This window comes from Mustela nivalis (assembly GCF_964662115.1).
Source record: "Mustela nivalis genome assembly, chromosome: 15".
NCBI classification, from domain to species: Eukaryota; Metazoa; Chordata; class Mammalia; order Carnivora; family Mustelidae; genus Mustela; species Mustela nivalis.
The window spans coordinates 29694256-29982613 of NC_139034.1; the positions used below are offsets into that span (position 1 = coordinate 29694256).

Genomic DNA, 288358 nt, shown 5'->3' on the forward strand with positions numbered 1-288358 from the left:
GCTAAATCTGGGTTAGTCTGGATGACACAACTACACATTTTAAACAAGAAAATGCCATTAGAAGGAGATTGATTTGGATGCTCTTTGCTAGGAGGACAATTTTAGATCTTAGACCAATTTTATAAATATTCTTGACCATGACCCACAGTAAGAACACATTTTATTTTGTGAACCAGGAAAGACACAGATTAATATATAATTGAAACAAGTTTTACAACATAACAGTTCCCCTTACCACACGTGGTAGCCTGGTTTCTCTATTTTTGCCCCACCCCTTCCTGTTAAAAGAAAAAAAAAAAAGTGACACAGTCCACTAACTTCATAGTCCATGAATAGGTGAGACCAGCATTTCAAAAACAAGCACACAGTGATCCGCAGGAGAGATGGGCTTCAGACCCTCCATCTCAGGTACCCTGTGGTGAAGGAAGGAGGATCATCCCCACTCCCACACCTGGGAACACACTTAGGTCACAAGAAAGTGTGATATAAATCCCTCTCTTCTAGGGTGCCTGGGTGGCTCAGTGGGTTAAGCCACTGCCTTCGGCTCAGGTCATGATCTCAGGGTCCTGGGATGGAGTCCCGCATCGGGCTCTCTGCTCAGCAGGGAGCCTGCTTCCCTTCCTCTCTCTCTGCCTGCCTCTCTGCCTACTTGTGATCTCTCTCTGCCAAATAAATAAATAAAATCTTAAAAAAAAAATCCCTCTCTTCTAGAGTCTGACTGAAAAAGCTCAAAGGAGCAGTCTTTGCTTCCCTATCTATATTACACTTAAGGTTCTTAACCATGATCTTCCATAGGGAAGAGGCCTCATCGGACTGGCCCACAGATGAACTCCCATGAGCAGAGACTGTGTGCGTCAGTAGGTCTGGCACAGCCCTACAAAGGGCCACCAAGCAAAGGAGTGGCCAGGGTACGAGGCTGGCACATCCACTGTGAGAATCCTGCTGGCTGCAACAGTGTTCCTCAGCCCATGAGGTTTCAAAGAATTCTTGAGGCGGGAGGATGGGGAGATGGTTCTGGGACAAGAGAAGTCAAGGAAATGCTGGGTGAAACAACCTGGGGCCTCGGATGTGGTAAGTGCTGTGGTGACTCTCAAGGAGGTGGGGTGCAGTGTGCAGTGCCTTCCTGCCATAGTTAACCACAGACTCACCAAATACATGCTGTGTACAGTTTAGGGACTGCCGCCCCAAGGGGCCCCTACCTGCTTCTCTCTCCCCTTCGCAGAGACACAATGCTGACAAGACTTCTCTGCTGTTCCAGGAGGACCAGGTTTTAGGACCCTTCACGGGGACCTGAAGGCATCACTGTATTTGGTTAGTCAGTATAAAATGACAGACCTTTGTCAGCACGTTGAGTGGACTCGTTTATAGCTTCACCATTTGTGGTTTGCAATGGAGAACTCTATGTCCTGCCCACATCCAGGGGGCGCCATTCACACAGACTGTGGAGCGAACAAGGCCCCTTGGAGTCAGGGAGGCAGCAGCAGCCCTGTGAAAACAGGTCTGTGTTTTAAACTGTAAAACACAGTTTACAGTGTGTTACAGGTGGCTCAGTGGGTTAAAGCCTCTGCCTTTGGCTCATGTCATGATCCCAGGGTCCTGGGATGGAGCCCTGCATCGGGCTCTCTGCTCGGCAGGGAGCCTGCTTCCCTTCCTCTCTATCTGCCTGTCTCTCTGCCTGCTTGTGATCTCTGTCAAATAAATAAATAAAATCTTTAAAAAAAATAATAAACTGTAAAACACAAAACAGTAACAGAGCTGTTGGTTGGAATGTCCGACACATTCTCTTTCACCCCGACTCCTTTCATCCACTGACTCTTGCATCTTTGCACAGATGCTGTGAGTACCACGTCTCTGGATGGGAGGAGGTTGAAAATCTTAAAGACTGGCGGGTGTTCAGCTTCAGGCCCACCAGTCGCTGTCTAGGACATCTACGACTCGATTCCATCACCTGTAAACCAGGAATGATAACAACAGGTATCCCACTGAGTTGAGGAAAATAAGGGATAATAACCATCTTTATAAATGTCATGAGTAGTCACTTTGTAGGGAAGCCAAGTCCTGCTGCTTCTCCCTGCCCTCAGGCTTCCATGCTGGTGTCCGCCACCAGGCAGCTGTGGCACTGGGAGATCCCGGGGGGCAGACTCAGGGACAACTGGGCTGCAACACGCTTATGCACTGAAGTTCTGAAAGATGGTACTGTCCCTCACTCTATGATTTGTTCTCAGCCAGGAGTGAGGTGGGACCCCTGGAAGCTGGCCTTGACCCAGAATTCCTTTCACTGGCTTCTAAAAAATTTTGCCTTAAATAATTTCTGGAATAAAAGCTCTAATTATCCTGGGTTCCTTGTATATGCACCCATACATGTATATCCAGAACATGAAAATACAAACACACCCCTGATCTCAGAAGTGAAAATTTTCACAGCAGCATCTCTCTGTACGACTTATTAACCAGAAAAAGAGGAATCATGCTTCCCAAGTCTTAGGAGAACGAAGGCTTAGAAAACCTCCCCAGAGACAGTTTGTGATGTCGCATTTCCCAAGGCTGAAATCAACATCCTCGAGGGGTACATCCACAGAAGATGGTCAAATTACCTGCATTGGTTTAATAAAAAAAAAAATATCATGCTGATGAAGTTGCTGATCAAGTTGCAAAATCCTTACCACTCTTCCCAGTTCTTCCTAATGGCATCAGTTCCCCACTTCCAGTCCTTTCCCTACAGACCTGTTTTCCCTGAAGTCCCAGCCTCGTGAGAGGAAGCGACTTGTTTGGCCATGCCAGCGGACGATGTCTGCACATTGGTGCTTGTCTCTGTGTAGCCAGTGGTGTCTCCTCCTGTGTCCCCCTCCGTGTCCCCGCTTCTGCACACACTTCTCTGTCTGGACTGTCTAGACTGTCTGGCTAGCAGCAGGTTCCGGGCCGCTGCTCTGTACTTCTTTGAAATGAGGTTGTAGAGGATCGGGTTGATGGAGGCACTCAGATAGAAAAGTTGCAAAGCAACAATGTTAAAGTACTGAGAGAAGTTCATCATCCAAGAATCTTCTGTATTTATGTAAATGATTCTGCCGACGTGGAAAGGCAACCAGCAAACTATAAATGCCAGAACCACCACCACTGCAAAACAACACACAGGCACCACAATGAGCTAAAGCATCTGAAAACAAATAAGGGCCCCCCAGAACCATCCGAAATAATAAACAAATTAAATAAAACTTTTACCTAGCTAAATCTCGCCCCAGAACAACTTCCAGGGTGCAAACAGCACCCATATTTGCTTTAAGACTGCATATATGCGTTATCAAGGCTGGACATAAACCCGAAGGAGGTATTTCTACTAACAAGCTGTTCTGCCAGGCTTCCTTCCACAAACCTACTTCAGAGACCTGTTCTCTGTATTCCGCTGAAAAGAATTATGCAACAAGTCTGCACAATCTTTTGGTTTGCTTTGTCTGCGGGATAACTTAACGTTAAGGTTTTTTTTTTTTTTTTGTTTTGTTTTGTTTTGTTTTGTTTTGTTTGTTTGTTTGTTTTTGTTTTTAAATTTAGCTTAATGTGCTCTACCCCATCTCCTCACGGGTACTATGAGTAATTCTCATCTAACAGAGATGGGCGGTTGGTTTACCCATCCCGGATCAGCCCAGCTCACGGATCCAGAGGCTTAGCGGACCCAGGCATCCCACCCTCCGGGGCGCCCTGGGGTTACCCAGAGCTAGCAGAGGACTGGAGACGCTTTTCTCTGGAGACAGGCAGGACCGACAGTTGGAGGCTGGAGCAAAATGGCACAAGGAATGTAGCTAGAAGTGGCGCTGGGATGCCGGGGGAAGGGGACGCTGCCTGCACCGCGCGGGTAGGTGTGTTTGGAACACAGGTGGTGCCACTTACGCAGGACGCGGACCGTCTGCCGGTGGCCCCTCTCGCGCCCGGAGGCGGCCCGGCCTCGCAGCGGCCCCCGACTCCTCCACAGCTCCCGCCCGATGAGCCCGTAGAGGACGCTGAGGCACAGAAAGGGCAGGAAGAAGTAGGCGGTGGTGACCCACAGCATGACTCGCAGTGCGCCCAGCTGAGATGGGCTGGGCCGGCACTCGCGGCTGAACAGCGCCGCGGCGGCCGCCGCCTCATGCCCCGACGGCGGGGACGGCGGTGGGGCCCGTGAGGCCCCGAGGGGCGACGGGGTGAGCGGCGCGCTTCCGTTAGGGTCCCGGACCACGCGGACGCCAGGGTCCTGCTCGACGCCCACCAGAAAGAAGAAGGGCCCCGCGGAGAGCAGCGCCACGGCCCAGAGCGCCGCGATGAGCGCGCGGACGCGGCGCCGGGTGACGAGGACGCGGGCGCGGAGTGGGCGGCAGATGGCGAGGTAGCGCTCGACGCTGAGCGCTGTCATGTGCAGCAGCGTGGCGTAGGTGCAGCCCTCGCCCACGTAGAGCGAGAGGCGGCAGAGCAGCTGCCCGAACACCCAGGGCCGCGAGCGCCAGAGGCGGTACAGGTCGAACGGGAGCCCGAGCAGGATGAGCAGATCAGACACAGCCATGCTGCCCAGGTACAGGTTGGTGGTGGTCCGCATGTCCGGGTTGCGCCCGATCAGCAGCACCGTCACCACATTGCCGCTCACCCCGACGGCGAAGAGGCCCAGGCACACGGCGGTCACCGGCACCAGGGCCCCCAGGGGGAAGGGCGAGCAGAGGTGCTCGTTGCAGGGCAGCAGCACTCCGTCCGCGCCGTCGCTGCTGTTCCAGGGGCCGCCCATGGACGCGCCGCGCCGGGCGGACGCAAGGACTCGCTCGGCGCCCCTCCGCGCCGCCGCACCCCCGGCTGGCACCGGGGGCCGAGTGCGGACCCTGCCGGCGAGGGCTTCCTCCGGCGTCCAGGGCGCGCAGCGGCTCACGCGCCCCTGTCCGCACTGCCGGAGCTCTGCAGCGCGGCGCGCGGGGATGTGACTCTGCAGGGTCCGCTTTGAGGCCCTCCGGAGCGGGCTGCGCGCAGTCTCCGCCCCCGGCCACCGCCCGCCCCATTCCCGCCCCGCTCCCGCCTCACTCTCGCCTCACTCCCGTGCCCTCTCGTCTGCGGGTCGCGTGCCAGGGAGCTTCCCTCCCCGCTAACTGGAACGCGGGAGGCGGCCGTGGCGCACGGGTCCTGCCCCGTCCAGGGAAGCGTCTGCTCATCCCCCGTGAGGTGGGTTACTGACCCCAGCGGAGCGCGGGCGCTTTGGCCCCTGGAGTACAGAGGGGGACCTTCTAGCGGACCTCTGCTGGTGGCTGTGTCCAGGCGCTTCGGAAAGGCTGCCTCCGTACTAACCGTAGAGGAGTCTAAACTCCGGAATCTGGGATAAACTCCCGGGTTCTAGTTCTGTCTCTACAACCGAGTGATCTTAGACCGGTCCCAGCCTCGCCCAGCCCAGGTCTCCTCTTCTGTTAAGTCTGCCAGTAGGAGTGGAGGGAGTTGAGCAGATCATTTCAGCCATCCCTTAAAACCCTGGAATGGGTGGTCATGACCACGACTACTTGTTTTAAAGAACAAGAGTTAAGTATTAACGTGTATGTATTTGAGGGCTTACATGTGTTGTATTGTTCCTATGTACAAAATATATTTTACAAACTAAAAAGCTGAGTATTTGCCAACACTAGGAAGAACTAAAATTCTGGGGAAAAGACAAAAACTGATTTGAGTCAGTTCATTGCCGTCTTTGACAATAGCTGACCCTTATTGAGTGCTTAGGGTGTGTTTGGCCCTTTGTTTTCCATTCAATTCTCATGTCTTTGGGAGCTCGCTCATTTTACCCCTGAACACAGTGGGACTTGCTTGTGATTTTATCTCCTGATAAAGTACACCCTTCGCTCCCCCCACCCTATCCAGGAGTCTTGAAATGCTCCAGTCTCCCTGTGGATGAGCTGGTCCTCCGGTGCTTCCCAGGCAGGGGGGCTCCTGTGGACATCCCTCACACCTTCTCATTACCAGGACCTGGGAGCACTCTTGCATCTCAGCCTCCATCACCGCCTTTTGATCTCCATCCCTGGCTTTCTAGCTTACTTTCTCTAATACCTCAATTCCTGCAATCCTCCACTCCACCCACCCCGGAACCCCAGATAAATTGCTGGTCCTACCTTATCATTGTTCCTCACCTGCCTCAAGTCCTCGCTTCCCTACCTGACGCAGTTTAAACTCCTGATTAGCAATCCCGATCACTCCCAGGCAAACACCTTCAACTCCTGTGCTCTTTTCTCTGCTGTCATACAGACAGGGTCACGTTGACGAGAACACAAACACGCCCCTGGTTAAGTCCAATCTTCTGTCTACTTCGGGCACCCTCCCAAATAGCTTCATTGTGCTTGAAATTCACGACCTCTGGCGCGGCCCTCCATTTTCCGTTGGCTATCCTCAGACTTACCTGTTCCATCCACTTTTCCACCCTCCAGACCACTCTTCGGTACATCCTCCTCTGTCCTTAATTCCCAGAACCTCTTCCTTCACCCTTGTTCTCACCTGCTGACCTTGATTCTAGGAAAGAATAGAAGCAACGGAAGAGAAATTCTCCATGTTCCCACCCCACCCCCACATGCCTCCGCTCATTTCCCGCCATGTGCAGATGAATGAGTAGGTGGGACTTGACCTTGAAGTCTGCTCTGCCCCTTTCTTCTTCCTTCACCTCCTCAAGGACCTCACTCTAGCAATTCCCTCTCTTGCATCTTCAGAATTTCTCCCTCTTCTGGATCATTTTTATGTGTCCAGCATAAGTATCGATATTCAGTGTCTCCATTTTTTCTTTCTCCCTCCGTCCACCCCCAGACAAAGAGAAAATGCAATTTTTTCGTCTATTGTTGATCTGATTTTCCTTTCAAGCATTCACTGACTGGGGAGCAAGAGAGTTCATTGTCTAGCCTGAGTAAAAGCCTGGTGCAGTTGGAAGAATGGGACGGTCCCTCTGTGTGGTGTTCGGTTCTGGATAGCATACCTCTCTCTGAGCCTCCTCTTCCTCCCCTGCCTTTCTCAGGGGAGCCCAGGTGTTTGGGGGTGGACAAGGGGCTTGAAGTTCCTTATGAAATAAAAGGGACAGGGACACCCTACTTTGTGTGGGTTTTTGGGGTGCCCAGGGCTGGCATTTGCCACATTCCAGTTCAGTGCCCCCTTCTTGACCGCCATCAGGTTCTCTGCTAACACCAGAAGAGAGGGCTATGGTAGTGAATTTGTGGTCCATTTAAAAAAAATATTTTGTTTATTTATTTGACAGAGATCGTAAGTAAGGAGGCAGAGAGAGAGAGAAGGGGAAGCAGGCTCCCCACTGAGCAGAGAGCCCCATGTGGGGCTTGATCCCAGGACCCTGAGATCATGACCTGAGCCTAAGGCAGAAGCTTAACCCACTGAGCCACCCAGGCACCCCATGTGGTCCATTTTTTTTTACTTAAGGGATGCTCCCTGGTGTGCCTGACATGTTCCCTTAGCTCTCCTGTGTGCAGTCCCTGAGGTTCTTCTCTTTTCTCCATTCTGCCCCAGAGCCTGATCAACCCAACCTCTGCTGAAAGCTCCTTGCTCCTTTCCCCATCCTCCATGGCGCCGGCGCCCGGCAGTCTCACGAGTGTGACCTGTGCGGTCTCCCACTATTCTGTATACTCACCCTCCCTTCAGACACTCCCCTTCTTTGTCGTAGTCTCTCTAATTATCACCACCTGCCCTACTATTTAATGTACTTAACTCTTTGTTTGTTATCTGCCTTGCCCCTTCCCCTCCCAACATCCTATGGTCCAGAAGGCAGGGCTGTGCTCTGTTGTGTTCTATAATCTTCCCCTAGTGTCTGGATCGGTACCTGGTACAAAGAGAGAATTTAATAAATATTTGTTAACTCAGGGCATGAATAAGCTTCTGCAGAACCAGGTACCATTATCTTCTTTACAATTACCAGTGATTGAGAATAGTATTTTGATTAGAGTGGGCGTTCAGTGTTTGTTGATGTTCTAGTTCCAGATAGGACACCAATATGCAGAGGTGGGTTTGCAGCAGGTTTTTTCTACGCTCCAAGGCTGCAACTCAAGCAGGACTTGGTCCGTGGGGCAGAGCCAAATCCTTATCATTAAATGGTTTGGTGTTCTGTGTTTTAGGAAGAAACGAGACAAGCCATCTGGAGAACGACTCAATCTGCTTTCTACTTTGTATCTCTCAGGTTATCTACCAGCATACTGACTTCATACATCTGACAGGAAGACGAGGACGTCCTCAGGCGTGTGGGCACCTTTCCCCTCTCCCTTGTGAGTGTGTCTGCCCCTGGTACTTTTGTGGGGTGAGAGTGAGGCCAGGTCTGGCCCCGCTATGGCTCTGTGTCCCTGGAAGCAAGAGATTGGTATCATTGATCGGACCTTGGCCCCTGGCTGGAGGTCTCACAGTTTGGCTTTTTGGCAGGCTGGGATGTCCTGACTAAAAATAAAGCTAACGCTGGCAGTGGGCAAGGTGTTGTTCCAAGTATTTGCATATTTTAACTCATTTAATCCTCAATAACAGCATTATGAGGTGGGTCATTTTAGGACACCCACTTTATTTTTCCAAGATTCTATTATTTTTTAAAAGATTTTATTTATTTGACAGAGATCACAAGTAGGCAGAGAAGCAGGCAGAGAGAAAGGAGGACGCAGGCTCCCTGTGGAGCAGAGAGCCTGATGTGGGGCTCGATCCCAGGACCCTGGGATCATGACCTGAGCCGAAGGCAGAGGCTTTAACCCGCTGAGCCACCCAGGTGCCCCTCCAAGATTCTATTTTTAAGTAATCTCTACACCTAACATAGTGTACTTACAGCCCCGAGATCGAGAGTCTCCTGCTCCACCAACTGAGCCAGCCAGCGAGGCACCCCGCAGGATGTCCATTTTACAGACGGGGAAAGCCAAGCATAGAGACTTGATCTCACGAAGTGGAATTCCTGGCTGCTTCTCAGGTGGCCATAACCACTGTGCCATGTGGTCTCCGGCTGTATATGGCACTAGCAACCTTAGGGGTGGGTGGCGTGTTCTGGATTTGGCTAAGAACACGTCTTTTAGCTCATATTCCAGATGCAAGCTGGACAAATGGAAGGACACAGAAAGTTTTGAGGAGCAGTAGGTTACATCCATAACTTGCAATTTACCCGTTGACATCTGTAAAAACTTCACGGGTTTAATTCTCGGTTCCGCACAGAAGAGCAGGATGGGAGGCAGAAAGTGGAAGGCACACAGCAGCGGACCCACATTTTGTAGCATTTTGAGCCAACATCATATAGCTGGGAAGTTGCATGAGACATTCCAGCTTTTCAGCTTGCCTTGCAACATGGTAAGATCTGGCAGCTCTGGGCCCACATTCCCCGAAGGTGGTGGCCGAAGGTGGTGGCCCTCCAGGCTGAGCAGGGGCATCTGTGTTTGGACAGACCCCCCTCAGCGGGCACGCCACAGCCTTCATCCCTCACACGGTGGCTGCGTGGGCTGACACCCAGCCTCTTCTTCACTTAAAGGCCTGCTGGCTTCTGTTGGCCCCTTTATTTAACAAAGTACGGAGATGGCAGATCTTCTGCCATCTTCTGCCCTCGAAGGGGTAGGAACCCCTGGCAGAAAAGGCCGAGGGCCGGGTCTGCTGAACCTCTTCTCCAGAACCTGACCGCCACCTTGACCGCGGGCCTCAGGCTCTCCCAGGTTTCTCTGTGCATGGCAGGGCCCTGGCAGGGCACATTCAGGCGAGACTCCTGATAGGCTGTGATTGTTGCTGTAGCAATTTTCTCGTGGTCCTAGTTTCTCCTAAGAGAGACAGGCTCCCCCGGTGCGATGATTATCAAGGGTGCTGGTGGAGAGGGAGCAAGTCCCTGTGAAGCGTGGTCAGAAAGAGGGTGTAGGACTTGGGAAAAACCCTCCCAGAGATTCCAGGACCCCTTTCCCAGCCCCAGCTGATAGTCCCCGGTCAAGAATGACCGTCCAGCTCCCGTGCTGTGGCCGCTCACCCTGGGCCCAGTTGGGCTCCCCTTGCTGTGCTCTCTCTGCCATGCTGCGGTCGGTGGCATCTTCTGCACCATCAGCTTGAAGCTGCACCACCCTTGAAGCTCAGGAGATCCTGAGATATAAGTCACGCTTCTCCAGGCTCCTGTGATAGCAAAAATCTCAGCATGTTCATGAAGATGAAAACAAAGAGGGAAAACTATGAACATTGTTTATGATGCAGCCGATCTGAACTGCAACATCTGGGAAGACCTGCGAGTGCTTCCCGAGATGACTCTGTTCCTCCTACCTTCCCTTCTTCCAAGTTTTTCAGCACACCCTCTGTCCAGTCAGAATGCTGCACGATGGCCATGTCCACACAGTGAGGAAGACGTGTCTAAAGTAACAAGGAAAAACTTCTGGGCACCCTCATCCTTATAGTCATTTTCTGGGGGACAGAGTTATTATTGTTGGCTGTTTCCACTTCTCAAGTGGGATAGGTATAACTTTGTCTTAGGAATTAGGAATATGAAGGTTCTTATTCTGTTTCTGGGGAGCGGGATGGAGGTAGAAGGATGTCTGTCTTTGGGGAATGCCTCTGTCTTTCGTGTGGGGGTCAGAGTGGGCGCTTTCCTTGGGGAACCCTGCACAGAGTGATGAAGAGTGTGGGGGCAGAGTCACCACTTAGTATATGGACTTGGGCAGGTGTCTTGATGTCTCAGAGCCCCCGGGTCCTCTCCTGCATATAGGGCCCACCTCACCGGGTTCTTGCGGAGAGTAAACATGAAGTCCTCAGCTCGGTGCCTGGCACGCAGTCAGCCCTCTGTAATTGTAACTTTTTAATCACAATAATAACATAAAAAAGATGTCCTTGGGGCCAAAGAGCCCCCATCTATTTCTTCCCGTGGTCAATTCTAGTTATGCCCTCTGTCCCCCATACCTGTGCCCCTGCCCTTAGCACTCCTTCCAATGCTTTCTGTTGAAAGCCCAAGCCACGTGCCTTTCAGGAGTGCTCGACGTGTTACCATTTCTAGGCCAAGTTTCCCAAGCCCCTTGGTGTGATGCCAATGTAGTCTCGATGCCCTCAGAGCTTTCATTAGCTTCCTGATACCCCTGATGTACCGGGGCATCGGTGAGCAGACTCCTGCCCATCACCTCCATCTCCCTGGAAAGCCGCCCCCGTTATAGCCTCTTGGCGCCTGTGCGGGCAGCTGGTGGTGGGCCATGGCGAGCTGGCCAGGTGTGCAGGTGGAGTGCGCGGTCAGCTCAGGGCAGGGTCTGCTGCCCGAATCAACAGCTCCGAGGACCAGTGCCCTAACACCTCACCCATTTGTTTCTTGTTCCCTAGAGCCTGCCTCGAGTGTGGGGGACAGTCTAGGGGTGTTATCTCCATTTGGTGGCTCACCGTTCTAGGTTGCTTTGGTCATAGGACATCGCCATTAAAGCAGATGCCCCCTTCATCTCTAAGGCGGTGGGGGGGGGGGGAGAGAAAATCAAACGCTTCTGCCTGAAAGTGACTGTGCCAGCTTCAAGCTGCAAGTCCATGGGCTCCAAAGCCACCCCACAGGGATTCCGCAAATATTCATCTTCTTGGCCCACCCACTCCCTGTTGGGCTTGTCAGCAGGGGTGCTGGAAGGCAGGGGAGTGAAGGAAGCCCTTGCTCCTTCCTGTTGGTGCTCCTTTCAGCGTCATCCTTGTCTCCTCCCAGCAGCACTGGCTTCCGTCTCCAGCTCCTTTAGACACAAAAAGAAGCCCCGCCAGCCTCAGGCAGGCAGCCGCTCCTCCTCAGAGGTCTGGTTCCCAGTTCCTGGGGCTCCTCTAACCTCCTGGGTTCTGATCCCTTCAGCATCTTCCTTTTGCTTCCAGCCCAAAGAGTGGCAGCTTTTTCCCAGATATTTATTACCTGTGTATCACCTGTTTGTTTTTACAGGTAACACTTGTTGCACCTCTAACTCTTGTCACACCAAAGTCCAGTGTGAAAATGATTCTTATTAAGTATCTGGTGTGGAATCTGTTTTCCTGGCTGAATCCTAAGGAATGTTTTTTCTACTTACATTTCATTGGCCAGAAGTCACCCGGGCTCTTCCAACCTCAGGTAGGTGGGAGGTGCCCTGGAGGAGGAGAACCAGTATTTGGCCAAGGACCTTGTATTTTGGAATTCAAACCATGTGTTCTAGTAACTAGTGCCGGAGAGCAAAATTTCTGACCACTTGGCAGCTTAAGACAACCATTTTATTGTGCTAATTCTGTGGGCTAGGAATTCAGGGATGGCTTGTCTTTGCTTCCTGTTATCTGAGACCTGAGCTGTGAAGATCCAAAAGCTGGGAGTGGCTTGACGGCTAGGGGCTGGCATCACATGATGTCTCATTCACTCACCTGTCTGGTGCCTGGACCCAGAAGACTAGAAGAGTGGGACACCTGACTGGACTGCTGGCATTATTCTGCACTTTGCTTTTTTTTTTTTTTTCCTTTTTAAAGATTTATTTGACAGATGGAGATCACAAGCAGGCAGAGAAACAGGCAGAGAGAGAGGAGGAAGCAGGCTCCCCGCTGAGCAGAGAGCCCGATGCTGGGGTAGATCCCTGGACCCTGAGATCATGACCTGAGCCGAAGGCAGAGGCTTTAACCCACTGAGCCACCCAGGTGCCCCTGCACTTTGCTTTTTAACTTTCATAATATGTCTTGGTGTTCTTTCCAGGTCAGTAAATAGAAGGCTACTGTATTCTTTTGGCTATAGGTGCACAGCATTCCATTACATTGAGTATACAGTTTCCATTTTTTTTTTAAGATTTTATTTATTTATTTGACAGACAGAGATCACAAGTAGGCAGAGAGGCAGGCAGAGAGAGGGAGAGAGGGAAGCAGGCTCCCTGCTGAGCAGAGAGCCCTATGCGGGACTCAAAGAGTATACAGTTTCTTTAATCATTTTCTCATTGTTGCTTATTTCCGTATTACCCCAGTCTTTTGCTGTTACAAACGGGTCTGCAATGAATAGTGTCCAGTGTGTCACAAGTGGGTGATTAAATGTGTAGGTTAAATATTTGTCAGTGGACCTGCCTGATTGGAGAGTTTGTGCAATGTGTTATATCCCTTCATTGGAATTGTACAGCTTAAATTCCACTAGCAATGTCTTGTTTTTCTGCGGTGTTCCTGACATAATGTGTAACCAAAATTTTGCAGTTTTGCCATTGATAGTGACAAATGGTTTTTGTTTTATCTTGAGTTTCTCTTGTTATGAATAAGAATGAGCATTTTGTCGTATGTTTTAGTTCTTTGTATTTCCTTTCTGTGAAATGCTTGAATCCTTTGCCTGTTTTTACATTGGGTTATTGTTTATTTCATCTTCATGTATTTAAGAATTTATGTTTTCCTATATTAGAGACATTAAATAGATGAGCCCTTTTCTAGAATATGAATTGCAACTATTTTTTTCCCAGGTTTGCTATTTCCTTGGACTTAAGAAAAAAAACTGCTGTGCATAAGCTTTTATTTATATGGCATTGAAATGATCAATCTTTCCTCTTGTGGGTTCTGTATTTTGAGGGTTCTGATAGGCCACTCCCATGCCAGGATTATAAAGGAGTTCTTTCACATCTTTTATTTAGTTTGTTTGTATTTAAATGTTTGATTCATTTGGAATTCATTCTGGTGTAAAGTGTGGGTGATATGGCTCCAACTTTTCATTTTTGGGTGGCTATCCAGTTGTCCCAATATCATCTATTGGACTGCTCATTTTTACTCCACTGACTTGAGCTGCCTGCTTTATCAAATACTAACTTCCTGCATGTTCTTGAGGCTGTGGACTTCCTGTTTTGTTCCTTTGGTTTTTTTCAGTGCTAATATCGTTTTTGAGGCATTATAATTTAGTGGAGCTAGTCTCCTCTCATTGCTCTTTTTCAGTTTTTCTATTTTTATTTTTCTAAATGAATGGCGGTGCCATACTTTTATTTACAGTGGTTTTTTTTTTTTTTTACAAAGATTTTATTTATTTATTTGACAGAGAGAAATCACAAGTAGATGGAGAGGCAGGAGAGAGAGAGAGAGGGAAGCAGGCTCCCTGCTGAGCAGAGAGCCCGATATGGGACTCGATCCCAGGACCCTGAGATCATGACCTGAGCCGAAGGCAGCGGCTTAACCCACTGAGCCACCCAGGCGTCCCGACAGTGGGTTTATAGTAAAACTTGGTGTCTCTTTAAAAAAATTCTTAATTATATTGTCATAAACTGTGTACACCCTGGCTGGAAATGTGTGTACTCCCAGGGCTCTTTGCACTTTTACCCTCTTCACCCTTTGGGGGTCATTCTGAACCAGAGTCACAGGGACTGGATACCAAGTGTCCCTCAGCATGACTGGACACTAGATTTCCTGCTGGTTTAGGTGGATCTGAATCAAAGTTAGAGACATAAATTAATTGTAAGTATTACTGGAGCACCGAATACATGAGTTCTTCTCAAATGTGATTTTCTAAGTTACTTTTCAGAACACAGGCTGTGAGAAACAAGGTCTTATACTACTATATATGGACATTCTTACAGCACAGCTGTTATCATTGGTGAACTGTTTAACTGCAAAATGTATTCTTTTCTCTAAGACCACTGAATCATCCTAGAACTATGACCAGTGTCAGAGCTGATAACTTCGGCCTGGGCAGGCCAAATCATTTGATAACTATCATGGACATTCATAAAAAATTCAGCCCACTCACTGAAGGGAATAGGGACATCCAAGGAAGTCTGGGAAGTTTGAAAATCAGAAAGTGAGAAGTTGGCCTGTTCCTTAGCAAAAGGAACTTTATGATTAGGTTGGTTTATTTTACTGATTTGATGATGTCCAGGTTTCTCTAGTCCTGTGCTGTCTGTATACTAGTCTTTAGGTTCATCTTATAGTCCCTTTTCAAAAAATTGAGGTGAAATTTACATAACATATAATTAACCATTTTAAAGAGAACAGTGCAATGGCATTTAGTATGTTCACAATGTGGTGCAACCACAACCTCCGTAGAGTTCCAAAACACATCTCCAAGATAAAACTCCATACCCATTAAGCAATTATCTCCATTTCCTCCTCTCTCCAGCCCTGGGCAGCCACTAATACTTAGTCTTTGCAGATTTGCCTATTCCAGGTAATTTGTATGAATAGAATCATACAACATGTGATGTTTTGTGTCTGGGTTCTTTCATTTAGCATAATGTTTCCCAGTTTCATCCACACATATTCCCTTTTTGAACATGTTAACTTGTCTCGTGGTTGGAAGGGGCAGTAAAGGTACTTTCATCCTTGGATGGATGAGTATTTAAAAGATGGTTATTTCTGGGGCTGATTGTAAGCTCCAAATGGGAGTCAAAGTATCAAAGGATGAAACTGTAAAGAAATTAGAGCTGCTCATTTTTTTGATCCTTGTATCAGATCATCCTTGTCTGATTTCTGTTCAATCCTTAGAGGGCTGTGGATTGTTTTGGATAGGGGGAAGTGTTTAATACAATGCTCGGCATGCAGAAAGTACTCAATAAATACCATTATAAATGCAATATTACTGATTTCCTTATTGAATTTAGGGTTTGTGGGAGAGACAGCAGAGGACAGTGGTCAAGTGTGGGGGCACTAGACCAGTCACCTGGATTCAAATCTCAGCTCCATCATTTGTTAGCCATGTGACTTTTGGCAGGTGCTTAACTCCTCTATGCTTCAGCTGATGTCCAATGCAGCAATTAAGAGGATTATATAACTAAGGTAAAGCACTGAACACCATGCCTAGCACACATTGTTTGAATAGATGCAAACCATTATGATTTGAGTAAGTCCTGTGGCTTCAAAATCTTTTGGTTCTAAAGATCTTTTCCTTGGCAAATTTCCCATAGCAGGTATCCTTTTTATTATATAAGATGAAAGACAGTCCTTATAGCATCTAAACATTTGAATGTGCCAGTCTGTTCATGGAAGATTTCATGACCATAAATATTAAAATCTTAGTTCTGTCAACTTTTTTATTTTCTCCCTTTTAAGGGTGTCAGGGAGAGAATAGTGAATAATTAAAGGGATACTCTTGAGGGTATATATACTATCTTCAAAAGCATATATGAAAATAGAATATTTAAAAAGTTCTTTAAAAATTTGAGGCATTATCATCACCTATATTGATGGTAGATGGCTAGGTTGCAGTGTCATGACTGGTTTTAGGTTTTGGAGAATCATTTTCTTTTGTCATCTATCTGCCTGATTAAGCCAGCACCCACATGGAATCCTTTCAGAGAGAATGTTCATGATGGTGAGGACCATCATGCAATCCATGGAGTTCAAACAGGACATACAAAATTTGTTTTCCAAACTACAGAAAAAGACAGTGACATGCAACACTGTGAGTCAGTATTCTATTCTTCTCGAGGCTGGATTCATACTTCATTGCTTCCGTGAAGTAATGCCCCTATATTCAAAGTATCTCCTTTTCCCCAGCCAAACATTTTAAGCTTTATTGTGGTACTGGCAGTTGTGACACTTAGGGATGTACCCGGATTTTTAAAAAGCAAGGTATCCATGGTACTGGGGAAATGGGAGAGCAACATGCAAAAGAATGAAACTAGACCACTTTCTAACACACACAAAAATAAATTCAAAATGGATTAAAGACTTAAATGTGAGACCCCAAACCATAAAAATCCTAAGGAAGAACACAGGCAATAACTTCTCTGACACTGGCCATAGCAGCTTCTTTCTAGAAATGTCTCCTGAGGCAAGGGAAACAAAAGCAAAAATAAACATTGAGACTACATAAAAATAAAAAGTTTCTGCACAGCAAAGGAAACAAAACTAAAGGCAGCTTACTGAGTGGGATAAACTACTGGCAAATGACCTGATAGTTAGCAATTAATATACACAAAGAACTTATAAAACACAACAGCCCAAAAGTTAATAATCCAAATAAAAAATGGGCAGAAGGCATGAATAGACATTTTTCCAAAGGCAGCATATAGCATAGAGATGGCTAACAGAAACACGAGAAGATGCCCAGTATCACTGATCACCAGGGAAATGCAAACCAAAGCTACACTGAGATACCACTCCACACCTGTCAGAATGGCTACAATCAACAACACAAGCAACAAAATGTGTTGGTAAGTGGAGAAAAAGGAACCCTTTTGCACTGTTGGTGGGAATGCAAACTGGTGCAACCACTCCGAAAAATAGTATGGTGTTTCCTCACAATGTTAAAAATAGAACTGCCCTACACTTCAGCAATCAAACTGCCAGGTATTAACCTAAAGAATACAAAAGAAAAATATAAATATATATGATGGACTATTACTCTGCCATAAAAAAGAATGAAATCTTGCCATTAGCAACAACATGGATAGAACCAGAGATTATTATGCTGAGTAAATCAGTCAGAAAAAGACAGATACCATATGATTTCAATCCTATGTGGAATTTAAGAAAAATAACAAAGGGTGGAAGGGGTGAACAGAGAAGCAAACCAAGAAAGAGACTCTCAACTATAGAGAACCGATGGTTACCAGAGGGGTGGTGGGTGGGAGGATGGGTTAACTAGGTGATAGGGATGAAAGATTGCACTTGTGATGAGCAGCAGGTGATGTACTGAAGTGTTGAGTCACTTATGTTGTACACCCAAAACTAGTATTACACTGTACATTAACTGGAATTTAAATAAAAACTTAAAAAAAGGGCGCCTGGGTGGTTCAGTTGGTTAAGCGACTGCCTTCAGCTCAGGTCAAGATCCTGGAGTCCTAGGATCCAGCCCCCCATCCGGCTCTCTGCTCATTAGGGAGTCTGCTTCTCCCTCTGACCCTCCCCACTCTCATAGTCTTTCTCTCAAATAAATAAAATTTTTTTTTTTTTTAAAGATTTATTTGACAGAGATCACAAATAGGCAGAGAGGCAGGCAGAGAGAAGGGGGGGGGGGAAGCAGGCTCCCTGCTGAGCAGAGAGCCTGATGTGGGGCTCGATCCCAGGACCCTGGGATCATGACCTGAGCCGAAGGCAGAGGCTTTAACCCACTGAACCACCCAGGCGCCCCTCAAATAAATAAATCTTAAAAGGGGCGCCTGGGTGGCTCAGTGGGTTAAAGCCTCTGCCTTCTGCTGTCATGATCCCAGGCTCCTGGGGTCAAGCTCCACATTAGGCTCTCTGGCTGGCAGGGAGCCTGCTTCCTCCTCTCTCTCTGCCTACTTGTGATCTGTCAAATAAATAAATAAAATCTTAAAAAGAAAAAAGGCAATGTATCCCCATTTGAGATCTATGGATGGAAATTTTAGCAAGGGGTGAGAGGGAACATTGAATTTTCTGGCACATGTGAGAATTTTCAGGCATAGGCTGAACTTTCTGGCATGATACTTTAGGTGGACAAGTTAAACCTCCTGGTGGAGGGCTGACCTGGGGTCAGATAGCAGGAAGTTTCTAGGTCCCTGAAGGAGAAGGAAGGTACTGGGAAACAGATGAATACAGGTATGGAGGTCAGATTTCCTTTCCAATGAAAACTTCACCTCAGAGCTATCCTTATTCTTCATATATGTGAAAGCAGCAAGATATCTAGAGAACTGCATAAAATCAAGTCACTAGGATAAAACTTATTTCATTCTTTAATCTACTGGATATTATCTTCTTGAAAATGGGTCCTCTCACACTGAAGATTTGAATACTGCTAAAAAGACCTGTTGTAAGCCCACTGCAAGAAGGGAGACCTTAACATTTCATTCTCTAAGAGGCAGCGAATAATGAGTGTATAGGAATACAATAAACATATCTCAAAAAAGAATGATACAACTTTTATTTTCCATGGATTTTAAAGATATTTTTGCTACATAGTTATGTATTTTTATGAGATTATATTTTTTTCATTTGTATGAAGTTCAGCCTTATACAATTTTAAGGTGATATGTTTGGTAGTGTATCTATAATCTTTAAAAAGTTTAGAGTTTTTGGAATGTACAGTATATGAGGTAAAATCAAGATTACATTAAAAATTTTCTCCTCTGCATTGATTTTGCAGTGAGGCTCAAATGGCAAGTACACTATTAAATGACATTTACTATCAAAAATAGGAGTTCATTTGAGTTACTATGAAAAACATAAGCCACTGTAACTCCCACAGCGGCAATATTTTACCATTTTAGACATTCAACTATATAGAAATCTCTGGGCTATTACACTCAAACTCATTTGTACTGCCAAATGTGGCACTTTTAAGTTTCTAGAAAATAATCGCAATCACTGTTGTTTTGGGGGAAAGTTAGCCTATACATAAGAGATTAAATTTAAATAAAATGTAAACATACAGTATATTATAGTGACAGATCATTCTTACCACTTGGAAAGGCCAAGTTTATCCGTTTCTTTTTTGAACAAAGGTTAATGTTTTTTCTACAGCACAGATCATTTGACATAAAACAATTACAATACATGCCCATTCTAATATAAGAGAAATTCTTCAGAGATCTTCAAAGCACAAAACATATGTCCTTTTTTCAAAGACTGACAGAAGTGCTTAGTAATCACTAAAATGCTAACTTCAGCAACTAAAAATTAGTGATTCACTATCCTAAAATTCAAATAATAAATTAAAAAGGCTAGTTACAAGTGTTTTACAGATAACAGATGTGATAAAACAAGAATTTTAGATAGTTTCATTACAAACTGTATTATTACTGGCAGTCATCGACATCTATGCAAGATGTACAATGTGATACTTGACAAAATTCAATCTGATCATCCAATAACTCACAAATGCAAGCTCACAAAACATTAATGAATTATGCAATTGCAAAGTGCTCTAATGCAACATTAACCACATGCAATCAACAATTTGGAACAGTATCCAGACAGACATTACATTAAACATTAGTTTTTCAAGAAAGAAAGCAGCTTGAAGTTTACTGGTGCAAATTAATTTTGTCTTCAGATTTGGTGTTCCAAACAAAAAGGTTAGGTTTGATTATGAATTCTGATGGTGATGGCAGTAGTTATGGGAGAAGCAGCAAAACTTATGGGAGTTCTTCAAAATCAGTCTATTCCAGATAGATGGAGTGAGTGTGTGTGTGTGTGTGTATATATATATTTCTACACTTGGTAGGTATAGTTTATATAGATGCCATATACGTATATGCATGTCCTTATACACATACATATAGTTCAGAGGCTCACAAAAACCAAATTAAATAGGTTAGAAATTCAGAGTTTAATATGACTACTTTTAAAAAGTATAATCCCTCTGTTCTTTTCTCAAGACCTGAAGAAGTGCTTTTTGAATAAACATTAAAATATTTTTAGGCCAAGTAAACTGTCTGTGCTTTCTTTAAGTGATTTATCTGTGAATTCATGAATATATACTTGTAATGAAGAACTCCACATTTATCAAACAGAAGTTTCTTTTTTCATGCATATTCTTTCATCCAGTTTTTGACTGCTAAGCCCCTCCAGTTATTCATCATAATCCCACTTACCAAATAATTAAGACAAATGAGGAGGTAGAAATATAGCACTAGATTGCTTTCACAGCATCAGACTTTAACATTTTTTTAATAGCATGTTAGTGTAAATTTTAATCATTCTGACTTTTTCACTAGGTAATAACTTTAGAACAGATCAGGTTGTCACTGTTACACTCATGCTGACTGGTCAAAATATCAATTATATATTGTTGCCTCTTTGAAAGTTTGTTTTACAAGAAGGCATATTAAAAAAAAAAAAGAAAAAAAAAGAAAAATAAGGGGAAAAAGGAAAGAAAAAAGTCCCAACCAAACAAAAAACCAAAAATTTCTATTTCTGTGGCTTGCATTCTAATAAGGTGCCAGCCTCTACCTAATGATATAAGCATTGAAAATGGCAAAAATGATGTATTATAGTCTCAATGCCAGTGCTAAATGCCACTGTTTTTGTAAAAGCAATACAGAAATAATTTTAGTACATGACAAAATAAAATGTAATACAGTATTAAAAATAAAGTTATATTTTCACTTGATTACAAAGTACTGAATGATAAAGGCAATCAAAATGGAAAAGAAAGCAAACAGCACAAGGATGACGGCAGCACACTGCTCGTCACTTAGTGCGCGCCGGGTCCTTGTGTTTTCCACAGTGTCTCTGTTGGTGCTGGCTGGTGGGTCAGTCCTCTGAGAGATGAAGAGCACTGTTGTGCTATAGGGACCTACTAGGTCCTGATGCCCCACAGGGTCTTGGCACTGGCGAATGGCACACACACGGAAACGATATTCACAGTTCAGCTGAAGACTTGAATACCGGAATGAAGAGTCAGGACCTTTATAAATCTATTAATAAGAGAGTGGAAAAAGAATTACGTATGAAGGACAGGCAGAAAATACTTTACAACTGGCTAGTTTTAGAATTATTTTTGACATGGAAGCTAGTGAGTGCCACTGCTTTTATTATTAATTTTTAAAAAGATTTTATTTATCTGACAGAGGGCGAGAGATCACAAGTAGGCAGAGAAGGAGGCAGAGATAGAAAGGGGGAAGCAGGCTCCCTGCTGAACAGAGAGCCTGATTCGGGGCTTGATCCCAGGACCCTGAGATCGTGACCTGAGCCAAAGGCAGAGCTTAACCCAGTGAGCCACCCTGGTGCCCCTGCTTTTATCTTTTCTTTAAAAATTAATTAATTATTTTTTAAATTTATTTTCAGCATAACAGTATTCATTATTTTTGCACCATACCCAGTGCTCCATGCAATCCGTGCCCTCTATAATACCCACCACCTGGTTCCCCCAACTTTCCACCTCCCCGCCACTTCAAACCCCTCAGATTGTTTTTCAGAGTCCATAGTCTCTCATGGTTCACCTCCCCTTCCAATTTCCCCCAACTCCCTTCTCCTCGCTAACTCCTCATGTCCTCCATGCTATTTGTTATGCTCCACAAATAAGTGAAACCATATGATAACTGACTCTCTCTGCTTGACTTATTTCACTCAGCATAATCTCTTCCAGTCCCATCCATGTTGCTACGAAAGTTGGGTATTCATCCTTTCTGATGGAGGCATAATCTCCATCGTGTATATGGACCACATCTTCCTTATCCATTCGTCCATTGAAGGGCATCTTGGTTCTTTCCACGGTTTGGCGACTGTGGCCATTGCTGCTATAAACATTAGGGTACAGACGGCCCTTCTTTTCACTACATCTGTATCTTTGGGGTAAATACCCAGTAGTGCAATGGCAGGGTCATAGGGAAGCTCTATTTTTAATTTCTTGAGGAATCTCCACACTGTTCTCCAAAGAGGCTGCACCAACTTGCATTCCCACCAACAGTGGAAGAGGGCTCCCCTTTCTCCACATCCTCTCCAACACATGTTGTTTCCTGTCTTGCTAATTTTGGCCATTCTAACTGGTGTAAGGTGATATCTCAATGTGGTTTTAATTTGAATCTCCCTGATGGCTAGTGATGATGAACATTTTTTCATGAGTCTGATAGCCATTTGTATGTCTTCACTGGAGAAGTGTCTGTTCATATCTTCTGCTTTTATCTTTTAAATTACATTTAAAAATACCCATCTTTACATTAAAGAGCCTATCTGCTGTTATAAGGACAGGAGAAATTGGAAATGTAAGGATGTGAGATATATGGTCACAGAGCAAGCAAAATCAGCCCAAAGGCATTTCCTTGGTTTTCTCAAATGTAAGAAGTCAAACTTCTGTGAAATCATTCCATGAAAAGAGAAACTACATCTAATTATGTTTCCACATTATATATAAATCTATGTAAAACTGGCTTCTGTACAATTTCAAACATCTGCTGAAACAATGAATGAATGAATAAGGGGAGCTTTCTACAGCTGTCTATGGCAAATTATTTTATAAACTTTAAAGAAATCACTTACAATCACAGAACTGGATTTTAAACCCAAGTCCTCTGCCCATCCCTTAGAAAGGAAATAACAAGAATGGAATTCCTTGAATTTTCAAGAGAGTGCTAGCAATTAAGAGGATATGTATTGGGACTGGTCACTCCTGGGTCCAAGCACTACTCTGCCAGTTCACACTTCATTTGTCTTAGACCAATTACCTTAGTACAATGAAAATAATAGTTATGTTGTATGGTAATTATGAGACTGAAATAAATAAATACTCGTTGAAGGACTTAACACAGTCCCCAGCACATGGCAACTGTTCGGTATATGGAAGCCATAATTTCTGTTAATGAGCACCCCGCCACCCTAATTCTATAAATAAGAAAACGAAGGCTTATAGTGACTGCTCAGTTGAGTTCTTCCAGCTTGTTGGTGGACTGTAAGTGAGATAACCCAAACCTGGGCTAGTCTTCTTTCAAGCAATTTTACCTGCTTTTACCTGTACAACTGTGTTGTACATCTGAATTTTTATATACTGGTTTGCTCCTGAAGGAGCAAGGTTAAGAGCTTTGTCTCATTTTTTGTCTTCAGAATCCAGCATATAATTGGTACTTAAAGCCACTAAATTAGTGAATTATGTCAAAATGTGTGTCAGTTGGTGCTGAGAATATATAAAGAAGCTTGTACTGAAGGAAGTAAAACTTATAATGAAACAGAAAATGGTAAATACGCATTAGTTCTGAGAATGCAAATGAGCAATCCTGGGAGTGGGAATGTAGTAATGTTCACATCTGGAACATGGTAAAAGCAGTGATGTCAGTAAATCAGAAGGCTGTATTAGAAAGCAGTGTGAAAGAGTATACATACAATGAACCCAAAATAGAAAAATAAAAAGATCTGTCATATGGATGTAATAGGTGATATTTGTCTTTAAAATTTTCTTCACTTTCCGTTTACCTCCAAATGGGCATGGTAACATCAACAAATGGAATGAGGATGATAGGGTGAAGAGATCTGACAGAGGGGAAGAATATGTTCATAATACTGGTTGGAAATTTAGGTCTTACTCCACAGGAGCCTAGGTGTGTGATATTTACAACAGTGTTTAAGGAATCCTGATCATAAAGCTGAATGAGCGACTGAGGAAGTTGGGTACAATAGGGGTTCCTGCTGTATGAAAGCACAGGGATATGACGCTTTGGTATAGGTTTTATGGATCATTTTTAAAAATAATTTTTTTTTAAAGATTTATTTATTTATTTATTTGACAGAGAGAAATCACAAGCAGGCAGAGAGGCAGGCAGAGAGAGAGAGAGAGGAGGAAGCAGGCTCCCTGCTGAGCAGAGAGCCCGATGCGGGACTCGATCCCAGGACCCTGAGATCATGACCTGAGCCGAAGGCAGCGGCTTAACCACTGAGCCACCCAGGCGCCCTAAAAATAATTTTTATTCGAATAAGTGGGCAGGCAAAAAAAAATCTTTCAAGAGTTCAAAGCTTGGGGACCAAAACAATGTTAGTATTTATGACACTGATGAAGAGTTTGGAGAGGAGAGATTGGGAGGGAAGATAATGAAGTCAAGTTTTCAGTTTTGTGTTTCAGATGTTGGAAGGTAAACAGGGAGACACCTTAGATAACTGTAGGTACAGGACTGAAAAAAACAGATAAACTTGCTAAAGCTAATTTATAAAAATGATCATACATCTAAGTGAAGCTATTCAAAACAAGCCTCAAGCTTGAGATAAGGTGGATTTGGTCTGAGACAGAAATAACACCATTTCCACTCTTTCATTTCATACTGACAAGATAAAATTGTTGCGATCTTAGTAAACAGAAAAGGGCAAATAAAATTCTAATAAATTCATAATTTTTTTAGCTCGTAGCTATTGCTCACAGATGACTTAAAATTACAGATAATTAAAACAAAACAAAAATAAAACTGCTCTTTATATTTGCTACCAATCAACTATCCATTTATAGGCAGGGTATGGCAAATACCAAGTAAAGCAGATTTACAGTTAAGAAAATGGCAGATAAGAGATTACAATTTTCACTTTGCATTTTAGTAGAGAAATGCAGACTAAACTTAAGCTTGTCAAGTTTGTGCATGTTTAGCTAAGAACTCTGAAATAGTATGCCAACTGCAACAGAATTTTATAGGAAAACTTTTAAAGAAAGTTTAGATTTTTATACATTGGTATTTGTCCTTATTTTAGTTTTTTTTTAAAAGACTGTATTTATTTGAGAGAGAGAGAGAGAGAGCACGAGCAGTGGGGAGAGGCAGACGGAGAGGAAGAAGCAGACTTCTCACTGAGCAGAGAGCCCGATATGGGGCTCAATCTCAGGACCTGAGCAGAAGGCAGACGCTTAACTGAGCCATGCAAGATCCTCATCCTTATTTTAACTGTGAATATGTCACAGCATGAAAAAAATAACAAGTGTAGAAGAGGGGCCAATAAAAAGGAAACCAGTAACTTACCTATTTCTCTCTCTCCATATCCACACATTCTAGAAACCTACCTGGTTGGCTAGATTAATTTACAAAGTACTCATACAAAAAACCAAAATAGTCCTTTTTTATCCTTTAAGGATAAGTGAACATGTTTACTATCAAGCACAATCACTTTGAAGTTGTCATTACAAAGGAACAAATTCCATTTAAATATTTCTACTTTCAGTGTATGTTTCACATCCACATCTAATTTTACAATGAGTAATATGCACCATATATATTATTTATAGTAGTGTAAGAATGATTTTAACAATTTGTTACTTTTAGACTAAGTGCAGACTTGTTTATACCTTAAGGTTTATTTTGCATTGATTTCATTTAAAAGTAATGATTCATTATGATATATAATAAGGCATATCTTGTCACATAATATATATATATGACACATATGGTCACATATATGTCTATGACATGGCACATATGGTCATATATCCTCCTTCTGTAATTTATGAATATATTATTGCAAATACTTATTTCGTAATGATCAATACATAAAAAACCCCCTCAAAACAATGGAATATAGAAAAATAGCTGCATGGCTCTTGTCTATACCGTTCTTTTTGACTACTGCTAAGGGAGTTATATATGAACTTTGAATTTTAGAGCAGTTCTTAGGTTTATTGTGCATAAGCAGCACTTAGAACTTGAAAAAAAAGAAACAATCATGGGCCCTCTTCTTAGACATTCTGGTTCATTAGGTCTGTAGGCCACTCAGAGAGGCAATGTTTTTGGAAATCGAAGTTCAGAAGTTTAAGAAAAAAAAAAAAAAAAAAAAAAAAAAAAAAAAAAAAAAAAAGTAGAGAGTCCAACAAAGCCACTGTCCCAGTACCCATTCTCTGACACTGTCAACAGTACTGATTTTTGATGGAGTATCAAACTCTCCCTTACCCAATTCTTATATTTGGAAAAGCTTGCCTCATTATTATACTGCAGAAGAGGCCTCTGCTCTGGTTGGCTTAAATCCTGAAATAATCATTGGTTCAGGAATGGGTTTGCAATCTAAGTGCTTTCTCTTCTCTGAAAGTGAATGAGGTAGAGTTAAGTTCCTCCTGGCTAAGGGGAGTGACTGAAAACTGCGGAGAAAAATCAGGTCCCTGAAGACTTCACCGAGTTTCTGAATCAAGCAATCTCTGAAGCATGCTTACCTTCATGCTTCTCCCTAAGAGGATTTACACTTAATTGTGCTAGTCTGAGTTGGTTTTTCTGGTACTTGCAACATATTGAACTATGACACAGAAGTGCCTTAGGTACAGATTCCCAGATGGGGTGATCTGCTTTGATAACGGCTTTACTGTCCACCAGTATTTTTACTTCACCTTTCTGTACTACTTGAAATGCCATTTTGGAAAAAAGGACTTGCTTTTTAAAATGTATATACTTCCCTGAGGGGATTTTAGAGCCAGTAGATGCTTACCTTTGGTATGAATGTTCCCATGCAAATAGTCTTTCTCTTAATGCCAATAAGGTCAGCTATACTTTATATACGGGAGCTATGATGTGCCAGATAGGGAGGCAAGAGTCAAAGGGAGAGTGTGACTTTAGAGAATATGGGCAATGAGGTTCTACAGAACAGTGCATGGGGCAGCGAGAAGGCAGCAAAGAATTTTCTCAAAGTGGATCAAAAAGGGACAAAAGAAAGGACAAATGTAAAAAAATCAATTTGTTTCTATTTTTTCCTTCTATGTCCCTCCAACTTTGGCCCAGGGTCATGAGTCCTTGCTGCTGCCAGGGGAATTTGTTTCCAGATCCCTAATACCAGCAACAATATAGGTTAAACAGGTTTTTACAGGCTAGTTTAGAAACTCAACCACCAACTTATAAGAACTAACCCTATCTTAAAAACATCAGCCATTGCTACTGCTATAGAATACAGACCACAGGACCTGGCTTCCTTAACTACACACTCCATCCGTGAGGCTTACTCAAGTCACACTTCAGAGTTCATGGCTCTTTCTAAGCTCCCTAGTGCCACCATGTTCCCCTCTGCCTGCCCTCACTTAAATGGCACTCCTTTTAGAAAACATTCCAAGGTCCAGCTGGAATAATTACTTCCTTTTCATAAAGTAGGTTTTATCTTTATTATGACATTTTGTTTGGCAATGTAAAGTGTCACACTTATAAAATTTCTGCTTGCTTGTAAAATTCTAAACAACTTTGAAATCAGAACAGTAATTTATTAATATTGTACCCTATAATTCTTTATATATGGTATTTAATAGATGTGTGCTGAGTATTAAATAAATTTTAAGTAAAATATTAAATTCCATGAATGAAACTGAACTCTTAAAAAAGCAACCTTCAAACTTTTGGAGTATAGCTTGCCAATAAATTGTAAAATCTTATAAACATTTAAGAGATTTAGATGAGCAAATATACTATGAGGGTCTAAGGAAATCAGTATTTCCAGTTTTTTTTTAAAAGATTTTATTTATTTATTTGACAGACAGAGATCACAAGTAGGCAGAGAGGCAGGCAGAGAGAGGGGGGAAGCAGGCTCCCTACTAAGCAGAGAGCCAGATGTGGGACTCAATCCCAGGACCCTGGGATCATGACCCGAGCCGAAGGCAGAGGCTTTAACCCACTGAGCCACCCAGGTGCCCCAGTATTTCAAGTTTTATGGCATGCTTACAATCTTAAGTAAAAGTGATGACAGGGTTAATTTAGCTTTTAAGTTAAATTAGAATTAGCATTTGCTGTTTCATGTAGTGATACGTTTATTAAAATTCATACACTACTCAAATGTGGGGTCCCTATTTCCTTTAAGCATGTAATGCAATTACACTTTTTTAATATTAATTTTGCTTCCTCCTTGGAAGGAAACGCGCTTATCTGTAAATTATATTCAAATTTGATTATGTCAATTTGCAGATGGCTTAATAAAGAAAAACAACTACATGCCAACTTTAATCTGACTCTTTGGGGCTTTTTGTAATTTCACTTAGGAAATAACACTTCCAGGGATGACTGGGTGGCTCAGTCGGTTAAGCGACTCCTTTCGGCTTGGGTCATGATCCCAGGGTCCTGGGATCCAGTCCCACACTGGCCTCCTTGCTCAGCTGGCAGCCTGCTTCTCCCTCTGCCTGCTGCTCCCCCTGCTTGTGCTTTCTCTGACAAATAAATGAAATCTTAAAAAAGAAAGGAAAGAGAAGAAAAGAAAAAATACTTTCATACTTAACAAAAAGAAAGAAAAAATTATATTGAAAAATATTCTATTCTTAATAGCTGTAATAGCATGAGAGTACAATAAAACAGATGAATGACTGATTTCCTGGTGGGAAAAGAAAATACAAGATGCTCAAATGAAAACCACCCAGCTTAAAAGCACTCAAGATCAAGAAGGTTGACAGAAAAAAAGGGAGAATCAGATGAAATGTTTATAGAAAGTAGGTTTTTGAGTTGGATAAAAATGACTTCTTTACAAAAGATACAGTGAATACTGGCAACTTCCTGCTTCATCTCACTGCTGTTTTCCCTCTACCAGAAAGCCTTCTCTGAAACTTTTTGGCCAGGTAGGTGAACTTCTGCTAAGCTTCCATAATGACTATTATCATATTTACAACACTACCTTGTAATTATGATCATTACTAGTATTGTGAAAGCCTCCTTCATGCTCTCTACTTCTACCCGTGTCCCATTCTAGCCAAAATGACCTTGTGTGACTACTCTGGTAAAAATCCTCTATTGGTTTCTCATTTTACATGGAATAAAAAAGTTACAGTGTGGCCTATAATGCTCTATGTGACCTTCATACCATTCATAGATCTTCAAAATTAACTACTCGACTTCATCTACTATTTTCCCCATTGCTCACACAACCCCATACTGGCCTCCTTGTTCATTAAATTTAACAAGCATGTTCCTACCTCTTAGAACACTATTCTCATATTCATCTCCTTTGGGTCTCTGACTGTCACCTCACTGTCCTATATGAGATAGCACTAGCTTTCTCTACTCCCAAGAGTACTTATTCCTTTTACCCAGTTTTATTTATTCTCCACTGTACTTATCACTATTGTATGATATACTAATGTATTTATTTGCAGTATCTTTTTCTACTAAATATAAAAGCCAGAGGCAAGAACTTTTCATTCAGTGTTATATATGCTGAGTGCCTGGCACACAGTTTAATAAATTCTTGTCAAATGAATGAATCATCTGTTAAATATATAAAAAAAAGATACTTAAAAAAGATTTTGAATCCTGAGATACTGTGTAGTTACTAATCTTTGGAACACAGTAAATACTGAATAAATGTTTTTGAGTTACGAAGATAAAGAGTCAAATCTTGCACTGCAAATACATAAAAATGAGGAAGATAAAAATAAGTATCCACAGAATTACATCTTTGCACATACCTGTTTAAATTCTGAATCTTTCCCCAACATAACTTGAAGACTGTAAATAACTGGATCACCTTTCATTGGCTGTAAACATTCCCATGTAATTTCACAAATGTGGTCATTTATTTTCTCTATTTTGGGGGCTGTAGAAAACAAATACAAATACTTGACTTTTAGCTTGGCACATCACATAGACTCTTTCAACAAACCTTTAAAACTCAGTTAAATACCTGGATTTTTGAGATTTGCAGAGACATGATTAATGGTTCACTCTTCCTATCTACAGACCATATAATCTACATGTGCTACAATGGTCAGATTGACTAAAAGATCTGCCAAGATAAGCACTGTTTTCATTGAGTTAGAAAGCCAAAAGGAGTTATCTCAGTTCTAAAACAACATTAATGGTGTTTCTAAGAGTATACCTAATATACGAAATTTTGTAATTTAAGAAATCTCTTAAATTGAAAAAGAAGTTGAAAAATACCCCTCATTGCTTGATATAAAACTGCTTTGCTCAATAGTGGGGTACAAAGGGTTAAAATCAGTAATAATCATAAGGCTAAGAGACATAACTGGATGATAAAACAGAAAGAGGACTCAGTAAAACTCCATCAACATTATTAGAAAAGTATTCAAGAACAGTCCTGCTAACTGTGGATCTGCTTAACAAATGACACATATTAAGTATACGATCCAGGACACTGTACTAAATAGAAATCTCTTTGATTTTTCTTCAGTGTGAGGAATGTCAGTGATTTTGGCTAAATATACAAATTCCAATCCTTGCCAGGGTCATTTTAAAATAAGAACCCCTCAAAAATTAATTTTAAAGATATCTGTATATACAAATGTGTGAATGTGTGTGCAAATTTGATTTAAAAAATTCAAGTTAACTAAGAAAGTATTTATGTTTTCCTTAACAGGCGACCTGGCATTCTCCCTGAAATCTGAATGAATGAAATATTAACAACTCAAAACAATTCAAGTTTATGATTTTATTCTTTAAGTAACAATAGCAGAAACTGCAAGTGACCCTATTAGAAACCAGCATCATCTATTCAAATTAGTATTTTTATGTTAGATTAAAAAGATTAGTGAAAAAATCCAGTACTTGTCTGAGTATCAATGAGCTAGATAAAATAGCTTTTATTATTGAGTGAAACTCTCAGTAGATGGGTTTGTCTACATAATTTCTTTTTTATAATTTAAATGTACACATACTGGATGATAAATTACAATAACAGCACATAAAGCTATTTATGAAGATGCACTTAAAATTAATTTATTATTAAAGAACATAATTTAAGGATGTATAACTTACCTTTCAAGGCAGCTGGGACAGATTTTGGAGTAGTAAAAATATATTCTTGGGAGAGAGGACCTTCCCCTGCTTCATTACAAGCTTGAATACAGAATTTGTAGGATGTTGACTCATTAAGTCTTTGTACTTTGTATGTATGACATGGACCTCTGTATAAGGATACAAACCTAAAATGGAAATGACTCTTGTTAAAAAAAAACCCTTAACTATCTTATGAAAAATACTCAAAACTATTTAAAAAGTACAGTTTGGACATTATTTAGCAATATAAGTTATTCATAGAATTCAATGCCAGGAATGCTTTGTCACTCCAAATAAGTCTATTTTTTTATGAGATGATGAAAATCACAGGACTGGTAAATTTCCTAATTTGTCATGGTTTTCTGAAAAATTACTGCTGAATTTTGTGTCCGATCATAGTAACTTTTCATGCTTTTGGTAAAGCTTTGTCTCGAATTGCTATCTTTTAATGTTCATAAATTTTTAAAGATACTCAGAATACCACAATTTTCATTAGTCTTAGGCATACAATTTGTTATATTTAAAAAAAGAGAACCCTCAATTTCTAGGCATAATTGCAGCTGATTTGTTGATGTCTTCTCGAGATTTACACAACAGTATGAAAGAATGTATAATTTGCCATATATTATCCACTTGAACTGTTTAATGGAAAGTTTGACTTCATATATGTTATCTGTAAGTTCAATTGTTCCCCAATACTTTTGGTTGGCTATTTTAAAGTTTTTGGAAATTGGGGAATGAGTAATGGAATGAATGCTCACATAGTTCTAATAGTCTGAAAACTGTAGTCAGGTTAAAAATGAAAAAAATAGTTAATGACCTGCAGTAACAATATTTCCAAGAAGCAGTAATTAGATAAGCCTTGCATTTTTAATCTCCCCATTTTTTTTTTTTTTAAAGGATAGGAGGAAAAACAACCACTACTGAAAAAGCTAAATAATGACAAAACCTGTGGTCAAGAACAGCTGAAATAGTATTAAGATACTGGGGCACCTGGGTGGCTCAGTGGGTCAAAGCCTCTGGCTTTGACTCAGGTCATGATCCCAGGGTCCTGGGATCGAGTCCTGCTTTGGGCTCTCTGCTCAGCAGGGAGCCTGCTTCCTCTCTCTCTCTCTGCCTGCCTCTCAGTCTACTTGTGATCTCTGTCAAATAAATAAATAAAATCCCATTTATTTATTTATTTATTTATTTTTAAAAAGATTTTATTTATTTATTTGACAGAGAGAGATGCAAAGAGGCAGGCAGAGAGAGAGAAGAGGAAGCAGTCTCCCTGCTGAGCAGAGAGCCCGATGTGGGACTCGATCCCGGGACCCTGGGATCATGACCTGAGCTGAAGGCAACGGCTTAACCCACTGAGCCACCCATGCGCCCAAATAAATAAAATCTTTAACAAAAATAGAATTAAGATACTATCCCACAGCAAATGTAAATAGTTGTGAAAAATCAAAGGGAAAGAGATTAACTACAGGTATTATTACCTTGATTTATTAACTTTCGACAGCAAACATAATATAATAGGTTTTATTTTTCACAGCCAGTAACTTACCATTCTCTAGGTGACAGCTAAACACTAATTAAGCTTAATGTTCTAGCCTATTAATATAATCTATATTTAATGGAATCTTTATTCTATTACACTTCAATCAAACATGAATTAGACCCATTTTTAGTAAACCTTCTTGCAATACCCTAAACGTAAATGCTACAAAGGGAATGAAAATAATTTAAGAATTCATCACTCAATGATATTAACATGTATTAAAGATAAATGGCTATACCAAAAATCTGTAGCAAGGCAAAGAATCTCCTTCTAGAAATAAGACTTTACAAAGTGAACATAAAATTCTGCCAACGGCAAAGGCTAATATTCATGGAGGCACAGATTTCAGAAAATGATCAATATTGTTTGCTCTGCATAATGCTCTTACTGGTGATAGAGTATGCTTAATTTCATATGTTATTTTAAATATGTAAATACCTCTGAGAGTACTTATGTACAAGTACCATGAATATTTCCATTACTGAATATTTGGCTAACATGCAAACAAAAAACAAAGTGGGAAAACTTAGGGAAGAACTGCTAATAGCATTCTGAATCCGTAAGATACACAAATTGTTTCTCATAAGCTGAATGAAAAGTAGAAAAGTAAAATTTGAATTCTTAAACTATTAGAAGAATAACACCTGTGGAGGGTATATGTCATTGTTTACATGGGATATAATGTCAGTAAACGGCCTCAGATTTGCATCTGAATAACTTATATTACACATATTTTGATTTATAATAAAAAATGATTTAGTGGGATAATATATGGCATGGATGTAATGAAAATGTAAAAGATGGCAGCAAAGACAAGAACCCAAGTAGCAAGGGGACTGGCTAATAATCAGAGAGTAAATAAACAAGACGTGACAGCGAGGAACTGAACTGTATTTACTGTGTGCAGGCCCTGTGACAGGGTGTGGTGGAAACTGAGACATAATCCCTACCCTCAAGGATCTCAGAGGCCTTAAACCAATCAATCATTTACTAACAAAACTGCCTCTGCGGGAAATAAAGGCTGAAGGGCTTTGTTGTAGCAAAGATTATGTTTCTTTTACCTGCATGAATAGAGTAAATGGATTAGAGAAGAAAGCCAAAGAATAGCCCACTTAATTTTTCTCTTGGCATCCCACTCACAAGTTATGAACAGGAAATTGTCACTATATCTTCTGGTGTTTTGAAAACAGCACATTTAAAATTATTTCTTATCAGAACTCTAATCTCGTTTTTGAAAACTAATTTTATTTACTTCTACTGTTAAAACTGATATGCCTAAGAAACTATATAAAGAAGCAATTAAGAACACCTACCTTCCATTCTTATCCTCCATCTGAAGGTGGTACTGAACAGAATCTGTTGACAGTGTTTTTGGGGTTCCTTCTCCCCATTTCAGCTTAAGGTTCTGGTGGCTGAAGGCAACACACTCCAGACGAGGTGGATCAGGAGGGAGGGGCTTAGTTTTTAATTTTATCATGTGGCTGAAAGGACCAGCTCCAAGGCTATTCAAGGCTTGAATTCGTATTCTAAGTGCCACATTAAGAAAAAAAAAATCAATTTATGATTATTCTATTTAAAGTTTCTCTCTGGATTAGGCAAAAATTAACATAGTTTGTAGAGTATACCTGTATGTTGTATCTGGTTGCAAATTGTCTATAATATAGCTTGTAACCTTTCCAACTGCTAAGGGCTGTTTATCTCCCAAGTCTATGCTGTAGGCAAGGATTTCTGAACCATGGTCACAAGGCTTTTCCCAGCTTATTGCAAGGCATGTAGAAGGTGAATAATGGGGATTTTCTATATCATCATCATTTATTTCTTGAAGACAAGTCACAATAGCAGGAACTGACGGTGGAGTCACACAGGCTACTACATCACTGAAAGGCCCTGCACCCACAATACTCAGAGCCTACAAATAAACAGAGCCCATAAATTAACAAAAACATGACCAACCAAATGTTCACAGAACACAAAACTCCGGCTAGAGCAGAAAGGCCCTGACCACCTTTACCTGGACTCTGCAATAATAGGTAGTTGCTGGTGAAAGTCCTTTTAATTCATAACTGAGACCGGGCCCACAGTAACACATCTGCATACTTCCTTCCACGCCTCCCCACTCCAATCGATATTCAGTGACATCAGTTCCATTACTCAAAGGGACCTTTAAATTAAGAAAGGGAAAAGGTCTTAAGTCTTGACATTGATTAAATGGGTTTTGGGCAAAAATGTTCTTTGCCTGAGCATATAAAAAACCAAATTGCTTTTGAATTTCTTTAAAATGTTTAAGTAGAATTAAAACTGTTCAATATTACATTTTTATTCATTAAAGTAACCTGAATGTAAGATTGGCCAAAAAATATTAATATATATTGGCCAACAAAATAAAACTGTTTTCAATTAGAAGTCAAAATATGGCTGAATCACTTCAGAAAGAGAATTTTAAGTAAATATTCTTCAAAATAATCCTATCAAGTAATATAAATGTTAAATCATGTAAGGACATTTTCTTTGTTAAATTTCAAAGGAAACTGAAAATGTAATATATACAATAAACAAGTGGAGATAATAAATATAAGAGAAATAGTATTATAGTGATACCTACAAATGTTTGTTCTTAACATTAAACTCACCAGTGGCTAAATACCTCAGTAATGAGACACAGCCTTTGAAAAAAATACGAAGCACATCATGAACAAGAAACTATATACTTGTAACGCATATATACCTTACTTAAATGCTTTGAAGAGAAAAAAAAATCCACTTTTACCACATGAATTTTACAGGACTTAACCGTTTGCATAATTTAGGAAATTAAATGAAGAGGATCTCTATTCTTTTATATGAACTATTCTAATCATTTAAAGTAAGTCAATGGGAATTACAATACCTCCCAATTTACTTGGGCACAAGTTGCAGATCTACATGTAACCTGAGGAGGCTTGCATTGATCTGGTGGTCCAGGGGCTGTAGTAATATCACACTTTTCTGAAAATGGTCCAAACTAGAAAAAAAAAAATATAGCCAGTGTTTTCATTTTTTACACACTGATTGCATAGCTCTCCATAAATATTCATAAAAATAAGTAAATACATTATCCATCTTCTTTAAGACTAACTGGTCATAACTCCAAAAGCATTCACAGAAAAGAAAAAGATTTAATGATCATGGAAGTCACTGTGGGGTGTTTTAAAGTTTTGATATTTTGTGTTTTCTTCTGCTCTTTTTCCTTCATGAACTGCTTCTGTAAGAAGGGCAGGGAATCAGGGAATTAGGAATGTGGAATGAGTCAGAAGAAATTATATGAGTAAAGACAAGGATGACAGTTAAAGGTATGGGAGGTGGTAGGCATAAATTATATCTTAAGATTTTATTTATTTGAGAGAGAGAGAGAGAGAGAACACATAGGAGGACAGCAGGAGGAAAGGCAGAGGGAGAGGAGGAGGTAGGCCCTCCACTAAGCATGGAGCCGGATGTATGGCTTGGTCCCAGGACCCTGGGATCATGACCTGAGCCAAAGGCAGATGCTTAACCAACTGAGCCACCCAGGTGCCCCAAAATTTAGAACAGTTTTAAAAAAAGAGTCTAAAATATATATTCTTTGGAAATGCAGAAAGCAAGTATTAATTTGACAAATTATCAGAATCCTGAAAATACAGATTAAGTACACTAGTATTAAAGATGCTATCCCAGTGTACTGCAGCCTTGTTGAGGTTGACAAGATGTTGACTTCAGACAGGAAACAATGACTTATGTTAGAACTGCCTACAAAGTATTGACATAAGAAATTTTAAAGTAAGTTTACAGATACAAATACTGAAATCAGTTGGAGAATGGGACTAAAATATAGTTGACTAAAATATGAAATAATGGGAGAGACTTGTCAGTTTAATTTTGTGGAACTGTAATTACAGAATAAGAAAACAGAATGTTACTTAATTGAGATAAACTACTGCTTTGTCCTTAGAGAACCTGCTTTAATGTAGAGATATGTCCTGGTTGAGTGGAAAAGGCTTTGGCTCTGGAGTCTGACAGCCCCGAGTCTGTGGCTTATTTCTGTCACTTCTTATTTGTGTGACTGTGGGCAAGGTATTTAGCTTTTCTGAGCCCTAACCTCCTTAGCTGTAAAATGTAGATATCACCTATTTTGTCCATTTTATGGAGTTGTACAAATACATAGCTAATACTTTTTAAAAAGCCTCACAAAACAAGAAATGCTTAAGTTTTTTTTTTTCCTTAGGTAAAAATCACCTGAAAATAAATGCTGATATAATCAGTCTTAAAAAACACAATTATTATTCTAAGTATTTCATCTTATGGTCTTGTTTCTACTCTTTAACTTACTAAAAGTAAAACCTCCTAATAGCACCACTGACTGGAAAGGCAAACTTCAGCCCAGCTGAAGTCCAGAGTGTCACGAATTATAAGTGGAGTTTGAAAATATGGAGATTCTAGAACAATTAAGTTACTGTATACACTGACCTCTCTCTTCCTTATCGATATAGGCTTTTTAAAAACTGTAAAATTTGGGTGGCTCAGTTAGTAGAGTGGCCAACTCTTGATTTTGGCTCAGGTCATGAACTCAGGGTCCTGAGATCCAGCTCTGTGCTCAGCAGGCTCTGTTTATCCTCCCTCTGCCTTCCCCTGCTTTCTATCTTCCTCTACCCAATTCCCTCATGCCCTCTCTCTCTCTAAAACAGCTAAGTAAATCTTAAAAAAACTAAAAAAAAAAACAAAACAAAAAACAACTGTAAACTTTGGAATCACATATTGAAAGCAAAATGGCTAACTAATGGGTGCAATCATATATGTCTTATGAAATACCACTGTGACTATAATTCAATCAACAGTCTTCCTACCCCCATTTTGTTAGCTGCGTGCAATCTGAAGCTGTAAGTCTTTCCAGGAAGAAGGTTGCTCACTGTACATTCTACTTCAGAACCTTGGTAAACTTCTCTTGGTTCATCTTTTTCTACAGGAGACATTTCTACACCATAGCAGAAAATGGGTGATCCACCATCGACCAGAGGGGGTCCTAAAGGTGGAAAGATTTATGTAGTTTAACAAAAGGAGTATATTTAGTACTAACTTAATAAAAATTTATTACCAAAATGGAAATTACCCCATCGTAACTGTATTTCTTTTGCTTTGGGTCTACCCTGTAATCTGGGAGGGAGGCATGGGCCAGGAGGCACAGCTGGAGTCTGCACAAGTAAAGATTCAGATACCTGCCAAAACAAAAGCAATAACAAAACAAAAATGCCCCAACCAAATAATCAGACTGCTTTTGTTAAAGGAAAATAACGTGAACATAAAGACTGCGCCAATAATTTGAAATTCTACTTGACTTTCAACTGAAAAGAAATAAAGTTCTAAATAAAATAAAAACCCAATTAAATCATTAAAATTCTAACTTTATAGAGATAAAGACACATTCTATGTGACTATTATACACAAAGAAAGTTACCAGAACACCCCCCAAAACTCTTCCTTTTCGTCTTTTCATAATTAAACAACAACAGCAAAACAACCTTCAACAATCCTAACGGACATTATTTTTGACTCTGTCCAAATGGATTCACAAGTCCCTTCTAAAGAAGGATGTTTTAACATTCTGTAAATACTGTTTGCTATGTTTTTAGGAGATTTAGACTGTTTTGCTTACTTTACAGTATACTGTATTTTTAACCTACATACTAATATGTATATATAATCTTTCCTTTCCTCCTAAAAATAATTTAAAAATTAGGTAAGATTTTCCAAGTATTTGGTATCTCCAGGTATTTAGTATTATTTTAGTTTCTATACTATCTAAAAATATATATTTTTTTATTTTAAAAGACTTCTCTTAAAAATACTGACACACAGTGCCAGATTCCTTATCTGTATTGTATTAGTTTTCTTTCTAAGCATAAAAAATATCTGATCATTACCTTATTCAGAAAGGTATCTTATATAGAATGCTATAATGCTGAATCAGAAAATTAGAGGCTCTTTTGGGGTACAGTGGATTTTCTTTTTTAAATCCAAGAAGATTTTATTAGATAAAATGAAGCAATTGGATCCCAGGGCCTGTGGGCAGGACTTGCACTCAGTTTCATAATATTCACATTTTCAACGCAATACTTATAAATTTATTTTTAAAAAACGCACCTTCAAAAAAAGAGGTACCTTTATTGCATCAAATTCCATTTGAAAAATATTAATATGTGTGCTCCATGAACACATGCTTGGTTAAATTCATTAAAAAAGAAAAATCACTCCTATTAAAAAACATACCTCTCCAGAACATTACAAATATTTCATATATAATCAATGGCACACTGAGTCCATTTTGGTTAGTGGATCTCTAATAATAACTAAGAACTTTTCTGCAACAAGTAAATATCAGAATCTGTGTTTAAACAGTAAATTCTATTTTATGGTTTGTCCTCATACACATAATTTATGAAGCAATCACTCTACAATTATTTCTATCTCTGTTAGGTATGGTTATTAAGCATCATCCTAAAATTTATCTTTATAAATTTTTCTGCAACATTTCTGTGTATTTGTTTTTCCAAAACTAAACACTAACCAGTCAATACATATTCACTGAATATGGATTATCAGCCAAGTACTATTTGTAGAAATCCTGGTCACTATAAAATTAATCACCTGGGTTATAGAAATTACTTTGGATACAAACTTGAAAAAAAATCTACATGTAAGTATTACCGCACTCTGTCCTCCATCGCTGATGCAGTAAACTCGTAAACGATAGAAACAACCTGGATTCAGTCGATCACAAAGATGTTCTCTAGTAGCTCCACTGTATATCATATCCCATTTGTTTCCTGTAAGGTGAAGAATTATGTTCAATCAGCCACAAGGTAATGTTTAATGTTCTGGTATCACAGACACAGCAGTTATCCTAGCTTCACTAAGTTAAGTGTTTATGTAATTTGTCAGAAACTATTTAAACTTGTTTCGAATTTCCTGGAGATAATCTAATTTTATTTTACAGCTTCCTAGACAAATCTGTAAGCCTTTGTTGAAATGAAATATCTCTGTAACTCTGTACAAGCTTTGGTTTACATTCATAATTTGCTTTTTAAATGTGTTTAAAAGCATTTTAAATGTGTCTAATGGTCCAGTAATGACATTATAACACACAAAGAATAGAAAGAACAAATAACATAGGAAGTTTAGCCTTAATTAAAAGACATTATTTTGCAGGAAACAGTTCATTGCATAGAAATAAAGACTGTTAAATGTGTCATTCAAAAACAAAGTTCACGAGGCACAAAAAATATTACTAAAACTAGAACAACATAAGTTAAATTTTACAAGATAATTTTTCTCTGATATGTCTGGTTATAAATCTAACTGAATAAACCTTCAGAAGACTTTTTAGTTCAGATATACTGGAACTGAGCAAAGCAAACAAATGAGAGAGGAAATAAAATATAAATGTAAATTTAATAATATAGGTGTTCAGCAGTCTTAGAGATTATAACTTAAAGTGGATCATAACAGGCAAAATACTAACTGCTACAAACAAAGGAAAAATAAAAAGTGAAAGAAAAGAGATCATATAAAATGCAAAGTCATGAAGAGCAGAGGCAGACTGGTATAAATAGAATAAATCTATTAATTTTTTTTTTAAAGATTTTATTCATTTGTCAGAGAGAGAGAGCACGCACGTGCTGAGAGAGCAACAGGCAGAGAGAGAGGGAGAAGCAGGTTCCCTGCTGAGCAAGGAGTTCAATGCAGGACTCGATCCCAGGACCCTGGGATCATGACCTGAGCTGAAGGCAGATGCTTAACTGACTGAGCCACCCAGGTATCCCTAAATCTATTAATTTTTAATAGTTATTCTTACCATTAGAACCTTCTGCCATCTCCACTACATATTTATTGATGGCTGCACCTCCATTGTCTTTTGGTGGGTCTATCCAAAAAAGTAAAAAGTGGTATTAGGCAAAGTACATATAATTAAACAGTGACAGAAATCCTAATAAACAGAATACCACACCTCAGACTGTTAAAAAAAGAGAATCACCTGTAATACTTTTTTAATTAGTACCAGCATTTTAAGTGGTGTATAAACAGATGTTCAATAAATGTTTTATTTTTTTTTTTTTCAAGTTTTATTTATTTAACAATCTCCACACCCAATTGTGGGGCTCGTTTGGGGCTTGAATCAGGACTGTGTGAGATCAAGACTTGCATGCTCTTCTGACTGAGCCAGACAGGCACTCCAACAAATGTTTGTTCTAAGTGAATAAGTGATTTTCAATTTTCATGAGCGCTAGGATGACCCAAGTAACTTTTTAAGCTATAATTTTAGTAATCATTCATTTCACATAGTGCTACTTCTGCTCGTAGTCTTACTGCAGGTTCCAAGTTCTTCCTATAACAAATATGAACTCTGTATTTGTGTGCGTGCAAAGTTTTCCACAAAAAAAGATATCCAAACAATGAATGAGTCTCACATTTCCTATTGAACTTGCTTGAGCTAACACATGTACCCAACTATCCTAAGAATTATCTTAATATTCAAATCATTTTAATCAAATAGAAAAGTAATGATGTACAAATATGCATATCTTACCCCAAGTTATTTTAAAACTGTGTGAATGTATCTTTCCTTTAACTGAAGGCTTCACAGGTACTCCTGGTTTATCAGGGCATGTAGTAAATTCTACTACTTCACTTGGATTACTTTTACCTTCTGAGTTGTAAGCAATAACCTGTGACATAAAAAAACCAAAGACTTAAAACAATATTTGATACCTAATGATAATGACTTAATGAACAAAGTGTTGAGAGATAAATAAGATCAATCAAATTATAAAGGTAAGTTTTCAGACTGTGATGGCTTGGTATGTGAGAACTGCTTGTCTTCAACAGGGACTCAGCATATATGAAGAATATTTAGGTATAATACCCTGTTAGAGTCAGTTCTGGGAATATAAAGAAGTTTACATCTAAAGTTTTGATACTAATCAAGAATCATCATAGGAATAAGCTATAATCTGATGATACTTGATAGGCTTTGGGCTTGATTTACTTATTCTTTTACTATTCTTTGAGTTTTAAAAAGATGTCCACAAATTCTTTGAATTTCCTTTATTCATGTGAAGACAAATTCCTCTTACCTTTGAATTGTTCTTAATAACTTGCTTCTAATATAATGTAACAGAAAGGAGTGTGTGTGGCTTCCCTATACAAAAATCCATTTGCTGATGAACTAAAGCTTCCGACCAAAAGTCAGAGAGGAACTGAGGGCTAACAAGCAACTTGAGTGAACTTGGGAGCAAATCCTCCAGCCCCAGTCAAACCTTCAGATGACTGCAGCCTAGCTGGCATCTTGACTATAACCTCACATAAAACCTTCATGAGACCCACTCAGCTAAGCTGGTCCTGAATTCCTGACCCGCAGACCCAATACTTGTTTTTTTTTCAAGTTATTAAGTGGCACAGCAATAAACACAATTCATATCTAAGTATTTTGATATCTGACTTTAGAAATTCAATATATATTTTTACCTTATCTTGTCTACTGAACTTAAAGCTCCTGAAGTAAAATATCCAACTTGATATGATTTTCTCTTTTCTAAACCTGTTCCATCTTTGCTCTTTCTCATCAGCAAAAAGTCTACCTAGTTGCTCAAGTCATCTACCTACTTCTCAAGTCAAAAATCTAAGAAACATCCTTGATTCTTCCTTTTCTAAACCTACAACTTAATTCTATTAGCAAATCCTGTCAAGTCTACCTCTACTTTTCTGTTTTCTATTCCTTCTCTCAATTCTATTTTCTACACAACTGCCAAAGGGACTTACTTCTTAGCTTGGAACCTTCCAACAGCTTCTCATTTTACTCAAAATAAAATCTAAATTCCCTATGGCCTACAACACCCTATGTGATTTCACCCCTGCCTACCTCCACTTTACAGTCTTTTGCATTAGCAGTTATTTTCCCTGCCCCAAATGTTTTTTGTTCTTGACATGCTAACTTCTTCCGGTTATTCAGATTCAAGTTTCATTTCCAAAAGTACTTCCTTGACTACCCAATCATTCTGTTACCTCACCCTAATTTGATTAATCCACGTAGCACTTATCACCATCTACCATTTGCTTGTTTACTGTCTATTCCCCTAACTAGAGTATCAGTTATTTTGATTATTGTTATATTCTTAGTGTTTAGAACAGTGCTTTATTATAGAATAAATGCTCAATAATTACAGGATGAATGAATGACTCAAGACAAGCTCCATTATATGACATGATAATATACACATGGATGTAAATAAATCTACCCCTAAATAAATCATGCGGCTCATGAGAATGCAGTAAAATTCGGTTCAATTGTTCAATTTTGCTCAGGCTTCCTCAGTCTTCCCATACACGACAATGCATTTTATTTGCTGCTTTATAAACTGGACCACAAAGAGAGTCAAAACACTTCTCAATATGGTACACAGTGTTTACTCAAACCTAGAACTAGAAGAAACTATTAAAGTAAGAAGAGACTCCCTAAAAACGAGAAAGATCCACTAATTGTATTTTTAAGACTATATATTTTGGCACTGCCTCCTTTTACTTCACTTAGCCATGAGGTATTAAAGGTTATAAAACCATATACTTATCTCCCCACCCCCACAATTTTACAAATAATCAAAAACATTCATTCAGTTCCCACCATAGAGGGAGCACTGTGCTGGGAACTCTAGGTTTGGTGCACTCTGTATCTTCAACAAGTTTAGAATCTTTATGCAGAAGACAATCAAGATGTATATGAAAAGATTCAGGCAATAGGAGAAAGATTACTAAGGCATAAAATGGTCCACAAAGGCTTCTGAAGAGGTAAACAGAAGTGATATGAGGTCTTCATGGGCAAGAGCAGTAAAAGGGCAAACCTGGGTAAGAGAGAGAACAGAAAGCCCTGGGTATAGAGCAGAAATAATAGTAAATAGTGAGCTCTGATCAAGAAAGAATAAACAATCAATCTGGTCAGATAGCCAGTTCAAGTAAGGAGTGAAAGACAGTGCATTTTAAAAACTGAATGTGTCAGAATATAAAAAAATCTTATATGAAACTAAGGGATTTTTTTTTTTAAAGGGAAAGCTGTATTTTGGAAAGATTAATCTAGGTATAAAACGGTAATTAGAAAGTAAGAATAGCTTGATAAAAGCACAGAACAGGTTTGGAGATTTAGTATTCTTCAGAACAAAAATGACAGCTGACAGAAAGCAAAGAGATGATGTATCCAAGGGAGAAAGGGGCATAATAAGTTAGGACTAAACTTGGGCACACTTTGATTAGGGCAAAGGAGAAAGGAAGACCTCATAAAATGACACTGGACAAGATGAGGAGGAGGAAGGCAACACGTTTATGTACTGTCACTGCTGCTGACATGTAAGTGTACAAGTGAATTTTTTTTTAAAGATTTTATTTATTTATTTGAGAGAGAGAGAGTGAGAGAGAGCATGAGCGAGGAGAAGGTCAGACGGAGAAGCAGACTCCCTGTGGAGCTGGGAGCCCTATGCGGGACTTGATCCCGGAACTTCGGGATCATGACCTGAGCCGAAGGCAGTTGTCCAACCAACTGAGCCACCCAGGTGTCCCGTATAAGTGAATTTTAAAGATGGAAGATAGGAGAAGCTGATGGATCCCAGATACTAACTGACTGATTTCTCTCCATCTGAAAAAAAAAAACACCTCAAAAAAAGTAATAAGCTACAGTGTAGTATTTTAAGGGTTCTCAGATCAAGGTACTCAGAACTTGATCTTTAGAAGGCTTGCTGCTTAAAAAACTATTTTTCAGGGAACTTTAGGAAGTAAGAAATCGGCCTTCTACTGGCCCGGAGTCATAGTGAGTGGCCACTAGCTTCTGAAGCCTTTAATAAGAAATATTATAATTATTAATAATTATTATCATTTTAAATTTGGACAACAGGTCTCAGCTAGCTTCTAATGAACCATTTGATAGAGTCAGCATTGTACACTTGTTAACCATTCTGAATTTTAACTGATTTTAAGAATTTTGGCTGCTTTCTTATGCTTTAAATTTTAATTTTAATTTTTCTTTTGTCCTTTAAATTTTTACATTGTTCCAATTTTGTTTTAGTATTTTGAGTGTCCTAGGATTGTCTGTAGTGTAGAAACTAGAACTCTTGGCATTTGGCAAACTTGGTCATATTACAATTTTATGTTAATTATATCATTATTTCTTTACAATCAGTAATATACTATCTAGTCATTGTTTTCTGGATTATAGTATTTTGGACTGGACTATAGGATTATAGATTTATAGTATTTTCTAAGCTTTTGCTTAGTAGTCTAAGATTTCTTTAGTGTTAACAGTTTATTTTGATATGTTTTGCTTGAAAGAGGAGTCTGCAATGTCAAAATAGAAAACAATAGGATTTAATGATTCAAAAGCCTGTCAGGTGGCACCCAGCACAAGCAGATTCAAAATGTCCAAGCTTCTAGAAGACCACATAGTCATCATTTTCTATTTTTTTCCCCCTTTAGATCAGTGGTTCTCAAATTTCAGTAAGCCTCAGAATCACTTGGACAGTGCTGAAACACAGACTGCTAAGTCTTATCCAAGAATTTTTGATTCAACAGAACTGAGGGGGCCAGAAAATTTACATTTCTAACAAGTTCCCAGGTGATGCTGATACAATGGTCTGGTGATCACACTTGGGGAACTACTATTCTTGGTTATCACTCTTACGATTTATTATTTAATAAGGTTTTATATAATCCCTTCCTATAAGCCAGTGATTTGTTAAGAGTTTGTTTAGAGACATTGTTTTCCTATACCCTCTCTTGTTACTTGGGGGTACTTTTTGTAAAAGCCTACTGTCTCCTTGGAGATTCTGACTGTATACCCTGCAATCTGAATGTGACTGCCACAGTGAAACAATTTTAAATAAAAATCTGTAATTTTTTAAAATAGTGGATCATAAGAAATTTACTCCCTTATATGTATACATAACATTTTTGTCTCTATGTGGAAATAATACCATGGTGTTACAGGATAGTAGAATTCTAAGAATTTTAATAAACTTACCAAATCATAAAGATCTTAACATTTCCCCTTAGAAAATGTTAATCATTTTCTAATCATTACTGAATAATCATAACAATAATCATTACTGAAGCAAAATACAATCCAACATCATCCTAAGAGGAAAACTGAATGAATGTACTTACTTCTTAAGTATTTCATAAATCTTGTAAAAATATGAAAACTCTATTTGGAAAAAATTAAAATCACTCAGTGTTATCGTAAGTTTTAAAAATGAAGCTGATATGTAAGACAAAGCATAATAAATATAATTATTATGCTCTTTGTAATCAAATCTCATGCTTAAAAATTTTTTAAGGTTCTCAAGGGATAAAATTTATCTTTGCTTTTTAATAGTGAAAACAATTTACAGTAGCTTCTATCATTTATTTGAAATGATTTGATTAAACAAGTACTGAGAAGAAAATTCGAATGTTGAATGTATTAACTAATAAGCATCTTGTATTTTTAGAAAAACTTGGGCACAAAAATGTAGGCTGGCTTATATAAATTGGTATATTGACTAATTCAAGCACTGTCTCTAAGAAATAGCAATGTATATCCCTGATCAAGTCAGAGTTAAAAAATACCCTGAGAATGGATGCTATACTATGAAAGAAAGAATTTCTGGAATCTCCACAGTAGATGAATTTTCAAAGCTTGCTAGCGCTTCAAGTGAGCAAGAATGATACATATAGTTTCCATGCCTCAAGCAAGCAATAAATGACATGTAGAGTCTGTCTGCTTTACACTAGAAATAATTCAGTGTAAAGGCCAACAGGTGAGCTAAACAAGGCAAGTATCTCTGCTAGGGGATAGGTGGGTTGGTTGGAGGCAGCAGCATTTGCCTAGTAGGGACTCAAGCACCCCATATAGAACTTTATGGGAGGGGGAGGAATTTGTTCCACAAACTAAATATAATTGACATAACTGGGGCAAAGTTTCTTTCTGATGATGAAGGGAGCTAGAAATAAGAAAAAGGAGAAAACCAGAATTAACCTGTAGTATTGGATTAAGATCGGAGGTACGTGTGTAAACTCATGGTTTAAAAAAATAGATATATATACGTAGAAATACAGATGTAAATGTGTTTGTGCATACAAATTTTGTATGTGCACGTACACACATATAGCTCATAGCTCAGTCCATTGAGAGGGTGTCCAGGAGTAGTAAAACTGTTATAGCAATAAATATACTTACTTCCCAGATTTTGGCTTATAAATACCATTGTCTATTGAAAGGACCCAAGTGCTTTGAGAAACAAAACAATCTCAAGGCTAAAGAAGGGAAAGTACAAGATGAGACTGGAATAGCATGTGCCAGAAAGGAAAGGTTTCAAAGAATGATGGGGGGCACATTTCAAAAGGATCTGAAAGCCAGCCCCAAGGGCTCCTAAATCTGAAACAATCTGAGTCTCACAACTGACAATCATAAAAACAAAAACAGCCCACTCAGTAAACAGGAATCCAGGAGTTCATATTTACATAAATGAGAAAAGAAAGCTTTTCTTTATATGCCAAATAATAAATGTAGAAGGCATAATAAAATTGAAAAATTTTATTTTTATTTTATTTAATTTTATCTTAGTTGCTACTTGGCAACTATTGATCAGTAATAATGGACTCAGGCAGGTATTATCAATGGATGTTAAAACTAGTACGTGAAAGTCTGACAAAAACCAAGATGTTTACATAGTATTTAGAAAATGCTATTATTAGAAAGGGAAAAGGAAAACCTTATGGTGAAGAAACATGGTAAAAATAACCTTCATCAAGTGAATATCAGTAATGAGACAAAATGAAATTATGTACCACTTGATATAATGTACTTAGAAAATAAAAGCATTACTTTTTCAGATATTGCTAACAAAAAAGCACATTCTGAATGTGTTTAACAACATCCACATTTTAGAAGATGTTTGCTCACGTTATACAAATAAAAGTTCCATAAAACATCAAAACTGATTTGAATTTAAATATATATAGTTTGACAATGTTACACAGTAATACAGCAGTAATGCTCATTAGAAGAGTCAAAACTATTTTAACTTTTTATATTTTTTTGAGTGCAGTGACTGACCATGAGTGGGGAGAGGCAGAGGGAGAATGAGAACCCTAAGTAGGCTCCACATCCAGTGTGAAGAGCCTGATGCGGGGCTTGATCTCACAATCCCGTTATCATGACCTGAGCCAAAATCAAGATTTGGATGCCCAACTGACTGAGCCATCCAGGCTCCCCAAGCCTGAAACTATTTTAGATTTAAAATCAAGGAGTGAGATGTATACTTAGCTTTAAGACAACAGGAACAACAAGAATGACAAATTTTATACGGGCTTTCAAAGCTTACCTTAAATTTATACTTTGTACTACGTCTGAGATTCTTTACTGTGTAAGCAAGATCTTCTCCATCATATTTAGGCTTAAAACCATATCCCTGGAAAGTGAAAATAAGTCTTTCTTAGATGTTTAGCAGCAGAAATATGGGGAATAACAAACATGTAAAAACACCCAGGTCGTCTTCATCTTCTACTGTGTACCAGGTGATTAATGCTCTCTTAAGTGTAATACTCACCTTGATACTTCTATTTTGAATGGACAGATCCATAAATGCTAATGAATGTTTGTAGGGGGATGGAGAACTCCATAAATATAGTAAACAAGAGAAGATCTTTGTGGTGAAGGTAAAGTCAGTCAATGGTAACATCACCATCAGTAAGCGTATCTCTAAAACTAATAGACTTTCCTACACAGATGTTGTAAGAACTAAACAGAGTTATAACCATTTGACATACTTAACTTGCTCTGTGTTTAAGTAAATAGATAAATGGTTGGCTGTGCTGGCAGGAAGGCATGTCACTTAGGTACTGGATTGCTATTCATAGCTCCAGGGACAATGCTTCACTACTTTCCCATTGTTATTTTTAAAAGTTGATATATAATTCACATTCTGTAAAATTCCCATTCAAAGTATGAAATTCAATCATTTATAGTGTATTCATTATACAATTATCATTGAATCCTAATTCTACAATGAAGCCTGTACTTTACTTTTTGGTTAGCAGTCACTTCCCCTCTTTTCTCATTCACTAATATACTTTCTAATAAACTAATATACTTTCTGTGTATTCATGTTCATTCATGTCATGACTAATTCCGTTCCTTTATATGGTTCAATGATACTCCACTGTATGGATATATCACACTTTGTTTATCCATTCAACAATTAATGGACATCTGGGTTGTTTCCACTTTTTGGGTATTATGAATAATGCTATGAACATTCACATACAAATTTCTGTATAAACATGTGTTTTCAAGTTCTCTTGGGTATATAGCTGCGAGTGGACCAATGTATTTTTCACTCAAATTGCTTTAAAGCTGGGGCGGGGGAAAAAAAAAGCTGGGGGAAATTGGAAGGGGAGGTGAATCATGAGAGACTATGGACTCTGAAAAACAATCTGAGGGGTCTGAAATGGTGGGGGGGTGGGAGGTTGGGGTACCAGGTGGTGGGTATTATAGAGGGCACGGATTGCATGGAGCACTGGGTGTGGTGAAAAAATAATGAATACTGTTATGCTGAAAATAAATAAATTTGATTAAAAAAAATAAAGTAGCTCTGAAAAAGCTATGAAACTATGTAGAACTAATAGAAGAAACCCTAACTCATGTTAGTTACATTTTAGCTCATAGAAGACAAACCACTGGAAACCTGATTCTGGTGGCACTATATAATGTCATGTGATGCTCTTCATATCTTCTGTGGTGCTTGAGAAAGCAGTGTATGAACACAGCTGGAAAAGGTGGACATATTATTTCCTTATTTTTTAGAGCTGCTTAGGCTGAAAGGCTGTGGTGATCTCCCCCCCTTTATTTTCCCTAAAACATATATATTTAAGAATATATATTTTCCCTAAAACATATATATTTAAGAATGCAGTCTATACTGTTCCTAGGTGCAAATATATACAAACAAAAAAACAAAACTCCCTCCCACACATCAAGAAAAGACAAGACTGAGTTCTTCCTCATTCCCAGTTCCTCCTAAATAATAACCAACACCAAGGACTCAAGGATCTGGGAAAGGATCTAACTACTGTGGCACTATTTACTTATTTATAAGGATTGATGTTACCTGAAATAGGTTTTAAACACTACTTAAAATATATATTTATACTTACTGAAGTTTCTTCCTCCATCTCTAAAATGTAAGAAATTCCTTCATCTGATGGTGTTCCTGAGGGCTTACTCCATTGTAAGGATAACCAAGTAACACCAGCCTTAGTTAATACAGGACTTGCTGGCATGGAAGGGGCACAGCCTGAAGTGTAATATAAGACTTCTTCACTAAAACCACTGTTGAAACAAATCATTTTTAAGAATGAATGAAAAAGAGCTGTTTTTATAGCTAAAGAATTCAATCTGATAAATGACATTTTCTGAAAGTGACAATTTTTGATAACTAATTATAATGTCTTGGAGTTGATAATATTTTCATGGTTATCAGATCAGAACCTAAAAGTGTATTTACTAATACACTTTTAAAACTGTAGTTTAGGGCGCCTGAGTGGCTCAGTGGTTGGGCCGCTGCCTTTGGCTCGGGTCATGATCTCAGGGTCCTGGGATCGAGTCCCGCATCGGGCTCTCTGCTCAGCAGGGAGCCTGCTTCCTACTCTCTCTCTCTCTCTGCCTGCCTCTCTGCCTACTTGTGATTTCTCTCTGTCAAATAAATAAATAAAATCTTGAAAAAAAAAACAAAAAACAACTGTAGTTTATGTAACTAACATCTTCTCTTACAGCTTTTGCTATGATAGTTAATCCATCTTTACTATACCAACATAAACTAAAGCAGAATTTTTAGTGGATAATTTGGATTCTGCATAATTTATATTAAGTGAAGTGACTAAATAATATATTTGCATTAAAATGTATCTTACCTTGTGCCATACTCATTTTTGGCTGACAGTCTAAATTTACAACCCATTGCTGGTGACAGTTTAGTAATTTTAAATTGCTTCTGTAAGCCCATATAACACTGACAAAATTCTCCATTTCCTTTTCCCTAAAAAAAATTGGCTGATTATTATATATCATGTACATTACTGTAAAAAGATAAATCCACAAAGTTCCTGCTTGATGAATAACTACATATGAGCTGGTATACATTAAAAGTCATTTTGTTACATGAATCATGGATCTCAAAAGAAAGTAGAGATAACCTACATCTTTTAAATGGTACTTTTCATTAAATGCAGAATTTACAAACTAGAAAGTAGGTATCTCTGTATCTACCTTCTTGAACTAAGTACCCTGTTTTAACTGATGCTAAATGTCTGGGTTTAATAAAAGAAGTTCTTTCCATGTATAGACCCCACAATCTCTATGAGGGGACTAGTAATAGCAGAAATAGGGTGATCTTTGATATATACAACTAGCAGTGTTCTCAATCTATGAAAAGTTCTACACAGTTTTAAGGTCCCTAAGTGATTCCCAAACCTCCACCTTAATAGCTGCTAACATCCTATAAAATAAAGATTCTGGAAACACAACTGCCTAGGTTTAACAGTAACAGAACATAAGCAGAGAGAAAAACCCGATTATAGGCAAAGAGAATGGGAGAGAGAAAAGTCTGCAGCTCAGGACAACTAAAGAATGTTAGAAGTTTAGGATGCTACATAAAATAGACACGTTTCTTATTCTCCATCCACTCTTCCCTACTGTGTTGGTAGAGGTAAACGGTGGTTTTAGGGGGACTTCTTCAAAGAAAACCTTCAATCTCTATCTGGCTGCTTTACTACACTTTCCTGATTTAATGGTGTTTACAGTTGATTCTATTAAGTTGTCTAAACAGAAAATTGTATCATCTCTATATAATAATAATTTTTCCCCCCAGCCCAGCCATTATTTGGCTGTACCTGTATGTTCCAAAACATACTTCATTAACATTAAGGTGGGAATGACTGACAACTTTGACTTGTTTCAGCCTTGACTAGAAATGCTTTTATTGTTTAGTGATGGTACTTCACTTAATACAAAAATAACTATCAGATAAGGAATTATCTTCCTTTCCTAATTTGAGTTTTAATTAAGTGCTAAATTTTATCAAATATCTTTTCATAATTTATCAACATATTTTTTTTTCTTCTAAATTACTATGATAGATTTCCTAATTCTAAATTCTCTTAAAACTTCTGGCATAAAATCTAATTGTTTGTGCCTCATTACTCTTTTAATATAGGCATACCTTGTTTTATTGCACTTCATTTTACTGTGCTTTGCTGATAGTGTTTTTTTACAAAGTCTGGTTTGTGGCAACCCTGCATCAAACAGTTCTACTGGTGCCATTTCTTCAACAGCATTTGCTAACTTTGCGACTCTGTGTCATGTTTTGGTAGTTCTTGTAATATTTCAAATTTTTTCATATTATTGTATTTGTTATGGTGATTCATGGAAGAGGCCAACATATCAACATTAACAGGAGTTCAGCAGAAGTGGATTCCAACCCTCATGGATGATTTTGTGGGTTCCAAGACTTCAACAGAGGAAATAACAGCAGATGTGGTGGAAACAGCAAGAGAACTAGAATTAGAAGTGAAGCCTGAAGATGTGACTGAATTGCTGCAATCTCATGATAAAACTTAAGTGGATGAAGAGTTGCTTCTTAAAAATGTGCAAGGAAAGTGGTTTCTTGAGAGGGAATCTACTCTTGGTGAAGGTGCTGTGAAGACTGTTGAAATGACAACAAAGGATTTAGAATTTTACATAAATTTAGTTGACAGAGTAGCAGCGGGGTTTCGGGGGACTGACTCGGGTTGTGAAAGAAGTTTTAGTGTTGGTAAAATGTTATCAAACAACATCACATGTTACAGAGAAATGGTTCATGAAAGAAGAGTCAACTGATGCAGCAAACTTCACTGTTGTCTTATTTTTTCAAGAAGCTGCTGAAGGCACCCCAACTTTCAGCAAGCACCATACCCTCAGCAGCCTGCAGCCATCAACATCGAGGTAAGACCCTCCACTAGCAAAAAGATTATGACTCACTGAAAGCTCAGATGATGGTTAGCATTTTTAGCAACAAAGTATTTTTTTAAATTTAATTTTTTCAGTGACAACAAAGTATTTTTAAAATCAGGTATGTACATTTAAAAAAAAAAAAGACAAGGCCATTGTACCTTTAACAGACTACAAATACTGTGTGGTATATAACTTTTATATGCATTGGGAAACCAAAAAAATTCATGCGACTTGCTTTGAGATATTTGCTTTATTGTGGTTGGCTGGAACCACAATATCTTCAAGGTATGCCTACATACTGCTGAATTCCCAGATTATCAATGGAATTTCTTCTATACCCTCTGGCCATACCTCTTAGCTATGGTATAAGCAGTAGGCAAAGAAAGAATGTAATAAATGATAGTAAAATGAAGTACTGCATAACAGAGCTCAGTGTGCTTGCTGTGGTAGGCTGAATAATGGCCCACAAAGATATCCAAGTCCTAAACCGTGGACCCTGTGAATGTTACTCTATTCAGGGACTGTACAGATGTTATTAAGTTAAAGCTCTTGAGTTGGAGAGATTATCCTGTATTATCTAGGTGGATCTTAAATGGAATTACAAATGTCCTTTTTAGAGTGAAAAAGATGTGAAGACAGAAGAGGAAAAAGGCCATGTGATAACGGCAGGAAGGGCAGAAAAGGCTATCTGATGAGGCCATGTGTTCAAGGTAATGACAAAGTAATGAAGAGAGCCTCCAGAAGCTAGAAAAGTTAGGAGAATGGATTCTTTTCTAGAATTCCTAGAAGAAGCATGGTTAAAGCGACATCTTGATTTTGGCCCAGTGAGAGTCATACTGGATTTCTACCTTCTGGAAATAAAGGAGAATGAGTGTGTTGTTTTGAACTATCAGGTTTGTAGAAATGTGTTAAAGTAGCCATAGTAAAAAATTATACTTGCTTTTAAGGCTGAAGTGAAAAAAAATATTTCCTTCATCAAGATAATTACCCAAGTGAGAACTTTGAGGGGTTTAAGTCAAAAACAAAAAATAAAACAAAATAGGGAGGTCCAGTCAGTAATGTTTTCTAGGAACATCATTAATTCGCTCATGTACCACACTAAAAGCATTCATAATGTTTTTAAAGAGGAAAAAACTATTAAAACAAATTATTTCTGCTTGAGGATAAATACACATAAATTCCCCCTAATTTAAAAGATCCAATTTACTTACCTCATCCCATTCTAAAATAAAGCTTTGGATTTTAGAACCATTGTCACTAGGTGCCTAAAAGAAATAACAAAAAAAAAAAAAAAAAAAGAGAGAGAGAGAGAGAGAGAGAGCACACAAATTATTAGAACTTTTGTAAAAGATACTGTGAGAATCTAATCTGAGCAATCTATTGTGTTGTAGATGTTCTCTGTGGCTTAACTCTGGAAAAACTGCACAGGGAATACAGATATATATGTATTATATAACCCCACAATCCCTTTAAATGCAAGGTAAGAAAACAAAGCAGAGTTTATTCAAGTTTTTCTGAACACTGAACAACTTCCTGAAGCAAGAACCATCTTAACTTTTTAATCCATTAAAAAAATCACTTTGTCTTTTGTCAGAAGGTTTTTATCAGCTTTAAGTTCCTAGGATTGACCCTGTTATTTTCATTAAAACTCACTTTATAATCTATAAGTAGTACTGTGAGATACACCAGAGAAGGAAACAATCAGGGAGCTTAGAATAATTTCAAGAGGTCACACTGTCTGGATCTTTGCTTCTAGATACAATGTGCCCATTACCTAATATTGCTCATTCAACAATCTGTTAATCTTCAGTGGTGAAAATTTGTCTCCCTTAACATTTTATTCTAGTATTTAATCACTCTAGAACTCAAGAATTTCAACCTTATTTCTACTTGAATTTTCTACCATTTCAACTTGCTTCCTCTTTATTCTCACTTAAGACGCAGAACAATGGATCACTACTCTCCTTATAATAGCTTCATCCATTTGAAGACAACTGACTCTAAGACTCCTTTTATAAAAATTAAATAATCTTAACTTTTAAAATCATTCTCCAGAGAATTCCTATAATTCTCTGGACTCTATTTGGTTTTTATATAGTATTGCCAACCATATATTTTTAAAAAGATTTTATTTATTTATTTGAGAGAGGGAGTGACAGAGAGTAAGCATGAGTGGGGAAGAAGGGCAGAGGAGAGGGGGAAGCAGACTCTCCACTGAGCAGGGATCCTGATGTGGGTCTCAGTCCCTGGACTCTAGGATCATGGCCTGAGATGGCAGGTCTGCCTTAAGTGAAGGCAGATGTTTAGCTGACTGAACCACCCAGGCACCCCCATTGCGAACCATGTTAAGAGCAATCAAGAATGGTCAACTTTTTAATAAAGAACTTTTTATAAAACGGAGGTCCAAATTATTTGTTGACCATTAACAAAGATCTTGTGTTTAAAAATTTTTTAAAATTATAATTTTTAAGTGGTGAACATACTGAAATTTGCTATGTAAGTTGCAGATGTGGCAATTCAAAGTAACTACAGTATGGATGGGGCAGAAAAAGAAACCTTGGGAAATTCAACTCTTACAGAGCAAAGGAAGAGAATCCCAAGGCAGAGAAGATTAAAAATCTCAGCAAGAAGTGTGTGGTATAAAAATATATTTCCCCATGATTAATGCCTCCAGATTGCTCTGGTCTAGCTGCTAAGGTTGCACATTTATTTTCCTTAATTTTTTCTACTTTATTTTGTGAGGCTTTCCAAGTCAAGGAAATGGATTCTCTTCAACTCCCTGGAAGAAGCATGGCTATGGTGACACCTTCAACAACCTGTGACCATTTCTCCAAGTTAGAAGGGAAATTATTAGGTGTAAAGTGTTTTTACCTTATCTCATTTGATCTTCAAACCAACTCTTTGTAGTATTATTATCCAAACTATACAAAAGAGTAAATGGAAGCTTTAAAGAATCCAAATAAGTTGCCCCAGATCACTCAATCATTAAGAGAACAGAGCTGAATTTACTCAGACACAAAACCAGGGTTCCTACCCAGCAATATTCCAGAAGCTGAGCAACAGGAGGTCTGGTAGGTATTAGTAATTATAAGAGAGTAGAAGACCAAGTTCAGTTAGCTTTTTATCATCACCATGCACTGGCAACTCTAAACAATGTCAGCTGATATATTTCTCTCAAGCTGCTACCTCACATTCCACCCATGCCATGATTTTGATGCCACGTTAACCCCCAAGTAATATTTTCAGATTATATGAGGCAACAGAGTCAAAAGATCTGATATTTGAGTCATAAACTACACTAAGCCAGTTTTCCTCAATTTTAACATTACATAGCAACAATAGGTACTATGTTTATTATGGTCCAGGCACTATGCTATGGGCTATATAGGTATTATCTGATAATCCTCCCAACAACTCCAGGTATACAATACTATCCCCAGTACCAGTACAAATGATTCTCTCTTTCCCCAATTGTGCTATTACTATGCACATACAAGTCTATTTCTTGAAGAGTATAAGCCTGGGTAACCTGATGAGAGACCCAGGGCATAAGGGCACTTTTTACATCTTACGCAGACTTGCTGGACTATTGTTAAAGGCAAATTTCAAAATTCAATGTTATTTTATCTTCAGAATAAATAGCAGTACCCTACTGAAGACTGAACCTACATGAAAGGCACCAGGCTACTACCCTAACTGCCCTACCAATAAAATGCTACTCTAAGTGACATGAAATAAAATTAGTCATACTTATCACAAACAAAAATGTATGTATGTACATACTTGTCTGATTTACATGTGCTAACATTTAACATTTAACATTTTAACTGCATAAAGCATCTAACAAGGGACTAGTAAGACCCAAACAAGTTTTCAGAAAGAAAGCTAGCCCTGAGTTTTGCTCTTGGGGTAAGAGTAGATAATTAAATCAAGACTGGTAGTTATTTTCTTACTATAAATCAACAGTTGCTAGGAGGGGTGGTACTCCCTTCTAGGGCATGTTTAGAAATTTTGTTGGGGGTGTTTCTGACTATCACAGTAATGGCAGGGAGAGTAAAGGCTGCTTTTTACAAGTGGGGATCAAGGTTGCTATCAATTCTGCACAGTGTGGGAAAATCAATACAATGAAGAATTTTTCTTTCTCTAGAACTTTTGAATGTCCTCTTTGACATCCATGTAGGTTGAAATATATGTTTAAAATTATCAGAGCCTAGAATCTAGTTCCATTTTACAAGGTATTTTTTCTATAGTTTTAAGTTATAGGATTTTCCCAAAATGTAACTACTCAGCAATATGAGAAAGGCTGTATTTCATTTGTTCAGAAATTTACAAAGACCATATATCATTTCAGTAATTCATGTCTCCCAATGACAATGCTGTCTGTGCTATGTGAATTATCGATTCTATCTGTGGTGCCTGTCTATTTCATCATATCTTCTTGTGCAGCTGGGCACAAAAAATTTACATGTTAGCAAATCTATTATTCTATTCTATTATTCTATTAAAATAGAGAGTATTTAATAGAGAGTATTATAAAATTATATTATTATAAAATAGAGTATTTAATGGAATATTCCTTAAAATAATATATATATATATATATAAAATTAACATATAATGTATTATTAGCCCTAGGGGTACAGTTCTGTAAATCGCCGGTTTATATACTTCACAGCATTCACCATAGCACATACCCTCCCCAATGTCCATAACCCAACCACCCTCTTCCTACCCACCTCCCCCATACAACCCTCAGTTTGTTTTGTGAGATTAAGAGTCTCCTATGGTTTGTCCTGATCCCATCTTGTTTCCTTTTTTCCTGACCCTCCAAATCCCCTACATTGCCTCTCAAATTCTTCATATCAGGGAGATCATATGATAATTGTCTTTCTCTGACTGACTTATTTCACTCAGCATAATACCCTCTAGTCCCATCCATGTCATCACAAATGGCAAGACTTCATTTCTTTTGATGGCTGCATAGTACTCCATTGTATACATATATACCACCTCTTCTTTATCCATTCATCTGTTGATGGACATCTAGGTTCTCTCCATAGTTTGGCTACTGTGGACATATAAATTGCTATAAACATTTGGGTGCATGTGCCCCTTTGGATCACTACATTTGTATCTTTAGGGTAAATACCCAGCAGTGCAATTGCTGGGTCATAGGGTAGCTCTATTTTCAACTTTTTGAGGAACCTCCATGCTGTTTTCCAGAGTGGTTGCAGCAGCTTGCATTCCAACCACTAGTGCAAGAGGGTTCCTCTTTCTCCGCATCCTCGCCAGCATCTGTCATTCCCTGACTTGTTCATTTTAGCCATTCTGACTTGTGTGAGATATCTCATTGTGGTTTTGATTTGTATTTCCCTGATGCCAAGTGGTATGGAGCACTTTTTCATGTGTCTGTTGGCCATCTGGATGTCTTTTTTGCAGAAATGTCTGTTTATGCCCTCTGACCATTCCTTGATTGGATTATTTGTTCTTTGGATGTTGAGTTTGATAAATTCTTTATAGATTTTGGATACTAGTCCCAATAGTTCATTTTTGCCCTTGCTTCCCTTGCCTCTGGCGATGCTTCTAGGAAGAACTTGCTGCGGCTGAGGTTGAAGAGGTTGCTGTCTGTGTTCTCCTCAAGGATTTTGATGGATTCCTTTCTCACATTGAGGTTCTTCATCCATTTAGAGTCTATTTTTGTGTGTGATGTAAGGGAATGATCCAGTTTCATTTTTCTGCATGTGGCTCTCCAATTTTCCCAACACCACTTGCTGAAGAGACTGTCTTTTTTCCATGGACATTCTTTCCTGCTTTGTCAAAAATTAGTTGACCACAGAGTTGAGGGTTTATTTCTGGGCTCTCTATTCTGTTCCACTAATCTATGTGACTGTTTTTGTGCCAGGACCATACTGTCTTGACGATGACAGCTTTGTAACAGAGCCTGAAGTCTGGAATTGTGATGCCACCAACTTTGGCTTTTTCAATATTCCTCTGGCTATTTGAGGTCTTTTCTGCTTCCATATAAATTTTAGAATTATTTGTTCCATTTCTTTGAAAAAAAAAAAAAAAAAAAAAAGGATGGGATTTTGTAGGGATTGCATTAAATGTGTAGATTGCTTTAGGTAGCATAGACATTTTCACAAGATTTCTTCTTCCAATCCATGAGCATGGAACATTTTTCCATTTCTTTGTGTCTTCCTCAATTTCTTTAATGAGTACTTTATAGTTTTCTGAGTACAGATTCTTTGCCTCTTTGGCTGGGTTTATTCCTAGGTATCTTATGGTTTTGGGTACAACTATAAATGGGACTGATTCTTTAATTCTCTTTCTTCTGTCTTGTTGTTGGTGTATAAAAATGCAATGGATTTCTGTGCATGGATATTATATCCTGACACTTTACTGAATTCCTGCACAAGTTCTAGCAGATTTGGAGTGGAGTCTTTTGCATTTTCCATGTAAAGTGTAAAGTATCATATCATCTGCAGAGTGATAGTTTGACTTCTTCTTTGCTGATTTGGATGCCTTTAATTTCTTTTTGTTGTCTACTGCTGAGGCTAGGACTTCTAGTACTATGTTGAATAGCAGTGGTGATAATGGACATCCCTGTCGTGTTCCTGACCTTAGCGGAAAAGCTCTCAGTTTTTCTCCACTGAGAATGATATTTGCTGTGGGTTTTTCACAGATGGCTCTGATGATATTGAGGTGTGTACCCGCTAAAACTACACTTTGAAGAGTTTTGATCAAGAAAGGATGCTGTACTTTGTCAAATGCTTTTTCAGCATCTATTGAGAGTATCATATGGTTCTTACTCTTTCTTTTATTAATGTATTGTACCCCGTTGATTCATTTGCAGATGTTGAACCAACCTTGTAGTCCAAGGATAAATCCCACTTGGTCATGGTGAATAATCCTTTTAAGGTACTGTTGGATCTGACTGGCTAGTATTTTCGTGAGAATTTTTGCATCTGTGTTAATTCTTTTTTGATGGGATCTTTTGTTTTGGGATCAAGGTAATGCTGGCCTCATTAAATGAGTTTGGAAGTTTTCCTTCCATTTCTATTTTTGGAACAGTTTCACGAGAATAGGAGAACATTCTGGAGAATGTTCCATGTGCACTACAGAAGAATCTGTATTCTGTTGCTTTGGGATAGAATGTTCTGAATAGATCTGTGATGTCCATCTGGTCCAGTGTGTCATTTAAGGCCTTTATTTCCTTGCTGATCTTTTACTTGGATGATCTGTCCATTTCAGTGAGGGGAGTGTTAAAGTCCCCTACTATTATTGTATTATTGTTGATGTGTTTCTTTGATTTTGTTATTAATTGGTTTATATAGTTGGCTGCTCCCACATTAGGGGCATAGATATTTAAAATTGTTAAATCTTCTTGTTGGACAGATCCTTTGAGTATGATATAGTGTCCTTCCTCATCTCTTATTATAGTCTTTGGCTTAAAATCTAATTTATCTGATATAAGGATTACCACCCCAGCTTTCTTTTGGTGTCCATTAGCATGGTAAATTGTTTTCCACCCTCTCATTTTAAATCTGGAGGTGTCTTTGGGTCTAAAATTAGTTTCTTGTAGACAGCATATAGATGGGTTTTATTTTTTTATCCATTCTGATACCCTGTGTCTTTTGACTGGGACATTTAGCCCATTTACATTCAGGGTGACTATTGAAAGATATGAATTTAGTGCCATTGTACTGCCCGTAAGGTGACTGTTACTACATATTGTCTCTGTTCCTTTCTGGTCTACTACTTTTAGGCTCTCTTTTTGCTTAGAGGACCCTTTCCAATATTTCCTGTAGACCTGATTTGGCGTTTACAAATTCTTTTAGTTTTTGTTTGTTCCAGAAGCTTTTTATCTCTCCTATTTTCAATGCTAGCCTCGCTGGATAGGGTATTCTTAACTGCATGTTTTTCTCATTTAGTGCTCTGAATATACCATGCCAGTTCTTTCTGGCCTGGTAGGTCTCTGTGGATAAGTCTGCTGCCAATCTAGTATTTTTACCATTGTATATTACAGACTTCTTGTCCCGGGCTGCTTTCAGGATTTTCTCCTTGTCACTAAGACTTGCAAGTTTTACTTCTAGATGACAGGGTGTGGACCTATTCTTATTGATTTCTGAGGGGCATTCTCTGTGCCTCCTGGATTTTGATGCTTCTTCCCTTTGCCATACTACAGAAATCCCCTATTATAATTCGCTCCAATATACCTTCTGCCTCCCTCTTTCTTCTTCTTCTGGAATCCCAATTATTCTAGTATTGTTTCGTCTTATGGTATCACTTACCTCTCAATTTTTCCCCTCGTGGTCCAGTAGCTGTTTGTCTCTCTTCTGCTCAGCTTCTTTATCTCTGTCATTTGGTCTTCTATATCATTAATTCTCTCTTCTGCCTCATTTATCCTAGCAGTAAAAGCCTCCATTTTTGATTGTACCTCATTAATGGCTTTTTTGATTTCAGCTTGGTTAGATTTTATTTTCTTTTATTTCTCCAGAAAGGGTTTTTATTTCTCCAGACAGGGTTTTTCTAATATCTTCCATGACTTTTTTGAGCCCCGCTAGCACCTTGAGAATCATCATTCTGAACTCTAGATCTGACATATTACCAGTGCCCATATATATATATATATATATATAATATATTTTATATAAAAATATATAAATAGTATAATATATAAAATATATATTATATATAAATATAATATTACATATTATAATATATAATATATTATATATATTAATATATTATTTATATTTATGTTATAAATATAAGTATGTTTATATATAAACATAATATATTTAATATAAAATATATATTTTATATAAAATATAAAAAATTAAATATATATATATATATATATATTAGACTGGTGAATAGAACAGAGCCACCCACTTGATTTTGGGTGTATTTTGGTCTCTTAGACGAAACTACCTCCCAAAATCTCTCTCTCTCTACACACACACACACACACACACACACACACAAATACAAATAAGGGTAAACATGATGAAGGGATGGAATATGGCTATAAAGATGAAAATTTAATAAAAATTCTACAAAATGAGTTGATAAGGTAAGTCGGTTGAGGAAAGAAAGAAAAAAAAGGTAGAGAGAATCTGCTCAGGCTGGGGACTAGACCAAAGCCCTGTGCTAGATTCAGGGTATATTTTGATTTATTATAAGAAGTTGTATCACAAAATTTTTTAGAAGAAAAAACCCTGTATGTATACAAAAGATAAAGTTAGATACAATGAAGGATAAAATATGCCTATAATAATAAAGGTTCCAGAAGATTTTCTTTAATGAAAGGTATTGTTAAGATAAACTAGTTAAAAAATGTTAAAAGAAGAAAGAGTAAAAGTTAAACAAATTAGGATAAGAAAAAAAAAATTTAAAAAATTTAATTAACTATGCAAGACTAAAGAATCACAGGGAGAAAGCCATGAATTCCATGCTTTGCTTTTCCCTCCTCTGGAGTTCCGCTGTTCTTGATCAGTGAGCTTGGTCTCGGAAGGATGTTCTTACGGATTTTCTGGGGGAGGGGCCTGTTGTAGTGATTCTCAAGTGTCTGCCCGAGGCGGAATTGCTGCGCCCTTGCCAGAGGCTGGACTAAGCAATCTGCTCTGGTTTGCTCTCAGGAGCTTTTGTTCCCTAAAAGGTTTCCGGTTTCCATAGAGCTTTGGAGGATGGGAATGAAAATGGCGACCTCCCAATCTAGGGCATGGAGGAGCCGAGAGCTTGGGGACCCCTCCTCAGTGCACGCTTGGAGAAAAGTGCTCAATCACTCCTGTCTCCCTGGTCTCTGGCCGCGCTCCGAGCTCACCTGGCCCGTGATTGAGCGCTTCTGTCTCTGGCTCAAGGCCCTGTTTGGAGTCTCCAAACCCAGCAGATTCCTGCTGCTCTGTTCTTCCAGGGGGTTCTCCCTGGATCTGCCACTTGTGGGGTCCCTACTTAAAGAGCAGTGGCCTGACTGTGCCACAGATCATAGTTTAAGGTAGAGAGCTCACTCCTCAGAGCTCCATTCTCTGTAGCCGGCTTCCCCGCTCTAATACCTGCGAGCTCCGCTACCCTCAGACACCCTGATCCTTCTGTGACCCTATGGGACCTGAGATCACGCTGCCCCCGTGAGGGCTCCAGACCCATTTAGCCTCTGGAGTGATGTCTCTCAGTGGAGCACTTTTAAAAGTTCTGATTTTGTGTTCCACTGCTGCACTGCTTGCTGGGAGCCGATCCCTCCCCTCTTGGTCTATCTTCTAGTCGGTTCGAATTCACTTCTCCACACGTCTTTCCTTTCAGAAAGTGGTTGATTTTCTGTATCTAGAATTGCTGCTCTTCTTCTCTTCGATCTCCTGTTTGATTTGTAGGTGTTCGGAATGGTTTGATAACTATATAACTGAATTCCTGCAACCTGATGTCATCTCAGCCTGCTATTCTTCTGCCATCTTGACTCCTTTCCCCCTATATTTTTATTTTTTTAATTTTTTAAAAGATTTTATTTATTTGACAGACAAAGATCACAAGTAGACAGAGACGGGCAGAGAGAGAGAGGAGGGAAGCAGGCCCCTGCTGAGCAGAGAGCCCAATACGGGGCTCGATTCCAGGACACTGAGATCATGACCTGAGCTGAAGGCAGAGGCTTAACCCACTGAGCCACCCAGGCGCCCCCCACCCCGTATATTTTTAAAACTATGAGTCTAGTTACTATGAACTTCATTTTATGATAAAATTTAGGATATAAAGGCATTGTATGAACTTTAGAAGCACTGCTGAGACTCTCAATGCCATCCCATGTCCAGTATTGTAAGGACTGCTAATTATATACCAGTCTTTTCTGCTGTATTTACACATAGTAAGAAAAAACCATTAAGAGTATTATTTTAAGATTTAGTGTATGTAAAGAACAAGAACAAGTTACCTTAAAGTTCTTTTTTGTCTCTAGACAAGAACAACTGAAATTGGGGAGGGGAGAGGAAGGAGTAAATGTCCAGTTGGAAAGTACTCTAAAGAATATTCTTACCTTCCATTGCAAAGTGAGTGAATTTTTGGTCCGATTGGCTATCCTGGGTGGATTAGGTATGTCAGGTTCACAGCTTAAGGTGGTAAAGCTTTCAGCTTCTGAAGGAGTTCCCTTCATAGAATTGTATTCTGCCTGGACTCTATGGCGATAAAAATAAATAGTTTTGAACAGTAGAATAATTGTATCCTACCTTCAATAGGCATCAGCTTTAAGTACTTGCAAATCAGTAAAGTGTCTTCCAAATGTTCTATCAAGAAAACAAGGGTGGGCACCTGGCTAGCTCAGCTGGTAAGATATGTGACTCTTGATCTCCAGGCTGGGGTTTCAAGCTCCAAGTTGGGTGTAGAGATTACTTAAAAATAAAGTCTTTAAAAGAAAAAAAAAAGTCCGTGTCAAAGTAAAAGATGGCTCTTTAAAAAAAATACAGGATAGACCAGAGGCTTCATCCTATTTCTTGACTGTAACACAAAGTAAGAAATACATCTTAAGTTGTGACAACATATCACAACTATATGATATGTACTTGCTCATACACACACACAAGAAAGAAAAGTATTCTGCAACTATCCCTAAGGGATATATACAGATCGATTCTATTTTATTTGATTATTTAATTAAAAAATGCTGACTATAACCCCCAAATTTCATCATTTAATAATGGTTGCAGCCTACAGTTTGAAAGTGCTAAGTTGGACAATACTTTGGCTTTATCCACAGAAAATATTATTGAAGACTTAATTTAATTTAATAGTTTAATAGGAATAACCCCAACCACAAATGGGGTGACTAACCAAATATAGATTAATGAGTCCTAGCTTGGGAGGCTTTAGTATGTAAAATGTTGGTAAATTATAATAGAACTATGCAGAATAAAACAGTATTTAAGTTACCTCTCAGTTAAATGTTGTGAATTTTCTAAGAAGATTTTATTTTTAAGTAATCTCTATACCCAATGTGGGGCTTGAACTCACAACCCCAAGATCAAGAGTTGCATGCTCCACTGATTGAGCCAGCCAGCCACCCCTCAGTGCTGTGAAATTTTAATTTAATATCCCAAACTCTTTCTAAAACATGATGTAGTAAAAATACATTAATTATAAATCAGCAATTATTAATGCTTCTGTTCTGCAAAAATTTTAAAAGCGGGGAGTTTTCCATTTGCATATAATATGCAGACATATTAAACTTATTATCTGTATATTCATTCCAATCCCAAGGTCCTATAAACAGGATAACTAACACTTCAACATAACATTTCAGTTAAATGTTTTTGGTTTTTTTGGGAAACGTGTTAATAACTGTACCAAAAGAGAAACCAAAGTCCACAAATTCATGATTTTAATCCCCCAAATTAATAATTATATTATATTCCAGGCTTTTAATGAAATTATTTAAAAAACTACCTATGCTCTATCATATCATACTAAGACAACATGTAGACATTCCTTACTTTGCATGGTAATCTGTAGCTGGTTTGAGTTCATTTAAAGTGACACTTGTTTCTTCTCCTCTGGGGGAAAAAAAGGAGCATTTAACAGTCTGATAAAGAAGAATTTCCAGAGGATTTACATTATATACGCTTCAGTTTGTGGCAGTTTATGAAATTACACTGTTTCTTATTTTACCAGTTGTAATCATATTCAGATTCCATCAATACAGAATTTGTGTATTAAGACTATATACCAAACTTAAGTTATATACCTCCATACCACTTTAAAACAGAAAGGTGTCCAAACAAGTGGGTGCACAGAGGAGTTAAGATGGTGGAGGAGTAGGGGCTCCTACGGTTGCCTATTCCTTCCAATAAGGTTAGATAAATATCAAATCATTCTAAACACACAAAAAAATCAAACTGAGGACTGAGAGAACAAAATGGCCACCTTGTGGAAGGTAAGAGCTGTGGAGAGTTCATCTGGGGAAAGAACAGCTGTAGGTGCTGTGGAGGGGCGGGAGCCTTGATCATGGAAAGAGGAGAGAGAGAGAGAGAGAGAAACAAAAAAGTGAAGCAGCAGGCAGGAGACTGCACAAGAAAAAAAATCTTCCCCCACACCAGTGACTAAGAAAAGAAGGGGGCTGACTATGGCAAATTTTTATAAGCAGCAGAGCTCAAAGTCTTAAGTTTGATAAGTCTGTGCCATTGGTGGGGTTGTGCCTGGCAGACTTAGCAGTGCTCTGGTATGGAAGAAGGGCAGAGACCTGGGAGTGGGCAGTGTGGTCTGAGGATGCCCTGGGTCATACAGGGAAGAACAGTTCCCTTTTTTGAAATGCATTTGGGAATGGTGGATGGCCTCTCTGGGGGCAAAAGAACTGACAGCACCAATGTGCATCCCTGTTCACTAACATGGGAATACAGACACTGGCTGAGGGCAGCAAACCTTGGTGATGCTTTTTGCTGCACTTTACCATAAATTTGGAGCCACTGTGCAGTTGTGGGACTGCTTTACTGGGGCAAACTGGCACTGGCCACCGCATGGCAAGACCCTCCCCCAGAGGATCAGCATGAGTCCATAAAATTGGGAGTTTGGAAACCCAGCCCTGTGCCTGAGATAAAACATAGGGGGTGCTGTGCCACCTGAGAGAGACAGGGTGAAGGCAGGGATCTGACAGAAGCTGAAACACAAGAGGGGTGACTGCTTTTCTGAGAGGGGTCCCTGAAGAGTGGCAGACACAAACTCCCCAGTATGGGTTGGAAAGCAGGGCAACACCATTTCCCCCATACCCATCAGCAATAACCAACTTCAGTGAGCAACACAGCACCACCCAACGCCCTCCTAGTAGAGGCTGGAGCTACTTACACCAAGCACCCCCCCCCCCCAGGCCCCAGTACCCTCCAAGTACATCTCCACTAGGGCAAGCCCGCCTGAGAATCAGTGCAGCAGGACCATCTGCCAGAAGACTAGCACAAATCCCTCACATGTACCAAGTCTACTAATCATAGAGTGCTGCAAAGCTTCAGTTCTAGGGGAAATAGGATCTAGAATCTCGTTTCTTTCTTTCTTTCTTTCTTTTTTTTTTTTGGATGGATCTAGCTTCTTTCAACAAGCAGACCAAAACACACTAGTTAAAACCTGCCATTACCAAATACCACCTACTACAGGCAAAGAGAATTCTGTAGAGGACTGACATGTAGGAAGCAGCAGCCAAAACAAAACTGCAGAGTGCACACTCTGAAACACCTCCTGAATCACCAGGCCCAAGAGAGTATAAAACCTTATTTTTTTTCTTTTTCTTTCTTTTTTAACCTCTTCTTAATATAGCCAATTAACTCTCAGGAGCAGGAGAAAAAGAGGCTTTCCTAAGAATCATCCCCAAAATTGATAAAACAGAGGAATTCACCCTAAAAGAAAGAACAGGAAGAAGTAACAGTCAGGGACTTAATCAATACAGATAGAAATAAGATGCCCGAATAAGAATTTAAAACAACAATTATAAGGATACTCGCTGGGCTTGAGAAAAGCACAGAAGATACTACAGAATCCCTTACTGCAAAGATAAAAGAACTAAAAACTTGTCAGGCCAAAATAAAAAATGGTATAACCAAAAGGCAAAATCCACTGGATGCAATGATAATAAGGATGGATGAAGCAGAGAATACAGATATAGAAGATAAAATTATGGAAAATAATGAAGCTGAAAAGGAGGAGGAAATAAAGGTATAGGATCATGAATGTCGAGTTAGGGTATTCAGTGACTCCTTAAAAACATAGTGACATTTGATCATCGAGGAGTCGCAGAAGAAGAAGAAAAAGGGCAGAAGGTTTTATTTGAGCAAATTATAGCTGAAAAGGTTCCTTAATCTGGAGGAAGGAAACAGACATCGAAACCCAAGAAGCAGAGAGAACTCGCATTAAATTCAACAAAAGCCAGCCATGACTAAGACACATCATAGTCAAATTCACACACACACGAAAACACAGACAAGGAAAGAACCCTGAAAGCAGCGAGGGAAAAAAAATGTTCTTAACCTACAAGGGAATACAGGGTTGCAGCAGACCTGTCCACAGAAACTTAGCAGGCAGAAGAGAATGGCAGCATATATCTGACATGCTGAATGGGAAAAAAAATGAAGCCAAGAATACTTTATCCAGCAAGGCTGTCTATCCACAATAGAACGATTTCCCAGACAAACAAAAACAAAAGGAGTTCGTGACAACTAAACCAGCCCTGCAAGAGGTATTAAACTCTTTGAATAGGGAGAAAAAGACCAAAAACAACAAAGTCTAGAAAGCAACAGAGGCCATCATCAGAAACATACCTTTACAAGTAATGCAACAGCACCTAAACTCCTTTCTATCAATAATTACTCTGAATGTAAATGGACTAAATGCTCCCAATCAAAAGACACAGTAACAGAATGGATAAAAAAGTAAGAGTCATCTATATGCTGCCTACAAGACACTCATTTTAAACCTAAAGAGAGCTGCAGATTCAAAGTGAGGGGATGGAGAATCATCTATCATGCTAATGGACACCAAAAGAAAGCTGGAGTACCCAAATTTATATCAAACTAGATTTTGAACCAAAGACTGTAATAAGAAGGGGTCTATTCATAATTAAGGGGTCTATTCATCAAGAAGATCTAACATTGTAAAGACTTATGCCCCCAACCTGGGAGCACCCAAATATATAAATCAATAACAAACTTAAAGAAACTCATTGATAATATAATAATAGGAGACTTTAACACCCCACTTACAAATGAACAGATCATCTAAGCAGAAGATCAACAAGGAAACAAGGGCTTTGAATAACACACTGGATGAGATGGACTTAACAGACACATTCAGAGCATTTTATCCTAACGCAGCAGAACATGCATTCAAGTACACATGGAACTTTCTTCAGAAAAGATCATATACTGGGTCATAAATCAGGCCTCAACTGGTACAAAAAGACTAGGATCATACCATACGTATTTTCAGACCACCATGCTATGAAACTTGAAGTCAACCATAAGAAAAAATTTTGAAAGAATACAGATACATGGAGGTTAAAGAACATCCAATGAAAGAATGAATGGGTTAACCAGGAAATCGAAGAAGAAATAAAAAAACTTCAATGAGATGAAGTAAAAATGAAAACATGACAGTCTAAAACAAGGTGATCCTAAGAGGACCTAAGAGGTCCTTGCAATACAAGCCTACCTCAAAAAGCAAGAAAAGTCTCAGATACACAACCTAACCTTATACCTAAAAGGGCTAGAAAAGGAATAGCAGATAAAGCCTAAAGCCTACAGAAAGAGGAAAATAATAAATATTAGAGCAGAAATAAGCAATACAGAAAAAAGAACAAAAATCCCCAGTAGAACAGATCAATGAAACTAAGAGCTGGTTCTCTGAAATAATTAATAAAACTGATAAATTGCTAGGCCAGACTTATCAAAAAGAGAAAGGACTCAAGTAATAAAATCATGAATGAAATAGGAGTGATCACAACCAACAGCACAGACATACAAACAATTATAAGAGAATATTATGAAAAATTCCATGCCATCAAGCTAGGCAAATTCCTAGAAACATACAAACTACCAAAACGGAAAGAGGAAGAAATACAAGTTTGAATGGACCCATAACCAATAAGGACATTGAATCTGTAGTTAAAAATCTTCCAACCATCAAAAGCCCAGAGCCAGATGGCTTTCCAAGGGAAATCTACCAGACATTTAAAGGAGTTAACACCTATACTTCTGACAAACTGTTCCAAAAAACATAAGTAGAAGGAAAACTTTCAAACTCATTCTATGAGGTTAGCATTACCTTGATTCCAAAACCAGACAAGGACCCCATCAAAAAGGAGAATTACAGGCCAATATCCCTCATGAACATGGATGCAAAAAATCTCAACAAGAGAAACCCAATAGTACAGTAAAAGAATTATTTGCCACAATCAAGTGGGATTTATTCGGGGGCTGCAGGGGTGGTTCAATATTTGCAAACCAATCAGGGTGATATACCACATGAATAAAAGAAAGGTTAAGAACCACATGATGCAGAAAAAGCATTTGACAAAATTTTATAGCATCCGTTCTTGATAAAAACCCTCAAAACAAAATAGGTATAGATGGAACATACCTCAACACCATAAAGGCCATACACAAAAGACCCACAGCTAATATCCTCAGTGGGAAAAAACTGAGAGCTTTTCCTCTACAGTCAGGAACAAGACAGAGATGTCCATTTCATCATTATTATTTAAAATAGTACTGGAAGTCTTAGCTTCAGCAATCAGACAACAAAAAGAAAAAAAAGGTGCCCAAACTGGCAAGGAGGAAGTCAAACTTTCACTATTTGCATATGATGCAATACTCTTACGTAGAAAACCCAAAAGACTCCACCAAAAAATTGAAAATGACTTCAGCAAAGTTGCAGAATATAAAATCAAGGTACAGAAATTTTTTGCGTTTCTATTTACCAATAATGAATCAGCAGAAAAAGAAGTCAAGGAATTGATCCCATTTACAACTGCACCAAAAACTGTACGATACCTAGGAATAAACTTAACCAAAGAGGTAAAAGATCTGTACTCTGAAAACTTTGAGAGAAATTGATGGGGATGCAAAGAAATGGAAAAACATTCCACACTCATAGACTGGAGGAACAAACATTGTTAAAATGTCTATACTGTCCAAAGCAATCTATACATTTAATGCAATTCCTATCAAAGTACCTCCAGCATTTTTCACAGAACTAGAACAAACAACCCTAAAATTTGTATGGAATCACAAAAGACATCAAATAGCTAAAGCAATCCTGAAAAACAAAAGCAAAGCTGGGGGCATCACGATTCTGGGCTTGAAGCTCTACTACAAAGCTGCTGTCATTAAGATAGTATGATACTAGTGGAAAAATAGACACATAGATCAATGGAACAGAAGAGAAAATCCAGAAATGGACCCACAACTATATGTTCAACTCATCTTTGACAAAACAGGAAAGAATATCCAATGGGAAAAAGATAATCTCGTCAACAAATGGTGTTGGGATAACTGGATAGCCACATGCATAAGAATGAAACTGGATCACTTTCTTATGCCACACACAAAATTAGAAATGGATGAAAGACCTAAACATGAGATAGGAATAGAGGAGAAAACAGGCAGCAACCTCTGACCTTAGCCACAGCAATTTCTTCTAGACATATCACTGAAGGCAAGGGAAATAAAAGCAAGCATGAACTATTGGGATTTCATCAAGATAAAAAGCTTCTGCATAGTGAAGGAAACAATCAACAGAACGAAAAGGTAGCCTATGGAATGGGAGAAGATATTTACAAATGACATATTTGATGAAGGATTATTATCCAAAATCTATAAAGAGCTTATCAAACTCAACATCCCCAAAACAAATAATCCAGTTAAGAAATAAGCAGATGTGAATATATACTTTTCCAAAGAAGACATCTAGATGGCTAATGGACACTTTTCATGAAAAGATGCTTAATATTACTCATCATCAGGGAAACAAATCATAACCACCATCTCACACCTGTCAGAATGGCTAAAATTAACAACACAGGAAACAACAGATGTCGGTGAAGATGTGGAGAAAGGGAAACCCTCTATACTGTTGGTGGGAATGCAAACTGGTACAGCTACTCTGGAGAACACTATGGAGGTTCCTCAAAAAGTTAAAATAGAACTAACCCTATAACCCAGCAATTGCACAACTAGGTATTTAACCAAAGGATACAAAAATACTGATTTGAAGGGGTACATGCATCCCAATGTTTATGGCAGCAGTATCAACTACAGCCAAATTATGGAAAGAGCCCAGATGTCCATACACTGATGGATGGATAAAGATGTTAGACAGACAGACAGACACACACACACACATACACATACATACACACTCAGGCATATTACTCAGCCATCAAAAAGAAACCTTACCATTTGCAATGACGTGGATGGAACTAGAGTGTATTATGCTAAGTGAAATAAATTAGAGAAAGATAAATACCATATGATTTCACTCATATGTAGAATTTAAGAAACAGATGAACATTTGGGAAGGCAAAAAGAGAAAGAGAGAGAAGCAGTATTCTAAGAGACTTTTAAGGGTGGAGAACAAACTGAGGGTTGATGGAGGGAAGTGCAGGGATGGGCTAAATGGATGATCAGTATTAAGTATTAAGCTTTTATGTTCAGCACTGGGTGCTGTATGTAAGTGATGAATCACTAAATTAAAAAAAAAAAAACTAACAACCCCCCCCGCAAAACAAAAGGTGTCCTAAGCAAATCAATGGTATAAGCCAGACTTATTTGTGTGTGTGTGTGTGTGTGTGTGTGTGTGTAGTCAGGGAAGGTATTTAGCTTATTAAAGAAATGAAACCAGTTTGAGTTATGTAAAAATTCATCTTTCACAATTAAAATGCTAAATAACCTGTATATTACTGCATTTTGTTAGACTATAAAATGGAATCTTATGTAAAATATTAGTTTAATGAGCATATCATTAAAAAAGTGAATATTTTGATGTAAAGTATTTCACTCATGGGTACTACTACATTTTCACATTTTTAAATATAATAGCACATATTCTTAAAATAATCAGTTGTTACAACTATTACTTATATATGTATCCAAAAACCAGTCCATTTTCTACTTCTTTTTTTTAAAAACCACCGTTCTCTGTTCCTTTTCCTTTAGCCAAGTTTCTTTCCTCTCCACTTTATGGACCTCCCCCCCCACCACCATTTCTCAAATCAAAACCAATAAATATAAGAAAACACATCCCACTGAGGAAAGAATTGGGCAGTTGTAGTAGCCTCCTCAGAGAGAGGCTGACTAATAACCCTCTTGTCTTTTGATCAGGCTGCAAATGGAGGTAAATGCTTCCTCCTAGCAAGCAGCCATCTAACTAGAAACAGCCATTACCACAAAAAGAAACCTTCTGTTGATGATCCTTTATCCCCTATTTACCCTGTAGGTAGCTTTGTCTCTTTTAAGATACACGACAGAATAAATACAAGGAAATGTCAATAGAGAGGAGGAGACAGGATATTTTTCTAACCTTATGTAACTAGATAGTAAATACTGGAGCAGTTTCACTTTCCTCTTTTCCTTATATTAGCTATTTTTTGAAAAGATATCAAGAAGGTTGATGTGTCCAGTGTTCTATGTTAATTATGATCATTCAAGTGACTAATCACTTCCTTTATAATATTCCCAGTGTTTAAATTATTATTAGTAATCAACTTCACTCTTTATTTTTTCATTAGATAAGCAACTTCTATATGAATAAGGACAAAAAATTATTTATTTTACAAGTGTCAGTCATAAATGTCACAGTTTTAGCCACTGACTCTTTCCAAGGCTTTTGGTGTATTTTAACACTTTACAGCCAAGGAAAGAGAACTATGACAGGTTTTCAAAATATGATTATTAACATACCAACATACAAATGAGGAACAATGGTACTAAATTCATTTTACAATAGGGTATTAGCTTGACATATTAACAGTTAAATCCAACTCTTTAGAGAAGCATTATATTTCATGAGTTCACAATCTAATGGTTCCCTATTTCCATTCTGGGCTTCTACATACAGCAATTTATATTAATGTCTCAGGAATATGCGAATAGTGAAATATCTACAAGGGAGCCTACTGAAAAATACTAACGCTGTATGTAGCCAATGAAAGCATTATTTCAAGCGGTAGGAGACAGACGTTTATCAGCTGGTATTTGGACTATATACATCGAAATCAGTATCACTTGTCAATTTATAGATTCAAAATAAAAGCACTGAGAGGGAAAAGCAGAACAAAATTAGTATTAAACTCTTTATGATATATCACTAACTTACATAATGGGAGGAGTAAAACATAACAAGTACTTACGCATAAACACTTTTGTATTTCCCGTCTTTTCCAGTACTTGAGACCAGAATTTCGTAACTATAGAGCTCTGGTACAGTAGTGTCATCTGTTTCACCATTAATGAAACTGGAAGGAGGTGACCAGGTAAGTACTACTGTCCTTGCCTGGATGTCTGACGCCTGCAAAAACATAATATTTAAAAGCTTTTGAAACAACTGTAATATGAATAACGAACAGTGAAAATTTAATGAGGTTTCAAGATTAAATAAAATATATCTGTATCTACTTTCATAAAATGGCCCACAAATAGAAACCTGTCCATTTGTAGATGAGATATAATCTGTTACCAAAGGGCAGATGGGTTCAATAAAAATTTAAAGACCATTATGGGCCATTCAAAACTATTAGTGTAAACACCATGTTCAGTTAAAAAAGAATAGAAAAAGTCCACTTGTAATGTATTGAAAAGGTTCATTTCCTCAATGTAGAAAGTGTCTTACAGTAAGATAAAGAACAGAGAAAAATGAGCAAAGGTCATGGACCGATCAAAGAAATATAAGAAATGATGTGAAAAGCATTCATAAAAATAAATGGTAATCTAAAACAAGGTATCACTTTTCATCCAACAGATTAGAAGATTAAAAAGCTAGTAACATCTCCATTGTGTTAAGGTAAGGGTTTAGAGAAATGGGTTGAAGTATAATCAACATACAGTGTTATATTCCTTTCAGATGTGAAGTATAGTAACTCAACAATGTGACACATTTCTAAGTGCTCACCATGATGTGCATTATTATTATTATTATTATTATTTTTTTAGAGAGGGAGAGGGAAGGAAGGAGAGAGGGAGAAAGAGAGAGAGAGCAGAGGGGGGCCAGAGGGAGAGGGAGGGAAGGAGAGAGGAAGAGAGGGAGAAAGAGAGAAAGAAAGAGAGCAGAGAGGGAGGGCCAGAGGGAGAGGGAAAGAATCTTAAGCAGGCTTCATGCTCAAATCAAGAGCCACCCAGGTGCTCCCTTAAGTGTATTCTTAATCCCCTTTATTTACTTTACCATCCCCAAACTCGCATCCCCCCTGGCAACCACCAGTTTGTTCTCTGTATTTCAGAGTCTGTTATTTGGTCTCTTTACTTCTTTGTTTGCTCATCGGTTTTGTTTCTTAAACTCCACATATGAGTGAAATCATACAATGTCTGTCTTTCTCTGACTTATTTCACTTAGTATTATACCACCTAGGTCCATCCATGTTGCTGAAAATGGTGACATTTCATTTTTTATGACTGAGTAATATTCCACTGTATATATGGTAATATACATACCACATCTTTACTCATTCATCTGTGGATGGATACTTGGACTGCTTCCATATCTTAGCTATTATAAATAATGCTGTAACATAGGAGTGCATATATATTTTTGAATTAGTGTTTTTGTTTTCTTTGGATAAATGCCTAGTAATGGAATTACTGCATCATATGGTAGTTCTCTTGATTTTTTGAGGAACCTCCATATGGTTTTCCATAATGGCCATACCAATTTGCATTCCCACCGAAAAGTATACAAGGGCTCCCTTTTCTCCACACCCCAGCCAATGCCTGTTATTTCCTGTCTTTTTTAATTTTAGTCATTCTGAGAGGTGTAAATTTTCAGCTATGTCATATTGGTCTAGTCTCAACATTTTAATTTTGTTTTGCTGCCCTTGCCTAAGGAGACAGATGCAGAAAAATGTTCTACAAATAATGTCAAAGAAATTTCTGTCCATGTTTTCTTCTAGGAGTTTTAGGTTTTTAGGTTTCAAGTTTAGGTCTTTAATGCATTTTGAGTTTATTTTTGAGTAACTATATTCATAAATAAGTGTAAATTAAAATAAGGTACAACCTTTCAACTAACACATTAGGAAGATTAAAGAGCTAGTAATAGCCACTGTATTTAACTGTTTGGAGAAATGGGCACTCTCTTAAATGTAGTTAAAAGTATATACTGGTAAGATCCCTGTGTAGATTGGAACTTGGGAACCAATATAAAAATTTACAATGTGCTTATAGTTCAATAATTCCATTCCTGAACTTTTTTCAGGGAAATAGCCTATGAACTTACATACATAAATACATGTACTTAAGAATATTTATTGCAGCACTGTTACTAATGGCAAGAAATTGGAATTATGAGCACAGTTTCTTAACACATTACAATGCAGGTTGTGTTCAAAAAGGAATGAGGAAAATATTTATGTGCTGACATTTAAACATGTCCTTAATATACTGATGCTATGTAATGGGGGAAAAGGGAAGCTACAAAGCAGTATGCATGCTATGATCTCAGTTATGTTAAAAAAAATTAAAAAATGCACACCAGTATCTGGAAATATACTGTACAAATGTACTAATTCTCACCTTCGGGGATTTTGTGCATATGTGTGGTGGGATACAGGGAGAGTTGTGAGAAAAAAACAGAAGGTCTTTGTAGTATTTTGTACATTTTGGATTACTGGAATAATTTTTGCATATGTATTCTTTTATAATAAAAATGTAATAAAGAGGGAAAAAGCCTAAGGATTAAACTAAAGATTGGTAAGAAAAGTTATCAGATCACACCTAGACTCTAATGTAAAAGCTTGCTTTAAAATTATCTCTATTTACGGGTGCCTGGGTGACTCAGTCTGCCTTCAGCTCAGGTCATGAACCCAGGGTCCTGGGATTGAGCCCCTCATCAGGCTCTGCTCAGCAGAGCAGACCCTCTCCCACTGCCCCTGCTTATGTTCCCTCTCTCTGTCTCTCTCTGTCAAATAAATAAAATCTTAAAAAAATTATATTTAATGACTATCCCAGTGTTTCTAAATATAAAACCACCGACCACTAGGATGAGGACGACCCCTATCTTAATTGGGCAGTATAATCAGTCTCTACACAAGCATGGCATTTTCCCCTTCTCAAAGTTCTTAAAGCCTGAATAAATTTAAATTTTATTCCTGTATATATTCTGCTTCTGTTAAAGCACAGAAATATATTTTACTTACTGTCATACTACCTTATAAATGTCTTAGTACTATGTTTCATTTAAAATGTGCTTAAAATGATTCTTTGTTTTAACCATGTCCATCTGGCTATTAACCTTTAACTATAGGTTACTGTAGCTTTTTTTTTTTTTAAAGAAACCTACTGTTAACATACATATATGTACAACCTTTCAAGTACACTGAATTTGTATGTACTTTCAAGTATACTGTACTTGGAATCTGATTTTATGAGATTATCCTAACTGTTAAACTGTGAGAATAAGTAAGTGAATAATACTCTGAAGGTAGGTCAGCCAGAAGCATGAACTGGCGTCTACTTTTTGAAGTTGACTTAAAAGTATAGGTGGTAGAGAGGAACTTAAGGAGGAAGGCAAAAGACTTGCCACTAATTTGCTTGATGATACTGAACTCTCAAACCTTTAGGGTCCCAGGTCTCACATACAAAAGTGAGTGGCTGAGTGAGATGATTTATTTACCATAACTAATCAAATATAGTATTTTTAAAAAGTCTTTCATTTTGGAGTAAATCTAAATTTACATAAAAGTTGGGACGATAGTAAGTATACAGAGGGCTTGTATACCCGTTGCCCAGCTTCCTCTATTAGTATCTTACATAATAATGTAATTTTGTGAAAACTAAGAAATTAACATTGGTAGAATACTATCAGCAAAATTTCTAACTAATCTATACTTCTAACATTTAACTAAATAGACTTCCAGGATATATTGTTGAATTTAGAAAATACACTTAAAAAAATTCAGACACACTGCTAATTTCAACTTTTCTAGGAATCTGCTTTTACAGAAAAAGTTTTGATCCCAACTCAGTCTATTAAAATGGTATTTTATTACTTGCACATAAATGTTAAGGCGCAAAAAAGGAGTAATTACATTGGGGTTGCTGTGGAAAACTTCATGAGAAATGAACTTTAAATAGAATTTTAAAGGATTTGGTTTGGGATATAATTTGGTAGAAAAGAAATGGGTAATTATTATAGGAACGAATAATTTGTTTCCCCCTAAGTTTATACTTATAACCTGGTGTCCAAAGAACATGTATGAGTGTGTATTTTGAAAAGTACTCTAGTAATTTCACTCCCATGGGAACCACAGATTTAGGGGAAAAGAGAAACACAAAGGACCATTAAGAAGATCACAAAGGAAAGAGGAAGACAGTCAAGTCTTGAAAAACAAGAGTAATGGTTTTTTTCATGTTGCAATCTGAACAATGCGTAAAAATGCTGTTATCTAGTGCCGGTTTCAAAGGATTATTAAAGGGTTGTAAAGAAAAGGGAGGTGGACTTCAATAAAGCTACAGTGGAATTCCTGTGTAAAGATGTAGTACCTATGTGTGTATGTGGGAAGCTGGGAAAGAGTGGATCCTAGAAATCTGAAGTAAAAGAACTGATAAAGCTTGGATTTCAGTTTGGCATTAAAGATAAAGAGGAAATGTAAGGTGATACTGATATTGTGATCAGGAAAACTTGGGGAGAGGTATGTGATAACTGATGGATATACTAAAAGGAAACAGAGAACAAAAGAAATCTATTTAATTCAATTCCTTTTTTGTTTTGAGAAACAATGGAGAAAATAACTTAGAAAAGATTAAGAAACAGATTTTCTATATAAAGTTCTAGTTGTTAGCAAAACCTACAAATTCGGGTATTTTTTTTCCCCAATTTTTTTTTTTTTTTTAAAGTAAGCTCTATGGCCAATGAATGTGGGCTTGTGCTCACGACCCCAAGATTGAGTTGCATGCTCTACCAATTGGACCATCCAGGCGACCGTGAACTTGGAACATTTTTTAGGATGCCTTAGGAGATGTGGTTCTAAATAAAGTGGTGAATAATGAGGGTAGAAAATACAGTTTGGAAATCATCTGAAATGAGTCTTTATTTGTATGCTTACTTCAGAAATAAAATTTGCTTTTTTTTTTTTTTTTTTGGTTCCTCAAATGTGTTATGTTCAGTACTTTTCAAATGTTGGTCTCTGCAATACTGTCCCCACACTAACCCTCACAGTCCACAATGCCCAACCACTACTTTTTCTTTAAATTTCAGTTCACTGGGGCATCTGGGTGGCTTAGTGTTAAGTGTCTGCCTTTGGCTCGGGTCATGTTCCCAGGGTTCTGGGATAGAGCCCCACATCACGCTCCCTGCTCTGCAGGAAGCCTGCTTCTCCCTCTCCCACTCTCCCTGCTTGTGTTCCCTTGTTTACTTTCGCTCTCTCTCTGTCAAATAAATAAATAATCTTATAAAAAATAAATTTCAGTTCATCATCCTTCCTTAGTGAAATTTCTTTTAACATCCTGTCAAGGCCTAGTCCCCCTATTATATATTCTTATAGCACTCTATCTCTGTTCTGGCACTCCACAGATATAATCTTACATTTATTGCATGACCTAATCTACTAAACAAAGTTCTGAAAGCAGGGGCCATGCCTATCTATTTCCAGCTTTCAGCACAGCATATGGCATTTTATTAGTGGTCAAATATTTACAGAGTAAGTGATACATTTAGTTTGGTGCTCTAATGAACAAGAGCATGCAAAAACAACTACATACACAAACACACACACACACACACACACACACACAGTTATACACACACACACACACACACACACACACACACAGTTATACACACACACAAGTGCGTGCTTGCGCACACACACCCCTAACCTATACTTCACAGATCACAAGTAATTTAGTAAAGATAAAAACAAAATGAACAACAAAAAAAAGCAAAACAAAACCAACAACATGACTTTTTACTATGACACAGGACTTATTTTACAAAATTACTGGCCAAGAAATTCTTTAAAAGAACTGTTTTAAGATTCATGGCCTGAAAAATAATGCTTTTGATATTATAGACTGTAACAAGTAAATGCTGCTAGTATTAACGATTATTTCATTCAAATACCAATTCTATTAAGGCTTGAAAATTCTTTTTATTAATCTAGTGATATACATTTGGATAGACATAGATTTTGGAAAGCTATTGACTGAATTTCTTATCAAACCTGCTCTTGGGCGCCTGGGTGGCTCAGTGGGTTGGGCCTCTGCCTTCGGCTCAGGTCATGATCCCAGGGTCCTGGGATCGAGCCCCACATCGGGCTCTCTGCTCGGTGGGGAGCCTGCTTCCTCCTCTCTCTCTGCCTGCCTCTCTGCCTACTTGTGATCTGTCTGTCAAGTGAATAATAAAATCTTAAAAAAAAAAAAAAGGAAAAAAAAAAACACCTGCTCTTGCTTCAGTTTACTCATCTGTAAGATAGGGAAAAGAGTACACAAAAGGTTGTTCTAGAAATTAAATAATGCATGTTTTCAAAGTACCCTGAACAGAGTCTGACACTAAGTAAACTTGTATTAGCTATTATTATGAAATAATTCTGTGTAGGTTTACATTAATTTACATGTATAAGATTAATTTTTTCAGAGACCTCAGATTAGAACGGAAGAAAACTAAAGCATCCAAATCTATTTAGTGTTGTCCGAAAAAGTAGGACCATAATACTTATTAGATAAGTACTTATTAGGTAAGTGACTGGCTTATTTCAATTTCCTAACATGGTATAAAATTAAAAGATAAGCGTTTGTGGAGAGGGTAGTAAGAGAGTAACAACAACTTTTCTGTTTCCATACAAGAATAAAGCAAAGTATTTTTTTTTGTAACTTAGCACAAGATATTTTACCATGGTTGTTTTTCTGTTTGTTTTTTTTTTTTTTTTTTTTTTGGGCAGGGAAGAGATAGAAGGTTTTGTTTTGTAAATCAAGAAATATTTTTATCAATGTTTAATAAATGGGCTTATCCTGCCCGAGAAAGCCCAGTCATCTGCTTCCACTGTATCTTGTACTTCTCCTTCCTCCACTGCACTATGTTCCAATAAACATAGTCTATTGGGTCTATCTGGCAAACTTGCCAGGATTATTCCTGCTTTCCCTCTTCCATTCCTTCCAACGTTTTCAACTTTTCTAACTCTTCAGAGGCTCAGAGAAAGTTCTCCTGATTGCTATATTTAATGTAATTCCCCTCTCCTCAGTAATGCATCACATTACCCTATTTCTGTAAAAGCTCTTTTTACTATCACATCTGATTTGGTTTTATATTTGCTTTTTATTTATTGATATATAATAGGATCTCAATAAGTATTTTGATTGGTTGTCATTATGGCAATACTGTGACTGACTGAATGAGCAACTATGCAGCTCTTGAAAGAATAATATGATGACACAGATTGCTAAGGCACAGCACAAAGAAAAAAGCCTGCCATAGAACAAAAGGGTACAGTATGATCCCTTTTTCATAAAAAGACAATAGAAAAAATATATTAGGATGGACGAACACATACAAATAAAGTGAAACTGGAAACCCAAACTGTTAGGACTAACTCAGAGGAGTGGGTAACCGGAATTTATTTCTACTCCCTATATTTGTGCATTACTTACATATTTCATCATAAAGGAGTTCACACATAACTAATAAAATAAAAATTTAATCTTAATTACTGGCACATCTATTAGCTTACTTTTAAAATGGAATGAAGTTATAGCTCCTAAAGCAGAGAAAGAAAGATGACCCATCTGAGTAACTGCGACATTTTGGTTTTTCCTTCTAGTTTTTTTCCTCTTTCTAAAGTCTTTCCTTTATAAGACTGTAATCATGGTTATCTAAATAATTTGATCAATAGCACTGTTTCCTACAATAGCATCTTTGAATGTTTTTGGTCTTCAAAAATCACATTTTTTTTTTTAAAGATTTTTATTTATTTATTTGAGAGAGAGGGACAGTGAGAGAGAGCATGAGAGGTGAGAAGGTCAGAGGGAGAAGCAGACTCCCCATGGAGCTGGGAGACTGATGCAGGACTCGATCACAAGACTCCGAGACTGTGACCTGAGCCGAAGGTGGTTGCTTAACCAACTGAGCCACCCAGGTGCCCCCAAATCACATTTTTAAATGATTAAAATATTCTGTCTGTAAAAATATCCCAATTTATAAATTCTTTGTTTTATTTTTATTAATATTTGTGCTGCAAAAAACATTTTTGTTTGTGTAGCTTTTTATTAAGACATGAGACCTCATGGTTTCAGAGAAGTTTAATTTTGATTACTAGTAAAAAAACACTTTGGGGTCTTAATGGGTTTAAAAAAGTTCAATTTGTATGAGTTCTTGAAATTAATCTTTTGTCAAATCTGATGCAAGTATTTTTCCTATTAAGATCTTAGCCTTTACTTAGGTTATTTAAAAAATAAGCAGAAAATTTTATGTAGCCAGGTTTGCTGCCTGCCTTCTCTGATTTTATTTCTTCTATTACATGTACACTTACAAAGGGTTGGGAAATACAAACCTCTTCTATAGTAACTGTTTTTGCATCTGGAGTTAACTGAATATATTTTTTATGGAAATCGTGTAGATGATTTTTAAAAACTGGTAATTAGTTGTAACCACACTATTTATTACATCTTTGTTCTAATGATTTTCAATGCCATTCAGCATACATTAAATCCTAGTTTAAAAAATGAACTGACTGAATATTTTGTTTCACTAACAATTCTTTCTTATGTCAGATCTACATCGATCCATTATCAATATCACATTTTTACAGTTTTTCTTTTCTTTTCTTTTTTTTATTTAAGTAATCTCTACACTCAGGTGGGGCTTGAATTTACGACCACAAGATTAAACGTCATGTGTTCTTCCGACTGAGCCAGTCTGGTGCCCCTGATATAATTAAGTTTTAAGCAAGGCCTGAACTAGAATACACCAAAACCCTACGCGAATAATACTTAATATAAATGTTAAGAAAATACATGCAATACTTACCACTGGCTTGACAATGTTGGAAAGAAGTGCTTCAAAAGCTTTAGTTTCTTCATCTTTTTCTAAAAAAGAGAAAGAAAAAAAAGATTATTTAAAAAATGAACTTAAATATAATCATCCCTCTCTTTCCACAATATGTCTTCTGAAACTATGTTGGTAAACTGAGATTTTTATTTCCTAATTTTTACTTTAGTTCATATTCAGCAGTTTGTAGTTCTTTAAGATTCTTCTGCTTTAGTTTCTATTTCCACTTTAACTGTGATCCCTAATTATAATGCCACTATATAAATCTGAACCAGTCACTTAAGTTTTTCTTATACAAAGTGTATTTTTATTCATAGCTGTAAAAAATACTCTCCAGAATTCTCATTCCCCAATCTCCTACCTCTTAACAGTTAACAAGTTAAATGAGTATTTCTTTCTTCCCTCCCCCCACCTTTTTTTAAAAAAGATTTATTTATTTATTTGAGAGAGAGGGAGTGAACACATGGGGTAGGGTTTAAGAGGCAGATAGAGAGAATCTTCAGCAGACTCCTCGCTGAGTGTGGAGCCTGACATGGGGCTCGATCCCATGACCCCAAGGTCATGACTTGAGCTAAAACCAAGAGTTGGACGCTCAGCTGACTGAGCCACCCAAACACGCAAGTATTTGTGTCTTGGCAGGTCTTAACTGTGGTTCCCAAAATAAGAATGTAATTGACTTGACTATAACTTATATTCAAACTGATAAATCTGTAACTTTATCTTAACTCCTGTAAAATATCAGTACTGAAAAAGATTCATCAGAAGGTCTCAAAAATATGGGAGAACATTTTTGTTAATATAAAGGTTAATGGGCGCCTGGGTGGCTCAGATGGTTAAGTGTCTGCCTTTGACTCAGGTAATGATCCCAGGGTCCTGCGATTGAGTCCCGCATCTAGCTCCCTGCTCAGCGGGGTGTCTACTTCTCACTCCTCCTCTGCTCCCATTGCTTGTGCTCTCTCAAATTCTCTGTCAATAAAAATAAAATCTTTAATATAAATGTTAATGTACTAACCATGAAGCTATTAAAGCAAAAAAATATATTGGTGGGGAATGGAAATTATAAAGAAAAGGAAGTAGTGCTCAGAGTTCATATGGTAGAAGTCACACGTTAGGGGAAAGGTCCAGGGAAATAAGGGGATTTTAAGAAAAAAGAACTTCTGACAAAAGCAATGAAGAATACTCATTCCTATAGAGTATATAGATTAATTAATGAATGACATAATGAGTTGCTCTCAGGGACTTTATAAATAAAGAAGTTAGCAGAAATAAAGAGTTTTGAAAAAAACCAGCATGTCAAAGGGACCAGAAAAAGAGGAAAATGAATCTGGATGAACTTTACCAGGGTTTTTCTTTGAACGAATTTCTCTTAGGTAGTAAAATTTGCCATTTAGGTGAAATTACTAATTGAGCTTTCACAAATTGTAAAAAGAAGTACCCCAGTAACAATTTAGGTAATAAAACTTCTCACATTTAGGAAGGGTTGTTAAAAATAGTTTATCTGGAGCCTAATGAAATAATTGAAAGAATATACTTTTAGTTGATTAAATAATGATGAAAAGTACCAACAGGAATAGATGAGTATTTTAAATAGTTACCTTCTACTTCTGTATCAATTTGTGCACCACCTTTCCCTTTTCCTGACTTATTCTTTGCTGATCCTACGTTTATACCACTAGCATTCTGCCCTTTTGTAAGCCCGTTATGTTCATTTATGGGAGAAGGGCATTTCTGGGGCGAAGATGGGGGACTGCTCATTTTATCTTTCTGTGTTCCTTGGCGATCCTTTAATTTTTTCTGCAAACGTTCATATGTTTTACTAGATCTTTCATCTCTAAAGTTGGACCTTCCATGTGTAGAGTGAGCATCTAGGAAGAAATAAAAATATTTTAAAACATTATTTACTCCAAATACATTTATGACAAAAGAAAGGAATGGGAAATAAATCTATTATACTGCATAAAACTATTATAAAATATTTCAAAGAATAATTCTGCAAAACAAAGCTATTTCTGTTTCTCCATCTACTGAGAGAACCAAATTTTTTGATTATAATTATATATATCAAATACATTTACAGAGACATTGCTTTTCTTCATCTTTTTCCAATTAACTCTTAACCTCCACAGAAGCAGCTGATTACAACATCATTAAGTTATGATAATCATAATTGAGTTAAGAACTGAAATGAACTGTGCACAGTTCTTTTTCTCTTACTCTTTTGTAATCATCACTTTTAGTATCTCTTTCAACTTCAAACATAAAAAGGAGGCAAACAGAAAACCACCTCCTGCCTAAATTCTCTTATGACTCAACAAAACAAAACAAAACAAAACAAAACAGCCCACAAAAACCAAACTGAATCATCACTGAAAAATAGTTATAGGAGTTAATAAAAAGAAATAAGTAGGATTGTTTACTAAGAACTGAGTCTAGGTACAAAACACTGCATCTCTGGATATCAAAAACTCAAGGTTGTGATTTAGAAGAATGTATTTATTATAGAAAGAGTCACACAGCACTATAATAAAATCAATATACTTCATAAATACCGTTACCTGTCCCAGAATTTATTTTTATTTTAAATTTAAAATTTGTAATGAGAAAAATATTTTTAAAAAAGGCTCAAAAATCTCAATAAAAAGTTTTAACTTATTAGTGTTTTAAGAAAACGAATACAGTATTTTTGAAATAGTACTAGAAGGATATGTACAATAATACTAGAATAAAAAACACAGGAATTTGAGTATCTACATATAGAAGAATGAGTCTGGACACCTACCTCACACCATATACAAAAATTAAGATAAATCAAAGACCTAAATGTAGGAGGTAAGACTATTAAGTTCATAGAAGAAAACATAGGTGCCAATTTATATGGCTTTGGTTGAGGTAATAGTTTCTTAGGACCAAAAGCATAAGCTATCCAAGAAAAATCAGATTTCACCAAAATTTTTTTTTTTCTGCATTAAAGGATACCATTGAGAAAGTAAAAAGACAATGTAAGAGAAAATATCTGTATATCATATATCTGCTAAGGGACTTGAATCCATATTTTATCAAAACTCTTACAACTTAACAATAAAAAGGCAAATAACCCAACTAAAAAAATGGGTGCAGGATCTGAATAGACATCTCTCCAAAGAAGATACACAAATAGCTAATAAAGCTAATGAAAAGGTGTTCAACATCAGTAATGAGAAATAAGCAAATCAAAACCACAACGAGACACAAGTTCACATTCTCCAGAATGATTAGAATCCAAAGACAGTAACAAGTTTTAGTAAGAATATGGAGAATTTAGAACCCTCACATACTGCTTGTGGGAATGTAAAATGGTGCAGTCACTAGGGAAAATGGTTTTTATGCCTTTTCAATAAGTTAAACATAAAATTACTATACAAGCCAGCAATTCTACTTTTAGGAATCTCTCAGGAGAAGTGAAAACATGTCTACATAAAAACTTGTATACAACTGTCAAAGCATCATTATTTATTTTTCATAATGGATAAAAAGTAGAAACAACTCAAATGTCCATCAATTAATACATGGATAAACAAAATTATATCCCTATAACGTAATATTTTCAGCCATACAGAGGAATGGAGTACTGATTATGCTAAACTTTTGAACTAAGCCTTAAAAAAATAGCCCAAGTGAAAAAAAGCTAGATATAAAAGCCAACATATTGTATGAACATTTATATTAAATATATAAATATATTATAAAATATATAAATATATATATTGTGCATATATTTATATGAAAGAGCCAGAATCTCCTCTTCATGAAGGCTGCTACTAGTTATAAAACTATCATAATTAGGATCTAGTTGTAGACACTTTGGCTTATAAACTCACACACAGTAGGACTCCTGTCTTTCATCACTGGATAGCTAGTTTTTAGATTTGTACCCTTGTGGATTTATATTTTTCACTTTCCTTCACAACACTGTGAATCATATCCAAGTATTCTTTTTTTATTTTTTTTATATCCAAGTATTCTAATATCTCCTTCTGAATAACAAGGATTTTAACAACATGAAATAGCAACAGTTATAACATCTAGCTTTTTAAAATAATTTTCTCAAATACCTTTTTAAAAATAAGTCATAATTAACAGTAAAGAAAATAGAAGGATGAGACTGTAATATAAACTCTTGCTACTCAAGTTTTCACTGGACCACTTCAATGAGCCTCACCTGGGAATGCGTCAGAGATGCAAAACCCAGACCTACAGAATCAGTGTGTTACTTGGGCAAGAGAAGTTTGAAAAATATATATGATATATGACATAATATATATTTATTACTTATAGGCTGTGCTGTAGAATTAAAATTCTGTTTTAGAGTTATTCTGTAAGTTTACTAAACATTAATGATAGGTACTGCTAAGAGAGAGTGATGGGTAAGACATTTAGTTGTCAGGAGATGCGTAGTCAAATAAGGGAGAAAGGCATATGAATTAAAAAAAAAATCAAATTGTGTTAAGTTCTGTGAAAGAAACAGGTTTCAGTGTGAGAGACTGATAAGGTAAGGTCACAAAGGATCTCTCTGAAAGCTGAAATCAAATGGGAAAAAAAAAGGAGCCTTCCACAGAAAAGGAAAAGAGTATTCCTGGCAGAGAGAACATCATGTGCAGGGCACTGAGGCAAAAAGAACTTGGAGGTTTTGAAAAACTGAAGGGGGTGGGGTGGGACAAGTGGGACAAAGCAGTCAGAGGCCACAGGGGATGGCTTTGTGAAGGCCAGTACATTGTAAGCAAGGTCAATTTTGGCCCCCATGGTCATTTGGCAATATCTGGAGATATTTTTAGTTGTCACAACTGGTTGAGGATGGGGGGGTAGGAGTTGTATGCTATTGGCATCTGGTAGGGCATGGCTTCTCCTGAATATCCTACAATGCACAGTTTTATACTGTGAAACACACACTTACCCATTCTCAAATATCAAGAGTATAGACATGGAAAAATCCTGGTCTAGTAGAAGGTTCAGGATTTTATTCTAAATGTAATGAGAAGTTACTGAAATCTTTTAAATATGAGAATGGTTTGACTTATATTTAAAATAATTACTCAGGCTAAGCCTGGATGGCTGGGAGCAAGAATGACAGCAGAAAACCAACTGGAAGGCAGCTGCTGCTGCAGTTATCCTGACAAGAGCGAAGAGTGGACAAGATTTGAGTAGCAGTGGAAAAAAGTAGATAAAATTTGGAAACGTCTGAAAATAAAACTGATACCAGCTAATGTGGGGGTTAAAGAAGGAAGAATAAATTTGATCATGTGGTTTTCACTTGAGCAAACTGAGTAGACAGTTCTACCATGTATCAAGATGAAGATGACAGAAAAGCAGGCTACATAATTGAGATTTATGTTTTAGAAACAATGTAACTGATATGCATGAGGCATTTCAGTGGTTATTAAGAAGTCAGAAACGTAAGTCTGAAGCTCAGAGGTGAGGTTGTGGCTGGAGACACAAATGTGAGACCTGTCAGTATACAGATGGTATTTAAATACATAGGCAAGAATAAGACAATTATTTGGTGTATGTGTGGTTGTCTATTCTTCCCAGCAATTTATTAACTCCCTGGGGTCCTTGGTTAGGTCTTGTTTCCTCCCCCACATCTCTCCCCAGTCCTTTATAGAACCCAGTAACTTTGGTAAGTGGCATCACAACCTTAAATATTTAACAACAGTATGATTGTTCCTGGCTGAAAAGTTTCCTGAGTCTAGTTGGCAGAAGAGAGAAGAAAAGTTCTTGTCTGAACATGTCCCCACTAAATATTGCTGCACGATATAAGTTATTTTTCCTCTTTGATTTTGTTTACTTTTTTGCCTTGAGGGGTAATCATGAGGATGAAATACTTAACATAGTGCTTGGGTCAGAGAACATGATTGTGGTATTGTTACTGTTTGGTCTTTTCTTTTATATAATAGGAGGAAAGCATTTATTGTATATCCAAGTAAAGAGGAACTAACTCCACAAGACAGGAATATTTTTAGATGTCTTACCTACATCTCCATATACTTGTGAAGATTGATACTGTGGCAAATACTGTGTTGCCATGTCTCCAGCTCCAGTCACTGGTGAGTACATATGGCGTGGTGGAGGGGGGATCATGGTTGGGACAGGAATGAAACCAGGCAGAGGAGGATGTGGGGAACGGTGTATGACTGTGTGACTACCCGGATGAAACTCTGGTGCCTGAGGAACCACAACAACTCTTCGAACACCATTGTCTTCAATAACCTACAAAATGAACATTAAACATTTCTTCCATAAGATTTAAGCAATCTTTTGATATAGGTTAGAGTAAGAATTTTTATACCATTAGAAGTTAAATTAAGAAATTTTACAGAATATGATTAAATACACTAAGTACATATACATAACATACATACTGAACATGAAGTAGTTTTTCTTATACAATGCAATATAAATCTTAAATCAATGATGAGATTAGCTAAATAATAATAAAAACAATGAGCTACGATATTAGGTATTTACTTTTGTGTTATGTGCATTTACTGATGCATTAAAAATGAAGGGAGATTCAAAGGAATTTTTGGTTTTGACACAATGGGGGGGCGCCTGGGTGGCTCAGTCAGTTAAGCAGCTGCCTTGGGCTCAAATCATATTCTCAAGAGTCCTGAGATTGAGCCCTGTAATATGTCTGGCTCCCTGCTCAGTGGGGAGTCTGCTTCTCCCCTCTCTCTGCCCCTTGCCCTGCTTCTGCACTCATGCTCTCGCTGTCTCTCAAATAAATAAATAAAATCTTATACACACATACACACACACACACACACACACACACACACACACACACACAATAGGGTCAGGAATTAATTTGTTTCCCCAACTATGGATGGGGGTTGGGAGATATAAGCTATAGAAAGAACACAAACTGTGAAGTAGAAATGGGGAAAAAACTGGATCCAGATTTCTAAGATCAACCATATACTGCATTTAGGAACAAAATTCTTGCAAACATTACCAGGACAATTTTAACAGCTAAAGATCTTTTCAAGGGAGACTAACACCTAATATATTAATTCCCAGTTAAGTATCTGTGGCTTTCAATTTTAGAAATTACACATTTTTAAAAAGTTTTTATTTTAATTCCAGTTGGTTAACATACAGTGTAATATTATATTCTGGTGTAAAATAATAGTGTTTCAACACTTCCATACATCCAATGCTCACTACAACATATGTACTCCTAACCCCACTGCTTGTTTAACCCATCCCCCTTACCCAACTCCCCTATGGTAACCATCAGTGTGTTCTCAATAATGATCTGAGATAATTCTTGGTTGGCCTCTCTGTTCCTTTTTTCTTTTTGCTCATTTGTTTAATTCCACATATGAGTGAAGGCATATAGCATTTGTCTTTCCCTTACTTATTTCACTCAGTATAATACTCCAGCTCCATCCACATCATTGCAAATGGCAAGATTTCATTCATTTTTATGGTTGAGTAATATTCCATTGTATACATATATAAAATCTTTTTGTCTCTCAGATCTAGGATTAGGGTTCAGTTTGAGACAGAATAATAGTTAGGGTTAGGGACCATGTGAGGGTATGTGCTTAACCCTAACCCCTAACCCTAACCCTAAAATTATCCCTCTGGAGAGGTCTCTAATAGGCACATACCCTCACACGGTCCCTAAACCTAACCGTTATTCTAGCCCTGAACTGAATCCTAGATATTATATATTTTTAAATAGGGGTTACACTGCAGAAAAGGATTTTTTTTTTAAGATTTTATTTTTATTTGTTTGTCAGAGAGAGAGCGAGAGTGTGTGCGCATAGGCAGGCAAAGTGGCAGGCAGAGGCAGAGGGAGAAGCAGGCTCCCTGCCAAGCAAGGAGCCCAATGTGGGACTTGATCCCACGACACTGGGATCATGACCTGAGCCAAAGGCAGCCACTTAACAGACTGAGCCACCTAGGCGTACCAAGAAAAGGAATTCTCAAAATGATAGATTTATACCCTTTCAATCTCACTGGAGCTGCCAGGACATACAGGAAAGCCCAATAGGATATAGGAGTTTATCTCAAAATTAGGAATCCCTCTATTAAAATAGGGCCCTTAAACTTTAAGACTTAAAAGATTATTCTCCAGGTATAATAAATGACTAATAATACCTTTCTCTTAAGGAAAAAGAAAACTATTAAAATATAAAGTGCTAACTTAGAGGCAAATCCTGCTATATTCAGGAAGAACAAGTTTTACTATCCTTAAAAACAGCGAAATTTGGGGGTGCCCACCTGGCTCAGCTGGAAAAACATGCAACTCTTGATCTCGCAGTTGTGAGTTCAAGCCCCATATTGGGGATAGCGATTACATAAATAAATAAACTTAAAAAAATGGAATAGCAAGTTTTGTATATAAACATATACATGCTTGGTAGTTATATTAGAAAACACACTTACTTAGGAACAAATAAGCCTAAATTAAAAATCAATGATTACTGCTTTAGAAAGATTATAATTACTATTAAACACCCCATTAAACTATCCTTACCTGTTGGGAGTATGAGACGAACTGTCTATACTAGAAGACCAAATGAATTCAGTTTTTTATATACTAGCTCTAGAGCTATAATGTATAATTCTTGCTTCCAGCAAAATAAATGCCTCATGTTCTGCCTTTCTTCCTATTTAATTCAGTTCTGAATTCAAGCCTCAGACAAATACATGTAATTGGCAGAAATGAAATATATGGAGCCCTAGCTGGAGAAAGTCTGGAAACTACAGATTTTCAGCCTTTAACCCACAGAGGGGACATTAGGAGGAGTCTGGAATGGATTTTTAGCAAGCCAAACTACAGTGTCTGACACAATATACTACTTTCGTCTTTATCAACTCTCCAGCTCACTAATCTTAAATGACTCCCATTTCTGATAAGATTGTAGTCCATATTCTCTGACCTGGCCTTCAGTCTTGTTCCAACCTATCTTCTTAAATGTATTTTTTTCCTTTACCAAATCCTGAGCCCTTAACTCCAGCCAGGCTGGTATACTAAAGAGCTGTCTTCATACAAACCTATACATTTCCATATCTTGGGACTTCTGTTTATGACATCTTTCTTTTCATTTTGCCTCCCCTTAATATACAACTATGCAAATACCATCTATCCTTCCATATCTAGTTCTAACTTTACCTTCTCCGCTCATTTAAAAAAAGACAAAAACATTGGTAATCTAGGTGAGAAAAAATGTTAGTGATGTCTTTGTGGGGCACACTTACTATAGAGGCAGTGAATACAAAAAGAAGAGTCAATTATTTAGCATGTTGCCAGCAGATAAGTATGGGGAAAAAAAACAACAGGTGAGCGGGATCAGAAGCATTGTGGGAGTGTGACAGGTTGCAGTGTAAAACAGAGTGACCAGGATAGGCCTTATTGGCAAAATGAAATTTGAGCAGACTTAAGTAACTGAATGAATTATTCATGTAAAAATCTGGAAGAGTGTTCTGGGCAGAGAAAACAGAACAAAGTCCCTAACAAATAAAAGTAGTTTTAGAAGGAAGCCAATGTGCCTGGTTCATCAGCATAAGGAAGAAGGGTAGGTAGAAGCAGGTAAGGTCAAAGAGATAAAGGGAGTGGCAGATTAGGAAGGACCATATGAGCTATCAATAAGCACCTAAACTTCAGCATTTACATCAGTGAAAGTTAATAAGCACCTAAACTTCAGCATTTACATCAGTGAAAGGAGGAACCACCAAAGAGTTTTGGGCAGAAAAGTGATGTCACTGGTGCCCAGCCAGGGGCCTATCAGACATTTGGCAGTACCTAGGGACATTTTTGGTTGTCACAACTGGGAGTGGGTATTACCAGCATCTACTGGGTAGAGAGGTCAGGGAAGCTGCTAGCTACCTACAACACAGAGGACAATTTCTTACAACAAAAATTACTGGGCCTAAAATGTCTGTAGTGCTGAGGTTGAGAAAACCTGACATAACCTTATACTTACTAGGATTACTTTGGTTGCTGAGTTGAGAACAGATTGTAGGACAAGGGAACAACAACAACAGAAAAACCAGAAAGTTATTGTAGTATCTCCGCAAGAAATGGTGGTGGCTTGGACCAGGGTGATAAAAAAATGTTCACATTCTCCATATATTTAAAGGTAGAACAAGATTAGCTGATGATGCCCCTGGAGAAGTTAAAAGAAGAAGTTATGAAAGGATGGTGTTCTATCAACTGTGAAGGGGGAAGGCTGTGAAGGCTGTGAAGGCAGAATAAGTTATTTCAGGGGGAAAGACCTGAAGTTTTAGGTTTTAGATATGTGAATTTAGTTAAGTCTGTAAGACATTTAAGTGGAAACGTTGAGTAGGCAGTTAGATATACTAGCCTGAAGTTCTGAAAAGATTGGAAAAGGACAACCAAGTAAAGTAGGAAGACTAAGAAGAGTGTGGAGTCTGGAAGTTCAGTAAAGTGTATCAAGGAAGAAGGATCACTTTTGTCAAATACTGTTGAAAGGTCAAATAAGATGAAGATGAAGAACTGACCACTGGATTTAGCAATGTGGAAGTTACTGTGACTTTGATGAGAACAGTTTTGCTGTAATCATAGGGGCAAACCCTAACTGAAGTGGGTTTAGAGAGGAAAGTGGGGAGCAGAAATAGAGAGCTAAAAGCCCAATTTAGGCAAGTATTCCTGCAGAGGGGAATATGGAACTAAGGTGGTGGCTGGTAGCAGTGGAGTAAAGAAACTAAAAAATGTGTTGTTTTTTTGTGAGAACAATGACAATGCTGATAGAATGAGAGCGGCCCATCAGACAGTAAGAAATTGATGATGTAGAAGACAGAGAGAAAAATGCAAGCAAAAGGGAATGGGATCCAAGACTCTACTGGGGGGACTGGGTCTAGAGAGAAGCAGGAAAGTCTGTCTCCATTCTAGATGAAAAGTAAGAGTGGTGAGTTGACATGAGATGGCAAAGCACATAACCCCAGATGCTGGTAGAGATTCTGGGGCTAAGGGTCTGTGGAAGGTTTCTTTTGATTGCTTTCCATGAACCCTATCCTGGGCACCACAATCTTAATGACCTCTCCTTCCTATCATTTCTATTACATTTATTCTGTATCACTTGTTAGGTATTCATAACACTGTAGTATTTGTTAACTTTTAAAATGCATAGGTCTTACCCTACAACTTAACTCTTAAGTTCCTAAAGGGACATGTATTAACTTTTTAATCCTCATAACAATATTACAAATAGGTAGCATTATTATCTCCATTTTTCAGATGGGGAAACTGAAGCATGCAGATGTTAAGTAACTTGCTAAGGTCACATAAACAGTAAATGGAGAGCTAATATTTGAACTCTTGCACTTTGGCCTTAATTCCATGTCTATCCAGAGGTACCTGTTCTCTAGTGTCTTTTAAAAAAAAGTTCCAAGATTCATTGTTTAATGTACCACACCCAGTGCTCCATGCAATATGTGCTCTCCTTAATACCCACCACCAAGCTCATTACCAATCCCCCCCACCCACATCCCTTCCCAAATCCTCAGTTTGTTTTCTCAGAGTCCACAGTCTCTCAGGGTTCAACTCCCCCTCCAATTTCCCCCAATTCATTTTTCCTTTCCTTCTCCTATGTCCTCCATGTTATTCCTTATGTTCCACAAGTAAACGAAACTGTATGATAACTGACTTTCTCTGCTTGACTTATTTTGCTTAGCATAGTCCTCTCCAGATTTTAGTGTCTTTTTAAATGTCACAACATAAGCAAGATCTCACTGGTTAAAAAGAAACAGCTAAATTATTTATGAAATTAAAACCACTTTTCTTCTGAAAAAGAACATTTAAAATATAAAGATAAGCCAGGAGAAGGAAGAGCGGGAAGTTATTTTTTATTAGGTACAGAGTTTCAGTTTTGCAAAAAACAGAGTTCTGTAGATGGATGGTAGTGAAGGTAGTACAACAATGAATACCTTTAATGACATTAAACTGTACATTTAAAGTTACAATGGTAAATTTTTTGTTATGTATATTTTATCACAATTTAAAAAAAAAAATCTAGGAAGCATAAGAAAAAAAGGGCCAGATCAGGACCAAGAATGTGGAGAACTGAACCACTTCAAGTAACCTTCTGAGAAGCCAGGAGTGAGGATGGGGGCCTCAAAACTATCCGCTAAGTCCAGGTGCTGACAAATGGCTAACCATGCAGGCAATGAATTTTATACTAACAGCGTACACCAATGGTGATGATTAAAATAGAATCAGTAAGTTGTGAAAAGAAAAGATAAAATTTAATCCAAATTAGTCTATGTTAAAAAAATTAAAACAAAGGAAAGACAGTAAAATAGAATTAAAGAGGACTATCAGCATCGATCCGACTACCTACCCACATATGGCACACAATTTCTAACTTGGCAAAGCCCTATTTTTTCCTTTACGAAACACAGACATAATTAAAAGGGGCTACAGAAAGAGGAATTTGTGTTTATATTTTCTATTGTGTGTCTGCTCTCCACCAGAATATACATTCCATGACAAATCTGTTCTGCTTCCTATTTTCTTCCCAACACCTGAAACAACTCCTAGCATAGGGCAGATGCTCAAAGAAAACTGCTGAATCAATGATACAACCAGTTATAAATGTATTCCATTAGTTCTACTAGAATGCCACATAATTTCCCCCCTTTTAACACCATATTATTTAAATTCTGTGATTTCCTTAATTCTTACAACCTTTGCTTCTGCCTAACTTTTAGCAATCTACTTCTTTTTTTTTTTTTTAAGATTATATTTATTTATTTGAGAGAGAGACAGTGAGAGAGAGCATGAGCGAGGAGAAGGTCAGAGAGTGAAGCAGACTCCCCATGGAGCTGGGAGCCTGATGTGGGACTCGATCCCGGGACTCCGGGATCATGACCTGAGCCGAAGGCAGTTGTCCAACCAACTGAGCCACCCAGGCGTCCCTATCAACCTACTTCTACGGCCTTACCCTAAACCCAAAACTATTCCCACTTTAAGCTACTAAATAATAATATAGGTATTTCTGGCCATTCATTCAACAGATATTTATTTTATATTTACAACTGTACATACACACACAACAATGCCCATGTCTTTTGGCAGCATTACTGCTGCCGAAATTTTGACAGAAAAGACTGAGATCAGACTGGTATGTAGAATCTCTGAAAAACGTACTGACCTCATTGCTGTGTGCTGACATAAAGGCAAAGTGAAATACAAAGTCCAGCTCAAAGGAGTAATCTCAGACTTTTCCTGAAGTTGATCTAGCTCCCTTCCCCACATTATGAGATCTACAATCCCCTTCCTGTTAGGTACCCTCTCATCACCATAACAACCCACATTCCATAAAAAAACAGGGGAGCCATTAAAGAGAGGCAGAAGGACAGAACTTTTGATGCTGCTTTTTAGGTGTCCCATTCAGGTAGTCTCTAATCTTTTCTTGTTAAGTCATTAATTTCATCACTAAAATATGAAGTGTTATTCTGTGCTGCAATGCTCTTAGAGACTGTAAGTTAGTATTATCTGCCAGTAAATTAAGTTCCTTCTACTCCTATCACCATTTGCTTTCTGTGTTTTACAGTTTTTGTTTTCCCATTTGGTAACTTAGTTCATTTGGTACATATTCCTGCTTCTATTGAAGCAGGTCAATCTCTCACAAACCTCCCTTTCTTTTTAAACTACAAAAGTACAAATCATTAAGGCTACATCTAAAATTATGTTTGTAATTTTGTAGTTAAAGGCTACAGGGATATTTATTATATGTTTACAGAGAGTACCTTTAGGTTACAAACACTCAATGTAATTTTTTTCCTACCCTTTCCACGTTTTCTACATACTCATGATTAGAAAAATATGCAACTATATTTAAAGTACACAAGTATATTTGTTCTTTACCAAAAAAATATTTTTTTCCACTGGCTTGTTTGTAAAATTAGCATTCCTTTATGTTTAAGCATCTAATGAACAAGTTTTTCTTTCTGCATATCATTTAAACTAGCTTTAAGTCTATCATACTGGACAGTAACTTTCAGAGTTTCATGGTTAATAAAAAATTGCTTCTTAAAGAATAATGATTTCTAAAAATGATGATTCATTTTCTAATTCAACAATAAAAGTTATGTAACCAAAAAATTAAGTCTATTTTTAAAAAAGATTATTATTTATTTATTTGACAGAGAGAGAGACAGAGAGAGAGAGAGAGAGATCCCAAGCAGGCAGAGAGGGAGGCAAAGAAAGAGAGGAGGAAGCAGGCTCCCCTGCTGAGCAGAGAGCCCAATGCGGGGCGGGATCCCAGGACCCTGGGATCATGATCCAAGCAGAGGGCAGAGGCTTTAACCCACTGAGCCACCCAGGCACCCCAAATTAAGTCTATTTTAAGAGCTATTTTTGTTCACTAGTGGTAAAGGGGGGAAACTGTCCTTAGGAACTCTACCCTTTTGATGGCAAGGGCATTTTACATCTTTATAAAGTAACCTTCTCTTCAAAACTTAAGGTCAACAGAATAAAATCATCCAGGTTCCCTCCTATTACTTTTGACAAGAATGCTAAAATACAGAGCAATAAAGTATAAATATTGTAAAACAAACAATATTGCAGAACTCTGAATAAGTTCACAAAGGAAGTATAATACAATACTAGCAATTTTAATATTAACAGAGGATCTGGATTTTACAAATCTTAAATAAGAAAAACAATTATTCCTTTAAAGTTACTGATACCCTGTCCTTGTCTAATATTACTCTTAAAATGAAGTTAAGTATATGTACGAGTTAATGATGAGTTAGTATCTGAAGTGGTTCTAAACTTAATAGGACATGCCATTGGTATAAACATTACAAATTTGAAGGTTGATATATCCTAGGTAAATCATGACTTTTTTCACATTTTTCTCCTAAAAGTACTTTCATAAATCTCGATCTGAATCTTAAATTAAGATCTATCTTTGGGATCTTTCACTTTTCTGCCCCACTATTCTCTTAGGTACATATTACTATTTCCTCAGGATAGAGCTAAACAGTCCGAAAACTGGATTTTTATTTCTGCCATATTTGCTTGCCTGATCTAACTTTTTAGGATGCATAAATTTGCTGAATCCACGGACGTATTATGTAATAATATGGCAAAAATATTGTGTGACCTCCACCTATGCCCCTTAGATCACTGCTTTTCACAGTGATCTAAGATACACATTCATATACATGGCAAGAAAGAGAGGTGAGGAGCCACAAGGGGAGATAAGTACATTAAAGTCTAAAGGAAGACCATGGATGATAGGTATTCATGAGTTTAGTATTTGTGCTATGTATGCAGCGGTTGAACTCACGACCTTGAGCCAAGTCTTCTCTCTACTGAGAGAAATACCACCTGTACTTTATTATAGTCTCCTATATGTCTTAGCATTTGGCTCAACTCCCAGCTTCTAGATTTGCTAAGATAATTAATGTTTCCTTATATGTCAAGTTTTGGACAATGATTAAGTGCTTAGCTGTGCCCAGAACCTGATTCTTAAGTATTTTCTAAATTAGAAATTGTGTATGCTAGAAATGGTGGGTTATTTCCACAATGATGTCAAAATGCTAGAATACCCACTTAGATAGTGGGTATTTAAATTATTTCAATGATGATGAGACTATACATTTTTGTTTACTGATTACTCCTGTGTACCTGAAAATGATACATCTCCTACAGACAGTCTTAATCTTAAATTAAGGTAGGTAACAGTAGCCCACTAGCCTCACATAATCCTTCCAGTAAAATTACTATTAAAATTCATTCACTTATTTGACAAATATTTATGAAGTATCTACTATATTTGGGTTACCATAGAATAAAAAAAATTAAAAGGCAGCGCCTATCCTCAAGGAACTTAAAATCCTGTAAAATTCCACAATTATGATTCTAGGTGGCATTTAATTTATAACCAAGAGATGGTACAAATAACTTGATCTAGATCCTCAAGAATGGGTAGACTTCTAAAAGGCAGAAATGAGCAAATGAGTAACATTCCCCAGATAAGAGCATTAACAAAACCACGAAGAAAGGAAAACATCAAGGGAGCATATGAATACAGGCATACTTTATTTTACTGTGCTTTGCCTTACTGAACTTTGCAAATACTGCATTTTTAAAAAATTCAAAGTTTGTGGCAACCTTGTGTTGAGCAAGTCTACTGGTGCCATTTTTCAACAGCATTTGCTCATTTGGTGTTTCTGTGTCAAATTTTGGTAATCCTTACAATACTTCACAATAGTCCCTCCCTCGTTCCCTCCTTCTTCTTTTTTAAAAGCAGGCTCAATATAGGGCTTGAACTCATGACCTTGAGACTGAATCCCAAGTTCTCCCAAATGAGCCAGCCAGGTGTCCCTCAAACATTTTCATTATTATTATATTTGTTAAGGTGACCTGTGATATTATTACTGTATTGTTTTGGGTGCTATAAACTACACCCCTGTAAGACGGTAGACTTAACTAGTAAGTGTGTGTGTTCTGACTGCTCCATCAAATGGCTATTCCCCCATCTGTTTCCATCTCCTCAGGTCTATTTCCCAAGACACAACAATACTGCAATTAAGCCATGTAGACTCCTACTTGACCTTCAAATGTCACTTTTCCAAAGAGGCCTATTTTGACTACCCTATTTTAAAATGTAACCAAGGTCTATTTTCTTTCCTTTTCCAACCCCACTTCTTACTACCTAACGTACTACATAATTTATCCATGTGTTATATGCTTATGGTTTTCTTCTCCCCACAAGAATGTTAACTACAGAGAGACAGATGTTTTTGCCTTTAATTTACAGATACATCACAATCATCTAGAAGACTGCCTGACATACATGAGCACTCAATACATATCTTTTGAACACTGCTGAGTACAGGAACTGTAAGAGTTCAAAATCTTCTCAGAAGAAAAAAAATTATTAAACTGTGAGAAATTCATTAAAAGGATATACATAGTGTGCCATGAGAACCCACAGGAGAGACACCTGGAAACATTCAAGGAAAGCTACTTCTTGAAGGTCCTGACTGAATGAAATGAGAAGGGTAGGAATCTGCCATAAAAATAAAAGTACTGGGTTTGGGAGAAGGGGGTGGGATTATGGACATTGGGGAGGGTATGTGCTTTGGTGAGTGCTGTGAAGTGTGTAAACCTGATGATTCACAGACCTGTACCCCTGGGGATAAAAATATATGTTTATAAAAAATAAAAAAAAAAATAAAATCACTTAAAAAAAATAAAAAAAAAAAAGTACTGCTAGGTGTGAGAAAAGCTGGATACTCTTTAGTTGCACTGAAATAAATTGTCAGTAGCACCAAATACAGAGCTTAGCGGAGAAAGGTCTGAGAAGGAGCAACCACGTAAAGTAGAAAGAATCAGAACAGTGTTATGTCAAGGAAATTTGGGGTAAACTGTATCAGTAGTGTCAAATGTTTAGGGGGTCACAAAAAGGGTAAGGCTGGAAAAAAGGCCTTTGAGTTTGGACCATATCAGAGAGCAGATATAATAGGATAACACAGAACCGTCAATATGTCAAACAAAAGTAGAGATAGCTTCTGAAAAGCTTACAGATACTTTGAAATGTTGTATGTTATCATCCTATCGTCTGGTTAGGACACAGAAGACTTAAGGAAGTTGATTTGTCTAAGGCCACACAGCCAGCAAGCGCCTGAAATAAGAAATGGATCCAGCTTTTCTGACTCTAATTCTCAAATGACTTCTATTCTGCTCACCAACATGGTCTTCTTTTGCTGTCATTCACAGTGGTGGGCTTCATAGTATGGGCAGTTAATCTATCACAATATCCCACCAATATTCTGACATAATCATGAAGGAAGTAAGGGAGGACCTGAAGAAAATTTCAAGTATAACTTCAGTGCTTAAAAAAAAGAAACTGAATTATTTCTAAAAAGGATATGAGGCAATGAGTGTAGACTACACAGAATTTTAGTACCAGATGATACTCAGAATACCCGAGGGCTTACATTTAATTCAGTTTGCCTGTGCAAATAAGTTAGCTGTATTTTACTCTTTAAGTCAGGGCTTCCCAAGTGGTGCATAGGAAAGGACTGTAAATGTGTGATGATACTGATTCCCTTAGCCTTTAGGGCTGATGGTCTATAGGTCTAAATTTTCTTCTATGTACCACAATGTTCCATATAATTATTATGGGTGTTCATGAGATATTTTATGAATCCAGATGGTACACTATCTAGGGTTACTTCCAAGCACCTTTAAACCTTAAGATATTACTTACATTATCACATATTCAGGGAAATAAAGCTCTAGAATTAATTTTCTATAATAATTCAACACCCAAAGCCAAGGCCAAATGATAATGCTGTCAATTTCATTTCTCTTCCTTTCCAAATATACTAAATGTACTAGAATGTGAAATAGATACCAAAAGATATATTGTACCAGGTAAGCTTTGGTACTGAAATGGTATTTTTTATCTAAATTAAACAGTAATATTTGTTCCCTACTATATAGATATATAAAGAAAAAAACCACAAACACATACCTGTGGGGCGTATCCAGGAGGCACATAAATAGGAGGCACAGAACCATTTGGGGACATCATTGGAACCTGAGCAGGACCTGAATGGATCACAGAAATGATGTGTTAATCCAGGATTACTTAGCAAGCTAACATTGAAAACAATTTGAATTCCACTTTGAATACTTCGTCTAAACTACATGCTTGGGGAGCCTGGGTGGCTCAGGCATTAAGCGCCTGCCTTCGGCTCAGGCTAGGATCCAGTCCCATGTCAGGTTCCCTGTTCAGTGGGAAGCTTGCTTCTCCCTCTCCCACACTACCTACTTTTGTTCCCTCTCTCGCGGTCTCTCTCTGTCAAATAAATAAAATCTTCTAAAAAAATAAAAATTAAAAAAAGATAAACCGAATGCTAAAGTTAACAGTAACTATATTACTGTGAAAAGAAATCAGATGATTCAACTGCTATAAAATATAAGAATATATCTTGAAAAGTGCACTGATTATTTTTTACCTGCAGTTGTGTTTTTTTTTTAACCTGTCTGATCATCAAAAGAGTCACCTGGGGAGCTTTTTAAAACACAGATTTCAAGGCTCCTAGAGATTATTATACTTACAGAGAGGTCTTGAGTCACTATACTTAGTTACAGATACATCTGGTGAATCTTATGATTATGCAAATTAAGAAACAGTGACCTAGAGGAGAATCAACCTAAACTTTGCACATAAAAATCAATGAAAGATACAAAAAAGCAAAATTCTAAAAAGCAATAGGAAAAAAAAAGTCAAGATGGATGAGCAATAAGAGGGAGAAGAGTTAGAAATTTGGGACTTCTCTATTAGTGCTCAAACCCTCTTGTGTAATATGTAAGTAGTATTTGTGGGGACTTGAGAACAAAATTAGAAAAATACTGTACATGCATATTTAGCCAAGGAACAATTTTTGTTTCTTAAACAAAATGTTCCCCCCAAAAAGAGAAAGTTCAGCTTACCTTGTTCTACATTTTCTTTCACTTTTACTGTTATCCTTTCCAGCTAACTTTTATAAATATTATCTCATTTATCTTCTCTCAACATTTGTGGGATAAAATAGGCATTTGGGGAAGGTGTGTTTTATTTTTTCTAGTAACAAATCTTACTTGCTTTATGCAACTTTTTTTTTTTTAAAAGAAGAATCTCACCTTCAGATCCTTTTTACTTTGTAACTTTAGACTGCACTGTCCCCTCACCCATTAGTTTTTAGTAGCTTGAAATTAAACCTTCTCAAGGAGCCTCACTCGTTTTTTAGGAATAAATGTACCCAAGAGTCTAATGAAGAATGTAATGGAGGAAGAGTTCTTTTTATATGTGGAATTTCAACCTGCAGAGTACATATAATGGATATCAGTTATAAAAGAAAAGAAAGAAGAAAAGCTAAAAGAAATAAATTTCACTGGTAATATTACACATACTTCAGGAAAACAGAATGAAGAGCATGGAGGTTAGAGCAAAACCAGAATACAGCTAATCTCCTCTTTTCAGGGAAGGAAAGGAGTGACAAGCAAGCAACAAAGTAGTTGGTAGCTGGGGCAGGGGAAAGATGGTGAGACATAGGGAAAGAAAGAGAAAAGAGCATGTACGAAAAGGTGGGTGCGGGAGGGTAAATGCTGAACAGCGGTGAGGGAAGAAGAAAAGGACAGAGGAGAAAATACAGGCAAGAAAGGAGGGGAGGGGACAAAGGAGGAGAGGTTACTGGAGAAAGGGAAGGGTGAAGAAGCCTGAGTGAGGAGGGCTGACGCAGAGGAAGAGGGGGGGAGAAGAGAGAAAAGTGGAGGGAGAGAGGAATGAAAGGAGAGATAGGGAGAGGAAGAGAGAGAATAGGTTCAAGACTCAAATGGGCATGAGGAAGTAAGGAGCTTATGTGTGTGTGTCTGTGTAGAGGCAACTACCAAATTATGCTACATATGACTATAAAAAAGCTTTTCTTTTTTTAAAAAGATTTTATTTATTTAGCAGAGTGTGAACATGAACAGGAGGCAGGGAAGTGGGCAGAGGAAGACACAGACTCCTCACTAAGCAGGAAGCCTGATGTGGGATTCAATCCCAGGACTCTGGGATCATGACCCGAGCTGAAGGCACAGCTGAGCCACCCAGGTGCCCCTAAAAATAACTTTTCAACAAAATATTCTTCCCATCCCAAACAGCCCACCAAATACATGAAGTTGTTTGTAATATTTTCTTAAAATAGCTTATTATATATAGTTAATACTAACTTACTATATATGCTAGGCCTTTTGTGTTCTTTTTTCTCCTCATAATCATTCTACCAGCAGGTAAGTATTATTGTTATTACTCCCATTTTCTACATGTGGAAATTAAGGCAGAGAGGTTAAGCTTGCCCTAGTGGTAGAAAGAGAATTTAAAACCAGACAGTTTCATTTAAGGATACTATGCATTACTGGCAACTGATGTAATTCAAGGCTCCAAAGCTTCTAAGGAAAATTAAGGTCTTTGTTATCTTAAAAAAAAAAAAAAAAGAGAAAGGCAGAAAAAAATTTTCCTGCATTTAAGCCAACATTAACCTATTACCTTACAAAATAAAACTTGTGAGGTACTTTATACCTCTAGGCAAGAAAGGGTTTATCCAAAACTTACTTTTAACTTCTCTATGCTGGACTCAAAAGAAAATGAGAACAGTTTTAAGAAAATTCTAGTTTACATCTATTAGCTATTTTACATAAACCTACAGTAAACTAGCTTTATGAATCCTGCAACTGGCTTAAATATTATTCATAATATGTGAAATTTAGCTGGGAACCAGAAAGAGAATTCATCAAAATCCTATTTGTAATCTTAGTAAAGGAAATCAGTATTTTTGAGCTTCTACTAAACGTGCCACAGACTGTGCTTCCTTTCAAATGTTGTCAAATTTAATTCTTACAGCAAGTCATCAGAATAGGTTTTTGTTGTTTTTCAGCCTCCAGAATAAAAAATAAGTTACTGCTGATAATATTTAAAATTGCAAAACTACACAGCTGCTTGGATTGCCCTTTTTTACTAAAAATATAAATACATAAATACTATATAATTACAATTCAAACCATATACTTTGAAAGCTGCTTTATAGTTTATATTTTAGTAGAACAAAATTCTACTCTATTCTTTAAATATATTTAAGTGTGATACTGAAAACAGAACAGAACAAACCCAACCTAAAATAAACCAGCAATAAACACATTACTAGTTGCAGTCCAGGAATAACTATTAAGTCATTTCCCTAAGAAGTAATCATTTCATTCTAGCAAGTAAATTTTCTTATCCTGAGGCAGAAATTGTACATGGTTCATTTTTTTAGAGACAATTCACGGATACTGTATTTAATTCCTAAAATACTGGCATGAAATAACATCCAACACTGAACACACAAAACTCCCATTATGAAAACACAGTAAATACAATTTAGAACTACAATATTTACAGTACCACTTCAGTTGCTATTTCTACCTACAGCAGCAACCCCTAAAACCTTGCATGCTTAATGATGCAAATGTTCATCTACCCGCTTAGCTTCACCAATACTTTTATTGTTGGCGTAATATCCTGAAAATACTAAAAGATTAACTACAAACCCTGTAAATGCAGTGAAGCGGGGGGTAGGGGGAGAGGGGGTTATTCTGTCCTAGTAAAGAAGCCAAATCTGTTACAGATTGTACCATTAAATGCACATCTGGAACAAGAGTAGCTTTATCTGAACAACTGTAGATACACCAGGAGCTCCTTAATAATCTACATGATCTAAGCAAAATCTACCCCCAAACATAAAGCTATTAAAATCATTTTAAGGGCATTATTTCCTATTCTAAAACCTTGCAGAAGAGCAAACAATGCTTATTCACCAAATGTCTTAAGAAATTTGAAAAGCTCCTCACCTCCATTCCTTAAAAAGTGCCATCAATAACTTAATAAAGATGATATTTCATTTACTGTAAGTTAAATTATTTTTCATTAGCATACATTCACATTTAGAGAGGTTTTTTTGACGAAACTACAAATCTGAGTTTAAATTCTTAAAATGCAACGGGCTGCTGACGTGCTACACATTCTCTTTATAAGCAAGCTTTCACAATGGCTTCCAAATAATCTGGTGCCAATATTCATATTTTAGTGGTAAAAAGAAAAACCTAGTAAAATAAAAGCGCTGGTAAGGAATACTCCATGGAATATAAAATCATCCCATCTCCAAATAGAGTCTAATCTTTTTATAACTACATGGCAACAATTTAAAATATTTTTACTGCCACAGATTTGGCATCTATTGAAAAAACACACACGGCACGACTTTAGATTAATACAATGCTTTCTATGTTTTAAAATAGAAGAAGAATGTTCAAAAATAGTCAGCAAATCTTACCACTCATTTTGTTTTTACAGTAGCAGCAGAGAACAAAATCCAACAAGGAAACAGCGTAGTACACGTTAACAGCTTTAATTGGAGAACAGTTCCGCTGTTTTTTTTTTTTTTTTTTTTTTTGCAAAGCAGTGAGAGGAAAAGATCCTTTGACCGAGTCACGTGATGCTTATCACGTGACTTGCAGCGACCCGCGGAAAGGGAAAGGTGAAAAAAGCAAACATTCCCGCTGTCAGCATTTGGGATATAGTAAATGATTAAATGGTCTCTACTGCTAATGCCTTGAATTTTGCCATCATTCAGACTTCCCCGTGAACTAACTCCAAAGCTCATCAAAATACATGTACAGAAATACGTTCCTGCTGTAAAACCATCCTTTTTGTTTTCACTTCCCTCCTATATGATAGGCATTATCTTCTAATTCAGTTTTTATTATCCAGTCTGCTACTTTCATTTATAAAGTTTAAGTTATTTGTAACATTTATTAATTTAGAGGATTCGCTCTGAAATGTCCTGTAACTTGATCCACTCTCCATGCTTAACCATTAAAGAATGCCCACAGCACAATTGTCTACAGAATATTGGCTTGATCAATGTGTTCCTCAAACCCGGGTTTTATGTCTCAGGCTTGGCCTTTGCCTCTCAAGTTAATAAAAGCTACCACTTTAAGGGCTGTTTTTACTTTATTTCTAATTTTGTTTTGTTGTCATATGTTTATTTTAAGATTTAACATGGACATTAATACAGATACTTGATGGATGGCATTCTTGCTCACGTCCATAAAATCTTAAAAGACAGGCTACACACTTCAGGATCAAGGCACTCTACCAAAGCTCCCCTGGATATCAGGAAAGAGACTAAAGATGTTACAAGTGAGGGGAAGAAGACTGAGGTCTTTTCATTATTTTATGGTGCTATGTAAACTAGGGAAATTTATTAGTAGCTAATACAAATGTATAGGTAATGATAATGATTGTGATTTGTTTACAAGTTGCACAGTGGAAAGAAAAAAAATTTTGGTGTCAAAAGATTTAAGTTTTATAAAAGCTTCAGTATTTTTTAGCAAGGCAGTTTACTGCTCTTCTTTGAGATTGTTTCCTTCTGTAGAAAGGTTAAAATAACCTCACAGCATTGTTGTGAGAATCAAATTACATATATTTAAAGTACTAAGTATACTGGTTGGCACCACTCAATAAATGATAATTATAAATAAAAGCGTGATTGCTCTGTGTTTTCAAAAATAATTATATGTTGCAAAGTATGTCCCAGGCACCATTTGGAGTGATTTTCATGTGTTAACTCAGTCTTTACAATAACTGAAGGAGGTATCAATGATAGGTAGGGAAACTGAAGCAGAATGCATGCAGTTAAGTAACTTGCCAAGGGAACACAAAGAGACAAAGCCAGGATTATCTAATGATAGGGCTATAGTTAAAAAATGTGTATGTGTGTGTGTGTGTGTGTGTAATGTTCAAAGCCCCACTCTCCCAAGAATGTGGAAAAGAGTTAGCAAGAGATATAACCTAGAGCAACAGGTTTCAGTAAATACATGTCAGACACCTAAAGGACCATTCTCAAAAGTGGCAAAAGGTAATTGTTAATTTCAAAGTCCTTATAGAAAAGCAAGGCTCCTGAAGAACAAGGCCTGAGGGTAAAGATTGTCCTGATCTCAACAGAATCTGCTTATAAATGCTGAATTCAGCCTCTCAGCAAATCTAACCATTCCTCTGATCTTCAGCCCTTAAACAAAAAGCAATTCCTGGCAGCCCACTTCCTCATTTTCAGTATGTTCTCACACAGCTATGTTTCCATTTCTTGACTTTCTTTAATTGATGATAGCTTTCTCAATTCTTTCCACTGAGCTCACTAAAACCTTTTCCCCTATTATAAAAAAATTCCTTCACATCCTCAACATTTTCACGAAGACTTGTTGATATATTTCCTTTATATGAAATCTGGCTCCCCCCAGGACAATTTTTCTAGCCGCCCCTGGGAGCAGAGGCTTCCCATTCTCTCCCAAGGCAGTTTCCAGACACCCCAAGGCTATTTCCCATTACCACTGTTGTTCCTGTTTCATGCTCAAGTTTCTTTTTCCTTGAGATCATGTCATATGAGTAGATCACCCTCTACCTCTTTTCACTGCTGTCATATGCAGTTCTCATTTACTAAAAGCTTGGGCACCATGTTCACAGTTTTTTCCATAGCACAATGACTTCAATGCTCAAAAAACTTAGCATCAAACTTTCTGGAACTCTTCTATTCTGTTTTTAGTAACTCATGTTCAAAGACACATCCTGGAACTTATAATTTAGAATTCTACTATCTCATCTTTGAAATCTTAGACTTTCATTCAGTCTCTGGCCACCATATCTATCTTTCCTCCATTTTCTCTTTCTTCAACATTTGTTCTTTCTCATAATGATTTCCCTTTCCTTTTGATCGAACACTACCTTCACTGCCTGATTTCCTTTCCCATGGATGTCTTCCTTTTATGTCCCCTCCCCACAAAGTCCCCAATTTTAGCCAGATAATTAACTTTTCTTAGATCTGAACTGTAGAAATCAAATAGTACTCAGACTGTCATGTTTGAAAATTTAGTTATCTCCAACCTTAATTTAGCCATCAGCATTGTTTAGGAATCCTTTCAGAAATTTATCCTTGGTTAATAGCCTATCTTGTTTTCTAGAGTGATTATCAAAGATCTCCACCATCCTTTAAGGACTTGCCCAACATGACCTCAATCACATATGTCAAAATTTTCTCACCTCTTTCTTCTATCTTCAGAAGAACCACTATCTTCAGAAGAACCACTGTCTCTCTACTAGGTCAAAGCTATCTCCTCACTTTATTCTTGACATTATTTCCACTTGGTCCTCGACTAGCTCTTTGCTCCATTGTTATTTCTGTCCCATTCTCTATTTTCAACCCTTCTAATAAGATTTTAAGTTCTCCGCCCTCATTATCCTTACAGTTGCCATAGAGTTCTCAGGACTGGTGACATGGTCCACACCTTCAAAAATTCTTCGGTTAGAATAAGGACAATGTAAAGTAGACATATTCCGTATTTCCTAAAGGCCCTGTTAATTCAACAATGTGAATCAAATAGTTTTCCCAGAAGTAAGCAAAGAGAAAGGATGCATCAATGATGTTACAATTATAGGAATGCATTCTGCAGTGATGAGCATATTCTTCATTTTCTCTTTCTTACCTGATTATATGAGAATTCTAGCAAACTTAAAATGCACCTGGTTTTTATTTTTTATTTTCACAATATTGTCTCAAAACATTTTGCAGAGGGTTTTCTAAATCAATAGCTGACATGTCACAGCAATTGTCTTGACTTTCTGATAACATTTTAACACATTAACTATTAGTATTCTTACACTGTTGATTTTCAGGTAGATTTGTCAATACAAGCACAAAGTGGCATTTGGGTGAGAATGCACCCAAGTGTTTATATGCACTTATTGGGTACCAGGCACTGGTGTAAGTGGGTATATAGATTATTTATAATCTATATATACATATTATTTATAGATTATTAACTCATTTAAGCAGCATCATATCCCTCTGAAGCAGGATAACTATTACTTCCATTTTCTGTAAGGAAACTAAGATACAAAGAGATTAAGTAACTTTCAAGGTCTCACAGTTAGTAAGAATTGGGTGTTCTAGCTTTGAAATCTGTGTTTTTTCACCACTACATTATACTGCCTCTCTTGTTTGGATATAACTTGTATTACAAATTATAAAATGAATGAGAAAACTACAGCATAATAATACCAAAATTTACTTGAAGATAAACTACAAATAGAAAAGCACCAAACATTTGGATAAAAGACCCCACACAATACACCTCAAATATGTGCTAGTTACACATAATGATAGCAAAGCAAAATGTACCTAAATATATCTCACTGAAACTCTTGTGAAGACTCTAAAAGTTTTTAGTTAAATGAGGGATATCTTACAGAAAACAGTGAATAAAATAACAGCCAAAACTGTTTCAAAAGTAACTTAAGGAGATTTAAGAGAAACATATAGCAACAAAAACAAAATCTAAAAAACCCCCTCAAAATAACATAACCGAACAAAACAAAACTCAAAACAAAAGAGCTGACAAACTAAAGAAAAGGGAACATTAATACAGAAAATATAAATGAGGACGAAGGCTAGTCTTACGCCCTCTAAAGGTGGGCCATAAAACCTCTCTGGTTCGTATGAATTGAAATAAAGTTAAAATTAAGACATTAAGGACCCAGAAAGATACAGATGTAGTGAAAAGAAGGGCCACCTGTACCCCAATGTTCATAGCAGCAATGGCCACGGTCGCCAAATTGTGGAAAGAACCAAGATGCCCTTCAATGGACGAATGGATAAGGAAGATGTGGTCCATATACACGATAGAGATTATGCCTCCATCAGAAAGGATGAATACCCAACTTTTGTAGCAACATGGACGGGACTGGAAGGGATTATGCTGAGTGAAATAGGTCAAGCAGAGAGAGTCTATCATATGGTTTCACTTATTTGTGCAGCATAACAAATAGCATGGAGGACATGGGGAGTTAGACAAGAGAAGGGAGTTGGGGGAAATTGGAAGGGGAGGTGAACCATGAGAGACTATGGACTCTGAAAAACAATCTGAGGGGTTTGAAGTGGCAGGGGAGGGGTGGGAGGTTGGGGTACCAAGTGGTGGGTATTATAGAGGGCATGGACTGCGTGGAGCACTGGGTGTGATGCAAAAATAATGAATACTGTTATGCTGGAAAAAAAAAAAAGGCATCAAGGACCACACTGTCAAGCTAGTCCTTGCCTTCTGCTGATCAAGTGTCTCAAACTGCCATAGAGCATAGCCCCAATTATTTGGCTTGAAAAAAACTAAAGCAGGTATAGCCCAATGCTGACTTCTGCCATATATAAAATTTAGTGATGCATCAATAAATGTCTTAACTTTTAGCAATGTATCCCAAAAAGCAGTTGCAAAATAAACAGCCAAGATAGCAAGAGAGCTGAATCAGCTGAATGCAGAAAGGGATTGTTAACTATGAGGCAAATTAAAGTTGGAAGAGTTAACTTTCATTTTATAAAAATCTTTCTGGCAATAAATAAATAAGATCAGTTGTTTATTAAGGCTGTTCTTAGATGGAAATCAGTCTGGGTCATTTGCATGTTAAAAAATTAAAGGTGCAGCCTCATTCAGCTCACTGGTTTCAAATCATTAAGACATTAATTTAAATAAAAGACATTAAGAGTGGGGATGTGAAATACATCTCATTCCACTCCTCTACAAATAAAAATCTAATTCTCCAAAAGATTATGATTGTGATCCTGACTCTTGAGGTAGTATTAGGCATACAGGTCCTGGATTAACATCTAAATAACATGTGTTAAACTCATGCAGCTTAGATCGTAACTGATGCATGTCCATGTAGTCAAGGGACCTAGGAAAGGTCAATGACATCTGCAACTAATCAAGTCCTCTATGGGAAGACTCCCTTGCTGGGGATTACCGGACAATGACAGATGCAAATAATCTCAGGAAGATAAGGGGAGCAAAGAGTCAGAACCTATAACTTTGTTTGCAGTAACAAGTCAAACTTGTTTCTTTTAAATCTCTCTGATTTGCTTGCCTATGTTTTTCCTCTTTTCCATGTAGGGGCCTCAGTCACCTTGCGGATCTGGCCATGTCGTAGCATTTTCTTTTTCTATAATTTCATAATTTCCCACTTTAGTATATTAAACTAAGGTATCGACTTAATAAAAGTTTTACTTTACATGGTTCATGCCAATGGAAAACAAATGTGAGGATCATCCTAAAACAAGGTATGTCTTTGGACTGACTTGGGTTGAGGGCAGCTGGATGAAGAGGCTAGATATTGGCTAGAGACTGGTCAATAGAACAGAGTTATCTGTGTTCTGATGCAGTATTTCCCAGGTGTTTTGATTTATGTGGCAGTAGAATTTTAAAACAAATTCTGGGGACTCATTAAGGTAATCAGCTTTTTATAAGGCTAAATTATGACACTAAAGGGAAAGAAGAAATAAATTAAGAACAGAAGGACGTCTATTATATATTATTCCATCATTCATAAAGAACAGAATGTTAATAACTCGAGCCTGATGTGGAACCCGATCCTGGGACTCCGGGATCATGACCTGAGCCAAAGCAGTTGCTCAACCAACTGAGTCACTCAGGCACCCCGTCATCATTCATAAAGAACATTTAACCTCAAAACAGAAGGGACTTAACTTAGAATAAAAAAAAGTCTTTAAATTAAATAAATTTAGTCCAGTGAAAAAGCACTTTTCATTTTTTTTTCCCCATTTCTTTTTCCCTTTTTTCCCATTCCTTAGACTGGTGAAATGTCCCTAAATCTATGGACAAGGATTTGGGAATAACTCTTAGGAGTAGGAAAAATAGGATTTGTTTTTGAGTCCGGTTAAGCTCTGGAGATACAAGTGGGAGAAAAGATAGCAGAAGCAGAATAACCATATCATCGTCATCCAACCTAGGACACTCCTGGAAGTGAAGGAACAGCCTAAAAATCATTAGAATTACATAATTTGGAATACTTTATTGATTGACAAACTGCTTTTATTACACTGAAGGACATGAAAAGCTCTATTGAAAATATTAAAAAATAAAATGCTTTATTAAAATGCAAATATATTAAGGAATATTTTATGGACTTCTTTATATTGAATATCTCGACATTAGAGTAGTGTTAATGGAACAATTATTCTTAGTACATATCCATGTATTTTAGTCAATCTGTTAGCTGTATCTGTCTCTTACTGCCATATCTCTGGTATATGACTGAAAATTTTCTTTTTTCAATAGTCTCATTTTAAATTTTTTAATAAAACTGCCTGAAACTGTTATATTTTATGGTTAATAACTTTGAAATTATTGATACCATCAACTGACTCTTTTCTGTAATATTTTAAGACTATAATATTTATATTCAGAGAATACTCTGATTTTTAGGTGCCATCTGGTAAGCTGGGAGCCAATTCTGCTAAGTAGAGGATATTCATAATACTATTTTTTTCTTACTGAAATGTGTAAAAATTTCACTCCAAATACTTTCACTGGAACTATAATACCTTCAAAATTTTAACAAACACAACTCACTGAATTGTCTCTATGCTTCTTTTGAATGTTTCAACAAGTTTAGTTTTTTTTTTTTTTTTTTTTTTTTTTTTAGCTCACTGTTGCTGGGTTTATTGCAAAATTAAAAAAGCATTGCCAATATTAAGCAGTTATAGAGTTATACAATAAATGACAAAATCGTTCAGAATTTTTTTCCCCCATATATTCTGTGGCAGGGATATTTAGATTTTATTTCCTGCATGTATTTTATATTCATCTAACCCATTCCAATTCCCATTGGTCACCTCCAACCAGTAAGTATTGTAATGCCAAGTGGCCAGCGAGGGCAGCAGCATCACATATTTCTTCAGTAGTGACACCACCAGGAGACTGGAAGATGTTAGCAGACCCTAGCCCTCTATATCCAAGAACATTTTACTTTACTTCTAACTACCTTAACTGCTATCCTTGACTTGTTTCTGGTAAGGGTCAGAAAAAAACAGTTTACTCTGGTTGCCTTTAAGATTTAATCATAGGTTAAAGTGAAAACAAGAGATGGATACACTGCTTACCAGAGGAAATCATGGCAGAAGCTGGAAATACAAAATGGTAGACTAGATGCATCACAGCTTATTTTAATGGAACCACTAATTATATTCTGTTAAACAATGAAAAGTCTGGAACAAATGTTAAACTGCCTAGTCACCAAGATAAGAGGTATAAACTGGGACTGTCCTAGACAAACTGGGACCAATAGTCATCCTATTAATAGTGGATGCCTATTTGATAAGTCTACAAAACACCTGGTAACATTTATTCACTTGAGGCAGACAGTTAGTACAGGCCTTGAGTCTAGTAATTTAACAAATTGGTGATCATAATTTGGGAACAGAATAAGGCAGACAGTTACAGAAGAAAGAGAAAAAATCAAGGTCATTATTCACTGCTTAGATGTTTAAGGGCTTTTTCCATGAAAATATATTATTCTTTTTTAAGGCTGGATAAAGTACACTGCTTAAATTAGGGGCCTAAGCAGGATTCAGAATTATGGATAATTTCATTTATCTGTGTACAGCTAATTGAAAATTTCTATAATTAGATATGCTAAGCATTTAGATTTATTAGTGATAAGCACACCAAGTAGAAAAAGTTTGAAGAATAACATACCATGGTTAGACTTTATCTTTAGCACTAAACGGAACTGTATACAGATAAAAAAAAACTTGAAGAAGGAAATGTATTTATGAAGTACCTGTTTCTAAAGAAGTTATTTTTAGTGCTCTTCTTTAGAAAACTACAAAGGCTGTGGTATTAATGTGCATATATGCACGTTGTGAATACTACTTTTAGTATCAGTCTAATATGAACAATGATGAATCATTGTTATTCTAGTAGGAAATAGTGCTTGGATTTTATTGCAGCACATTAGATTAACTATCTCTCAATAACTGCACACCCACACGCTGACATCATACTGGCAGTGATATGGATCAATGACGCAAATCCTGTCAGGATGAAACATTAAGGCCACAGAGGTTGAAAAAAAAATGTCCACATGACAGAGCAGACCAGTCACCCAACATGCACAGACTGCATTAAATCAGAATTGCTGATGTTAAAAAGGGTTGTGATAGGTTCTTTTCACATAATAGCTAAGCTTCTTAATTTTAATTATAGACTTCCCACATTACTGACTCTATATTTATCTTTAAGTTTCCTCACAGTTTCTGTGATTTAAGATCTGGACCTTTTAAAACATGTCTTAAGGTTCTACCAGCCACATGAGTTTTCTGGAAAATGGCTTCTGTAGCCACTCTTTAGACCGATCTTCTGCAGAATATGCCACCATTTATTAAGCTTTTTATATAAAATGTCATGCTTGATAAATAAATTTACATTTAAATTTGGAGCTACACAAAATTACATTCTGTGCCCTCACAATTTACTGCTACACAGAGTCTCTTACATTGTCATCTTCTTTGGGCTTTCACAACTTTTAGTTTTATTGAAATCAAAATAATTGATTTTTTAAAATAGTTTTTTAAAAAAAGATGGTTGCTGGGGGGAGGGGGTTTGGGAGAAGGGGGTGGGATTATGGACATTGGGGAGGGTATGTGCTTTGGTGAGTGCTGTGAAGTGTGTAAACCTGGTGATTCACAGACCTGTACCCCCGAGGATAAAAATATATGTTTATAAAAAATAAAAAATTAAAAAAAAAAGGATGGATTGGAAAAGATGTTTATTATGAGTACAATATATGAGGTTTCAAAATATCTTTCCCCTGCATTAGCCCACCGAGAAACAGAGATCTCCTATTCCCTAACAGGAACAGAACTTAGTCTGGAGGCTTGCCATAGAATGTTCACATTGTCCTGCATGGTCTTCTAAGAAGAAATTAAGCCTCTAAACTTAATAACATTCTTTTCCCTCAAAGACAGGAGAACTAGAAAGCCAAAGGGAGATCAGAGCTGGGGAGGTAAGTTTAATACCTTTTGTTCTATCATCATTAATCTGACATAATCAGACTAATTTGAAAATATGCCAAGGATCCTTTCCCATGCTCTCAGGCACTTGCTTTTATGTTGTTTCCTATGAGATTTTTTTTTTTTTTAAAGGAAAAGCATGGGCTCTCCCTTATTCTCCGGTTGGTTTGTTTTTTAAAAACTATTAATCATTTGAAAGAAATATTTGGAAGACATAAAAATTACATAAATAGTTGTCTTTGTGATTCTTTTTGAAGAGTAGCCTTTAAATCTACATTTTTCATAACAGAAACCAAATGCCATTTTACAACTGAAGATACTGCTGTACTTTTTCACTATACACCAACTTTCAGCAGGAGAAGACCTGGACTATAAGATCTTATTTTTCTGTCATTTGCTGTTGGCCACTATTTTACCCTACTCATTCCCACCTTCTCAGGGCAAGTCTCCACCAGCTAACATGATTTTAAATGGAAAAAATGAGAACAAAAAACTCACTATGTTGATGGCTTGTTAAAGACTATAAAGAGAGGAAAAAACTCGCACAAGAGCAAAGACAGAAATAGAGGCCTCATAACCCTTTCATTCTCTTCAGATTCAAGCATTACCAGACTGGGAAGTAAAAGAGACTGATTTATGCAGTTCATTTATGATGAGGTTAAGGCGAGAAAGGGGAGACAGGGCTTTTCCTAGGCTCCTTGCTTATGGCCATAAAACATTTTGGATATTTAGATTGCAGGTTTGGGACCTTCCTTTTCGACCTTGATACCAGCAACACAGTTTCTCCCCCAAAGCAACCATTCTTTGCCTCCTTAAGGTTCTACCAGCCACATGAGGTTTCTGGAAAATGGCTTCTGTAGCCACTCTTTAGACCGATCTTCTGCAGAATATGCCACCATTTATTAAGCTTTTTATATAAAATGTCATGCCTGATAAATAACATTTACATTTAAATTCGGAGCTACACAAAATTACATTCTGTGCCCTCACAATTTACTGCTACACAGAGTCTCTCTCTCTCTTTTTTAAAGATTTTATTTACTTATTTGACAGACAGAGATCACAAGTAAGCAGAGAGGCAGGCAGAGAGAGAGGAGGAAGCAGGCTCCCTGCTGAGCAGAGACCCCCCACCCCCGCCCTGATGCGGGGCTTGATCCCAGGACCCTGGGATCATGACCTGAACCTAAGGCAGAGGCTTTAACCCACTGAGCCATCCAGGCGCCCCTACACAGAGTCTCTTACATTGTCATCTTCTTTGGGCTTTCACAACTTTAAGTTTTATTGAAATAAAAATAATGATTTTTAAAATAGTTTTTTATATTCTTTTTTTTAATAAAGATATTATTTATTTCAATCTCAAGTAGGTGGAGAGGCAGGCAGAGAGAAAGAAAGGAGGAGGAAGCAGGCTCCCCACCGAGCAGAGAGCCCGATGCGGGGCTCGATCCCAGGACCCCGAGATCATGACCTGCGCCGAAGGCAGAGGTCCAACCCACTGAGCCATCCAGGGTGCTCCAATAGTTTTTTATATTCTATGCATATAAAAGCAACTCCATGTATATTTTTGTAAAAATACAAATGATAGGGATGCCTGGTGGCTCACTTGGTTAAGCACGTGCCTTTGGCTCAGGTCATGATCTCAGGGTCTAGGGATCTAGCCTTGTTATCAGGCTTCTTGCTCAGCGGGGAGTCTGCTTCTCCCTCTCCATTTAGCCCCTCTCCCCTGCTCAACGCCCTCCCTCTCTCTCAAATAAATGAAATCTTCATGAAAAAGATATACAAATGATGGTGTACTACATACACTGTTCTCCACCTTACTAATATAGCTTAGAGATCTTTCCATATTGGTATATGTAGGGCTGCTTCACTTTTTAAATTACTTACTTATTTTAAATGAACATATATTATTTGCCCCAGGGGTACAGGTCTGTGAATCATCAGGCTTACACATTTCACAGCACTCACCATAGCACATACCCTCCCCAGTGTCCATATCCCAGCTACCCTATCCTTCCCTCCACCCCCCAGCAACCCTCAGTTTGTTCAGTGAGATTAAGTCTCTTACGGTTTTTCTCCCTCCCGAGGGCTGTGTAATATTCCACTGTAACAACATAGTATAATTTATTGAACTATTTCCTTATTGATAGACATTCAAGTTATTTTCAACCTTTTGCTATTATAAACAATGCTGAATGAGTATCTTTGTATATCATTTCATAAATATGTCAGTGTATCTATAGGATAAATTATTAGAGGTAGAACTGCCCTATCAGAGAATTTACATTTTCACATTACCAAATCTGAGAGTTTGTACTGATATATGTTCTCAACACATCCTTACAAGTAGTTATCAAACTTGTGATATTTGCCAATGTGAAAGGTGAAAACAGCATCTCAATATAGTTTAGTTTGTATTTTCTTATGAGTTAGGTTGAATACCCACATTAAACATTTAAGAAAGGACAATTTATTTTTCCTTTTCTGTCATCTGGGACTACTATCAGTCCACTAATTCTCAGACCTTTGGATTTGAACTGAGTTTTACCACCAACTTTTCTGGTTCTCCAACTTGCAGAAGGCAGATCATGAGACTTCTTGGCCTTTATAAACACGAAAGCTAATTGCTATAAGAAATGTCTCCTTAAATATCCTAAGTATATCCTATTGTTTCTGTTTCTCTGGACAGTCCTGACTGGTATGCATTCTAAGTTTTCTTATAATCAAGAGCAATAAACCCAAAAGGCATTTTGAACCTTACATGCTCATCATTTCCATCTTCCTACCCACACTAATTCTTTTCTTCTTCTGTATTATTTAGCATAGTAAAGGATGCTCTCATTTATCTTTCTGTTCAATTGACTAGGAAAATTGTAAATCATCCTAGTCTCTTCTCATCCCCCGCACTGAATCCCCACATCTCATCATTATTACTACTCTCTTTGGTTACTTCCCTGTTTAAAATCCTCAGTGGCTCCCCATTCCTTTCAGGATAAAACCTAAAAAAAATTTTTTAAGGACGTTTTATTTATTTGTCAGAGAGAGCGCGTGCACACAAGCAAGGACAGTGGCAGGCAGAGGGAGAAACAGGTTCTTGTTGAGCAAGGAGCCCAATATGGGACTCAATCTCAAGACCCTGGGATCATGACCTGAGCTGAAGGCAAATGCTAAGCCAACTGAGCCAACCAGGCATCCTGAAATCTAAAATTTTTGGCATGACATATGAAAGCATTTGTAACATAGCTTATATTTCCATTTTTAGTCTAATTTCCAGACACGCCTCTCTGTATAATGTTCTCTAATCTCTTTCTCATCATACCTTTCAGTTTCCTCTAACGTCTGTGCACTATGCCTTTGCACAGGTGATTTCTTCTGCCTCTAAGTTGTTTCTGTTTTTTTTTTTTTTCCTTATGGCTAAATCTTCTATTTCTTTAAGCATCAACTTTTCCTGGAAGCACTCAATGACTATTCCAAGCTGTGTTAGGTATTCCTTCTCTGGCCTCCCATATGTATTTGGGCATACTTAATTCCATTGTAGTATATATTTTGCTCTGTTTTAACTGTGGATTACTTGTCTGTTTTCCTTAGTCAGCTGTGAGGTAGGGTCTAAGTTTCTCAAATGGCTGTCAAGAGTTGAACTGTTTTTCAGGGCAGCAAAAGAGATTTAGGGAAAATTCTCTTTCCAGAAAAAGAATATGCATTTAGTTCTTCTCTTTTGTGTTCTGGCAAGTGTCTAAGTATGGGAGATGGAGTACAAAAGGGTAAGGAATTCCAACATATTAAGATTCTTAAAAATGTAACAATATTGAAATGATCTTTCAGTGTAATAAAGGGATTTCCCCCAAAATGGTGAAAGATTTATATGATAAAATGAAACAGAAGGGGATGGTGAATACAAACTTCGTTGATCCAAACTTCGTGGATAAAAATAGGGTTTGACTAAAACTTGATCTCTAAAAGTCAATCAACATTTTCAAATGTTGATGTACAAATTCTGGGATCATAATTCTACATTTAAATTATGACTCTGGCAAACCTCTGGAGTCTTAGAGCAATTAATACATACCTGCAAGAAAACAGTCTACCACCACAATTATGTTATTGCATGACTCTCATGGTTAATGGTGACATGTCTGGATGGGCCTTTATATAATACCATCGTCACAGTCAGGGCACAAGCCATACTTTTGTAGATATAGGAAGGGCTTTCTAAGAAATGAAATTGTATTGATTGCTATAAGAGAGGAAATGAGAATTGTGAGGATGAGTCCTAGATAAGTTGAAAGAGAGAACGATTTTTCCATCTCTCTGTATCTAGGTAAGTAGTAAAAATTACATTCAACATGTTGTTGCATAAGAAAAGGAACCAGGAAAGACCTTTTCTGTTTCCTGGGATATTCCCTGCAGTTGACAGTACAAGGGTTATGTAAATTCATGGTAATCTCTATAACTTTATATATAAATGTTCTCTGAACATCCTAGCCTTGCCTTATCCCAGCTGTGCTTTGGGCAAAATAAGAATGGTTTATGCCTTTGTTAGAATGCTTAATTAACACTACTCTGAGTTCAAAATTGTGGCTTTAACTACTACAAGGTTAAATTAAGGTAAATCTCTGTATTTGTAATTCAGTTGCCTTTCTCATCAGGATATCTTCCTACTCAAGCTAACTTAGAGAGTCTGTTTTTTTTTTTTTTTTTAAATAAGGAAGGTAATCTTTCTAAGATACTGTTTCATAGGGTTATAACGGAAAATGTATGCAGAACACAAAGTAGGTCTGAAGTAATACTGGTTTCTTTTTCTAGCATCCCCTCACAGAATGGTTTGGCTAATAAATAGATTCCAAGCAAATACATCTTCTTCCATAAATATGGTCTGGCTTATACTGACACATTTTGGGGGGTGAAAAAATCTTCAACATCTAAAGTTTTTTTGTCCTGGGTTTCTTATATGTCCTTCTGAAAGTCAGCTCTATATTATATTAAATTTATACATTTCTTCTTACTCCCCCTTAACTTTTGAAAATTGTCAAGACTATTATTATGTACTTATAAGCTTGGCATCCCATGTTTTAGTTTTTACTAATTAAAACAACCACTTATCTGCACTAAAATACATTATACGGTCCAACATTTTCCTTAATGAGCATAAGGCCGTAACTTTAAAGATTTTTTATTTACTTTTTTGACACAGAGAGAGAGAGATTACAAGTAGGTAGGCAGAGAGAGAGAGGGAAGCAGGCTCCCTGCTGAGCACAGAGCCCGATGTGGGGCTCGATCCCAGGACCCTGGTATCAGGACCTGAGCCGAAGGCAGAGGATTAACCCACTGAGCCACTCAGGCACCCCAAGGCCATAACTTTAAAGAAAACAATCTATGAGTTTTTAAAACTGAAAGTTGGACTAAATAACTTAAAAGAGGTTAAAACATCATTTATATGATTATTTAAGCAATTAATATTATGATCAATATTATAATTGATAATACTGGTAATCAAAATTATCAAATTATACAGAAAGCATAAAGAAGAAAAACTTCTGTAATCCAACCATATAAGGAGACAGGCACTTGAAGGAAATGTGCCAAAATTTTTTTGGATGCATATATATATTCATTAAAAGTAATGTTTTTCCTAATTAGAAAAAAAAGATAATTCTGTTCGTATATATTTTTTTAAGATTTTTAAAATTTATTCATTTGATAGAGATCACAAGGAGGCAGAGAGAGAGAAGAAGGGAAGCAGGCTCTCCGCCAAGCAGAGGGCTTGATGTGGGGCTCGATCCCAGGACTCTGGGATCATGACCCGAGCTGAATGAAGGCAGAGCTTTAACCCACTGAGCTACCCAGGCACCCCTCTGTTCATATCCTTAATGTATAATCAAATAAACGGCCTTCAAGATTCAAATCTTAATTAAATAAAGCCACTAATTAACAAGATTTTTTAATGTTCCATTTGGGGAGGTAAAAAGTAACAAAATATATCCTTTGAGTGTTGGGTGCTTTTGCTATGAGTTTACATAGAACCCCTTCCTGTTCTTTTCCATCAGAGCACTTCCGTCATTTTATTCAATTCCTTAACTGTTTGTTTTCCCTAGAAGACTGTAAACTTTGCGAGGGGCAGGGATAAGGTCTATCTTACTCATCACTAAATCTTCAGTTTTGCAACAGTGACTGTACATACTAAGTTCATAATAATTTGCTAAATAAAAGAATGAGTTTAAAGATACTTCCAAACTATACTCCAACCTAGGGTAAGCAATTTATCAACTCAATTTTCTAAATAATCCACACTACAATACATATAATAACTATTAATGTTTATGATGATTCTGAATTATTTTCTGCATCTGTTTACTAAGGTTAAATGTGTTTATTTTGTAAACATTTTCAGTAAAATGACTAGGAAAAAGGCTGCTTTTCAGTTAATCAGAAAGGTTTTTTTTAAAGAACACCCTGTGCTAGGTTCAAGTTTAAAACACACTTTTATGCCTACTGTTATTCACTCTATTAATATCTTCAGCAAAAATATCTTAAAGCCAAGTGATGAAGATTTCTTCCCAAAAAGATGAGTAGATAGATATGTATGTACATGTCCTCATCTGCAAGTTGGAGTCCTCTTCCAAACTCATGTAATTGTGGCAGAATTAGATTCTTGTGGCTGTAGAAGTAAGACACTCATTTCATTGCTAGCTGTCACCTGGCAGCCACTCCCAGGTTGAGGCCACCGACATTCCTTGGTACATGGCCCTTTCCCAAATCTCTTACTTCTAGAAGGGCTCACCTGAATAGGTGGGGTTCAGCCTAGATCATCTCTCTTTTCTTGAAGGTCAACTGCACTCTATTATATAACCTAATTATGGAAGTAAAATTAATCATATTCATGGTCTCAGGGATTACATACGGTGTGTTTAACAGGGGGAGATGACCTGAAGGGTTGTTTTAGAATTCTGCCTACCACATCATTGAAACTCTGCCTTCAGGTATCTTCTTCTTCTTTTTTTTTTTAAATTTTTAAATTAAAAAAAAATTTTTTTTAAAGATTTTTATTTATTTATTTTTTGACAGAGATCACAAGTAGGCAGAGAAGCAGGCAGAGAGAGAGGAGGAAGCAGGCTCCCCGTTGAGCAGAGAGCCCAATGCGGGGCTCGATCCCAGGACCCCGGGACCATGACCCGAGCCGAAGGCAGAGGCTTTAACCCACTGAGCCACCCAGGCGCCCCCCAATTTTTTTTTTAAAATAAACACTTAATGTATTTTTATCCCCAGGGGTACATGTCTGTGAATCACCAGGTTTACGCATTTTACAGCACTCATCATAGCACATTTCAGGTATCTTCTACAGCACATTTTTTTTTTTTTTTTGTAAAAATGAGAATAAATTTTTAGTATTTATTTTTTGAAATTTGTGGCTAAAATATAGATAAAATAAACTACGGTAACTGTTTTCAAATGTACAGCTTAGGGGCCTTAAGGACACTGTTGTGCAATAGTTAACTACCACTGGTGAAAAAAAATAATTACCATCACCCATCTCCAGAACCTTTGTTATCTTTCAAAACTGAAACTCTGTACCTATTAAACAGTAACTCCTCATTTGCCTCCCCCTCCACCCCCATCCCCTAGCAATCATCATTCTACTTTCTGTCTCTATGAATCTGACTAAGAGGAATTATACAGTATTTATGTTCTTGTGACTGGCTAACTTATATGTTACATACTTTTGAACTCCTATCTTGATATATATCAAAAAAGATTGAGGAACAGTTGGCAGGGGAATAGGAGAAAAATCAGGAGAATATGTAAACTATAAAAGGAAAAGTCAGGAGAAAAGTGTTCCAAGAGGAAGGGAAGGGAATAATATACTTTCCTGAGGGAAAAGTTAAGCTTGAAGAGAACCAAGCCCACTCACATTGGCAATACAGAGGTCAGAGGTCACTGTGAACTTCACAAAAGTGTGACACAGTAATTCTCTAGAGGTAGTAGCATTTTATAATCACCATGGTTACTACCTGTTGTGGATTATTTTCCCATGCTGTGAGAATTCTGAAATGAAGCTAAGATGTACAAAGCTAAACAAAATCAAAGCCCAAACACAATTCCATTGGCCTCAGTTTTCAAGTTACTTCCTGATGAAATAGGATTTTAAAAAAGTATTTCAGGGAAAAATATGGGTAGTACAAAAAAGTATTACCTATATGTTGCACATAATTATCTACTGAGGTCATTTATTCAATTAATAAATATTTACTGAGTGCCTACATAGTGCCATGAATAGACTTCATTATAACTACACATTTCCTTAATTGTTTCAGATAGTAAAGGTTAAAAAAATGTTAAGATATTAAAGAGATTTGAATGTTCAGTAAAGAAAGTATGACTTTCAGCTAAGCTTAACCTAAGCAAACAAGTAATGATGGTAATTCTAATCAAAGGCCAATGAAAATTTTTCTTATTATGTTATGGATGTAGTATTCCATGATTCATTGTTTGCGTATAATACCTAGTGCTCCATGTAATATGTGCCCTCCTTAACACCCATCACTGGGCTAACCCATACTCCAGCTCCCCCTCTCCTCTAAATGAAAATTTGATTCTAATAAAAATCCAATCATATTATGATCTAGGGAGAAGCAAGTATTTGAGAAATTAAGACAGCAAAATTTCTCTTCTATAGAAAGCACAGTATATCTAATTTTCTATTACCTAGATGGTCATTTAATTTTAAAAACCAACAACCTCTCCCTCATGAAAGCAGGTTACCATTTTCTTTTACTTAGACATACTGACTTTACAATCATTTATATATTAAAAGGTAGATTTAAAAATCAAACTTTTTAAAACAGAAACTGTTCTAGATATGTTGTTCTGAAGAATTTAAAATCCACTTGATCCTTTAGCTCTTCTACTTCTGACTCAAGCATTCATTTTTTGTTCTTGCCTTTAAAATTGTCTAATCTTTCTATCTATCTATCTATCTATCTATCTATCTATATATACTTTCTATACTTTCCATCTTTTTTTTTTAATCATCTTCATTTTCCACCTCATAACCTACCTTTAATAAGTGGCTTCTTTCCTAAATGGAAAACCAGGGTCACCTGAAGAAGAGAACTACACCCAAAAAGAACATTTTACATCCATATTTCTGTGTATTTAAAAAATACCATTTTGTGAGACCAGTTCAGGGAAGGCATAGATCCTGACAGGTCCAGTTTAGTCACTAACCAATACAAAAAATACCGGAATGCAACAGGTTTATAAACACTTACCAAAAAGTTAATACAAGCTATTTTTATTTCCAGGTCTTAACTTCCTTTTGTCATTACTCATTAAAACATTTTTAATCAAGATTTTGTCACTTATTTTAACAGAACTCACTAATCTGGTTTAGATTTTCTACTTCCAGAAGAATAACTATAACAGTGATATTTTATTCATTAGGAACATAAACAACTGAGGACAACTGAATTTGCCTATATTTTTATGTTGCAATTTTCTCTTAACTAAGTCATATATAATAAGGTTTCTCTCAAAAAATAGCACTTAATAGGTTTTAGGGACAACCTGGGACTATTACACAATGTATGCAGGATGAGTCATAGTCATTCACTTAACCTAAAATGGGCTGAATTTATGAATGGATGATCTGTCATGATTCATTTTCACAAACAAGACTCATTAATGTTTCAAAACTAGTATTTTAAGCCTCTCTACTAGAACTGATGTTTTTTCATCCTGGGGGAGGAATTATAAAGGGCAAAGTCTTTAACATAATAATATGATTTCCACCAATATGAAAAATAGTCACCTATGCTTTAAAGCATTTTCTAAAGATGGTTAAGATATTTTAAAAAAAAATTTTTAAAAATTTTTATTTATTTATTTGACAGACAAGAGACCACAAGTAGGCAGAGAGGCAGGCAGAGAGAGAGGGAAGCAGGCTCCCCGCTGAGCAAAGAGTCTAATGTGGAGCTTGATCCCAGGACTCTGGGATCAAGACCTGGGCGAAGGCAGAGGCTTAACCCACTGAGCCACCCAAGCACCCTGGTGGTTAAGATTTTCTAAGTAATACAGAAAAGACCTAACTTTTCCATGGTTTAGTCTGGTGTACTGTAAAATAATGCCTACTCATATAGGAACAAGAATCTACTACACATGGGGGGTCGCTTGGGTGGCTAAGGTCATGGTCTCAGGGTCCTGAAATCTAGCCCCACATCGGGCTCCTGCTCATCAGGGAGTCTACTTCTCCCTGTTCCCCTCCCTCTGTGAGATCTCTTTCATAAATAAATAAATAAAATCTTAAAATAGAAAGAATCTACTACATACGGTTTTTACTTGAGTTATTTATAATTTACATAGAACCTAAAGAACTTGGTTAAGTTCAGTCAGATCTGTTTTGATGGAAAGTCAGTGGGCCAAAGATAATCAGTGGTCTTATTAAAAAACAAAAAACAAAAACCTCTTAGGCTACTGATCTCCCTATTATCAAAATATATTTTAAATATTTATGGCATATTAGCAGAGTTAAAAATACCTAAAAACTTGAGAGCTGACGGAAATTTATTACATCAAATTTGCACTTGCCAAAAAAAAAAAAAAATTTGCACTTGCCCACCCTTATTTCCCATATGTGCAAAATAATGATCAGAATTTAAGTGATCCATGCAAATCTACAGAATCATAAAATTTCAAACCTGGGAAGAACCTTAAAAGGCATCAACTCCATCCTTTCAATAGAAATTAAACCTCCTCTCTAATAGCATCATCAAGTGAAGAGCCAGCATATGCATTACCAGCTACAAAGATGGATGGGAACTCATCACTCCTGAGCCTTTTTGATAGTTCTATTTATTACAAAGTTCTTCCTCATACTGAGCTAAATCTGTTTTCCTTTAACTCCCACCCCAATGTTCCTAGAACTCAGGTTCATTTACTCCCAGACCTCTGCCTTTTACAATGCACCATTAATTGATTCACATACCTTGTTATTTCTTTGAAGTTCTGTTATTGTGACTTGGGGACGAAAAGTTATAGGAACAGTATTTCATGATGCTAATTATAGTAACTGTACCGTGATATCTAAAACAATAGACATTTAACTTCTAATAAACTGCAGAGTTATTTTTAAATATCATATGCCTGACATATCTAACGAGACATGGGGGCTGAGATACAGTGTATACACATGTCTTGGGGATTCTAGGATATCACAGCAGATCAACTAGGACTCCTATTTGCAGGACAACTCCATCTTTCTCTTTCCTCCCCCACAAAGCCCAAAGCCCATCCTGAGAGATGGTCCTTGGGCTTTGATTAGATCTGATGGACATAAGGGATTCAGACAAGAACATGAAGAACAAGGCCAGGCACTCCAACTTTTAGAGGGCAGAGAACTGACTCTTAGGTAACAGAGTTGGGATGAACAGGATACAGGGCTTATACGTATTTAATAAAATACTATATTTATTAAAGACCTCAAAAATCATCTGAATCAGTTCAGGAGATTTGCTAAAAAATGCTTTGTAAAGGAGACACAAATATGAAAGAGAAGACTAATTGCGAGGAAGACAGACACTTGGTTATGCTTACCATGATTCCAGAACACACAGAGGAGGACAAAGTGGTACTTACTGTTTCAGACTAACCTTACCTTAACTTCAAAACCCCCCATAATGGCAGGAAGAGTCAGAATGAGGGGCATAAGGAGACAGGGTGAAAACGGAAGAGCAGTGATGAACAGCAGTAACATGATGAGAAGAAAAAAGGTAACAAAAGTGTCAATAATAACTTCCCCAGGGGCAACAGTGCTAATCATTTCTTGAATGAGGTGATAGTAAAAGAAACAAGAGTCAAATAAATCCCCACTGGAGTTTCCCATGCAGAATGGAAAGCAACACCAGCAACAACATGGTGAGAAAACATCAGTAACTGCTGAGAAGCTCACAGCCACTTGGAAGCAAAAAGGAAAACAGGTGGACTTGGAGGAGGAGCCTGGTGTGATATACTAAATCTAGTTGGTGAAGGGGCTCAAAATCAACACACTCTTGAGGCTGTTATGTTACTGGCTTCCCTATGTAAGGTGAGATACGAGAAAGTAAAGGTTAATACTTTTCAACAAAATTGAATTCACCTTGACACTTTTTCTACACATAGGAATCAGATCATGATAAGCAGAAATCTAGGATGGTAAAAATGATCAGATTCCCAGCATTATCTTTGATTCACTATTTACATATTTAAGATGTCTATGTTACCCTACAATCTTAACTGGTATTCATATTGAAGACCAGTTCAATATGAACTAGTAATCATACATACCTAAGTATTAAAGTATATTTTTAGTATATAGTAGGTTGGAAGGCAAACAAGTATACCAATATACTTAAAAATATTTTAACAGTTAATTTCAATAAATATTGACAGCATGCCTAATAACTTAAAGGCATTATTTTAGTACAGAGCATCAGAAATGAAGAAGAGACAATTTCTCTTATTAAGGAAACCAAATAGAAGAAAACTAATAATCCCTGAACACTTGAGTTAAGTAAGGTTTTATGTACCAAGACAAAGACAGCATCATTGTTCCTGTCCCTATAAAATTAAGGTTAGTTAAAGTATCTTTTTCAAGTGTTTATTTCATTAGGAATGAGGATTAATAAATTAACTAGTTGCGGTCTTGTTCATAGGGTCTGTTCTGAGCAATGACCATTCATTAGCTCAACCCCTTTATGAAATATGCTCATGCACAGATATAATTGTTAAATTGAAGACTCTCCGCCAAGTGTACTCATTCCCAGAATTAACAAAAGCGATCTCAGTTTGATTAACAAGTAATTTTGGAATCAACGAATCTTTAGTTAGAATACATATTGGAGTTTACCTAATCAATCTTTTCTGTGCAACACTTTCATAATGCCACTCAACCAGTGCATGAGCACATACAGTGATGGGACTCAGGTATAATAAAGTAATGACTCCATTTTTATAGAGCCATATTGTTCAACAGTTCCCTGTCAAAATTTGCTTCCCTGCAACTCTTACATGTTAGTCTAAATTTTGCCCTCTAAAGGGTTGAAGAACAATGTCTTCAAGTCGCAGCTGTCTTCTAGGTTAAACGTTCTTCAAGTATTAATAGTCTTTTACAAGAATAATTTCTTGACTCTATGCTATCCTATTACCCTCCCAGGTTCAATCTCTGTCAATACTTCTTTCAAATATGTTAAAAGGATACCATCTAACCAGAGTAATATGCCATCCAAAGATAATGCCGGGAATCTGATCATTTTACCATTTAGCATTTCTGCTTCTTATGATCTGATTCCTATGTGTAGAAAAAATATCAAGGTGAATTCAATGCTATTTTGAACTTACATTTTTGTTTTTGCAGTCTAAGTCTTCTTGTACTTTCTCTGCCCCAGAACCAGAGTCAGGAATATCTGGTTTTTCTGACTCCATTGCCATGAGGAACTCTGACTAATACACATCTGCACGTTGCTGGTGCAGCCAAATTTCAAAAGAGTCCAAATGTAAAACTTTGTATTTATTCCCATTACATTTTATCCTATTGGTTTTGACCTATCATTTCAATATATTCTGATCTCTTGAGCTTGATATTTATTGTTATTAGTTGTTCCTGGTAACTTTCTGACACCTGAAAATCTTATAAACATGCCATTTACTCTGTCAAAACTATTGATTAAAGAAAGACAGGGTTACCTCAGTGGCTCAGTGAATTAAGCATCCATCTTTGGCCCAGGTCATGATCCCGGGGTCTCGGAGTGGAGCCCTGAGTCAGGCTCCCTGCTTGGTGCGGAGTCTGCTTCTTCCTCTCCCTCTGCCCCTCCCCCTGCTTGTTCTCTCTCTAATAAATAAAATCTTAAAAAAAGGACTTCTAAAAAAAAGGAAGGAAGGTCAGTCAAAGAGAGCCCTAGACAATACAACATAAGACAAAGCTTTAGACTGGCAATGGGCCAGTAACCAAATTTCATTTCATCATAATGACAGATAAGATATAGAAGATATATAAGAAAGTCTGTCAAATAAGTTCTCGGAAATAGCTCCAGCTTACATACTTCTTTTACTGAATACTGAATGAATGAATGGATGAAGAACATAAGGTCTTCACTGTTGTTGAAATGTAACTGTGAAAGCAATGTTGCAAAATATATCATTAAAATGTACATCTAGGTAATTCATGATCAGCATAATTAGGGGTTATATGTCTGATGCAGGTCTTAGGTTCTATCACTACACAGATATAAACTATGTCCAAAAAGGCATAACTTAATAATAATCTCTATGATTAATTATGTTCCAAATTCTACATGATGGATATACACACACACACAAACATGCACCCAACCCATATTTACAACAAACAAGTGTAAGACAGGATGTAAAAATAATCACTAATTGCTTACTATAACCTGACTGATAGAAGAATACATGATAGAGCTAGAACTCAAATGCAAGTACCATGTGCTTAACTACTCTTCTATTAGGTTAATGAAATTAAAGAATCATCAATATCACTGCTTATCTTCCTAAAATATATAATTTGAAGAGGGTAAGGCATATAAAAGCTATTTAGGCATAGCTGGTCTGTATATTCTTTTTGCTTTTTTTGCAACTTCTTTAGCATACAGTAGCATGGAATAACACCAAATTAGAAGTTCCGTAACAGTGCAAAACCACTAGACATTTAATTAAAAAGTTCTTAATATCTAGTCCTATTTAATCTCTAGTCCTATTTATTCTTTTTGAGGAATCATGAAAGAAAAAAAAAAGTGAGCCATACCTGTCTTTCAGGAAGGGGTGTTTTTAGAGCAAAGTGTTTGTCAATATATATTCCATTTGCTTGACATGTAGAAAATCGCCAAGAAACGTTAGTTTTTTTCTCTTCCTCATTCCACTTAATTACTCTCTATGTGCAGAGTGTTATGCAAGGCACCAGAGCTACAAACATATGTAAAACATAATTTCTGTCCTCATTTATTTCTGTATTGGCATCCAGAAGTAGATGAGGAGAGAAACTGGAAAAAAAAAAAAAAAAGGCCTTTTCTGCAAACAATTCATAGAATAGATGATGTCTGATGGATAGGTACCATTTACGACCATTAAAAGCCAGCTATAAAATAGGGATCTTCAAAGAGTTTACTATATATTCTCTATGAAGTATGCTTCCCAGTAAACCAAATTCGGAAACCTTGCCTAATTCTCTATTCTTCATACTTCTCCACAAAAAAAAAAAAAAAAAAAAAAAAAAAAACTAAGAAGAGCAGTCTTTAGCACATATTACAAAGATTTATTAATACTAAACCTGAAAATTTAGTCATTCAATATATTTTTACTATCCAATATATAATTACCAGGCAAGGATGAATTAATTTTCATAATATCTATCATCATACAAAGCAATCTGTTGAAATGCTATTAAAGCACTTCATGAAGAAAACATAAAAACATCAAATTGCTAAAACAGTGTCAAAATACCTTTCAAAAGAAAAAAGATTCAAGATTATACTCTGATTTCAAAAGAAATAATGTATTTGTACTGAAAGCAATAATGGCTAAGGATGGCAAAAATGACATATGGGTCAGAATCAAACAGTATAAATAAACCTAACCAATGAGGAGAATGGCAACTGGAAAGCTGTAAAAGGCAGGAAACTACACTTTTAGATATTTAAGAGTGGTGTAGGATCTAAAAGGACATGATATAACATAAAGAGTAAAAGAAAGACAAGACATTAGACCCTGGATAAGACTCAGAATAAATGTCAAGGAACAATAAAAAATGATCAAATCCAATGAACAAAGTATAATCTTTTCACTATACATATGAAACACATTTTGAAAAACAAATATTGAAGAGTCCTGTTTCTGGCTCCTGACCATTTATTTCCTTCTTTTTTCTTTTTTAGGGGTGAAAGGAAGAGAGAGAAGCTCAGTACTGCATTTAGAAGAATATCTGTTCCATTTTATTGGAAGGAAGACACTGCCAATCTTCTCATTTTTTAAATTTTTTTATTATGTTCAGTTAGTCAGCATATAGTACATCATAAAGACATTGCCAATCATTCCAGACTGTGAACTAGATGTTAACTCTCCAACATAATCTCCTTCGATGGCTCTTCCTCACCTTTGCAATAAAGTTAAAGTTCTTCATATGGCAGTCAAGCCATTTCAAGATATGTCTACATTTTCAGATTCATCCACATCTATATCCCTTTTATACAACTTTTTAAGAAATTCTGATCTCTTTGCAGTTATTCAAAAAAGTCAAGCTATTCTTTCCTTCTGTTGCTTTTGTATATGTTTCCTGTCTAAAATGCTTCTTTGAGATCCTTTTGATTATTTGCTATTGTCCTTAAAGCCAGGTCACAAATCAATTTCTCCTTGACAGATTTTCTTTCTATCACTCTGCATCACAGTAATCCTCCTATGCTTCCACAACACCCTGTGCATGCCTCTTGTTCTTTTTATACTGTAATACAATTGTTAATTTTCTTCCTTTCTTCCCTACTACTTTGTGCTCTTGAACAGCAGGAATAGTATCTTAGTTTTCTTTGAATTTCCAACAGCTGGCAGAGTATACCTCAGGAGAAACTTAGTAAATTCAAGGAGAAAAGCATTTAACAATTTCTCTCCAGTATGTATGCTGTAGTAGAAAAAGTATTATATCGAGCTCCACCCATAACTAGCTATAACTCACAAATTATGACTTCCAATAAAATAAGGGGATTATCTAGATCTCTAAAGTTCCCTGTGATTTGTTAACCTAGTAGTTGTTTTATAAATTCTTTTTTTAAAGATTTTATTTATCAGAGAGAGAGGGGAGAGCGAGCACAGGCAGACAGAATGGCAGGCAGAGGCAGAGGGAGAAGCAGGCTCCCCGCCGAGCAAGGATCCCGATGTGGGACTCGATCCCAGGATGCTGGGATCACGACCTGAGCCGAAGGCAGCTGCTTAACCAACTGAGCCACCCAGGCGTCCCTGTTTTATAAATTCTTGACAGATAATAAAACTACTTTAAAAAAGAACAGTCTTTAATGCAAATGTTTACTAATTTACACTGGATTTATCTCAGTTTTCAGGTTTTACTACTGAGGTTTTCTTTATTGGTCTAGTGGCTGTGAAGAGAAAAGTTTTCCTAACTTGATAGCCTTAGAGCCAAGGATCCTATTTTACTCTGAGCTTCACTGGCATATGATTTTCCTCCCTTAAGACTTTCTCTTTGTTATCTGTTGCCTCTGCTTCTATTTCTCCTTAATTTTTACTTAGCTCTAGAACTAGTTCAGGAAGATGTCTGCCACATAACAGAAACTAGTGATAGCAAAGGGGAAGAAAAGAAGATGAACTCGAAAAGTCATTAGTCTTTTCTCATCCTGTCTTCTCTTGCTTGGAGTAAGGGCACACTGGTCTTAATAAAAACTTTACCCCAGTCCCTTGTTTACTACTACTCCTTCTACCTTCATCCTGTCTTTTAATTAAAAACAAAAACAAAAACAAAAAACAAAAAGGAGAGGGCTTTTTACTTTTTTTCAGGTTCTCCTTATCCTATCCTGTGTTTTTAAAAACTCTGCCTAGTAATTTTAAAACGTCTCCACTCTTCTACTCTGTCATTCAGAAAGGAGTCTCCCTTTTCCTACAGAAGCAGAGAAATGTGTCCCTGCCTAAAAATATCTTCACATGGTAGTCAGTTCCTACTATTAAGAAATTGTTAGTACTACTGGCACACTATAAATTAAATAGTCTTTTTAAAAAATCCTGACTGAAGGGGTTATTACCACATAAAAATCAGATTACTCTATTTTATAAGGGAGGAGATTCACAAATTACAGTTACAAATTAACTTTTATTTATTTTTTCAGTGTTCCAAGATTCATTGTTTATGCACCACACCCATGCTCCATGCAATATGTGCCCTCCTTAATACCCACCACTAGGCTCACCTAACCCCCACCCCCTCCTTCCAAAACCTTGTTTGTTTCTCAAGAGTCCATAGTCTCTCACAAATTAACTTTTAAAATAGAAATTATTTAAAATTCAAAGTCTGGTTATCCAACTGCAATTAATGTTTTTTGTATTTTAAGTCACACTATAACAGTAATGAGGATCTTCATTTGCACATGTATTTGAGAAGACCAATTTTATACTAGTTAAAAGGCTTCTATCATAAACATTTTTTAAAAACAATTTTAAGTAATATATAAATAAACCGAAGATGTGTGCTCTATTAGAAACGTACATTCTAAGCGTTATCCAATATGAAAATGGAATTAATTTATAAAAGCCTAATTGACAAGTAAAGACAGGCAAAGTTCATTACACTGATATAAATTATACTACCTGGTTTCTTTTAAGCTCATAATATTTGTGTATGAAGTTACCCTAACTGATACACAGATTTAAGTTGACTTAGAGAATAGAAGGCATGTAAGATTTGGGTAGCAGGCTAAAAATCTTAATTTTAATTACTGAGCTAATTACTTCTCTGGAAAGAGTAAAGTCTTTCTTCTTTGATAAAATAGATTAGATTGTGCCAGTAAGATGAAGGGGTACCATAAATTTTGGTTTACCTGGGACAATCTTGGCTGATAAGTTGTTTTGTAATAGTTGCCAGGGTCCTCCTACACTCTCAGAAGTATCAGTTTGGATGAGAAAGCACCTGGTCAACCTACTTATCATGCTCCTTTCAAATTAAAACAATAACTAGTTAGGCATCCAATATGTAGAAGGCCAAATACTGAAGGGAATACAAAGAAATGTAAGAAATGGTATTTGCCCTCAAAGTGTTTAGGACTTAGTTGGAGAAACTGAATAAATATTTCAAGTTAAACACACAAAATTTAAATGGCTTAAAAGATATAACTGGAACAAATATTATAAGGAAGTATGTAGTTACTTGTTAAATGAATGACAATAATTAGTTAAGGGTTTCACAAGAGATCAGTCACTTTCTATTAAACAACACTGCAACATCCCTTATACCATTTACTGAATACCTTGTATGTACTAGATGTGGTTTAGAGTGCCTTACATGCATGTTAGTTAACCCTTACAATCCTAAGAGGTGTGATATTATTCACAAGAAAGGGAATTTTACTGATGAGAAATGTACCTCTTAGAGGTTAAATGGCAGAGTTGGGATTTGAATCCGGGTTCTCTAATAGCAAAGTCAGTGATTATCTTTTTACTGCTCTTCTCTTTACATAGGGTGGTGGTTCTCAACTGTGGGAGCTTTTTCCCCCAGGGATATATACGGTAATACCTGGAAACATTTTTGTTCATCATAACTGCCGGGTCGGGGGGATGGCTAGTGACTTTACAAAAACTTTTTTACAGATAAGATCTGAACTCAATCTTGAAGCCTTGGTAGGATTTGGATAGGCTAGGGATGGCAGAGGTAAGGACAGATTACAGATAAGAATAGTACAGAAAGTACAAAAAAGATTCTAGAAGATAATGAATAAGCCAACTTAGCAAGATAAAGGGACACGATATTAAAGGAAAAGTGAAAGCAAGACAAGAAAGATGCAATAATTTTCTTTTTTTTTTAAAAAAGATTTTATTCATTTATTTCACAGAGATCACACACAGGTAGGCAGAGAGAAAGAGGGGGAAACAGGCTCCCTACTGCGCAGAGAGCCCAATGCGGGGCTGGATCCCTGGACCCTGAGATCATGTCCTGAGCCGAAGGCAGAGGTTTTAACCCACTGAGCCACCAGGTGCCCCAAGAAGCAATAATATTCTTAAAAGACAGAGGAGACTGAACTGAATTCACTGAAGATTTTTGAGATGGGGAATGTATGATTAATCAAGAAACCAGGGAAAAGAGACTAACAAGGATGCTACTAGACTAAGTCATAAGGAATTCAGAGTCTCTGTGTTGGTGTGGCAGAAGTCATGAGAAAGAAAGGAAGAAACCATAAGTGTGTAAACTTTTATGTACCATAAATTTTTGTCATCTCAAAGGATAACAAATTACCATTCTTACCTGTAATGCACTGAAACTGTCCATCTTCTCTTCTTATTGTAAATGCTTCCCCTGGGTTAACTTGTACCAGAATGACCTTAAAATTAGAGAAAGAAGTATTAAAACAAACAAACAAACAAAAGAAAAATAATAGAAGAAACAATAATCAAAATAGGGAACATCAGTATAACAAAATACTAAATATTTCTAGAATATGTGAGCTATTTAACCTTAATGGGAAGGAAAATGGGATTACACAGTTTACACATTTGTTAAAAAGTATTACTTCACTTTCCTGGAGGTCAGACTTAAGCAAAAAAAGGAAGGGAATAAAAAAATACAGCAGCACACTTTTATTGGAAAGTTAATAAACTTCACTCTGAAACAAAGAGGGAGTCAAACAATATTTGGCAGATTTATGCTTAGTTCATTTGTTGCTAAGTATTTCATTTTTTTAAGATTAAGTATAAATTGATAAGAAGAGCTTGAGATGAGCATACCTGAATTAGTAGGACATTTCAAATTATATCTGGGAATATGTTAAATTAATCCCACCTTTTTTTTTTTTTAAAGATTTTATTTATTTATTTGAGGAAGAGACAGTGAGAGAGAGCATGAGTGAGGAGAAGGTCAGAGGGAGAAGCAGACTCCCTGTGGAGCTGGGAGCCCGACACAGGACCCGATCCCGGGACTTCGGGATCATGACCTGAGCCAACGGCAGTCGTCCAAAAAACTGAGCCACCCAGGCGTCTCTAATCCACCCTTTTAAGTAGTTTTCATTATATAGATTATACATTCTAATTTTATGACATCTAAAAATCAGAAGACTGGAAAAAAAATCCGAAGTCCTTCTATACTATAATAAATTCTGTTAATTTTTAATAAATTTCTTAGTCTTGTTCCCTATGTATAGGCTTAATTTTGCCCCTTAAAAAATATAAATAATATTACTTATATATATTTACATATATATTATTTTTATATATTATATTTATATATTGTACTTATTTATATATTACATATATTATATATAATATATATTTATATATATAAGTGAAGTATATTATATATACTTATATATACACAGTGAAGTATATATAATATATAAATATATATTTATATAGTATAATATATTTATATATATTTTAAGGGGCATATATATATTATAATAATATATATTGGAGATTTTACATTATATATATATATATATACCGAATCTCCAATTCGGTATCTTTCAAAGTTTAATATTTTTAAAAAGACTTTTCTATGCTACTAATCACTCAAAATACTTCAAAAAATGACCATACCATAAACTACTTAACCATTCTCTTAATATAAGGAATTTAGGTAGCTTTCATTTTTTCCATTACTATAAATATCAACACAGAAGGGAACAATTTCTATGTAGTTTCTCTTCTTTAATCCATTACCAGTTAATTTTTTTGAGTGGTGTTTAAGGTCAGGGGGTCTAATTTCATTCTTTTACATGTGAATATCCAATTTTCCCAGCACCATTTTTTGAAGAGACTGTCTTTTTGCACTGAGTGTTCTTGTCTCCCTTGTCAAATGTTAGCTGACCATACATGCATTGGTTTGTTTCTGGGCTCTCCATTATCTTCCATTGGTCTAAGTCTCTGTTTTTGTGCAGAACCATACTGTTTTGATTATTATAGCTTTATAATACAGCTTGAAATCAGGAAGTGGTGATGCCTCCCACTTTTATTCTTTTTCAGGATTGTTTTGGATATTCGGGGTTCTTCTGTGGTTCTATATACACTTCTGGAGTTTTTCTACTTCTGTAAAAAATGCCATAGGAATTTTGATAGAGACTGCACTGAATCTTAGGATGGCTTTAGGTAGTATGGATATGTTAATAACATTACTTCTTCCCATCCATGAACATGGGGTAACGTTCCATTTATTTGTGTCATCTTAAATTTCTTACACCAATGTTTTATAGTTTTTAGGGTAGAAATCTTTCACCTCCTCGGCTAATATTTCAGGCAAAGATTGAAAGACCCTCACTTCAAGGGAAGTAGGTAAGAAGTAGGGGTAATGGAAAACACAATAAAAAATTGTTAGAAATAATCCAAATATATTAATAAAATAAATATAAATAGACTAAGCTTGCATATTAAAAAGAGAGAAAATAAAATTGATTTTAAAATGTTACAGAGAGGGGCACCTGGGAGGCTCAGTCGTTAAGCATCTGCCTTCGGCTAAGGTCATGATCCCAGGGCCCTGGGCCATGACCCCAGCCCGCCTTAGGCTCTCTGCTCAGTGGGAAGCCTGCTTCCCTCTCCCACTCCCTTTGCCTGTGTTCCCTCTCTCACTGTGTCTCTCTCTGTCAAATAAATAAATAAAATCTAAAAAAACAAAGTTACAGATAGGGGTGCCTGGATGGCTAAGGTTGTGATTGTGGGGTTCTGGGCTCAAGCCCCATGTCCAGCTACCCACTTAGTGGGGAGTATGCTTCTTCCTCTTCCTCTGTCCTTCCCCCACTCCTGTTCATGGTCTCTCTGTCTCTCTCTCAAATGAACAAATAAAATCTTAAAAAAAAAAGTTACAGAGAGAAAATGCCAAACCTATTATTTTGATGGTCTATTTCTCAGAACAAGTAGACAGTAATCATCAAGGATATGGAATATCTTAACACCACCACCAATAATCTTGGTTTAATAGCCATGTAAAGAATACTGCACCTAATAATTAGAAAATATACATACTGTTTTGAAGCATATATGCAATTGACATGAAAATGGAAAGAATGGCCTATTACTGAGAACATCATAAATCAAGTCTTACAAATCTCAGTTAAATCAGAATCAGTAATATAAAAATATATTTGCAAATTTTAAAGAGCTTCAGTAATTTGTAGGTTAGGGAATCATAACAAAAAACAAAAAACAGCAGTGAAGTATAACCAAAACATTGTACGTTAAAACTCTGGAATATAGGCAAAATTATATTGACCAAAAAACGCAGACCTTTAAATACTTACAACAGAAAAGACTGAAAATTAGTATGTGTCCAAGTAAATGTGAAAAGGCAGGGTTAACTCAAAGAAAATTAAAAAAACAAAAAAGGAAACAAAAGTAAGAACAGAAATAATGAATCATAATACAAGAAATGCTGGAGGATGAACAGATAGTTTTTAAAAGAAATCACAGCAAAGGATAATCAAGAGAAAAAAATTCAAGAAAAAAAAGTAGTCAGTAACCTTTTCCAGCTAGGTAATTTTTCCCCCCAAGAAGATTCTTGAAGATTCTTGGGAGATTTTATGCAGGTAGATGGATTTAAAATGCATTTTATAAAATCTAGGAAACTTATCTCTCTACATGGGTTTTATTTAGGGGACTAGCTCCTTATTATTCCATTATCTCAAATGTCATCTTCTCAGCAAATTCTAGGGTATGTTCACATACTTTCTACCATATCAATCTATTTTACTTTTTACCTAGCACTTGTCACTATTTGAAATTATTTTGTGCAGTTATTTGGTTAGTGGTTTACTGAGCAGTTTCTATTCCACTAGAACAAAAGCCCCCTAAAAGCCAACATCTTGTCTTACAAAATGCTATACCCTAGAGCTTGGCTCATAATAGGTTTTCAATAAACTTCCATTAAATGAATTAAATAGATAAACAGTGAGCACTGGGAGTTTATTCATTCATTTCACAAATATTTGTTGAGGTCTTATTACAGGTGAGGCTCTGTTCTAGGTAATGGGTATAGAGTAGTAAACAAAATGGACAAAAATACTTGCCTTCATGTGCAGAGCAAGAAAGTTATAGGATTCAAGTCATGCCACTGAGTAACAGCAATTAAGAAAATTATTTTTCTTAATTTTAATTAATTAATTAATTCATTCATTTGACGGACAGAGATCACAAGCAGGCAGAGAGAGCGAGAGGAGGAAGCAGGCTCCCCACTGAGCAGAGAGCCCGATGCGGGGCTCGATCCCAGGATCCTAGGATCATGCCTTGAGCTAAAGGCAGAGGCTTTAACCCACTAAGCCACCCAGGTGCCCCAAGAAAATTATTTTTAAGTCTTAAAAAATGTGGGGTGATTAGGAGAAATTCACACACACGCACCTTAGAAAATCACTTCATTGTTGCCAACATCACACATCAAACCAGAGCTACTCTGTAACAAAGGTGCATGCCTGAATTCTAAGCACACTCATAGGTTTCTGGCACCTAATCAAGATTTGCCCAGCTTCAAAATGTAGAATTTACATATCTTCAAACTATGTGGATTCCCACATCATTTTATATTCATCTGCAAAAACACAGTGTAAATTTTCCATAATCTTATTACAGACAATAGTACAATAATAAGGAGAAGAACTATGAATGACAGCTATTCCAACTGAGATAAAATATAGCCACACAGAAAATCACATAATCTTAACAGAACAGCTTCTTAACACAGATCATGTAACTAGTGACCATAGAAATCTTACAAAGTAACTGTCAGAAGTGTGACAGGTGAGGAAACCTGGTAAATTATCCATCATTTTGTGATTAATATAATTGATGGCTTGATTTGCAAAGGGATATATTCGAGGCCAAAAGTTATAAATGCAGTACCATAAAATGATTGCCTAGTACTTTATTGGGCTTTAACAATAAAATTCTTCAAGATCTTTAAATTTCATAGAAAATAGTGATTTATACTCTTAGGTTTATACTTATCTCAAATGCACTGCCCATCCTTCAATCCCTAATCCTTTTAAGAAATCAGAGTTTAGTCCTGACAGGTTCATTATATTGTTGCAAAATACACTCAAACATGTTTCTCTTCTCTAATCAGTTTCTCTCACCTTGTATTATATCCCTAATAATAGATCTGATGCCATGTTCAAGACTCTACTGATACAATATATCAGCCAGCCAGTTTTCCTTTAACATCCTTTAGTGCAAACGCTGGGAACTTCTAATGCCTGGTTTAACAGTGTCAACAGTGGCTGAATGGATAGTTGATAAAAGCAATTATTTGAATATCCACCAAAGGTCAATGTCCAGTATTGTGAACAGAGACATATATAGTAGTGACCATTTTAAGAATATTCTCAACTTAAATAATCAGCACTACTACTATTTACATGGCTTCTTAAATAAGAAACATATGCTTAAAACATGTTTTGGCTGAGATACCTAATCCACAGGGCAGATTTATTGACAAAGACTGGAGATAATGTCGTACACCATGTGTATTTTATTTTTATTTTCTTAAGACTTTTTAAATTTATTTATTTGACAGACAGAGATCACAAGTAGGCAAAGAGGCAGGTAGAGAGAGAGGAGGAAGCAGGCTCCCTTTTGAACAGAGAGCCCAATGAGGGGCTTGATCCCAGGACCCTGGGATCATGACCTGAGCCGAAGGCAGAGGCTTTAACCCACTGAGCCACCCAGGCGCCCCACACCATGTGTATTTTAAAAAATTATTCTCATAAGTAAGCTATGATGATACACGGGACTATTTCTACAAAAATATTACATTAAAACATAACACAAGAGATATGAAAATGTCATTGATTAAAGGTCTAAATGTGCCTAGTATATTAATGAATGAAGACCATAAAAATCTATAAGAACATAATAAAAATTTCATGTTCCCTAAATTCCTCGATAATAAAAAAAGATAGAATATTTTGGGGAAGAAGTTATAGAAGAGCAGTAAAATTATAAAGGATCGAATATAAAATTATTTACTTAGGGAGGGAAATACATTTAAAAAAAAAACAGAATAGCAGAAAAGACATCTCTGGCATGAAAAAAGAAAGAGAAGGATGAAGGGCCACAGACACTAGAGAGTTGCAAGTCTGATATGAACACCTCTAAAAAAACAGCACCCAGCTCAGGAAAAGTTGGAACTGGAGACCTGAGATATCATTTAGTCCAATCCAGGTTTATTTTTAAAAAGTAAGAAGTGATTATTAATATTACTGAAAAAGTTACTTCATTTTACAAAAACATTCAACCAACTGTACAGTAAACTCTCTGTATTTATTCAATTTCTATCAATTAAACACAGTGAGGCAAATTCAAATGAGCAGTTATAATAAAAAATGTAGCACTTGGGTACCAGCTTGGGATCTGAAGTAAAGAATAGAAGTGCAAAAATTCATTTATTTATGCTTTGTCTATACAAATAAACTTAATTTAAATATCAGGAATAAACACTAATAACATCTGCATATATTCTAAAAGAAACAATAATAAATGAGTGATGTTTTTATTTATTTATTTTTAAATACTTATTTTTTGAGAGAGAGCAAGTGAGTGCAGGGTAGGAGCAGAGGAAGAGGGAGAGAATCAAGCAAACTCCCCACTAAGCCTGGAGCCTGATGCAGGGGTTTGATCTTGCCACCCTGAGATCATGACCTAAGCCAAAATCAAAAGTCAGCCACTTAACCCACTGAGCCACCAGGTACCCTTAGTGCTATTTTAAAAGTTAAAACAACTAGGTATAAATTATATTTTACTATATGTTTTTTAAAAGATTTTATTTATTTATTTGATAGAGAGAGACACAGTGAGAGAGGGAACACAAGCAGAGAGAGAGCGAGAAGCAGGCTCTCCACCGAGCAGAGAGCCGGATGTGGGGCTCCATCACAGGACCCTGGAACTATGACCTGAGCTGAAGGCAAACGTCTAACGACTAAGCCATCCAGGTGCCCCTATATTTTACTATCTTAATTTTCAACTGTTACTAATCATTTCATTGCTTAATATAACTTTGAAAACATTCTTTTGCATTTCAAAGATATGTATACGTAACTCCATCATCATCTGTTTCAATTTTACCTAACTGCTATCAGTTTAAATTCTTTACATGTAAATTGAAAATAGGAAAAATAGCAATCTTACACCTGCTCCACAGCACAAAGTGTGTTAGATGAAATAATGTGCACTAGATGGAAGGAAAGACAACTCAACATCATCCTGGGAACTTTTCAAAATACTGTATAGATAGTTAGGTCTGTCTGGAGAGAGTGAGGAATCTGGGATTTCCATCAGGAAAACCATGCTATTATTTATTTTCCAGAAAGTATCACTACTTTAAAACCTAAAGGATTCAGTAAAAAATAGAAGGTTGGTGGGGTGCCTGGTTGGCTCTGGCAGTAGAGCATGCAACTCATGATCTCAGGATCATGAGTTAAAAACACATGTTAGCTGTAGAGCTAACATAAAAAAAAAAATAAAATAAATAAGGTTGGTGATAATATTCTGTAATTGCTAAAGGAAAAAAAGGGAAACTTATAACACCCAAGGTGTTATAAGTGATTTGTTCTGTGAAGTTAACAAACATTTAACTTTCTGAATTTAAGAAGTACTTTTAAGGTTTGTTTCTCTAAAACTCTAGCAGTTTAAATTGTTTATTTTGAAAAATATATATATACTCAGGGCACCTGAGTGGCTGAGATGGTTAAGCGTCTGCCTTGGCTCAGGTCATAACCCTGGGGTCCTGGGATCAGGTCCTGCGTCTGGCTCCCTGTTCTGGAGAGCCTGCTTCTGCCTCTGCCTCTGACTTCCTCTCTCTCTGTTTCTCATGAATAAATAAATAAAACCTTAAAAATATATATATCTCCAATATAAAATGTTTAAGGATGTATTTAATTTCTAAAAATGTTCACCTATATTTTCATAAGAAATAATCAACAAAACCAAATATAATCACTGAAAAAAAATAAAGAGAAAAATGTTTATGTATGGAATCAATCTTGCAGATGTAGTTTAATCTTCAACTCTCCACCCCAAAGGACACCCAACTTGCAGTCTTCATTGTACAAGTCAGGTCTGAGAATGACATACCTCACATTTCTATTTCTGAAACCCAGTAGAGGGTTTAGAAGGCAGAGCAAAAAAAATCAACCCAAAGGTCAAAAACATGTACTCACACTTTCCAATATTTATGAATGTATAATCTTGGCTATCATCTTAGTTTGCTATAACAAAGGGGGGTCATGGGCAGGGGGGTGATGATTAAACCAAGAATTGTTCTTTCATAGTTCTAGAGGCTAGAAGTTCAAGATCAAGGTGTTGACAGAGTTGATTGCTTCTGAAGGCTCTCTCCTTGGCTTGCGGATGGCTACATTCTTCCTGTGTTTTTACACTGTCTCCCCTCTAGGTGTTATTTGTCTTAATATCCTCTTATTAGAAGAATACTGGCAAAAGGGAGAATTCTACTGGATGAAGGCCTGTTCTAATAGTCTCATTCTAGCTTAATTACCTCTTTAAAGCTGCTATTTCCAAATATAGTAATACCCTGAAGTACTGGGGGTTAGAACATATGAATTTCGGGGTGGATTGAGGAAAACACAATTCAGCACGAAACGGCAACCCTCTGATTACAGAGAGTACAAGAGCAAAATTCTCTGTAATGCCTAATCCTTTCCCTGATTTTTGTTTTTTGTTTTTTAAACCAACTGCTGCTTCATGCTTACTCGAGGGTGCCAATTTAATGAGGTTGAGAGTAATAATAAAAGGGAAAATCTTTTGGGCTTTGTACCCTTGAATAATAGTTAAGATACCTTAGCAATGTAATTTCTCAATCCATGACTGAAGGCTTTCAAGTAACTCAATACTAATGGGGTTGTTTTGATGACTAAGTGAACGAACATATGTCAAGTGTTTAAGACAGTTAATGGCATACAGTAAGCACTATCTGAACATGTTAGTTACTGTTATTGTAGGCACCATGTATGTAGCTCTTAGTATTATTATTAATAGTATAGATCTGTCACTTTAAAGATTTGCCCCCAGCCTAGAAGTTGATCAATTTACACATTAGTGAGATAATATATCCAGAACACAATGTTTAAGAGATCTCTCCTGAACTGGTCTGGGACCTGCCTACCTCTCCATATTTTCTCATACTGACCCTTTAGCCTACTCTACTCCTCTCAATACAGTGTTCGATGGTTAAGAGTTTCCTTCTCATTTCCTGGTTCGTGACTTACTATTCTCTAGCAGGGTATTTGATTCAAACTTGACTTCTGCTAACTAATATTTTCCTTTGCTGAACCTCTGTGCTTGAGGACTTCAGTCTATAAACAAAAAACTTCTTAATTCCTTCAAGATACTGAACTCTAAAGCAGAGTTAAATTATCCCTGTAATAAAGCCCACAGCAACTGGGACATCCTCCCAGTATAATGCTTAGCACATAACTGTATTGGTCATTTACATATTGTCACTTCCACTACATGAGCCCTTCATAAGACTTTCAACATTTATATAGTTACAGAGTCTATAGAAGTTTAACAAATATTTGCTGAATTAACTACTGTCCATTTCTAAATAACTCCTAAATCTTTTCCTCTGGTTTTGAGACCAGGACTAGCTGATAACACTTTCTGTAATGACAGAAATGTTTTATACGTGATATGGTAGGATAGCCTCTGGCTATATATGGCCTCTGTGTGTACATAAGTGGTACTGAGCATTTAAATTGTGACCAGAGAAAATGACAGACTGAATTTGTAATCTTATTTGCTTTTAATCAGTGTAATTAATTTAAATTAGTGGTTAATGGCTATAATGTCAGACAGTACCATGCTAGATTTGCCAAGCTCCAAAATTACTTTTCAGACTACTTTCTGGATTTATTTGCCTTGATAAATAGCAGGTACCTCAATCTTATTAGAATGCATTATCTGATCAGCTAAATATACTATCAATTCACAAAAATGTCTGAATTACTTACACATCAAAGTGTTATTAAAATGACTTGATTATAAGAACTTCAAATCAACCTTTATCTACATTTCACTAGAACCTGTCAATCTGTAGATACATTGGCTGATGTAACATATTTCAGCAAGAGTCCAAATAGAGCTTAATGTTTGGAAACAAAAGGACAATTATCAAATTACTGAATGTGAGTTTAGTTTTTTAGTCTTCTGAAGAATAATAACTTGCAAACTTAATTAAGAATATATGCCTGACACCACCATATAGACAACTGAGATCTGTCAACCACCTACCCACTTAATTAATTTAATTCAAATAATTAGGGAGCAATGAGTATATGTTAGTTTGTGGAGTTGGGGAGACAAGGATGAATCCGTAAGCAAGACAGTACAGCAATTATGGTGCTAAGGTAGAACAGTACAGGGAATAATATGTGATAATTAGAAAACACTTAAAATTTGTTGTTGTTGTTGTTTAGGCTCATTTGTCTTCATAATTGCTTTTTAGAAATAAAAGTACTATGACAGAAAACAAATATGGATTTACCATCAAGCAATACATTCAAATCCTACTTTATGACTTAATAAATGTGTGGGTTTTTAGGCAAATTATTTAAACTCTGAACCTAAGGGGCACCTGGGTGGCTCAGTGGGTTAAAGCCTCTGCCTTCAGCTCAGGTCATGATCCCAGGGGCCTGGGATCACGCCCCGCATCCGGCTCTCTGATCAGCGGGGAGCCTGCTTCCTCCTCTTTCTCTGCCTGCCTCTCTGCCTACTTGTGATCTCTGTCTGTCAAATAAATAAATAAAATATTAAAAAAAAAAATAAACTCTGAACCTTAGTGCCTTCTTTTCTAAAATGCAGTGCTTTTGAAAGATTAAGAGAAACACTTAATGTAAAACTCTCAGCACAGTGCCTGACACACAGCAGACCCTCAAAAATAACAAGTTATTTCCTTCAAATCCAGTACAAAGAGAATTCTAACTAATCATCTAGACTATGTGGAATACTTCATTTCCTGACAATGGTAAAAAAAAAAAATCAGGTTATGTTCCATATATAAAAATATACAGGGGCACCTGGGTGCCTCAGTTATGAAGCATCTGGCTTCAGCTCAGGTCATGATCCCAGAGTCCTGGGATTGAGTCCCCTATCAGGTTCCCTGCTCGTGGGAAGTCTGCTTCTTCCTCTCCCTCTCCCCAACTTGTGTTCCCTCTGTTACCATCTCTCGCTCTGTCAAATAAATAAATAAAATCTTAAAAATATATATATGAATGCACATATGTGTATTTATAGGTGTGTGCGCATACACACGCATACACAGCTCCATGCATACACATGCAACTAATCATTTGTATCTTCCCCTACTTCAGAATGACTTGTAAGAAGATATGTCTTTTATTTTCTTATTAATCCTAGTACAAAGAATCATACTTGCACAAGGATGCCGTGTATCTCATTGAACGTGTATGTGAAGGTTGGCAACAGTTAAATCTTTAGTTTCTAAAGCCAGTTTTATTAAAAGGTCATATTATAAATTTTTCCCATATTAAATAAAATAAAATTATTCTGAAGAAAGAGTATATGAACTTACTAGTATTAGACTATCACTGCCAATTCAAATATTCAGACGTCATTTGGGTTTGCATGTCCATTATTTTTAATCATTTTCCTATTCTTTAAAAACTGGCATTCAAAATAAGTCCAAGGTAGTATAACAAGAGTTATTGAATCACTATGTTGGTACACCTGAAACTAAAGCAACACTGTGTGCCAATTACACTATTAAAAAAAAGAAAATACAAAGTAAATCCAAGGTATCAAGATTGCCCAAAGGGATAATTACACATCATTAGCTAAGAGTTGTGTTGTATTTTGTTAACAAAAGCATTTTCATACTTAACTCTTTATTTTATTCATCTTAGGACTGAGTTTAATATGAATAATTATTCAAATTGATAATACTTGAACAATAACATACATTCCTTTAACATAAATACTCTCAGTGTGAACTGTCTACATCTGAAAATGAACTAATTACTTTTCAAAATAAAGTCTAAAAAGTAAAAGTTTACCTTAAATGCTTTTTTTTAAAAAAAAGAGATACCCTTTATGAGACTAAGGAAATTCCTTTCTGTTTCTATTTTACTGATAATTTTTATCTTTATAAAAGTGCTTGAATTTAATCAAATTCTCTTCTGAGTCTATCAAATAGATGACCATGTAGTTTTTGCCCCTTTTCTATTACTGATGTATTAGACTGACCACTTTATATATGTTGAGCCCATTTTGCATTCCTAGAATAAAACTCACTTCATTGTGGTATCTAATCTACTCTATACCTTGCTGGGTTTGGGTTGCTAGTACCTTGAAGATCTTGTGTCTATACTCATAAGGAATACTGATCTGTAGTTTTCTTAGGTCTCCGTCTGGTTTAGTTTGGTACTAATTCTCCTTTAAATCTTTAGTGGTATTCATCAGTGAGGCATCTGGATCTGGGCTTTCCTTTGCAGAAATTTTTCCGGTTATAAATTCAATCTCTTTACTTGCTATAGTTCTATTCAGATTTTTAGTATTTTTCTTAAGTCAATCTGGTAGTTGTGTCTTTCTAGGCATTTGTCTAGTTCAGATAGGTAACCTATTTGTTTGCATATAATTGTTCACAGTATTCCCTAATAATCCTTTTTTTATTTATAAGATTTATAGTTATATCTCTTTTCATTTTTTTAATTTTATGGAAATTTAAAATTTCATTAACATACAATGTATTATTTGTTTCAAGGTTACAGGTCTGTGATTCATCAGTCTTAGACAATACACAGCGCTCACCACAAAACATATGCTTCCAATGTCCATCACCCAGCCACTTGCCTCCCTTCCCTCTCTACTCCAGCAACCCTCAGTTTGTTTCCTGAGATTAATAGTCTTACGGCTTGTCTTCCTCTCTGATTTCTTCTTGTTTCATTTTTTCCTCTTTGCCCCTATGATCCTCAATCTGCAGAATTCCACTTATCAGTGAGATCATATGATAATTATCTTTCTATAACTGACTATTTCACTTAGCATAATATCCTCTAGCTCCATCTGCATTATAGCAAATGGTAAGATTCCATTTTCTTGATGGCTGTATAATATTCCACTGTCTGTGCACACGTGCGCGCACGCACACACACACACACACCCCACATCTTCTTTATCCATTCTTCTGTCAATGAACATCTAGGTTCTTGCCATAGTTTCACTATTGTGGACATTGCTGCTATAAATATTGGGGTGCAAGTGTCCCTTTGGATAATTACATTTGTATCCTTGGGGTAAATACCCAGTAGTGCAATTAAGGAACTTACAATTGCACCAAAAACCATAAGATTCATACGAATAAACCTAACCAAAGAGGCAAAGGAACTATACTATAGAATAATCATGAAAGAAATTGAGGAATACACAATGAAATGGCAAAACATTCCAAGCTCATGGATTGAAAGAAAAATATTGTTAAAATGTCTATGCTACCTAGAGCAATCTACACAATCCATAACAAGATAGCATCAACTTTTTTTCACAGAGCTGGAACAAATAATCCCAAAATTTGTATGGAACCAGAAAAGACCCTGAATAGCCAGAGGAATGTTAAAAACAAAAACCAAAGCTGGTGGCATCACAATTCTGGACTTCAAGCTCTAATGCAAAGCCATAATCATCAAGACAGTATGGTACTGGCACAAAAACAGACACACAGATTAATGGAATGGAATACAGAACTCAGAAAAGGACCCTCATCTCTATGGTCAACTAATCTTTGACAAAGTAGGAAAGAATATACAATGGAAAAAAGTCTCTTCAACAAATGGTGTCGAGAAAACTGGACAGCCACATGAATAAAAATGAAACTGGACCATTTCCTTATACCACACACAAAAACAGACTCCAAATGGATGAAAGACCTCAATGTGAGACAGGAATCCATCAAAGCACCTCTTTAACCTCAGCCTCAACTTTTTCCTGAACACATCACCAAAGGCAAGGGAAGCAAAGGCAAAAATGAACTATTGAGATTTCATCAAGATCAAAAGCTTTTGCACCGCAAAATAAACAATCAACAAAACCAAAAGACAACAGACAGAATGGGAGAAGATATTTGCAAATGACACATTAAGTAAAGAGCTAGTATACAAAATCTATAAGGAACTTAACAAACTCAACACCCAAGGAACAAATAATCCAATCAAGAAATGGGCAGAGGGCATGAACAAACATTTCTGCAAAGAAGATATCCAAATGGCCAACAGACACATGAAAAAGTGCTCAGCATCACTTGGCATCAGGGAAATACAAATCAAAACCACAATGATATACCACCTTCACACCAGTCAGAATGGCTAAAATTAACAAGTCAGGAAATAACAGATGCTGGCAAGGATGTGGAGAAAGGGGAGCCCTCCTACACTGTTGGTGGGAATGCAAGCTAGTGCAGCCACTCTGGAAACAGTATGGAGGTTCCTCAAAAAGTTGAAAATAGAGCTACCCTACAACCCAGCAATTGCGCTACTGGGTATTTACTCCAAAGCCACAAATGTAGTACTCAGCTTTCATTCTTGATTTTAGTAAAGTGAGTCTTTTCTTCTTTCCAGTCTGTCTAAAGGGCTGGCAATTTTGTGATCTTCTCAAGAATTAACTTTTGGTTTTGTTGATTTTTCTCTATTTTTCTAGTCTCTATCTCATTTATTCCTACTCCAATCTTTACTTCCTTTTGCTTGCTTTGGGTTTAGTTTGCTTTTTTCCCTAGTTTCTTAAGGTTGGGTTATTGATTCGAAATCTTTCTTTTTTGTTAAAATGGGCTTTCAAACCCATAAAATTTCCATCTTAATACTGCTTTAGCTATAGCCATAAATTTTGGTAGGTTGCTCTTTTGTTTTCATTCATCCCAAAGTATTTTCTAATTCTCCTTGCGATTTCTTTTGAAAGTTATTTAGGAATGTACTGTTTAATTTCCATTTATTTGTTAATTTCCCCAATTCTATTGTTATTGATTTCTAATTTTATTCCATTTTTCTTAGAGAATATACTTTGTATTATTTTTTTTTCAAGTATTTTATTTATTTGACAGAGAGAAATCACAACTAGGCAGCGAGGCAGGAGGAAGTCAGCTCCCTGCGGAGCAGAGAGCCCGATGTGGGGCTGGATCCCAGGACCCTGGGATCATGACCTGAGCCGAAGGCAGAGGCCCTAACCCACTGAGCCACCCAGGCGCCCCTTTGTATTATTTCTTTTAAGATTTACTGATACTTGTTTTATAGCCTAGCATATAACCTATTGTGAACAGCAATCCACGTGCACTTGAGAAGATTATAGATTCTGCTGTTGGATGGAGTGTTATACAGATATCTGTTAGAGCTGGAAGGTTTACAGTGTTGTTCTGTTATTTATCTTCTGCCTCATTGCTCTATTCATCATTGAAAGTCTAAAGTCTCCAATTACTATTGTTCAATTGTCTATTTCTCTCTTCAATTCTGTCAATTTTTAATTCAGGTATTTTAGGGCTCAGCTGTTAGGTACAGAGTGACCCTTGTACCATTATAAAATGTCCTTGTCTCTAGTAACACTTTTTGTCTTAAAAAGTCTGTTTGGGGTGCATTGGTGGCTCAATGGGTTAAGTGTCTGCCTTCAGCTCAGGTCATGATCCAAAGGTCCTGGGATCAAGTCCTGCATTGGGCTCTCCCTGCTCATTGGGGAGCCTGCTTCTACCTCTCTCCTGGCTCCTACCCCCTGCTCATGCTCTCTCTCTCTGTCAAATAAATATATAAAATCCTATTAAAAAAAAAAGTCTATTTGTCTGATATAAGTACAACCATTCAACTTGCTGTAGTTTATAGTATATACTATATATCTGTGTGTATATATTATATATATACTATATATTGTAACTCTTCTTCCATCTTTTAAATTTCAACCTATTTGTGTCTTTCATCTAGAGTGCCCCTTAGAGATCCAGCACACAGATCATGGGTTTTTATCCATTATGTCAGTCTCTTGTCTTTTCATTGTCGTGTTTAATTCAATTAGATTTAATGGAATTTCTGATAAGGTAGAGCTTACATCTGTCATTTTGCTCTTTGTCCTCTATGTAATTGTGTCTTTTTTGTTGTCCAATTCTATATTGCCTTTTTTTTTTTTTTTTTTTTTGGGGGGGTGTTAAACATTTCTAGTGCTCCATTTTAATTCTTTTACTGTTTCTTTTACTAGATTTCTTTCTTTTTTATTTTCTTAGTCGATGCCCTGGGGATCACAATTAACTTCTGTTTGTTTGTTTGTTTAAGATTTTACCCATTTATTTGTCAGATAGGGATCACAAGTAAGCAGAGAGAGAGGAGGAAGCAGGCTCCCCACTGAGCAGAGAGCCTGACAGGGGGCTTGACCCCAGGACTCTGGGATCATGACCTGAGCTGAAAGTAGAGGCCTTAACCCACTGAGCCACCCAGGCACCCCACAATTAACTTCTTAATTCAATTTCAATTATATACAAAAACTTTGTTCCTCTATAGTTCAGTTTTTGCCCCCTCCTTTGTGTTATTATTTTAATACTATTTACATCCCTATACACTTATAAGCCAATCAATGTAGTATATAATTATTTACTGCAAATGTCTTTTGAATCAGAAAAGAATTAAAAATAAAATATATTTATTCTATCTTTGAGCACACCTATGTAGTTACTTTTACTGATGTTCTTTACTTCATATGGATTCATTTACTGTCTTGTGAGTAGACTTACTGAATGCAAGCAAAGAACATTGAAAAAGCACTCACTAACCATTTCTATACGCCATTCCTAACCATTTCTGAATTGCTTTATTAGGGTCAACTGAATCACTACTTACCTAGAACCAAGTGTTTCAATTTTTGGATTAAAAATCAACTTCCTTTCTTAACCCAAAGTGACTTAGACTAGGGATCAGAAGACAGATTCTAGGGTCAACTCTGACACTAAGTGTGTAACCCTGGATAAGTATTCTTAAAACTTTAAACACTTCAGATAAAGCAAAATTTTGTTCTTTCCACCTCTTTCAATTAATCCCTTTCTCCTGAAAAGAACCACTTAACAGATGGGTATGTATCTGTTCAGAGCTTTTTTCCTGTGAGATACATATATTTATATATATGTACATTTTAAATCGCATGTTTTTTTCTTTTTCAGTTGTTAGTTTTTTATTGAAAAAATAATAAATTCATAACATTAAAAATTATTCAAACAATACAAAAGGGTATATGGTAAAATGTAAGCTCTTCTTTCTGGGGTTAGTCCCTGTTTATAATATTCTGTATATTTTCTCTGTTGTATGTTCATATGTGTGTGTATATTTCTCCCATTTTCAAATATTATTTTTTGAAAAACCACACAAATGCAGCACTTCAGGAATATGAATCTTGAGCATTCTATCTGGTGATTAAGATAATATCACAGTACTCTGAATATATAATCACTATAGTTTATCAATGAAAGAAAAATGTTTTGAGTTGAAAATGCAGACTACAACTTTTATTTGTACGTATTTATAATTTTGGACCAAAAAAACCCTTCCTTTTAAAGAAATCTTGCTTAATAGTAAGCTAATATAAGATCATGAGAAAAACTGTCTTTGTAAGAAGATTTCCATTTAATTTCTCTTATTATAGAAGTTTATAGTCAGATGCATTTTAAAGAATTCTGTAGATGTTTCATTTGAATCTCCCTATTTACTCAGTGCTGCTTATAAACTATTTTTTTTTAAAGATTTTATTTATTTATTTGACAGAGAGAAATCACAAGTAGATGGAGAGGCAGGCAGAGAGAGAGAGAGGGAAGCAGGCTCCCTGCTGAGCAGAGAGCCCGATGCGGGACTCGATCCCAGGACTCTGAGATCATGACCTGAGCCGAAGGCAGCGGCTTAACCCACTGAGCCACCCAGGCGCCCTAAACTATTCTTTATTTCCTCCTCACTTCAGCCCAAATTATATTTCTTAAGTCAATGTTTTCTAAGCATCTGCCTTAGGCTCAGGCCATGATGATCTCAGGGTCCTGGGAACCTCACACTGGGATCCCTGTTCAGTAGGGAGTCTGCCCCTCCCCTCTGCCAGGAGCATGCACGCTCTCTCTTCCTCTTATTCTCTCCAAAAAAAAAAAAAAAAAAAAAAAAAAAAAAGCCACCATATTCTACAGGATTCTAAGGCACACGGGATGACTAACTATTGTCACTTAAGTAGAGCGTTAGGAATTATTTTAACTGTGGAATATTTAGTAGTTGATCTAAGAAAACATTATTTTTAGAACAGAATCCACCAAAAGTTCATGACCATTATATTTCATTTCTTTAAGAAATTCTTCCCTTTAGAATTTGAGGACCTATCTTTCACAATAGAATTAAATATATACAATATGTTTCATTAAAATACAAAATATTTAATATTTTGAGTAGTAATTTTGTCATATTAGCTTTAATTATATGAAAACATTTACTTTTCAGATGAAATAATTTGCCAATTTTTCTTTTTTTTTTTTAAAGATTGTATTTATTTATTGAGAGATTTATTTATTTATTGAAAGAGGGAGAGAGACAGCATGATTGGGGCAGAGGGAGAGAACTCCCCTGCTGAGCAGGGAGCCCAATGCAGGACCTCCATCACAAGACTGCGATTATGAAATATGTCATGCCGAAGGCAGACGCTTAACCAACTGAGCTACCCAGGCACACCACCAATTTTATTTTCTTGAAAACAGGAAGAGATATGTACTTTAAAAATGAACAAATGAAATGACATTGGTACAAGTAAGGATATTATTTTATTGTTTTCTGCCAAATATAAAAATAAATTCTACTTCATTTAAATACTCTGGAACTCTTTAATTTTAATTGATCTTTAAACAGACTACCTTAAAATTTACATCCAATTTATAAGTCTGATTTTATTATGTCTTACAACAAGAACCAGCACAATATTTTGCATATAGATACTATAGGAATAAGTTGATTTTTTTAGTGCAACATAGCTTAATATAGTTTTTAAAAATATGTGCTTATAAAAAAACGTGATAAGGGGCACCTGGGTGGCTCAGTGGGTTAAGCCGCTGCCTTCGGCTTAGGTCATGATCTCGGGGTCCTGGGATCGAGTGCCGCATCGGGCTCTCTGCTCAGCAGGGAGCCTGCTTCCTCCTCTCTCTCTCTGCCTGCCTCTCTGCCTACTTGTGATCTCTCTCTGTCAAATAAATAAATGAAATCTTTAAAAAAAAAAAAAAACAAGACAGTTTCTTTAAAAAAAAAAGTGATAATATAAGCAGATTTTCAGATCTGTACCTAGTGTGTAAGGTTTTTTATATCTCTATGGCAAAGTTAATAGTTAATGCTGAAATTTTAAAAAAGTATCTGACTTTCTATTGTAACATCACAGAAAGTGGCATGGTACAGACATTCAGGAAAAACAAACTCTTGGGAAAGAAGAGATTGGTTTAGTGTTTATATTCTAATCTTTCCAAAAACCTCTAAGAATGAGGATTTAACAACTAGCTATTTTCTTTGCCAGGCAAAGCTATAGAGCACTTAGGATAATTTGGGCCACAAAATTTTTGGATTAAAGGTCTAGATTAGAATTCTGAGGCCCCAAATTACTGTCACAAAGGTGTAAACTATTATTTTTGAGTCTCAATAATCTCACCCCAAAGATTTACTAAATGTTTTTAGTTTGGTCAAGAAAGGACTTGATTCAGTATCTGATACAATGTAAGGGCTCAAATGGTAGCTGTTATTATTTTTATTATTTCTACTTATATATCCCCCAAACTTCAAATTCAACTAAAGATCTTTCATACACTCTCAAATCTCAAACCTGCTACTTCTGTTTTCCTTATTCTAGAAGATTTTATTATTTTTCCAAATATTTATGGCTTCTCCCAAGAGCAAGATTATGCTTCCCCACCTTTCTGATGGCATGTATGGTCATGTGACTTGCCCTGAATAATGAAACATGGGTAGAGGTCAGCATGATGGGTAGTTGACCATCATCTCTGCAACAATACCAGCAACATTCTATGTAGAAGCTAGGTCTTAAATGAAAAGTATCTGGAGTATAGCCACGGATAATTTGTTAAGGACGGGTAGTAAACTAGAGGTTTATAGGCATTTGTCACCATGAAATAACTTTGCCTATCCCAACCAGTAAGATTTATCTCAGTGACATGGCCTTGTAATCCACCTAAATATTCAATGAAGGGAAAATTCTTATCCTCTCTCAGTTTTGTTCTATGGCTGTTCATCAATTCCAGGCAATTCTACCTTCCTAATATTTCTCAAACTGTACATCAGTAATAGGACCTTAACCCAAATTTTCTATTTTATCTACTACTATAATATTTTCTTTTTCCAGGTTTGCTCCCCTTAAACATTTTAATCTGCATTAGTAAGATTAATTTATTTATTTTCTTTTAAATACTTCAAATGTGTATCACAATTTTAAGTGTTTAAATTGTTCTAATTTATAAATATAATAAAACTCAAATTTTCTTAAACACCTTAATACTGCTTAAATAACAAATATATACAGACTATCTCAGTAATATCAATACTCATTTCCAAACTTAACACAAAAGTATTGATAGAATGAGTTTGATTTACTTCACCATTTCTATACTTAGAGAAACTCTAGGCCCAAAAGGCTTCACTGAATAAGTTCTACCATAAATTCAAGGAAGGTATCTGAGATTTTGTTTTGTTTTTTAAGATTCTACATATAAGTGAGATTATACAATATTTGTCTTTCTCGGTTTGACTTACTTCACTTAGCATAACGCCTTCAAGGTCCATCCATATTGTGGCAAATGGCAGGATTTCTTTCTTTTTATGACTGCATATTATTCTACTGTACGTGTGTGTGTGTGTGTGTGTGTGTGTGTGTGTATGTATGTACACACATACCGCAACTTCTTTTTACCCATTCAGCCAATGATGGGGCACTTAAGATTGTTTTCATGTCTTGGCTTCTGTAAATGATGCTGCAATGAACATGAGGGTGCAGATAACTTTTTGAATTATTTCATTTCCTTCAGATGAGTATCTAGAAGTAGAACTGCTGACCATATGGTAGTTCTAGTTTTAATTTTTTGAGGAACCTCCAGACTATTTTCCAAAGCAGCTGGACCAATTTACATTCCCACCAACAGTGCATAAGAGTTCCCTTTACTCTGTGTCCTCACTAATATTTGTTATTTTTTGTCTGCCACAGTTACTAAAACTAGCCAATCCTAAGCTGTTACTCTACCCTGCTTTGCCTTTCCTGCAGAAACACAATAATGGCTTTTGGGCTACACTTTTCTCCTGTTCTGCTTCCTGATCAAAACCTGAAGCTTTCCTCGTGGTATGGTATAGCATTTTGTGCCCCTTCTTTAGGAAACAAAAGTAAAAAAAAATTCCTTCAATATTAGCCTCTCCATGTTATTACCCTGCCACCTTCATAAATTAAAAGCCTGCAGGTAAAGTGAGACAATTACAAAATAAAGTAACAAAAGATTAATGAAATGGAGAAGATTCTGGGGGGAAAAAAAGCTAAGAGGCTGAGTTTTGACAGATCTTAATTCAAAGTTTAAATGCATTCATTCCTTTTGGATAATAAGTAAACAGAAATTAGAGAAGGTATTCCTTAACTTAGGAAATGCTGAACCACACAAGAAACCAAAATATGTGAAGTTTTCTTTTGATGGCAACAATAATGAACAGAGCTGGGAAAATTTCATGGTTCTTGAAGCTCAAATTCCCTAACACAGATGTGGACGCTTTAACAGGGCAGCACAAGCACTTATGCATGCTTTACCTTCTCTATCAGGAAAGGATATAATCTCAAATTAAGCACATGCTTGAGAATATGAAATGGTACAGCCCTTTTGTAAAACAGGCTGGCAATTTCTACCAAAGTTAAACATAGCCTTACCATACAATCCAGCAATCATGCTCTTAGGTATTTACCCAATTGAATTGAAAACTTATGTCCATCCAAAAACCTGCATATGAATGTTTAAAGCGGCTTTATTTTATAATTGTTAAAAACTGGAATTAAGCTGTCCTTCAACAGGTGAAAGCATCAACAAACTGGTATATTCATCAATGAAGTATTATCCAATAATAAAAAAGAGATATTAAGCCACAAAAAGAAACTGTCTAGACCATATTGCTAAGTGAAAAGAAGTTGGTCTGAAAAGGCTACATACTGTATGCAACAAAATGACATTCTGGAAAAGAGAAATGTACAGGAACAGTAAAGGTATTGGTGGCTGCTAGGAGGGGGGCACAGTTGGGGAAAGCGGGATGGAGAAAGGAATGGGTAGAGTACAGGGGAATATTTAGAGTAGGGAAGCTATTCATTATAATAATGTACTGGTGATAAAAGACATTGTACATTTGTCAAAACCCACAGAAGTATAAAATACCAAGAATGAACCTTAATGTAAACTGTGGAACTTTTATAAATGTTGGCTCATTAACTGTAACAAACGTACCACACCAATATAAAATGTTAATAGAGAAAACTGTGTGGAAGATGTGGTATGAAAGAAATTCTTTGTTCAATTTTTCTATAAACCTAAAACTGCTATAAAAATAAATTCTAATAATTAAAAGGGGGGAGGAAGGACGATTCTACAAACACAAAAAAAACAGCTCAGATGTTGCACTCAGAATGAATGATAAATATCTATTACAACTTCCCTAAAGGCAGTACGAGTAGCAATGATGTCAGGTGGGATTCTTCTTGTATGATTCATTAGCCAAAAGACCCATGTATATAATATGACATATTACCTAATATAGAATCAAAAAATATTGATGAAGTGATAATCTAAAGGGATAATCTCAAGAGGTGGAACAAAAATCATCCCATGATATTTTCCAATAAACAGTATAATATTCCCCCCAAAAAAGTCAAGATGTGGGACATTCTGTTATCCTGAATTTTTAACATCATGCATGTACATGAAACTTCCCCTGTCAATATCTGTCTTTTAGTTTGTTTCTCTACTACAGGCACCAAACAGGTGGTATCACATATCCACAGACAAGCTCTAACTTGGCCATGCTTGGCACACCAGTAACTTCCTAAGTTAAGACAAAGAACTGCCTGTTGTCAAGTTTATTAACCTCCCACCTCTGTTACCTACTTTTGTTTGGTTTCTTACATTCAACCTGAGCTATCAATCCACTCTTTACTATGTATCCTTCATAACTATCTCTTAGGACGTATCCACTATAACTATCTGTTGATTTAAGACCTGACTCCTGACTGGCATATCTATAGAGTTTCCTCAGTCTTTAAAACATTTATCGAGTACTTCAATTCAGATTCAACAAACATTTACTGAGTTCCTTCAGGTTCATTTCACCCTTACAGATGGAGCCACTCTACGAAGCTATTATTACCTCTATTTTATAGAGAAGCAAACATATTCAGACAAGTTAGGTCACCCAAATCCAAATCTAAATCTATCCGTAAAGTCCACTGCTCCTTTTACTTATCTTTCTCTATCAAATTACAACACACTCTGGTGGTTAGAATCTAAGGCTTCACTCCACCTCCAACCTTTTTCAAATCCTACCTAAAAACATATCCCTTAGATCCACTGACACCCCCTCCCTACCCTCACCCCCTGATCTTCAAAATCCTATTCTAGTGGATTCTTCTATTCCCAGTTATCTTCTCTATATCCATCTACACCACTACATTGTAACATGATAGTTCTGGTGCCCTCAATATTTCAAGAAAAATTCTACCAACAGAATCTTCTTTTGGGGGAAAGGAAAGAATTAAGTCAGGAGCATCATGGACTTGTTACAGCCTGTTGTCTTTCCCTTTATAGACTATCAACTATAGTAACTATGTGAATGAACTGTAATTAATTGCTTAAAAGATTCTTTTATGTATTAGGTTATAAAAAACTTGAAACCAGTGACTGCCCTGAGGAAATACTGATAACTGAAGACACTCTCAGAGCTTCAAAGTAAATAGATATCTGCCACATCCATTATTTTTGCAGGTAAAAAAGTATCTTAACAAACATAGCTCAGACTACAAAAATCAAGTTTAGTGAAATGAGCTTGCTGCTAAGAGCTATTTCAGCATATGTGAAAATTAGAACCAAGATATACTGTTCATGCCATGCTTAAACAAACCAGCAAAATTCAGAACCCAAGCAACTGCTCTTGATTTTTCAATAGAAAAGTTAACAAAGTAGCCTTTAATCTTGTAGGCAAACCACTTAATTGTCCACTATAGATACTAAGGTTGTAAATTAACAAGATTTATTTTTCTTAATCTCCCAAGGAGGTAGGAATAATGTTTAGGATCAAAACCTTTGAGTGTGATCTTGAGACTGTCTAAAACTAATTTTGTTTCATCTGCAAAATAGAGACAGGTATATCTACCTCATAGGATTATTAAAAGAATAAGATCATTAAGTTCCAATACAATGTTTTTTACACACAGAGTACTCAAAATGTGCCTTCTTCTCATTATTATTTATTATGTCCTTAGTCTTTGTTTCTTCACCTGTAAGATTAAACACACTGCTTGGTGCATCACAGATATTTATGAAAGCCCATCATTCCCATCCTGTCAGCATTACTGGGGAAATGAGGAGTATAAAAACCAGTAAAACTACTTTTATAAAGCCCTGGGTTGGAGAAAAAATATACAAGCTCTCAGGAATTACACATTTGCTTTTGGGAGGGGGAGTCTGGTGAGAAGAGAAAAGTAGGAAGAAAAAGAAGACACAGTTTTATTATTGTATAATGTAGACAGTCATTTAATGACACAATTCAGTCATAATTTTATAATGATTTGACATAATGATTTATAATAATCATTAAAGTGCAGAGTTAAACTTAAAAACCAATCAGGGACTAATACATTGTCTAAAGTAAAACAAAAACAACTTTAGAGGCAACTAAAGATACACCAAGAAATGTAAACATTAATTAGCAAGACATTTTAAAAGCAACTTCAAAAACAGTCTCATTATTTCATTGTTTATAAAACCAAAACAACATTTTGAACTGGAGTTTAAAAGATGAATTAACAGGAACCCACTATTGTGAAGATTCATTCTTTTTTTAAAAAATTTGCACTCTTCTGAAAAAAATACATGCGTACAAGACATAAAGAAATAAAAGTTTCAGTTTCCTTACCTGTTGTGTTCCATCTGCACTTACAATAGGGGCAGACAGAAGAGAAATATCACTACTTAAAATCTGAGCTGTATCCAGTAGTGGTGGATGTTCTGCCATTATCACTGAGACATTAATATACTGGATAATCTTCCAATTCTGAAAAACAAAAATATATACCCATCTGTGTGTACATCCTCAAAAATATATTAAAGTATAATACATTCAAGATTTGTCTCATATCTAAAATTATATTCTTGTGAAAGGAAATTTTACAATACTCTGTTGACTATGTCTTGTCTGTCAAAAGAATGTTTAAGGAAAAACATTTCTTACAACTTAGCCAACTGTATGACAATGTATACAGGAAACATTAAAGCCAGTATATGGGGAGCCTGGGTGGCTCAGTGGGTTAAGTGTCTGATTTGGTTTCAGCTCAGGTCAGGATCTCAGGGTCATGAGGTCATGCCCTGTGTTAGGCTCTGTGCTCAGCAAGGAGTCTGCTTGAGAGTCTGTCCCCCTCTTTCGCCTTCCCTCTCTGCCTCTCCCCAACTGTTCCCCTCCCCGCTCATACTCCCTCTAATGTAAATAAATAAAATCTTAAAAAAAAAAACAATATATGAGCATCTTCCATTTAAATTCTATGTCTGTCTCTTTATCCCTTCCATTTCTATGCAATATTTATTTAACCACCACTATTCTAGCTAAATACTAGATAATTCTTAGTATGGGACAGGCAGTAAAATACAAAGACTAAATGAGCAATTCTACCAATAATTTTTTTCTATGAGCAGAAAAGATGATTATGAAGACCTAATTTCCTCCTCCATCACCTTTATCAGTCTCTAGAAACTACACAAGAATTATGATTTGTCACTGATTTCTCAGACAGAGCAGTATGGTAGAAAAATCTGCTCAGGGCTAGAATAAATACCTTCAAGTTTTAAGTTTTAAGCTCTGATTCTGGTCTTCTGTAGTTCTGGTTTTACTATTCTTTTCTAAGTGACACCTACTTTAAAATAAACCAGATCATTACAGTGATTAAAAACACATACATTTAGAAATTTTTAACTGCAGACACAGGGCCACTTACATAAAAAGTGAAAGACCTGGGGCACCTGGGTGGCTCAGTGAGTTAGGCCTCTGCCTTCAGCTCAGGTTATGGTCTCAGGGTTCTGGGATCAAGCCCCACATCAGGCTCTCTGCTCGGAGAGGAGCATGCTTCCTCCTCTCTCTCTGCCTGTCTATCTGCCTACTTGTGATCTATTAAATAAATAAATAAAATCTTAAAAAAGAAAAGTAAAAGACTTGATGTAAGCAAATTATGGTATATCTACCATATACAATATCAACCAATAAAATATCAGCTAATTACAAGAAAAGCTGAAGATAACTAAACTCGATCATAAATTTTACCAAATTCATAAAAAAAAGCAAAATTACAAACATTTTTGATGCTTGTAGGATTCTGAAATTCAGCAGCATCAAGATGTTTAACTTTTGTAAGATACTAAATTCATGTTATTTATTTTAAAGTCTTGAATCTTTGCAGAAACTCTCATACAGGTTGATTTAACCTAGAAAACAAATTTCTGGGGTGCCTGGGTGGCTCAGTGGGTTAAAGCCTCTGCCTTCAGCTCAGGTCATGATCCCAGGGTCCTGGGATCGAGCCCCGCGTTGGGCTCTCTGCTCCGCAGGGAGCCTGCTTCCTCTCCTCTCTCTCTCTCTGCCTGCCTCTCTGCCTACTTGTGGTTTCTCTCTGTCAAGTAAATAAAATTAAAAAACAAATTTCTATTTAGATATATAAAAATTGTTATAAGATTTCAAAAAATTTGATAGTTATCTACCTCAAGATTTTATATTGAAGACCACAATATTTTATATTACTTCATAACAATGCATGTCATTAAACATATTACATATTGTATATACATAGAATATACATATATTTATAATGGTTTTTAACATACATATATTATACATATGAACACATGATATATACATACATATATAAAGGGGCAAAATCTAACTTCTGGCTTAATCTATATTGCTGTATTTCTTAAAGTCTGATAAAATCAGTGAGAAATAAAAGTAAAGAAAAAAAAACAGTGAATAAATCATGTCAAATAATTTCACTCTGAATATGTAGAAGTTTTAAGACAGGAAAGAGTCAATGCATTATTTTCTCTGTTGCTTGTCAAACATTTAGGGAAGCTAACAGAAGTAACCAGAGAAAGTTTACAGATAAATCACTTTGTAAAATTAGTAAATTAAAAAAACAATTGAGTGCTTTTTATTTTGTCTTTATGTTATTTGTAATATTTTATGTAATGTCTTTAGCTGAAACTGCAAACCACCATTATTCCTTGAATTTTAGAGAGTAATGCTGAAGATACAATCATAGTTTTGGTTTCAAGAGGTGAACTGAAAGCTTACAAATACACAAATTTCTTCTGAACCTCTAGTTAATACCAAGAACAGTATTATTATAGATTAGATCTGAAGCCACATGCTATGTTTTAACATTATCATTCCACTTAAGGCATTATCTCTAAGTTTATTCTTTTCAAAGCTCTAATGCATCAGAAGTTTCACTTAGGAACAGCTTTCTTACATCGATATATCCACCACACTATGTGCAAAGGTTTTATTTAAGCCTGCAAATTAGAAACTACAGTCATGCTACTGAAATGATGCATTTAGAAACCTAAAAATTCCTTTAATCCTGTGTAGAGAACACTGTCAGCTTTTCCTCCAAATCTATTTCTTCTAATTGTTATTTCTAATTCCTACATTCTCATCTTGTGACTACAACCACTTATTTTAAGTTATGTATTTATTTTGTTTTTAATAATGTAATATTTGATATATATGCAAAAAAGGGGAGGAAAGACTTGATGCATCTGTAAATTTTCATGGAATGATACACTCCTATGGCTCATTTCAAGCTACTGTGGTTTAAAAACTGTCCTGAAAATTCCTGATTTTTAACAATCAACTTTTATATACAAGATGGTTCCATCACATCACTATTTTTATCTAAAATCTATGTATCAATATTTAGTATCTGTAGAGCAATAATATAACAAAATATTAACATTTGGGAAATCTGGATAAAGAAAAGCTAAATATCTCTATATTACTCTCATAACTTTTAAGTCTGAAATTTTAATTAGTGTTAAATTAGACAATATAAAAAAAACTAATACCAGGTAGAATGCAGATCTGAATGTAAAACAAAAATCTTCTAAAAGATAATATACAAGAATATCTTCATAACCACAGAAAAAGTGTTTTTAGACAGGGTATAAATTATCTTTCTTAAATCATAAAGAAAAATGAATACTGAGCTTCATTAAAATCAAGAACTACTATTCATTTAGAAATATCTTTAAGAAAATGAAAAGGCACACCACACAATGAAAGAAGCTATTTTCAACATATATAACTGAAAAAACAGCACATATTCTACATTTATACAGGCCTCCTACAAACTGACTTAAAAAAAATATTGAAAAATGCCAAAAGACTTCAATATGTTCTTCACAAAAGTGGAAATTCAAGAGACCAATAAACATACAAAGAGATTCACAAATTCATTAACTACTAGGAGAAAGTCAATTAAAAATCATAATGAGATGTCTTCATACATTCCCTAGGACCATAAAAATGAAAAAGATTGACTGTATCAAGCATCAAGGAGGCTATGGACAACTGGCACACTCAAATGGAACGAGAGTGGAAATTCATAAAATCACTTTGGAAACTACTTTGATATTCTTTTTTTTTTTTTTTAAAGAATTTTTATTTCTTTCTTTGACAGACAGGGATCATAAGTAGGCAGAGAGATAGGCAGACAGGGGTAAGCAGAATCCCTGCCGAGCAGAGAGCCCTATGCAGGGCTTGACCCCAGGACCCTGAGATCACGACCCAAGGCGAAGGCAGAGGCTCAACCCACTGAGCCACCCAGATGTCCCTGATATTCTTTACCAAAGGTGAACATATAAATATTCTATGACCCAGTTATGATCTAGTTACTAGACTCCTAGTCTACCAAAAAGAAATGCATGCACACATGTACCAAAAAAAGTACATGAAGGTGTATAAAGCAGCACTACTCTTCACTAGTTTTAAACTGTAAATAACTTAAATGTTCCTGGATAGTAAATGGTAAATTTTATCTAATTCATCCAATGGGCTACTATACAGCAATGAAAATTAATGAACTAGTGAACAGGAAACAACACAGATAAATTTCAAAAATACAGTTTAAGTGAAAAACAGACAAAATACATACAGCACTTTATTTATTTGAACTTTATAGAAGTTCAAAATAGAATAAAAACCACTCTGTGGTGTTTAAAGTCAGAATAGGTGACTGTCTTTGAAGAAGGATGGGAACTTGGAGGGGCAGGAAGGTAGTTTCTGGGGTGCTGGTACAGTTCTATGTCTTGGGAGGCCGTTATGTGATAATTAACCACTCTTACCACATCATTATGTGAAAATGCCATTGTGAATTGAGTTGTATATTGATATGTACATACTTCTCTGTGTCTACTTCAAGGAAATTATTTTTAGAAGTTAACATAACCACATGGTCACCTCCGTTGATGCAGAAAAAAGCATTTTACAAGATCCACCATCCTTTGATGATTAAAAAAACCCTCAACAAACGAGGAATAATAGGAAACTACTTCAACATAATAAAGGCCATAGATGAAAAGCCCACAGCTAACATCATGCTCAGTGGTAAAAGACTATCAGCTTTTCCTCTAAGACTGGGAACAAAGCAAGGATGCTGACTCTAACCGCATCCACTCACAGTATTGGACATAATACTGAAAATCCTAGCCAGAGCCATTAGGCATGAAAAACAAAAGACATCCAAATCAGAAAGGAAGAAGTAAAATCATCTCTGTTCACATATGACATGATCTTATGTGTAAAAGAAAAACTAGAGTCCATTAAAAAGCTGTTAGTACTAGTAAATTCAGTAAAAGTGCATGATAAGAAACAAACACAGAAAAATCAGTTGCATTTCTATGTATTAACAATGAACAATCTAAAAAAAGAAATTAAGAAAATAATTCCACTTAACGTAGCACCAAGAAGAATAAAATACTAAGGAATAAATTTAACCCCCAAAGTAGGAGATGTGTATACTGAAAACTGTAAAATACTGCTAACAGAAATTTTCAAAGACACAAATAAATGAAAAGATACTGTGTTCACAGATTAGAAGATTTAATATTGTTAAGAAGTCAAGACTTCGGGGCACCTGGGTGGCTCAGTGGGTTAAACTGCTGCCTTCGGCTCAGGTCATAATCCCAGGTCCTGGGTTCGAGCCCCACATCGGGCTTTCTGCTCATCAGGGAGCCTGCTTCCTCCTCTTTCTCTGCCTGCCTCTCTGCCTACTTGTGATCTCTCTCTGTCAAATAAACAAATAAAATCTTTAAAAAAAAAAGTCAACACTTCCCAATGCAATCCACAGGTTTAATGCAATCCCTATCAAAATCTCAATGGCATTTTTTGGGGAAGAAATAGAAAAATTCATTCTAAAATTTCCTACAGAATCTCAAGGGATCCCAAATAGCTAAAACAATTTTTAAATAGAACAAAGTTAGAAGACTCAAACTTCCTGATTTTAAAAAACATTACAAAGCAACAGTATTCGAATCTGTAGTACTGGCATAACAACCGACAAATACACCAATGGCAAAGAACAGAAAGCCCAGAAATAAACTTTCACATGTCTAGTCAAATGATCTTCAACAAGGGTACCAATTTAATGAGGAAAGAACAGTCTGTTTAACAAATGGTAAATAGGAAAACTGCATATGCACATACAAAATAATGAACTTAGATTCTTTTATGATATATAAAAATTAACTCAAAATGGATTAAACACCCAAGTATAAGATCTAAAACTATACATCTCCAAGAAAACAGGGGAAAAGACTGGACAGGACAATGATTTCTTAGATATGACACCTAGAGCAAAGACCACAAAAACAAAAATAGACATATGGAACTACAACAAACTTGAAAATTTCAGTGTATCAGAGTACACATTCAATGGAGTGAAACTGCAACCTACGGAATGGGAAAAAATATTTGCCAACTTAGCTCTGGCTGCTACAAAATACCACACACCGGGTGCCTTAACCAACAGACATTTATTTTTCACAGTTCTCTAGGCTGGGAAGCCCAAGATCTGGGTGCAAAGGGCTGCCTTTTTTGCCTTATCTCTTCTCATAGCCAAAAAGAGAAGGAGTTTGGGTCTCTCTTACTCTTCTTAAATTATAAGAGCACTAATTTCATCATGGGGTAGATTCTACTCTCTTGGTCTCAACTAAGCCTAATTACCCCACCCCCCAAGGCCCCGCCTCTTAATGCTATCCCATTTTGGGAGTAGGGCTTCATCATGAATTTTGGAAGGATACAAACAGTGTGTTCATACATTCTGCCTCTGGCCTACCAAAATTCCTGTCTTTTTTGTGCAAAATACATTCATTCCAACCCAAAAGTCACAAAAGTCTTATCTCGTTTCAACATAAACTTTAAAATCTCATCCAAATAAGATTTGTTTGAAACTCAAAGTACAATTCATCCTGAAGCAAATTCCTTTACAGCTGTAACCTGTAGAACCAGGTAAGTTGCATGCTTCCGAAATACATGTGTTTCCAAAATACAATGGTGAGACAGGCACAGGATATTTATTCTATTCCAAAGGAAGAAAGAAGGAAGAAAGGGATAACATAGCCCAAGCAAGTCCAACATCTAGCAAGGCGAATTTCTTAAGGCTCAAGAACAATCTCTGGTTTCATGCTCTGTCCTCCAGACCCAACGTGGTGGTGGCATCACACCCACAGACATTCATAAAGCTTGGTGGAGTCCTGCCATGCGGCTCTACTGAACAAAGGTCCCATCCTTTGATCAAGGAGAACAGCCCTGATCTTCAGGCCTCTATACTCTGGACCTGTGTTGGGAGTAGCAGCCCTGATGACAGGGCTTTTCCTGAAGGACAACACATGTTCACAGCCTGCCTTCATTCCCTTCCATTTTCTGTTTACTTTAGTCCCAGCCAGCACTGTTTCGCAGGTATAATTCCAACTAACTTCAAGCTGGCTTCTGCTGAGATGCTGATTAGGTACATGGTGCACAACCACACTAAAACCCGTATCAACTGGCTAGTCAAACATACTCTTGGTATTCTCTTCAGAGCGTGCTTTCTCATTTTTTGCAGTCTGGATAGACTGACATTTTCCAAATCTTTAAATTCGGGTCCCTTTTCGCTTAACAAATCCTTCTTCATTTCTCTCCTCTCACATTTTATTATAAGCACATTTCTCTCCTTTCACATTTTTTATGAGAAGGAACCAAGCTACTCCTTCAACACTTTGCTTTAGAAACATCCTCAGCTAAATATCCACTTTTATCACTTTCAAGTTTTACCTTCCATAAAACATTAAAACATGAACACAACTCAACCAAATTCTTTCCTCTTTTATAAAAAGGATCACCTTTTTTCTACTGTCCAATAACAATGGTCCTCATTCCCATCTGAGACCTCATCAGAACGGCCTTTATCATCCATGTTTCTACCAATATTCTGTTAATGATTATTTATGTACTATCTAAGAAGATGGAGGTTTTATCTCCAGTTCTCTTCTTACCTTTCTGAGCTCTCACAAGGTGCCATTAGTAATCCCTTAAAAGTAATCTTGGCTTTTTTCCAGCATGCACTTCAAAACTTTTCCAGCCTCTACCCATTACCCAGTTCCAAAGCTACTTCCACATTTTTAGATATCATAGTGTACCTCACTTATTAATATGATCTCCGTCAGTTTGGACTGCTAGAACAAACAACATACATTTATTTCTCAAAGTACTGGAGACTGGTAAATCCAAGACCAGGGTACCAGCATGGCCAGGTTCTTGATAAGGGCTCTCTTCCTGGCCAGCAGACAGCTACCTTCTTGCTTATCCCTACATGGCAAAGAGAGAGAAAGCTCTGGTCTCCTCTTCTTTTGAGTACACTAATCCATAATGGGGGTTCCACCCTCATGACCCCATAAACCTCAACAACTTCCAAAGGTCCACCTCCAAACATGATCACATTGGGGGTTAGGGTTTCAGTCTTTTGTCTATAACACTGTTAGATTTATTTTTTTTATTTTTTTTTAAAAGATTTTATTTATTTATTTGAAGAGAGAGATCACAAGTAGGCAGAGAGGCAGGCAGAGAGAGAGAGAGGGAAGCAGGCTCCCTGCTGAGCAGAGAGCCCGATGTGGGACTCGATCCCAGGACCCTGAGATCATGACCCGAGCTGAAGGCAGCGGCCTAACCCACTGAGCCACCCAGGCGTCCCGACACTGTTAGATTTAGATACAGTACTGTACTTTCTTACTCAGTCACTACCGTAATTCTGAATCTATATTAGTTTCTTTACTCAAATATTCTGCCAGGTTTTCTTACTCAAACTCCTCATTCATATTCATCTGTTCTACTTAAATTTGTTTTATCCTAAGGATGTTGCTATTAGGACAATACCCTAGGCATAGTAATGAGTTACACCTAGGGTTTAAAACTTCAACTCTAGTTGTTTAAAATGTGTATGGGAAAATGCATAGCAGGATCATTTGTGGATTACAACTATAGTGTAAGTGAGGGATCCATAGGAGAAATATGTACATTTAGATTTTTTAGAAGTCCAATGTCTTTTTCTGGACTTTTGATTTGTCTAAATCAAAGAAACTTAATTATAGGATTCTAAAAGCGTATCTAAAATCTACTACATACTCCAAAGAGTTCTAGTATCATATTTAAAATCCAAAATTTAGGAGTACTTGAAAGTACACATATGAAAAAACATTAAGTAAAAATGTTATAGTAGCAACTGTATTAAGATGATGTAATTATGTTTTTTTTTTCTCTATTTCCCCAACAGAGTGGAAAAGAAGTGGTTAAACCATTTTCATCAAAATTTCAATTTAAAAATAAATAGCTTGAAGTGCCCTAGGCAACTATAGTCATATTTGGCTTACTGACCATCTAAATGACATTTTAGGAAATTTCAATAAATTCCGCTTGAATTTTGACTTCATCCCAACTAATATTTATCTTACAAACTGATACCTAACATGTTATTTTTCCAAATTAGACCTCATTTTAAAAAAATGTTTGGATTTTTAAAAATTTTTCTAAATTTGACTATAATAAAAAAAGCACTTTAAGTCACCTGCGGTGGAATTTCCTGAAAGTCATGAGAATCACTCTGTGAAATCATTTTATCATTTCTTATGAGAAATTTAAAACAAATATTTCACAGATTTTATTTAAAAATAAGATGTTATTTTGTATTATTCCCAAGAATAATTGTTTCAACCACACCCATGTTAACTGTACTCCAGAAAAATGGCCCTTAAAAATAGGTTATTAGTTAAATTTAACTTTCTACGTTTTAATGTGAACTTTCACTAAGACATAAAGGACAGGTGTATTTTTTTTTAATTATAAAAGAAATGTACATTCATACAGAAAGTAAGAGGGAGAAAGAATTCTAAGGAAAGAGAGAATTACCAATGATTTTAAATGACTGATATCAAATAGGAAAAACAATTCTTGATTATTCAAAAGACCTACGATTAATTCAGGCTTCTTGCTCACTCTTTCATTTCTTTGGTTATTAAAAGTATGAAAGGAACACTGGTGTAATATATGGCACAAAAAAAAAGATTGCAACTAAGAATATTATGTTTTAAAAAAAAAAAGGAGGTAGTCCTCAACTTAGAAAGAAGGTGCCTTCCAACATTACATTTAGAAATCAGAAATATTTGGGAAAGTATTTTAATATGTAGTGGTTAAATTCTAAGATCATGCTACAAATGTTCAATTTAAGCTCTAAATATATCTTTCACAAATATTTTTGTTTGTGGAAAATTTCAAACATACACCAAAGCAAACATAATAGTAGGATGAATTCCCATGTCCTCTTCATCTAGCTTCAACCACTTCAACTCATGGCCAGCCTGGTTTCATCTATACCATCATCCACTTCTCCCTGTCTTATATTATTTGGAAGTACATTATATAATTTCATCTGCAAATATTTCAGGATGTATCTCTGAAAGACAAGGACTCCCTCCTCCCTTTTTAACATAATTACAAAACCAGTATCCTATATAAAAATCAGTAATTTCTTAAATTAAATATGCAGTGTTCAAATTCCAAATCAACTCATTTTGCTTGAAATTCGTTTGAAGCAGGAATCCTATTAAATGTAGATATTACTAATGGCTTGTTTTCATGTCTTTTACAAGCTCTTGTAATCTAAATTCTTTCCATTTGATTATGACTTCTTTAATGCAATGTTTTAAAAATCAATAAATGGTATCTGTCCTTAAAGGTGACAATAACTAGATTATATAGGTATAAATGATGAAGCTTTTTATCCTGATATTTCAAGAGGCATATCACTGTATGTCATTCTAAAAGGCTGTAACTACACTCCAATTATAAAAGGAGTCTGTATGTTAACATTTTCTTTCCTGGTATCTGAGCCCCTTATCTCTTAATAGTTTCTATATATCTTTAGTAAAGGGATAACTTCTCTTTCTTTAGAAGACCTACAATGTTATTCACAGTGAGTAAAAAAATACTGTAATACTTGGCTAAATAGAGAAATGAAAATACTGAGACAGTTTTACTGAGTAAGCATTTTGACTATACAGCTCTGTCCTCAATAAGGAAAATTTAGGACATGTATTCAGTTCTGTCCATTACACAGATGGCATATCTTACAAAGCATGTCTCTCCATCTCCGGCATCATTACCTCAGTTCCATCCTTCAACTCTTTTTACTCAGAGGACTCCAAAGCCTTTATGACAGACTGTATTTTCCAAAGATGGCTGTAAGATCTACTATCCCACATGCTCTTCTCGAATCTGGCTGCTTATTCATCAAGAGAGGCAAACTATTTCCCCTTCCCTTGAATCTGTGTGGTTTTGTGACTTGCTTATAAGTAACAGAATGCAGTGGAAGTAACTCTATGTGACTTCCAAAGTAGAATCAAAAAGTGTGATTCAGCTACCACCTGTTTGCTAAAACCCATCAGATACTTTTGGAGCCCTGAGCCACCATGTTAGGAGTCAAACTACCCTCAGACAGCCATGCTGCAAGAAAGTAGAGCCATATGGAGCAGCCACACATAGGTACTCTACTGGGCAGTGCTAGTCTTCTATTCCAGGGATTAGCCATTTGAGTGAATAAGCTTTCAGATGAGCCCTGTCCCGCGTCATCAATACACTGACAACACCTGCAGCTGTTCAATCTTGAGGCCCCAAGCATCATGATACATAAATAGGCTATCTTTGCTGTACCCTTTCTGTATTCCCGATCCACAGAATCCATGAATATATTAACACGGTTGTTTTAAGCAACTGTGTTTGAAGCAAATTGGTTATGCAGCAATAGTAACTCAAACAGCCTCATAACAGGATGCAATGGATTGCATATTTGTGTCCTTGAAAAAAAGAAAAAGTGTCAACCAATGAAGGTAATCTAGAGAACATTAGTGAGATGACAATTTTAAGATGACTAGAAAAATCTCAAATGGCCCATTTCTAAGATGAATATAGCAACAATATATTGAAACAAAGTCTTTTATATCTACCTACAATTATTGTTAAAATATTAAAATTTCATTACCACCCACCATTACTTTGTCTAAGAGCATATGTGGGCATCTTTCATTCTCTTGCACAAAAATTTTAAAAGGAGTAATGTGAGCATTTTACATCTTATTATGAAAATTTCCAAATCCATAGGAAAGCTGAAATAATTAAGTCATGATCATGTATGTACTTGCTATGTAGGTTCCAAGATGAACATTTTTCTTTACTGCATGCATTTCTCTATTCATCTTTAACTAAAAAATGCACTTCAAAGTGTAGATACTATTATATTCATCACCAAACACATCAGCCATGTTTTAGTAACTACTATTCATGATACTTAGTTATTTGAAAGCTAAATGTACATATGATTTAATACACAAATCTTAAGAATGCCACTGTGTGAGACATCTTGAAACAAATTCTGCCACTACTGGTATCTAAGCATCTAAAATTCCACTCCTAATCCCATTCCTCTAAGACCCTGGTTTTCAAACTTTGGCATGTATCAGAATCATCATCAGGGCTTATTAAACAGGTTGTTGAGCTCTACACCTAGTTTCTGATTCAACAGGTATGGAGTAAGACCCCCAAATTCACATTCTAGTATGTCCCCAGGTTAACCTAATGCTGCTAGTCCCAAGACCATAGTGATCAAAACTAGTTTTTACTTACGTATTTTTTTAAGTTTTTATTTAAGTAATCTCAAACAAATGACCCCAAGATCAAGAGTGGCATGCTCCTCTAACTGAGCCAGCCAGATGCCCCACTAATTTTTACATACGTATTAACTGATAATGAACATATCAAACTGTTCACATTAAGATTTACTTCATTTTTGAAGGCCCCATCCCAGATGTGAATACATTCATATTCTTAAACAAGAAATACATTAAAATAATTTCCTTGAGGAGGAGAAAATATTTGTAAAGTAACAAGTTTGAAACTGCCTTTGGATAGTTCAGCCAAATCAATATAGTAGGAGCCAAATCAGTTTTCCTCTCAGATTGAAACTGGTATTTCCTATAGGTTAAACAGAAAAAGAAATCTTCAAATATTCTTGGGAAATGGGAGACGAACGGTGAAATGTACTAAACAAACATACATCAAGTACATACCATGCCAACTAGATTTTTAAAATAACTTAAGGTATAATAGACATTTATCAAATGGTATGTTTATAAGTACACAATTTGATAAATACTGACACATGAATACACCCATGAAACCATTATTACATCAGATAATGAATCTATCCATCACCCTCCAAAGCTTCCTATTTGTAATCCTGCCTTTGAATTTCCATATGAATAATGATGTTCAACAACTGCTTATATGCCTTCTGTATAGCTTTCTGGTTAAGAAGGTGTTCAATATTTTTGGCCATTTTGTAACTCAGTTTGTTAGTTATTGTTTTAATAATGCTTTATATATTTTGGATATTAGTCCTTTGTCAAGTGATTTGAAGATTTTTCTCCCAGTCTGAGGCTTGTCTTTGCATTCTTTCACCACTGTCCTTAAATTTTTTATTTTTTATTAACATATAATGTATTATTAGCCCAGGGGTACAGGTCTGTGAAGCACCAGGTTTACACACGTCATAGCACTCACCATAGCACATACCCTCCCCAATGTCCATAACGTAACCACTCTCTCCCTACCCCCCCTACCCCCAGGAACCCTCAATTTGTTTTGTGAGATTAAGAGTCTCTTATGGTTTGTCTCCCTCCCAATCCCATCTTGTTTCATTTTTTCCTTCCCTACCCCCCAACACCCCCCACATTTCCTCTCAAATTCTTCATATCAGGGAGATCATATGATGATTGTCTTTCTCTGGCTTTTTTTTTTGCTCAGCATAATACCCTCTAGTTCCATCCACATCAGTGCAAAAGGCAAGATTTCATTTCTTTTGATTGCTGCATACTATTCCATTGTGTGTGTGTGTGTGTGTGTGTATATATATATATATATAATACCACATCTTTATCTACTCATCTGTTGATGGGCATCTAGGCTCTTTCCATAGTTTGGCTATTGTGGACATTGCTGCTATAAACGTGCCCCTTTGTATCACTACATTTGTATCTTTAGGGTAAATACCTAGTAGTGCGATTGCTGGGTCATAGGGTAGCTCTATTTTCAACTTTTTGAGGAACCTCCATGCTGTTTTCCAGAGTGGTTGTACCACCTTGCTTTCCCACCAACAGTGTAGGAGGCTTCCCCTTTCTCCATGTCCTTGCCAGCATCTGTCATTTCCTGACTTGTTAATTTTAGCCATTCTGACTGGTGTGAGGTGGTATCTCATCGTGGTTTTGATTTGTATTTCCCTGATGCTGAGTGGTGTGGAGCACTTTTTCATGTGTCTGTTGGCCATCTGGATGTCTTCTTTGCACCACTAATGTCTGTTCATGCCCTCTGCCCATTTCTTGATCGGATTATTTGTTCTTTGGGTGTTGAGTTTGATAAGTTTTTTATAGATTTTGGATACTAGCCCTTTATCTGATATGTTGTTTGCAAATATCTCCTCTCATTCTGTCAGTTGTCTTTTGGTTTGGTTGACTGTTTCCTTTGCTATGCAAAAAGCTTTTGATCTTGATGAAGTCCCAACTTTATCAGTCCAACAGTTCATTTTTGCCCTTGCTTCCCTGGCCTTTGGCGATGCTTCCTGGAAGAAGTTGCTGTGGCTGAGGTTGAAGAAATTGCTGCCTGTGTTCTCTTCAAGGATTTTGATGGATTCCTTTCGCACATTGTGTTCCTTCATCCATAGGGAGTCTGTTCTTGTGTGTGGTATAAGGAAATGGTCCAGTTTCATTTTTCTGCATGTGGCTGTCCAATTTTCCCAACACCACTTGGGAAATTGGACATTCTCTCTTTTTTCCATTGGACATTCATTCCTGCTTTGTCAAATATTAGTTGACCATAGAGTTAAGGATCTATTTCTGGGCTGTCTATTCTGTTCCAGCGATCTATGTGTCTGTTTTTGTGCTGTTTTGATGATGACAGCTTTGTAATAGAGCTTGAAGTATGGAACTGTGATGCCACCAACTTTGGCTTTTTCAACATTCTTCTGGTTATTTGAGGTCTTTTCTGGTTCCATATTAATTTTAGGATTATTTTTTCCATTTCTTTCAAAAAATGGATGGTATTTTGATAGGGATTGCTTTAAAAGTGTAGATTGCTTTAGGTAGCACAAACATTTTCACAAGATTTTTTCTTCCAATCCATGAGCATGGAACCTTTTTCCATTTCCTTCTGTCTTCCTCAATTTCTTTCATGAGTACTTTATAGTTTTCTGAGTACAGATTCTTTGCCTCTTTGGTTAGGTTTATTCCTAGGTAGGTTATGGTTTTGGGAGCAACTGTAAATGGAACTGACTCCTTAATTTCTCTTTCTTCTGTCTTGTTGTTGGTGTATAGAAATGCAACTGATTTCTGTGCATGGATTTTATATCCTGACACTTTACAAAATTCCTGTACAAGTTCTGGCAGATTTGCAGTGGAGTCTTTTTGGGTCTTCCACATAAGATCTCACCAATGTCTTTTGAAGAACAGGAGTTCCAACTCTGAAGTCCAACTTAATGTTTTGGTTTATGGATGGTGATTCTGGTGTTGTACCTTAGAGTTCTTTGCCTAATCCAAGATTACAAAGATTTTCTCCTATGTTTTCTTCATGAAATTTTATATTTTTAAGTTTTACATTCTGCTTGTTCTATTCAATATCAAGGGGTCCTGGAATCTCCACTAAAATATCCATTTGCATATTTTTCTTTGCAGTTCCATCATAATTCAAAGCTCTTTTGTTACATGCATAAAAATTCAGGATTATGTCCTCCTGATGATTTAATCCCTTTATTATTATGAAATGACCCTCTTTATCTCTGGTAATAATAGTCTTTGCTCTGAAATCTAACTTTTTTTTTTTTTGAGAGAAAGACAGTAAGAGAGGGAACACAAGCAGGTGCAGTGGGAGAGGGAGAAGTAGGCTTCCCTCTGAGTAGGGAGCCTGATGTGGGGCTTGATCCCAGGTTCCTGGGATCATGACCCAAGCTGAAACCAGACACTTAATGACGACTGAGCCACCCAGGCACCCCTGAAATCTAACTTCTGATCTAATATAGTAACCCCAGCTTTCTTTTGTAAAGGCTCAACATGCCATATCTTTTGCATCCTTTTACTTTTAACATATGTATTTTATATTTAAAGTAGATTTCCTATAGATATGATATACCTGGGTCTTGATTAAAAAAAAAAATCTAACCCACTGATCTCTGCCTTTTAATTACAGTGCTTAGGCTGGGTTTAAATGTACTATCTTGTTTTTTTATTTGCTTCTTGTGTTTTTTCCTTTTTCTTCTTTATCTGCTTTATTTCTTCTTTATCTGCTTGTTGGCCTACAGTCCATTATTCTTTGCCACTTTAGTGGTTGCTTCAAGGCTTATAACATGCATCTTTAACTTATCATACACTAACTTCAAATAACATACTAATTCAGGTATAAGTATCAGACCCTTGCAACAACATACCTGTAATTTCTCCCCTTCTTAGCTTTGTCCTATTGTTATCATATATTTCGCTTTTACATGTTTTAAACCTTATAATCATTATTATTTTTACAGTACACAGTCAACTGTCCTTCAAAGATACTTAAATTTTTAATAAATCATATATATTTACCCAATAGCTACTATTTCCAGTGCTCTTCATTCCTTTCTGTAGGTCCAGGTATCTTTTATGGTTTAATTTTCCTTCTGATTAAAGGACTCCATTTAACGTCTTTTAGTATAGGACTTAAAATAACATTCTTTCATCTTTTTTATGTTTGAGAAGTCTTTATTTTGCCTGTTTTTGAAGATGCTTTTGCTTGGTAAAGAGTTCTAGGTGATGATTTTTTTTTCTTTTAGTGTTTCAAAGATCTTGCTCCACTATCTTCTACCTTAAATAGCTTCTGATGAGAAATCTGCTGTTACCCCTACCTTTGATCTGCTTTTCTTCAGTGGCTTTTAAGATTTCCTTTCTCTTTGTCACTTGTTTTTTGTTTGTTTGTTTGTTTTTTAATTTTTTCAATTTATTTATTTTCAGATAAACAGCATTCATTATTTTTTCACAACACCCCATGCTCCATGCAATCCGTGCCCTCTATAATACCCACCACCTGGTACCCCAACCTCCCACTCCCCCATCACTTCAAACCCCTCAGATTGTTTTTCAGAGTCCACAGTCTCTCATGATTCACCTCCCCTTCCAATTTACCCCAACTCCCTTCTCCTAACACCCCTTGTCCTCCATGATATTTGTTATGCTCCACAAATAAGTGAAACCATATGATAATTGACTCTCTCTGCTTGACTTATTTCACTCAGCATAATCTCTTCCAGTCCCGTCCATGTTGCTACAAAAGTTGGGTATTCATCCTTTCTGATGGAGACATAATACTCCATAGTGTGTGTGGACCACATCTTCCTTATCCATTCGTCTGTTGAAGGGCATCTTGGTTCTTTCCATAGTTTGGCGACCGTGGCCATTGCTGCTATAAACACTGGGGTACAGATGGCCCTTCTTTTCACGTCTTTGTCACTTGTTTTAACTGATTTGATTACTATGTTCCTTGATGCCATTTTGTTCATTGTCCTTACATGGTGTTTCTTGGTTTACATATTTTATCAAATTTGGAAAAATTTTGTTGCTTATTATTTTTTTTTTCAGTTCATCTTCTAAACTATTCTCATTTCTGTGTATCATTTTGGATCCTTCCTTCTTCTTCTTTTTTTTTTTTAATGGAGTCTCCACACCCAGCATGGAGCCAACAGGGCTTGAACTCACAACCCTGAGATTAAGACATGAGCTGAGATCAAAAGTCATACACTTAACCAACTGAGCCACCCAGGCGCCCCTCATTTTGGATAAATTCTATTGCTGTGTCTTCATCTTTTCTTTGGAAATGTACAGCATGCCATTAATCTCATGCCACGTGTCTTATCTCTGACACTGAAATTTTAGTCTAGAAGATCCCTCCATTTAACATGCTCAATTTTACCTTTACCTTCTCTAACATATCAAATACAGTCATAACTGTTTTAATGTTCTTGTTCACCAATTCACCATCAATATCGCTTTGGAGTCAGTTTTAAGTCAATTATTTTTCTCCTGTTATTACCTGCTTTTTCACAGGCTTAGTAGTTTTGACTGAATGCCAGATAAAAATTTTACCTTGTTGGCTACTGGATATTTTTGCATTCCTCTAAGTATTTTTGAATTTTGTTCTGAGAACTCAATGTGGGTAAGTGACTTGGGTTGTGCTTTAAGCAACAACAGAACTGCGTTTTTACATTAGACAGGAACAGAGCTGCGTTTTTTAGTCTAGGGTTAATTTTTTTCCACTACTGAGCCAATATCCTTCAGAGTACTCTACCAAATACCCTGTGAATTATGAGACATTCTACTCTAGCTTGTAGAAAGCAGCACTATTTCTGGCCGTCTGTGAGCCTGGATACTGTTCTATAGAATTGTTTTAGGTGGTTCTTGTTCTAATCCTGAGTAGTTTCCTTACATGTATGCATTTACCAATACTCTGCTAAATGATCAAGGGGGACCCTCTCCCGATCTTTGAGGTCCTTTTTCTGTGCAGATTTCTGCTCTCTGGTACTCTGTTCTGCATAGTCTAGTCTCCTGGGACTGCAAGCTCCATCAACTCAGAGAGTCGGCTGTTATCCATTTGGGATTCCCCTGTGCCATGCTCTGGAAACTTTCTCCTGGCAATAATCAGGTCCAAAGATACGGTTTGCCTTCTTTACCCCCTTTACACTGCCTGATTTCTAACATCCTAAGTGCCACTCTTTCATTTTTTTCTAGCTTTTTAAGTTCTTTCAGGCAGAAGAGTAAATTCAGTCCCTTTCACTTTTGACAGGGAATCAAATTCACTACTCTTTCTTTTTTATTTTTTTAAAGATTTTATTTATTTATTTGACAGACAGAGATCACAAGTAGGCAGAGAGGCAGGCAAAGAGAGGAAGGGAAGCAGGCTCCCCACCGAGCAGAGAGCAGGATGCAGAGCTGGATCCCAGGACCCTGGGTTCATGACCTGAGCCACTGAGCCACCCAGGCGCCAATTAGCCAACATATTATCATATCATTACAAATTCACTACTCTTATTTTTCCTTTTTTATTTTGAGAGAATTAGCATATGTACTTGAGGGAGGGAAAGGGGCAAAGGGAGAGAGAGAGAGAAGATTCCAAAGATTCCAAGCAGGCTCTATGCCTAGGTCAGAGCCTGATGTGGGGTTCCATCTCTAAACCCTGAGATCATGACCTGAGCCGAAATCAAGAGTTGGACGCTTAAATGACTGAGCCACCCAGGTGCCTCACACTACTCCTAATTTTTAATGTACCCAGTGGACATTAGAAAGGTCAGTGAATTTATTATAAATAGAAACCAAATGACCACGCTTTAAAAGCATGATTTTTTAAAAATATGGTCCAGGGTTCACCAATTGGCAGTGTGCTCTTGATATGTACTGAACTAAAAGAAAAATCAATGTTCTTTTTACAGATGCTTTGGACAAATGACACAGAATTTTTTAAGACTTTAATTCTGTGTCAGACCAAGTGTTACTTACTAGCAACCTGCAGAATGAGCTCTTATTAATAAAATTTGTTAACAGAATGTATAAAGTAAAATTAACACATTTCAAAAGATTACTTGGGCCTCTACTTCACTGCTAAGACATTCAGCTGCAATACAGTCAGAGGATTCCCACAATTTGCAGAAGGATACTTTACTATCTGTTTATCTATCTATCATCAGTGCCCTCTTTGATTGCCCTGGTTTTTGCAGTGACTTTAGTAGGTCATGGTTCTCAAGTCCAGGAGCTTTTATTTATAAATTAATATACGGTTAGCTTTATTATTCCCATTCAATTTGGTTTCTGGAGAAGGTTGAATAACCCAATAGTGTACAATGATGCATATATACGTTAGTGATGTTTTTGGCTTATAAGTTTACCTTGTTGTTTAAGTAAATGTATTTATAAACCTAATTTGGCATATATGGTTCATTGATCTGCTATTTATAAATTTATGTTATTTAAATAACTTACAACATATTTTTCTTGCAAGTGCAATAACCTGTTTTTATACATAGGGCAGTGTTTATAGGGCATTTTTCTGTAATAAACCACATGAAATTGTCATTTCTAAGGTAAAAAATATTAAAATAACACGATTTCACATGGTTTAACCTATTAAGAGTCTCATGCTCTAGCCGGGCGGTTTAACCTAATAAAGGCAAATACATATCTTGTATATAAAATACATTTCCTTATAAGGTAGGTGGTAATTTATACAGATCATTAGCAACAAATTTACTATAACTTATTTTCTAATTCCTTGTCCACTGGAAAGGTGGAAGAAGTAAAATGTGTAGGATGGGTGGGTCTCAGACTTTTATCCCACATAAATGAACAGAGGTTTAAAAAAAGAAGGAGAAGTTGATGGCCGCTACCATTATTCTCCAATGCCAGACACATTATATATAACTTAATTTAATTAGGCCGTCAGAAGATAAAGCTCCCATGCCCCACTAGGAAATCACACCTTAATACTAACATGAAAATCTGGTTAAAATAGACTTCAAAGGCACTTCTGATGAAAAAGACATAAAAAAGATACATCCAGTCAGGAAACCATGGGAACTGAGAGCAGGAGTTGCTTCTAAGAAATCAACCCCAATCTGTTAAAGGACAGAGAGTGTACACATAATTAAGACCAACAATTTTTTTTTCTAAGTGCCCTTGTCTTAAATCCCATTTTAAAGTTCTAGCTCATGTTTTCAGAGCACTTGGGTTACCTTTAGAGCCCAAGGTAATTATATCTGAGGCAATTCGGTTTTCATCTACAAATACTTTATTGTCCTTTTAAAATGTGCTGGCTTATATATTATATTCACTTTGCTTTTTTAGGATTTCAAATTCTTGCTTATAGGTATTGGGATGACTTTGAATTAAAGACTAAAACCTCTTGTTTCTGAATATTTTCTGACCAGAATTAACGCCTTGGCATCTAGGTTTGCAACAGAAGGGCTTGTATTCCCCTGTAAAAGCTATTGAAGTAGCTTCACTGTAATTTCACCATATTTAACATTTCCTTCTAAATAGAGAATTTTATAAGACATCATGAGAAAATCAAGAAACATTTCTGTATTTCTTATAAGAAAGATTTGTCTGTAGAACCCAATGTTTTAACATTGCCCTTTCGGAGGTAACAGATTCATTGTTTATAAATCTATTATTATGCCTGAGTTAAATATTATTGCCTCTGAACACGCTCATCTTCCCCCATCTTTTTAAAATTTTTTTATTTTTAAAACTTTTATTGTTATGTTAGTCATCATACAATACATCATTAGTTTTTGATGCAGCGTTCCATGATTCATTGTTTACCTGTAACACCCAGTTCCATGCAATACGTGCCTTCCTTAAACCCACCATCAGGCTCAAAGGGAAAAGTGAAGGGGGGGGAATCATTTTTTATTTTTTTTTAAATTTTCCTTCTTTTTAATCTACCTTTAGCTCAAGCTGATGACATCAATCCTAGAATTTACCACCAACTTTCTTAAAATATTAGGTTCTAATACTGAAAGGGGGTGAGGAATAAAAATATCTAGACAAAACAGACTTGAAAACTATATTCAATTTTGTAATTTTACATTTGAAAAAATTGCTTTTATAATAAATATTCAGAAAATAAAGTACACTAAAATTGTCTTGTTTTGCAGGTAAGGTTATAAAGGTTGAGAATCACTTATCTATAATTCTTGCTTCTTTAATCTATGGTAACAGTTTCTGACCCACTGCTATGCTGAAAGTGCTAGTTTTAAATGCACCAATGATTTTAGACACCAAATGGAAAGCTTGTGAATGAAGGGAGGTGTTATTAAAAATTACACAGAAAAAAAGAGACATAAATCAAGACTGTCCAACAAGAAGGTGTGGCTCTAACACGGACTAATCATAACTGCCAAATCCAAACTTTCTTATGTTTTATTATTTTTGCTACCTCACAAAAGTTGTACATTTTATACTTAAGAACATATGTATAGTCATCATTTTAAATTCTTCCTCCTGCCCCTAATTTCAACTTCCATTTCTACAGCTACCCACAGTGAAAGGTACACTTTTAGGCTTGTTCTCTGTACTTTCCTATGTATATATAAGGTTTTCTAGATTTTTTTGGTTGTTGTATAAACCAAATGACATGTATTAGTCAGTGTCTTTCTTTTTCATGTGAAATACTGTAATATTTTCTTAAAGAAGTACATTTGTTATCTATTTCCATTCTTTTCTAGGCTGCCTAATATTCTACCGTATAAGGGCATATCATAACTTAACGATTCTAATGTCGAACAATGAAACTGCTTCCATTTTTCTCCTTACATTTCCCCCTCTGCAAGAAATATCCATATAATATTCTATATGAACATGACAGTATCTTTATACAGAAAAAAAAATCTGTTCAGAAGTAAAGCACTTTTAAAGTTCATAGGTACTGTTGAACTTTTCTCCTCAAAAAGATGAGACTATTTATACTTTGTTTTCCAATTTTACTTAGTAATATTAAGGTTGTCCAGTTTTTGTTCATTTTATTACAAAGGTTTAAAAAAAAAATCCTATCTCCCTGATGTTTTCATTTGAATTTCTCAGAATAATAGCATGGTTGAATAACTCTTCAAAACTTTATAGGCTATCTCTATTTCTACTTCTATGAATTTCCTACTTACATTCTCTATTTTCTACCAGTTTTTTTTTTCATACTGATTTAAGAGCATACCTTGTATACTCTGAATATTAGCTTTGTCTATTACATGTCAAATCTGTTATTTGGCAATTCAGTTGCTTGCCTTTTTTAATGGCATCTAAGTTTGATGTCTCACTTGAAAGGCCTTCTCTACTCCAAAATGTTTTAAAAAATTCACTTCTAAACTTTGCCACTTTATTTACTTACATTTAGCCCATCTAGATTTTAGTTTTGATAGTACCACAAAGAGGGTCCCTAATTATCTTTACCTCAACTGGACAGTCAATTGTTCCACACCATTTATAGACTAGCTCTTCCACCACTAGTTTATCACACAAGACATTCTCCTGTATCCATGGAGTTCCTCCTGAATTCGATATTCTGTTCGTATGATCAACATGCTCATTCCTCCTCCAAATTTTTATTTTTTAAAAAACTGTAATTTTATAGTATGTTTTGACTTTTGATAGGTATGTTCACTGTTGTTATATTTGTTTTTGAAATTTACTTGGCCATTCTTATGCATTTCACCTTCTCAAAACTTGAAACATCGGTTTGTCAAATTCCATTCTAAAATCCTACCATAATCTAATTAGGATTATAATGACTATTTTCTCATTTGATGAGAACTGCCATTTTTATGGTATTAAGTTGTTACATTCAGGAATACAGTATGCTCTCCATCCATTCAGATCTTCCTATAGTTTTCTTTATGTAGCTGTTGTATATTTTAGAAGATTCTTAAGTATTTTATAATTTTAGCTTCTACTTTTTTGTTTTCATAGTTGGCTACTGCTGGTGTATAAGGAAGTTAAAGAATAGGGGCGCCTGGGTGGCTCAGTGGGTTAAGCCTCTGCCCTGGTATCGAGCCCCGCATCGGGCTCTCTGCTCAGCGGGGAGCCTGCTTCCCCCTCTTCTCTGCCTGCCTCTCTGCCTACTTGTGATCTTTCTCTCTGTCAAATAAATAAATAAAATCTTAAAAAAAAAATAAAGTTAAAGAATAATCCAAGTTATAGCCAGCTAGTTTACTGAAATCTCTTTGTGACTCAAATCATTTTCTGTTGACTATCTTGTATTTTCTAAGTAGGTAATCATACCAACCACAAATACCAACAGTGATAATATCTCACCTTATCCCACACACACCCCCTATTTAAGGTTAATTATTTTTCTTGCTTCTTAATGAACTGGCTGAGACTTTAGGACAAATGGTACGTTTCTATCTTTTTACGGAAGTCCTTCTAAAATTTCACTGTGACATTTAATACAGGTTTCTGATAGAGACCCATTACAAGGTTATTTCCTATTAACAGTTATTAGGGACAATTTATTTTAAAAAATGATAGTTTTAGCACTAATAAGATAATCATATAGTTTTATTCTTTCATCTATGAATATAGCAAATTATGTCAATGTGTTTCCTAGTACTGAATCAATATTATACTCCTAGGATTTAATACATTGGAATTGGCCAAGGCTCTGGAGTCGGGTGCCTGGGTTCAAACCCCTAATCTTTCACTAACTAGTTGTGTGATATTGGTCATGTTATTTTACTTCCTACTTCAGTTTCCTCATTTTTAAAAAGATGACAATATTATCTACCTCAGAGGGTTGTTTTAAGGATTAAGTAAACTGATATACATAAAGTTGTATGGAACAGCAGTCAGAACATAGAAGGATTTAATATATGTTAATTTATTGTTTACTGAGTGCCTTCTATTTGCCAGGCATAGAGTATGCAGCATGGCAGGCAGGGGTCACCAAACTAAGGCCTGTGAGCCAAATCTGGTCCCGTTTCTGTAAAGTTTTATTGGAACACAATCATACCCAACGTTTATAACTTATCTATGGCTGTTTTAATACTCCTACAACACAGTTAAGTAGTTGTAACAGTCCATACAGCCAAATACCTTATCTGCCCCTTTATACAAAAAAAAAAAATTGCCAATGACAGCAGTTCTGTTCCGACTCAAGAAGTTCATAAACTAATAGCTGAGACAGATAGGAAATATATATGCTATAGTATGATATGTACACAATCATGATATTGAGAAACATGGCAGTTCAGTATTAAATGGCAAAAAGGATTCATATAAGTGAAAAAAATGGCAAGAGAAGAGGTATTTTACTTACCCTTAATTATTTTTAAATATGCATTTGTTTATATGTCTTTACCTTTCATCCCAGTTTGTGAATTACTAGAGGGAAGGAGTACAGTATTCATCTTTGTGACATTCATAGTATCTAGGACATTTCAAGAATTAACAAATGATAGATGAATAAATGGTGAAAAGAACAACAGGTTATCTATGTGTTAGAGCCTCTTATTACCCCTCTTTAAAGTGAAGAAACTAAGGCCCACAGAGGTAAGTAACATGTTCATGTTTATATACAGCCAATAAGGGAGGAAGCCAACAAATAAACCTCTACTTGCCTACTGTAAAATGTATGTTCTTTCTACTACAAAGTTGGGAATAAATATAGTCACATGATATCAATGGACTATATACTTTGAAATAGAGACCAAAGACATTATAATTGATGTAGCAGAATTGTGGTATGATTTTAATATCTAAAATTGAGCAATGATTTGAATAAAACTCATGTTTTTGAAAATACTAGCCTGGAAGCAGCCTGAAAGATGGATTAGAAGGAAACTGCACATACATTTTCTCCAAGGCTACTCTATCACACACATTAGGCCAATTTTAACAAGGTTCAAGGAACAGATTAAACAAATATAACTGCAGGGACTCCTGGGTGGCACAGTCAGTTAAGCGTCCAACTCTTGGCTTCATCTCAGGTCCTGGTTTCAGGATCCTGAGATGGAGCTCCATGTCAGGCTCAGCACTCAGCATGGAGTCTGTTTGAATTCCCTTTCCCTCTAGCTCAGTCCCTCCCCGCTAAAAGAAATACATAAATATTTATAAAAAATATAACTGCAAGCATACAGTGGCATTTGAAGAATAATAATGCACCTACTGATCTGAAGTATCAGAAATTGCTGGTCCCAACACTGATAGAAGAAATAAAAAACTATTAACTAAAAGTGTAAGAAAAAAGCATATACTGCAAATGAAAATATTATATGGAAAAAATCAAGTCTTAAGAACAAAACTGCAAATTGAGAATGCCTGTCTTAAGCAAACAAAAAAAACCTAGAAAATGAAATCACATACTATAAATATTTTCACTTTAAGAATGTAAGCAAATCTTAAGAAAAACTGATTCTGATGTAAATGACTACTCCTTCAAGCTTGATCTCAAAAGCAGTTCTTGTACAGAATATCTATTTCTGCAAAAGAAAGCACATCATTAGTTTTTAAAGAGAAGTATTAACTGTGCTTTAAAATGCACATGAACCCCTGTATAGGATCCCCAAAGTAGGAAGATTTTTTTTTCTCTCCCTGAGGAATTAAATAATAAAGAAATCACCTATATTTTCTAACTTATTCTGTTCAAATGTATATTGAAATGTGGATTCTAAAGGAGGAAAACAGAAAATATCTATTAGATATTTGTGATAGAGGCTGATTAATACAATCTAATTTATTAAACTTAGGTAACTTTTATATCAAGGTTTATTTCAAAGTACACATCAAGTTTACTTTTATTTCTGACTAAGAATAGAAGAGATCTCAAAAAGCTAGAAAGGAAGAGAGATATGAAAGTGAATCAGAAGTAACAGTTCCATCCGTAAAATAAAAGTACTACCATATATCCAGCATGTCTGTATAGGATTTAAAAAATTACCAAGTATAGGGCCTAAACACCAATGAGAGTTCAACAAGTGGATATTATTACTCCATACACAGGAATAGTCTTTCTTCCACTTGGAGAAAAAAAAAAAAATCTTAAGGAATTCCCTTTTGCATATTTTTATCCCACTCTAGAAAAGACTAGCTGAAGTTGCTTGGAATATAAGATAAGTACTCCCTTGCAAAAAGAACAGAGGCATTGGATATGGACCACAATGAAAGATTATTAAGAATAGAAAAGAAAGCTTTTACATCCAATCTGTTTGCCAAAAAAGCAGTTAAAACTTTTGACTGAACTAAATGTTTAGTGGAAGCACATCTGCAGAACTTTGGAGGATAAAACTTGAACTCATTCTGGTGTTACTTAAAAAAACAAAAAACAAACAAACAAAAAAACCACCAAAAAACAAAACTGCATTGCTTCCAATATGGCAGGATTAATATAAGCGTTTACTTGGTACTTTGTTTACATGGTTTCCAATATCTTTTTGGGTGCTCACAATATTTTTGTGGGGAAAACAGGATAGGTATTTTTCTCAATTTTAATGACTGGGAACTTAAGATGGAAAAAAGCTAATCTGAGATCATATGGCTAATAAGGGTAAAGCTGGAACTAAGATCCATGGTAAACTCCTAAAAAAGGGAGGTTGGAACCGAACTGTTAATTTCTCTCTAAAGCAAACATTTTTTTTTTAAAGATTTTATTTATTTATTTGACAGAGAGAGAGACCACAAGTAGGCAGAGAGGCAAGCTGGGGGCTGGGGGAGAAGGCTCCCTGCTGAGCAGAGAGCCCCATGCAGGGCTCGATCCCAGGACCCTGAGATCATGACCTGAGCCAAAGGCAGAGGCTTAATCATTGGGCCACCCAGGTGCCCCTAAAGCAAAATTTAAAAAGTCAAATTTTTTTACGTAGCAATTCATGATGGAAATTTAATTTAGTTTTAAATTTCGTTCAAAAGGTTTGTACTACCCTACAATATAAGACAGTATACACATTTACAAAGTATGGGAAATGTTAATATAAATAAATTACAAAAAATAACTTAAGCTTTGAAGTTTTGTTTGGTTGGTTTTAATGTTTTTAAGAGGGGAAAAAAGAAAACACACTGATTTTATCTAGGCCACTCTCCATCTTACTCGTCTTTGCTTTTTTCTAGCACCTAATACTATCCTTCATGTATAGAACATATTTACTAATGCCTTCAGATCAAAAAATGTTCTATGCCATATTCTGGCTCTCCTGATGACACAAAATGATGTCATTACTCTTGATGACTAGCCAATTCATTCATGCAACCATAACCCCGAGGCACCACTATTCACCTAGTAATGGCATATGAAACACAATGTGAAGGAAATAATTGCTTCAGATATACACATCTATAAATTTAGAAACTTCACAGAGCTATTCCATGTAAATGAATTTTCCAAAATAACTGATACTTATCCTTTAAATTACCATAACTTATATTTAAATAATCTTAATGGAAAAAATTAAAAAAAAATTTTTTTAAAGATTCTATTTGTCAGATAGAGAGAGAGAGACAGCACAAACACGGGGAGCAGCAGGCAGAGGGAGAAGCAGACTCCCCGCTGAGTTGGAGCCCAACGTGGGACTCAATCCCAGGACTCTGGGACCATGACCTGAGCCAAAGGCAGACACTTAACTGACTGAGCCACCTGGGCATCCCTTAATGGAAATATTTTAAAAGTGATTTCTAGGTCTTCTTTACCTTAATCTGCACATGACACAACCTTTTCTTGATGACTCAACCTCATCAATGTAAATATCAATTATTAGCCTATTCTGTAACACAGTGACTCTTGGAGTTACTGAAAGGTATCTAACTTAACTGTTTACCTCCTCACTAACTCATCCTAGACTACTTTTAAAGACAAGGTTTCCTACCAGCAGATCCCTATTATCTCTTAAAAGCCACCAGTACCCTGGCCAAAGTTTGTAAAATGCCAGTTTCAGTTTAAACTATGTAAAATCAGAAAAGGCAGTTGATATACTTAGCCTTACAAAATTTTAAATCAAGCCATGATGTAACTATTTTCACTGCTCTAAGGCCTGGCTCAAAGGTTTTTCTTCTTTCACTTCCTATTTCTGAGACCTAATGGCTGTTTGTTGCTAGAAGTTTGGCCACAAAATAACAATTACAGTAATAGTTATTTCTGCATATTTTCTTTATTTTTACTATAACAGAGGGAACAAATATAAATGACATTCATAACAAACAGCACCAAACAACCATGTAGACAAATGATATAAGGCATCTCACTTCATGTGCTGTAAGGACAATTACCTAGTCCAATTATTAGCCAGAAGTCTGCAAACTAGGTCCACTAGCCAAATACAGCCCACAGAGAGCTTGTTTTTGCTTGGCCCTTGAGTTAAAAATGATTCTTATATTTATAAAAACTCATTTAAAAAATAAACAAAAAAGAATACTCAGAAGAGACTACAAGTAAACTGCAAAGTGTAAAATACTATCTGGCAGTCTGCAGAAAAAGTTTGCTATTCTTGATCTAAGCTGTAATAAACACACATATATAAAACATATATAGCTATCCCTTACACACAAAGCTTAAGGTATTAATATGTCAAAGTAGACACATAGTTCTTTCAGTGATGAGTTCTTAAGGATACAACCAAATTATCTTCTCCAGCCCTGCCTATTCCTTTTGATCATGCCCTGGGGCTTAGCCAAAATCTGTAGGCAACCTTCTCTCTTTCTTCCTCTTAATACTTACCCTTGGATGCTCTCAGACTGGTCTCCCTGCTTCTACTTCCAGCCCTGGGTGTCAGTCTTTTCTGGAATGTCTTTCCCTTTGCTAAGTTTTCCCCAAGCTTCAAGTCTGACTTCTTCCAAATGCCTTCTATGATCTTCCAGCCTTCAGTGGCCTCACCTTCTCTCGAATTACAGTCTTTTCCACACAATTTAATAATAACAGCTTATATTTTTGCTAATGATTTTCTGTGTGTTAGTCTAGTATCCATAACTATTTTCTAAACAACTTGAAGGAAAGATATACTGCTTTAGTATCCCCACTTTAATAATAGCTCATCATCCTCTAAGCCCATGTCATCTCCCAATTGTACCTCTCTATCTTGGAGAAAAAATAACCTGAGGACTGGTAATGGGTGATAAGTGATTGGAAATACCTAAGAGATAACACCCACAAAATAACTTGATGGAAGAAGATAAGTTACACTGCAAACTTAGAAAGTGTATGTGAAAGACAAAACTGGAATAGTAGAAGGACAGAGAGATAAGGATCAAGAAATTAAAAGATCACTGAACAATACTTTGAAATGAGATCAAAATATTAAAATTATAAAAGCTTACAATATAAGTTAAAAGAACAAAATTTGCCTTTCAACACTATTGGCCATTAATTTCCTTTTAACAAGCAGCTCTTGACATTGATATCCATCAGGACCTTTTTTTTTTTTTTGCAATGTGATAACTGAAGCACTGAACAATTCAATGGGATAGACATACACTGTATTCTAATTCTTTAGATTTTTCAATATTCTAAATTTATTTGAAGTGTGCTAGAGATGAGAAAAAAAATCCCCTATCAATTGATTACCTGGCTAATAAAATTGGAAAACATGGGCCTATCCCTACATCACTCTTAATGATAACACCTAGACTCATTTTCATAAAAAAATGCACCCAGAATATAAAAAAAAGTTTTTAGTACTTCATCAAACTATTAAATATAAGGTACACAAGACTTGCATGCATGAACATAAAAACAAAAGTTTTAAAACAATCATATACATTACCCATGAGTTTAAACTAAAAATATTGCATATTATAAATTAAGTGCTCTTTACCTAAGTAAAGCTACAAGACAAGGAGAATACTAATCATATATTCCTTCTTTTTGTCCTGGGTTTTACAGTCTCTCAGTCCTGACCTATGCCTGGCTGGTCAGAGAAGAGGGAAACAGTTTTCTTAATTAGTAATAAAATATGCCTAATATTATACTGTAGAAATTTTACAACAAAAAATTAATTATTAAATGCATGGTAAAATGAATCAGCTCTCAATTACTAACATGATGAGGGGAAGTGATGACACAGATGACACCAAATGATAATCCTAGCATCAGTTTTTTCAAATGCTTATCATTAATTTGGAAGAAGGAAACTGCCTTTATGATTACATCTGACTGAGGCCAGGGTTAACCAGAATGTTTATATTCACTAAACATTCAATGATTTTGAGGTTTTGAAAGGAGAGACAAAAGGGAAAAAGAGGGAGTTAATTCAAAAGCATACAGGTGGCTAATGGCAACCAGCCTGGGATAAAAGAATTTCTGTCAACCTACCTAAGAAAATTGAGAAATGATCTGTGAAGAAAATGAAAACAAACAAACAAACCAACCAGTAAAACTTACAAGGACAGTGCTAAAATTTTAAAATAGAATGTTATTTGTAAAAATTTTAATGATTTTTTTTTTCCTCTTAAATTATCCTTTCTTCCCACTAACTAGTATTATTAGTGATGGCAAGAACTACCAGTGGGCCAAAAAGCTGAAAGGAAATTTTAGGTCCTATGTTACAAAAGATGTGTTAAAAATCCTTTTATCACTCTTTTCTGTTAAGCCCACCGTCTGTCTTAATAGGCACTTTATCTCATTACTCGAGAGAAATCAATTCAACCAAGAAAATACCAAAAAGGCAGAGGAATCATTCCTCTGGAATATTTTTAGGTGATTCAAACAAAACTTACACGATGGCAAGAATTACAGATTTAGCAAATACACAAATACAAGATCACAGTCACAAATCTCAGTTAGTTGCTGCCTAACATATGGCTCCAACTTCTTAAGTGGCATATGTTTAGCTCGGGTGCTGGTAATAGCATGGTGGTAAAATAGTATAGTAACAGTTCAACTTTAGTTATTTCATTCTTATAATACAGAAAAACACTCCAACTTTGGTTACAAGAACTAAAAAGAGAGACCACAATAAGAAACAATTATGTTGCTCGGTTTTAGAAGTCCATACCGAACACATATGAGGATTAACAAGGCAAATAAATAAATAAAAATGAAAAAATCTTACCAGCTTATTATTCTTAGTTAGAAGATGCTCAGACACAAAGATGGCCAAAGAAACTTACACAAATTTCACAAAAGAAAATCTCTAATTCAAGATCCCTAGCACCCCAGCAACCATTACACCCCCCCCCCCAATATCCCAAGGTTTTCAACGCTGTTTGATAAAGGAACGATCAACGACTACTTCAATTACAACAGCCCCCGCTGTGCTCCCGACTGTATGACAAAATTATGTGTTCATTTTCCTTTACCTAACGCATGGCGTCCCTCCACAGCCGTGTCAAAAGTTCAAAGATCCAGGTTGTTAAACAGGGCGAGGACCGCAGCCTCCAGTCAACCTCCTGACTGAACAGGTGGTTAACTCAGCCGCGTAGAGGAACGGCCAGGTACTGGCACCAGCCAAACAGGATCAAACACACCAGGGCGGGTTTTCGAGGTTTTAACCCCAAGATGAACGGGGGAAAGTCTCTTCAGAAAAAAACGTTCAAGTCCGGCGACTGCCTGGCGGCCGAAGCCTAAGGCACGGCGGCCGCTCGGCGATCTTCTCAGGCGGGCTGCGCACTCGACCCCCTGAGCCTCCGCGAGTGGCGCTGCTCACCGCCGGCCGGGGCGGGGGGGGGGGGGAGCGGAGGGAAGGCCGCCCGCGCCGCCTCCTCCGGCTGGTGGCGGGGCCGCAGTCGCGCCCCCCACAAGCGCCTGAGGGCGAGACTCGGGCCCGGCAGGTGGCCGACAAGTTGACGGGTCCTGCCCCCGGCCCCACTCCCCCCTGCCCACAGCGCGCCCACAGGACGGGGTGGGCCGGGCCCCTCGACGGGCCCGATCCCCGCTCGGCGCCGCGGCCCCTCAGACCCAGCCTAACGGTTTCCGTGGCGCCTGCTCCGCGACGGGAATGGGACAGCTCGGTCTCCCCCGCCTTTCCCGATGGGAGCGCCCGCGCTCTCACCTCCGAGTCACGCCGCTCTGAGGCGGAGGAAGGCGGCTACCCTGGCGCCTCTTCTTCGGGTTCCTGATCGTTCTCGCTCTACCTCAGCGGCAGAGCCAGCTCTCGGGGCCGCTGCGGCCGCCGGCGCTCTGACTGTTGGTGTGGTTTTCCGGCAGTGACGGCGCCGCCTCAGCCCCGCTCTTCGCTCCCTCTCCGCGTAGCTCCCGCTTTCTGTTTCACCCGAGGGACCACGAACGCCGCCGCCGCCATGCTTACTACGGAGCCGGGAGGAGGAGCCCCGAATCGGCGCGCCCAGTGCGGCTGCGCGAGCCTCGCCGACGGCGCCCCCGGCCGGCCCGGACCCCGCGTTCCCGCCCCGCGCCCGAGCCTGCTAGCCCTGCGGGTCTTTCCCGGGAGCGCGAGTCGCCCGCCGAGTCCCTAACGCTGGGCGTTCCAGCGCCCCCTTACCGCTCCCAGGGCGCCCACCGCCCTCCCGGGGCTGCACGGTCCGTCCTGAGGCCTGGTTGCGCTAGGTTCGACTTAGCATCTGCCGCGGCCAGCCGGGGAGCAACACTAGGGAAATGTGGAGTTAATTGACTTCCTAGGGCCACTCACGCAATTCTCAGTCCAGATTGTAAAAGGCTCCCCCCGAGACGCGCCGGGTCAGCCTCTTTCGGAAAGCACAAGAACTTAACGCTGGCAGGTGCTTTTAAAGACCTCCCCCAAGGAATAGGAAGCCAAGCGAAGTGGGTTGGATATTTTCCATCCTAAACACTTAGAGCCCCGGATCTCTACGGCAAGCAAAAATATTTAGATAATTACTTCAGTTGAAAACGAGGGCTTAGTTTCCTGGTCTGTTCCCCAGCCAAATCGCATGAAAACCCATTACCTTAATTTCTACAACAGCGCGAAGCTTACTAGTGAACGGAGCAGAGATTCCTTTAAACCTCCAGCAACTGGGGGCGCTGCAATAATTCCCGAGGGCCGGCCAGGGCTGCTTACTTTTGCAGATTCCACTAAAAGTCTTGGGAAGGGGGTCGTCTTTGGGACCGAGAGTCCGACTCCAGTAATTGTCCCTTCAAAAATAGTGATGAATGTAACCAGGCTCCACTGTTCTAGCTTTATTTCACTTTATTAATTGTGCTGCATTTTAATATAGCAGTATTTTTATTTTAACCCTGTTACAGAAATCCTCTTAAAATCTACTTACTCCCTACATTCTTAAAGAGTACAATGGTTAATGAAACCCTTTGTCCACGGTTGACCATCAAATATGATACCTTGGCCATATGCTGAAGTCCCAGGGGATTGCTGAGGTATATAGGATCCCTATTTTGGTGATGTCTTCTTTTTTTTTTTTTTTTTTTTCCTCTGTGGAATGTTCTCATCACCTTTTCTAATAATCTGTCACTGCTTCTCATCTCCTCATCTGTCTCTTTATCCACTCTGAGCCTTCCCCTCATCCTTTCTACTCTACTGTTTATTTTTTACTCTTTTTTCTTGATGGCATTTCTCTGGCTCCAGGTGATGATTGATCAGATATTTCTATCCACAGCCAGCTAAGGAGAGAATCTTTTTCTTCCCATCAGTAAATAGGACAGTGACTCAATATCGAGTGATATTTTGAGATATTTTTATTGCTGTTCACTATCAAAAGTTCTTTCCCTGTGAGAGGTGTTTTCTTTCTTTAACTTCCAGTTTTGGCCCTCTTCCAGACAAAATTGCTGGAAAGCTGATCTCTGAGTAACTGAAGCATAACTGTGTATTGTTTTAAAATATGAGTATTTATCAGAGTGTGGGCAAGTTGGGTGGCTACTCCATATTGCTCCTCTAGCTCTGTTTGGTTGGAGACTAAGCTAGTGGTTTCCAAACCTAATTCTAAGCTAGTAATTTCCCAAGCTTCCTTCTTGGGAGTTTTTTAAAAGGCCAGAATCTTATAATCTACCCCTTAAGATTTTGTCTGAGGAGGAGACAGGGAACAGGAAATGACATTTTTTAAAACACTGTATTTTTAAAAAGTATCCTGGGCATTCCTACATGTATAGACACAACAAAGAAGAACAGCTATTTTGAAGGACACTAAGACATAATTCCAGAATATCACTGAAGTAGATATAAAGATTGTAGTCAACAATATGCAACACTGGAAGGTTGAGTCAAGTGAGGACTGGGGAATTTATGTCCTGTGGAGAGAATGAATCATACACATAAATAACCCTAACACAGGCACCAGTATGAATTCTCTGGGAATCTAGAAAGGCACAAGAATTTACATCAGCTTTGAACAAGTCACTTCTCAGTACTTCATTTCTCTTCTCAATAAAGTAAGGGTCATTTTCAATCATCTCTCTTAAACTCTCATCAATACTCAACACGTTGACCAATTATTTCTTTGAATATTACTTCTTCCTTTGGCCCTATACTCTTGGCATTTATTCCTGCACTTCTGAGTACTATGTCTCTAATTCCTGTGCAGTTTCCTTCTCCTCTCCTTTTTGTTTCCGTTATAACCTCTTGACCTAAAGGGGTTTAGCCAATTCACCAATGGCTTTAGTTATCTATATGCTGATAATATATGCTGGGCTAGAGACAGAGATGTCTCTAGCCCAGACCCTTCCCCTAAATCTCAAATCTGATACCTACTCTTTTATTGACATGTTTACTTAATGTCTTACAGCTACAAAGTGTGGTTCAACTGAGTTTATAAACTCTTCCTGTATTCCTTTCTCCTCATCTGTCCAGTTGTTCAGATTAAACATGTAATAGTCATCCCTGGTATCTCCCTCACCCTAATTTTCCATATTCATTGTAGCTTCAAGTCCTGGCAATTTTATCTTTCGAAACTCCCAAATTGGTCCACTTTTTACCAATTGCCACTAATTCAATCTGGCCTCACATATACAGTCTAAGCCCTTTCAATTCATTTTCCACTTTGCAGCCAAAATGGTCTCTTTTGGTTGTTTTATTATTAGTTTTGAAGAGACGGGATGAGAGAGAGAATAAGAGGAGGGTCAGAGGGAAGAGAGAGTCCTAAGTGGGCTTCATGCCCAGCACAGAGCCCAATGTGGGGCTCAATTCCACAACCCTGAGATCATGATCTGTGCGAAAATCCAGAGTTGGGCACTTAACTGATGAGCTACTCAGGTGCCCCTGCAGCCAAAATGATCTATCTATCTATCTATCTTTCTTTCTTTATACTTTTAAAGATTTTTATTTATTTATTTGATAGACAGAGATCACAAGTAGGCAGAAGGCAGGCAGAGAGAGAGGGGGAAGCAGGCTCCCCGCTGAGCAGAGAGCCCGACGCAGGGCTTGATCCCAGGACCCTGAGATCATGATCTGAGCCGAAGGCAGAGGCTTAAACCACTGAGCCACCCAGGCACCCCCAAAATGATCTTTCTAAAAGCAAGTATGACTATGTCACTTCCATAGAAAACCTTTAAACAGCTTTTATTCTAAGATATGACTAGAATTCTTAAGATGGCCTACCAGACTGCATGAGGTCTTGCTTTTTCCAGTTTCATCTCCTACCACTCTCCCCTTACTTCCTGTACAGAAAACTTCCTGACCTCCTTTTAGTTTCTCAAATGTGCTGTGATTCCAGCAGCCACAGGCTCTCTGCACATTCCAGTTTTCTCCCTTGTAACCATCTTATCTCTTACTCACAGGAGTAAGGAAAAACATTTCTGACTTCCCAGAGGAGTTCAAGACCCCTTGTTCATGTCCGCTCCCCTACACTGGGTATACTTTCCCTCTATGACCCTATAGCTTGCAACATTTTGGTATGTGTGAATACTGGGCTTATTTCCATTGCTCTCTTCAGGAAGAGAAGGACTATGCCTATTTTTGCTTACCCAGTGCCTGGCATGTGGTAGGCCCCTTAAATACTTCCTGAATGGTTGACTTTGTTCTTGGAGGTCCCTTCAAGGATTCTAGAAGGTTATTGAATCATATAATTAGGAAGGAGATTACTGAGCACTTTTAAGACAGCCATCTTCTGTATGATTAATAGGAAGAGATTCAAGAATATGTTAGGAGACAATTCTCCATAGAACTGTCATGTTTCTGTATGTTTCACGAGCAGAGGCAGAAGCAGCTTTGGTTCCAGATTATCTGTCTTTTCCAGGATGTTTGTATAAACAGACAGCCTTGGAAGGCAGAAATAGTGTCTCCCACTGCTGCAATAGGAGGATTTTTTTTTTAACCATTTAGCATGAAAATGTCATCTTTTGTGATGAAGGTTAAACAGCTTTGTTTGCAGCCCATTGTAAACGTTTGGGGAGTTCTAAGCTTGCATTCCTCAGCTGTGATGCAGACCTACTGCATATGTGACATCCCCTGGTCCACTCCATGTTGTCCCTAGGTGAAAGCTGGGAGACAAGGGAATTGCCGTGAACATGAAGCTGGTGCTGCTTGCTGTGTCATATGTAATTCAGTCCTCTGACTCAGAAGACTCAGGTCTTCTGCTAGCACCCAAGAAACTGTGGCAGGCTAAATTATTAGCTTGCAAGGGACATAAAATCTCAGACACGTCACAACACTTGACAAGATACAGTGGGTTGAGGAGAAAGAAAGAGATAAAGAAGTCAAAGAGCAAGTGGAAACTTGTCTTTAAAGAAGATGGGAGGAAAAGTTTGGTGAGGAAGAGAGATGGGAAAGCAGATCGAGGTGGAGGTGTTGTGCCAACTGAATTCTCTGAGCAACATTTGGGGCTCTAACTCTGGGCAGAGTCAGAGAAAAGACTACTGCCATTGCTCTTCTTTTCAGATGGAGAAGTGCTATACCTCTGGTAGAAGAGAGGGAGGTGAAAGCAATTGATCAGGAGGAGGTAGACCAGTTAAAATAGTCAGAAGCTTTTTCACCCTTTGTCTCTGAAAAGGAGTATGGTATAAAGTGTGTGTGTTGTGGGGAGAGTCAGGTATATCTGGGCTTGAATCTCAGCTCTACTACTGACTGGTTGGTTATCCTTGGGCACGTTATTCTCTGAGTCATGTCCTCACTTGAAAAATGAAGATAAAATGCCTATTTTGCAGGATTAAATGACACAATTCATGAAAATGCCTGGTATGTGCCTGATGCCCGGTAAATAAATGATAGGTATATAATTAGTTGTCCCGGCTAATTGTGACTTGGTGAGGTAAGGGAAGTCCAGAACCTTCCTCAATATTTCCTAAGATACACAGGAAGGAACTTGACTATAGTCAGTCTTGCTCCAAATTCTTGATCCTGTTGTAATCTCCATTCCTCACTGTGCTTTCCCAGCCATGCTTTACTCCATGGGTGGAACAGTTCTCTCCCTAAGAGCAAAGGAAACAAGGCACAAAATAGGAAGCAACTTAACACTGATCATTGGCCATTACCACTAAAGGAAATTTCTCCCACTGGCCATCATTCTCCTCAAAAACCACCCTGTCACTATTTTGCTATGGATCTATTCTAACAAGGATCTCCTCCCCATTTTTCTAAATTTCTGGGACCCCTTAAAGCCACCTCCCTTTAAAGTTCCCTTTAAAGCTACCTGAGGAAAATTCCCCAAATCTTGTGAATTTATTATTATTCAGAGCAATTTGGCTCTTTCCTTAGAAGCTTTAGTTTTCTTTTCAAAATAAAAAAAGATCCACTTGAGTGACTTTCCATACTAAAGAAGAACTCTGTTATAGAGAAGTAAATCTTAAACTTTGCTTGAATAAAAATCAACCAGGGTCCTTAATTAAGATATAATGGTTCTTCTAGGTATCCCCCACACCAAGATTTGGATTCAGGAATCTGTAGTTATAAACACTTCAAGAGATTCTGATGAGGGTAGTCCATGGGCCATACTTTGAGCATCTCAGAGCAGCTCAAACAACATCAACTTTCAAAAATAGATGGTTTCTTTCCTTGTGACATGAAGTTAAATTAGGATTGACTCAGTTTTTCAAAAAACTGCTCATCTGTGGTTCACATCTTTTATATTATTTGTTCTTTATAGAGTAACCAATTAGGAAAGACCAAGAAATTCTTTAATCACAAAATGATAATCCTAATAGTTCAAATTTGTCCGTGTTAATGATAGGGTTTCAAAGTAATGCTCATAGAGACAGTCTTACTTCCACAGAGGGGAAAGTCTTCTCTGGTTACTGGTCAGGACTCACTGAATAGGTTCCTGACCTGGAGGGGCTCTACAAGAATAGACAGATTATAGGGATTTTCTCTAGGTTGAAAAAATAAGGTTTCTATATCTGACTTTTAGACTGTCAACAGCTCTTTGATGTTTTGTACAGCTTTAGGAAGCTCTGAGAGCAGCCCTGGGGTTGAACACACCAGGATCATTATCCAGCATAACCAGTTGACATATGAATCAATTTTAAAGACAGAAGAAGGAGATAGGTATCTATAAGGATAATGAGGCCGAAGATGACTTGGGATTTGAAAAAGCTATTCCCAAACTACATGTCTTTTTCTCTTTTCCTTCAAAAAAGCAAATTTCAAAACCAGAGCAATACATTATCAACAAAATAATGAGATTTCAATCTGGAAAAAATAAAAAGAAAATTCAAATGACATGTAAAATGAGAAATCAGATAATCTAACATGTCACCAAACTTAAAGCTATTCCTCAAATTTCAGAAGCAAATATTTAAACCAAATTACATTTTAGAATTAGTAGACAATTTATCTATGCTATGTGAATATCTTTATATAAGTTGCCTTTAACTTTCACACATATTATACAAATAAAGCCAGGCATCTTTTAGATAAAGAAAATGACTTAGAGTAATAAGAAACACTAGAGAACTGTTTATAAATTGAATACTTTTAGAGAAGTAAAGAAAATACTAATTTTATTTATTTCAAATCTTTGTGTATAAAATTCTTGAAAAAAACCAAGGCATTTCTGAACTTTAATCTTATTTTTTCTTTATACTGCACATCTAAGATATAAACCCAGCACTATTACATTGAAAATACAAAAACTAAAATTAATTACTAATAGTGGTTACCATTGTTAGAACAAAGTAAAATAAAGAAACTTTATTTAAATATATAACAGAAGATGACCTTTGTCAAATAAATACTCAGCTTTAGATTGTAGAAACTCAAGACTTAAAACATGGGAAATTGAAATGTATTCATTTTCCCAAGCTACAGCAGACTGAGAATAAAAATAGGGTGGTGGTAGAGCTCTCAAAGAGTAGCCTCACACTCTTCTCACATCCATAATCAAATTTCTTCCAGATGATTCTAAGAACGCCCAGGAATCTATATAGGTGTACTCCAAGAATTAGTCCTCTGAGCAATTCCATGACATTCACTGTCTTCTGTCCTCCTCTGGCTTATTGAGGTGTATTCTTCTGTTGTTTCCAAAACCAAAAACCAACAAATTTCCCTGATTGCAGTGCTATCTGTGCTAAGACTACCAATGCCTGACTTGAAGGGTATCCATTCCTGTACCAAGATACAGTTTTCCATGGACATTCTCCTGTTGCTCTTGCCTTCAGCTCCCAAATTCCCATGTATATCATAGTGAACCAGATAAATATATAATTTGTTTGTATCTCTAGGACTCAGGCATAAATTCATGGACTAGGTAGTATGTTCCACTAAGCCTTTTCCTCTAATAGTGGGTAATTGAACTTGAAGCACAATTTTCATATATCTCTTCACTTAGGATGAGATTTTTTTTTCTTCCTTTCTAAATAGGCCTGCTCTACCAGCTCTGTAGACATGCCCAAACATGCTCAAATCCTAGGGCAATAAAATGGTTTGAGCTCAAGCTGTGACCCCAGCTACAAAAACAATCAAGTATTTCAGAGGAGGGACTTGGATGTTCATGAAATGATTTACTATATTAATTTTCTTAATACTACTGAACATTAATACTAGGCTAGACGTCTTACTCAACATAGAATAAGAGCAAACTCCTTTCCTGTAAGAATCTAATTTAAAGTGACAATCCAAATATATTTCCGAGAGGGGTACATAGCAAAGGAGAGAATAAATCAAGAAACATTTATAGACTTGGGGCGCCTGGGTGGCTCAGTGGGTTAAGCCGCTGCCTTCGGCTCAGGTCATGATCTCAGGGTCCTGGGATCGAGTCCCGCATCGGGCTCTCTGCTCAGCAGGGAGCCTGCTTCCCTCTCTCTCTCTCTGCCTGCCTCTCTGCCTACTTGTGATCTCTGTTTGTCAAATAAATAAATAAAATCTTAAAAAAAAAAACAGTTTAAGAAACATTTATAGACTTACCTTTTATATCAAAGGCTCTGTACAAAGAACAAGTGACCTGACCCTAACAAATTTACTCTTTGTGCTGATTATTTCTCTTTTGCTCTCAGCCCCAAGTCCATCCTTTTATACTGTGTTCTGGGATCCTAAGGCTAGGTCTGGAGACTACATTCCCCAGATTCCCTCGTCAGCTTCCTTCCTGTCAGGATCAGCCAATGGAGGCTGTGGTAACTAGAGAGACTGGAAGGCAGGTAAAGGAGAGTCAGGACTTGCTTCCTATTTGTAATTCTTGTCAAAAGCTAAGAGCTACAAAATAGTCTCATTCTTTTGGCATAATTAGCAGTGGTTGGGCCACATCCCTTCAAGGCTACCTGTGCTTCCCAGCTGTGTCCCCTCATTAGCATAACCACTAGCCATGCAACACCTCCTTCAGAGACATGAGCACTAACTGTATGAGGACCCCCTTCCTCCAAACAACTAGGTTTCTCTCACTTAGTTCTCTGCCCCCTGAAACCCAGCAGATGTTAGCTACTTCCTCCAGAATCCCCCATTTGCCCTTTTAATTTTTCAGTGTCCATGTGACTAATTCCTTGAATTAAATCCCTCTGTTTAAAATAACTACATGGTTTCTGATTTCCTGCCTGGCTTTTGATTGACGGATTTTAACCAGATTTAAAATACCTGGTGAGGGAGACACAATATACTCATGCAAAAAGACATCCAGAGATACAACATTTGAAATGAATAGCTCAGATAAAATTTGCTAGAGGGGTTCAAAAAGGCAAGTAATCAGTTGTTATGGGATGATCAAACATAGGCATTATGATTTAAAAAAAATTTTTTTAAAGATTTTATTTATTTATTTGACAGAGACACAGCAAGAGAGGGAACACAAGCAGGGGGAGCAGGAGAGGGAGAAGCAGGCTTCCTGCAGAGCAGGAAGCTGGATGTGGGGCTCGATCCCAGGACAAGGGGATCAGGGATCAGGCTTAATGACTCAGCCAACCAGGTGCCCCAGGCATTATGATTTTTAAATTCCACTTCTTTTATTGAATCTTCAACACTGTGATCAAATTACTACTACTTTCATTTTATAGATGAGAAACTTTGGTTCTGAGAGGCTGAACATATATTCTCATACATACAGCTAAGAAAGCAGCAGAGCTGAGATTCATAGCTTGACTCTAACACAGTCTTTCTATTAGTCCATGTTACTTCAGGAGGGTTGAAATAGGAGGTGAACCTTGAAGAATAGGCTTCAAATAAAATGGTCAGAGGAGAACACTTTAATGGGAACGATAGCTAACAAAGGCTGAGATTGGGAAAAAGCCAAGTGTGCCTGGGGGTAACAAATAAGCCTGTGCAGAAGTTTGAGTTGGAAGGTATGGAGATACAAGGCAGAAAATATGGGATGGAGCCAGATTAATAGGGACCTTGGTTGACATGTGAGGAAGTTAGTGAGTTGGACTTGGAATTCAACATGGGCCTTGAACTCGCAACCCTGAGATCAAGACCTGAGCTGAAATCAAGAGTCAGATGCTTAACTGACTGAGCCACCCAGGCACCCCAGGTACCACTTATCTTTAATCAGGGGTCAGAGATGTGAATCAGCAAAAGTGAAATGCTGTTTGGTATTGTTGATTAATGGAATCCTTCACTGATATTTGTCAAGCCACTGCTGTTTGATAAGTGTTGTTATTAAAGGCTTTTTAAAATAACCAGCGGGGTGCCTGTGTGGCTCAGTGGGTTAAAGCCTCTGTCTTCTGCTCAGGTAATGATCCCAGGGTTCTGGGATCGAGCCCTCCATCGGGCTGTCTGTTCAGCAGAGAGTCTGCTTCTTCCCCTCTCTCTGCCTGCCTCTCTGCCTACTTGTGATCTTGGTCTGTCGAATAAATAAATAAAATCTTTAAATTAACCAGAAAATTAAAACAAAAGAAGAGAAAACCCTTTATGGATTACTGCCATCAAACCAAGTGATTAAAAAGGAATTTTGACTTTGCATAAATTTCAGGATAAGCAAAAAACCAAAACCAAAACCAAAAAACCTTTTAAAGAAAGAAACTAGGATTTCTATCACAGAGAAAAAAAGAATACTTATTTGTTCCTTGCTTTAAGATAAATCAAAGTCCTAAAATAATCGACATAGCCATGAGAAATGAATTAAGCACTATTTATAGAAAGGTATTAATAATTGACTAATACATCTTTAGGGGATAAAATGAAGAAATATTAAAATGACAAGCCAACAACACTAAATCGAGAGATATGGACAAGTGGACCACCAATCAGCCTGTCAGTGGACTATTATGTTCTGTTACAAACCTCTCCTTGAAGCAATTGGATTCAAACACATTATTAAGGGTTGGATAGGCTTCTGTGGGCTAGCCTGGAAATTCAACTGTCATTTATAACTTTGTTTCCATGGCAAAATGCCTTTGCAGGTTCTAAACAGCAGACTTTGAAATTAACTTTTGGAATATAACCCATTTGCAACTGGGGGACTGCCTGTGCTTTGCATATAGATTATCTATTATAACCAGGGCTTTAATTCCACTGAATCGCAAAGGATTCCAAATTAGTTAGAGGAGTTCAAATTAGTTATCTTTCTTTCAAATCCAATACCTTATTTGGGAAAAGGGAATTTAAAAAAAAGTAACACACTTGATGTGAAGAAAAGGCAAATCCTGTAACTTTTTCCATGAGAGGCCTGATTATGAGGAGGCAAAATTTTGTCTACAAGAGGAAAGAGTAAAATGAACTAGAAAATATGTATTTATATAATGGAAGATGGCATTTGTTGTTCCCTTTGCATGCAGTTTGTCTCTATAATGCAAAGGTAACGCAAAGTAAAGAACTGAGTCGACATCCTTAAGATGTCTGCTTAAACTTTCCTTAATAATGACATTTGTATACCGTAGGTGAAATTTTTCTAGACTAGAAGTATAAAGATTATTGCAGTAATGTCCCATTGACAGTATACAAAAAGATGCTGGCAAAGACCTTTAAGCGATACCTAGTGTTAAAATTTGTCTCTTTTCACAAGGTCAAAATGCTTGCTGCTCAGGAAAAGGATGTCAGACATTTGATCGGATTTTCAGTTAATTTTACTCTTTCAAGTAATTTCTTCTTTCCTCTTTAACAAGAAATAGATACAACAAAATAAGAAATATTTCTATCTTCCATCACCTCATATTTTATTGAAGACTTTAGCTAAGCTCATTAAATTCATAGCTGATAGGTTCAGGAGGCACTCTGTATTATGTAAAATTCTGGTTTTCTGTCAACTAGGTAAGCTAATATGTGCTGATTTTCTTAATGAAGGGTCCTTTATTATTTTACTCCTGGAATTTGTGTGTGTTTGCTTATTTTATAAACAAGATTTCTTCTTAGACCATTTATCATATAGCTAGTAGGAATAATACCATTTACAGTGAGGCCATAAAAACATTTCTTCTCTTAGATATCTGAAGTATCTTTTGAAGTTTTATCCTGACAGGTTGAAAATTATTATTATTATTATTTTTAAAGATTTTATTTATTTATTCAACAGAGAGAGATGACAAACAGGCAGAGAGGCAGGAAGAGAGAGAGGAGGAAGCAGGCTCTCCGCCGAGCAGAGAGCCTGATGCGGGGCTCGATCCCAGGACCCTGAGATCATGACCTGAGCTGAAGGCAGCGGCTTAACCCACTGAGCCACCCAGGCGCCCCGAAAATTATTATTTTTATTTAGAGTTTATCTAGTTTTTTATTTTTATAGTTTTTCATGTACTTCAATTTGATGTTCTTCATAATGACAGTTGAAAGCCATCAGCCTGGGAGTCAAATGCTCTGGATGCTAGTTTACTCATTCAATAAGTACTTCCTGAGAGCCTTATGTGTAATGCATTTATTGCCATTCGATTTGCTACAAGCGTTTCAATTTCTATCATGCTTTCTCTATTACCCACAGAGTTAATTAGGTACATTTTTTTTCTTTCCAAACATTCTAAAGTTACATTTTACTCTTGAATTTCAATTTTTTAAAAAATCATGGTCAGAGAACATATTTTATGAAATAGCTGTTCTTTTAAGTTGTTCAGCTCTCTTTGGTGATATGAAACGTGGTCAGTTTTTAAAATAACGTATAATGAATGTATACTGAAAAGAATGTGTATTTCCTATTTGGTGCACAAGTCTATTCATATTTATTAGATCAAGCTGGTTAATTTTGTTGTTCCACTCTTCAATAGTAATCATTCTTATTAATCATTAATCATCTTATTAATCATTAATCAATTTGAGCTTTCAGTTCATTTTATTTTATGTTGATTTTTTGAGCTCTCAGTCTAAGATCTCTCACTGAGATTGTTAGTTTGTCCATTTCTCCTAGTAATTCAGTAAGGTAAATGCTTTCTATGTCTTGGGGGGCTATGTTTTTAAGTATATACTTCAAAGATGGGCAGATTTTCTTGCTGAATCATTCTTAGTATTATTCAGTGTTTCTCTTTATCTTGTTAAAGCTTTTTGCCTTAAATTTTATTTTGGTTCATTTTATTTTTGCAATTACAATTTTTTTCTATCCATCTGATTTAGCATTTATCATGTTTTATCTTTTTATTTTTAGTCTTCCTGTGCAGTTATATTTTAGATGGGTCATATATAAGTAGCATAGAGTTAGACTTTGTTTTTTATGCATTCTGATAATCTCTATTGTTTTATAGCTATAATCTGCTTATATTTATTGTGATTCCCCACCTATTTAGACCTACTTCTACACTTTTAGTTGTATTTTCTTTCCACTTCTGCTTCCCAAGGGTTAAATAAAGAGTTCCATGTGCACTATAATTTTCTCTGCTGGCCTAGAAATTATATATTATTTTTCTGTTCTTTTAATGGATTTATTTTTTTAAAGATTTTATTTATTCATGACAGAGAGTTCACAAGTAGGCAGAGTGGCAGGCACAGAGAGAGAGAATGGAGCAGAGAGCCCAATGTGGGGCTCGATCCCAGGACCCTGGGATCATGACCTGAGCCGAAGGCAGAGGCTTAACCCACTGAGCCACCCAGGTGCCCCTAATGGATTTATTTATTTATTTGTTTCTATTGCTAGTCTCCTGCTGAACACAATATCAGTTTGGCATACTCTGTTCTGTTGTATACACAACTCCACTATTTCCTCAAAGGCACTGAAGTGTTACATCTGAAGTGTTAATGTATTTTTAAATAAAATGTTTAAACAGACATAAAAATATACTTGTATATTAATAATTCATACTCATTTATGTTTATTAACATAGTTTTTAACTATTTCTGTGTTCCTTGTTACTTCTCCTTTCCTAGACTTTCCTTCCAGGTTCACTTTTCCTTTTGTGAAATGAAGCATATACTCCAGTAGCTTTTAACGGGAAGGTTTGTGAAGATTTTAAACTGGATTAAATGGTTCCTAACCATATTGGACCCAGATACATGTTTCCATGGTAAATATATTGTAATGCCTTCCTTTTAACATGAAGTATATATATGTTTTATATATATAATAACAATATATAAAATTTCTAAGCAATCAATACAATGCTATAGCTGCTATACAATGTATTGGTAAAAGGAAATTAATTTATCAAAAATAATGTACATTTTGATGTGTAAATAAATGTTTGAACATGACCACACTAGAAGACACAGTGAAGCAGTGTCACGTGTATATCTACTTACAATGTTGAAGTTTGGATTTAGGAGAAGTAAAGCAATATTCAATATTATCAGTATTTTTACTTTACATTTTATTGTTTATCTAACTTACCACTTATTTTATCTTTTACTTTATATTTGACATTTTATAAAGGGGTTAAATATGTATATACACACCCATATACACACATCTGTACATAGAATCACCATGAATACAATAGATGCAAGGTACAGGCGTGTTGTTATTTGAGACTCAAATTCCTTGCATGGCCTTGCTGTTGGTGACATAATTTTCTAAAATGGTGAACTGGGGTGTCTGGGTGGCACAATCGGTTAAACATCTGACTCTTGGCTCTCAGTTCCTGATCTCAGGGTCCTGAGATTGAGTCTCTCTTGGGCAGTCTCCCTTCAGACTCCCTCTCGCCCACCCTCTCCTTCTACCCCTTCTTCCCACACATATTCTCTCTCTCTAAAATAAATAATAAAACAAAACCTTAAAAAGTAAAATGGCAAACAATGCTTCGTAAAGTTTTAAACAAAGCAAATTATAATTGTCTCTCAATTTGCATCCGAGTTGCATTCCTGGATAATTTGACTTGTATTATTTTGTGTTCCTATGTAAAACGGAGACAGATTTTAGGTTAAGATGATTGATTATGGAGAGGATTTTCACCTACCTGTATATATGGTAAGACACTGGAGAGTCATGTAGATCAGAACACTGTTTGTTTTATGGGCATTCCCCAGCATATTGTGGGCCATTAGCTTTCCTGGCCCTCCTCCTCTCTGATGGCCAGTAGCGTCCCTCCCAGTTACGGTGATAACTCAGATTGCCTCCAGATGCACAGTCCTGCTCCATTTAAGGACAACTGTTCCATTTGAAGGTAATCTCCCTGATGGTGTTCTTAATGTGGGGTCCACAGAAACCCGTATGTCTCCAGGAGGGGAGGTCCATGGATGTGGGTGGAAAAAAAATACGCTTCCATGTTTGATATGATGAACATGTTGCTTTGTTAAAGACCACCATTAATGCTCATAGTCAAGCTAAGCAACAGAAACCTCATATTAATATATCTCTGCCTATAATATATATATTTGCTTGTTATTTAGTGCATTAAGAAAGAAGCACATAATTGTAGTGAAAATTTATTTCATTTTTTTCAATAGGTTGATAAATGTGTTTCAATATAGTTGGTTTGCTTTGTTTTATGTATATTATTTTATGCATTTAAAAACATTATTTTTAGAAGTGAGGTCCATAGCTTCACTAGATTACTGAAGGGGTCTTGTACACAAATCACAAATAAAATCTCAGACCCAGGGCTTCAACATCTTTGTGTTGTTCTAACTTGGCCTCATGGGATAGGTAAAAAGCCAGAACTTTAGTGAGGGTGTGGCCAAGAGAAGTGTCAGAGAAAGAGTCGTAAATCAACGTAACCCAGAAATACAGTTAAACTATATTTCTGAAGAAATACAGTTGAACTGGTACAGTTGAACTGCCAGAAGCTCATGATAGAGTCCTGGACAGTCTCTTTGACCCAGTTTCTCTTGCCTCAAGTTAGACATGGGGTTCTCAAACTTTGGTGTGCCTAAGAATTTTGAAGAGCATATTCAGAAACACGGATTTAACTGAATCAGAATTAGTAGGGGTGGAGTATCTTATTTGGGATGCATATGGATTCATAGACCAAACTCTGAGCAACCTGAGTTGTGCATGCCCCTCTTGCCAGTCAGCTCCTGATACACGTTGAAATTTACTGCTCCATTGCTCTAAAAGGTCCTTTCCTTGTTTCATCCCCCTAGTGTACTTTTACTTAACTGTTAAGCCTAGAGCACATGTAGACTCCTCTACTTTTACTCCTTCCCAAAGCTCTCCCATCCCTCCCATACTCCTTTATGCTTTCTCAGCACAACTGGGATTTTATGTTATTTTAAAATTACTTATTTAAACATCTGCATCACTAGGCTGAACTCCTTGGGGGCAGGAACTATTTCATCTATCATGAATCCCACCCACAATCTTGTTAACTTGGAATGAAAATGAGTAAGTTCTCCTTTCACTGAGAATTCTCATAGCCTTAATTCTAAAATCAATCACTTGTAGATGAAAACCTCATTATCTGTATAAAAGTTTTACTTGGGACACCTGGGTGGCTCAGTGTGTTAAGCATCTGGCTTTGGCTCAGGTCATGATCCCAGGGTCCTGGGATCGAGGCCCACGTCAGGTTCCCTGCTCAGCGGGGAGTCTGCTTCTCCCTCTGCCTGTTGCTCCCCGGCTTCTCTCTCTCTGTCTTACAAATAAAAAAAAATATTTTCAAAAAGTTTTGCTCATTTTATCTTTTCCTCTCTTAGATCAAGCTTCTTGGGAATGTGTAACATACATACACTTGCATGTATCAAAAATACCCCATATTAGTTATTCTGGCAGAGATAGTTACCTACCTAATGCATATTCTCCTCTTCTTACATACATGGCACAAAACAAAACAGAAAAAAAATTTATGTTTTCCAGTTGTCCTTGCAGACAAGGTCAATCCTGTCCTAATTCTGAGATGTGAACCGAAATTATTGGGTAAGATCTCCAGGAAAACCCTTAAAAGGAGGACAGACTTAGCTGGTTGGAACATGTTTACCCTTTTCCCCTCATTCTTCACCTTTCTATCTAGAATATGCACAACTTTTTTCCCTGTACCCCAAATTTATATAGTGTTTCTCTTCAGGGTAAAATTTATATTATATGAGGTGTTAAATATGAGGTATTGTAATTAGCTTCTCAAGGGAAAAAGCAGGTCTATGTAGTTCAGATAAGGCTCAAGTGGTATGAAAATAGACCCTTAAATTAGCTTGATCTAGAATCTGTTGTGAAATATTACATTTAAAAATTAAATAAGAGAAATCTGAAATCCTTAAAGGGTTTTATTTTCTAAGTACATGTTTAAATCTGTCTTTCAAATATTGGCATTAGTTACATACACCATTAGAAATCAGATGAATCCAACTCAGAAACCAAGAAGTGTGGTTCTTGGGCTTTTCTCTGATTAAATACCTTTTTTTTTTTTTAGCTCCTAGTGCAAAACTGTTCAAATATTATATTCTCAATACTTAATTGCTGAGTGAATAAATATATGAATAAAGAATAAGAATGATTTAGAAGAAAAAATAAGCAAAATCTGACTAACATTTTGGTAAATATTTTGGCTGTTAAAATTGAAACAAAACTGTCTTAAGAATAGATGACTTAAAATTACAAAAAAAAAAATCCAGTTGCTTGATTTAAATGTACTTTGCTATTTTTCATTTCTTTGCAGATTCATCGTATTCTCTAGTTATGCTAGCACTGCTTTCAGGTTTAAACTTCTAATATTTCACTGTGACCCATTGCACTCTGTAAAAACAAAGAACTGATAAAGGTTAGAGGGCCACCATCACAACCTATGAAATGAATTAGCAATGAACTAAACTGCTTTTCTCCCCTTGCTCATATTTTCCAGGCCTTTTGCGATGAATATATATTCCTTTTGTAATAAGGAAAGAAAGAATATTAAATTTTATTGAAAAATGTGGGCAGTCTTAAAAGATATAAAGAGCTCAGAGTTTTAACCTGTCACTCTTTGATCTTATGGTATGGGTGATTGTGGATCAATTTTTTTCTTCCTATTTTCTCCACTAGTTCTGTGCTTTAACACAGGCCATTCAGCAGTTTAGCTGGGTTTGAGGAAAGACACTCTTCTGGCCTGCTGGGAACAGAATCTAGCAGGTAGTTACTGTATTTAAAACTCTTTGAAGAAGAAAGGTGTTATTTAAGTATTAAGCATTATTATGAACATCCTGCCTTTTAAAAGCTCAAAGGGAAAGACAAAGGGACCTGTCCTTATTAGTATTTCCAATTAAACTGGAAAGGATAAATTATTTCCAAACCATCTAATCTTTCCTACATGTCCCCATTGCCCTCACAACTACATTTCAGTCAAATCTACACGCAGAGAGAGACAGAGACAGGAATCCAACCTTTAATTTTCCTTTTAGCTCTGATAAACACGTTTATTACAGGGCTTCCCTTCATGTTTGTTTGTACACATAATCTTAGGGAAACCAGTTTGCTTCTGCTAATGGGGTTTCACAGTATTCCCATAAGCAGCACTACCTGCCCCGCAAATTGAATGGATAATATAAGAACATGGGGCTGTTTAGTTTGGAGCCTCATAAGGCATTGTGCCGCATCCTTTAACTCTGATATGGTGGTGTAAATTTCTCTGAGCATAATAACCATTCCAGGAAGAGTCGTCAAATATACCATTAGAGTTTAGTTACTGGGAAGTTTTAATTCTTTTTCAGGGAATTAGTAACAGTCTTAATACAATTGTCAGTTGAATTAATTGAATTATCAGACACTGCACATGAAGTCAATTTTTATGACTTGTGTGCTTGATGCTTTTCCAGCCATCTTCCATACTTTTCAACTTCCTGAGTAAGAATTCCAAACTCATTTAGCTTTAAATTGGCCAAAGAGCTTGCGAGTTGATATGACTGATATTTTGAGGGTTACAAATTGAATTTCAAAATGATGTTAAGGAGTCCCAAACAACAATTTTGAATATCTGTCACAAGTCCAATGATTTGAAAAAGAATATTTCTAAATAGATTAGAGACTCAACAAAGACCATCATAAATTTAGAATGTATAATTAGAGGATATAATTTATTTTTGGCCCAGTGGGATGTGTTTTGAATTCAACACTGGTTATTTTTGGTAGACGGTTGAGTCTGAATATTTCAAATGAAATGGCATCATGTTAAATTACCTGTTATAAAATGCAGACCTTTGTGCTCTTTCTGAGATTTACTTCTAGGGGTATATTGTGATAAATTAAAATTGAGACCATGTACTAAGTTGAAAGCATGAAATTCCATCCTTAATTACTTGAGGAAGCAAGGGTTTACAAAATCATGGTTATTCAGAAGGCAATTTTGCTTCCATGTGTGTAAGTGTATAGATTCCATAAAGACTGGGCTTCTTGACTCATTACAAGGGTAATAAAAATACAATTTCCTTCTGAATGTATAGTTTAAAAATCTGAACTCATTGTATGCTAGTATTTTTGCAGCTGTAACAGCAGTCTCAAATTAAGAGTTTACTGGATCCCTCAAGAAGGTCATCAAGAACTTGATGGCATCCTTTAGGCTAGGAGGGAGTCCCTTACACTATGTTCTTATCACTTGGGGCTCTGTTAAGGTGATCAAGACAACTATCTTGAGTTACCAAACTTAGTTTACTGATCATAGAATGAATGTATCTATTTTTATATGTGTATAGATACATATATACAGAATATACATAATAGATATGTGCATATACATATTGGTTTAACTGCTAATCACTTGAGGAACAGATGGTAGGTATAGGGAATAATATAAATGTCCTTTCTGTTAGTGTAGAAATCTGGTCTTAAAAATAACTTGGGAATTAAGGGAAACCTAATATTAACAGATACTCCCCCAATCTTGCCTTCATACTTTGGTCCCCTTTGAGATTCTTCAGGAATAACAATCCGCCAGCAGCTAGGCATATTGGCTGCTGTCAGCTCACCCTGTGTTTCTTCCAGAAAATTGCCCTCCATTGTAGGAGACTTGACCGAGGAACCTCTACCTCTAAGGAGCAGCTTGTGGCCAATGACTGGATGATATGGGGATAAAAGGTCCACCCTCCATGCCTCAATTTGGGACAATGCTGAGGAGTCAGCCCCAGGGCTCCTCAAAGGATTGGTCAAAGCCCAAACTGCAACAGTGAAAGTCAGCTCCTTTGTCCTCAATCAGTTCTTCACTGCCCTGCATGTGTATCTCCTGAGAGCACACTCCAAGTGAGGTCTTTGCAATCAATACCTCATCTAGTGCAATCAACATCTCATCTATCCCTACTTTCAGGAAAGCCAGTTTGACACGGAAATTGTCATAGTGTGCTATGCCTTGTTAGAACACTTGGCTATCCGGATTGTCCTTCTGGTCAAAGATATTACTACCACCACCCCGCCTAAGCTGGTGTTCAAACTATTTCCTTATCGAACCATTTCTTTGAATTATTCCCCAAAGCATATGATACGAGGTAAATGTATACCTTTCGTTAATATATGAGTCTGGTAGCGGAAAACAGGACCCCAAGGAGAAGACAGTCTACTGCATAGGTAAGATCGGATGAGCAATGGGAAAAGGAGAAAGGTGAAAAGATCTTATGTATCCTGCTTGGCAGGAGAAGTTCAAACTAGTCTTGGTTTTCTGGACTAACTGGTGTTGTATTTTTATGTGCCTAAGGTAGGAATGAGGAAGGTCAAGGGAAGACAGCGAAGACCTAGAGACAGATATGCTGAAAGGAAGGAAGTGGGAGGGAGCTACTTGACAATTTTTGCTTTAAGATGACTCAAAAATGAAGCTACTCTAGACGATTACTGCCCACACAGATAGTTTTCTCTCTTGAACTTTTTTTCTTACTGATTTTGGTGCTAAATCTTATTTTGTATTTTTCCATTTAAATATTTAAGAGAGTATGCCTTTTCTCATACCTCTTTTGAACACTGCACAGTACTAACATGGAACTGAGCACATAATAGAGGTTCCATAAGTACTTGCCGAAAGAATGAATAAATGACCTGATAGACATAAACTGGAAAGATTACTGAGTTAGAAAAGAAAAAAAAAATTAGTGACCCAAAGGTCCTAAATCTTTGGGTTTCAAAAGCCTTTAAAATGTGGGATTTAACACAGTGTTTTCTGAGAGGAAGCAATGGATAGATACGGTTTTTTTTTTTAATTTATTTTTTATTGATAGATACGGTTTTATGTTGACTGAATCCAAGTGATATTTTTGAGATAGTACTTTTTATCTCAGATGGTTAATGATATAAGCATCTTGTCTTACAAGAGAATAGACTTCATGTAATTTCAGTACATGTCATAGCTCAGTGAGAGCAAGAGACCTACTGGTAGGTTACATGAATTATGTAAACTCTGAGCCATAAATGACTTCTTTTTGTTCAAGGGGATCCAGACACCCCCTCCTCTGGTTGAGCACAAGGTCCTGCCCTGTAGCAGAGAACAGAGATGTGGACCATAGAGCACTTCTGTGTCTAGGGGCCTAAATGACTGTAAAACGACTCCATTTCCAGACAAAATGACCAGGCTCCTATTTCTCCTGGACAAAGTTTGAAACAATCTTTTTTTTCCCCTTAAATCCACTAACCGGAATACTCAGGTAAAACATTTCTAGGAATAGTTTGAAGTGAGGATGATAGCCATTTCCTTTTACCACATTCTACTTTTCCAAGAACGGTAACTTGCTCTTTAACTCATCCTTATGAAAACCTCCCCATAGTTACTTCTTTGTCCAAATCAAATATCTCACTAAAAATATAAAACTATTTTGCGTGTATTCATAAAGTCAAACTGGTGGGCTAGATCCTTGCCTACAGCAGATACAAACGTGAGTGAATTTAACAGTGAATCAAATAACGATCTCTTTCTAAAAGGCTGAAGCATTTATGTTTGTGGCTTCTCTCTTGAGTTCGTTGCCACAGCTCTGGAGGTGGTCTGCAATGACATTATTCATTTGAAAGGGGACAAGCTATTTTTAAAAGGGCATATTTAAAGTCACAGTTGATAAATGGAATCTATGTCAAAAAATTATTAGTCATTGATGTGAATAAGAGCTTATCTAGAAACATTTGTTAACCTCAAGTGCATGTGTTGAATTTTAGTTAGGAGAGACCAACAAGTGACCGAAAAAGTTGGTGATGCTGATGACTCAGTATCGAAAGCAACTTCCAGGGAAAATGTTTTCTTCAAGAAGGAGTATATCCTCTTTGGCTCATGAACACATATAGGATTGAATTCCGAAGTTTTACCCCACTGAGTACGACTGGAGTAATTTTGGCTAAGAAAAATCTCAATAACACTCCCATGGAATAGTTCTTTCTTTCTTTCTTTCTTTCTTTCTTTTTTTTTTTTAAATACTTTCTGGTGAACTCACCATGTAATTCAGGTTACTAAATGGATTAATGTTTCATTTGAAATTGGGGCATATAAGTCAATTACCTCTTAGAGGATATATTAAGGATGCTTTTTAGTTTCTAAGACTTCTAGGAAATCTGCTTTTCTGAAGGTAATCAGACACGAGGAACATTTAAGTAGAATAAGTAAGTAAACAAGTGGAATAAAGCAAAACAAAATAAAAATATCAGAGGCATTATTGGAGGACAGTGGGGGCCACCCATTCAAATAATTGAAATATAAGTTAAATTCTCTTGTGCAAACTCTAAGGGGATTTTCCATTTTACTAGTAATATTAAAATGCAGACTGTATATAAGGATCAATAACCAGAATTGTGTTCATGTTGCATGGTCCTTAACCAGCTCTTTGTTTTCTTAAACCAAGGCAAGATGAAGACAAGAAAAAGTTTATAGATTTATATTATTCTTGACAGATTTCTCCACAAGGTAAATAATATGACAATAATCAATAAATGTCTAATTGTACATGAATCCTTTTACCCCCCAAACAAGAATAACATAATGAACTGAGAAACAGTTCTGTATCTTGAGAAGGGGCGCTGGTCTAGGTTTTTGACAAAATGTCCAACAAACTGAGAAATTGGAATTTTGATGGGAATAGAGAATTTCGCCTTTGAAGAACAGAGTGACCATATTTGCATCCTAATATATGAAATTATACTTGTAAAAATAAGTGAGGGAAATAGGTAGGTAAGTACCACAGTGCATTAATTAGGGCAGGCTTTGAATAATTCTGAGAGAAGTCTTCAGCTACATGTGCTGTTTAATTCCAAAACTTTAATCAAATGAGCAATTAAAATAGCTCTATGTAAAAACTGAACTTATTATTTGCCAGAAATCTTCAATTCTTGCTTATATGATTCTTCTGAGTTTCAGTATGTTATGTTGATGATAAGCAAATGAAATTACTTCCCTTCACTATGATCTATAAAACGCCTTCCGCTACTTATTAGTCATTACCTGAGAATAGTTATCATCTCTGTGTGGCTCTCTACCTCTTCTGTCTTAAATTGTTCTGGCCAGCTGTTGTGATCTGCTGCATTGTGGGAATGGGTAGAATAATTTCTTAATTGGGGTCTGACTGAAAACAGCTCTTCCATTAGGCAGGAACAAGGATGCCACAGTAACTTCTGGGTCAGATTATTAAATGCAGTTGTGATTAGCCAGGGATATTTATGCTTAAACTTGTCCATGGCCAGTGTCAGTCACAAAGTCAGTATGTTAGAACCTTTCCTTTTGAAGCCATATCCCGAAAAACAGTATCTTGAAATCTGGTTCATTAACTCCTTTCAGTGGTCAAAACAAGGACCTCCCGTACTGACTTGCTATAGATCTTGGCAGAAGATAATGAGATTTAAATTTTATTCATTTATTAAATACGAAGCATGGCCCATGTACTGTTCATCAACAAGAAGCTGGGCACCCAGAGATGGAAAGGCACGCCTTGAGTTGTTTCTTTCAATTTCCATTTTGCCAGCCCTTTGCTATCCTGACTTCCCAACAGGCTTTATACAATGAAGAGATAGGTCTGCAAGACTTATGTTTGGGCCTAAGGAGGGAAGCCTCTTTCTCAAGGCAAGCAAAAGGAGACTTCAAAACAAGTGCCTCTGAATTCATATTCTTATAATATTCTGATGGGAATGGAGAGCTCTTCATTTCAAGTCAATGAGTGTAAAGTATTGCGAGATAATCAATGAAGGATTCAGTTATATTTTCTGTTTACTCAGAAAGAAAATCATATACACATAAAATCCTGAGTCGCTATCTTCTCTCAAACCTGTTCTTCTCCCTCATAATTCTTAGGTAATGACACCAGGACCATGTGGTACCCAAGTCACCACACTAGTACTGACCCCCAAATCACATTGATCCCACGACCCAAACATCTTTGCAACCTGTATGCTGCTCATAGACATTGAAGAGGCTCCCAGTCTTAATTACCTCTGGCCTGGACCACCGCACAGACTCCAATTTCCTAACTAGCTCCATTTACCTCCAGGGTCTCCCTCTTCAGTCTGTTCTCTGCACAGATGAATCCTTTCAAAACACAAGGTGATCATGTCCCTTCCCTGTTTTAGAGCCTTCATCACTGATGATGTAGCCCTCCATTTTATCTCCCATCTTCACTTCCCATCTGTACTTTGTATGCCCCGGTCACATAATATGTCCTTTGTCTTTCTTTGCCCTTCCATGTATGACTCTATCTGCATAGAAAGATTTTCACCTTGTTTGCCTTGCTTTAAGACACTATTCCAGTATCATATCCTCTAATTCTTTTGCTGTTTTTTTTTTTTCCCCCAGGCAGAGCAGGTTGTACTTTTCTCTGTCTTTCCAGGGTACTTTGTAGGTATTTTCTTTTTATCTTCTTATTTGGTTACATTTGTTTTTTTTCCCTTCTACATATTAAGCTACTGGAAGTAGGGGCTGTCTTACTTATCATTATATCTACAGGCTTAGCACGTCAACTTATCCGGAATCACTACTCAATAAATGTTTGGTGAATGAAAAAATGAGAATTGATATGTACCTGCAATTTATTTATTAGGTTTACATGAGATTGGCACCATCAGCAATGTGCTGGCTGTGCACGATATTTATAGCAATAACATAACCAGAATTTTCTTACTACTTTGTACTTCACACAGGAAAGCCATGGATATACATCTACTTTGCTAGAATTCTGGACTTGAGGTAGCATAATTCCCCAAAATACTGCATGAGAAAATTGTACGTGGCTCAGGAGAACAATGTATTTTTTGACATTAGCCATGAAAGCTTTCAAAACAGAAATATAAATTCTCCTTCCTCTGACCTGTTTTCTCTGGTCCCTTTCCTACAAGAGATCAAATTTTTCTTCCTTGTACAAAGAATATTTTTAGAGCACTCTGCTGTTATGAAGCATTCTGCAACCCCTAGTTAACCTATTTAGATCTCAGTGTTCTTATCTGTATAATGAGGCTAATGGTACTAAGCTGTTCTCCCAGGGATGTTTGATTAAATATGTTTCTTGACATTGCACAGACCCTGCATACATCAGCAAGGATTTTCAAAATAAAATGTCCTATATGCACAGAAAATTGTTTTATTTGGCATTGTTTTAAAAGCAAGCACATTTTTTAGAGGAACGTTTGCACCATCAGCAAACATTTCAAAATGGATCTAAGGTAAAAACCGTTATGACTGCCGTGAATGTTTTATTTGTGGTTGATAAGATAGGCAAATATTTCAAAACATCTCCACCCATAATTTTTACGGGGAAAAGCAAGGCTTGGCGGAATATGAGATAATTTTATCTTTGCTCAGGATACTGACTGTTATAGGGGATTTTCTAATGCATATTTTTCCCTCCAAGACAGCACTATGTTGTGTTGTATCTTCTTACAGTGCCTTCTTTACCATTTAAAGTAGAAGTAGAGCTCAGAATTCCTAATGTAAGGCCTTGCCATGGCAATTTTCCTGTTACTTCATGTGGCAAGAAGAGCTGCGTTAATCTCTCACCCAGGCAGAGCTAGACTGCTTTAGTTGGATGGGGTCTTTTTTCCACAGCTCTAATTTTCCTGTCCATTTGACCTTTCCCTTACTTGTACCACTTTTTGTGATGACGGCTGGTTTCTCTCCCCGCGATAAGTGGACCCAGAAACAGAGAAGAGAAGCCAGTAGGGAAGCAAGGAAATGATTGGAAACCAAGAGGAAAATATAAACAAAACATATCCTGGAATGCTTCTGAGATGCTGAAATGTAGTGGGATAAATTTAGATTTTACAAAAAAAAAAAAAAAAAAGATAGGATATTTCATCTTATATCTTCTTCTCATCTGTCCCAAACCTATATTCAGTTGTTAACAGGTGAAAAAATGAATGCTTCCTTTGGTGCAGTTGGTGTAAAAAATTATGGCAATCTAGCCAGGGGAAATAATATATGGAAAGTTTCTGACTCCAGGAACTGGGTAGAATTAAGCTCTGTTCAAATTTCTTTTCTGCTCCCAGAGCTTGATATGCAAGAGAGTCATCTGGAAATATTTTTAACATGAAAATCCCACTTTTTAAAATTGAAGCATAACACACATAATGAAAAATTCATATATTGTAGGTATAAACTCGATTAATTTGTACAAACCGAACTCACACACATTAACCAGCATCATTTGGGGAGTTTTTGGATATTGATTTTAAGACACAGCTTTCAGGATGCTTTTTTAGATGCACTGAATCAGAATCTCAAATTTTGAGGCCCCAGGATCTGTATTTTATTTTATTTTATTTTATTTTTTTTAAAGATTTTATTTATTTAACAGAGAGAGATCACAAGCAGGCAGAGAGAGAGGAGGAAGCAGGCTCCCTGCTGAGCAGAGAGCCCGATGCGGGCCTCGATCCCAGGACCCTGAGATCATGACCTGAGCCGAAAGGCAGCGGCTTAACCCACTGAGCCACCCAGGCGCCCAGGATCTGTATTTTAAATAGCTTCCTCAAGAGATTGTTTTGAAGCCAAGTGGGGACTGAGTTCCAGTCACTGGTTTGTAAAGGGCTCTGTGGATCCCAGGACACAGGAATTGGATAGGAAAGAGATCTTAGAGTAAGATGTGGAATCCTGGAGGAAGGAAGAGTAAGGAATCCTGCTGTTTGAAGAGGAGTTCTAATAGTTTTTTGAGGAAGGAACTAAGGCAAAAAAAAAAAAAAAAAAAAAAAAAGCAAAACCAAAAACCAAAAAACCCTTCCATTCACCTCCAGTATCCATATACCTTTTCTGTTTAGTAACAGAATCCTAATTTTCAGCGAGACACATAGGGACCTACAATAAAGACTAAATCTTGGCCTCCCTTGCAGCTAGATGTGGCCATGTAACTACCTTTTAGCCAGTGGGATATAAGTGGAAGTGTCATACGTGACTTCTGGGAAGTCTCTGAAGTTGAAGTAGACACTTCTTGATATTTTCCTTCTAGTTAGTGGCTGGAATATGGAACTGTTGGCTGGAGCTCAAGCAGCCATTGTGATCCAGGTGGACAAAGACCATACATTAGGGATGGCAGAAGAGAAAGCTGGAGGAACTTAGGTTCCTTAGAACTTTATGGATTCCATACCAACTCTATAGTGCCAATTATGAACTTTTAATACAAAAAAAATGTTTTGTGTTTTGGCTACTACTAATTTTTCTAATATTACAGCAGAACCTAATCTGAACAGATATAGAGGGTTTTCCTGCTCTATATGTGTATGTCTGAAGGATCTCAGTAAGAGATGGCAATCTCTCAAGAACATGGTGTTCTATTATTTGCCAAGAAACAACTGAGAGCAGGTTTCAGTTTTCATGATCAACTCTTTTTTTTTATTCTTTTTTTAAAAATTTTTTATTTTTTAATTTTTTATAAACATGTATTTTTTTATGATCAACTCTTTTTTTTTTAAAGATTTTATTTATTTATTTGATAGAGAGAGATCACAAGCAGGCAGAGAGGCAGGCAGAGAGAGAGAGGAGGAAGCAGGCTCCCCGCTGAGCAGAGAGCCCGATATGGGACTCGATCCCAGGACCCTGAGATCATGACCCGAGCCGAAGGCAGCGGCTTAACCCACTGAGCCACCCAGGCGCCCCTCATGATCAACTCTTAAACAAGAGGAATATGTTCAATATTGTGTGGTAACAACTTGTTTTCTAGGTGCTATTAATATAGTTAGTCTTTTTCCCCAGGCTTCTCCTGGACCAGGTCTCAATTGGTATCTGGAATACTCTAGCAGGATTCTCCAGAGAGTGTCTTGTTCAGTACATGTGAGCATTAGCCTTATTGTGTCATAGTTTTGGAGGAATACTATGGATTAGGGTGTTTCCAGCCAACAGTTAAGGGAGAGCTTCAGGTCCAGTTCCTAAAGATGTGAAGCTGGAACAGGCTAGGCGTGTTTTTAGGTCTTAAGCCAAGATAAGAAGAAATGGGCTTTCCTATAGCTCTAGTGCCTGTGAGAGAACTGAGACATAAACTACTTTTGGGGTTGGGGCTAAGGCAGAGGTTAGGGATGAGCAGTAGGTCCCAGGGCATTGGCGTGCTCAGATCTAGCTGATTCAGATCTGCAGTAAGACCAGCTACAAGGCCCTACTAGCTAGTGCCTAGAGTTCCTAATGCATGGGGGCTTATGTTCTCTGCCTTGCTCAGAAACTGGACAGGGCTGAGTACTGGTGAAAGATAGCACTGCCCAAGGCTGAAATAGGAAGGAGCACGGTCATTGTCTAACTTCTTGCAAATTACTTGACTCTTCTTAGCCTCAATTCCCTCATCTGTAAAAGTGGGGCTAATAATAGGTATTCCATCACAGAGTAAAAGAAAACATTTTGTGAACCAGGAATTTGCAAATTGTGAGGAGTTAAACAAATGCAAATTACTATTACTATCTGGGGAGGAGGATGGCAGCAATTTAACTGTGCAGAGCAGATCTTCGTCGCATTGAAGATGAGATGAGTATAATTCACTGCTTCGAAATTTATAGAGTCAGGATATAATTACTAGGTTTGTAATCTGGTCAGGAAACTTATATCAGAGAGATGCTGTATTTTTATTTGAGAAAAATGCAAGGCTTTTTAAGAGATCATGTGACAGACTTGTTTACTTTTTAATAATTTCATAGGTGATACAGTTTATCTTAGGGAAGCCACAATTCATAAAAATACAGTTTACGATCTACCAGAATTATTGAATTCTCAGTGTTATCGAACATCGTGTGTTGTTCTAGAGTTATTGAGAGTTTTCAAATGTTGTGTGCTGTTCTAGACAACCATTAAGAATCAGATACAAGAGGCAAGAGTGCTTGCTTTTTGTTATGAAAGCAGCATTGGGCTATATAGGTTTACAATTGTATTTGTTGTAATAAACCACATTTTATAGGCAACAGGTGTAGCTGACTTATATCCCAAATTGTGTGAGGCTGTGCTGTCAGGCTGGCTCTAAAGGGATTTAGAAAGATTTATGAGATTGAATGACAGCCAAGGTGTTTCTTGAAATTGACTTTTTAAGGTGTCATTTTGGTGAATGACAGGTTATAGTTAATAAAAAAAAATCCTCATAATAATAAGGAGTCTGTCTTTAAATGGTGGTTAGGCTATTTCGTTTTAAAAAAAAAAAAGCGTATTATTTAACTATAGGTTGCTAACTTTTGGACATTCAGCAAATCTAATTGTCTGTGAGCCTGTGGCCTCATACCCTCAGCCATTCAGAATCACCTCTTCCCCAAACCAAAGGCCACAGGTTCCTTCAAACAGGGTTGTAATGTACTCACACTGCTTGAAACAGAATTTGTTCTTAATTAGTGTCTTTTCTAATTATTGAAATTAATTTTAAGACAAAGACATCAGCTATGCTTCAAGGAAAGAGAGAGAGGAGGAAAACTTGATTCTCTACTCTCATCAGATGAGCTTCTCTTTCTTCTGCTGTTTCTTTACCAGCCCTCCTGCCCAGGGGCTCCAATGCTCGCCCCTCTCCCCAACATAAATCATTTAATCTCTACCCTCCTCTCAAGTTTCAAATCAGTCAGCCAGTCTCAGAAAGGCTGTCAGCATCTGCACTTAACGTTATAACAATAAAAGACAGTAAGCATTCTTTTCTTTCATTTTTATTTGCTGTTAAGTTCCATATTATAATTATGTTAAAGAAAATCTTAGAGGAAAAAGAGTTTATCATTCTACTTGACACAACTGTTTCTTTTGTGTTTACTTTGGCTATGTTGTTAATTTCTTAATCTGACAAATCCTTATTGAGAGGTTCCAATGGCCCAAGCTCCATTCTAGATACTCACGCCATAGCAGGGAGCAAACAACCCTGTCCTCATAGAGTTTTCCTTTAAAGGTGGAGGTAAAAAACAAACAAACAAATATTATGTCAGATGGTGTTAAGTTCTAAGGAGACAAACAGAACAGGGTAGGGTTGGAAATGTGGGATTGAGTGGGAGAGCTATTATTTTCCGTCTTTTCCCAGCTACACACATTTCTTTTTCTTTTTTTTTTTTAAGATTTTATTTATTTATTTGACAGAGATCACAAGTAGGCAGAGAGACAGGCAGAGAGAGAATGGGAAGCAGACTCCCTGCTGAGCAGAGAGCCAGATGCCGGACTCCATCCCAGGATCCTGGGATCATGACCTGAGCTGAAGGCAGAGGCTTTAACCCACTGAGCCACCCAGGCGCCCCTGCACACATGTTCTGATTCTGTACTCTATAAGACCATGTATTCTTCCCCTTGAAAAATGCCAATTCCCCACCCCTGCCAAAAAACAAAAACAGAAACAAAAAAAACAACAACCCATAAATAAACATTTAATGATGCGGTCTAAACTTTTTCATAGCATTCACACAACCAATACTAACAGAAGTCTTGAGGCTAACTCTTAAATGGAGAAAATTGGAGGAAATACAGAGATAAGAAATATAAAATATGAGAGGAAACTAACTGGCTAGAGACAGAGGAAAAAAAATTCTTGTCATTAAAATCTTGTACTCATACACCAAACTGGGAAATTTTGGTAACACCAGATTTGGGTAGAGAAATCCTGAGATGAAATTAGAAAGAAATTGGGTAAAATTAAAACCAGTTTGTTGTTTCAGATTGGACTGTCTTAGCCAGTTTGCATACCATTGGCTGTCTCTGTTTTGCCTAAAATTCCTGGATTCTCTCTTTCATTCTCTTGTCCTAGAAAACCGTTACAGATTTTAAAATGAGAAGTCCTGCTGGCCTGAAGGTGTTAGGACTATTCACAATAGGAGAGCTACAGAAACACCTTAATGGAAAAGTCTAACCCAAAAGGAACTGGGCTCTAATTTGAGCTCTACCAGGAGTCCACTCCAAGTTGAAAATGAGTGGTTCAATTCTCCCTGCCCCCTTTAAAAACAAGTATCATGTGAATGGCTAATTTTTAATGAAGATAATAGTTAGAATCATTATGTGTAAAATTCAAGAGCCCCATTTACCATGAGATCCTACTGGGCCAATAGAATAAGCTCAGCATTGCAATAGGCAGCTTTAAGATTAGAATTCTGGTTTACCAGGTACATTGACCTTAGGCAACTCAATTAATCTTGTTGGGCCTGTTTCCTAGCTGGCAAGGACATTTCTGGTGTTTCAAATGATAAACATTCAAGGGGCTTGGTCTTGAGTTAGTTCACTCATTTGAAATTGCCATTTTTGTATCTCAAAGACAGCCAAATGTCAACAATTTTATTCGGTCCAGATTGGCATATAGTGCATGATAAATTAAAAGTAGCCATTATTATTGCTTACTGAAAATATTAGAATATTTATATACTGATGAAGGCCTTTAAGTGTCCAAAGGACAATCATAAAAAGTACTTTATTCTTTTTTTTAGTAATAGCTTTTCTGAGATGTAATTCACATTTCATAAAATTGATTATTTTATTTTATTTTATTTTTTAAGGTTTACTCATTTATGAGTGAGAAAGAGAGACTGTGTGGGGAAAAGGCAGAGGGAGAGAGAGAATCTCAAGGAGGCTCCACACTGAGGGCAGAGACAAATGTGGGGCTCAATACCATGACCCTGAGATCATGATCTACACTGAAATCAAGAGTCAGACAGTTAACCAACTGAGCCACCCAGGCATCCCTAAAATTGATCATTTTAAAGTGTGCAATTCAGTAGTTTTTAGCATATTCACAAAAGTATGCCACTTATCCCCACTATCTAATTTTGGAAATTCACATCACCCCAAAGAAACCCTATAATTACTAGCAGTCACTCCCTGTTCTTCCTTTCCCTAGCTCATCGCAAGTGCTTTTCCACTTTCTGTGTTTGCGGATTTACCTATTCTGGAAATTTCTTACAAATAGCATCAGACAATACATGGCCTTTTGTGACTGATTTCTTTCACTTAGTATAATGTTTTCAAGGTTTATACATGTTATAGCATTTATCAGTACTTCATGCCTTTTCATGACTGCATAATGTTCCATTGTATAGGTATACCATGTTTGATTTATCCATTTGTCAGCTGATAAACATGTGGATTATTTACACTTGTTGGCTATCATGAATAATGCTTCTATGAGCATTTGTGTATAAGTTTTTGTGTAGAAATATATTTTTGATTCTCTTAGGAAGGAAATTGCTAGGTCATGTGATAACCATATGTTTAACACTTGAAGCAACTGCCAAACTGTTTCCTTTATTTGAAATGGCTAAAACATGGGTGATTCTAGCAGAGAAGATGCAAGATGAGCTTGGAATGTCTGTCGTGCAAGAAAGCAATGAAGTGGTAAATATATAGAAGATGGCAGCACACGGGAGCCAACCCTAAAGTAGCTACCAAGGAGCAAACCCGGAACAATCTGAATAACAAAGAGAAAAACACTGTATTGGGTTACAACCCAAATATAAAATAAACATGCAGTAGTCCACACTGATATAAATAAATGATTGAAGAAACAAATGAATGGGGGAGAAGAGACAAATTCTTTTCTAGATTTCCAAATAATATAAGTAGTTATTGCCCCTAAAGTGGGTGGAGCTTACTTCCCTTGAGTGTGGACTGGATGGCGACTCATGACAAAGAATAGAAGAGGAAAGGAGGAGAATCATAACTCCACAGAGAAATCTGGCAATGCTACCTTAACCAAATGATCAAGGTTGACATTACTGGCAGTAAATCATGTAGATCGTGTGCCCCGTGATATGATGTGATGAGAAGGGCACTTCATCTCTGCAGTCTTCTTCCCCAAGATCCATAACCCTAATTTAATCATGAGAAAGCATCATATAAATGTAAATTGAAGGACATGCTACAAAATGCCTGATCAATACTCTTCAAAACTTTCATCAATACCTTATGAAAGATAAGGTAAGACTAGAAAGTGTCACAGAAGGGAGGTGAGCGAATGCAGCATAGTGTCTTGCTTGGGATTCTGGACCAGAAAAAGGACATTAGTAGGGAAACTGGTAACATCCAAATTAAGTCTAGGAATGTAGTTATTAGTAATGTACCATGTCAGGTTTCTTAGGTTTGACAAAGGCAATGCTATCATGTTAAATGTTAATGTTAGGGTTCACTGCATGAGGGGTATATGGGAATTCTGTACTATCTTTGTAATTTTTCTGGATGCACAAAAATTATTTCAAAATTAAAAAGTTTACTTAAGAAATAAATCCATTAAGTGAAAACATAAATAATGCATTTGATTGAAATATAACTGTATCTTCCAAAACAACAAAAAATATTTAATGGAAAAAATTTAGTGGGTGTAGAACAGCTGTTCTTGAAATTCAGATAAAAGAATTTGTTACTGAAAATGAATGTTGAGATTTATCTAAACTGGTGGTTGACTGGGATTACATTTACTGGGGAGCTGCTTATCTTTCTATCAAACTGACTAAAGTTACAAGGTTACTTGGCTAAAACCACAGCAGCTACTGTAGGAACAAAGGTCTTAGCATTTGATTCCCAGCACTGAGCACGTAGGGCACAGTTCTGCAGTCTCCTGTGCATTAACTTATCTGCTTTCATAAGCAGCAACAGCATTTTCCAAATTAGTGAGTTAGTGTCACAATGAAGAAGACAGTAGCTTACCTTGGCCTCCTTTATCTGGAGTTGCTGAAGGACACTTTACACGTGCCTGCTGGCTGGTGTTCCTAGTTTAGGACTCAGCTCCTATGTAAACAGTGCCAACTCTGAATTCCGCACTTTCATGCTTCTCTCTTGAGTTTCAGTCTCGTGTGCTTGACTCTTTTCTGGACAGAAACTTGCTGTCCTGTTGGTACACAACTGGAAAGGTCCCAAAGTCACACACATACTCTTGTCACCTTTCATGTTTCCTGTATTCCCTTCCTCAGGTAATGATTATCAATCACTCTGGGGTCAAAAAGAAACCCGAGAGTCTTCTGAGTGACTCCAAGTGGCATCCTTGTACAGACATTGGTTGCTTAACCTCACCCTTGCTTTTTAGGTCATGGACTAAACTCACTGCCTGCTCATTGATTTTTGACCTTGATCCTGCAGGATTTGCTCTTTGCTTCTTCCTGGTCTCTCATTGAGATAGGTGCAATAGCTAGATTTGGTGTCATCAGTGCGGAAGTGATTGTTACATGCCTGCTTTTGTAGGGGTGAGAGGGCAATCAGACAATTTGAGAAAAATTTTGCAGTACATAAAAATGCAGTATATAAAAAAAATCCTTTCCTGTTGTCATTGTTTAAGAACATGATTGCACTTGGCATATTGTAGATTACAATAACACATAGTCACTGAATTTACTTCTAAAGGTTTTTATTTTTTTAACTATGGAAATACACCATTCATCCTCAATGTATAAAGACTAAAGAAATGTCACATGATTAATGGTTTTGAACATAATTTTTTTACATAAAAATTTAGACATAATTTTTGAAAGAAAGCTGATAGCATTCATTGCAAATCTTATCTCCTATATTTTATTCATCATTCATATGACCGCATTTTTCAATCTAAAAAAATAATTAGGATGGAAATCTTGTTTTTCATCCTCCTTCTGTTTCCATGCCCTATTCTTTCAGGACATAGACTTGAAAGATTAACTACCTCAGAAACGTCCTGGGGCTCAAATCACAGTAATGACCAAGAAAAGCCCATGACCTTGCTACCTTTTTATTCTAGGAACTCTGCTAGAGAGTTCTTGGAAAACATGAGAAGTGGATTCATGTTACAGTCCAAGGTTTACTTGAGAGGTAAAACCAGAGACACTGTACAAGGCCTGTGACCACTCATTTTGCCTTTTGATCAGTGGGAGTGAAGCTTGGTACTGACCATTTAACCTCATTAGTGGAGCACTCTGATCACACCTCTCCCTTTAATTCTTTCCTGAGTGTATTTGTAATTTGCTTTTGGTTTCTGCTTTTAAAACAACAGATTGTGAGGGATCAAAGAGAAACTGGATAATGACAAGGAGGAAGTGGCACGTTAGTGACATCTTTGTAGAAGAAGTAGTACCTACACACAGTGTGATTCTTCAGAAGTGGTCTTCTGAGAAATGACTGCAGAATAAATTCCAGTACAACAAAGTCCAAGACTGGCCAAGTGTCTTATTTACTCTTTAATTCTTATTTGGCCATTAACCTTTTATTGAGCATCTATTATATGTAAGACTCAGTAAAAAGAGACATATAAAATAAGGGATGAGATACTGAGCACTTAAAGCCAAATAGAACTGTGTTGGAATCCCTGGTCCTACCATTTACGAAGTGTAGTGGGTTGAAGTGTGGTCCCTAAAAGATAGGTCCATTGGAAACTTCAGAATGTGACCTTATTTGGAATAAGTCTTTGCAGATATAATTAAGGAAAGCCTCTTGAGATGAGATTATCTGTTTTAGGGTGAACTTTAAATCTAACAACTAGTATTCTTACAAGAGACAGAAAAAGAGAAGACACAGATGTACTAGAAGGGCACATGAAAATAGAGGCAGAGATTGGAGTTATGTAGCAAGCCAAAGAACATCCAGGAACGCGGGCAGCCATAAGAATCTAGGAGAGGAGCATGGGATGGATTCTCCTTCAGATCCTCCGGAGGGAATGGACTTCACTGACAACTTGATTTTGGACTGCTAGCTTCCAGAATTGTAGAAGAATAAATTTGTGTTTTAAGACACCAAGTTTGAGTTAAGTTGTTACGATAGCCCTAGGAAACTAATATACTAGCTGTGTGACATTGGATTAACCAACCTTCTGTATCTTAGTTTCTGTCTCTGTAAAATGAAAAGGATAACACTACCTACTCATATAATTATTGTGAAGACTCAATAAGGTAGTATATGTAAAGTGATTAGCACAAAACCTGAACCAAAGTAAGAGGTCAGTAAGTTTTAGCAAATATTATTAAGGTACTTCTGGTTCAGGTTGAGTTTCTAGTTTTTCCCTACTGTGATTACTTGCATAATAACCTCCCTTGCCTTTTTTTGCTTGGGAGTTTTTTTTTTTTAATCTTTTAAAAGGGGAAGAAGAAGGAAAGAGAAGGAATATCATGCAGATAAATTGCCCCTCCTGATATGGGTGGTTGCAGAAATTATATGAAGCCCAGAACCTCTGCCCATAGGACAAGAGTGTAGCATACATTCCTTGAGGGGCTTTTGAAGACTTGATAAAAGCAGTAGGACTTGTAAATACAGTTTACAGACGCTAATGCACTTTTATCGAATTGGGTCATTTATGTCTCTCCAAGTTCATGGGAATCCCAGCAGTCCGACAGGGCCAAAGATATGCAGGAGAAAAAAAAAAAAGACAAATAACCTTCAACATATTTATTCTCAGAACTGTGCTTGGAGAACTACTTCTTCCTTTACATAAGTATTTTTTAATCATCTTAACAACATGTTGAAAATTTCTCCATAAAGTTCTTGTAGATTTGCATTAGATTTATCCCTAAGCTTCTTATTCTTTGTTATTACAGCTTGCATCTATTTTTAACTTATGTTTTCTAAGAAGTTTTTTTAATGAATGGATAATGAATTTTTTTTAGAGTTTATTTATTTATTTGACAGACAGAGATCACAAGTAGGCAGAGAGGCAGGCAGAGAGTGAGAGGGAAGCAGGCTCCCTGCTGAACAGAGAGCCCAATGCGGGGCTTGATTCCAGAATCCTGGGATCATGACCCGAGCTAAAAGCAGAGGCTTTAACCCACTGGGCCACCCAGGCACCTCTGGATAATGGATTTTATCTAAGTCTTTTACTGCATCTATTAAGGTGATCATATGTGTGTACTTCCATAATCAATTAATATGGTGAAATACATTTGCAGACTTGCCTTTCTTAAATAATCTTGTGTTCCTGGGGTACACCTATTTTGGTCATTCATTCATTTACAAAATAAAATTGATGCCTATTTGTGCTCCAGGTGATTTTCAAGGTGTTGGGATACAGTAATGGGGGGGGGAAAAAAAAAAAAGCAACCAGAGATTACTACCTGCATGGAGTTTATAATGCCAGTGTTTTACACACAGCTGGATTGAGTTTGCTAAATTTTGTTTATAATTTCTGTGTCTATGCTTTTGAATAAAATTGGCCTGTAATTTCACTTCCTTATATTCTCTTGTCTGTTAGTTGAAAACTATTATATATGCTGCATTATAAAGCCCCATTGGGAGAGTAGTGGGCACATCAGCCTGACTGGATTTAGAGCTATTTTGCCAGGGTCTGCATTTGGAACTGACAGTGTAATATGTATTTTGTAACCAAACTGATGTTTTTCTTCTTAGAGGGGAGGGATATTTTGGCATGTTCTAGATCCATTGGAATCCAGAAACTTCTCTGAGATGGGGGGTCCCTGAAGTTTCAGGGAGTTTACCTCCCACCTTCTCATTTGCATTCTCACCCATTTTCTCTGGGTCTGTATCAATATAATGGTCAACCCTTGCATTCTTCTTCTTCTTCTTTATTTTTTTTAAAAGATTTTATTTATTTATTTGACGAAGAGAGACACGGCAAGAGAAGAAACACAGGCAGGGGGAGTGGGAGAGGGAGAAGCAGGCTTCCTGCAGAGCAGGGAGCCCGATGCAGGGCTTGATTCCAGGATCCTGGGATCATGACCTGAGCCAAAGGCAGATATTTAACCGATTGAGCCACCCAGGCACCCCAACTTTCTTCTAGTTTATAAGCCATTTTTCTCCCAAATCAGACTGTGTTCTTTCCTTCTTTGAGCATGATGGGAGCAGATCTTCATTATGAACGTGGGGGCAACAAGGAACATTCAGGCTCAGTCTTCAGGAGAATGAGTGCCTCCCTGTGAGGCAATAACCAAGGCAATAACTCAGATGAGGTTATTACAGGGTATTCAAGCAAGGAATATATAGTATAGTCTCCTTAGACATGCACGACAAACTCTTTCCATTGGCAAGAGAATCTCAGAGTGATTTGGTGGTGGTGGTAGTTGAATGTGGGAGCTATTAAAATATTTAATGTCTTCTGAACCCAACTGGATGTCCCTATTCCAAGTTTCAAATCCAAGTCCTACCCAATCAATGTCCTAACTTTTATATGAGAGACTTAGTTAATGAAAACAATTTACATTGTAATTATGCAACCTGTAGAGTTAAATTTTGTGTTTGGTTTTCAATAATACTTGTCCTGTGGATATAAAAAAAAAGAGTATTTTAGAGATGTAATAGAAATAGTATTTTGTCATTTATATAAATGGTAATTTGTCATTTAAACTGAGTGTGTATAGACCTGAGCTTGTACTTTTCTTTCTGTAAGTGTTCATGTACATCAGAGGAATCCATTCGATGTCACAATCCTTGTAGTCATTATTACTTCGTTAGCAGTAAAGTGAAGCAATCATTTGCTTCTCTAAAGTCCTTAATTCATTAAAAATTTCAACATAATAAACCACAGGTATAATTTGATTGGTTGTAATGCCAATGCATGGGTGACTAGTATCCCATATTCCATTGTCAAGGAGTTCAGCACTGCATTCAAGCCCAAGAACACAACCAAAACAGTCCCTCCAAATCATATTTTTTTAAACATCCCCTCCATGAATTATTCCTGGTATTAATTCATGCATAGTTGGTGTCCACTCAGGAGGCAGAAATCATACCAGTTATTTTCACAGAGATAATTTAACATGAAGAGTTATTAATGGAGTATTAAATCGCTGATTAGGTAACTGAAGAGGCAGAAAGAGAACACTAATATATCATGAAGATAGCAACTGTGGGAACCGTTACCGTCCTTATGGCTGAGAGATCAAACAAAAGAAATTAGATGGAATTATCAAAACTTAAAAGTTTGGAGAAGAGACTCCCCCAGAGCTGGAACCGGAGACCTCTGAGTACGGGGCACAGTCATCTCTGAACTTGAAGAGGAAGCCCTGTGGGGCTGGAACCCAGATCTCTGAGGTGGGAACATAGCCAGTTGGTGCTGGTGTTTCTGAGGAAGTATAATTCTGTTTATCCTGCAAGGGTTGGGAATATTGCAAACTGGCTCCATGTGCTGCTGCGGGAGGGACTGCGGTGGTCAAGGTGAAGGGTGATACTCACAGAAACACAAGCAGACAAGAAGCAGAGTAAGCAAACGAGAAGTTAAAGTCCCTCCTCAACCACCAGCTTTATAGTCTCCCTCTAGTGCTGCCTCATAGCAAAGTCTGACATGGAGGCAGCTAACAAAAGCAGAAATGTGGTTTGCAGGGTCCTGGCATCAGCACCGCAAAGCAGAGAATGGCATTGTGGGTAGAGAGTTATAAGACAGTCCTATAACTTGAACCCTGATTGACTCTGTTTCCTCCAATTTTCTCAATACTCTGAGTATATGAGGAAACAAAGAAATGAAATAATTAAAGAAACATTTATTTACAAACCATTAGAAACAATTGTGACTTTGGTAAGGGTAGCTATTTACTCAGAAATCCAACATAAAAAAAAAAAAGCCTTTAAAAGATTGCGTCTATTGCTTGTAAGAATTGGAATTCATATCCCAGTAATGGAAACACTGAAAGCCAGAAAAAGGTAGGATTGAATAGCTTAACTAGAAGGGAAAATAATAAAAAAAATTGCAATTTGAAATTTAGTTTAAACAGAAAATGTACTTGTATCCTTATTCTTTTCCTTGTAGGCATTTGATATTCTATTGATTCCTTAAAAATTCTTGACTGTTCTTGTGAGAACATTCTTTTAAAAGACAAAATTCAAATCTAATTGATACTTTACTGGTTAAAAGAAGCTCTTTCTCTTTTTAACTTAACAAACATTTGTTCCAATTCAGTGATTCATAATAGATTCATGGCTGATGAAGTTGGCCTTAAAAATAAGGAAGAAAATATGGAAACATTTTAGTTGGGATAAGTTTCCTATGGGGTCTAATTGCAAGGATTCTCTGTAATTAAGCTGTTCTAAATGTTGGCTTAAGTTCTAATAGGCTGATGTCTAACTTTCCCATGATTGTCCTCATTCAAAACAAATCAGACCTAAGAAAAATACTTTTTTCCCTGAAACTGCAATGCATTTTGAAGGCAGACATGCTTAAAATGCATTCAAATAACCAAATACAGTAGCAAATTTAGGCCTTAATGTGCTTAGTATTTCCAAAGTAGACTAACAGACTTTTTCTTTAGCATTGTCATAAATCATAACACAGATGGTGTTTCTTGATATCTTTGAGTCGGAATTCAGTCCTGTGCTACAGAAACATCCTCTAGCAATATGGCTTTTGGGTAAATGGCTTCATTTTGCTGTTGACAAGGCTGATATAAACAAGTTGTGTAATTTACTCTACTACCAAATAAATCACATGTGAACATTTAAGTTTAGCTGTGTTAGCCTGATAATCTGGCAAGTATTTTTGCTGTATGGAGAGTATTTGACATTCAAGCTCAACTCAGGAAGACGTAAACAATAGCCTGATTTTGTTCTCCTGTGTCTGAAGGCTTCTTGGGGACACAAGGTGGTTTTGCTATGCCAAACCAAATAAGGAGATTAAAAGAGACATCAAGTACAGAAAATCCTCATGGATGTCACAAAATATTTGAAAGCTAAGAGGCATCCTTTCTAAGGGTCTTTCGGGACAAGTTGTTTTCAAAGAAATCGTGATAAATGATATAACAGGTTGATTATTTTTTAAAAAGATTTATTTATTGGATAGAGAAAGATCACAAGTAGGCAGAGACAGGCAGAGAGAAGGGAAACAGGCTCCCTGCTGAGCAGAGAGCCCAGTGCGGGACTCAATCTCAGGACCCTGAGATTGTGACCTGAGCCGAAGACAGGGGCTTAACCCACTGAGCCACCCAGGGGCCCCTTACAGGTTGATTTTGATGTAAGCCAGAGCCTATGACCAAAACCTGAAAATGCTTGGTTTCATATTGGAAAAATGTATAAATTCTGAAATTCTGTTAAGAGAAGTTAAGCTCCTCCTGGGTATAGGAGAGACACAGGGCAGTTATGCCCTGAGTCTCCTATATTACTGAAGAGGAGAGGCTCTAACTCTTTCATCTCTTTCAATTCCAAGGTGATGGTTGGGGTGATAAGTGGGTTAAAAAGATGCACATGAAAAAGTTCTCAAGGTCCTTGGTCATTGGGAAAATGTAAATCCCAAACTATAACAAGATAATACTTCACACCAAGTCATTCAAAGGAAGGAATATAACAAGTGTTAGTAAAAAGGTAGAGAAATTGAAATCCTCATTTGCTGATAGGAATGCAAAGTGGTACAGATGCCTTGGATAACACTCTAGTAGTTCTTCAAAAAGTTAAACATAGTTACCACACCCGCCTAGGTGTATACCCAAGAGAACTGGAAACAAACGTCCACATGAAAACTTGTACATGGATGTTCATAGCAACATTATTCATAATAGGCAAAGAGTGGAAACAACCCAAATGTTTGTTATCCATGAATAGATAAACAAAAGTTATAGCCATACAATGGAACATTAATTAGCAATAAAGGAGAATAATACATGCCACAACATGGATGAAACTGGAACGCATGCTTTCTGCCTTCAGCTCAGGTCATGATCTCAGAGTTCTGGGATCGATGAACTTAATGGTGTACAAATTGTGTCTTTTTAAAAAAAAGAAAAATTTTATTTATTTATTTGAAAGAAAGATAGTGAGAGAGCACAAGCAGAAGGAGAGGGAGAAGTGGGATTTGGGGGCTCAACTTGGGGCTCGATCCCAGGACTCTGAGATCATTACCTGAGCCGAAGGCAGATGCTTCACAAACTGAGCCACCCAGGCACCCTTGTAAATTGTTTCTTAAGAAAGCTATTATTTATAAGAAAAATTTAAGGAAGGCTTCATTCTCAGGTGTGAACCCTTCACTTGTATAAGCCTAAGAGTAAGTGTCTCATTAAAGTGTCTCATTAAACTTTGACCCCTGATTCCTTGCTTGCCTCACTCTATGTGCTGTGGAGTTCTCCCGCTGGTTGGGTCTTTTACTTCATTTACTTACACTGCTTCATTTTTGTAACTCCAGTTCCCCCACACTGCTATCTGCTCATTGGCCCTACCCAAATATCTGCATCCCGCCCCCACAAAGTCCTCCCCTCACCAACCGATTCTGATTATTGAAACAGGAAGCTGAGGTCTGTGTCTGTCTTGTTCTAAGGCAGCCACAGAGTGCCTGGTATGTTGTAGCTGCTCCAATATCTGCTCCAGTATCTGTGGAATAAATGCTGTTTTCAAAGAACTATGACACAATGGCTTTCAGATTAAAATTCAAACTTCTCCTTGGGATGGCATATGATGTAGTTGTTAAATATTTTAATTCTTGCTTTGTTTTACACATTATATGATAATATTATTATTATTGTTTTATATGATTTTCAGGTATATTTACTCCCATATATACCATATACCATTTTCAGTGCTCTTCATTTTTTCCATTTGCAATCACTTTCTTTTGGTCTGAAGTACATCCTTTAGGATTTCTTTCCATGAAGGCTGACTGGTGGCAGATTCTCTGTGCTTGTTCGTATGAAGAAGCCTTCACTTTGACTTCCTTCTTGATAGATAATTTAAGCTAGGTCTTCAATTCCAGGATGGTAGTTATTTTCAGTGACTTAAGGATAGTGGGAAATGGAGAGCTTCAAATGCACATTAGATATTCTTCAAGCTCAGTTGTCACCTTCTTGGACCCTGAATTTATACAACAGACAAGGTACCTTCTAGGTGGATTAAAGGTGTAAAAGACAAATCTACTAACTTAATAAAAGAACATGTAAGAGATTATCTTTGTGATACAAACACACCTAAACCGTGAAGCAATATGATAGATTTAACTATGTAAAAATTATCTAACACAGGACCACTTTGATAGATTTAATAGAACTGATGCCAAACCAAGAGAAGACAATTGCAATGTCAAAAACCATCAATGAATTATTATTTGCTAACCAATAAGAAATACAATTGAAAAATGATCAAAGGATATGAACAGAAATAGAAATGCAACTGGATGACAAGTATATGAAGAGGGGTTCAATCTCATTAATAATCACAAAAATATAAATTGAAACAATAATGAAATACCACCTTTTTAAGATTTTAGCAAAAAATTGAAAACATGGGTAATAGCAAGTGTTGACAAAGATGTGGAGACATGGGAACCATTATGCTCTCTTGGTGGGTTAAACTCAGCTATTCTGGAGAGCAGCTTGGCAGTTTTTAGTGAAATAAGTATGCATAGGTCTTCTGGCACTGCAGTTCATTTCTTGGTGTGTAGTCCAGAGAAATCTGCATAGCAGTCTGTAAGGGACAGGTATGGGACTATTTATGGCATTGCTGTTTGAGGTAGTGAGGAGCTGGAAGCAAACTGTGTCCTACAGGGAAATGAAAGTTCAGTGGCTGAGTATCATACGACAATTAGAAGCAATGACCTAGATGTACCATGCAGTATTACTGATAGATCTTAAAAAAACATAGTTGAGTAAAAAAAAGTACAAAACAGGATAGATTAACAGCATAATGCCATTTATGTAGGTTATAAGCATGTATACACACGTAATTATACTTCCAATTTTACAGGTATGCATATATACTCAAGAACAAATATCAAATATCTTAAAGTGAATACTCAAGAGAGAGAAGAATGTGGGAATAATTAATGGGAATAAAGGAGAGAAAGCAAAACAAGAAAAGAGTCATAATCTGATGGGAACAATCAATTCATTTCCTTGTGACTGAGGTCTAGTACTCAGCTCTGTGTTCGGCAAATCACCAAATATCATCTCCTCTGTTAGATCTTGCTTGACTCCTCCATGAATATAGAATTCATTGTTGCTTTCTCTGGCCTCTTCCATGTTCCTCCCATTATACTGTGCTTCAGGCTCTATTTTAATACACATCACTCTCTATCATCGTTATTGCTTCACTGTCTTTCTTCCCTAACTAGGTGCTGAGAATTTTGAAGGTGGAAACTGGGTCTTTTGCCTTTGTCTTCTTAGCAACCAGCTCAATGCTTAGCACATTAAAAACTTGCTGAGTGAACTGAACCAGTGACGCAAGGGAATCATGATGAAGAAAAGTGGTTGAATTCAAGGAAAATCAACAGGGTCAGCAGTGGGAAATGGGGGGAAGGGAGGTTACATGTCTGAGTTGCTGTGGGCAGGTAGGAAGATACTGGTTGGCCGTGGGTGGCTGAAGAAGGAGGGTCAAAGTATATCAGTAAGAGATTCCTATCTATTCTTAGAGTGGGAAGATAAGAGCCCAGCTTGAACTCCTATCAAGGCCAACCTCTCAGATGCACAAAGCCCTCATCTCCTCATTCGTACTCCTGAACATTGTTCCAGAAATCTTCCCCTTTCCTCATGCATCATTAATTTTCCCCTTTCCACTGGATCATTCTCATCAGCATGCGAATGTCCTCCCTACAAATAATCTTCCTGCAACCTTCACAGCCCCTCCAACTATCATTGCATTTCTCTGCTCCGATTTTCAGCAGTTACTCGGCAGAGTTATCTCCACTCACTTCTCTATGGTAGAAACTCCATATTTTTTTTTGTGAAATTTTTAGTAGCCCCTGCTGTTAAAAAGGTTGTTAGACATTGAAGTGCATCTCTACAGAGAAGAGTGGTTCTCTCTCTGGGATTTTGTAATCTTGAGTTGATAAATCATTACTCAAAATTTTCTTGTTTCTTCCTAATTTTGTTAGGAATCTATCAACTTTTTTGGACCTATCTGTAACCATTTAATATATTTTTCAGACACATCAAGAGAATTTCTAGAGATTCTACCAAGGTCTTTCTTTCCTGAAGCTGTTAATAAATAATCAAAGTAACAACATAAACAAACCACATGGCTAGCTCCTTGGATTCCCACAGAAAGCTTTAAGGATAGATAAAAATCTCATCTAGTGAGGCAAAGAAAAAAAATTGAGTCTTGAAGCAGGGCAGTAGCTAGCTATCACCTGAATTAAAAAAAAAAAAATGCCCCCAGGGTGAGCCAATTAGAAAAAAGATACCCTTCCTCCAAGACTGACAGAGCCCTCACTAGAGCACAGAGCTTAGCGTGTAGAACCAGACCTGGATTTTGCACTCTTTTATACCCTTTCTGGGTTCTGTTGATATCCCCTAGGCTGGGTGGCCTCATGTGGTGCTGGAGAGTTTGAGTAGAGCTAGAGAAAGTTCTGGATGGCAAGCAGATAGTAAGTTGCAAATTGAAGCTCCTTTACCATACTTCTCTCTTAGGGAACCTTGTACCTGAAGTGGGGAAACTTCCCAAGTTTTAGGGCCTCCCTGTGTCCAACACATGATATAGTGATTGAGGGCATAAAATCAGTGTTTTGTTCTCAACACTTGCATTTAATTATTTTTAACTTAATTTCCTTAGCTGATATATAGGACCTCATTAGTTTCAGATGTAGAGTTCAGTAACTCATAAGTTGCATATATCACCCAGTGCTCATCACATCACAGGCCCACTTTAATGCCTGTCACTTAGGTAACCCAGCTCCCAACCCACCTTGCCTCCAGCAAGCCTCAGTTTCTTTCCCATAGTTAAGAGTCTCTCATGGTTTTTCTCCCTCTCTGATTTTTTCCCGTTTCATTTTTCTGCACTTGCATTTCAATAAGGATGTCAGCTATTCTCTCCTCTTAATCTTTCTTGTGATATCTCTCTTTTCTTTCTTTTTTTCTAGAGAGAGCGAGCGAGAGAGAGAGCATGAGTGGGGTGGGTGGGCAGGGGGAGAAGAAGACAGAGAATGTGAATCAGCTCTGCGCTGAGTGTGAATCTGCACACAGAACTCAGTCTCACAACCCTGAGATCATGATTTGATTTGAGCCTAAATCAAGAGGCAGATGCTTAACCCACTGAACCACCTGGGTGCCCCCTCATTCAGTGCCCCACCACTTTGGTTAAGAGTTATAGCCTGTGATGTTTTTTTCCCCCCTTCAGTTTCCCCCCTTATAACCCCGAGTAAGTTGATTTCAACTGATAAACACAGGGTTTGTGATGGCTGGATACCAGATGATTGACAAGGCTCCTCCCTAGCTCATCCATAGGAATAGGTGCCCTCCAGTGTCTCACTCAGAATTCTAGGATGTATTTGACCTAAGAGCCAGAGTTCTTGACTTGAATTCAAGTCTCAGGTTTGCCCCTTACTGTGTGACTTTTGGAAGTTGCTTAGTTAGGCAACGAGAGCCTCACTTTCTTCATTATGAGGATTAAGTAAGAATGTAGGCAAATGCTTGTACCCAGGGCCTCTGCACAGCAAGCCTTCAAACCTTAGAAGCTCAGATGATGGTTGGCATCATCATTATTCCTCAAATTACGCTGGTATGCTATGATGCTGTGATTTATAATGAGAAATTTGTATTTGGTCTTCCTCCCCATTTTTGGCACAAAGCTCCTAAAATCCTTGGAATTTCCTCAGTGATAAGAGCAACAAAGATGTCATTTGTTATGTTAATGAGGTGACTTTTGGACCCCCCACCTAGGGATGGGGGACTGATCACCAAGAGAAACAACCATGTGATTAGGGATGGAACTTGGCAGGTCTCTAATCTCCAACCTCCTGGGAGGGGAAAGGGATTAGAGACTGAGTTCAACCACCGAAAGCAATGTCTGCATCAACCAAGTCTATGCAATGAAGTCTCCATAAAACCCCAAAAAGACAGGGTTTGAAGAGCTTCCAGGTTGGTGAACGTGTAGGTGGAGGTGCTGGGAGAGGATGCATCCAGAGTGTGGAAGCTCCTCCCTCTTTCCCTATACCTTCCCTGTGCATCTGCCCCTTTGGGCTGCTCCTGTGTTGTATCCTTTTATAATAAACCAGTAATCTAGGAAGCAAAATGTTTCTCTAAATTCTATGAGCTGCTTTGGTAAATTAATGGAACCTGAGGTGGGGTCTTGGGAACTTCCAATCTGTAGTTGGTCAGTCAGAAGCGCTGGTAACAATCTGGGTTTGCAACTGGCATCTGGTGTGCATGGGAGCAGAGCTGTCTTACAGGACTGAACCTTTAACCTGTGGGGTCTAATGCTATCCCTGGGGAGATGGTTTTGGAATTTAGTTGAATCGTAGGTGTCTGGAGCATTGCTTGTTGGAAGTGTGGGGACCCCTCCTCCATCATCAAGTGGAAATGGGTCCAGAATTCAATTTATAGACATTGCAGTTTAGCCTCAGAATACTTTCCAAAAGTGGATTTTGAGCAGTCACCACTAAGCAGTCGGCTTTGTCAGATGACAGTGCCCCCATTGTCATCCTTTGTTTGGAAAGTTACATTAACTTGTGCAAATACAAGACCTGATTGTGGGGACAGTGGGGTAGGGTGCGCCAAGCCAGGAGGGGTGGGAGCTGGAAGCTCACTCAGGGACAAAGGTTGGTAAGAATGAGAAGGAGAATATGAAATCAGTACAATGAATCAAGAATATGAATCCATGACTGGGGCCAAACCAGAGGAAATAAATTAAGCAGGAATCTGAGAAGTTTAAAACTTCCAATGGCTAAGGGGATCCTGCATGTTCAGAGTCGGATCCAGGTCCAGGGGAAAAGGAGAGAAGTGCCCATCTAGACATAAGTTCAAAAATCTGTGGGTTTTGACAGAAAAGCGAATCCTTCTAATAGTACTCCAAGTTATTACTTGACCGGTGTTAGTCCTTTGACCTGGTTTTTGAGTATCCTTTTAAGGACCATGAGTTACTCAACAGGGTAAGACAAGTCTACTCACATGATGGTACTATTTTTAGCCCATTTCCTCATACACTGATGAAGATAGTGTTTGTTTAAGGTAAATACTTCCTTATCTACCTGGATCTTCAGCTCCAAAAGTAATCTGTAAACTGATGAAGCAATCCCACTGCAAGTTTTGTAGGGGGTAGAAATGTGTTTTGGTATTTGAGCTGGCTTACAGTGCATTTTCCTATAATCATGTGTTCTCTTTGTTGGGAGCAAATGTAATGTTGGAGCAAGATCTTTAACATTTTCAAGAACTGTATGATTTCAAATATTTTGTTCCATTGCCCTTGAGGACTCTAATATTTTGAATATTCTAGATTATTTTAAATCCTAAAGAGGCAAAAAATTCCTTTGAAAGACCCTATGTAAGACCCTATGTAAGACCCTATGAAAGACCCTATGTAAAGTATCCCAGTCAGTTAAGGGTCTTACTTTGGCTCAGGTCATGATCCCAGGGTCCTCGGATTGAATCCTGTGTTGGAGGTGGGGGGGAGGCTGCTCTGCAGGGAGTCTGTTTCTCCTTCTGCCCCTCCTTGCACTCGTTCTCTCAGTCTCTCTCTCAATAAATAAAATCTTAAAAAAAAAAAGGACCGCTTTGCTTTGGAAAATATGGTTATTGTAATTTATAGTTTCAAAGGGCTCTTGCATATTTATTTGGCAAATGAACCATTATATAATATGAAATTATCAACAACAGATTTTCAAAGAAGCATGATGAAGATAATCTGTAAATTTAGAGGAGACAAATTGTTTATAAAAGTCCCCTCATAAGCTTATAATTCCATCTGAGGCTAGTTTATTGAAAAATGATGCTACATCACATAAGAAGCTTCCAGTCTGTGTGTCCTTGTCTGTCCCAGGACAGTCTCTTCCCTTATAAGCTATTGAGGTGGCTCATAGGAACTGACCAGGACACATGGCTTGAATGTGTCCTCGACGGGCTGGCTCTTCTCTTTCTCTGTCCTTCTCTGTATCATAGAGAGTGATCCCTGAAGGCTGCATCTCCCAGGCTTTCTTGTAAGCGGGGCTCTGGTTGGGTTTGGCCAATGGGAGGGAGTGGTGGGAGATAGAAGAGCAGGAGGAAGGAGAACCCAGGATATTTCTCCCATCTCTCTCCTGACAGTGTCTCCCCAAGTGGCCGCATCTCTCCAGCCTCTACAGGACAGGCCTGGAGTGGTTGCAGTTCCCACTGGCTCCCCCTCCTTCTGTGCCTCCAGGCTAGGGCTGGTGGCAGCTTCTCATTGCTGCTAATCACTGGTTGCTTCACTCTTCCTTGGTTGAATTCCCAGTCTCCTTTGTCACCTATTAACCAATTTAATCTGTTAAATTCCCTCTGTTTTAAATTGTTTCCTGGCTAGACTCTGACTGACGGTGGTGTTTTCTCCTTCTCCTTCTTCTTCTCTCTCTCTCTCTTCTGGTTTTACCCATATAGATTAAGCACCCAGGGGCTGCTGCCCAGGTGCGTCCAGAGCCACATTTAAAGGGTAGGTCGAAACAGGAGAGGAGATTATTGCAAATAAAAATAAAGGAAAACTGCCAAGTCAGCAGTTGCTTTTATTCCCTTTCCCCCATCTTTCTCTCCATCTTTCTTCATTATCCTCCTTCTCAATTACTCTGACCACCTGAACTTGTCTCTGTGCATCCAATTCTCTCACTGCTGTCACTGCTCTTCCCTGACTCTGGCTTGGTCTCATTTTCCAAAGTAACCCCCGGAGCCCAGCAGGTCAGGGAAGAGGACAAGGCTGCGCTGTGGACCGACAGAGAAGTCCCCAGAAAAGACCCACCCTTTGACCTCTTTTGTTTCTTGATCTTTCTTCAGATGTTTCACTGTGTGCTTTACTGTGCCATCTGACATTTTTCCATCATTTAAGGGTAGCAGGAGCTTGCCTACAGTACTTGGTGAATGGGTATGAAGCACCTGCCACTACAAGGCAGTCTGCCAAGTTCAAAGTGAGGTTGTGAAAGGAGGACTGTGTCATGCTTCAGGGAACACCCAGGGGGTGGGAGAGACCACTCCTCCCTCTTCCCCCAGACTGTGCCTCTGTTCAACCACCTTTCCAAATTGGTCATTACATAAGTGCCCCAATTAAAAATGATTGTCAATAAAACCTTACATTCGCAGACCAGTATCAGTTTTGAAGTTATTCATATCCTGAAATCTTGTCCTTTCCTCAAATACTCCTTAGAAAAAACTGGAGCATAAATATATATTCACCCCTATGGAACCTGCTGCCTCGTGGAGTCCTTGAATGAAGTCAGGGTGACAGTGTGTGAAGCTCATATACCTGTAGGAGTGCGCTTTGGCCTCATGGTTCAGATGCCGTTAAGGGAGCAACACTGTAAGCAGCCCAGCTCAAACAAGTGAAAATTCCCTTCTTCTGTTGCAATATTTTCATATTTTCCTCTTTGTTTCTTTTCCCACCCACACCCCTCTTCATTACCATAACAAATGTCAAAGGAAAATTCTGAGACTAAACCATTTAAGAAGGAAATAAATTCACTCACAAAGAAACCAACAAAGAAGGTTCTAAAAGAACCAGCTTATTGAATTTTTTAAAGACCCAGCTATTTAAAGGAGAAAAGCTACAATATGATTACCATTATATACTTGACAGGGAATTTGTTTGGAGTTGACAGTAGGAAAATTTCTCACACGGTTATCATAGCCACAAAGGTGGTGATGAACTACGGCAGTTGAGAAGGCATGGTGGTTATGGAGGGATACCGTGTGTCTCTTTGACAGAGACTGTATTAGGAAAAAAGTAATTAGCAGAGAGCCTCCAGCTTTGTCACCTGTTTGGGATCTGCTGCAGCCTTCCCACCAAGGCCAAGTTCTCCCTGGGTTGCTCCCAACAGATGACTAAGCACAGTTGGGGAATTAGAATCTGGCCATTGTTCTCAAGAGCAGTCTTTTCTTGAGAGCTCCCTCATGGCTGGCCTGGCTGAGACTTCCCATAGCTGTACGGAAGCTAATGTTCTGTCTACACAATACTCCCTCCTTCTTCCTCTGCTTTTGTAGTGTCTTCCAGCCTCCTCTTGTTCCCTTGCCCCCCAACCCTTCGCAAGCATCTCCTCCAGTAAATACTTGCACCTCCAATTCTGTCTTAACATCTGCTCTGCTTCCCTGAAAACTGATGTCTTCAGATGTCAGCACAATGTCAGAGCTGAGATTTTTGCTGAGAAAAAGAAAATGTTAACATCACCATTTTTTTTTTTTTTTTGAGAAAGGCTTAAGTTTTCATTTATTTTAGTGGTTAGACCTGGATAATGTGATCCACTCTTTTATTTAGGGTTTATCTCAGGTCCCCAAGTGTTTTGTGTATTTTTCCTTTTACTATTGCTTGCGTCGAGCACACTCCTGCATAAAGGCATGATGGCACTGTGCCGTGTCAGTTCTTCTTTCCCACTCCAGTTGCAAGAGAAATTAGGAGCAGACATTAGTGGAGAAAACCTTCCAGGTCAGTGCTATTTGTCCCGAAAGCCTTCGTGGTAGGGAGGAAGAAAAAAAAAAATAGTCCCTCGAAGAGGTCCTGTCCTAATCCCTGAAACCTGTGAATGTTACCTTACATGGTAGGCGGGACTTTACAGATAGATGTGAGCATGTCAAGGATCCTGGGATGGGGAGATTATCCTGGATTATCCAGGTAGGCCAGTGTAATTACCAAGAATTAATTAGAGAGAAGCAGGAGGATCAGTCAGGGAGAGAGAGATTGGAAGGTGCAAAGCTGCTGATTTGGGGGATGGAAAAATGGACCACAGCCAAGGGATGCAGGGGACCTCTAAAAAGAGGAAAAGGCAAGGAAAGAGATTCTCTTCTAGATACTCTAGAATGAATGCAGCCCTGCCAACACCTTGATTTCAGCATAATGAGAGTGATTTCCTGACCTCTGACCTCCAGAAGTTTAAGATAATTGTGTTGCTTTGAGCCACTAAGTTTGTGGCAGTGTGTTATGGCAGCAATAGCAAACTAACACACTCTCATTCAGAATTGTAGTTTTATCTTCCTTTGCACATTCGGACATTTAGCATCTACCCATAGACTCTGAAAATTTTCATACCAAAGATATTGCTTGGGTCATTCTCTGTCATCATTTCATTTAAAAAATACCAGTGTGGGGGCGCCTGGGTGGCTCAGTGGGTTAAAGCCTCTGCCTTCAGCTCAGGTCATGATCCCAGGGTCCTGGGATTGAGCCCCACATTGGGCTCTCTGCTCAGCAGGGAGCCTGCTTCCCTTCCTCTCTCTCTGCCTGCCTCTCTGCCTACTTGTCCTTGTGATCTCTGTCTGTCAAATAAATAAATAAAATCTTAAAAAAAAAAATACCAGTGTGCCATAGCAATTAAGAATGAGACTCAAGAACCAGGATTGAACCTCAATGCTGCCATTTATCAGCTCTGTGGTCTTGGGCGAGATATTTAACCTTCCTGGGATTTAATTTCCCAACTTCAAATTACGAAACAAGTTGGCAATTTTTGGTCTTTGGGCCAAACCCGTCCTGCAGCCCGTTATTAGAAGTCAAGTTTAATTGGAACACATCCATGCCATTTGTTTACATATTATCTATGCACCATGTACAATGGTACATATCACAGTACACTACAACAGTACAATAGATATAAGAGACACAAAGCCTAAATTATTTACTATCTTACCCTTATAGGAAAAGTTTGCAGACCCCCGAACTAGGAAAATAATATCTACTTCACAGCATTTTTATAAGGATAAACAGAGTGCTGAAAAGAGTACTTGACATAAAACAAATACTAGCTATTGCCACTATTATTAAGTAATTTATTACTCATTCTTGTTATTAGTCACTTGAGTACCAACTATATACTAGGCAGTATGAGCCCCCACTATATCGGCTGTCGCTGTCCAGAGACCCATACCCTTTCCTGAGCCTGGACTGTGGGGCTGCTCCTGGAGCTCTCTTGGTTCACATCAATGTCCACATCCAGGTTTGGGACTGCCTTGAATCTAGGCCACAGGAGAAAGGAGGGGGAAAAATATAGGAAACTCACTGTGGGTCTGATGGTATTTTCATACCTATCTTCTTCCCTAATCTCCCTGCTACTGTTACAGAAGCCTCAAATTGCAACCTCATGCATTCCATAGCTATATTTTGTGGGAAACACAGGTAGAGTGTTGTTTACTCCATCTTACCTGGAACTGGAACCTCTCACTATACTTGAGCATTATAAATTTCAAGGCAGGATGCTTGGGGACTTTCAGGATTATACTATGGGATTATAGGGATTATACTATGGGATTATAAAAAATTATAATGTGACTTAGTCTCTGCTTTAAACAAGCTTGGTCAAAAGTAGGTGGAAAGTAATCCCACATGTCAGAGTTTGGTCTTTTTCTTCTATATATAGTTGGAGGGAGAACAAAGAGCAGATTGAGATTTCTTTCAAATGGATCTGGTGGGGAGCAGGTTGAAGTAGGGGCAAGAAAGGTTGGGGCAACTGAAGTCAGGGAAATTACCTTCAGAAGGGGGAGCACCGGAATTGGCCAGGTACATTGGGGAAGGTTCAGGGGATCTAGTTCCAGATCTGAAGGTGGTGCCCTGAAATACTGAGTTATGGGTATGCGTTAGCACAGAAGAATTCATGAAATGGTGGACTTCTTGGGAGTCAGGCAGTCTGTATGGTGTGATTCAGGAACATCTGTTTATAGGCTGTGGCATGTCAGACAAGGGGTAGGATCTGGCCCCTAAGAGATTTGTGTTTTAATGTCAGGCCTTCAACCTAGAATTGGGTAGAGTATGAGGCAGGACAAGAAGGGGTAGTAAAGAGGGAAGGGGTTTGGTTAGGAAATCTAGTCTTTTAGACAAATTTACACTGGTGGTAGAGAATACTACATATTGGGAAGCTACATAAAGAACAGGGGCCAGCCCAGACTGGTTGGCAAGAAGGAAGACAGGCTGGGGAGACCAGTACTGACTGGACCACCTGTTCTCCAGAAGATGATTTAAATTGAAGCCCTCCCAACAGAGCTATAATTCTCAAAGTTAATGCACACAGAAGTCATTTGGGCATCTGTTTTTAAAAAATATATAAACTCCTGGGAGCGCTTGGGTGGCTCAGTTATTTAAGGGGCTGGCTCTTGATTTCGGCTCAGGCCTATCTCAGGGTCCTGGGATTGATTCCTGCTTTGGGCTCTGTGCTCAGCAGGTGGAGTCTGCTTGAGATTTTCTCTCTGCCTCGCCCCTCATTTGCACTGTCTCTCTCTCAAATGAATGAATGAATGACTTGCCGGCGCTCTCTCTCAAATGAATGAATAAATGAATAAAATCTTTATAAAATGTAGACTCCTGGAACTTATCATCCTGATTAGTCCATTTGGGGTGAGGCCCGGAAATGTACACTTTTGCCAGATGATTCCCACGTGGCTGGGCCACAGACCACACAGTGTTTTCCTTCTCCGTTCCGATTGGCTAATGCATCTGCACTGTCGGTGAGGCTTGTCAGGGTGGTAATCTGTGATAAGTAACTGGAGGGACGAAACGGGGCGGTAGAGGGTGATTACATGTCTGTTCAAGGATGTTGGAATTTAGGGCTTGCTTCGCCTCCCTCCCTCCCCCCCGACCCCACTCATCACACTTCTACCCAAGAATCTGCATTGCCCAGGAAATTTCCCAAAGAAAGACAAAAAGTACTGCTTATTAACAGAGGAAAAAGCACCAAATACACTCCAAGGGTTTCCAGTAAAAAGCTGCATCTTTGAAAGTGGCTTAGGCTAGGAAGCTCCAACAAAGTTTTTGTTTCATTTCTCCTCGACAATCGAAAGGCCAAGTCTATGGTTATCTAGAACAGACCTGAGAGAGGTCTTGGCTAGGCTGCTCCGGAAGCGAGCCTTGCACACTAGCTTACACCAAGGGAGCAGTAAGGGAAGAAGCAGGCTGCAGCTGTGTCTTTCATGAGGCGCAGTGAGCCTGCGCAGTAGTAAAACACAGCCCAATCAGTATCCAGTCTCTAATCAGATTGGCAGCGCGCCTTCCCTTTGGGGAGGAGCTTATAATGATACCTCGGAGAGAAGAACAAGAAGTGTTATTGGACACTCCTTCATCTATGGGAGAATCTGACTTCCCAAAAGGGACGAAAGTGATTTTGTATGTTAGAATGGAGAAGCTCCAAAGGATATTTACCCACGTTAATACTTCCTGGATCTACGGCAATAAACACGTAAGTGGATGTCCTTTAGGCAGCTTTGAACAGAGTTCAAAGCTTCATCTTTAATACAGAGCTTGCTAGGGGAAATTTTTGCAGTGAAAAAGAGAATGACAAAACACGTCCTCTGATCAGTTTTCTCAAAAACCCTCAGGTGACTTTAGGTTTCCTCTGCAAGTCTCCTTCGAGACAGTTGTGAAACACTTAAGCCCTTCTAGAGTTCCCTATGGCCAAACTGAGCCACTCTGAACAACAAAATAAATAATGACGCCACCAACAAAGTAGTAGATACAGGACCCATAGAATAGAATAAATATCCAAGGGTCTATATTCCTGTAAACAAGTAACTGAATAATAATAGTAAGTGAAAGAGAAAGGATTGTACTTCCTTACAGTGGAATACCAATTTAAAAATGTAGAATGAATGATGGAAAGAGATCACTCTTTCTCAAACACCACTATAATAGTTGTAACCAATGTCATCCAGGGACGCCAGAATTAGTGGTGGAAGCTGTTGTGAGAAACAGGTATTTGTATAGTTTTCAAATATATCCACCTCAAGATATTCTTAATTAAAATGGAAAATAGTAACTTTATAGAATAGGAACCTGGTGGACATCCCTGTGACCAAGGGACCAAAATCAACCTCACCATAATAAAACAGATATCACCTACCTCCTGCTGTGATGAACTGAGGTGGTTGAACTTCCATGGGGTTCTCAGCAAAAATGCATAACCTCAGCTAATCATGAGAAAAAATAATTAGACAAATTCTGAGAGATACTCTGCAAAATAACTGTCCTGTCCTGTTCATAAACGACTGAATGGCTGTTCCAAACTGAGGAGACTAGGAGACAGGACAACCAAATATAATGTGGGATCCTGAATTCGATCCTGGGCCAGAGAAACAACAGTAGTAGAACAGGTGAGATTAAAATAAGATCTGGAGGTTACTTAGTCTTAACTTGTTAATATTAATTTTCTGGTTTTAACAATTGTACCGTGGTTATGTAAAAAAAAAAAAAAAAGAAATCAGGAGAGACTGAATGAAAGGCATCTATAACTCCATGTAGTATTTTTGCAACATTTTGTAAGTCTAAAATTATTTCAAAATAAAACGTAGAAAAGAAAGAGCCCTTGTGAATTCAATGAAGGTATTCCTTCACCTTTAGATTTATGCGACGAAGGAAGGCAGAAGTTATGCAGAGGTAAAATTTGGCACATGACGTTTTGTACCATGTATTTGGTATATAATTCCTAATTGACTAAATACAGTTTTTGGGTCTGTTTGAGTAAAAAGGTAGACATTGAACATTTGATTAGGAATTTAATACCCTTATATGACTTTAAGTCTGTTGAAAAATTATTTTCAGCTTACATAATTTTGACTTATGATGCCTTTTCTAGAAAAGCCATCAATCCTCCACAAAAGCAAACAAAACTAACCACATTTATCAGAGACAAAATAGATGAAAGAATCTGACTTTTAGGGAGGTGTTCTTGTCATCTTGATTTTTTTTCTGATTACAAATCATCATTAATTTAAATAGTAAGTTTAATTGCCACGAAAATATAGTCACCATCCTGAAGCTTTTTTCCAGCACCTATCTGGCATTATTCAAGAATGCAGTGAATAAAAATAATAGAAAAGAAAGACAAAGCCTAACACAATTCTGGATTCTGAAAATAACTTTCAATCCCAACGTCTCGGAATCAACAGGGACATTCTTTGAGAAAATGCATTACCTGAAAGAGCACTTTTGTGCACTTGGAAGCCTGTATTATGGAGCCAAGGAAGCTGTATGGGAATATGCGTGACTCTCCTAAAGGAAAAGAAGTTGGGAGCAGAGGTGATTCCTGTCCAATTTGGGTGATGGATGTATTCCCACGTCCCAAGCTGTAAAATACCAGTCCACCGATTTTGGAAAGCACAGAGACCTTAGTACTCAGAAATGAGCACCGAAAATGGTGTGATCTACAGTGTGATGGTCAGCATGTGCGGTGGTGCAAGTCACAAGTCATTCACTCAGGTGAATATGTGAGTATCACTTTTCTTTGGCAACACTTAACAATAGGTAGAAGCCAACATTTATGTAGTGCTTGCTATGTGCCAGGGTCTGCGTGACACACATCTCGCATTAACTCCTGTAATTGTCACAACAGCCTTGTGAGGTGGATACTAATGATAATTCCTACTTTCCAGATGGAGAAACTGAGGCACGGTGGCACATCTGGGCAGTCTGGCTTCAGAGTTAGGCTGGTAACCGCCACACCATATTCAGTATGGTTCAGCTGTTGCTTCTTGCTGGGTTTCATTCACTTTTCTCTTCTGACCACATGCTGTCCGTTTTCTGTTGGTTCTGGATATAAAGTAATTATAGGCAGCATTTTATAAGCACTTTGTATGAACTAAATCACTTAATCCCCGTAACCAATGTGTGAATTTTAACGTCTCTGTTTTGCAAACCAAGGTTAAGTAACAGTCTTAGATCAGACAGTTTAATGATTAGCCAAAGTGGGAGTCGCTATTAGAAAGCCGATGAGGCAAAGCTCCTCTTCTCAAACACCATGCTCTGTGCTAACCTTGGAGGATGTGGCAGACTGCTGCCCCCCCCCCATCCTCCAACCCAGTTTGTTCTCTCCTTCTTCCTTACATGGAGTTTTTAGTGACTCCAGGGCTACTCTGCTTGGACTTCATTTTCCTGATGAAGGGCTCACATGCCCTTGAAACTAGATTCGGCCGTGAGACTGAACTCTAACCAAGGACATGTGAGCAGAAGGCATGTCTGCAACTTCTGTCAAAAATTGCTTACCCTAGATTTCCCTTCTTCCTGTGGGAGAGCGTAGAGCTGCCAAGCCAGCATGGATTTGCCAGACAGAGCTACCAAATTTCTTCTGGTAGCTTTTCAACTTATTCACAATTTCAGCTTATCAACAAGGACAAGTTGTGGTCCTTAAACAACTACTCCCTCCTACCCCATCTGAAGATTTTGATGACAGGAGTAATTCCTGCATTCTGACAAAGATTTTTGTTGTTGTTATAGTACCTTAACTTCTACTATAATACCAAATGTTTCAAAAGTTACCAAATGTGATTTTCTAAGTGTCACCTATTAATCCAGTATCTAAGCATCTTGAGAACAACTGTTTCTAGAGATATTCTAGGTTCAATGGTTGGTGAACAGAAATAATGCTATTTATTGAATTGTTACTTTCTAATGAGCTGTGTAACTTTTATCATGCATTGACTAAAAATTTATGTGGCAGAATACTACTTAATGACACAGAAGGAAGACATTCATGATACTTTTAAGTGAAAAAAGTATCCTCCAAAATGGTTAATAAAGTGTGATCCCTGTTTTGTTATAATGTATCTCATGTTGGATAATTACAGATTTTTATTTCCTCTGTTTGACTTATCTGTATTTGTATTTTTTAATGAGTCTGTATTATTTTTATTTAAAAATTTTAAAAGATGAAATAATACACCACACACACACACACACACACACATCAATGTAGGCTTTTCTGACAAATAAAACTTCAGAATGCAATGACATAGAGAACTAGAAGGTCCGCTGCTGCTCATGTAACAGCTCAGAATCCAGGTTCCAGGTTGGTTGGTGGGGGCTCTACTCCATGCAGTCATTCAGGGGCTCATGCTGACGGAAGCTCTGCCATTGTGAACAAGTGGCTTCCAAGTCACCAGTCATCTTCATCCCCATGAGTAGAAATGAAGAAAGGACATGGAGGAATGTGCACCGCAGGCTTTTCAGGGTCGAGCCTTAAAGGACACACATTCTACTCACATTCCTCAGGAACTCAGTCTTACCATACCCACCTGCACACCATCATCATTAATTAACCTATGAGGTAATATCATTGCTCCCAGCTATTCATTCAGGTTAAACAAATGATTGAGTATGAATTTTTATTGTTCATTCTTGGACTATTCTTTGGTTCAAACTTAGTGCTACTAAAGGATAATTTTTCAATTTTCCTGTCAAAAAATTTTTCCGTAAAGATCAGGGAATGAGAATCTCTCTTGCCCCAAAGATTCAGGACTTAGCCTGCTATTTTTTTTTTTTTAAGCGTTGTAACAATCATATTGATTCACTTTGTTATTATGCCCTAACTAGATTTCATTTTCAAGCGTGTGGCACCTATTATTTATAGGTCAGGAAAATAGTTGACATTCAATCTTGTCTCTGGGGGAAGCTAATGAATGGTAAGATTGGTTCATGGTGAATAAATTAGTTTTGAAACCATGGAATTCATAAGTTTGATATTTTCTTTCTTTAAATCCCAGATTGCTCTCTGTGACTCCCTGCTGTTTGCTTTTTGAATTTATATCATATGAAATAAGCTATTTGATACTTTATCCTCCCCCGCTCCTTTCTATCCTTCTCTTCAAGCAAAGGGATGACTTGTTTTTGTTTTTTTAAAAGGTTCCTAGATGTTGGGGCGCCTGGGTGTCTCAGTGGGTTAAAGCCTCTGCTTTCGGCTCAGGTCATGATCTAAGGGGCCTGGGATCAAGCCCTGAGTTGGGCTCTCTTCTCAGTGGGGAGCCTGCTTCCCTTTCTCTCTCTCTGCCTGCCTCTCTGCCTATATGTAATCTCTGTCAAATAAATAAATAAAATCTTAAAAAAAATAAAATAAAAGGTTCCTAGATGTTAATTGCTTTTTTATTTTTTTTTAAGGGAAAAAGAGAAAGGTGAGAGCATGGGGGAAGAGGCAGAGGGGGAAGGAGAGGGATCCCAAGCAGGCACCATGCCCAACGCAGAGCATGACCTGGGGCTCGCTCTCACAACCCAGAGATCATGACCTGAGCAGAAATCAAGAGTCTGATGCTTAATGGACTGAGCCATCTGGGCACCCCGAAGGGGTAACTTGTTAAATACTGAATACATATCAAAGAATTATGTGGGACTTATTTCCTCTGGTGATGGTAACAACAAATTTCTTTTGATCAAGGATAAGCCACAAGTCCATAAGTAATTTCTCCATCTCATCCCATCTGAAATATTCTAAGTACAGAAATGTTTCCTGCAGTCTGACATACTACTCTGGTGATAACCCAGAAGAACTGGGTTATGAGACTTGGAACTCTTGAGTCACAAGAGTAGACGTGAGGGGTAAATAGCCTTGAAGCTTTAGGAATTAAGGTTAGGAAAAATGAAAGATTATGAACAATGTTTTGAAAGCAAAGTAGTATCTCAAAGGACAGGCAAGAAAGGAACTAGAGTCAGAAATGGATGGCTTAGGGCCACCTGCGTGGCTCAGTGGGTTAAGCCTCTGCCTTTGGCTCAGGTCATGATCCCAGGTCCTGGGATCGAGCCCTGCATTGGGCTCTCTGCTCAGCAAGAAGCCTGCTTCCCTTCCTCTCTCTCTGCCTGCCTCTCCGTCTACTTGTGATCTCTGTCTGTCAAATAAATAAATAAAATCTTAAAAAAAAAAAAAAAAAAGAAATGGATGGCTCAGAGTAGGAAATCTAACGGTCTAGAACCTGTCAAAGCTGGTACTCCTCAGCGCAGCCCCTTTATTCATGTTCTCTTTCTCCTTCTCTATCCCCTGACTTTCTTGCCCATTTCCCTTTCACACCTATTTTTTCCTGGTACCCTTCTAAACTATTTATACATCTTTGTCACACCTTAAAATGGTCCCAAAATGGAATAATCTAAAACACAGACATTTGTTCACAAATATTGTAAACACCGAGTAGAAGTGCTGATATTAGGTCCTGGGTATTCAAAGATGAATAAAATATACATCCAGATCTCAAATAGCTTACAGTCTACTTGGTCAAATACTTCCACTCTTTGGGACTATGAAGGGTAGAAAAGTTCATTTTGCCAAGAAGAATCAGGGAAGATACCCTAAAGGAGATGGCACTCGGGCTTGGGCCTTAAAAGATAAGTAGAATTTTGCCAGCTAGAAAAAAGAGAAACCTTTCAGGCGGAGGGAACAGCATGTAAACCTTCTTTTCTTAAAGAAGATTTCTGATTACTAAACGAACATTATCAAGAATTATCAAAGAAAGAATTTCCTTTTTCATTTATCATGAGATATAACCTGACTAATGATGTCAAAGTAAGCTTTTCCCATCCAGATTCCAGTTCACTTGGATTCCAGTCATCTGAACACCAAGAACCAGTGAACAAAGGAATCTGAGTAGTCAAAAATGTTATTGCAAAGTTTCTCTGTTTTTTGAAGAATCACTCAGTGCTTCTTTCTAGGTATTATGGACATTGTCCTAACAAAGCAATTCAGAGGCCATCGTATGGGAATGAGAGTAAGGAAAGGCTGTGAAGCGAGAAGCTGTTCAAGCAGGCTTAGCAGAAGTAGTAAGAAAGTTCTAGTATGCTGGAAGTATGGAAGGAGCCCGAAAAACCAGCAGTGGCTCAGCAGCTCCAGTCACAACTGTCCAGGAACAGTGAGTGAAAATGCAAAAAAGTTGGCATGCCTGGGTTGGCTCTACACAGTTAACACAGATAACAGGTTGTTTACAAAGGAGATTAAGTTCAGTTCCATGTGCTCTTAGAAAGCAGTTTATAACTAACTTTAGAAAGATTGCTACCTAAAGTAGATACACAAGTTTTTTTTTTTTTTTTTGAAAGATCCTGTTGTAACCTCAAATAGGTTGCAATTCAGCTCTATTAATTCAGGTTTTATGGTTTTATTGAATATTATTGAAAATCATTAATACTTACATTTTGCCTTTTTAAAAGATAATATTTTAAAAACTCTTTTAATATCTTTACTTCTTACCCCAAGCAGTTAGCCAGCAGGACCCACAGAGGTACAGGCCCTGAACCTCGTTCCTGCCCATCTGAGCCATCTCCAAGCTCGGGGCTATAGTGGGCACATTGCTGAGCTGGGGTCTGCTGCTGGACAGTGGAGTCACGTTCAAGAGGAAGGCTTGCATTAAACCAGACAGTTCTTTGTTTAGCTTCAAATGAAAATTTAAAGCATTTTCAAAGTCATGTTTATACTTAACTACCATTTGTTTATGTAAAAGAATCATTGCTAATGGGAAAGATGCTGGCAAACAACATCTTGCATTAGAATGAATAATTAAAGCCTTGGCATGACCACTTCTGAACACGTTGCTAAAAGCCAGAGCCTCCTTTACCACCTCTTTCTGAATTGTTCCGCATTGCTCAGGCTCTTGCCTTGACTAATTTAATGGGCCGTGCAACAGATACTTACTCAGTACTCAATGGGAGAAACATGCAAGGAAATCAGGGGTAGGCAGAGATGAAGAATGCATTTCCTTGCTCCCCAAAGACTTTGGTAGGGAGAGAAGGATGTTCGCAGAGAATTCAGGTCAAGGTATAATGTGAAGACTGTGATAAATGCTATAAGCAAAATGCTATTGGAATAGTTGGAGTGAGATTATTTTCAGCTAGACATCTGGGCTTAGAGGCCCAAGGAAACTTTTTCATCAAAGAGTACTGAAGCTAGGTTTTGAGGATAGGTATGATTTCAACAGAGCAAGACGTTAAGGAAGGCTCTTCTGGGTAGAGAGGACAGTGAGTCTGAAGGCATACAGGACAGATGTCAAGAAGATGGTTTGGAGGGGCACCTGGGTGGCTCAGTGGGTTAAGCCTCTGCCTTCGGCTCAGGTCGTGCTCTCAGGGTCATGGGATCGAGCCCCACATTGGGCTCTCTGCTTGGCAGGGAACCTGCTTCCCACTCCCCCTCTGTCTGCCTTTTGCCTACTTGTGATCTCTCTCTGTCAAATAAGTAAATAAAATCTTAAAAAAAAAAAAAAAGGAGATGGTTTGCAGGCATGCAAGAATATGGAGGGATGGTGTCCTTGGGAAGACCATCTGGATAGGCAGGCTTGGGGCTGATCACGGAGGCTCTTGGGTGCTATGTTTGGGGCTTTACAGGTGGGCAGTGAGGTGAGGGGGAGGGACCACTTATTGCTCCTGAATCATATCCCAAAGCTGAAAATCATTTGCTTCATCCACGGAATTGAAGAAAGGGGGAGCCATGGGCCAGGAGCTCTGCACAAAAAAGCTCCCTCCTGCTTCCCTGTTATCCAGGGAAGTCACAGTAACCAGAGCCTGTGGCCGAAGCCCCAGGGGTCTGGGTGACCTAGCCTGGCCTGTGTTCAGCTGATGTGGAAGCTTCTTCTCCATCACCTTATCCCCTTCTACACAACAGGACACACTGTCACCTTCATTCTTGAGCCCCAGTGGCACTGGCCACCTTGACCATTCTTTGGAAGGTTTTGTGTAATGGACAAGCTGCTTCCAGCCCCTTAAGCTGGACTATACATCCTGGAAGGCCTGAGTTAATTACTGTTTCCTTTGTTTATCCCTATATGGTGATAAATACATAGTAGGCTTGCAAAACAAAAGGCCTTATTAATGATACCAGCCTGCTTTCTTCCTCACCAAATGGCTGAATGAAGAGTATTAAAATAGTAAACTACTTTAGCAAACTAAATTAGCAAAATCTTTTGAAGATTCCTAAGAAGAAAGCTGTAAGTAGTCAAATAACTTAGATGTTTTCTTTAAATTAGCATAATTGGTTGCATGAGTATTTTTAGCTGCTAACAAGGTACAGAAATCTCCAGAACGCCAGTGGCTGCTTACACCCACTTCTTGGCCAATATTTTACCAGGCCCTGAGTCATAGCTCTGAAATCAATTCTGCCCTTTACTGCAAAATCATTACAGGGCCAGGAAAAATGATCCTAGCTGTTTAATCAGTGGGGGTACTGGAAAATCAGCAGACATTGATACTGCCCTGTGTGATAGGAAGTATACCAACCAGGAGTGTGGAGAATGCGGTCATATTCAATCCCACGCCCAGCTGCTAAACGAACTCAAGAGAAAGGATATACTGAGGCACTCTCTGTATTTCACAGAGTCACAAAATTTTTGCCCACTCACTTTCTCACAGTCTTTCAAATCCTTCTCCCCACTCCCCAAAAGAGCATTCTACAACTGAAACATTTGTGATATAAGAAACTGAATCTAGATATAAAATGTCAACCTCTTGCCATTTTTTTGGGTGTGTGTTTTTCTCCCACTTTTAAAAAAACAAGATTTGAGTTCAAGAAAATGACAGGAGAAAATAAAGAGAAAATATTTACCATGCAATCAGCAGAAGTGCAGAACTGAAGAGATTCCAGAAGGAAGAGGTTACTCTTTCTGCCATTTCGCACATGCCAAGGAATGTAAAGCTGTGGCTCCCAGACAGAAGGCAATGTAGGAGCTGTGGGGGTGGAGATGGGTCTTTCCTTCATCTTTTCCTGGAGATCCCAAAAGTGGCTCTTTACTAGAGTTCCTAGCCCACGGGTGTCACTTCCTTGCTCATTTGCATATCTTCAGACTTGGTCACAGACCCTCAGGTCTGGTGTGTGAAAGCCAGGATGGAAGGGTCACATGATACTAAGCCTGATCATTTAAGCGAGGACCTGCTCCTGGCCTTTTTGTTAGGGGGCAGTTTGGGGGCCCAAACAGTAGAATCAGAACTTCTGTGTCTATGGTAAGACCAGGACTCCCTCGAGCCTGTGGGATCGTCATGCTATTTTCACAGTGAATTACTCAGACTCAAGCCTCCTTTACCACCAATTTCTAGATTGTTCTCCACTGTTCAGTCCACTGCTGTTACTAACTTAGGGCCACGGAGCCAATATTCATTTAGCTCTCCATGGGACATGCGTGCTAGGGACTGGAAGGAACAGAGATTAAAAGACATTTTCTTGTTGTTGTTGTTTTCTTCAGTACTTTTAAAGGGGAAAATGGGATTTTGCAAAGAATTTAGTGCAAGTTCTTCTGTAACTTGGCCTCTTATCATGTGTATCCTCTCTTATTGGCCAGCAGCCTAATAAGTATCCGGGAGGGAACATTTGCCCCAAAGGAATAGTTTTTTCAAGGAGCTTATCCATGAGACTCAGGGAGGGAGTGACGCATGGGAGGGTGACCCAGCAGCTTGTTTACTTCCCCTACTGGATGGTGAGGTCCTAGTCTTGCTTGTCTTTGTTGATCAGGTCGGTGGGTGGTGACTGCACATAGTGGGCTCTTAGTCATAGCAGTTGCTAACATTAAATGAAAATTCACTATTTGCCCAGAATTTTGCATACATTATATCAGTAAGTCATTATCACAACTCTCTTATGTACATAGTGTTATTTTCATTTTCTAGATAAGTCTCTGAGAAGTCAGGCACCCAATAATATCTGAAGAGTACGTCCTCTTCATCATGGACAAACCAAGGGCATGCTTTAGATAATAAAAAAAAGCTTTTAGGAAAATGTTTTTTTCATCCATTTATTCATTTAGCAAACCTTCATTGAGCATCTACACCTGCAAAGGAGACCTGTGCATGAACCAACAATTTTATTTCAATACCCTAACAGGATTATTGATTAGATCTATCTGCCTAATTAAGAAGTTACAAAACACAGTACTCGAAAATGTTTGGGATGCTAATTACAAGACTGTTTACAAAAACATGTGGAAATGGTTTCAGACGTAAGCACACGATAAGGCTCTATTTTCACAAGAAATGTTTTTGCTGTGGAATTTTCTAAGACTCTAGCACCTCTGTTGCTATTCGGTTCCTCACAGAGTTTTTGGTTTAGAGAAAGAATTTGATGGAAACCCAATAGTTCTATTGCATCACTCACTATTTAAATTTTCTTCTTGTCAGTCTTCCAAATACTTTCTCTCAGCACATTTATTCCCTTAGATACTTTACAGTCAGCGTTTTAGAAACAGCTTCCTTTTTAATTTGAATCTTGGCACCTTAAAAATAGAGCTTGATCAAGGAAAGCGCTACATTCCTTCCCCAATCTTCAACTGCCTAAGACTGCCCCCTTAACAATACTTCACATTTATTTCAGCGCTTTAGAGTTTTCAAGGTGTTCTTATACATCATTTTAATTAATCCTCTTAATTACTTGATGGAATGGGCCAGAAAGTATTCTTATTGCCATTTTTGCTGGTATGACAAAGACAAAGCAATACATGTGGAGGACAGAAAACACTACAACCATACCTATGGTTACAAAATTAACAGGAAAATTTTACTCTCCCCGGTATCCACTGCCAGTGTTGCAGTCTCCTATGTGGGTCCTGGACTGTGACTTCCTTTCTCAACACGAGCCATTTCAAGGCCCACAATTATGAGTACTGTTATGGCTGTGCCCCCCCTCATATATCTTTACTGTTGATTGATAGGATGTCTGGGAGGGGAGTGAGGTAAGCGCACGTGCGCAGTCTGTCCCCTTGAACCAAAGCTCCATTATTGTCATTTTATAGTTTCTGAATCTTGGACACAGAGGGAGTGAACACTTTGTCAAATGACTGTTCCACGGTAGAACTGGAAACTAGAATTCTGGTCTTCTGTCACCTACTCGAATGTTCTCGCCATCTCTGGATCTCTATACCGCCACTTGTCCTCAGTTCCTATCAGAGGAATTCAATACAGCTGAGCAGGAATGCCGACAATCCCTTTTTGATCACGTCCCTCAGTAGGGCCAAATGTAAGGACAGACAGTGCATTTGTATTTGCTTTGAATGTTTTTCCCAGCTCAGGGTCGCTCTCATTCTCATCTTTGGTTTTCGCAGAAATATCATAGGTAAAAAAATTGGGGAACTTTTAAAACCTCGTGTAAGTCATTTTCAGTAAGAGCTTTAAAATAAATTCATTGACTGGGGTGGGGGCGGGGGGAGAGAAGCGCTTTTATAAAAATTTCATTACGACCTGTGAACATCACACTTATTAGTGCTTAGTTTGACTCCAATTTCTGAAACCAAATGACGTGTGGATGAAGAAAAGACATATAAATTACTTTTGTCTACTGTGGAGTCAAAACACGTCCCTTCCTTAGCCTCTCTCACATCCACCTTTATTTTCCCTCTCGTTGCCAGTTTTGTATCCATTAATTATTTTTTTTTTTTAAAGCTGGAACATGGAATTATGGCTGTTGTTACATACAGAGGACCTGTTTAACCAAGTGACTTAAAATTTCTCACCCTCATTTTCAGAAGGCCATAGTCAATATGAGAGAGAAAGAGGCGTAAAGTAGGGATTCTCTTTTAATTAGGGGGATCTGGGGGCCGAGAATAGCAATCCACTCATTCAATGTACAATTATCTATAATTACCTCCTACTATGTCCAGGCACTCTTGGCAACTTGGGATAAACACCTAGATAAAATGGTGAACATTTAGAGGAGGAGGCAGGCATGAACCAAGTAATAGAACTGTATAGTAAAATAATGAACTGGGAGAAGCACCAGGAAGGGCGAGTCCACGCATAGTACCACTGACAATTGGAGGAAGACAGTCAGGGAAGCACTGATGAAGGACAGATATTGGAGATGAGCTCTAGACACAAGAAAGCAGGGTCAAAGGAATCCCACATGGACTTGTCGGGGAGCACAGAAAACAGGGGGCCCATGGTAGCTGTCAAAGGGGGACACGACTGGCACCTTAAACTCCTTTGGGTAGCTTATGGGAACGAGAAAGGGAATTTTTGGAGGACATGATTTGATTTCTTTCAGTTCAACAGATATTTCTTGGAAATGTATCCAAAGGACAAGCTGGTTGCTTGTCAGTAGGCAACTTGCTGGCTGCACCAGCTGAAAAACATATATGGCCACATACACAAGATATATTTGTATTTCCCTGTATATTCTAGAAATGGAAATTAAAGAGCATGGGCTCTGCTGCAGCACCTTTCTGCCACACCTCATTAAGCATATAACTACAGCTGCGGGTTTCCATGGGAAGGGCACAGATATGGGGATTGGGAAGACGAGGGTTGAAATCTCTGCTCTGCACCTGCTAGTATGACCCTGGGCGTGTTACTTCACTTCCCTGGGTCTCAGATTCATCATCTAAAGGCAGGAGGTAATATGCTGATGACTCATGAATCCACCTTTCAGTCCAGCTCTCTCTCCTGAGGTCCCTATCCTTATGTTCAACTACTCTTGGACACTATGGAGGTGTTTTATGGACAGCTCAAATTCATTTGGTCCAAAACCAAACCCATCTCCACCCCTATCTCCAATAAACAAAACATTAACTCTTTGTGCAGTTTTCCTGGATAACAGGTGCCCCTCTTGGCTATACCCTAAGCTGGAAGCTTGGGCAGTATCTTGTATCTTCAGTATCTTCTACCTCCCTACATTTTCAGTTTATCACCATGTTCTGGGAATGCCAACCTCTAACTGTCTCGCCATCCTTGTTCTTGACACACTACTGACATCTTTCTGTCTAGGCCTCTCATCTCCTGCCACTTGCCCTATTGTATCTTATACCACAACCTCACTGAGCTTCTCTAAGTGCTTGAGATGTGCCATGGACCTGCTTTCCACTCAGGCTTTAAAAGAGCAGTTCCCTTACCCCAGCTTTACTGTCTTTTACTTAAATTCCATTTCTGTTGGGACAGTCTCCTCCTTCCCACCCTCCTCTGAACCAGGTGAGCTGCTTCTGCCCAGCAGTCCCATAATGCCCATACTTCCCCAAGTACAGGAGTCTCCCTGACCCCCATTCATGGAGCATTTGTGTCAAGACTCCCGGTGGAAGCCTGAAACCACAGATAGTACTAGACCCCATATATATATATATATATATGTGTGTGTGTATATATATACACACACACACACACCTATGCTATGTTTATGAACTAGGCAGAGTAAGAAATTAACAGCAATTGCCGATAATAAAATAGAATAATTAGAACATAAACTATAACAAAAACAGGTAAATATGGTCTTTTTCTCTCAAAATATCTTCCTATGCTGTACTCACCCTTCTTCTTGTGATGGTGTGAGATGAAAAATGCCTGTGTGCTGAGAAGAAGTGAGATGAAACGTGAGGCATTGTGACAGAGTTAGGCTAATACTGACCTTCTGACAGTATGTCGAGAGGATCTTCTGCCAGTGACTGGGACTGCGGGGACCTGAGACCACAGAGAGCAAAACTGCAGATAAGGGAGGGGGGGACTACCGTAAAGCACTTATTTTGGAGACTTGTTTGATTGCTTATTTTCCTCCCGCACCTTAGCTCCTTAAAATAGGGACTGTAGCCATTTTGTTTATTAGTATATCCCTGGCACTCAACCTGTGGAAAGAAGACAGAAAAGAAATGAGCAAGCAAAAATGGACTAAAAATAGTATAAGAAAGGTGCTTGGTAAAAGAATCTATTATTATTGCCATTCCAGGTCCCAGAGGTTCCAGAAGGAGATTCTTGTAAATTAGGGCATCTTACCTGCTGGGAAGGGGGATCTGGGGGTGGAGCACTCCCTGAATTCAGGATGGAGAGGTCCTTGCTCATCCTATATGAAGATGAGGCTGAATGGGAAGTAAGGGATTCCCCACCCTCTCCACCCCCCAACACACTCCTGCCACCTCCATTGGCATGTGAGGAAATTGCCAAAAGCCATTGACTATGTACTTTGGGGAAGTTGCTTAATTTCTTTGAAGCTTAGTTTGGTCATGTATAACGTGAGGGGACCATGTTAGGGTCTCTTCCAACTCCAACATAGTTTGATTTTTACCTTGTAATCTACTCCTTATCTCTTTCAGACTTATGCATCACATTTCTTTCTTTCAATCAATCAAACAATCTGAGTGTATCAGCCGGTGGTGAAAAATAAGGGTTGAAAGATTTGGGGGAAAGTAGTCAAGAGTATATAGGCTATCTTTTGAATAATTTGGTCTTCATTCTACTGCTTCTATTTTCATATGTTTTATTTGATCTTCCAGATAGTCTAGAATATTTTTAGAATGGCCCCAATTCAGGCCTAGTTTTTAACTTGGAGGTGTCAGTTTCAGCCACACCATCATCATTGGCAATTCCATTGATTTTTTTGCCAGAAAGATTGGCTCTGGACAGTAACTTTAGCCAAATGTCCTTATGCAGATGAAGCATCAAAGGCACACAGGTCTTTAAACAAAATGTCAAAGACTTTAATGAACAGTGAATGAATTTAATGAATTCTATTGGAATGAGGCTGTCTGATGGCTCCATCTTGCCATGTTAGTACATTTCTATGAATTCTTCTCTCATTTCCTGATATGGCTGGTTTCTTCTCATTACTTCTGTCTCAGTTCAAGTATCATCTCCTTGAGGAAGACACTCTTGACCACTGTTATTAAATCAGCCCCCTTACTCTTCACTTTACCACATTGCTGTGTTTGGTTACTATCATAGCACTTCTTGGTGCCTGAAATTGTGGTGTTCATATATTTGTTTAGTCCATGTTTCTAAGGTAGGACTCTATCTGTCTTGTTCACTGCTTATACCCAGCAGTTAGGATAGTGCATGTCCAAAACACATGCTTGTATAAATGCAATGGTGAAAGGACAAACCTTCCATATGTGCAGGAGTTTACTCCATCTGTTCATCTGGGAGCTTTAAATCAGCACTTCCACGTGACTGCTGTGGGGAAAATAAGTGGCTTAACTATCTTAAGATTTTTAACATTGGAGTAGGTGGTCTCCTATGGGATTTTCAATTTGATATTTTCTGCTTTCCAGTCACATTATAGCTCTATTAGCTAGGTAATTTTATCTATATGGAAATTTTATCTCTCTCTCTATCTACATTTCTCTCTCTATATAGATATAGATATGCAAATATTTGTATACATATTTGTCTATTGTACATGCATCTATACATATGTGTGCATATATTCATACATATATACATATTTATCTATCCTACAGTTCTTAGTATTTGCAATAAATATGACTTACAGCAATGCTTTATGTTTTTTTAAACTGGAGAATCCTTTCTTCAAGTGAAAATCTTATGAGGAGGCCTAATATATATGAGAGAAAATGAAGTCCACCGGAAGTAAGAATGGGGGGACGAAGGAGGGAGTTTATAGCTGTAGCTACTCCCCAGAATAACATTTTCTTCCTCAGGATTGTCCCTGGAATCTTTTAATAACTACTACTGGCTTTTAATAATACTAAGTAATGTTTTTGAATACTGACTTACCAAGTATTTTAAATATATATTTTTTAATTTAAAAATTTTTAGTTTATTTTCTAAATTCAAGTTTACTTATCATTCAGTGTTACATTAGTTTTAGATGTGCAATATAGTGATTCAGCAGTTCTATACGTTACTCAGAGCTCATACCAAGTACTTCACGTGCATCGTCTCATCTAATTCTTATACAACCTTATGAGGGAAGTATATTGACTGCAGGAGATAAATTGGAGATTAAGGCCTAAAAAGTCTTGGTATGAGTTCTTTGCAGTAGTTATTTTACAAGATAACTGCCAGCAATCCATACCGCCTGATGTCTGTTCCCTTGTGCAATCCCCTCACGTTAGGTCAGGGCAGCTAGCGTGACCTATGGAACAGAGGTGATGGTACATAACTTGCAAGGCAAGGTCATAAAGGCTTCACAGCCCTGCTTTGCTCTCTTGGATCACTCATTCTGGAGTAAGCCAGGTGCAAATTCATCAGGACACTGAAGGAGCTTAAGGAGCCCACATGGAAGGAAACTGAATATTCCTGCCTGCACAAACTTGTCATTTGAGGGAGCTGTCTTGGAGGTAGATTTCCCAGCCTCAGTCTAGTCTTTAGCCATCTGTGACTCTTCCCAACATCTGACTGCAACCTCATCAGAGACCTGGCCAAACATAAAACTCTCACATCTCTGACCTTACAGAAACTGTGGAAGGTAAAAAATGATTATTACTGTCATAATCTGGAAAGCTTTGGGGTGACTTGTTACATGGTGTGGGATAACTAGTATAATTGGTAGGCAGTTCAATGGCAGAATCAGGATTCTGATTCCAGGTCTGACTCTACAGCCTATGTTCTTTGCCACGAATGCTCTATTTTCTTACATACTCATTTTTTTTTTTATATGGATGCTTCACAAAATGTATGTCATCCTTGTGCAGGGGCCATGCTAATCTCTTATCATTTCAATTTTAGTTTATGTGCTGCTCTTATGAACTTATTTATTTTTTTAATTAAAAAAATTTTGCACAGCAAAGGAAACAGTCAACAAAACAAAGAGGCAACCCAGGGAATGGGAGAAGATATTTGCAAATGACAGTACAGACAAAGGGTTGATATCCAGCATCTATAAAGAACTCCTCAAACTCAACACACACAAAACAGACAATCATATCAAAAAATGGGCAGAAGATATGAACAGACACTTCTCCAATGAAGACCTACAAATGGCTATCAGACACATGAAAAAATGTTCATCATCACTAGCCATCAGGGAGATTCAAATTAAAACCACATTGAGATATCACCTTACACCAGTTAGAATGGCCAAAATTAGCAAGACAGGAAACAACATGTGTTGGAGGGGATGTGGAGAAAGGGGAACCCTCTTCCACTGTTGGTGGGAATGCAAGTTGGTGCAGCCTCTTTGGAGAACAGTGTGGAGATTCCTCAAGAAATTAAAAATAGAACTTCCTTATGACCCTGCCATTGCACTACTGGGTATTTACCCCAAAGATACAGATGTAGTGAAAAGAAGGGCCATCTGTACCCCAATGTTTATAGCATCAATGGCCACGGTTGCCAAACTGTGGAAAGAACCAAGATGCCCTTCAACGGACGAATGGATAAGGAAGATGTGGTCCATATACACGATGGAGTATTATGCCTCCATCAGAAAGGATGAATACCCAATTTTTGTAGCAACATGGACAGGACTGGAAAAGATTATGCTGAGTGAAATAAGTCAAGCAGAGAGAGTCAATTATCATACGGTTTCACTTATTTGTGGAGCATAACAAATAGCATGGAGGACATGGGGAGTTAGAGAGGAGAAGGAAGTTGGGGTAAATTGGAAGGGTAGGTGAATCATGAGAGACTATGGACTCTGAAAAACAATCTGAGGGGTTTGAAGTGCCGGGGGGTTGGGGTACCAGGTGGTGGGTATTACAGAGGGCATGGATTGCATGGAACACTGGGTGTGGTGCAAAAACAATGAATACTGTTCTGCTGAAAATAAATAAAAAATAAATTTAAAAAATTTTGTATATACTTATATATTAACACAAAGTTAAAATAAAAATTATGCAAGTATCTTATGAACTCCATGTCACAGATGAAAAACTGAGGCATAGAGAGGTTAGAAATTAATTGATGAATCCAGGATTTGAAGTCAAATGGTCTAATTGCAAGACCTGTGGTCATTGTCATCATGCTAAGCTATTGTCATAATCCAAAAAAACTCTTAGGAAAATCAATCTGGAGTTGGAATGCCAGATGGAATGGAAAGGAAAGTGCTAAAGAGAATAGTTGCTTGAAGGAAATCAGGACCTCTGCCATGGAGACCAAATTATTTCTCAAAATATCTTTGATGCTACTATTGGCTACTGAAGATTTGGATAAGCAGGTCATTGGCCTGTAACCACAAGGCATGTCTAATAGTGCAATAATCTCTAGTCATTGGTCAGTGTTCAAGAAGGAAATTAACCATGGTCATTTCCCAATGTGGCCTTGCAAATGGTGGGAATTAGGCCAGTTGAAGTTTGGTTTCGGTATTCATTATGATGTTTAGACTCTGTTTTCCTGCAGCACTTCAATATTTATTTTTTATATTACCACCGTTTTTAAAAAAGGAAGGAGAGTGAACCAAGACTCTCTGCCTTGAAGTAAACTAACAAATAAGTGATAATTGAGACAAGAAATCCTAGTGTAGGAAGAGAGAACTGACTGTGCTCTGTCCTTGGTCGAATTTTGAGTCATTCATGCTGTATAGTGTCTGGAGAGTTCTAGTGAGTCATGCATTGCTAACTATGGAAGAAAAATGTATTTTCTAAAGCTGTCTGTTATTACTCATGTCTTTCACTCAGCATCAGCAGATGCCGGTACCCTATTTACTGGTGATCTAATAGAAAGTTTCTCAGAGGCAGACAGATCCAACACAATTTCCCTCTAACTCTGATAAATTTGGCACAAGTTCTTTTAGTTGGATTGCAAGATGTTTGCATTAACATTGTGACTTATTTTTGGCTTGGTGTTAAAAGGATTGTTTAGTAACAAAATAGAGCATTTGAATTTTGTGGCAGCCGGGAGGAATGCTCTTATTTTATAATGAAACAACTGAACAAATGTTCTTTACAGTGATTCATTCCTCACGTGGGAAAAACTTCTTCTTATATATATTCTCTCTCTATTGGATACATGCAGCCATTTTACCTTCAATATTTAAGCAGAATTTCCGGTGAGCAATTTGGGAACAATATCTATAAAATATAAAAATAGGCTGTGTGGCAGAAGGAATAGGACTGAAACTATAGGATTGAATGTTAGGAACCACTTGGGTTCTATTCCTAACTGGGCCAGAGTTTGTGTATAACCTTGAGCTATTCACTTCATCTTTTTTTAAACTTAGGTTCTCTGTCTGAAATAGAAAGAAAATTGCTTACCTATTTAGCTAAGGCAGAAACAATTTCCTGATAGGAAGGTGACTCAGCAGCCCAGGGAGGCTGTACAGCCTCTTGTCCTGGAAGTCTTCAGGGAGCCAGAGGCGGCCAGCTGCCTGGATGGATTAAAGCGTGGTGCTTGAAGACTGGAGACCAGACCACACAAATGAAACCTGACATTTAGAAACAGTAAAGAGACCCAGTCACGGAGGGCCTACTATTTGCCAAGCACTATGCTAGATCCTGGGAGACAACAGTGGGTGAACCAGATATGCCCCAAAGTTCCTGCCCTTATGAAGTATACTGTTGAGTCCACTTTCTGCATGTTTGCTATTATTCAAAGAGGGTTTCTATGATTTTGTTATCTGGATCTCAGTCTTGTTTTTTTTTTTTTTTAAATATGGGATCATGCAGGATTACTGCTTAGAAAATGCAATCATGAGAGTCTTTCATAAGAGGAGTCTGATATAGTAGGTATCGTTATTGTTAAAATAGGCCTTGTTAAGACAGAGCTTGACCCACCAAGTTAGAGGAGAACAATAGATTCATATTGACATCATCCATCACTTGGGAGGAAAGTGTGAGGAAAATTTTAAGGATGTTTCACGTGGACTTTCTGGTCCAAGTTACAGGCCCTCCTTTCCACGGCTCCCAGAAGGGCCTCTCATCAATCCGATGGTGTCCAACTTGGATGATGTGATGGGTCTATGGAAACTGAGCAATGGATTCTGACCATGTGAGCTGCTCCTGATCTTCTGCGGATAGTAGCATGTCCAATGGTAACGTTTAGGCAGTGAAAGAGCATTCTTGGTCTTGCACCAATGTTTGTTTTCAGCTCACATTCTTTCAAAGCAATGGTTGTTCCTGCCCCAAGGATTTGGAAATGTCCCTCCTCTTGCCATTGTAAATATTACCCCTGCAGGGGAAATGCAGCTGCTAGTGCCAAGATAAGGGGTAAAGAAGACGCTGCAGCATTGCATGGGGGAGGGGGTCCTTTGAGCAGATGTCAACCCTTAAATTAAAATGGCTCAAGTTCCTAGCCTACTTATGGGCGGGGTGGTGTCCTAGCAGCCTTGAAATATCTCTCATGATTCTTATGGGTTTACATTTCTTCAAGTCATTTCTGAATCAAAGTTTCTCATTCAACTGAATTCTTCATTACCACTTTTTTTTTTAATGAAGGATAACTGATATACAATATTGTATTCGTTTCAGGTGTACAACAGAGTGATTTGATATTTATAGACAGTATGAAATCTGTCACCATACAGAGTTGTACAATATTATGGACAATGTTCCCTATGCTGTATATTCCATCCCCATGTCTTTTTTTTTTTAATAATTGGAAGATTATAACATTTATTTATTTATTTATTTTTAAAAGATTTAATTTATTTATTTGACAGAGAAAGATCACAAGTAGGCAGAGAGGCAGGCAGAGAGAGAGAGGAGGAAGCAGGCTCCTTGATGAGCAGAGAGCCCGATGCAGGACTCAATCCCAGGACCCTGAGATCATGACCTGAGCCGAAGGCAGTGGCTTAACCCACTGAGCCACCCAGGCGCCCCGAAGATTATAACATTTAATAGGTGAAGGGGTTCACCTATTCTATCCATCTCCCAACCTCTTCCCCTCTGGCAACCATCAGTTCATTCTCTGTATCTATGAGTCTGTTTTGTTTTTTAGATTCCACACGTAAGTGAAATGATACAGTCTTTGTTTTTCTCTGTCTGACTTATTTCACTTGCATATAATACCCTTTAGGTCCATCCATGTTATCACAAATGGCAAGATTTCAGTCTTTTAATGGCTGAGTAAAATTCCCTTGTATATATACCATATCTTCTTCATCTATTCATTTATAGATAGACATTTAGGTCACTTCCATATCTTGGATATTGTAAATAATGCTGCAATAAAGATAGGAGTGCATATATTTTTTGAATGAGTGTTTTCAGTTTTTTCAGGTAAAATATCTAGAGGTGGATTTGCCAGATCACATAGTAGTTCTATTTTTAATTTTTTGAGGAACCACCATACTTTTTCTGCACCAATTTACATTCCTACCAAGAGTTCATGCGGATTCCCTTTTCTCCTCATTCTTGCCAGTATTTTTTATGTCTTGTCTTTTTGGTACAAGTTAATCTGACAGGTGTGTGGTGATATCTCATTGTGGTTTTGAGTTGCATTTCCCCAATATTTAGTGGCATTGAGCATCTTCTCATGTGCCTGTTGGCCATCTACATGTCTTCACAAAAATATCTGTTCAGATCCTCTGCCCATTTTTAATAAGATTTTTTTATATTAAGTCGTATGACTTCTTTATAGACTTTGGATGTTAACCCCTTATTGGACATACTGTTTGTAAATATCTTTTCCCATTCAGTAGGTTGCTGCTTTGTTTTATTGATGATTTCCTTCTCTGTGCAAAAGTTTTTAGTTTGATGTAGACCCACTGGTTTATTTTTGCTTTTGTTTTCCTAGCCTACAGAGCCAGACCCCCAAAATATTGCTAGACCGATGTCAAAGAGTTTACTGACTCTATTTTCTTCTAGGAGTTTTGGTTTCAGGTCTTACATTTAAGTATTTAATCCATTTTGAGTTTATTTTTGTGTATGGTGTAAGAAAGTGGTTCAGTTTCATTCTTTGCATGTAGCTGTCCATGCTTTCTCTGGTGTGTGTTCTTGCCTTGTTTGTTGTAGAGTAATTGACCAAATATGCATGGGTTTACTTCTGGGCTCTAGTCTGTTCCATTGATCTATGTGTCTGTTTTACCACCACTCCTACTACTCTCTATGGGTGTTGTCCACCTCCCCAGTGTTATACCATATTAGGAAATGCCAGATTCCTTCACATTCTAAAGAACCACTGATCCAGGGCAGGGAGGGACAGTACCTCAAGGCAAACAACTTAAAACTGGTATTATTTAATCCTGAGCTTAGAAGTCCTTGGGTCATTCCCGCTCAAGTAAATTTTTCAGTGGCTCTGTCCTCCACAGACCTCAAGTTTTCCCCTCCTTGCTGAATGAACTGTTGTCCCTAAAGCTCAGCTTCCCTTTCATACTGTTATTCTAAGTAACTTGGATCTTTCTTGTCCCCATTCCAAAACTCAGCTCTGGGCTTCATATCAGAGAGCTGAGAGAAATTCATTAAGCTACTCAGCCAAACTCATCTGTCCCGGCACTCACAGCACTACTGCACTCTTCTCTTTAATAAAATCAAAGACTTAGGTGTGGTTTCCTTTCTCATGGGTCTCTGTACATGGAAGGAAGTGGGAAGGCAGGAATTTAACTTCCCTCTGGGATGATTATGCCACCTCGATGCCTCTGGGAAAGCAGAGCATTTTTTCATTTTTACTACACAAGGACAAAGGCAGTCAGCCTTTTGTAAAGTACACTGACAGAAAACTAAGAGATTCCTCAGAAATCCACTGGCAAAGTTTCAGCACTTAAAGAAGGAGTCTTGGCCAATTTCACAAGCAAAGATAACAAAAGCAGTGTCATGATCTCTGAAATAAAAAGTGGGCATTCTAGTAAGCAATACAGGGCTCAGAACAAGATGGCAGGAGTGAGACACATACAGGGGATCTCTGGGACCAGAACAAGAAGGATCCAAACTGGAATAAAATTATTCCTTCAGCCAAGCTGTGGAGAAGCGAGATCAATGTCAGAATCTTCTCCCTAGTCTTTGTTATTCATAGACATGCACATGTAAGTGTTTAGAGTGAACTGTATCTCATTCTCACTGTGCCTTCATTCTTGACAAGTACTCTGCTAGTCTTCAGAAAATCACCTGTCTTTGTATAGGTCTCACCTGTCAAGAGGAGCATTTATAGAATGCTATCTTAACTAGGCTTATTTATTTATTTACCTACTTAAAAAAAATTTAAATTCAGTTAGCCAACATATAGTGCATCATCAGTTTAAGATGTAGTGTTCAATAACTTACCAGTTGCGTATAACACCCAATGAACTAGGCTTATTTATAAAGACAAGACCTTATAATAAGGCCTGAACTTTCTCTGCATCTAGAGAAATATGATAAAGTATAGCATTTAAAAAACAAGCAAACATGTTTTCAGAAAAGCTATATATTCAGTGTTCCTTTTTCAGTGGTGTAGGAAAGTCTTATTATTTTTCTTGCATCATATAGAGTGTAAGTTCTATGGAAGAATGCACATAAATGCAATATAGGAGGTATGTTGGTTGGAGGAGTGGGGTATTACATGGCCCTCTCCACAGGCAGCTAACTCCATGGCTGTTTGCTTTCTTTCAGGCCAGAAGAATATATGTGTGCTACTTCACCTTCTCAGAAAAGGCTTGCGAAGAGGGGCACCTGGGTGGCTCAGTCAGTTAAGCATCTGCCTTTAGCTCTGGTCATGATCCCAGGGTCCTGGGATCAGGCCTTCCATCCACCTCCCCACTCAGCAGGGAGCCTGCTTCTCCTCTCTCTGCCACTCTCCCTGCTTGTGATCTCTCTCTCTCTCTCTGTGTGTGTGTCAAATAAATAATTTTTTTTCAAAGCAAGGATATTTTCTCTTTTAATTAGCTCAGTGCCAACTGATTAAAACCTAATCACAGTCATGACTATTCCAACATACTCACTGCTCCTGCCCATGCCCAAGGGGAGGAGATTATCTAGACCCCTATGCCAGGGGGAAGGGGAGGAATTGGGGGTCATCTTAGAATTCTGCCTACCACAAACGGTGAATTTCATCTTTCAGAATATGAAGATAGGGGAATTAAAAAAATATATAAAAGCTCATACCAGGGATCAAATATCGAAGCTGAACCAAATCTTTATTCTGTAGTGTCGTCCTGTTTATTTTCCTGGCTTCGATTCCCAGATAACAGAGCACTCTTCACTTGAATTTGGTTTTCTAGATATCACACAGGGTTTTTCTGACCAAGGGGCATAAGGAATTCGGTGTTCTTGATGATTGTATTTCTCAGTGAGAAATAATACACATTCTAGTTATATATTATTTTTGTAAATGTGATGGGTGTTGATCAGCATCCTAGAGTCAAACTATCTCTAGACATACCAATGGAACTGACCCCCTAGCCATAAAGTTGAGGACTGCACTCTAAATGTGATGACCAAGGGCACTGCCATCCTCTGAGACCCTGAATGGCTCCCAGCCTAGACAACAGCTGTCTTAGCTTTCTCTTACTGCAGCATGTTGGACTGATAACATGCTGTGAGAAAGCAATGTCAGTGACCTTAATGCTTGAAGCCAAAATCATCTGGTGGCACAGGCTGACACTAGGAATATGTTTTTCAGCTGAAACGAGCAAGCAGTTGCAACAGTCACCACAGCAACGGTGTGGCTGGAACCCTTGGGAGCTTTCAGCTGAGGAGTAAGGGCAGCTGTGAGGACAGCTTCATTTGGAATTAATAGTGACTAACTTTTAGGATTAGCCTGCTGGGAATCCTTTATGTTTTTCCTAATAAACATGTGCGGTGATTGTTCTTCAATGTGAAACGCTTCTCTTGACTCTTATGCTGTATTTCCACTCTTTTTCTTCTCCTGGATTTCATAAATGCTGAGTAAATCTTCATAAGAGCCCCCAGTTTAAAGAGTGGGAGGGGCACCTGGCTGACTCGGTCAGTGGAGTAGGTGACTCTTGATCCTGGATTGTGTGTTTGAGCCCCCATGGTGGAATAGAGATTACTTAAAAAAATAAAATCTTTAAAAAATAAAACAAAGAGCGGGAGAAAGAGGAAAAAAGTGAAGAAGTTATTTTCTTCACTGCAGAAAAACATAGGTTTTATGTAATTTTCATTTCTGTATTCTGAATTTTTCCTTTGTTGTCTATCTACTAAGCTGAATTCTTCAGGTTGAAAGAAAGGCAAAGTAAGATGCTACGGGGGAAAGAACAATGAACTTAAGCTGTTTTGATTGATTATAAAGTCTATCTTTTTTATTATTATTTCTCACACTATGAATATACCAATGCCAAAGTCAATATGATAAGTTCATGTTAGGAACTGAAGACTGGGGAATAAAAAGCAAACCCTGTGTGGAATGTTTAGCACACAATTCAGCCCTGTATTTATAGATTCCCATAATGGCCCATTACTGAAATAAAGGCGAATAAACAAGATAGGATTGTGAAGTGGTCTGAGAGTGGTGAATGCAGAATTATTTGACAATAAGCAATATTAAAAAATTTTAATATGTGCGAAGTAAATCATAATCTTGTTATTATTGGACTCAAGAGAAAATGACTTCCCCTCCCCCCCACCCCGGTAACTTTCTTGAGGTAAAAATTAGCAAATGAAAATTATCTATTTCAGTTGTACGGTGTGGTGTTTTGATACATGTATATGTTGTGAAGTGATTGCCAGTCAAACAAATCAACAAACCCACCACTTCACATAGTCACCGTTTTTGCATGTGTGGTGGGAGCATGAAAGATCTACGCTCAGCAAGTTTCAAGTATACAATAGTATATTTATCAACTGTAGTCACCATGCTATACGTTAGAACTCTAGAAATGAGGTCAGAATTTTAACCACTTGCTTATTGATTGCATTTAGAAGTCAGTCACAACATTCCCTGCCTGGTTGTAGGGGAAAGTGATGTTAGTATTCCTCTTGTAAATGTGAGTCAGATATACTTGGCTTCTCTAGAAGTTATTATTCAAGTTGTTAAGACAGTTGAAAGGAGGGCAGGTTTGAAATGAAAGACAAAGTTATTTCTTTCTTTATTTATTTATAAGACAAGGTTTCTTGACCTGTTTATCACAATGCAGATCTGAGGTCATAGACTGAAGTTGAGGTGCCATCTTGGTGAAATGGACCATGGCCAAGGGAGAGCCAAATGTGGTGCATGTTTTAAGGTACTTGGAATTTAAAGCAAATATTTAGGTTTCTCTTTGGGGTAGTCAATCCATCAAGCTGTAAATTTTTTTTTTTTTCACAAACATGTACAGGTTAAAGTCACACAGATTTTTTTTTGCAATCAGACCTTCTCAGGGTCTTTACTATGTCTTACAGAATGTTTGGGCTCCCCTCCCCAAATTCATGTATTAAAGCCTTAACTCCCAATATGATGGTCTTTGTAGGTAAGACCTTTGGGAAGTAATTAGGTTTAGATGAGACCATAAGCACGGGGACCCCAGAGGAGATCCATGTTCCTGTAAGCAAAGGAAGACATACTAGAGCCCGCCCTTTCTGCCATGTGCGGACGCAGTGAAAAGAGAGCTACCTGCCTGTCTGGTAGGCCAGGAGGAGAGCCCTAACAAGGGAACTGAATCAGCTGTACTTTGATCTTGGACTTCCCAGCTTCTATATTGCTTAAGCCACCTAGTTTATGGTGTTTTGTTATGGCAGCCTGACCTAAGACTCTTAAGTTTACTATGATACTAATGTTCACTGCAAGTTTCTAAGAGTAGTATGTGATATTTAGTGTTTTTCCAACTTATTAGAATAGGGATTATTTTTTCCCCATGGTATCTGGAAGAGGGTGTGGGAAGAATTGTCCTTAGACAAGGCAAGAAAGGCCCCTGCCCTTTCTCTATCCTTTAGAGACCCCAGGATAGCACTCCTCTGGCGGTGCCCCTTCCTGCAGGGACATGGGGCTCTTTGCACCTAGAATCACAGTTCATCCCTATCCACCACACTCTGGGCCTGCATGACTTTCTATTCTGGCTTGTCCTCCTGCAACTGGACCCTCCTTACTCCCAAGCCCGGGGATGACCAAGCCGTAGCTTTGGATGTGTGGACTACTGTATCCACACACGAGGTCTCCCTTGGTGTGGTCTGGAACCAAGGATGGAAAGAGAGGGGAGCAGAGAAGATGGGATCAATTTCACTCTCTATGATTAAGTTCCAATGCAGAATGCTGTGGAGTCTAAGAATCTTAAATTTGAACCTGACCTTCCAAGTTGTTGTGAACATGTATTTGCAAAGGTAGGAGGATACTCATTTAATAGTTCACTAGTTTGATATATAACTTAAAAATATTTAGACATATTGTAAGTGGGTCTCTATTTGTGTGTAACTTCAAGCCTCATGAATTTTAGGTGACCCTAGGTTGTTATACCCTAGGACATGGGTCTGAGAAGTTTGCTCTAAGCTTCCCTCTGCTCTGTTTCTCATCTACTACTCTATTTACCTGTGGCGACCAGAATTACCCACACTGAATAGTATGTCGGGAAGGTTTTATAGATTACAGTGAGGGGCAGATTCCCATAGTGGACTGAGTAACTTAGTGCATTTAGCACCGTGTTTGGGACACCTTGGGAAAACACAGGTTACTGGACCCCACCCCCCACACTACCCCCAAGCTTCTGATTCAGTAGGCCTGAGACAAAGCCTAAGAACTTTCATTCCTAACAAGTTCCCAGGCGATGTTGATGCTGCTGGTCTGGGGACAACACTTTGAGAACCACCGATCTAGGGCATTGGGTACTGTTTTGAAAGGCCACAGTTTTGTGAGTGAAGAGATAGCAGTGGGGCAGGATAAAGGTGCTGTGCATCAGGATTAGTACTTATGATGAATGTGGCCCACTTCCTAACGTAGCCTGGCAAAGTCTCGTGTCTTATTTAGTGTTTGCTTACTATAGCTCTGCAGCAAAACCTCTCTTAGCTGCCAGCATAGTGGATCTCAGTCAACATTTGTTGAATCAAGTGTTGCTCAAACAGAATTCCCAGAGATCAAGGAATCTGCACAAATACGGAATTAATAGGCATATCTACTGAAAAGTTCATTTGTCTGGCTCCTCCAGATAATGAGATGGGTTTATTAAGGAACTAAAGTCCAGGCCTTTCTAAAGGGTGAAAAGCCTTGGGCAGCCAGTCAGTGTGGGTTCCTAAGATAATCAATCGCACTTGAAAGGAGACACTGTCAGCATCTTTCAGAGGCCCCTTGGGTTATCTTTATTCAAGGAGGAAATTTTAGAATTGAATTTTAATAGTATTCCAGAATAGGAGCGAGGTGCAGCACCATCACGGAGGCTGGGATAGTTGCGTCCATTGTTCTATGCAAGGGATGGGTCTGACTGGAACTTGCCATTTAAAACATTAGCCTCCTTTTACTTTAGCCCTTACATGACCAGGTATGATAGCTGTTTATTTTATGCTTCATCATAATCCAGTGCAGTTGTAGGTCAGGTGGAGGCAGTAGTAGTGTGTGTCTATCTGTGTATGTGTGTGTGTGTGTGTGTGTGTGTGTGTGTGTGTGTGTTGGGAGCAGGAGGCAGGAGGTACGCGTTCTGACAGAGGCGCTATCATCTTCTATGCTAGCTCTCCAAGGTCACCATGAATGTCAACACTCAAGCAACAAAGGAGTAAAGACCATGAAGGATTGTGACTGGGAATCTCAAGTTGGTGAACATTACTTCCACTCGCCTTCCTTTGGCTGAGGATTTAATTACTGGCTGCATATACCTGCAAAAGTGGGTCAGAAATAGAGTCTTTAGCTGGACGGTCACTTGTCAGTGACGAGCTTACACACAGGAAAAGAAGAGCACCGATGTTCAGCATACAGATAGCTATGTCGATACAAATGGAAATCTTAAAATTTGTGATTCCTGTTTCTGAGATAATCTTTTCTTAAAAACTTAGTGCAATGTCTCCTAGGGCTTATTCCCACTTAACCTAATTCTGTGAGGTGTTTTGTTTGTTTGTTTTTTAAAAGCAAGGGACACCTGTATGTCTCAGTTGGTTAAACGTCTGCCTTCTGCTCATGTCATGATCCCAGTCGTGGGTTCTAGTTTCTCATTGGGCTCTGCTCAGTGGGGAGTTTGCTTCTCCCTCTGCCTGCTGCCCTCCTGGCTTGCTCCCTCTCTCTCTCTCTCTGACAAATAAATAAAGAAAATCTTAAAAAAAAAAAAAAAAAAAAAACAAGGGGCGCCTGGGTGGCTCAGTGGGTTAAGCCTCTGCCTTCGGCTTGGGTCATGATCTCAGTAAGAGATGTAAGCGAAGGATCGCATCGGGCTCTCTGCTCAGCAGGGAGCCTGCTTCCCCTTTTCCTCTGCCTGCCTCTCTGCTTACTTGTGATCTCTGTCTGTCAAATAAATAAATAAAATCTTTTAAAAAAATAAAAAATAAGACAAAAATTTTGTGGTCAGAAAGTTTAGAAAACCATGCTATGTTTTAGAAAACCATAGCATCCTAAGGGGTATGAAAAGCTGTTAAGAAACTATTTTAATTTAATTCAGTATTTTTCACACTTACTTTACCACAGAGTAAATGCAACATGTATTGATATCCTAGGGTCATGATTATTGATAGTGACTGTCTTCTGCTTTGACACAGTTGAGAAGCTATTGATATAGGTGGGTCCTTTTCCCCCACACCCAAATGATCTGGATGATTATAAGTTTAAGCTTGTCTGTCTTTTTCTTTTCTTTTTTCAATCTGTGTTTGTGTTTCTACTGCTTCTATGTTGGGTTATCAGGCTCTCCCTTTTACACAGCTAGTGTGCCTCTGTGTTTATGCCATCCTGGTCCTCTCTTTGGCTTCTTTTAATCTTCTTCAGGCTAAGAAGACAGTCATCAAGCTTGCCAAATATATTAAAAATAAATTTCTATTAATATATAGTTTTTGCACATAGACAATAATATTGTACTGTAAGTATGTAACATGATAAATACGGTTATGATGGCAACCATATTACAATATGAAGTGTAGGAAAGTAACAAGATGTACCCCTTAAATTTACAGTGTCAAATTTATCCAGGTTAAAATACAAACTTCTTTTTTTTTAATTTTTAAAAAGAAGATTTTATTTATTTATTTGACAGAGCGAGAGATCACAAGCAGGCAGAGAGGCAGGCAGAGAGAGGGGGAAGCAGGCTCCCTGCTGAGCAGAGCCTGATGTGGGGCTTGATCCCAGGACTCTGAGATCGTGACCTGAGCTGAAGGCAGAGAGGCTTAACCCATTGAGCCACCCAGGCACCCTAAAACACAACTTCTAAGAGAGCCTTGCAATGACTGGGGATGTATTTCTTTTGCGTATGTTAATGGGCTTAAGTCAATATATTTTGTAAAATCTATTTTTGTTGTTTTGATGTTTCCTCTTTACTTCCTGGTTGGTTTTTTGTTTGTTTGTTTTGTTTTTTGCCTCTATTCTAGAAAGAAGGGTCCTGAGAAGCTGAAGCAAGAACTACTGTTCTCACCTCCTCAATGGATCCAGTTTCAGCACAGTAACCTAGCTGTACTCAAGACATACACCAACCAGCCTCACCTCCAGCAGCTCTGCCCATTGCTTCTTCCATAATTCCAGTTTCCAAACAGGTAACACTTGCAGATGCCAATTGCATTTTCACAATGGCGACTCTTTTTATTCATCTCCGATTACTTAAAAGAATAGATCCTGCAAATACACTTTCGTCTGTTCTTCTTCATCTTCCCCAGCTGCATCTAGAGCTGTGAGGTGTGAGAATGAAATGTTTTGTGAGTGATGACTTTTAGTTCTCTGCTTCCTTTTAATCTAGCCCAAGTTTTCCATACATCACAGGGTCGAAAAAAAAAGCTTGGGGAAAAGAAGAAATGAGCCGTGTTTGTTTTAGGTATTTAATCGCTCTTTGTTGGTTTGCACGATGAAGGATGTCTAACCACTGTTATATATTTACAAAGAAGATCTCTAAAGAGTTGGAGAAACTGTTTGATCCCGGGGGTGGGGCAGCCTGCTGGTACTCACTCCTTCTGAGGAATGCGTATTTTAGATCCCTACACATTGCACTGTCTATGATTTAAGAGTCTCAGATGACAGGAAGAGAAAGAAAAGCTTCTGTTCTTTCCTATCAGGTATTCTTAGAAATGCCAGTTCATTTTTCTGAAGTATATATAGCACAAATTAACGAGAAAATGAGTCACTTCCAGCTCTGTGTGGGAACTGTGACACTATAGTAACACAGCCTACTTTACTGTAGCTTGACAGCAATATCCTCTGAGTTTTTTGGGTTACAATTGGATTACCAACCTGAGAGAGCAAGCCTATGATGAAGGCTTATACCTCAGCTGACTTTAGGGGTATCACCAGAGTTAATTAGACACCTGTTTAAAAACAATGCATGACTGTAATTGTACTGAATGGTAATTTGGTATAAATGGTGCTCAGTACCACATAGGGACTGTTTTCTTGCTGTCAGACCAAACATTTCTAGAATTCTGGTGGGTGTCAGGTCCTTGAACCCCTGTCAAAGAGAACTGGAGCTGGATACTCATTAAACAGTGAAGATAAAATATTATTTGAAAAAAAAAACAAACCCAACCCAAAACCATTGCAATGGGGGAAAGATTCTCCAATACAGAACTGAGCTCAGTGCTGAGTACGGTGTGGACAAGGGGGGATTAACAGCCAAGGGGCAGGCTGGGGTCGGGGGTCAGAATGGAAAATCACTAGGAGGAAGCCTCATTCTAGCTAGACCCACTTGATAAGATTCTTGCTGAAGGCAGGCCAGGGTGATTAGATGTGGAGGTTGGGGGATGAGGAATTTGACCAGATATTGCTAAATGGATCTAGCAAGATTTTTGCTGAGACTGAGTTATGCACAGATAGACACAGAAGTCCAATGGTTGGGGCCTAGCTGAGATGAGGGTCTGGGGAGCCTGAACCTGAAACTAATGTAACACTGTACATTAATTATAAAGGCATTTAAAGAATAAATAAGTTCAAAAAATAAAATTAAATTAATTAATGTATTATTTCTAATAGTTTGTAGATTCTCTTGATTTTACACGTGCACACTCATGTCGTCTAACAGAAATGTTGTGTTTCTGTCTTTATGTTTTTTTGCCTTTTATTTTTTTTGCCTTTTATTTATTTTTTGTATTTTACTGGCTATAACCTCAAGAAAAATGTTGAATCACCTTTCTTTCATTTCCAAATAGAGGAGGAAAACTTTCTATAATCTATTGTTTAATATTATGGTTGATGTAGGATTTTTGTAGATATTCTTTATCAGATTAAAGAAACTTTATTTTTTTAATTTTTTTTTAAAGAATTTATTTATTTATTTGACAGACAGAGATCACAAGTAGGCAGAGAGGCAGGCAGGGAGAGAGGAGGAAGCAGGCTCCCCACGGAACAGAGAACCCGATGCGGGACTTGATCCCAGGACCCTGGAATCATGACCTGAGCCAAAGGCAGAGGCTTTAACCCACTGAGCCACCCAGGCGCCCCAAGAAACTTTATTTTATTCCTAGTTTGTTGCCACTTTCATCCCAAACAGGTATTGGTTGTATCAAATGCCTTTTCTACATCTATCAAGATGATCATAATTTTGTTTGTTTTAATCTGTAAATATTATGAACTACATTGATTTTAAAATATTAAACAACCCTGGCATTCTAGGAATAAGCTCAATTTGTTTGTGCTATAGTACCCTTTTATGTGTCACTGGATTCTCTTAACTAATATTTTGTTCAGGATTTTTGGATCTATATTCTTGAGAGTAAGTGGTTTGTCAGTCCTGGTCAGGTTTTATTTATTTTTTTTATTATTATGTTCAGTTACTCAGCGTATAGTACATCATAAGTTTTTGTTGTTGGGTTCAATGACTCATCAGGTCTTAGAATCAAATTATGCGGGCCTTATAAAAATCTCCTTTTCTACTTTCTAGAAAAGTTAGTACAGAATTGGTATTATTTCTTCCTGAAATGCTAAGAAGAATTCACAGGCAAAGCCATTGAGAACTTTTTGTTTTTTAATTGTTATCAGAAGGTATTTAAAAATTTAGTTAAGATTTTCTAGTTGTTTTGTCAGTTTTGGTAATTATATATATATTTTTTAAGATTTTACTTATTTATTTGACAGAGAGAGATCACAAGTAGGCAGAGAGGCAGGCAGAGAGAGGGAAGCAGGCTCCCCGCTGAGCAGAGAGCCCGATGCGGGACTCGATCCCAAGACCCTGAGATCATTACCCGAGCCGAAGGCAGCGGCTTAACCCACTGAGCCACCCAGGCGCCCGGTAATTATGTTTTTAAAGGATTTTTCTGTATGTCCCCAAATTGTCAAATTAATTGACATTAAGTGTTTCATAATATTTATAATGTATTTTTAATGCTTTTTGACATCTATTAAGTCTATAACGATGTCCCCTTTTTCATTCTTGATTTTAGTAATTTGTGTTTTCACTCTTTCCCCCTCCTCAGTTTGCTAGAGGTTCATTTACTATATTAATCTTTTCAAAGAACTAATTTTGCTGGCTGGTTTTCTTTATTGCACTTTTGTTTCTATTTCACTGATTTCTGTTCTTATCATTATTATTTTATTTCCTGCCTTCTCATTTGTTTGCCTTTGATTAGTGTGTTTTCCTAGCTCTTTGAGACAGAAACAGGGAACACTGACTTTTAGTCTTTCTTCTCTTCTAACACATGTATGAAACATTTTAACTATGGCAATATATTTCCCTCTACCACAACTCTAGTTACTTCTTATAAGTTTTGATATGGTCAGGATGTCATACAAATTTTCATTAAATTAAGATATTTTCCAACTTTTAGGATTCTTATTTGTGGGATTTCTTGTTTGCTCTTATTTATAAGTGTATGTCTTACTTGCCAAGCAGTCGAGATTGTCTAGTTCATTTTGTTAATAATTTTTATCTTAATGTGATATTAGTCAGAGACTATATGCTTCATGATTCCAATCCTTTGAAATTAATTGACATTTTTTATGACCAATTTTGACATGTTCCCTGTGTACTTGGAATGAATGTGTATTCTGTCACTGTTGAATGTGGTGTCCTATATATGGCAGGCCAATATTTTTAACTGTGTTGTTTAAATCTTCTATATTCTTACTAATTTTTGTCTTTAAAAACTATCTAGCCATGGAGACACGTATTTTAAAGTCTCTCTTGTAATTTTGTTGATTTCTACTCTCTGTATTTTGAAGCTATGTCATTGAGTGCATACAGATTTAGAATTGTGTTCCCTTTCTGGTGGACCGACCCCTTGATCACTATAAAATATCCTTCTATGACTCTAGAATTGCTTCTTGCCATTGTGCTTGTTTTCTATAAAGTTCTCATATGTCTAATGTACACAGAACAAAAAAGACTAGATGATTAGAAAATAGGTTAAACCTAGATTGCTGTGGGAGTCCTAACTGTAGACGATTATTTTCTTCTTTGAACATATTGACCATATTTTTAGTTTTCCCATTTCTTAAAGTGAGCAAGGGTAACTTTTATAATTTTAAGCAATATGGAAGGTATTTTAAAAAACACAGTAGCAGACAGTAGCTTCAGGTTTCTACTGTACATAAGCAATTACTTACAGGGCTGTTTGGACAAGAGCACATAGAGCAGGAATTCCTTGGTTTAAATCTCAGCAATTCCCGTCTGCTCCTCCAGGGAAAACCTTCTCTATGTTTATGTCATCTAGATGCTCATGTATGAAACTCTGACAAATATAAAGGGTGGGCACGGGCACACACAAACATCTTGTGCTGAAAATTTTAGTTTTTAGGCATTTGGAGATGTTTAGGATGGCTGACAATAAGATTTAAAATGTCATTAATAGGTATTGTGTCCTTTCTTTATTAATGGGTATTCTGGCATCATTTGATTGATCTTTAGGAACTATTCCAAACAAACAAAAATTCCCAAACAGAACTCTCAACAATCCCATGCTTGAGAGAAGGTGGAATAAAAACTGATCATTGAAATATGCAAATAATCTCACAATTCATATAATAGTTGTAACATATTTCTTGCACTTAGCATTTACCAGAATTGTCATTTTTGTAAGGGGAAAAGTCTTAATAACAGTTAATATTTTTTGAACGCTTAAATTCTGTATCAGCCACAGTTGTAAGCTCCTAGTTAATTCACAAAAACCTGTGTTATTGGTAATATTTTGTCCCCATTTTACAGATGGGGCAACTGAGGTACAGAGGATAAGTAACTTGTCCATGGTTAAATACCTAGTCAGTGACAGAGCCAGAATTTGAGCTTGGGACACCCAGGGCAACCCTCTTTAATATATTTAATACATTATATTTAATCATAATATTTAATTTATTATTTTATTATTTATTTAATTTTATTTATATATTTATTTATTATATATAATATATAACTTAATTATAATATTTAATATACTATACCACAGCATAATGTTAGCAATAAAATTAGAGTTCAAGAGTTGGAAATTTAGGTCTCAGACTGGGTGCTCTGGGGAAGGAGACGTGGCCTGAGACACAATTGAGGACTTCAGTCTGTGGCAGGAAACCGTAAGAAGCCATTGGTGAGTCAGAAAACGGCCAATGTTTCGGAAAGGAGCTCAATTTTGGTCTGTTCCGGTGGATAGTCAGGGTGACTGGGCAGCTTGGTAACGTCATTATTGCCCAATGAGGAGACATAACTTGTCTTGGGAACCACTGCACTTCAGGAATTCAGCTTTGCTGCCTTCTAAGGAACGCTGAAGCTGTACCCTCTTCTCCCAACCTGTGGCTCCCCAGCTTATCACAGATTCCTCGGCCTCTAGCTGGAGTCATGAATTAGATAAAAATTCTCTTCATCCCCCATCATCCTTCTTCCTTTCCAATCCCCTTCCTCGACTCCAATCCACATACCTGATTGTCATCATTTCCACCACCACCACCACCATCCTAATATTTATTAAGGTCTTGCTGTACACCTGATGAGGTATTAAGAACTTCTAATGCATGATCTCATTTGGCTCTCACAACCGCCTTAAATGCCAGATCCTACTGCCATCATTGTTGGACTGAGGAGGGTACTGAGGCTTAGAATGGTCAATGATTTTTTTCAAGGTCAACTTGCTCAAGAACCAGTAAGTGTCAGAGCCAAGTTTTAAACCCAAGCCTGTCTGACCCAAAGCCCAAGCTCTTCATCCACTATGTATTGTCAAAGGAATTGATCTAGAGTTTTGGAGTTTAGTGCAAGAGCTTGAAGGCAGGAGACATGTACTATGTCCGAAGTCCTTTCTCACCCCTCCATTAGTGGCTGCTTGACTACACTGGAAATTTAGAGAACTTTTCTACCTTGAATCCCAGTTATGGCTTACATCCATTTAGTATTATAGCTTCAGTTTGTGTCTGTCCCTTTTGATATGTCTTAAGCTCCTTGAAGGAAAGACCTACATTTAAAAAAATCTAAGTGGATTATCTAAGTGGAAGCTCTGGCACCCAGTAGTAGTCAATAAAATTTTACTGTAAGAAGGCAGTGTGGAAGTACATAAGTGTTGCCATCAGAACATCTGCCTTTGATATTTAATCTTGCTACCTGCAGACTCTGTGATACTGGACACGACACTTAACCTCTCTGAGGGTCTGTGCCCCGGTTCCGGAATACAGGTGATTTTTTTTTTTTTTTTTGTAGTGTTAGAAGGTCTAAATGACCACAGGCATGTGAAGACCCTTTGAAATTTGTAAAACTCACTGCCTCTGTGAGGTATACTGTGAGTACCTCTACTGTTTCTGCTGCGAGCTTTGCCTCAGCCTTGCAGCATCCTAGGCTGTTTGACAGTTGCCTAAGCTCATTTGTCTCCCCGGCACCCAGCCGTGTTCGTCTGGGGTAGATGGTGTTACTAATCAGTATTGCCCATGTCGAAAAGATAATCCGCTTCATTTAGAGTTGACTGTAACAAAATTGGTGGATTTGAGGTTTATATTCTTTCATGTCTTCTGCCCACGTTTGTTCCAGGTCCTAAGGAGATGTCAAATGAACATAAATCTAGATAACTATTAGGAAGAGGAAGGAAAGTAAGGGTCTACACAGCTGAGGTTGCAGGTAATTGGCTCCCCAGCTATTGAAGGTTAAGTGTGGTGACTCATCAAAGCACACTGTTCTTCTTAAGGGTCTTTATCATCCACATTTAACCTGGTTTGCTCTATGCAGCAGAGAACATAAAGACCTCATGAAGCTGACATCTTAAAAAGCTTTTAGAAACTAATGAATCAAAGATTCAAGAATCTCTTTAAATTTAACATTCGCTTCAAATTCAACATTCTCTTGCTTATTATCAAATTCTTAATTTTAGAGAAAGATCTCTCTTTTTTTAAATTTCTATATACTTTATCTTCAGTCATAACAAATTCTCCCAAGATTTTTGAATCCTTAAACATCTACTACTCCATAAAGGTAGATATTATTTCCAGCTGTTTTCTTCTTCTTCTTCTTTTTTTTAAAAAAGATTTTATTTATGTATTTATTCGACAGAGAGAGACACAGCGAGAGAGGGAACACAGGCAGGGGGAGTCGGTGAGGAAGAAGCAGGCATCCTGTCAATCAGAGAGCCCCACTCAGGGCTCGATCCCAGGACCCTGGGATCATGACTTGCGGTGAAGCCAGATGCTTAACGACTGACCCACCCAGGCACCCATTTCTCCTCCTCTCCTCCTCCTCCTCCTCCTTCTTTCTTCTTCTTCTTCTTTTTTTTTTTTTTTTTTTTTTTTTTTGTTAAGATTTATTCATTCAAGTCAAGGTGACAGTTTTACCAAAACGGTTTTAGCCATACAATGCTAACAAGGACATATTTCATACAGTTTCATTTCAACATTTTCTTTCAGCCATCTATATAAAGAACTACTTAGAATCATTAAATTGTTTATAGGAATAAATGTTTTAAGAGCTTTAAAAAGTTCTCTTCAGGGGCGCCTCGGTGGCTCAGTGGGTTAAGCCTCTACCTTTAGCTCAGGTCATGATCTCAGGGTCCTGGTATCGAGCCCCACATCGGGCTCTCTGCTTAGTGGAAAGCCTGCTTCTCCCTCTCTCTCTGCCTTCCTCTCTGCCTACTTGTGATCTCTCTCTCCCTGTGTCAAATAAATAGATAAAATCTTAAAAAAAAAAAAAAAGTTCTCTTCACCATTTCACCTCCAGTAAACAGTTTTGGGAAGGTAATGTGAGAGACAGTATTTCTTATATTAGTGAAAAACTGGGAAAAACTCTAAGTTCCAACTTTAGGGAGATGGTTAAAAAAATTATTACTTATTGAATAATTTTCAGTCATTAAAGATGGTAATTTAAAAAATATATGGAAAGATGTTGGCTAACATAATATTCAGTGAACACCCAGGTATACATATTTTAATATTCCAAGCATCCCACTTTGAAAATATATTCATATTTATAGAGAGAGGAAACTCACCAATATATTTACCAGGTTACCTATAGGTGATGGAAATATACATAAGATTCATTTATTTATTTATTTATTTATTTATTTATTAAGATTTTATTTATTTATTTGACAGAGAGAGATCACAAGCAGGCATAGAGGCAGGCAGAGAGAGAGAGAGGGAAGCAGGCTCCCTGCTGAGCAGAGAGCCCGATACGGGACTCGATCCCAGGACCCTAAGATCATGACCTGAGCCGAAGGCAGCGGCTTAACCACTGAGCCACCCAGGCGCCCATGAGATTCATTTTTATTTTAATTCTTTTCTATTTTCCAAAGGTTTGACAAGGGGAACATTTAAATTTTATAATCAGGAAATGTATTACTTTAAATATGCCTAACATAACACTCATGTTATTACTCTGCCAAATTTTTATACTATGATAAAACATCGAAAGCATTATATTTCTAATGACTTCAAAGAATAAAAATAAAGAACTTGGGCTGCAGAGTTCAATAGTCTTTAACCTGCTTTTAACCTTCTTACCCATGTTTATTTCCTTGATTTTGTAGGTCCATTTGACTGGGCAGACAACAGAACTTTCTGGAAGAGTTTCTGAAATCCTTCAGACTATAAAGTATTTTGTGATGTTCTCCTTCACTGGATCCTGCTGAAGCACAATGGGCTGGGGTTGTGGGTGGGGTGGGGCAGAAAGAACTGATGACCTCATTTGGTGCAAAGTCTAGTATGGTTATGGTTATGAGCAAGTCATGGATTTTGATCCCAGCCAGGTCTATCAATAACTGCTAGCTCCCTTACATGGATTAACTGACATTACTGAGGTTAGTGTGATGCCTGGCCCCACAGTTAGCTCTCAGTAAAAATTACCTCTCACTGAACTTCAAAAGAGGTAGAACACTTTCATCAACTCTGCAGGCATAAGTTGTTACAATCTCAGCAGGTGTAGTCAACTGGCTGTCTTCTTGGTAGGAAGGAAACAATTAACAGGCTGAGTCTTGTGTTTTGTTGTTGTTGGATATGAGGAGGAGGGGAGGATTCAAAAACCCCAAAAGGGCTGTATCAGGGAAACAGAGTTGGAGGCAGCAGATCTAAGACTTTAATTTTGGAGGAGTAGGTTGGGGACAGAAGTGGAGTGACCTGGCTAATAACTATCTTTGGAGCAGCCGATTGGGGTGTGTGAGAGCTGCTGTTGCTCCTGGACCTCCCAGACACCTCAGCCCAGTGGACAAGGAGAGGAGGCCATCATGGCTCCTGTCACTGTCACCTCCCTTCCAGCACAGTGGTCAAATGCCTCCTTCCCCTGAACCTGCAACCCAGGGAAAAAGAAGAATAGATAGTTCTGGACACATTGATGAACAACTCAACAATCACTATGATGAACAATCAGTACCCACCTTCTCCGCCAGTCACCGGTGTCAAGTCTCAGGGGCAGCCAGTGGAAAGTGAGACTTCTTCCTCTTCTGACTTCTCTATTTTTGGCTGCCAAGGGTGACAGAAACTATTGCATTGGTTCAAACAGGGGTTCACATGTACTCAGGGAAAATGAGGCAGGGAGAAGTACCTGGGGTGGCAGAAAAATCAAGAATTTGACATTTGGGGCTTCGAATTACTTAGAAGTTACTTTGGGAAGTTACTTAGAAAGCAGTTCTTCGGGGCGCCTGGGTGGCTCAGTGGGTTAAAGCCTCTGCCTTCGGCTCAGGTCATGATCCCAGGGTCTTGAGATGGAGCCCCGGGTCAGGCTCTCTGCTCAGCAGGGAGCCTGCTTCCTCCTCTCTCTCTCTTCCTGCCTCTTAGCCTACTTGTGATCTCTCTGTCAAATAAATAAATAAATAAATAAATAAAAAGAAAGAAAGCAGTTATTCTGGGAACGGTTTACAAGAGAGGATCTTTGTCCTGTTGGATGAGGAAATTTGAATTAAAAAGAAAAGTAAGCTGCTTTTGTATTACCACATTGGTGAGTGATTCCTAGAGAAACAGATGGAATTTCCGTTTCAAAGACCTCTGGGTGGTTCCCCTGGTTCTTAGGAGACTCCAGTGGCAGAATGAGGCTAAAATCAGTTCCAATCCTCTGCCACCTGACTGGCAACTCACCTGAGAAGAGAAAGTTGGTTAGTTCAAAGCCACCATTTGGCTTGGCCTGTGAGGGGTAGGGCAGCCTAGACTGACTTTCAATAGCCTCTCTTGCAGTTCCCTGGGACTGATGCTTGTTGTCCAGTCTACATTTAGATGTAGTATCTTGCTATTTCTGGTAAATATGAATTGGTTTTTTTTTTTTTTTTTCAGTAAGAATCTGATATCCTGGACCAGGATGATCACCCAGGATATGTCAGGCCTCTGATGGAAGTGATGGATAAATGGTAGAGGGAAGGTGCCTTTACTTAGAGAAAATACCTCCTTTCTGTGGTCTGTAAATTTTGAGACAGTCATAGTCTCCACATTGCTGCCTCCTGGCTCACCTACTGGCTCTTCCTTTCATCTAGAAAGGAAGATTGTAATAAAATACTGTGCATTTGAAAAAGATGTATCCTATTGGAGACTAACTTCTTTGGGCTGTGAAGGTCTTTCTTTTTTCTTTCTTTCTTTCTTTTTTAGTTTTAGAGTTCCTTATTAAAATGCAAACATTCAAGAAAGGAGTAATATCTGCTGCATTTTTCAGCTAATACCTTACCACCATCCCTTATTATCACTGTGAAAGCATTTACTGAGTCCTTACGGCCTATGTATTTATGTGTTTGTTTCTTTATTTGTTCATTTGTCTGTTATTTAAAGTTGGGTTTACTGAGATATACTTTACATATGGTTAAATTTATGCTTTGCAGTATACAGTTCCATGACTGGAAAAAACATGGCGGTCATGTAACCAATGTCACAACCAAACTATAGAGCATTTCTATCACGTCCAAGGGTATGATGTCACCCTTATCACACACACGAAGGCCTTTATCCTCCAACCCTAGGCCCTGGCCATCATGGACTTGTTTTCTGTCCCTATAGGTTTGCCTTTTCCAGCTCTTACTATTTACAAAAATAAAAGACCCTCTCCTCAAAAAATATTGAGTTCCAAACTATATTGATTTCTGTTTGCAATCTAGTTTAATAGCCATTTCCCTTGGGGAGAGCATTTATAATCTTTCAGACTCATTTCCAGGCTCAGCTGCCAGCCAAGCACTTGATAATGGAAGCCATGGATGTGAGCTGGGAAAAGAAGAAAGAGAACTAGGCAGGATGGCCATTTAGGTGGCGGTAGGGAGGGTGGAGATTGCTTTAAGAAGCACTCATCTGGCTGTAAGCCCTGAAGGTGGGTGAGTCCTAGAACACCTTTCACCTGGGTTTCTGTTCGCCTACTTTTCCCAAAAGTAAATCCAGGTCAGAGGCAAACTGTAAACTGTGAGGATTACTTCCCGACTTTTGATCTTTTGATCTTCCCCTTTCCTCACTCAGTGTCATCTGCTTTGGGTGGATGGTTGTG

At 37.6% G+C, this 288358-nt stretch overlaps 2 protein-coding genes and 1 long non-coding RNA gene across 7 annotated transcripts; 1 reads left to right on the top strand and 2 right to left on the bottom strand.

The window, feature by feature from the left end:
• Positions 1-700: 700 nt before the first annotated feature.
• On the bottom strand, positions 701-5354 carry MLNR (motilin receptor). Its single transcript, XM_082700842.1, has 3 exons — positions 3883-5354; positions 2725-3114; positions 701-2594 (listed from the first exon to the last, which is right to left on the bottom strand). The coding sequence occupies exons 1-3, from the start codon at positions 4742-4744 to the stop codon at positions 2551-2553; spliced, it is 1296 nt and encodes a 431-aa protein (XP_082556968.1). The 5' UTR covers positions 4745-5354; the 3' UTR covers positions 701-2550.
• Positions 5355-18671: 13317 nt separating this feature from the next.
• FNDC3A (fibronectin type III domain containing 3A) lies at positions 18672-192426 on the bottom strand. 5 transcript variants are annotated; one of them, XM_082701580.1, is made up of 26 exons: positions 192350-192426; positions 159529-159666; positions 134655-134730; positions 100726-100802; positions 88228-88465; positions 83818-84087; positions 82202-82260; positions 73389-73546; positions 64999-65058; positions 63549-63687; positions 53740-53793; positions 50452-50576; positions 49696-49870; positions 47865-47951; positions 41051-41189; positions 40319-40387; positions 39172-39290; positions 37577-37682; positions 37314-37489; positions 35345-35458; positions 34469-34618; positions 34083-34366; positions 33771-33983; positions 30897-31063; positions 29588-29715; positions 18672-21191 (listed from the first exon to the last, which is right to left on the bottom strand). In XM_082701580.1, the coding sequence occupies exons 2-26, from the start codon at positions 159625-159627 to the stop codon at positions 20877-20879; spliced, it is 3597 nt and encodes a 1198-aa protein (XP_082557706.1). In that variant the 5' UTR covers positions 159628-159666; positions 192350-192426; the 3' UTR covers positions 18672-20876. The 5 variants fall into 5 exon arrangements, with proteins under 5 accessions (XP_082557706.1, XP_082557704.1, XP_082557705.1 ...); XM_082701578.1 differs by lacking the exon at positions 192350-192426 and adding an exon at positions 191756-192063; XM_082701579.1 differs by lacking the exon at positions 192350-192426 and adding an exon at positions 191064-191714.
• Positions 95565-105196, top strand: LOC309849243. The gene is made up of 3 exons (XR_014303613.1): positions 95565-95625; positions 99004-99247; positions 105109-105196. It is a non-coding gene; the product is annotated as an uncharacterized lncRNA (long non-coding RNA).
• Positions 192427-288358: the final 95932 nt, after the last annotated feature.

Coding starts and splice junctions, on each gene's coding strand:
- FNDC3A (XM_082701580.1), bottom strand. CDS start 159,627: ATGGCAGAACATCCACCACTACTGGATACAGCTCAGATTTTAAGTAGT. Junction 63,688..64,998: donor GCTACAGATTACCATGCAAA/GTAAGGAATGTC, acceptor TTATCGCCATAG/AGTCCAGGCAGAATACAATT. Junction 50,577..53,739: donor TTATTTTAGAATGGGATGAG/GTAAGTAAATTG, acceptor AATTTTTTTTAG/GGAAAAGGAAATGGAGAATT.
- MLNR (XM_082700842.1), bottom strand. CDS start 4,744: ATGGGCGGCCCCTGGAACAGCAGCGACGGCGCGGACGGAGTGCTGCTG. Junction 3,115..3,882: donor GCAGACGGTCCGCGTCCTGC/GTAAGTGGCACC, acceptor GTTGTTTTGCAG/TGGTGGTGGTTCTGGCATTT. Junction 2,595..2,724: donor TGGGACTTCAGGGAAAACAG/GTCTGTAGGGAA, acceptor AAACCAATGCAG/GTAATTTGACCATCTTCTGT.